The sequence below is a fragment of the Podarcis erhardii genome (assembly GCF_964252035.2).
Source record: "Podarcis erhardii genome assembly, chromosome: 6".
NCBI lineage: Eukaryota > Metazoa > Chordata > Lepidosauria > Squamata > Lacertidae > Podarcis > Podarcis erhardii.
Genome location: NC_138510.1, coordinates 44,382,311 through 44,670,668, shown reverse-complemented (window position 1 = coordinate 44,670,668; position 288,358 = coordinate 44,382,311). Strand labels below are relative to the sequence as shown.

The 288,358-nt window shown below is 44.0% G+C and overlaps 8 protein-coding genes and 1 long non-coding RNA gene across 11 annotated transcripts; 2 read left to right on the top strand and 7 right to left on the bottom strand.

Annotated features, from left to right (window-relative positions):
• The first annotated feature begins 172 nt into the window (after nt 1-172).
• On the top strand, nt 173-2,100 carry LOC309344123. The gene is made up of 2 exons (XR_014157630.1): nt 173-265; nt 1,708-2,100. It is a non-coding gene; the product is annotated as an uncharacterized lncRNA (long non-coding RNA).
• Nucleotides 2,101-55,144: 53,044 nt separating this feature from the next.
• TFEB (transcription factor EB) lies at nt 55,145-124,343 on the bottom strand. Of its 2 annotated transcripts, none has more exons than XM_081865401.1 (10): nt 124,050-124,343; nt 84,250-84,361; nt 68,211-68,456; nt 66,801-67,049; nt 66,185-66,265; nt 65,361-65,481; nt 65,094-65,150; nt 63,667-63,742; nt 63,132-63,279; nt 55,145-62,538 (listed from the first exon to the last, which is right to left on the bottom strand). In XM_081865401.1, the coding sequence occupies exons 3-10, from the start codon at nt 68,406-68,408 to the stop codon at nt 62,083-62,085; spliced, it is 1,386 nt and encodes a 461-aa protein (XP_081721527.1). In that variant the 5' UTR covers nt 68,409-68,456; nt 84,250-84,361; nt 124,050-124,343; the 3' UTR covers nt 55,145-62,082. The 2 variants fall into 2 exon arrangements, with proteins under 2 accessions (XP_081721527.1, XP_081721528.1); XM_081865402.1 differs by lacking the exon at nt 124,050-124,343 and adding an exon at nt 90,369-90,516.
• Nucleotides 124,344-130,135: 5,792 nt separating this feature from the next.
• Nucleotides 130,136-137,298, bottom strand: LOC309343665 (gastricsin-like). Its single transcript, XM_081865417.1, has 9 exons — nt 137,145-137,298; nt 136,522-136,672; nt 135,589-135,706; nt 134,884-135,002; nt 134,006-134,205; nt 132,695-132,817; nt 131,069-131,216; nt 130,743-130,841; nt 130,136-130,542 (listed from the first exon to the last, which is right to left on the bottom strand). Exons 1-9 carry the CDS (start codon nt 137,198-137,200, stop codon nt 130,390-130,392), a joined length of 1,167 nt encoding a protein of 388 aa, XP_081721543.1. The 5' UTR covers nt 137,201-137,298; the 3' UTR covers nt 130,136-130,389.
• A 13,244-nt stretch (nt 137,299-150,542) lies between these two features.
• On the bottom strand, nt 150,543-156,826 carry LOC309343667 (pepsin B-like). Its single transcript, XM_081865419.1, has 9 exons — nt 156,700-156,826; nt 156,228-156,381; nt 155,355-155,472; nt 154,046-154,164; nt 153,462-153,658; nt 152,887-153,009; nt 152,022-152,166; nt 151,712-151,810; nt 150,543-150,888 (listed from the first exon to the last, which is right to left on the bottom strand). The coding sequence occupies exons 1-9, from the start codon at nt 156,753-156,755 to the stop codon at nt 150,736-150,738; spliced, it is 1,164 nt and encodes a 387-aa protein (XP_081721545.1). The 5' UTR covers nt 156,756-156,826; the 3' UTR covers nt 150,543-150,735.
• Nucleotides 156,827-161,204: 4,378 nt separating this feature from the next.
• LOC309343666 (pepsin B-like) lies at nt 161,205-169,486 on the bottom strand. Its single transcript, XM_081865418.1, has 9 exons — nt 169,363-169,486; nt 168,598-168,751; nt 167,078-167,195; nt 166,644-166,762; nt 165,829-166,028; nt 164,904-165,026; nt 163,289-163,433; nt 162,662-162,760; nt 161,205-161,442 (listed from the first exon to the last, which is right to left on the bottom strand). Exons 1-9 carry the CDS (start codon nt 169,416-169,418, stop codon nt 161,290-161,292), a joined length of 1,167 nt encoding a protein of 388 aa, XP_081721544.1. The 5' UTR covers nt 169,419-169,486; the 3' UTR covers nt 161,205-161,289.
• A 5,379-nt stretch (nt 169,487-174,865) lies between these two features.
• LOC309343664 (gastricsin-like) lies at nt 174,866-184,673 on the bottom strand. The gene is made up of 9 exons (XM_081865416.1): nt 184,526-184,673; nt 181,908-182,058; nt 181,376-181,493; nt 180,706-180,824; nt 179,367-179,566; nt 177,802-177,921; nt 177,038-177,185; nt 176,251-176,349; nt 174,866-175,234 (listed from the first exon to the last, which is right to left on the bottom strand). Exons 1-9 carry the CDS (start codon nt 184,582-184,584, stop codon nt 175,079-175,081), a joined length of 1,170 nt encoding a protein of 389 aa, XP_081721542.1. The 5' UTR covers nt 184,585-184,673; the 3' UTR covers nt 174,866-175,078.
• Nucleotides 184,674-189,159: 4,486 nt separating this feature from the next.
• Nucleotides 189,160-212,510, bottom strand: FRS3 (fibroblast growth factor receptor substrate 3). Of its 2 annotated transcripts, XM_081865398.1 has the most exons (8): nt 212,170-212,510; nt 208,013-208,106; nt 205,071-205,207; nt 204,613-204,701; nt 203,258-203,444; nt 199,173-199,334; nt 198,015-198,172; nt 189,160-196,199 (listed from the first exon to the last, which is right to left on the bottom strand). In XM_081865398.1, the coding sequence occupies exons 4-8, from the start codon at nt 204,676-204,678 to the stop codon at nt 195,264-195,266; spliced, it is 1,509 nt and encodes a 502-aa protein (XP_081721524.1). In that variant the 5' UTR covers nt 204,679-204,701; nt 205,071-205,207; nt 208,013-208,106; nt 212,170-212,510; the 3' UTR covers nt 189,160-195,263. The 2 variants fall into 2 exon arrangements, with proteins under 2 accessions (XP_081721524.1, XP_081721525.1); XM_081865399.1 differs by lacking the exon at nt 208,013-208,106.
• An 8,101-nt stretch (nt 212,511-220,611) lies between these two features.
• PRICKLE4 (prickle planar cell polarity protein 4) lies at nt 220,612-251,998 on the top strand. The gene is made up of 8 exons (XM_081865395.1): nt 220,612-220,676; nt 241,231-241,399; nt 242,613-242,720; nt 244,041-244,178; nt 244,828-245,031; nt 247,099-247,285; nt 249,267-249,590; nt 250,671-251,998. The coding sequence occupies exons 1-8, from the start codon at nt 220,660-220,662 to the stop codon at nt 251,240-251,242; spliced, it is 1,719 nt and encodes a 572-aa protein (XP_081721521.1). The 5' UTR covers nt 220,612-220,659; the 3' UTR covers nt 251,243-251,998.
• Nucleotides 251,999-259,352: 7,354 nt separating this feature from the next.
• LOC309343657 (uncharacterized protein) lies at nt 259,353-276,822 on the bottom strand. Its single transcript, XM_081865403.1, has 12 exons — nt 276,773-276,822; nt 276,089-276,246; nt 274,175-274,227; nt 273,609-273,722; nt 272,540-272,665; nt 270,808-270,935; nt 267,586-267,730; nt 265,811-265,933; nt 265,247-265,345; nt 263,661-263,801; nt 261,437-261,535; nt 259,353-260,664 (listed from the first exon to the last, which is right to left on the bottom strand). Exons 3-12 carry the CDS (start codon nt 274,178-274,180, stop codon nt 260,275-260,277), a joined length of 1,371 nt encoding a protein of 456 aa, XP_081721529.1. The 5' UTR covers nt 274,181-274,227; nt 276,089-276,246; nt 276,773-276,822; the 3' UTR covers nt 259,353-260,274.
• Between the last annotated feature and the right edge of the window lie 11,536 nt (nt 276,823-288,358).

Sequence of the window (288,358 nt, the reverse complement as noted above, 5' to 3'; positions counted from 1 at the left end):
AGTTAAGAGCAGTACCTTTGGAGCTGAGCCATCTTTACCCAGGGAAGTATTTCATGGGTTTCTTTGGTTTCCCATTCCTCTTTACTCCTGAGCTCAAATAGAAGTAGTTTATAGTGAATTGCAAATTAGATTTTGGAACTTTTTTTTTTAACCAGGGGGACTCTCAATGTTGGAAACTTTGTGAATGACGCCCTGCCCTGTAAAGAACCGTGAAGTTGGGACTGAAAGCAGACAGGACTTGTTGAGAGAGGAAGGACACTGAGGAGTGAGTGTGTATTCAGCTGCTTCTGAGGTTTGGATGGGTTTTGTAATTAACTTGGGCTGTATCTTGCTTATTCAAGGCAGCTGGCCAAATCCTGCCTTTAATTGCATTATTGCAACCGCAGAGGCTCAAAAAATGGCTTGCATGGGTATAAGCAAGGGCGAGAGGTGGCTTGCTGTGTGGTATTTATGCCTACATAGGTATTTATACCTATAGCAGCCAGCTATTTTGTGAGGTTCTTTTAAATAATATTTTCATCCGACTTGAATGCCTGCTTTATTGACACCACAATAAACTGGTGAGCAAGTGTGCGGACCAGAAAGACACACCACTGCCCTCAGCTGGCGGGAATGAAAAGCCTGGCAGCGAAAGAAAGGTTAGCTCAGAAAAAGCCTGAGAAAGAAACTTCAGACACATTCAGTCCCGTCCCGTCCCCCCCCCCCCCCCCCGCTTTTACCACCAACTCTCTGGCAAAGCTTGAAAAAAATATCTTCTTTGAGGTCTCAGTTCACACACGTGTATATACAGCAATGATGCAGCATAAGAGCATCTCTGCTCCTCAGCACAGACCTAGGAGACTTAATTGAACTCAGACTGGAAGAGAAGGGAATGTTCAGTGTCTAGAGCAGCCCTCCCCAATCTGTTGCCTTCCAGGTGTTGCCATGCCTTCCTCCATTCCCCTCCTCTACCTCCTAAAGCTGATGTTACCAGGATGCACCTAGCAGTCATGCATTCATGTGAACATGCAGAGGCTTAAAATGGGTAAGGAGTAGGGGCATGCATGCAAGCAATAGCCCCAATATCCCAGCATTCACTGGCTTTGCTGCAAACCTTTCTGTGTTTACTGGGAATGTCTTAATTAAGGGGAATTCTAAGCACATTGGATGAACATGCTTAGAAGTTCCCCTCTGGTTAGGAGTTATGGTTTATGGGAAGCCTTCTAAGTATGATCATCTGAATACCAGAGCATTGGCTCTTGCTGTCCCTAGGATCAACGCCCCCTCATTATAACAGTGTTTTGTGTCTCTTCATCCTGCCCATGTACAAGGATCTCGGGGGCTGGCGATTTCAAGAGAACATGTTGTAGCAGGTTACTATATTTCAAACAGTGAAAATCCGGACAGAAAAGCTGTTGAGCTTCTTTGAGCAAAGTTGCCATGCTTTGAACTGCATTGGCAGACATACTCTAGAAAGGCTTACTGTTCCGAATGTTGCTTATTCTACGCTGCTTCTGACTGGTGCCAGCACATCTCACAAGCCTTGGACATAGATACTTGAAAACAAATTTCCACAAAACGACCTCAAATATGATCCATAAATTATTCTTAGTTGCAGCCTGGATCTCCAGGCCCTGGTGAAGCGTAGTCTCTGCCCCATCCTATACTTGGGCCCTGGAATCATTCGAGTTTATTATTTCAAGTTCGCTCTCTCTTATTTCTTTTTAGGTATTGGCAATAGCAGCACTGCTAGCGGTTTTGTACAGTAACTGAGTGTGATGCACCACAATTCTCCTAGCACAAGAGGTTAGCGTTTTGGATCCAGAAGCTGCAGATTTCAGCCTCACTAATTACCTCTTCAAAGTCCCACATGAACTCTGTGTTCTTTTAATGCCCTGAGTTCTTTCCTCCGCAAAACAAACAAACTACAGTTTCTGCTTTGAGGATGAATCTGGATTTCATTTACTAGCTTTTTGGATTCATGTGTATCATGGGACAGGTTCTTCTCTTAGGACTGAAAAATGTTCCTTTTGTCTTAACCCCCAGGGATAGATTTCCCAAGGCCAAGATGAGGCCTATTGTTGCTTGATAAAATCAAAAAGCTTCTTGAACTTCTTGTAACATATATTTGTTGTGAATTGATTCGTTGTGGTGCTTCCTGTTGCCAAAAAAAGACAGCACACTATTCTAATGGCCTTGTCGCTGTGGGGCAGAGGACTTCCATTTGTGGAGTGCCAGAGAACATAAGAGCCCTGAGGAATCAGGTCAATGGCCCATCTAGTCCAGCATCCTGTTCTCACAGTGGCCAACCAGATACCTGTGAGATGCCCAAAGGCAGAAACCTGAGTGTATCAGCCTTCTTCCCACCCCCTTGTGATTCCTGGCGACTGGTCTTGAGAGGCATACTATAATAATAATAATTTTATTATGTGTATGCTGGCCATCTGACTGGGTTGCCCCAGCCACTCTGGGCAGCTTCCAGCAAAATATAAAAACACAATAAAACACCAAACACTTCCCTACACAGGGCTGCCTTCAGATGTCTTCTAAAAGTCATATATTTGTTGAGCTGTTCGAAATCTGATAGGTGGTGTTGGCTCCAAACCCCTCTGCTCTTCCTTTCAAACCTTCCCTGTATTATATCCAGTTTTAGAGTGCATAAGCAAAAAAGGGGAAATTGCTGAATGTGAATATAACTGATTTAGCTTGATTAGTAGTGCTTTGGCTGCCTGTCTTCCTGAGACTGAAGGCTCAGGAGTGACTTTATACACTGCCCTCGAAGAAAACTCCATTGTTGGATAAGAGTCTCTATGGATGCTAGCACATTACAGTTAACAATGAAAGGAATCTTATATCCTGCCCACTACTGAAGGTGCCTCCCCTTTACTTTGTGGCCCACATAAGTGGGCCCTCTTACAGAAATCAGCCTAACTGCTGTGCTAATTCTACAGCTCAGTCTGACTGGGAATATTGTTCATAAATGGCTTCCAGATGCTATCAAATAATCAGCTCTCTCCTTCCGCCTGCATGCTATTCTTCCACACGCCATTTGGGTCAGCAACTCTCTCGGCTCCTCCTCAGCTGCAAGAATGCAGCCGTCCTTTCCAGCATTTAAAAGATGGCCTGTCTCACATCTGACTATTAATCCAATCATCCTCCATCCAGAGGGCAGACGACTGACCCTACCATTTAATACATGACCTTGAGTTGCCAATAATACCCTCTGCATGTACTCGCCAGAAAGGAATCGAACCACAAAGCTGGGAGAGTGAGCTTATCTTTGAGGGAAAGTAATAGGCAGAATTTGGGGTAGCCCTCCTCCATGGGGGAAAATGGACTCATCTGTTCTGAATTCCATATAATAATTTCCAGTTTATGGCAGCTGGGGATCTGGGGACAATCTCAGACAAGAAACGTTTTGCCGAGGCAAGAGAAAACAAATGTTCTTGAATTTGAGACCAATAATATTCAAAATGGGTGTGTGGCAAATATGCTTCTCCCCTCCAATGGCTTCTGTACACTCAACATACACACACCACACAACACTTCACTCTCTCCACATTCCTATACCAGTCAGCTACTCAATATTTCCAGGGACTATTATTTAACTATGATTTGGGCCTATCTCACAGCTGATGAATCCAGCTCTGGTCTGTCCCCGGCGTGTGGCTGAGTTGGTGTTCCATTTGCAGAACTGGAGAGCTACGCAAAGCTTACGCGATTCGGCAGCATTTCAGCTCCGAGTGTGAAAAGTCTACCTCTCCCCATAAGCAGCAGCAGCAGCAGCAGCAGCAGCAGCAGCAGCAGCAGCAGCAGCTTTCAAGCTTAACCTTAACCATTAAGTTATTTAAATAAAATAAAAAACCCAATAGCAACCATCTTAATACACTTTCTGGAAAATCTGGTTCTGTTTTACAGAAATGGTCACAAAATATTATTCACGGGCTTGGATTTAAAAGGCAGCAATGATAAGCAGCATCTCTCAGTGCTAGTAAAAAAAAAAAGCAGCCATTACAATTATCTGTGGTAAACGGTAGTGTGCAGACTGTTATGTTATGCAGAGTTTCGCTGAAGCGCTTTCCAATTCAGAAGCACAGAGACCTCTTTCCACCTTTTTGTTCTGAAAGATCAAGGACAATCAAAATACTGGGAAGGGTAGATTTTAAATTATTTTAAATTGATTGTTCTCAAAGATTCTTGAGTTTAGTGGCAGTGGTGATGTGGATTTTCTTTCAGAGCCCCTTTCACCAACCTTTTCCAATAGGGAACACAACTCCCAGCAGCACCTGCAACCATAACTGTGCTGTCTGGAGCTGACTGGAGTTATAGTGTAGTGCAAAACAGCTGGAAAGCATTCAGTTGATGAAGGCTGCCTTAAACCTATCACAGAACTACAGTTCCCAGGGTTCCCTGAGGCAAGGAATGCGACAATTAAATCAGTTGTCATTTAGTTTAAGCATGCAGGCTTCAAGTATGCCACTTAAGAGTGGGAGCTGGTACTGCTGTAGGCCCCTTGCCACTGCTTTAAAACCCACACAATCTTATAACCCTTGATGCTGTCAAAGGAAATTTCTTTTGCCTGCTGTGCTACTTCAGGAACGATGCGAAAAGAATAAAACGGAATACTGAATCCAAAACGAAAAGCTCATATTGTTAACTTTAATTGTATCATGTGGAAAAACAAAATCATGGATCTGATCACTCCAGGATTTGAGAACCTGAATTATGTCACATACTTCCAGCATTGCTCGCCACATAAGTTTGATCCAGAAAAAGGCAGAGTTCATCCACATTAAAATCAAGGGGACGGTAAGGCAAAGGGCTCCAATTCATCTGGCTTGGAAACTGCAGGTTATCTTTGTGTGTGAACACACTCTCTCTCACACACACTTGTATGAGGCATGTACAATAGAAACAAAAATTAGAAACAAGTTTCCCCGTGCAAAATCTCAGGCTCTAATGTTTCCATCAATTTATTTTTGCTGGCTTTTTAGTACATAGATGTTGCAGTCATATTAGCTCTGTTGATGTACCAGGAAACCAATGACCCACAGTGATTTCGCAGAGACTGAAGAGGGGAACAAGGAGGAGCAGTGGGAAACAAAACTGAGAAATCCTGTTCCCAGCAGTGATGTCCTATTATTCCGCTGAGCCAGTGCTAATGGGAGGTGGTGTGGGATAGGTGGCTGCTTCAATTGTCTCATCTGTGGGATGGGTTTTAGAGAGCTAAAGATGCTGGTTCTCACTTGGTTTGTGCCCATGAGCCATGCAAAATAGAGAGCAGGGTTCAGGTGGGAAGATGCTTCACCAAAACTCAATGAATTGTTAAGATCTTCTGCACTCACCTTTCTCAGCCGCTGTTTCAGAACATTTACTGCTTTGTGTGCCGCATTAAAGAGGCATCTGCTTCAGAAATCCCATCAGCCTATACTTGACTTTCAAGCAGCAGTTAATGACCAAACTTCAAGAAGAGAAGTAGCTGAAACTTTTCACAGGTTCCTAAACCAGGTCTACACTTTAAGTCACTCAGTGCTCAGAGCGAAAGGGAGCCCTCACACCTGAAGGTGCATATACTCACTGAATCAAAGCAAAACTGACCCTAAACTTCATTAAATGGCAAACTTGTCAAGCTGATAAGGCATGGGTTGTTTTCTTCTTCTGCATGGGTAGGCAAACTAAGGACCGGGGGCCAAATCCGGTCCAATCGCCTTCTAAATCTGGCCCGCAGGCAGTCTGGGAATCAGCGTGTTTTTACATTAGTAGAATGTGTTCTTTTATTTAAAATGCATCTCTGGGTTATTTGTGGGGCATAGGAATTGGTTCCCCCCCCCAAAAAAAATATAGTCTGGCCCCCTACAAGGTCTGAGGGATAGTGGACCAGCCCCCTGCCGAAAAAGTTTGCTGACCCCTATTCTACTCCAATAAGTCCAAATAGAATGCAATTCATCTAGTTCTTAATCTGAACAAAAGTATACTGGATTGAGCCTATGGAAAAAAATCCAGCCCAAATACTTAGGCTGGAATCAGAGTCTGACAGTTCATGTATTTAGGCCATGTGAACAGGCTGTGAGACCTGCAAGACCAGCTCCCTATCTTGCAGGCCTTTTTTCACCAGGAAAAAAACTGACTGACTCCAGCTACAAAAACTAGGACTGCTGAAGAGGCCAGAGACCATCTTGGCCATCGAGCCTGAACTTCCACAGTCTCTGCCCATTAAGAACCACCATTGGCAGGACTGGCAGCAACAGCAACAGATATCTTTAATGCTCATGACAATATTTTATTTTCTTGCTAACTATGCTGTTTTAAATGTGTATTTTATATTTGACTTCCTTTAGTAATGTTTCTTTTGAAACATTTAAAATAATGTTTATTGTTACCTTTGCTATGTTAAATGTGCATTCTGTAGTTAACCTCCTTTGTTTTATTTTGAAATCTTTAAGACACTATTTTAGTTTTGTATTAATGATTCTGCTTTGGATATATATTTTATATTTGACTTCTGTAACGTTTTCTTCTGAATTGTTTTATTTGATGTTTTAATGTAAGTTGTAAACTGCTTTGAGGTTTTTTTCTTAAAAATATAAAGCGGTATAGAAATGAAATGAATCATCATCATCATCATCATCATCATCCCTATGTATCTGGTGAGAACATGTGCTAAGCTTCCTGGCCTCATAATCACTAATTGCACACAAATTATTTCAGACGTCAGAGCCCATTTTTCGCATTACATTGTTCCTATAAGGAAGTGTCCCCTGCTCTGTAAATTACATGAATCCCCCAATATATTGATTACAGCACTTACAATGTATACAAAGCATACAATTGATGTATACTTTCGCCTAATATTTGCATTTGTTTGTTTGGTGAGCTACATCACAAAATTTGGAGAAGTGTGAATTAGGTAGGTTTTCATTAAAATGTGATCTGAGCTTAATTTCTCCTCCATCGCTATTGAGTAGGAGCCCTTTGCTGCCGATCTCCGTGGCTGCAGATTTCATGTGGGCTGGAGTCACAACTCTGCTATTTTATGTATTTTTTAACATTAAACTCTGAGATAATCTGTAGCAGTGCCTCAGACAAAGCTGTGTGATCTCAGATAAATCATTCTTGCTCCGAGACCTTAGGAACCAAAAGGTGTTTTCTTTTTTAAACAGCGAGATATTTTGCAGCTGAAGAAATAGAGAAATAAACCAATATGCCTTGATCTGACAATATTTGCACATTACTACTGAGCTGGACTGCTGCCAAATATCTCAAGCAGCCTGAACGGTTCAAAATAGTTTTGGATTTTAATTTGCAAATGTGAATCCCTTTCAAAAATAAATTGTTTTTTAAAAAATGTCATGAGGATGTTGACTTTATTCTTCAAAAATCTTCTTAATCATCGTTCACTTATTGCATATTTAAAATTTAAAATTAAACTGGCCCACCAATCCAATTCATTCTTGGGTGAATTAAATGGATCGTGATGACTGCTGTTGCTTTCTGTGGATCTGGCCTGCAAGCAGTGCACCACTCAGTGTCTCCTGTACTTGTCTGCTGCCTCCTCCTCCTCCACTGTTGCCCACCTCTTTCCAGTCTCCTTTTATTCCCCTGCTGAATCAGTTGGCTGCAGAGGAAGAGGAGGTGTTTGCGTTGGCAAGTGGCAGGTGACAGGGGTAGTGGCAGCTGACTAACACAGGAGGGGGTGGTGGGAATGGGAATTTTTAGTTTTGCCTCAAGTACCAAAACATCCTAGGACAGCCCCGCAGGGAGTCCAGCGATATCTACAGGAAATCAGGTTCCCCACTGCTGCTGATAACAGAAAAGAGAAAGCCTGGTCTGGCCCAGTATACACTGAGGTTCCAGTTAAGTTGTGGGTGAACATATCAGACGAAAAGCGATTCTTCAAACAGCTCTTGTTTATTCACAGGCCAGAACAGAACTGAACTGAAGGGTTCAGCCAGCCTGCTTATATAGAGCTCCAGTACAACGTAACTGTAACCATTTTCTGTAACTATCCAATCACTGAACGTCACTTTCAATCCCTTATTTGCATATGTGGACCTGAGTGAAAACTATCTACAGTATCCCCCTTGCTGGCCCAGGGTGAGAACTTCAGTATGTAACAGTTCCCATAGCTGAAGATGGATTGAAACAACTTGCATTTCCAATGGACTCCTATAACTCTCCCTCAGCTTTGTATCCTAGATATCCTTCTCTAATGGGTAAATAAACAGTGAGTCACTGAGGCTCACACAGCTCTGTGGCACAACGGGTCAGTGCATCTGGCTCTTAACCAGAAGGTGGGTGGTTCGAGCCCACGCAGGGACGGTTGTGGACAGGATTCCTGCATTGCAAGGGGCAGGACAAGACTGATCCTCAGGATCCCTATCCGGCTCTACAATTCTATGATTAATCTATGATATCTTAAGTATTTAATGCTTCAAAAGTATCTTCCGTAAAACAGTCCACCACAGAAATAATACGTCTAGTAGGCCAACAGAGGGGCTGGACTTCTCTGAAAATCTTTCTAGGCAAGCTACAATGGGAGCAACTGGGTGCTCAGCACTTTTTGAAATGTGTAACTTTGTAGTACTATCTAGGCGGGAACCAAGTCCTTGAAAACTGATCTTGAGTCCTTTTGAAACCCTATTCCAGCTTGCTCCGGGATGAGTCCAGGTCTCTGATTCATAAAGGAACCCAGAGGAGAGGTTTATATTCCTGAATAGAAGTAGAAGAAAGAGATTTGGGGGTGGGGGGTGGGGAGCCAGCGGTTAGAATTCTTCTTTTTGCCAGCATTGCTGAGTATAAAAGGAAAACCCTTGTCCTTTTGTCCCTACACTCGCCCTCTAAAGATGCACATGCAAAATCTAATTAAAATTTAGCAGAAGAGGAGGAAAAAAACCTGACATGGGTTTTTTAGTTAAAAAAAAAAAAGAGCAGTGAACGAGAGAGAGATCTTTAACAAAGGCCATAATATTAACGGGGCCGATTCGTCAGCCGCTACCTGATAATATAGAGTCGGGAAAGCTTTATTAACGTTGGAAGCCTGGGTTCTTTGTTAATTACGGGCTTTGCTAATGATTTGGAATATTGGCCAGTTCCGGGGGATGTTGATGAATAGAGACCTCGCTAAGATTTATTCCTAATTATCTCATTTGTCTCCCTCCATTACTTTTTATGGCTGAAATTTATGGAGCTATTACTGGGGACATCGTTGCAGCTCAGAGATGATTTGGGAGAAGAGAGATGTTTAATAATAATAACAATAATAATAATAATAATGCCAGATTAATAGGAAACCGATTATGCTACACTGGGCAAAAGGGTCTTCCATGCTCCCCCCCTCCACCCTGGCTCCCCTCCCCACCCCAAACTCATTGTCTCTTGGCTGGTGTGTAAGAAGTCATGTCCTTGCTGAGAAGGCAGAGGGGATGTTGAAAGAGCAGTCTGGAAATTCCTTCTGGCACTTGCTCAAGTCCCTTCCATGTCCCTTTGGCTCACTCATTCCAAAGAAGATAGAGGAAATCCATCATGTTTTTAATATTTTGCCTCCCACACCCCCACAGCTGCCTACCGCCTTTATTCCTTTCACACACACCCTCCGCCCCCAAACTCATCGTTAGGAGGCAGTCTGTTCTTCTGAGATTGTGTTGGTGGGTCAGATCAACACATTTATGAGGAGTGGAAATGTCAGATTTGGAGAAAAAGGTGGTGTTTGGAATAGAGGCATCCATTGCTCATTGACATCCCTGCAGAGATATACAAGAATGCAGGCACACATGTACACATGATAGAAATAAGTGAATGGTAGATAATAACAAAAAAAGCTTTTCCCCCCCTTGCAGTTAGCTCATGGTCTCGATCTACAGTATAAGGAAAATCACCTTATAAACACCAAGTGCATTCTGGAAAAGTGTAAAAAATAAATCCAGTACAGTGGTACCTTGGGTTACATACGCTTCAGGTTACAGGCTCCGCTAACCCAGAAATAGTACCTCGGGTTAAGAGCTTTGCTTCAGGATGAGAACAGAAATTGCGCGGTGGCAGCGGGAGGCCTCATTAGCTAAAGTGGTGCTTTAGGTTAAGAACAGTTTCAGGTTAAGAATGGACCTCCGGAACGAATTAAGTACTTAACCCAAGGTACCACTGTATGTGCTATGTGTATTAGCACATGGGGCTGCGTGCTGAATTATTTACAACACTAGAATTTAAATGGGACTGTCTTGCAAGGATGTCTTCCAGTGGGGAAAAACAGTCATGTGAATTCTACCCAGCATTAGAGTTCTGTCTGTTGACAGCAATTTGTAGTATTCATGCAGGCTGATGATGTGCACTTGTCACCTGGCCCTCAGCACACATTATAACAGTGAGATGCAAGTAGTCTGTAGATGGGAGATACCGTCTGACCACATCCACTTCAGTCTCTCTCAGGTTTGTCAAAATGGAATGTTGCTTCCCACATATTCACTGGCACCTCCTACAATGGGGTAAGGAGGGACGCGGGTGGCGCTGTGGGTAAAACCTCAGTGCCTAGGACTTGCCGATCGTATGGTCGGCAGTTCGAATCCCCGCGGCGGGGTGAGCTCCCATCTTTCGGTCCCAGCTCCTGCCCACCTAGCAGTTCGAAAGCACCCCTAAGTGCAAGTAGATAAATAGGTACCGCTTTATAGCGGGAAGGTAAACAGCGTTTCCGTGTGCTGCGCTGGTGCTGGCTTGCCATAGAAGCTTCGTCACGCTGGCCACGTGACCAGGAAGTGTCTCCAGACAGCGCTGGCCCCCGGCCACTTGAGTGAGATGGGCGCACAACCCTAGAGTCGGACACGACTGGCCCGTATGGGCAGGGGTACCTTTACCATGGGGTAGGGTGGGGGGATTCATGCTGTCCCATTGGGCTGATGAGAACATAAGTAGATCTAATGAAACTCAGCATGTTTGACAAAGCACTCGGGCTGTTGGTACAGTTTGTGCCTCACTGACATCCCAGCTCATAGTGCCAACATAGATGCATTTTCTTTGGGGAAACTCAATGGATTTTGTTGCAACAGCTGAGCAATTGCTTCACCATGTGCTGAGCTGATTTTCCATGTCAAAAATCTACACTGTAATATCTGGTGGAAACAAAAATACATCTATCAGTTCCTTTCCAGTGCTGGGCTTCTATTTCATTTTGAACAGACATTCAAGATCCCTTACAACTCTACAATTCCATGATTCTGTGTTTCAAAATCTTGTTTGTAGACAGTTTCAATGACCTTTAAGGTTTTAAGACCTTCATGTCTTGAGGCAAAGTAATGAAGTAATCCAAGGTTGTGATAAATTCAGATTTATGTCCATGACAAGAGAATGTCCTAATATATGTGAATCCAGATTCCTAGTCCAATAGGTGTATATGACTCAATGGAAAATCAGAAAAATATCACAGAATGGAGGGCGCTTCTAGATGTGGGTGACTTAGCAGCATCCAGACATTGTTGCTTGAGTTGGAAGTCGAATGGCAGACTTCTTACACTTCCAGACTTCTAACACTCTGTGAACAAGTATGTAATCCCTCTTTGCCCAGCCCCAAATGTTTTTCTCGGGGGCGTGTGTGTGTGGCGATTCTCACTGGGACCATTGTGTGGAGGGAAAGTGTTAAATATTCCTTCTACTCCACACTGCACTACCATTCATGATTCTCCCTCTTCATGGTAGAGAGATGTTGGGGGGGGAGAGAGGGGGGCAGGCAGGCAGGCAGGCAAATAGAGAGAAATGTATATGGAGGCAAAGCTATTTGGAAAGTGAAGAGTTAAAGCAATTTAGTTTATTCTTAGAGACTAGAGACTGACTAGAGACTGACTATTGAGAAGGAAATAGCTAAAGCAATATAGCAAATGACTTGAGTGAACTATACAGGCCAGAATGAGTCAGAATAGCAGTGGGACGGGCCATCCACACTTGAAGAAATGTAACTGTATTTAGAAAGTTGGATTTTTGAACTCTTGAAAAAATTGAAGCTGAATGGTTTATAGAAATTGAGTGAAGAAACATGGATGTTCCACAATAAATGATCAGTGTGGAAGCAGGCAGAAAGTAAAAAATTTACACTCTGAACTGGGTCATTTTTGTTAACTAATTGAAATTGCCACAAGTTTAGCAGGAGATGGTCACTTAAATCAGATATTGCACTCTATAGAAAACAAGCAGTTAGCCTACTTGGGCCTGCAAATACAGCTGCAATTCCTGGGTGTCATGAGAGTCAGTGGCGTAGCGTGGGTTGTCAGCACCCGGGGCAAGGCAAGTAATTTGCGCCCCTTAACCCGTGGATTTGCGCCCCCTAAGCCGTGGATTTGCGCCCCCTAACCCTACCCCTAACCCTAACCCCCAGATGTTGCGCCCGGTGCGGCCGCCCCCCCCCCTGCACCCCCACGCTACGCCACTGATGAGAGTCCACTTCCTTGTATCCATAATTTCCTCACTTGCTATGTGACTTTTAGCCCAAACATTTGGAAGCTAATCTGAGCTATAGAAATCAATGCCAACAGCTATGCAAGTCTCCACACCTTTCCTGGCATATAGATAAACTCTTAAGCTTTACCCTGCTCCAGGGAACTGTATGTTTTTCCTGCACATAAATATGTCCTGGCGCAGACAAAGCTTTTATTCATTGCACCTCATAAGGGAAATCTGTGAGGGCCCTAAAGGCTGCCACCACAAAGGTGCAGCTGCTGTCAGGATCGGGGAGCTGACAGTGCCATCTTCCCAGAGCAATGCAGCTGAAACAGACGCCTCCATGAGCTTGTGCTGCTTTTATTGAGGGAATAATTGAGCTGGCAGAAGGATACCCAGCTTTTGTATGGGACGTTATTCCTAAAAAGCAAATTCCTCCTTGTTGCTGCTATGTCTGGAGTATTAATCCAGCATTGGCAGCTTTGATACCACAACATCAGGGCTTAGGGAGCCACAATCCCTCATGGACAATCTTCCATGAGGCCACATGCCAGCAGTGAGAAGAGCCAGAGGTTAAAAGTGGGCAGAGCCACACAGGAGACCCTTATTTTCTACAATAGACTACATTGCAGCTAAAAAAACCCCCCAGATTTTTCTACACACACACACACACACACACACACACACACACACCCAGGCAAGCAAGAGCATCATCACCACAAAGACACAAGCCAACCAGGCAAATGTACATAAGGGGAGTGCAGAGCAGACCTGTGAGGTGCATACCCAGCCCATAGGCCTGGCCACCTGAGAAAGTCCAAAGACCGGGCTGGATGGAGAGGGCCTGAGGTTCCCCATCCCCTGCTCTGCATCATAGATGTCTACCAGCACAATGCAGGGATGAGGTGGGGAGCCTTGTTGAGAAGGCAAAAGACCAATCACTTTATTTTCCTAAGTTGTAATCATAGCAGGATCATCAATGCAGCGGTACCTTTTGTTAGAGCAGCTTTCAAGCGGCCTCTGCTGTATTCAGTTTCACCCTTAAGGGAAATTTCGTACACATATTAATATGGGGATATGGACACATCCTATCACATAATGGAGGGGGTTTTTTATTTAAAGAACAACTTTTGATACAGTTCCAGACCGCTTTGAGCACTGGCAGGGGATGAGAGCTGGAGTTAAGTTAGAGTGTGTTCCTTGTCCTGCCCACAGCAGTCAACCCAAAACATAACATGTATTATTACAGCAGTACCTGTGGGGACCAGTTTTCATTTTTCCAGTGCACAGTTGAAGTGATATGAAAATGCCCAACAACAATTTGACCAGCAACTACGAAAGCGCATGAACAATCAATTCCCCAGATATTGTTAAACAACGGTTCCCATCCTTACTGACATTGGCCTTGCTGGTTGAGGCTGGTGGAAGATGGAGTCCACCCTCATCTTGAAATCCCTCAGATTCCCTGCTCCATGACGAACACTAATGGGTCCAGTTTTATGAAAAGCTGCCTATGTTTGTTAGACTGGCCCTTTGTGGATCAACAGTACAGTAATGGAGTGCAAAATGTATTCAAGACACACTTTCGGTATCATCACAACTCAGGCTTCTACCACTAAAATCACCTCAAAGTAACAGGCCCATTCTCTCCTTCAGGCCAAACATCTCTGGGTAGACAAATGCTATTTATTTATTTTATTTATATTCCACTGCAGCCTCTGGGTAGCATTTTATTTCAATGACATCTGCATGAAAGGCAGATGAGACACCTTAAAAAGGACAAAAGGGAAAGGATGGTTTTTGAAAGATTCAGCTGAGGCCCTACGCAGGGAAGTCCTTCTAAGTCAGGCAGCTAACATGGGGGTTCCTCTCCCCAGTGCTTGCCATGGAAGGCGGGGGGATTGGGTTTTTGCTAATGAAACCTGCCTGGGGTAATTATTTTAATCTGGGTTATTGGGATGGAAAGCAGCTCTTTCTGTGTCTGCAAATTTATAATAACATTGGGGGGGGGGGACACCCTTCTCTCCATAAGAGCCTTGCTTCCTTTGATCCTTTGTGCAAGGCCTCTTATCGGCAGGCGAGTAGGTTTACATAGTGAAAGATAGAGGAATAATACTCAGCTGAGATAAGCTGCAGCCCCGTCTTGCCTTTGTGTAGCAAATTTGATAGCACTGGGAAAATGTTTACTGGGAGACTTTGGGAGGGAATTAGTCCCCAATGCAGCTGAGAAAAATAATTGACTTGAATTATAATTAGAGGGGCGTCGGGTGGGGTTTCTGCCACCGTCTGAACTGCTGCATGCTCATCTTGGTTACCCCTCTTCCTGTCCTCAACTGTGAGCTGCATTTGAAGTGAGGATTTTTAGGAGCAACCACTCTAATTTAAGAGTAATCACCTTCATTAGACTGGAAGTGCAGATGGTGGCTGCTGGTGGGATTTTTAAAAAAGAAACAACAGATAGGACAGCAGTCTTTAAGCATTACTTGGGTTCTTTGTGGCATTGTTTGAATGGCACTCTCTTTTAGTCTTGCAATTTAGGAAGGCTCTTCCAAGATGTGCTCAAATATATATATATATATGAAATACTTCATGGTTTTAAATGCATCTTTCTCTTTCTGGAAGAAAGTAGGCATCAACATTGGGGGATCTGGACAGTAGTAGCATTAGACTACGCAGTTGCTGTTGTGGTGTTAGAGACTTCAGATTCTGTAAATTCAGAATCTAGACCAGAATGGAAAAATCCAGGCAGCAATATTTTTATTGACTTTGGTTTATTTGTCAGACAAGCAAAGCAAAGTGGGTACATTCAGGAAAAATGAGAGAATGCCCACGAACACCAGGGGCAGACAACTTTTATACCTTTTGGCAAAAGCACAGTTCAGCCCTTGACCCACCCCTTACACATTCCTGCTCAACCAATTAAAGAATTGATGGTGGCCCTTCGGTTCCAGGCTGCGTTATCCACTAGGTGGCGCTGCAAGTTTAAAATCTATCTGACCTCTTTGCAATTCCTGGTAAAACCACATCGGCCATCCGTGTTCTCACCTTATTTTGTGGTGGGCTACATCTTTCCTGTTGTTCGCTCTATTCTCGGTCTGTTTACTGGAATTGGGTCAGCAGCTAGAGCAGGTGTGAAGTGCTCAGACCACATTTGCTGCATTTGCAAAGAATGCTTTTGCAAACAGAAGAGAGATAGCTTTTAGCCTTTTAGTTTGCTTTCTAAGATGGCTTTCAGCTTATAAAATGGCTCCAGCCTGGCTCTCCAAAGTGGACCCAGGTGGACCCCTGGTCCTCACTCCTTCATTCCCCCCTTTCCATCACGAAAATGCTGACCAATTCCGGTTCATCATTTTCGTTTTGATGGATCAATAGGTACCACATCATAGAGAGCCAGATGGGAAAAGTTGGCATGGGAGGCCAGGGGACTCTTTCCCGCTTTGGCCAATGCCAGCAAAAATACATGAACATCCAAAGAAAGAGGGCAGTACATACCACTCCTACCCACCAACCTCAATATTTCCATAGTTCCTTCCACCAATACTCGGGGTCATTCCTAATATTCTTTTACTGCTGAAGGGCCCACTGATATTCGTATTCTATAAACACTTGGGCCTCTGGGGTCATCTTCCACCTTATTTCGGAAGCTCCCACCACTTGGATCAACTTCCCAACCATTCCCGGTGGGTGGAGACCCCTGTGGTCTCCTGGGAGAGTACTATATCCAAAAGGGGCTTCTTCTTCCACGTAAATGATGTTGCACCCACAAGAATATATCCACCCCTGCAATGGCCTGACACACGGGGTGACTATATCAAGGGGTTCTGGTCCCAATACCAAAAGTCCTAGTGGTGCCTCTAAATTTGCTGGAGAGCAAGTTTCTACGCTGGGGACGCTGCCCTAGGGCACCCCTCCCATCCAATTCTTCTGGAACTAGGTGCCCTGTCTGTCTACTGGGTGGCAACTCTTATGCAGCCACAAGAATACCCTGCCACATTCAAGGGTATTAGGTGTGGAGTTACCAGGCCCAGTAGTTCAGGCAGTATTCTGGGATTTTGGGAGACTCGAGCCACCACAATAATCAGAGGTGGGACTGCAGAATTTACAGGCACCTGTTCAGCAATTTTAATGTGCACCTGATTCAGACACCCTCCCATGCAACACCTGGAGTAAGATTTTGGCCTGGTTTGTCAAATGGGGTTGATATATCGCTTTACCATGTAACCAGCGGGCTATTCTCCCACAACCACAAGAGCAGTCTAGAACTCGATAGATTTCGACCGATCCTGCAGCTCTCCGGAGGAGCCACATCCAAGTGCGCTGGGCAATGCAGTGAATAAAGAGCCACAGTGGGAGAGTGGGATGCTGTACTGCGGCCGCCCTATTGAACCCTCGTTCCCAAGAGCCAACGCGTATGCCGTCCCTTACCACCGGCAAGACGAACCAGTCATAGCAGAGGTCAGCAGGCCAATAGGGTTGGTATGGCTCGGTAGGGTCAGGGCAATAAGACATAGAGCAAATCAATACAGAAAATAAGAGAGAAAATATAAAGTCTTTGTGACTGTCCTTGTGATGAGTAGTCGCAGGATCTCGTTGCCCGTGGCTCAACGCATTCCCGGTAGCGTCAAACACAAGGTGATGATCAGCTTCAGAGGGTCAGCAGGATTTCAGACGCGTGTGATGTACCCAGGGGATCACCTCGGCTACTTTCACTGCAGTTGGGGATGAGGGGGTCGCCAGACGCTGTCACCCAGAGGAACTGGTGAACCGGCTCAGTGAGACTGCCGCGGGACTGCACGATGTACGCTCGAGGGAATACCTGGAAAGGAAGCAAACACACACACGACAAACAAAGGGATTGCACTTGTCCTTGGGTGATGTGATTTTTTCATCTGCCCCAAACTGGCGGGGATGTCTCGGACGAAAGGAGGTGGCCTGCCATACAAAAGCTCAAAGGGTGATCTCAGTCTCTTGGTTGGTGCACAGGACACAGTTTTGGGATATAGCAGCAGTTAGTTATGTGCTTTAGCAGCTGGGCTTCCCAAATGGGTGGATTCGTGGTAATTCTTCACAATCACGCTGGCCAGATGCTGGGGCACCAAAAACACGGCTGTCTGGTCCTTCCTGGAGCGTTGCTCCTTCTTGGCTGGCCCACTGCCGTTCATCAAGGGTGTAACGCGGTTCCACATCATCTGGAGTGAGTTCTGGGATTATTCTTTTGGCATAGCAGGCATTTCCTGGAAATCTGGGCTGCCAGTTGATAAAGGTTGGCTATATAGACATACTTCTCCAGCTGCTTGGTTGTGGCATCTGGCCTCATGTGGGTGGACTCATAGTATCTGGTTTGTTAGCAGTGCTTAAGATCCCTTCTGGGACCACTGCTCCAATAACTGAGGCTGGGGCTGGTTACCGGGCTGCTTCCTTGGCCACTCTGTCTGCCAATCGATTTCCCTTGGCCACTTCTCCTGGTCCAGTCTTGTGTCCATAATCTCAATGCAATCGTGTGTCTGCTCCTCACCTTCTCCTACCGGCAACAGGGTAGCTGGGTTGAGGGCGGTGGTGACCACTGGTGGAGGTTTCAGAGCTGCCTCACAAGCTGCATTATCTGCTTTCCGGTCGCCTCTAGTGACCATGTTCCGACCTTTGCCATGGCCTTTGCAGTGCATCACATCAATCTCTTTGGGGGCCCATACAGCTTCTAGTAACGTCTCAACTTCTGGACCGTATTTCAGAGCTTTCCCGGCTCTTTCCATAGGACGCCATGCGCATGCAGGGTTAAGAAGGCATATTTAGAATCAGTATAGATGTTAGCCTTGCATCCAGCTGCCAATTGCATGGCAATGCCTTTCGCTGTTGGACTTCACCTCAAAGGACAAATAACTCTTGGAGACTTTGGCCTCCTCAGAACTCTTGGAATCACTTTTGGGTGCTCTATTGTCTGAGGAACAGCTTGCCACTGCCTTTTCAGCCTTTCTCCAACACACAGTCCATCACACAGATGCATTGAACCGTAGAAACAACTTCCCAAAACAGCCTCAGCCCCCTCTGGGCTTGGTACTCTTTCTGGGCATCCTCTAGGTCCCTCTGGGCTTTCTGGGCGTCCCACAGTCCCTTTTGGGCTTCCAGGTCCCTCTGGTCTGGCTTCTACTGCGGCCTGACATGCCGTCTTCACTGCTTGCCACACAACCCAGGCCTGCTCAAGAGCATCAACCACGTCTGCTTCACAAGCCTCCACTGCGCCTGTAAACTTCTTAATGGGCTGGGCAAAGCCTGTTTCAGCCTGTGTACTTTCCCATAGCTGCTTTTCTGCCAGTCAGTAATACATGCATTTTAACCAGACTTCCCAATTGGCTCCATGCAGCCTTTTACAGGGGTAATTCTTATGGCCTTGCTGTTGCTGAGCAGGCATCTTCCTCCCCTTGGCTGCGGGTCTCTGAATGGCTACGGCGGACCCCTCGGATCCCTGTGCTGTGAGCCATTGCCGTGCCTAACACTGCTGCCTTTTCTTTCCTCCACTGCTTTTTCTCCCTCTTCTCAGTCTCTCCTCTTTGTTTAAACACCTTCTGGGTGATGGTCATGATCTGAGATCTGCACATGCCCTGGAACTCAGGCTGTTTTTGGATTTTGGTTCTAATGTCCTTTGCACATTGTCCTATGATAGGTACTTAGAGCATTGCGATTGTCCACATTATTTGGGTCCCACTGTGGGTTGGTTAAGGGATATCGTTGAGGCCACTCTGCCTCCTGAATCTGCTGTTCTTTTAGGTGTTCTAGAGCCTGTGTATTAATTCTCCTCCTTTCCTCTGAAGTAAAGAGAGTGTTCAGCAATTGCTGACAGTCTGTCCAGGTAGGCTCATGTGCTGCAAATATGGAGGACAGCAAGTCCACCATTGCCTGGGGCTTCTCAGCAAACGCAGGGGTGTGGGTCTGGTCTTCCAATTCATCAAATCAATGGTGGTGAAGGGGACATATTGAAGGGTGAATGTCCTAGGCTGCGGTGGCGGGGCAGGTGGGGCAAGGACATTTTGACCACCGTCTTGACCTGCCGGACGTGCAGGGGGTGGAGGTGGTGGATTGTCAAAAACAACGCGAAGGGGGGGCAGGACTGCTGTCCCTGCCTCTACACTGGACGTGGGCTGATTGGATCTGCACTGTTTTAGGTACTTTCCAAAGGCTTTTTCTCGACCCCTGTGATAAGCATCTGCAGCATCTCGATACATAGTGGTCGAACTTCTGTATTTGCTCATCTTTTTCCTCAATTCTGTAAGACTGGGGTATAATTCATCCAGGACCTGGTCACTGGGCTCTGCCTTGTGTACTTCTGGGCTGGCTGGCAGCCCCCCCCCTTCCTGCTTTGGCTCCTGGGGCCGCATATCGGGGCAGCGGTGGAGCTTTGAGGATATGGGGCTGTCCCTGTCCTCCCAAGGGGGCCACCACGGCACTTTTGCCTCGGATCCCTGGTAAATGGGCTTCTTGAGGCGTTTTCCTGCCTGTGCTCCTTTAATTTCATTGAGCAGTCTTATATTTCTTCAGCCAGGGGGGTGGGGGGGTTCTCTATTATCACGTAAACCTCTAGAACTTCATCCATGTTCACAAACTCATCCAAGTTAAATGGAGAAAGTTCTTCCTCTTTTTTTTTTATGCAGTTTTTTTTTTTTTTTTTAAACTTCTAGTAGCTCTGCCAGCAGACACCTGACCTTGGCTGCTCACACCCTGTGGTCAGCTTCAGGTGTCCGGCTTGCTTCTTCATCTGTTCCCTCATCCTTTTTCTGTGGCAACTAACTTGTCAACTGTGGTGGCCACAAAGATGCAGGTCTTCTCTTGAGGCTCCTCTGCCTAAGCCTCAAACCAGGGGTCTGTTACAGTGTTCTCTGAGACACACCTGAGCTCTGAGCCATCCAGCTGGTGCCTGATTAAGGGCACCAATTAAATTGTCCTCCCTGTCTCAACTGTAACTTCTATAGGTCTGAAACCATTTCGTATTTCCTAGCCATAGACCACCTCTCACTAGTCATCAGAGAAACTAGGGGCTGCTGGTAATTTCCCTGATGTGTTCCAAACTGCCGCTGGTCACAGAGGTACCCAGCTCTTCCCTAACTAAGTTCTGGGATTTAGGTTGACCTCCCTGGTCAAGCTGTAGTTACTATAGGGATCAAAACTATTGGAGGTCTGCAAGGCTCATGTGCTTCCCAGTTCAGTAATGGGCTTTGGAGAAACTAGGAGGCTTGCCTTACTACCAAAGCCACAGCTCAGCAGAGAATTCTCCAACTCTGCCTGGCTGAACTCTTGCCTTCATTGAGGTCCAGAGATCTGAAAGTTTTATATACACTCTAGTTCTGTATACTAACTTGGATAACCTAAGGGATCTCTGGAGCGATCCCCTCCATCGCTCCCAAATCTGAATCTGAGTCTGAAACTCTTCCCTAAGTAGATACTCAGCCTCAAAGAGATACTCCTTGTTGCCCTGTCCCAGCTAGAGCCTCTATGTTTCTTCCCAGTTCACACAGAGTGCGCAAGCGTTCTGGCATCATCACAACGCCATAGTCTCCGCTGAATCCTTTCTTGAAATTGTTCAGCATGCATTGCAGGGGAGTTACCGGACTTTTTTGAGCCACCCCCTCCCATATTTAATATGGTCCTTGTGCAGCGTCCCCAAACACCAAACACACACACATGCAGTTCCCAATTTTCCTTGCCCAGTCGAGCTCGCGCTGCTGGGAAACGAAGGACTTATTGGTTCTACCCCAGGGGAATACCCTGGGGTTGCACACACACATGCACCAAGTGCCTCTTTCACTGGACGCTGTACCACACACTAGCCTCCCGGTTCCCCCCCTTTTTCCTTTCTGCCTTCCTTATACCTTTAAATCCTTAAGCGTGGGTGGTTTTCAGGGGCCAACTCTACCCTTACTGCCACCAAACACGCTGGACAGGTGATCAGTCTGTCCCTTCTCCTTAGCCAAGGAGGTTTCCTATGTCCTCAGGGCCCTTTGCCCATGTACTCACCCCAGCCGGCTGGTCTCTGCCCTGTTCTCCCAACCTCGGTCCTTCAATCCGTTGTCTCCTCTCACAGGATCCAGCAGAAGGGTCAAATTGGCTTCGCCCTCCTCCGAAGAAAAACCTCGGTGGCGCCAGGAGTAAGCGGCCTATTGGCCCCTCCCCTGCGTCCTGCCTAGAAAAGGACAAGGGAGCTGCCTTCTGGTCTTTTTGAGGACTTAAGGTCCTTGATCCGAGTCACCTGTGGCACCAGAAATGTTAGAGACTTCAGATTCTGTAAATTCAGAATCTAGACCAGAATGGAAAAATCCAGGCAGCAATATTTTTATTGACTTTGGTTTATTTGTCAGACAAGCAAAGCAAAGTGGGTACATTCAGGAAAAATGAGAGAATGCCCACGAACACCAGGGGCAGACAACTTTTATACCTTTTGGCAAAAGCACAGTTCAGCCCTTGACCCACCCCTTACACATTCCTGCTCAACCAATTAAAGAATTGATGGTGGCCCTTCGGTTCCAGGCTGCGTTATCCACTAGGTGGCGCTGCAAGTTTAAAATCTATCTGACCTCTTTGCAATTCCTGGTAAAACCACATCGGCCATCCGTGTTCTCACCTTATTTTGTGGTGGGCTACATCTTTCCTGTTGTTCGCTCTATTCTCGGTCTGTTTACTGGAATTGGGTCAGCAGCTAGAGCAGGTGTGAAGTGCTCAGACCACATTTGCTGCATTTGCAAAGAATGCTTTTGCAAACAGAAGAGAGATAGCTTTTAGCCTTTTAGTTTGCTTTCTAAGATGGCTTTCAGCTTATAAAATGGCTCCAGCCTGGCTCTCCAAAGTGGACCCAGGTGGACCCCTGGTCCTCACTCCTTCAGTGGTAACTAGTAGAGTTGGTGGGGCCGCCAAGGGGTCACTGGAGACTGGACAGGTTTTTTCTGGTCCCGTCCCCCACTTCCTCTCTTCCAAAGGATCCTGGTTGAGCTCTGCTCCACCTTGCCCTGGTGACCAGCCTCCCAAAGGTGTGTTTCACAGCCTTTTCTCTGCACAGAAGCCAATGACCTGTGTGCAGGAAATATGGGAGTTTCAAGCCATATTAGAACCTTTGGATTTTAAGCTTCAGTCAATCCCACCTCTTCATTAAACAGTGAGGGCTATTATCCTTTTCTTAATGTGGGGATCAGTTTCTAGAGGATATATTAGAATCCATCCATGTTATGAAGTGGCTTCAAACATTGTTTTGTCTGCATCTTGTTGACTTCCTGTTTGCTCAGTTGAAGAACACTTGCTTGTGTTACTTTGCTGCTGTTGTAGTTAAAGGCAGAAACTGAAAACCTCAGCTTTAACAGCGTTATGTCGTTGGAAAGGAAGCAAAACACCTTTTGATGGTACACTGACTTCGGAGTGCCTTCTCCAAGTTCTCCTCAGAGTTCTACTCATTGAAGTTAATGGAGCCAATTTAGTAATGTCCATTAATTTCAGTGGGTCTGTGCTGAGTAGAACTAACATCAGTTTCTACATCAGTTTACAGTTATTATTTTAAAGTCCTCAAGAAAATACATAAGCATATTAATGTAAATTTCTCCTAACATATACTTTTTGTATATAATTTTGGCTACTATGCACACTTTTTGCAAAGGAATTTCCCCTATATATGCCTTTTTGCATGGTTTAAAAAAACTAATATATGCATTTTTATGCACACTTTAACCTGGCAACTGCATTTTCATATATATTATGTGTTTGGAGAACTGCTCTGCAAAATCTGGAGAAGTGCAAATTTTGAAGGATGGTCGTGTTTCAGTTTGCATATTGTTTCAGAAAGTTCAAATTAAATAGGTTTTGTCATAGTCTCATTGTAGAGTAACAACAGTGGAGTGGGAAGCCAGCCAACCAGAAGAGTCTCTGAGATGTACTTACCTGAAATCAGGTCAAGTCCTAGGGTCAGCCGAACAGCAATCCATGTGGTCAGATGGTCCAGGGGTCAGATAATCTGATGATCATGGGGTCAAGGGTCAAGACGAGCAGGAAACAGCAAGGTAGGGCCAGAAACTACAAGCATTGTTACCAGCATCTGACTGGTGCTAGAAGCTCTGCTTAAGGAGACTGAAGCCAGGTGGTTCTCATCAGGGCCTTCTCCTCTGAGTCCTTGAAGGCTGATCAGCTGCAGGTGGAGTCACTCTGCCTTCTCCCCCTTCAGGCTGCTCTTCAGCAGGTGAAGCTGACTCCTAGTCCAGGACAGGTTTGCCTTTAAACACAAACTGAATCAACTTTCTTCCCGTAAACACTCTTGGCTTACTATCTGTGTTTGGGAAACAAAACAACAGCCCTGTGTTTAGATGAAACAACAAGCCAGGATCTGTTTCTTTTCCTAAGCAACAAAAAACTGACAATACTGTTGATATCATTTGTTGCTAATGCCCATTTTTCTTTTCATATCTATACATTTTGGTATCATTCATCTGTGGTGTCACAGAGGAGCGCTGTGGGAACTTTTGAGCAGCATGTGCCAGCACGCTGCTTGTTCACATTAAACCATAGTTTGTTTTAAACTATGGTCTAATGTGATATGCAAACTGTGTCAGTGTTGTGAACGCAGCTCACCTTCTGTGTTCTTATAGAGGCTCCACAGCTAAAAGTCTGGGCATCTCCTTTTTCACTGCTCTGGAAGAGATGCCAGTGTACACCACCTGAAGGCCAATTCAACAAGCATGCCAGTCAGACAAGGAAAGATCTTTAAGCCTCAGTGGAAAAGTCCCACTATTTCCACCCCTGCCATGGCTTGTCAGCACAGATGGCAAAAGCTAAATGTTATGATAAGGTATTTCTCCCAAATTTCCCTCTTAATAGAATTACCAGCCTGTAATTACCCTACAAGCCTGAAAAACTGCCAGAATCCCAATTAGGAATCTGAGGATATAATTGGCCCCTAATTAGAAAGATTTGTCAAATGCGAATAATTTCCTTTGCTTCTTTATTCCTCCACCCTTCCTGTTGAAAACCTAGATATTTTCTCTCCCTCGCCCCACCATCCCCTCATTCCTCAGAAAGTGGGAGCCACTTTCCCCCTTTTGCACTCTTGTTCCAGAGCTGCATTATTTCGGATTCTTGTGAAAGTTGAACCATATGGCAGGTGTTAAGCTGCTTTTATATTTCCTGGGAAATGGTGCTTTAAAAGAGAGAGAGGGAGTCAGGCAGAAAGAAACTTTCAGTACCGGTGCCTTGGGGTTTTCATTTTGCAAAGGCGCAAGGACTGGTGCTGCAGGACCAGAAGCAGTGAGTGGAAATGAAAGCAACTTAATAAGAGACTATTGTAGCTGATTTTTCGGCTGCCGAAGGAGGAAGAGGGTGTTTCAAAGGCAATGTGAGTCTGAAGTAGATCAGAGAGAGATAGAAGTGAGGCACATAGTAGAACATGGGCATAGTTCCTTAGTGCTATCTACTACCAACACAGGAGTAAATCTAAGGCATAGGCACATCATGCACTTAAAACAGTGTTAGCAGAACAAAATGAACTTTAAATAAAGGTTGCTTCACACATCACAGGAGGCAAAAATGTATTCTTAAAAGGTTTTTTTTAATATAAAAAACCCCTCTTTGACCCATAGATTCCTGACACATCTCCCTCCCAGGTTACATCTTTCTTGTGTGCACTGTATGTACCCGCTAAAAATATTATATATGAAGCATCCCCAAAAGATGGTATTCTAAAGGCTTCGAAGTGTCCATTGTATAGAAATTACACAAAATAAAAGCAACCTGGTTGTAAAAGGGACATCAGTGGTCATCTTCTAGGCCAATCCCTACATTAATAATGATCTAACCTGGCATTTTTAAAGATACAGCCAGTGGCTCTTTAAAACTTCTGTTGATAGAGATAGCATAGCATTTCTTATTCTGCTGTTGTCCAACAGTTCTTATATCCTGGGAAAATTCATCCTAATATTTAGGCTAGGCACAGTCTAGCTAAAGTTAAGGATTTTACACATCATTGATTTCAACAGGAGAATTAAGCATATGTCTAAATCTCTCCTGTTAAGATCAATGGGCCTTAAAAGTGATTCTCAGTCTGGTTCATGCCCTCTGAATGTATCTTTCTGCGCCTTAGGCCGTATCCAGATGGCAGCTTCCTCCGTGATGCTGGTGGCAAACTAAAGTCAGGATGGTAAAAGAGGAAGCCACTCTCTTCTTTCCTGAGGAAAGGTAGCAGTGCAGGAATAAAGAGAAGAGGAACCTTCAAAAAGGTGCACTGAAAACCAGTTGGAATAGCCACTTGTAGATATCAAACAACAGAATCAAGATGAAGTGGGCCTTGCTATGCTGTTTGAGACATACCTTTTGAAGTGCCGGCGGCACCATTAGCCTTGCTGAGGCAGTTGCCTCAGGTGGCACTCTGGGGAGAGCTGTGAGGGATGATGGATTTTGCACATTTGTTGGTGGAGGCAAAAAAGCAACTCCAGAGCATAAGGTGTTTCCACTCCAGACCTCCCATTGCTGCCTGTCTCAGCATCAGCCCTGTTGTCCCTCGTGCCTTGCTGCTTTTTCAGCCGTGGATGCAGCACAGCAAGAACCTTGGTTTATTTACACAGATATACAACCTGAGGGCCTCACAACAGTAGCACCCCAAAAGGTGATAGCTCACTCCCTAGTAGCAGCATCCGCAGCCTCTCTTGCTCTAGGTGATGCATCCCTGCTTCAATGTTGCTCTCTCCTTCCTAATTACATCACTTCAACCCTCTTCTCTAAACTAAGCCCTTTTTATCTATAGAGTATAGCTGTCAACTGTCCCTTATTTGGTGGTAAAGTCCCTTATCCCAGCGCTGTGCCCCGCTGCTGTCCCTTATTGATGATGTCCCTTAAATTTCCCGGGTTTCAAAGGAAGCAGCTCCTCTCCCCCTCCCCTCCCCTGCCGGCCAGGGAGGCTCCAACTGTGTTGCTTAGCTGCGTTGCTCACCCAATAAGGAGTCTAAGAACGACTGGGGGGGGTGGAGCTTGCATGCCTTGTGCTGATAAAATTGGCCGCGTTGCCTGGGAACTCGCCTTTGCTCAGCGCTTCGCAGCGGAGAGGTGACGGTGTTTTTCCTTGCTGCAGCCCCTTTGCTGAGTTGCTGCACTGTGGGAACCACCGCTTGAGGCTTTGTTTGGGTGCTGGCTGGGGTTTCTGCCTTTGGCTGGGAGGGGCTCAGAAGTTGAACATAGCTGTGCTCTGAAAATCCCTTATTTTGGCTGCTGATCCCTTATTTTTGAGGCTGCTGATCCCTTATTTTTGAGGCTGCTGGTCCCTTATTTTCAAATCTGTAAGTTGACAGCTATGCTATAGAGGGGGGAGTGTGTTTGTGAAATCAGCATGTTTCACATGCAAACAAAAGTCCTCAAATGTGGAGAAATATATATATATTTTTAATATTTATTAGCAGTTTAAAGATTACAAAAGAGAAGAAAAAGAATTAAACAATACAATACAATACAATACAAAAACACCAAACCCTAAAACATTGAATCAACCAAACAAAACAAAAACAATTAAAAACACATCCATTGATTTCGATATCATAACTTTCGTTCACTTGTTTCAGCGACCTCCTCACACCTCCCTTTTTGTATTCCACTTCAATTAACTGTTTCAGCAATTCCTTTCCATCTTCCTCTATTTTCTGTCCTGTAATTTATCTTAACATATTCTAACCTTGTTTTTTCCCTTTAATACATTTACAATCTGTCTGTACCTAATTCCTTATAACATTTCTGCTAAAGCCATATAACTTCATTCCATCATTTTTCTAACATTCATTAATTTTACAATATTTCTGTAAATAATCTTTAAACTTTTTCCAATCTTCTTCCACCGACTCTTCTCCCTGGTCTCGGATTCTGCCAGTCATTTCCGCCAGTTCCCTATAGTCCATCAACTTCATCTGCCATTCTTCCAGGGTGGGTAAATCTTGTGTCTTCCAATACTTCGCGATGAGTATTCTTGCTGCTGTTGTTGCATACATAAAGAAAGTTCTGTCCTTCTTTGGCACCAATTGGCCGACCATGCCCAGGAGAAAGGCCTCTGGTTTCTTCAGAAAGGTATGTTTAAATACCTTTTTCATTTCATTATAAATCATCTCCCAGAATGTCTTAATCCTTGGGCATGTCCACCAAAGGTGAAAGAATGTACCTTCAGTCTCGTTACATTTCCAACATTTATTTTCGGGCAAATGGTAAATTTTTGCAAGCTTGACTGGTGTCATGTACCACCTATAAATCATTTTCATTAAATTCTCTCCTAGGGCATTACATGCCGTAAATTTCATACCTGTGGTCCATAACTGTTCCCAGTCAGCCATCATAATGTTATGTCCAACATCTTGTGCCCATTTAATCATAGCAGATTTCACCGTTTCATCCTGAGTGTTCCATTTCAACAGCAAGTTATACATTCTTGACAAATTCTTAATTTTGGGATCTAGCAATTCTGTTTCCAATTTTGATTTTTTCCACCTGGAAGCCAACTTTTTGGTCCAAATTATATGCCTCCATTATTTGGTAATAATGGAGCGAATCTCGCACTTTGTTTTTTAGTTTTTCAAAGCTCTGCAGTTTTACTCTGTGTCCATCTTGTTCCAAAATTTCCCAATATTTCGGCCATTTGGCCTCCATATTGAGTTTTTCTGTGCCTTCGCTTCCATTGGTGACAACCATCTTGGGGTTTTATTTTCTAACAAATCCTTATATCTTATCCAAACATTAAACAGTGCTTTTCTAACAATATGGTTTTTAAACGCTTTATATGCTTTTACGTTATCATACCACAAATATGCATGCCAACCAAAGACAGTTCTAAATCCAGCACATCAGTGTTTTCAAGAAGCAGCCATTCTTTCAGCCAGCAAAAAGCAGCTGATTCTGGCAGGGCAAATCCACCTCTTTCCAAATGTGGAGAAATATAGAATGGCCAAATTTATTGAACATACTGTGCTTCTTTTTGCCCTGCAAACATTTTAGAAAGAAATGCTGTGCTAGGCCTAGCAGCCTAATATTGCCACCTAACCCCCTGCTAATGTAGCATTTGAACAGGAAAAGTAGACTTGTTGGTATTTATTAAAACAAGGAGTTCCTATAGGAGGTAAGTAGCTTTTTTCTCTTCCCGCTTCCCACCATACTACAAGATGACAAACAATTTCAATTTTTTCAAAAGGATTATTGTGTCAGCTTCCTACACAACCTCTAAAAGGTACATAGCCACAATTTGTTCTAGTGCATCTGGTCACCATAGCTGATTTGGGTTGCCATGGAAGGGATTAAAGATTTAACAAGTGAAAACTTTTTGACCCTGTTCCCCTCAATCTTCAAATAAATAAATAAATCACAGTGCATAAGAGGCTGAGTAGCATTAAACATCAAACACACATATCTACCCCCTACAATGAGTAATATAAGGTATGGAGACTATTTTTATTCATTAAATTTATTAACTGCCACATACTGATTATCTACAAGTGATTTACAATACCAAAAAAACCCACACTCTCCAGATGTAAAATTCAACAATTTTAAAAACGCAACAGAACATTTGATTCTGGTGACTCTATGGAGGCAAGCAGATAATCTTCTCGCCAGATCAGAGATTTTAGCAAAATGAAAAATCTGGCATATGTGAGGTTTGAACTGCTGAGATCTGGAACAGTGATACAAAAAAAAGGGAATGTTGGGTTGAGAAAGGCCTCAATACATGGGGTACTATCAGGACTGAGTGCAAAACCGGCACAGGAGTGGTTAATTGGCTCGCTCTCCAGATGGTAGACTTATGTTCTGTTTCTGAATAATAACCCTTCAATCATTCAGGAGCAGCTGGCAAGTGTCACTAGTGGTTGGAGCACCTTTCCCTGGAAGAGCTCCAGCTCCGTACAAGTGGGGCACCTTCTGAGCCCATCCTCCCAACTCCCATCTTTCAGCGCAACAGCAGCGGAGCTGGTACAGCAAAGGCAGAGACCAGAGCAGCAGCTCCTTTCTCTGTAGAGGGATTTACCAGTCCTATTGTTCCTCAAGCCTCTCTTATACAAGAGGCTCTTTAGTTAAAAAAGACAACAGGGGGAGTGGGAAGGGGGGAGGCCTGGTTTTCCTAATTAACAATTAGTGCAGAGTGTGCTGCTAATTATGTGGTTCCATGTAATTAAGAAGCTAATTAGTGCAGTGTCAATTAAGATTTAATTAGTACCCTTGTCAAAAATACTTGAAAGAGCAGTTTATATGCAAGTACTTCAATATTTCAATGGCCGTGATCTCTCCGACGCAGGGAAGCAATCTGCTTGCCAACCTCCGATTTGAGTGTGTGAACAGCCCTCCAGAGTTTATTGATATTGTCCTCTAAAACACTGCGGCTTGTATCTCTGTAATAGACACTTTTATTGATTTCCGTGGGAAGCTGCCTCTCTCTGATGTGCCCAATCTCCTCGGCACAGATCCATTGGCATCTGTGTTTTCCCATGACAGATGGAATTAGTAGAAAGAGGGTTTCATTTTGTAATTGTCCGGATAAGGATCTCGGCTCGCAGAACCTGGAGGTGGGGAGACAGGGGTTGCCCAAATTTTGCCCCTCAGAGAGGTTTGACTGGCAAAATGCCAAGGCAACTGCAGCGGCGTGCGCCACTGACATAAAAAGAGCTTGCGGCTGCCCAGGGATGTCACTGAGTAGTTAAAGGGAGACCTTGGTCTAGTTCAGCACCCCCTAACCTGCTGCTGTTTTGGACTACAACTCCCATCAGCCCCAGCACAGCCTTCCTGGTTTGTCTTTCCTGTGTCTTTAATGGAATGAGGTATTGAAATTCCTGGGATCTGGGCAGGTGAGCATTTTGTTTGGTTATTAGAAGCGGGAAGAATATGATCCATGTGATGTGGCACTAAGAGTCAATTTTTTAGCAGGGAAATGTGGTTATTCAAGTCTGCCTCCATGCATTTTGGATTTCAAAAGGAAACAGTTTTCTTGGGCGGTACAAGTGATAATAGGGGAAGATGTATGAATAATTGACTTAGCTCTTCCTTTGCCTCATGAGAAAAGTTGCTGGAAGAACAACCAAGAGAAAACTGCCTTTTAAATGTGATGTGCTGCTGTTGGTGTCAACCAGGGTTGCATGACTGTGACAGCTCCCCATTTTGGGGGGAGCCTAGCGAAAGGAGAGGCACGGGAGTGCACCTCTCCCAGTGTCAAATTATTAACATACACAGTGGGAAGATGATCAGTTTGTAAAAATCTGCACCAGAAATCTTGGGAGAATCTGATAAACACTAGACATATTAGACAAGAAATGAACTTGCATCTCCTGCCACAAATATGGCAGCATCCTTTATCTGAAATCATATGCTACATTCACAACATTATAATGTTGAATCTTATGGGTCTCCGGTCAGCCATTCCAGAAGGGAAGCCCACACCCCACCAGTTTATATATTAAATATAACTGTAAAGAGGAATGGAAATGCCACCTTTTAACACCTGTCAGTATCATCCCTTTGATGTTCCTTTCTGACTTAAGCTGGATAATATGAAAAATTCTGCCTTCTTTATGCATTGTGAGTTGCTAAATGGGTCATCAGTGTGTGGTGTGTTCCTTTTCCTCTTAGCTCAACCAACGTAAGTGTCCTCTCTTTGATCTTTGACCTGGCATAGGGCAGCTTCTTATGCTCCTATATTTTTATTGGGTTCCTTGACAGCAGTAACAAATGATGGCAGCATTTTCAAATTTCCAGGTAATCTTGTAAGTCTCTTTGGGTCACTTTTGTGAGGAAAGTGACTAATAAATCAGCAGCAGCATCTTGCTATAAAGTGGCCAAATCCCAGACTCAGGAGTGGTTTGTGTGCTTTTAAAGTATCTTCATATGCAATCACACTGAACTTCGCTTGTTGTTGCTCTCCACCAAGAGGTCTCTTCTAAGACCCAGATACTGTATGTAACCTGTAACTTTTGGGTATCATCATAACAAAGTCAGGGAAACCTACTGTTGATGCAAACAACAGCCTATATAGACCTCTATATTGTTTTTGTAAATGCTTTATTACTTATAATAATGTTCCTGACTTGGTTTGAATCTTAATACAAGCCCACCATTCTGCTAAGCTACTAAATGACTTGCTCTCATTCTTACAGAGGAGCTCTGAGGCTCCTCAAAAGCTTAGTTGGGGGTTCCTCAATGATAAATTAGTGGAAAAGGCAGCTTGCCAATTCATGACTCGTCTTCCTCTATAGTCTTCAGGTGTAGAGGATTGCTGTGTATGGTAGAGCACACACTCAGGCCTGACAGGTTTGACCAGTACCCATTATGAACTAAGGTCATACCTGATGCTGTTTCCCAGAATACTTTGCACCTTGTAGGAGTTCTGTGGCAGGCTGCAAGGATTTGTCAGCTGGTGTCTAGTCTAGTCTGCAGATGAAATGTAGCAAGTCAGTCAGCAGTAGCTGGAGTTCACTTTGTGTGTGATAATAGTGGTTGGATTGTACGACCTCCCTGCAGACAAATGAGAATGAATGTTCCGTAAATGGCTGGTGTCCTCTTAAATTCACTGCATACTTTTTGCAAACTGATCAGGCTAAATGCTCAATAAACAGGTCGTCTGGAAGTCACTTGTTATCAGAAGCATGAAACCAGGTAGGGAAATCATCTCCCTCTGTCATGTGACTGCTTTGGCTTGCTAAATTGAATTGTAGTAGCAGAAGACATCTCTCCCAAAGGGTTGTGAGAGGTTAGGCAGACCCATCTGCAATCATAAGGTGGAGGAAACTGTTCTGCACTTGTTTTGTGAAATATGGAAGGGATATAAGTTGTTTTCACAAGTGACCATTATACCTGCTAGTCAAGAATGTGTTTCTTGTGAAAGTTCTTAATGGCAGCATAGAAAGTAGAAATGGGTCTTTTGAAAACTGTATGTGCATTTTAGTCAATGTAACTGTACCATTTGATTTAGAAAAACAGAAAATGCAAACGCTGATTAAAGCATCGTTTGGAAAAATGGATAATGGCTACAGTACATCTGTTGGGGTCAACCAGAAAAGCAGGTCACAGCATTGCAGCCAGGATGGAAGGGAAGCTCTGCTATCACAACTGGGGGGTTGTGTGAGGGGGTAGGGGGTATGGAAGGAGAAAGGAAGGCAGAAAGCAGAAACTTCAAACTTTCAGCCTTTGTTCCAATAAATTCCTATTCTCCTAGCCTTTCTATGGACTTGGTGTCCTTTCAGTTCAACTGATCTGTGGCTTCTGGTCTTTGTCCTGATGTGACTGACCATTCTTCAGGAGGTGTAGAGTGAGAAGAGGGCACCAGCGCATCCATAAGGAGTCCCACCTTCTCAGGAGACAAAACCAGAAGAGAAACCAAGAGAGATATCCAAGGCTGATTCTTCGAATGGGCCAAGTTCAGAAAACCTGCTTATTGGAGAGGGGTAGGAAGAAGCAAAGGCTGGCCCTAGAGATGCAGAGAGTAGTACAAGGAATCTGTTTCCCCTCTTTCCCCCTCCTCCCGTGTATATGACTGAGCCGCCTGTTCTCCCACAACGGCTGCCAAAATACAGCGAGACAGGGTATAATTACAGACACTTACTGTGGCCATTACACCACCGGCGCGGGCTGCGCAAAGTGACACACGACCCGTCAACTCCTTATTCACGCCATTAAGGAGACTCATTAGCATCTTCACTCAGAAGCAAAATTACCCTCACTGCTCATTTCAAGATGTCATAAATTTTAATTTAGGACCCAAAGATAGCACAATGGGAGCGAACAGGCTCTCTCTGGCACAGCCGCACAGGCAGGGAGGGAGGAGGGAGGCCAGGGGTGGGTGAGGAAGAAAGAGCTTGCCTGAGGAAAGATGGTGGGCTTTGTTTTTTAAGAGGAGGGAATGAAGAACATGGAGATGAGGAGACCCAAATGGAGGTATGCTAAACCCAAGAGAGAGAGAGACAGATAGGGAGAACACCATTGTTGTGTGGAGGAGGCAGCCTGCGGTGTGAGGCTTTATGGGTGAGGCTTGAGTGATCAAGATTGTCCATAAGTGTCAGAAGATTGACACACATGCCAGATCCAAAGGGATCTGAGACTGCGGTCAAATGATCTCTGCCTGTTTTTTCATCTCATGAGCCACATTTTGCCCAACAGAGCTGCTAATTCCCCTCTCCTCATCTGAAATTATGTGGGCTTCATTATTTTCAGTGTGAAATACTTTACTATGAGAAAAACATCTATTTCATCCATTATTTTTAAAAGGGTAATATTATGGAAATGAAAAAGTTGTTTCATTATCACTTATCCCTTCCTCCCTCCCCCTCCTGTTTTTAAGAAATGGGCATACAAATGTTGATCTACATTTTGGTAGGCAACAATAATTATATTTCCTGATCATTTGCTCCATCATGATTCCTGTTCACTGTCTAGTGCTGTCAAGCACTGGTATCAAATATGCTTTGGTTCCACTTATCTGGGTGAACATGGAGGCAACCAGATCAGCTCCTCCCTGTGTTGTTCTTATTTCAAAGGACAAGGTTAAGTAGCATAGCATCAGTGGGCAATGCAGTCAGTGTTCCCTAGAGAATAAAGGAATCTGAACTGCACCCAAGGAAACTCTTGAGAATCAGGAACCCTACAGGAATGAACATAGTGTGCATTACCATTGGGAAGAGCTCGTCCACACTTCTGCCTGCTCTGCACCTAGAAAGCACAGGTCTGAGCAGTTTTCTGCTTTCTAGGCATGGGTCCAACCCATTTTGCCTTTGTCCCACCACTTTCCCCCAGAAAACCACTCTTTAGTGCTAAATCAGAGTAAACATCAATTGGGTCAAGCACTAAAGATTGGGTTTCCCTAGGGGAAAGCAACGGAGCAAACAGAAGTGTGGATAAGCCTGAAGACCCAAACTGAGAGGACTTATCAGGCTACTGATATGCTTAGAGGCCATGGGCCAAATCATTGAAAAACTTTGTGTGCTTGTAGAACACACAGCTCAGAGTCTCTGCTGAATGTAGCAACTTGAGTCCAATTCAAGATCATTCAAATTAGCTCTCTTGTAATACCTTTTAACCTTCTAAGTATACTCATTGGATAGTTAAAGTCTGGGCATTTTTTCAGCTGGAACTCGCCAGAACTCAATGCCATTATATAAGAGAACAAGGGAGGCATTATTGGTGAGTTCCAGCACTTCCTTTTCTAGTACTGGTTAAAATGCAGTCGAAGTGTAGGATTTTGGTACTCTTTTGGTGCATGCTTAAGGTGCATCTACTTTAATATGGAAGTACAGAATCAGGGGGAATTGGTGTACTTGCCATACACATCATAACAACATGGCATAACAACACAGACCCCTCTCCTACATTTCTCAGGCCCTTGGAGCCAAGAGTGCAAATGTTCAGAAGCAGATTTCTACATCATTGCTTTGCTTATACGCCATGATTCACCTTAGACCACAACATGCAGTTTCTGCTCTTACTAGGAGATTTCTAGAATTTGATTCCACATGTTAAGGCTGCAATGCTATGCCCACTTAACCTATTGAACTCAATGGGACTTATTTCTGAGAAGACATGTCTAGAACTTCAAGGTAATTCTGAAGCTCACTCTCCATCTCATGAAAGATGCAAAAATTAGGGTGTAAGAGAAGTGCTTTCATATGTATCCATTATTATTATTATTATTATTATTATTATTATTATTATTAAAAGCAAGTGTAGCAGGAAAGAAATCCAGAGGCAGGCAGGCAGGCAGGCAGGGGAATAAATGTAGGGGAGAGGCCTAGGGAGAGTACAAAATGAAAGTGAGGGTAGGCTTGTATTAATAAAGGTAAAGGGACCCCTGACCATTAGGTCCAGTCATGGCCGACTCTGGGGTTGCAGCGCTTATCTCGCTTTATTGGCCGAGGGAGCTGGCATACAGCTTCCGGGTCATGCGGCCAGCATGACTAAGCCGCTTCTGGCGAACCAGAGCAGCGCACGAAACACCGTTTACCTTCCCACCGGAGCGGTACCTATTTATCTACTTGTACTTTGAGGTTCTTTCAAACTGCTAGGTTGGCAGGAGCAGGGACCGAGCAACAGGAGCTCACCCCATTACGGGGATTCGAACCGCCAACCTTCTGATCGGCAAGTCCTAGGCTCTGTGGTTTGTGAATGGTGACCATGACTGCAGGTAGCTAACTTCCCACCCACACAAATCAAGCATTCCTCTTTGTATGGTGATACTACAAGATAACTAATCATATGTTCTTCATTGAAGGGTGCGAAATAGGCCGTCAGCCTTGCAGACTTCTCGGAGACCCACCATATTGTGTAACCGGAAGAAAGCCACTGTCTGACAGGTGGTCTCCTAGCAAGGCAATTGATTAAATCTCAGAACCCCCCTCTGTTTATATGCATATTTGAATATTCATGAGGAAAAAGACACACCTCCACTTCACCCCCACAGACAGACAGTTTCAGGACAGAATGCAATTACAGGCTCTTAAACTTTACCAGTTTCTAAGGATCCATGATTAATGAGTTCAAATGTCCACATCTTTAAAAAAAGAGAGAGAGAAAGAGAGAGAGGTGGTGGAAGAGGAAGCTTTAAGGGGGGAAAAGCAACTCCAATTACAGTAGCTGAGGGAATCCAGCATGCTCCTCTGCTTATAAGTATATATATCCAGAAAGGTTATGTTAATTTTTAATGTACGAGGCTATAATTAATTTCAGTGGCTGGGTGGATTAGCCGAGAGTGTAAATTTCAGGCTTGGCTTGGGCAGCAGATAAACTAATGCCAGGGAACACCATGGAGCGAGGCACTTGGGTCTTAAGCATTTTGCTAGGCTCGTGGGGATGCTTGGAGCTGTTGCATGTGAGAGATAATAAAATAATAAAAAACGCTGGACACTTTATCTGCAGATCTTATATCCCTCCGTAAAAGTGCCCCTTCTCTCTTTTTTCAGAAGAGGATTTTGAGGTATATAAGCATGCTCATACCTCAAGGTTCTCCCATCAGACCCAATTTCAGAACTCATTCCTATTCTTGAAACATGGTCAGAGAAAAGGCCAGTACTGAACAGTGACTGGCATTCAGAAAACTTGAAAAGGTGTTTCATAAGAAAGACGCGCACCAGTCCCTTCACATTATAGGTGGGCAAAACAAATCTCAGACAATCAGCCGTAGAAGTAGAGAAACCCAGCTTGTCAGCCTCACTGGCCCTGTTCCTTTCTTTCCAGCCAAAGTGAGCATGATGAGATAAGGGGGCAGCGATAGCTGGCTCTGCCACAGAACTGCTGTGCAACATTGACCATAGCAGTTCTCAATACACTTATTCCCTGCAGAGGTCCAAGGGCTGCGTCATAATAATTAGGCCTAATGCTTCAATGGCCTATCAGTAAACCAAACTACGACTGGACAGCCCTCAAACAGAGGACAGGGCTGTCCTCTGTAAGGGAAGGCACATGATCACCTTATTCATCAGATCCTACTTACACAGCCATTAGGTATTTTGTGGATAAGGAGGAAATGTTGGAGAAGCCTACATATGGTGCCCCTCAGACTACAGCAGGGATGCGAAACCAGGGGCTCTACAGATGTTGATGGACAACAGCTCCCATTTGCTTCAGCCAGCATGGCCAAGGATGATAGGAGTCATAGTCCATTAACATCTGGAGGATGACAAATTCTTTAACCCTGGCATAAATAATTTTCCTGAATAAAACAATGGATATATGCTTACAGACAACTAGGAGAGGTTTTCTTCCAGGACCACTAGGAGAGACTCCCCCCCCCCAGGTGAATCAGAATGCGAAGCAGTAATGAACAGCCATCAACTTGCACACGGCTTTCAGGAAAGATTGAGATGCTCCAGAAAATGAGACTTCATTAAAAGATGTGTCCTAAAAGCTAGATTCCAGTCATCTTGCTTACTTATTTACCTATAGAGCAATCCAGGCCTTGCTTGTTCCAGGCTGGAGGAGATTGGATTGGGCGGAGCTGTCCCTTGACTTGGCCCTGCCAATGTCTGTTGGCCTTGTGCCACCTGTGGAGTGATGTGTGTCACTCTACTGGTGCAGAGTTCCCTCTTTTGACTGCCAACCCTGTGTGAACTCTAAGAGCATTCCAGCCAGAGTTAATGGTCCAGGGTCCACTGGCTGCATTCTACTGAAGCAATAAGGTTAAAGATGATCTCAATGGGAACTTTCTAATGTGCACAGCAGCTCGCTGGCAGAGATTAATATCGTTATTAATCAGTATTATTATCCCATTCTTCTATTAAAATACCCAGAGTAGTGTACAAATTATCATGAATCCATATAATATACTGTAATAAGTAAAAATGCAAATACAACGGACAGTTTCTAAAGCTAGTAGTAACAAGATACACCCAAGGTTTGGAACAAAGCAAGAGTAAAATGTGCTATATATTAAAACTAGCAGCAGCAAAACTAAATGTTGCACATTCAAAGCCCATTGAAATAAAAACATAATCCCTTTCTCATGACTTTCAGATTAGGAGGCTGATGTGCTGCCTGCTGCATCAATGAAGCTCCTGTGTGTTCAATTTCTGGCAAGAGAAATCGCTAGAGAACAGGGACAGAAAACCTCAACGAGCAAGATGCACAGGTGGATAGTAGGACTGCAGGTTGTACAGCTCTGCCAGACATGCTTACTCAGAAGTAAGCCTTACTGAGTTCAGTTGGATGTATTCCTTAGGAAACTGGCTTAGGATGGCAGCCTTAACTGACTCAATTGCTGGATTTGTCAGCTGAAGCTGTGCAGCCTGGTCTTATGCCTTTTCAGCGGAGTTTACTCCTCAGTATATGTGTTTAGGATTGCAGCCATACATAGCCAAGTGGTTAATGAGCAAAACTCATTAATCTGCAGGGCTAAGAATTAAGTACACACTTATTTATTTTTAAGCCTATTTTAGTTTCTTTAATAAATGAAGATGAAAGCATGAAAAATACAGTTAACATCTAATGTGTGGCAGCTTTTCTATTAAATAATGGATTATCTCATACTTCCTTCAGGATCTCAAAAAAGGTCTATACTCTTTATTGAACTGTTGACAAAATGCACATTTATTGAAATGCAAGCAAGCAATTAGTCAATTAAAAGGGAGATAATTAATCAGCTAAAACGTTTTAAGAGCTCCACTGTTCAACAAGGCTCATGGGTAACAGGAAGTCAATATAGATATTTTCCTTTACCTTGTGCTTTTGTCTGCAACATATATATGTATGCATATATATATATATATATGCATACACGTCCTCCACATTCCGCTTTTGACCCCCATCCTAAAGGAATAATGGCCTCTGCTTTCTATGGGCTTTGGTGCAAGCATGATGAAAATGCCTAGCCAAAGAGCAGAAAGAAACTGGCCCAGGAAGGCAGGGAGCACGTGGCCTTGAAATACAGTAAGTTTTTAAAGGAAAGAAAAGGCTCCATTATTCTTGCATTAAAGTGTCTCTCTCCCCCCTTTTCTCCCTCACTCTGTCAGTCTCTCGCTCACTTGCTGACTCCCCCAGCCTCTCCGAAGACAGATCGCTCCCTTAATCACTCTGGAAAAGAACCCCAAGCCGATATAATATTATAATTAATTAATTCACTAAAAAGGTATTAAATTTCTTTTCCCCCCTGTGGATATTATCTGAATTCATTGACCTTTAGAAAAATCACCCTCTAATTGTAACCAGGTTCAAGTGCATTTCCAGCCTGTCCCTTTTACATTAATAATATCTTCCAGGACTCCGCTATGCTACTTAAATATTGTATAAATTTCAGTGCCCCCTTAAAAAGGAGAAAGAGAGAGAGACTTGAAATGAAAACTGTGAGAAATCTGAAATGGCTTATGAATGGGGGGTGGGGAAGAGACCTGGTGGATTCCAGTACAAACTGAGGTGATCTATATAATGAGAGAGTGGAATGAACCCCAAAATGCAGAACCACTGTTCTTCCATACTGTTGTCTAATGTGAATAGTAAGCTCCCAGTATACCTCCATTAATTATCTATTGTCCTCATGATGTTCCCCTCCAAATCACTGCCTTCCCACACTTCCCCCTCACTCAGGTCGGATTTTCTCATACCATCTCCTTTCGGAGTATCCCTGGTATGAAAAAATCCAAATTGAGGAAGGGCAGAGTGTGGGAAGGAGTGATTTGAAGGAGAATGTCATGTGGACAATGCAGAATTAACGAAGGTACAGGAAGTTTACTATCCACATTGAACAACAGTAAGGAAGAGCCCTTAGATTCCTGGTGCCTATTCCTGGGAAGTTTGGTTTAGTTTTCCAAGAACCTGATGGAAAGATGGCTGAAGAGATGAAACATATCTTGCGACTTCATGACTGCTGGATGCCATCTATGGCCAAACTATAGGAAGGCATAAAAACGCTGGACATGACAATGGAATCCCTGTGGCTCTCGTCATCCCAGCACTAGAAAAGCCAGTAGATTATCTCTAGAAATCTAGTGCTGCTGGCATAAGAGTAGATCCTGACAATTGTATTGATCTAGCATAATGCAAAGCAGCTCATTCTGAGTTGGAGAACTGGGCTGGTCCAGCATTTAGGAAACTATCATCTGACCTCACAAATGCACATTTAAGTGCCTGTGGAATACAAGCCAAGACATTTGGAATATCACCAACTTACAACCTTAGAGTTCTCATCAGTGCTAATGTTGAAACAGGCAGGAAGCAACTCCTGGAATATATAGGGAAGTAGGGTCATATATTACTGAAACTGTGGCAATAATACTGGTTGCCAGGTAGTTTCAGGACCCAGTCCAAAGAGCTGCTTTTGACTTTTAAAAACCTTTGTGGCTTGGGAACTTGATATAGCAAACAGTCTCTCTTCATAAGAATCCCATCCTAGTATATTCATCAAAATTTCTTACCCAAGTTGTAGGGAGGAGCAGGATCTTTTCAGTAGTAGCCCCAAGACGATGGAATGAGACAATGAACTGACTCAGGAGGGAGAGTAAAGTCTATCCACTTGGGCAGACTTTGGGAATAAAAATGCTGTAACAGGGCGGTAATATCTGTGGGGATGTAATATGCTGTTTTATTGTAATGTAGCATTTTAAAATAGTTTCAGTGCTTGGTTTTATGATCATAGTGCTTGCTTTACTTATTTTAATGAGGCTAGAGACACCATGAACAGATGGAGAGGCAGGATAAAACATTTAAGTGAATAATCAACTCAATTTGGGTGGTCTCTAGTGGTTTTGCGTATATTTGAAAAAGCCTGCAAACACCCTGTTCCGCCAACCACCCACCCACCCTGTCCCACCCCTTTTTGTGACTTTTTGTGATGTTTTGGGGTCACTTCTGGGTTCAGTGCAATGCATGCATGCGCTGTCGCACACATACATTACACCGAAACCAGAAGCTGTCGCACACCTATTGAACGTGTGTAAACAGGGGATTGCCTTTAAATATATAATAATGATAATTCCAGTGCTCACAGAGGGCATTGCATGGCCCTTGGGATTATAAATCTACTTTCTTTCATTTGAGGAACCCCAAGCATTAAAATGAAAAAACATGACTCCACTGCAACCTGCCAGGAAAGAGTGTACATAGTGGCCTACACCCTCATGACTCACACAACTGCTCTGGTGTGTGGTGGACCTTTTTAGTTTCTGAGAATGGGAGTCAGATAAGCAGATATTATCCTGAGGAATAATAGGTGCCACCACATTTTTATATATGTAGGCAGGGATTCCTGACTATTACAAACGGGCAAAGAACTGATAAGCATGGCCACCAAGTGATTGAGAACTGGCAGGCAATGTTCATATGAAGCTACTTTTGAGCTGACCATCTCTACTCTTATTGACAGCACATCTCCAGACTGCTCCCTTGTTTGTTTTTAAGCAGAGATTATGGGGGGTTGGGACCTTCCGCATGCAAAGCTCATATGCGACATACTCCGTGGTTGAGCTGTGGTCCTCTCCTCTAAGTCTGTAATGACTTAAATGCAAAACAAGAAATTACTTTAAAGGCAATAGTTATTTAGGGGTGGGAAGAAGGGACATAAATTCAGGCATTCGAGAGAACAAAAAGAAATTGAAAATAGTATTATATTTTCACCAATTCAACTCAGGATGTTTAAAAAAAAGTGGCAGGCAAATTGCTTGAGAATTACTAGAGTCTATTTTACCTGAACTAGTGCTGCCAAAAGGAAATATCTGCCTCTGTCTTGAGACTTCTCATCCAGCCACCCTAATTTCTGGCCAAAGAAATCAAGATACACTATAGACAACTATCCTACTGGTAGAAAGAAAATCTTTTTATAGCGAAAAGGCTTCCACTTTCCTTAGGTTTAGAGGATAAACGAGCACACAGTCCATGTTATTTAATGCCAGTTGAAGTTCTCCCCCCTTCCCCTTTTTACATTTAAAAGTTACCTTTTCAGAACAAGTTGCCGAACATGGCATACAGGATAAAAACGAAAATATCAGTGAAAGCGCTGAAACATCAAGGAGGTGGTCTGCTCTTCTTTTAATCCCACACAGCCCACAGCCATGTTGACACAACTGTCCTCTTCTTTCAGAGAAAGACCATAGCTTAGCATGTTCAGCATGCAAACATTCCCAGGTTCAATTCCCCAGAATCTTTGTATGGGGCTGGCAATGTCCTGTGTCTGAAATCCTGGATGGCCACTGTTTGTTGTTGTAGACCAGGGTTACCCAGACTTGGGTCTCCAGCTGCTTTTGGGACTACAACGTCCATCATTAGCTAGCAGGACCAACAGTCAGGGATGATGGGAATTGTAGTCCAAAAACAACTGGAGAATCTACTTTGGGGGATCCTGTCTGTAGACAATACTGAGCTAAATGGACCAATGGTCCGACTTAGAATAATGCAGTTTGTTATATATTCCAGGTTGTTACTGTGAAATGCTGGGTATAGATTACTTTAAACACGAATTCCATGTCCAGGCCAGGATTTTGTACCTACTGTTTAGGAAGCTTTGTGAGGAGGAACTAAATGAGAGATTGAGATGACCCTTTCATCACCAATACAATGCAATTCAGCTGGGGTGAGTGGCCACACACTGTGGATTAGCCATTGACAAAGGGGTGAAGGATATATACTGGGAACACTGTCTCACTAATTCAAATAAAGTTTTAGGCTGCAATCCAGCCCATAGCAAGAAGCAAGGAGCAGTGTAGCCACCACTGCCTTCACAGCCATGCTGCAGATGCCAACCAAGACAGAAAGTGGCGACTGGTAAAAAATGCAGCTACACTTTGACAGATCCTTGGATTGGGCCTGCAGGGTTGGCTCAGGATCCAGATCTGTCCCCTCCCCCTTTATGATGGCTATTGCCAATAGTGATACATACTACCAGTGGCCACTTGTTGCTGGCCATGCGTTGTGCAGGTACATCAAGGCTCTCCTCAGTCTTAGAGCACCCCCAGTGGTGGAGGCCAACAGAGCTAAGGAGGGTACCCTGGTTCATCCAAACCCCCTTCAACATGGCAGACTGGGGGACTGGATTGCTCTGCCAAGTGTATGTTGGCACTGTGGATAGCAGTCATGTTGTCTTTGTGCTTCTGTAGTGACATGCATCCCAAACCAGCATTATATTGCAGCATTTCCCCAGCATGGCATCCCTTCTCCTTGGATTCTGAGATCTGAGCCAGCCAAGTCCTTCCCCAACCACACAATAGAGATGTCTGATGAGTCACAACTTTTGATGTCTCCTGTTCTGATGCTCTTTAATGACTTGTGGCATTGGTCTCTGCTTGGAATCTCTCTCTTTCCATATAACCCCCAGCTGCAATTAAACTGTCTGAAAGGACCCCATCAGCAAATGCCTTTAAAAGCCAGTGATGGAAAATCAGCATGCCAAATGCACACTTGGCCTTGCTCCCCGAAAGCCAAAGGTTTGTCACCTGAGAGAATCCAGCCCTTTTCCTCTTTGGACACAGCTCTGGTTTGGAGAGACATCAGATATTTCTGGGTTCTTCACATTTCTCTCTCTTTTATTACTCAATGAGATTTACATGAAAATACTTTTTTTTTTCCTGTCTTAAAAGCTGATCTGGCCTTTCTGAATATCCTCACCTCAAGCTGCAGTCTCCATTGTGTGATCTCAGCTGTTTCCACAACAGTTTTGCAGATGAAACTAACAGAGAATTAGGCATTTCAGGTAGGGCAGGAGGAGGTGGAATAAATAGCACAAGGACTTTTCCTTACCCAGAAAGAAAAGGAACAACCTAGTAATCTGGAAAAGCACTTTTCACAAGATGCTTGAGCATTTTATAGAGCTGAATCATAGGGAGCAGAACAGGGAATGGGGGGGCACACCTGTCCTTTTTGCTCTGCCATCGGCCCCTCTCCCACTTCCATGCCAAAGGCACTGACAGAATCTGAAAAACTAGAGGGGAAACAGAGAACAAACCCACACCCCAGCAACCCTCCACCCACAATCCATTCTTCAACTGCACCATGACATGAAAGAAGAAACTCTCCACCAATTATTATGAAGCACAAGAAGAATGCTTTAAAATAAGATGAAATCCCCCTCCCCCAATCCTTTCACCCTTTCCAGCACCTCCCCATCCCACTCATTTACAAGCCTTCTTTCTCACTTTTGAGTAAATGAGGATTGGCTTCAAATCCAAAACTTTAGAATTAACACATAACTTTTATTTAGCCACATTTGCTCACCAAACTGCAAGATCAATGTTGCGCTGGAAACTTTTTTGAAATATTCCTCATGCAATTTATCTATCTATCCACTGAAGCAGAAGCCTTTTCTAGCCTTCTTTGCAGGAACCTTGTGCAACAGTTGCTGTTGCAGTGGGAAATAAAAGGGCTTCATCTAACCTACTCTCTTAGAGGCATAAGTATCTAGAACACTCCTGCTGGCATTACCTTCCTTGAGTAAAACAGGGTTCTTTATCCTACCACACAATTACTGGACATATGTGCTTTTCATCAGCATCCCCCAATTCTCTTTCCCTCAAAACAGCTTGTATCAGGGATGATCCGATGCATTGTACTATGTGAAGTGGGGGTGGGGCATGCCAAAGGCCCACACTAACTTGGAACCCTGATCCATTTAATCCCAGTACAGTGGTACCTCGGGTTACAAACTTAATTCATTCTGCAGGTACATTCTTAACCTGAAACCATTCTTAAACTGATGTACCACTTTAGCTAATGGGGCCTCCCGTTGCCACCACGCTGCCAGCCCACAATTTCTGTTCTCATCCTGGGGCAAAGTTCTTAACCTGAGGCACTACTTCCGGGTTGGCAGAGTCTGTAACCCAAAGTGTTTGTAACCTGAGGTACCACTGTACTATATTGTATATTCTGGCCAGTACTGTATATTTTTCTATAATAGTGCAAGCCAGTTCTTCAACTATCCTTTCCCCATTAGATGAACCATGGACTGAGCTTAGAACACAGGGGCTGGGAAACAAACAACAACAACAACAACCCAAAACAATATGAATCATCTTGTAGCACTATAGCATTAAAGTATTCCTAAAAGAAAAGCAGGTAAGGTGGAAAACTCCACAACAGTTGCATCAATCAGCTCTTTGGAACTGAAGCTGCTTTCTTTTACCTCCAGGGTCAAAACCCACCCAGAAATTCTCCTGTGGAAGCATTCATTCCAGAGGTGTGGGTTTCCAGTAGCCTATGACCCACATCACTAAATAAGTGAAGGCAAAATTCCCAATTGTTTCGTTCTGACCAGCTTTTGAAAATTATTAGCCGTTCACATTTTGCAATTGAAATTCATATAATTAGGAGTTTCGTGTTCAGATTGTCACTAATGCAAATCCACTAAATCTGTCAGATACAAATGTCTCAACAACCATTCAGTTCAGCTCTAATAGCAGTGGCATAGTTAAAAATCAATCAAGGCACTATGAGTCCTCAGTGAATTATTTCCAGTAACTATCTGGCTCTCTCTTGTGGTCATGTATGTTCCATACAAGCTTTCTCCTTAACACCTGCCTTCCTTGCAAGATGCAAGGAGGAGGATTATTCTCCCAAGAAGAAACAGTCTCGACATCTGTCCCTAGTTTCCGTATCCTGTTGGAAGCGGCTTCAGCCAAAAAGGAGCAATCCTGTTTGGGACTGTGATGGCAGAGAGGCAACTGGAATTGTTTTCTGTGTTCGCTTATGAGAATAACCATTTCTTCCCTACTTGCAATTTCTGTGGGAAACAATCAGAGCTAATGTGTCACTCCATCCTCAACAAACTTTGCCTGAGCCAAGCTGATCAGATTTTTTATCTTGTTATACTTTGGAACTTACATCACAGGGGTTCTACAAATGTAAACAGGTAAATGTGCCATAAGGACCAAACTGCACATCAAATACAAATATGTATAAGAATAGTCCAACAGGGGTTTTTTTTTTTTTAAATCAAAAAAGACATGTTAGGAGGATGTGTTTGAAGGTGGGGAAGGAGCAAGAGGAAAGGAAGCAGTTCATTACCTGCTGCTTCCTGTTCCATATACCCCACATTCGCTCACCCCCTCCATGGCATTTCAGATGTTTTTGTGTGTTTTTTTCTTTTTTTCTTTTTTTGATTGAGCTGATATTGCTGTATTGGTATGCATGTGAGCAACTGAGGACAATTTTCTCATTCAGAAGTAGCATACAAAGTCAATACCAATCGAACCTAATTCTAATTTGGAACACCATAAGGAGAAAAGTTGCTGGATGGGGGAACTGGAGTTGAGAAATGATTGGAGAAAAGAGAGCTAAATGCCCTCCTGGCAGCCACCCACATTCATCTATTCTTAACTGTCCCCTTCCAAGGCAGCATTTCTGCCATTTTAGAAGGGCCTTTGGGCTACTCTTATACATGGTTGCATGCAGTTAAGTTGGCACTTCTGCTTCTTTTAAGTGATGGAATACATATCAAGCAAAACAAAGGTGTTGGTTCTATGAAAGAGGACATGGAACAGGTATAGACACCAGAACAGGTAAGGGTACCAAAGCATGGAATCTGTCAAAGCAAGGATCCTCCCCCAAAACCTACATTTTGAAGCCACAGGTATATTAACAAATGAACTTTCAGTCTATTTTACAAGAAGACATTCAGCATTATAAAGATTTGGCTTTGTCCATCTACAGACTTAGATACCAGATAGTGTGTAAAATGGGAGATTTGGAGCAAGGTATGGATAGAGGAACTTAACATTGCTTGTGATTGTATATCTAATTCACTAAACTATTAAAATCCATCTGTGTAGACTTGAGAGCACAAGCATACATTATGGTTAGCAGGTGGTATTTGACATCTTGTGAGTTCACCTTTTCTTAAGGCAAGGCTCAGATAAGTGCTGAGAAGAGTGAGAACAGAAGGACATTTATTCCCATCCATAGTGGATGCCATAAACTGAAGAAGTACTGGAGATCTATTTTGGCAAACAGCAGGTCCCCAAAGCTTCTTCCTGAATCATTTTGATGATTCCTGTGTCTTAAGATGCTCCGGAGAGGATATCACCTACTTATAGTTGGCAGTTATCTATGTGAGTAATGGTTCATTTAACTACTGCACCTCAAGTTCCAAAGACCAGCTAAAATATAGGACCGGATCTTTACAGAAAGACAAATTGACAAAATAGGAAATAGGACCTTAAGACTTAGAAAAGCCCATCAAGAATAGTGGCAAAGGCTGTTGTTTCAAGAGGAAAGGGGGGGGGGAAACACATACAGTATGTTGGAGAGAGAGGTTTGGGAGAGAGATTCCTACTCTCCAGTTAAGCACAATGGCAATCATTCCAAGCACATTAAACTTAGTTAGATTTTACATCTGCCCTCAACCACCTTTAAACAAATGTTTCCACAAAAAATACTTAGGCTAGAATAAATCACAGACACTTAGCTTTGCAAATATGTGAATACTTTACTCATAGAGTTTCTAGAAGTTACAGCAAACAAATCTCCATCCACTGGCAGTGAAGTGAAGATGAAAACAGGTTCCAAACAACTTAAAAGGGATTGTGTAATCTTTGGATTAGCAAAGATGCAGACTTAAAAATCTCCTTTTAGAAAGATTCAATTCACTTGCAGGGAGCCATGGCTTCATGGCTTCTTACTTGTTCAAGGAAGCACAAAGCAAAAGTAAAAGAGAATGAGAATGAGGAAACAAAATGCTATAGGGAGCCTGCTAAGTTCCACCTGCACTGCCAACCTGAGCTAAGGTTAACCCTTTTATGCACATCAGTAACTGTGTATCACAACACAGTGAACCCACTAAGCCTGCATATTACTATGCTACAGAAACACAGCTTTGCATATGTAATATCCCATGGCACAGGGGAACTTCATGGAAGCCTATATAGAAAAAGATGCTTTTGCTTCATGAGTGTAGCACAGTGTATGCACAGTCATCTATTGCTTGCTCCATTTTGCTGCTTTGATGGGTCGTTGGATTGGGTCCAGTCATTCTGGTACAGTGTAGGGTAACATGTGCAGCAGTAGATTTGGTACATGTGCAGCATTTGGTACATGTGCAGCAGTAGATTTTTGCACTCTAGTTAGAGGAGGAAGCACAAGCTGGAACACTGCAATCATCACCTGTTAGTCTGGGCTATGCACCATTCCTATCGCTGTACTGGGAACCATATGGCTGGAACCACCAACTTTGATAGCATTGGTCATCTTTTGAAGGGAATCATATTGGCAGTAGCACAGTTGATATCACTGGCCACCTGATCAGTAGGTACACTCAAGGAGATACAAAGCAGTGCATGGGCACTTCAAAGCTATGTACACATATCTCAGAGCCATCTCAGAGAAACTATTAGCAATAACAAATTATTTCATTATCTGTGTTATTTAACAGGGGAAAACATTATTGTTAATAAATAGCTCAGACACCACACACACAACAACATTTAATTGAATAATCAATCAATCAATGGAACTACTGAGATAGTTAATAGGTTACAAATATTCAATAGATTGAAAAATAGTTAATAAATGGTTAAAATGAACTGAGTTCCAGTTATAAAGGTCCACTGGAATAAGTTTAACATGATGGCTAGAATCCGTACCCCTTTGCATGTAGGAATTTCAGGGAAGGCAGAGAAATGTGTCTGTCTAGCATTCATGCTTCAGAAACTAAACTAAAACAGAAACTAAAAACACAACTATCCTTCAAATATCCCCACTTGTCTTAATTTTGTGGTTGTTTTTCAACCCCCAAAATGTATACAGAAATGTGTATTAGGGGAAGGTTTACACAAAAACACTTCCAGCAAGTGAAAATAATGTACAAAAATGCAGTCTTAATGTAAAGTGCTTGCAAAAATGTGTATTATCAAGCTAAATTGCTGACATAAATGTATCGATCTTTCTGTATAGTGTACTGTCAACAATTATATATGGCAACATATCAGCTGTTGCATATCAAATACTGAAATCAAGTAAGATTGTTGGCAGAAATAGATATACTGTAAAATAGTAATTAAATATTTCAAAAATATTTGAGGACAGAGAATAAACTGGGAGACTGCCTCTACATTCTCATTTGCAAAGGAGATTCTGAGATTTTTTATTTTTTAAAGGAATCACAGTTTTAGCTCTAACACAAAACCATCTTCAACGAAGGATGTGTTGTGGCTTTAAACAAAATAACCAATTCTTCTCAGTATGTGAGTTTTCACAAAACCTAAAAAAACACCCATATATGGTTCAAAGGCATGAACAAGTCTTTTCACAAAGCAACAGTGTAAAGAGGAGGAAACTCGTGGAAGGAAATCTATGTCGCATCCAAGCTAAATTCTTTTTAAAATGGGGAAACAACCTTATTTTCAGTTTGGCCAGTACCTAGCGTAACATGGCAGAGAGTTTCAGAACATTCTATAAAAAGTAAGTAATAATGATCTAAATGTTAACTTCACTGTTCTCTCTCTGGGGGATAAGGACACTGTGTTGGGGATCTTAATGTGCCGTATACGTGTGACAGACTCTGCAGGGAAGTTATTAAGAATCTCAACCCCAAGCAACCCCTTTTTGGCTTTTTATATCCCACTTAGGGCCTTGACACAAATTTCCTCCCTTCGGGTGGCTTGTATTCTGTAATCAACAGCCCTTTCGAAGCCCTGCCTTTTGTGGCAGCTGTTTAACGGAAGGAAACCCCTTTCGTTCTCTCTTTCTCCCTTCTGATCGCAAAGGGAAGCCTGTGCTGTTAGATTGGTCTTTTGCATTTCTGAGTTGGTTCTATTAATTGGAAGGAGGGTTAAGAATTTGCAAGGTCGTTTCAATCTACATCTGACCTTCAGAGTAATCCTCTATACCAACACCAGAGCATGTCATTAAAATGAGGCCCTCTACCATCTCCCAGCATTCTTTTATTCTCTCCTTGTGCACATTAATTGCTCATAAGTTGATTTGATCTCCCTATTCTGCAAGAAGTAAATTGGCCTCTTATTTCACCATTTTCATCCTGTTTTCTTAATTAGGCCCTTAAAAATCTCTAGGGCCTCAGCCAGGCCGCAGGCCTCATCCTGGGAATAAATTTTGATCTCCGCCTGATAAAGAGTGAGCAAACCCTGAGATTGAACAATGTCATTCTTCCCCTCCTCCCCTCCTTGCTATTCTCCTGACATGAAAAGGCTATCAGTTTTTCCTCTGTGTTAATATAGGAAATAATTCACACTTCAGGCGTTGTTCTCTATTTAGTGTTCACACTCCCCAGATAAATCAGGATGAGGGGTTTTTTTTTTCCTTAAGTGTCTGAACTCTCTCTTTTCACTCTCCTTTTCTTTTTAATAAAGTTTCCAAGATTAGTCTTGGTAATTTTTTACCCACATCCTGATGAGTCTATTTTAGGGGCTTTGTTGCAGCTGAACAATCTGAGATGTAGCTGCATCTTTTCATAGGAAACTGACACAGTTCCCTGGACATGGTTTGCCTCAGCACATGTGTGAAAGGGGCATTTCTAGAAATGAATGCCATCACTTTAAACTTTAGAAGTGTGCCGAGTATGGAGGAGCATGCCGATCAGCACACTGCTGGCATTACAATAGTGTTTAAACAACCCAAACCACCTTTTGAATAAAACAAAAATGCACACGGAAATAAAGAAGTTTTAATACGTTCCACAAATCCCAGCAGATCTTCAGTGTGTTGCCATGAAACCAGAAAGATGGGAAATGTTCTTCCATTTCTGATATTTAACCTGGTCCTCACTAATTTAGTATAGCGCATATATGAAGTTTGTCAGGGAATCCTTTGCAGAGCAGAGAATCTAACTCAGCAGTTTCCAAATTCCATGGGAGGCCAACTAGCCAATAACAGAACAGAATTCCAGGGACAGTCCTGGAATTACAAAAGCTATCCTGGCTTCTGATTTGAGCCAAGAATGTCCCTATTTCCCCTGCCAGTGCCTCTGCTGCTCAGCTTAGGCAGGAGCAGCCAGTGCTTGTTCTGAATGACGACACAGTGGCGGCTGTGAAGGAGCATCCTGTTGCCTCTCCACAGCCACTCCTGCTTTACTCAAACTTTACTCAAACTTTTGCCAAGGTTTAAAACGGCCACCTTTCCCCTTCCAGTGCCTTTCTCGTTTCACTATCCTGAAATTTCTCCCTCTTTATTTATCTCATGTAAAAGAGATAAAGAATGAGGAGCTCTCAAATATCGCATAGCACCTTCACACAATTCCCAGAGTGGCTTAACAACCAAGGCCTCTTCTCAGGGAATGCTGGGAACTGTAAGCTCTGTACTGGGAATAGATGTTTCCTAACAACTCTCGGCAACCATAACAAACCACAGTTCCCAGGATACTTTGTCAGAAACCATGGATGTTTGAAGTGGTCCGATACTACTTTAAATGTATAGTGCAGATGGGGGCCCAAAGCAATGACTTAAGTACCGTACTTTAGTTTTAAACTTCCCATGTCCTCAGTTCACCGTTCCCATTTGTGCCCTTCCAACATGATGCTATGAATCAGAGGACTTGTGAGTGAGCCTAGGTAGCCTGTAACCATGACGACACCTTTTCAGCTGCAGACCTCTGATTAGCTGCCTGGCTCAGTAATTAAACCCTCAGGGAAGGTGGTAGGTACATTTCTGACACAAACAATTCAGATAGGAAACTACCCGAGGAGCCATGCATGTGTCGCATACCCTTCAGAGTGTGTGGGTCTTTGCTGAGGAGAGGGATGAAGAGAAGGAGAAGATCATTTTGGTTCAACAGTATGATGGCTGTACTTTTATAGAAAAAATAGCTGCTGGTACTCACCATGAAGTTGTTAAGAGTAAGTTCTGTTGTTTTTAACAACAACAGAAAAGAGGTGCAGGTACTGTGTACCCCCTGGAAGAAGAAGAAAAGCACTGGCTGTGCTCTTACACCCATTGGAATAACAGCCGTTCTTTAAAGGTATTAAAATAAACAGTTGAGCCCACTTTTTACATAATTTTGCAGCATAACGGGCCTCCAGTTGTTGCTAGACTCCATCCCAGCATGGGAAGTTGTTGTGGGGGACAATGCTCCATTGCAACCTCTCCACATTGCTTCTACCGCAGACTACCCTCCACTGCAACTTCACCCCACCATTCCACACACACACACACACACACACACACACACACACACACATTGCAAACCTACACAAAGAGGCAGGAAGATTTCTCTAGCAATACAGTAAGGAATGAACCTTCATATGGCAATAAAGGGCAATGTGGGATGTCTGCTGTTCTCATCCTCCACAAATTGAGACTGAAAGGGTAAGTGTAACCATATGGAGGGTCCGCTGTAAGCAAGCATTTGTGACATTGCACAACATCACTATTACTCACAGGTCACAACTGTTGCAATGAACTTTAGTGTCAAAATCAAGACTCTTGCTGTCATATTCCAGAAGTAAAGGGACAGCCAATGCACATAGCATCCACTAGGTGGCTCCCTCTGCAAACACCGAAATCCTGGTAAAAGTCCGCTTCAAAATTTAAAATACATGCATATTTACATACAACATTTTTTTTTTAATTATTCCAGCTTTCCACCTCAGATGTGGGGCAGGTAAAGCTGTGGCTGCAAAGGAGCAATCAGAAGCCTTAAAGTGCACTCACACTTGTTCCTTGGCAAGTGGGGGCTTAAATTTGGCACCTTTTAATTCTGGTGCCAATCGCAAGACTTGTGTGGATTGGTTAGGAAAACAGGCAATAGTGGTTAAAACTTCTAAAGTAGCTGCTGCCAAGACCCCACCCTGCACAGCCAAATCAATTACAAAGAGGATAATGAAGGAGTCTTTAGCCAGATCAGTCCTGCACTGAGAAGGGTCCTCAGTCAACTCTTTACTCAACAGCCACTTGAGCTGCCATCTCTGAGGCACGTGGAGTGATGTGATTAGCTTATGTTCTGACAAGACTGGCGATGAGACAATCATATTAAGGGCAGTAGTAGCAAATGTCATGTGAGCAGAAGGCAGCTTATGAGGGGCCTCAGAAGAACTGCAGTGGAAGAGTCTGATGTTAAATCGACGTGTCTTTGGGACCTCATATGTTAAACTCAAGCTGGAAACACTACACTGCTCCATTTACTGAACGTGTGACCATTTACTGAACCTGTGCCAGGTTTGCACTTAGGGGGTGGGAGACTAATCATAAATTGCGCTTGTGAGTTTGCATCAACAGTTTGGCTGAGGACTTTATTAAAGCAAGGTTTTCCTGCCCTCCTATCTGAAGGGACCCCACCCCACTCCCTGCATTGCTGTGTTCGCTCCCTGCATATCAGCATGGAGGACCCCTACTTTACTAATAGGGGGAGTTACAGAGATATTCATTCCGTCGCAGCAGAAATCTGTTTGATTTAAATGGCTTTCTATCCTCTTATACTAAAGGGAATACCCAGAGATGCCATTTAGAGAGTGGAAGGCTTCTCTTGCACTTCAAGCTAAGTGAGATTATTCCCCAGGGGAGCTATAGCTCTGATCATTAGAAGAGGGCAATTAATGCTCTTAAAACACACTTGGGTTGTTTGTTTACTTGCAATTTAATTGTCGGTATATCCTTAAGTGCACACTGAATGTTTCATCTCTCTCTCACTCACGCTGAAACCTTCTACCCCCCCCCCCGAAAACCTGGTGAAAATGATGCCCTCTAGAATATCCATCACCTAAAACACATAGGAAATATAGTTGGCCAACTGCAATATTATGAGCTGGTGAGCTGGAAGGATGTACTAGGTTAGGGGAATGGTAACAAAAAAGAGACCTTCTGGTAAGTGAATGAGAAACGTCAACATTTATGTATTGTGGGCTTTGGTGGGAGCGGCACCTCAAACTCTACCCCCTCCATGCCCCACAGATGCAGGAGAAAATCATGTATTGATCTCCAGTGCCCAGTATTGCTGTTTCCTTATGTCACAGGGAAAGATAGAAAGTATATAGATTTCTTCTGTACCTCAATGATCAAGGTTTTTCAAGTGTTACTAGTTCCATAACCACTGAATGAACTGCCATTTCAACCACATTAAACAGGTGGCTCCAGTCTTTCATTCCACTGTTTGGGGATGTGGGTTGGGCTTCCCATTAGCCCCAGCAGAGCATGGCCAATGGCAATGGGTGATCAGAGTTGTTGTTCAGCAACGTCTGGAGGGCCAAAGGATCCCTGCACCTGCACTTTATCATCACTGATGACAAGTGAATCCACTACTACTTCTGCAGGTCCCATCAGGTATGGTGTAATGGAAGCAGCCAATTGGGCCTTAGGATAGCCTGGATAAGTAGCTACCCATGCAGAGATATGGAGAAAAGCCACAAGGTCACCGGCAGGAGCAAGCAGAATAATTTCATAGCAGAGGTCCGAGATGAGATTCAGACTGGGACTCCCTGATCATAGCTCAGTCTCTTCACTATACTAGTTTTATGTTACCCTCCCTGTCTCCCTTTAGACAGTAAAGCTGCAGATAGCATGATTTTATTAAAGTCCAGAACATTTAGGTGCCTTACATCACAATCTTACATCAAATTTAAGTGCCTTACATCACAATCTTTAGAAATGAAAGTCAGGAAGCCAACTGGTACTGCCAGATCTCAAACAGCAAGGTATTAACAAATATTGTCTGTTTCTTCCCCATTCTGACCCTTAAAACTACACATATTTAATGGGATTTGGGATCAAATATTCAAATTGAATGGGGGGTGGGAAGCAATAGGAAATGTAGCACATAACCAGTTGGACTAACTGTACACAAAACAAATTTATGTCCCTCTTTCCACACTGCTTGCTATTCATGGGCATGCATAACTTGTCAGTTTCACATGCCATAAAGAAAGTATGACAAAGTTATGTTCATTTGTGCATGAAAGGTAAGCCAGAGATCTGTGCCAGACAGGAGTTTTAAAGCTCTGGGACAGCCATGCCAACAGCACCACCTTGTGCTCTTAATCCTCAAGCACAATTTGTTTAAAGAGCATAAATCCATGTAAGTTTCCAGATTTGCAAGGGAAATGGTTTACCTGTAGCATCAAAGATAGCATCACCTTGCAAATTGCTGTACAGTATATTGGAATTTTGTCCCACTCCTCCCTGAAAAGGCTTGAAGTTTTCCTCTCTGAAAGCTACATCTGGTGAAGTGGATGGAAAGTAGATCCCCGCATCTCCAGTTTTTGTAATTAGTTTGTCCTTCCTGTTGTTTCTTCTGCGCTATTTTGAAGACAGTCTTTCTCAAAAGGCTTCACCCTCCCTAAACTACTGTACATTGAATGTGCCACTTCTATAATCACTGTAGCGTGGCTGTTCTTTTGAAATGCTTTAGTGTGCTCCCTTGTATCCCAAAAGAATCAGATGTCTCAATCGATTGTAAATAAATAAATTTTAATGATTTTTTTCCTCTGTTCCAGTCCATTATTTTATACATTTATTTATAAAACAGTAGTAACATTTCAGAATCAGAGCGTGGTGCATTTTTCTTTTTCTTTGTTTTATTAAAAACAACATTCTTTTAAAAATTTGTGACTAATTCTCAGAAAAGGCTAGCTCCTCACTTCTCACACTGGAAGAGATTTTGGTAAAGTACCTTTTATCTGTTCCAGTGGGGAGCCATATATAATATATACTCCATAGTTTATAATTAATCCTTGCTGTGTATACAATATACACAACTTCACCATATAAGTCAACAAAACATGCTGTGCTATGGCATATACTAGCATGTAGAAACAAAGGTAAAGAGAACATATAAAAATCTTTGCCCCCAAAGTTTAAAGAAATGTGACCACTGATTTCAAGTACCCAGCATGAGACATCTCAATAGTCTAATATTTGAAAGAAAGGAACTTATGAGTACAACACTTTCTGAAATTTAGGTCGCTTTCAGTTGCTTGAGACTGATCTTATTTGCAAGCTGAGGCATCAAAAAAACTGCTAGATTTCTTTTTTTTGGGGGGGGGGGGAGAAAACATCCTGGCTTTTATCTTCAAATTCACATGTTTCTCAAAGCCTACTGGATCATGTTGAGTTGAAGATTACAAACAGATCAGACATTAAAGCTACAATCCTGTGCACACATACCTAGGAGCAATCCTCAGTGAGCGCAGTGGGATTTATCAATAAACAGGCATAGTGTTGCACTGTTAGATTGTGCAAGCCTATGCATACTTACTTGGAAGTATGTCCCATTGGACTCAAGGGGACTTACATCTGAGTAAACAGGCTCAGGATTGTGCTGTTAGACTGGGGTTGTTGTTTTTTTAAAGCTCTAGTTTTGCAGATAACATGATTTTTCTGTCCCAGATAAGGAAGAAATACAAATATGCCATAGTTTAAAATCCTGAGAAGAAAAGAGGCTGAAAACCACAGGCTTTTTGAACAATTATTACATTCACATCCTATACCTATATCTTGTAAATCAAGCACACTGCATAATGCATGTAATAACCGCATTCTGTCTCTGCAGAAGCACTTCATGAACGTGAGAGTTCTAACATGTAATATAATGAATTGAGAAAGAACCTTCCAATAAGTCATTTTCTCTATTCCTCCCCCACTCAGTCTTTTCCAGGTATCTGCGCTATAACTGCTGCAGATCCTTCCAATATAGTCTTTGTACAAACGGAGGCTTTTTCTTAATACATATTATTACATGCTTAATACATTTACAATTGATTGTAAAGCACCAACCCAACCTTATGCTCTCCTTTTGCCCCCAAACAGGGTTTCTAATATCACCTGCATTTTCAAAATTCCCCCTCAAACTCACAACATGCACTGAACGCTTGCATTCAAGTTGCCATACATTTTACTGCCGATAACACAGCTTGCACACCCATTGGCCTTTGGCAGGAGTTCACAATACTTTCTAGTCCAACAGTGTACAAACTGTGTCTCAAAGGGCCTACTTCTAATGCCCGCTATCCTTCCACAGACACTTGAAATAAACCAATAGTTATGGAACTACTGTACATATGTTAGCAAAGAACAACGGAAAGGGGGGTGGGGTGGTTCATGAAAGTCTAGGTCAGTCTTCCCTAACCTGGTGTTTTGGACTACAACTCACAGTAGCCCCAACTAGTAAAGCCATACTGGCTGGCTGGCTGGCTGGCTGGCTGGCAATTGGGATCCAAAACATCTGGAGAGCACCAGGTTAATGAAGGCTGCCCTAGGTTGTCATCCAGACCATCCTTGGTTCTACCAAATTCCTCTTTAGGAAATCTGCCGAATATATATTTTATGATAAAAATATTCCAACTTTGCAAAATGCACTATGGTGCAAAATCAAGTCCGATTGGTTTTGGTCTCACATGGCTGCATGTCTAGGTATGTTCTTCTGGATGACTAAATCAGTACTTGCTACGTTAATTACCAAAGCAGCACAAGCCCTAGTCCAGCACCACTAGGCACTATAATCCATATCCTCCTTTATGGGCAAAGCAGGAGCAGTTGCCTTACTGTGGGGAATGATGTTTTTAAAAAAATAGTGTGTGGGGGGGGGGGAATGTGCTTGTTCCACTGCTAGACCTTTGAAGAAAAATACACTTAAATGGAGGAAAATAAAATAGCATTGCATTTGTAGGAAGAAGAAAGAATTTTGTTGGTTGCAATTATGTCACAAGCATCTTCCAAGATGTGTACCATGATACTAGTGTAACCTTGTTCCATTACAGCAAAGGCTGTGGTTGCTGTGGGCAGAGGAAAGTGCATCTCCTCTATCAGTGGTTGCCAATTGGTGGTCCACGGACCCCAGGGAGTCCACATAACCCATGCAGGGGTCTGTAGCACCATCCACATAACAAAAACTACCACAGAGATATTAAAAATTTCAAAGTAGGGATCCATAGTATTTGGGTAATTGGGAACCACTGTCCTACATGATCTGTTGATGAAAATCTGCTCAGTTCTGATTCGCTGTTTTCTTGCACAGATGTTCACATAGCCTTAAATCTTCTGTTCTTCTGACTGAGAAGCAACAGAAGTGAATTGGAAAACAATCAGATCAGTTTTAAATGGGTTACTGTGGCACAAAACTGCGACACTGCATGCGTTTGCAGAAGGTGCTTTGTCACAAAAGGATTGCAATGTTTTCAGAATACAGATACCTCAGTGATACAAAATGCTCATTGCTGTGGCACTGAAAACACTAAAACAAGCCCTGGGTGAACTTGGAGCTGAGTTGTCTAAGTGGTTTTACCAAATTCCTCATTTTTGAAATATTCCAATCTGCTGGAGGCAGAGCCACATACTCCCCACCTGAATTTTGCTGCAGATAAAATTCAGCAGGTAGCTTGGAGAAAGAAGTACCACCTTCCCTCAGCAGCGCATCTGCTGATTATGTGACTGCTGCATGGAATTTGCTTGCAAGCATGTCACATGCTTCTACTGGATAAGTGATGACTGACTAGTGATTTACTCTCCCTCCAGGCAGACACCAATTTGTGAACTTTTGGGTTGTTTATTATTTTCACTCTTTGAAGGCTGTACAGTCCCTTGCTGTACAGCTTCACCAATTGAGTAGTCATCTAGCCAATTTTTTTTAAAAAAGTAGCAAATCCCAGAAAGGCTACACACCATTATTTTGTTTAGCTGAGTTTTTTAAAAAATAATCTTTGGATGTTGTGTCCTTTCCCTCTCCTACATATGTCTACCTCCCTCATTTCTAGAGTGCACAGATGGAACATTGTAAGAAGGTGAGTGGGGAGGACTTGCAAGAGCATCATAAATAGCTAAATATACAGCTAGAACTTTGTTTGACCGATTGTGCAGAAAAACCCTACAAAACTACAGAAGCACTGGAGACTGAAGGCACTGCTTTGTCTGAAAGGAATATGCTGGTGGCTCTTTGGCAGATGGCTCATGGTTATGGAATTGAAATCTCTACCAAAAAAAAAAAAAAATGTTTCAGAGAAAAAGGAAGCTGTTACCTGAAATGCTAAAGTTAGTTCCCTTTCGTTCTGGTTTTTCCTCAGTTGTTTAATAGAGGAAGTTGACATATAACCCGGTCAGATACTTGGGTCCATCTAGCTCAAGTCTTGTCTGCTCTGACTAGCAGGAGGCTCTTCAAGTTCTCAAGCTGAGGTTTCTTGCATCACCTCCTACTTGACCCTTTTGGGATCTTTTGCATGCAGAGCACGAGCTCTTCCACTGAACCATGGGCTCTCCAAATATGTCAATAAGCATTCTGAGAAGAAGTCAGAGCTTCCTTTCTCCATAGATCCAAAATGAGAAGCAGATTCTAGATACTGTTAAGGCATGCACACTGCAAGTCCAAAAAGACTAGAGAAGACTTAAGAAGCTAAATGTAATAATCCGAACAGTATCACTTGACACATGCCCAGGCTCACAAACACAACATGTCCCTGTCCCCATGTGACTAGATGTTTCCACTTGCTTCTCCAAAATATCTCTATCACACACAGAGCAACTTAACCAAGGAACTGAGATTCAGTTGGAGCCAAAGTCTCCTAACTTCACAGGCTTGGTGACACTAGAGGCTCATCCATGCCCTGCCACTTTCCCCCAGGGAAAACCCATGGTTTAGCACAGAATCAGAACAAACAGCAACCAGGTCTTCCACAGATTGGTATTTGTTCCAATTTAGTGTTAAAGAGCGGGTTTTCCAATGGAAAGGGATGAAGGCAAAAGTGCTCAGACCCATGCTTACAAGCCCTGTGGCAGCAATCTACCCTAAGGCCACTGAACATTGATCAATCTGTGATTATTTACATTCAAGCACAACCAAGCATATTGCTCTTGCCAAAAACATCAGGCCAAGTCTCTCTGCAATGTACACGTGAAGCAGCTCGCAGTGCAATAGAGGATTTTCATCTGATGCAACATACAAGGTGCCAAGCAGTCAGAAAGGAGGTCCTTGCTTCTTTTGAACTTCCTGAGTTACCGGTGGGGCTGAAGAAATGTAGAGCAGACAATTCAGCCACAGCTACCAGGGGCTGGTCAAGGACAGATAATGTCAGGCACTAATGGGCTGGACCTGCAAAGCACCACAATTCCTAAGTGACTGGAAGGATTATTGAGCCCTGACCAAAATGCCCTGAGACATTGAAGCACTGATGGTAGGCATAAAATCTAGTTACTCTGAGACCTGCCCAAGACTGCCTGGAAGAGTGAGGTGCAGAGAACTTAGGCTGCAAAAAGAAAAAGCTGGTGATCTTATCAGTTCTAGGAGATAGCAGTTGCCAAAACACTCAAATAAAGCTGTGAAGTAAACCAAGGCACACACCTTGGTTTACTTCTCATTCATACATTGTTTGACAATGGGGGGGGGGAGAAAATTCCTTGCTGCAATGTCTCCATCTTAATTTGAATTGTATAAGAGGGTGTCCAGGATAGGAAATGCAAGGTCAGGAGAGTTGTGTATGCTTGTGGTGTTCCCCACCACGGATATAAGTCCATGTGCAAACTACCAACTTGTGTTAACCACTTAACAGTAGCAGGCCACAAATAATAGCAGCTTTTCATGGCATTTTGATTTGCAGTTGTTTCTGGAAATAAGCGCACCAAACATTTGCACATGTAGTGGGAGAGTGATACATACATTCCAAAATAAAGAGGCATAAGTGAATGTATGTATGTATTGTTATTATTATGATTAATTTGATTTCTTACTCGCCCTTTGCCATAAGGTCCCAGGGCAGGTTACAGCAATTTAAAAATACAATATTAAAATCAGTTTAAAACAAATGTGCTCAGAACCACACTAGAGTTTGTACTAGCTTAGCTGAAGAAGCTTAATCAAACTGGTGCAAAGGAAGATTCTTTGAGCTCCTTTCAGGGACAAGGAGGGCTTAGGGACACAGGATGGAATTTGTAAGGTTTTTAAAAAATGTATTCATTGGTAGCCAAGTTACTGATGTATGGCATCCAGCATGAAGGGGCCACAGATTGAGCTGCTGCCAGCTAGACTGATGGGCTGTGGCCTCAGTCCTCAACTACCATACACATGGGTGGTGGTGGGAAAGCAAGCATGCAGCTGGAGATACTTTGCAAGATTTTTTTTGCTACAGCTAGCAGTGGTTTTAAATGGAAAGACAGCTTACCCATTTTGCTAGGTGAATGATGGTAATAGTTTGAAATATATCAAGGTGCACACATGCACCCCAGGATGACAGTCAAAAAGATTAAAATGGAGGATGGACACAAGCCAAAATTAGCCATCAACAGGCCGAGCTTTGGACAACTCAGACTAAAGGTCTAATCGAAATCTAATGGAGTGTGCATTTTGAAAGCCGTCAAAAAGTTAATTAAGGCTGCCTTTATCCCACTTGGGCTTCTGACCCAAGTGGGATAAAGCTCTGCAAGAGCAATCACATTATCCTTCCATCTCTCCAAAGAATTGATACAAAATCACCACCCATCGCACCACACTGCTAAGTGGTAGCACCACACTATCTTGCAGGGTCTACTGGATATCCCTGCCCTGTACAGTGGTACCTCTGGTTATGAACAGAATCCGTTCCGGAGGTTTGTTCGCAACCAGAAACCGTTCTCAACCTCAGGCGCGCTTTTGCTAATGGCGCCCCTGGCACGCGATTTCCACTCGCATCCTGGGGCAAAGTTTGCAACCAGGAGCGGCTAATTCCGGGTTAGCGGAACTCGTAACCCGGAGCGTGCGCAACCAGAGGTACCACTGTATAAGGAAAGGAGCCCCAATATGGGAGTCAGCATGACAACAGGAGTTTTATTTATTTAGCAAACTTATATCCCACCTTTAAGAACAGTTTCTCATAAGGCGGTGCTTAAAAAGGAACAGGGGGCACAGTGAGGCTTAAGGGATGTGCTAGTCCCTCAAGAAGAAAAAGAGATTAGCACCAAGCCTTGGTTAAAGCTGCTTCTCAAACAGGACAAGCTGCCACCCAGCCGTCAACACTAAAATCACATTGTTGCATAAATGCTCAAACTGGATCTGCAGGACACGTAGTATTAAAGGCACAGGGCCCTGAGATACACCTGCAGGGATCTGAAAGGCCATAAAGGGGCCATAAGAAAACCATGATCATCCCGTGGTCACGGCAGAGGAGGCAAGGCTGCTTGGGGGTGGGGGGGTGTTTGGCAAATCAAGGCAAAGAGAAACTTAGGGGTAACATTCCAAGAGCTGGGGTGAGCTTTGTGCGGAGCATTTCCTACCCCACGCGCACACACAAACACAATCTCCTATTTCAGGAGCATCTCTGTTCAGTCTCATATGCCCTTTGAGTAAGCCTGCAGGGATAAGGCAGAGGGACGAATCTTCAGAAAACAAACAATATTTTGACTCCAAGTCTTTTCTGCCTTAGAAGCTTCTCATCACAGCATATCTGTGTCCTCCATGCTGAAGCTGCTTCTGCGACTGCTAGCCTTTGAAGCCTCCGGGGACACGGCAGAGAACAAGGGGTCAGATGCCATGGGCAGCATGGTATCCTCCATCAGCATCAAGTCCAGCTCCTTCTTGGACAGGGAAGGGAAGGAGACATTTTGGCTGGGGTCCAGAGGGTCGTGGAAGCCTCTCGAGTTGTCGTCAAAGCTCAGGCCGTGAGTGAAGTCCAGCTGGTGGTAAGGGGACTGAGGAGGAGCAAAGTGAGGCTGGTGCTGCTGAGCCTCCTGCTCAGGGTGGAGTGGCGGCTGCGGTGGCGGTTGGATCTCTGTTGTGTCCTCTTCTCCAGGGGTTTCTTGCTTCACAACTTGCTGAGCAAGTTCAGCCATGTTCAAGCCAGAAGGTGAAGCAGTTGGAAGGCCATGGACTCGGGCCTGCATCTCCAGCTCCTTTAGGACAAGGCACACAAACATGACAACAGTCCAACAGGTGAGCAATCAACATGATCTCCACCCACCCACCCAAAGTTCCAATAGGCATTACTAATGGCAGTAATGCTTTCATGAGGGTGAAGGCCACAGTAAGAATCAGCTTTGAAGCCAAGGTTGAGAACCTCTCTCATCTATTCCCTGAGCACAAGATTATGGTCAAAACAAAATAAAAAAAATTTTCTTTCCAGTAGCACCTTAAAGACCAACTGAGTTAGTTCTAGGTATGAGCTTTCGTGTGCATGCACACTTCTTCAGATACACTGTGTATCTGAAGAAGTGTGCATGCACACGAAAGCTCATACCTAGAACTAACTCAGTTGGTCTTTAAGGTGCTACTGGAAAGAAAAAATTTTTTATTTTGTTTTGACCATGGCAGACCAACACGGCTACCTATCTGTCACAAGATTATGAGACAGGGCTACCAACTGGAACGGGGGTAGGGATGAGGAAAGTGATGGTTGAAGGAATGAATGAGTAAAATGAAGGCAGTTGCTATATGCACATAAGAGATTTAGGAGGTGCGAGCACAAGACAAAAAGATGGGGACTCACCTGTATGCGGAGCCAGAGCTGCTTGTTTGCCATTTCCAGGTGCCGAGAATGATTCTCAAGATCTCGTGACCTTTGCAAGTCTTTCTGCATCCTCCTGATGTAATCAACAGAGGCTTTCAGGATTGTCCCTTTGTTCCAGCGCACATCCCTGGAAGAAGACATAGGAGCAGAATGTTAAGAGAATAAAAGCATGACTTCCAGATTCAGGAAAGTTCTGGAGGCAATTATGCTCAGAGCATAATTAGTGTTGAAACACAAATGAAGGGAGGAAAGCTCAAACATTTGTGCCATTATACTAAGTTTTATCTGCCTCTAACAAATCTTTTCTTTAAGGCTTAAAGAAGTTTGGAATTTTAGCTGAGACAAAAGGTGTGTTGTGAATATTTGGGGGGGCAGAAGTGAAAGTAGTGTTTTCAATGAATATGGAAAAATGATTTCCCAGAAGGTTTTATTCCCGTTGCCTGTTTCAGAGCATGAGGTCCTTCGTGGCTCTTCAGGAGGCATTAGGATAATTGAACATTTGAGCACAACTTACAGGTCTCCAGCTTTGGGGATCAGCATTCCTAGTTCCTTAATGCGATCATTGATGTTGAACCTTCGTCTTCTTTCAACTAAGAGAACAACAAAAATAGTGGAGAAATGGAACATTTATTAAAGTATACAATAAAAAATGAACACAAAGGTGCCAGAATAAAGGAATAAATATAATCTGATGAAAGAAATTATGAAACAATTGAGAACTGTATCTAATGTTGCCATTCCACTCACTCAAGGGAGTTCCACTTATGCAACAGAACTTCCCCTCCTCTCTCTTGTAGCACCCCCCACACCCTCAGAATCTTTTTAACAGGTTTGGGGGACCCTCTGGAGTAGTTTTGGGAGGTATGTGGGGGAGAGGAGAAGGAAATCTCATTGTGCAAGTGTAACACTGCCTGTGCAGCCTTGGATACAATCCTAAAGCTGCATGTATTTGCATCCAAAAACACACACACAGTGACTGTGTGCATACATATTTGCAAGTATATGCAGTGTGCATAACAAAAAAAAAGCAGTTTTGGTGTAGCAGAAAGAAGGTCACAATTAGAGACAGAGTTAGCCAATAGGATAGAAATAACTTGCAGTTCAGAATGCCTTTTTCTGGCTGGCTGTTTTAGCTAATGGATCCTCTGTCTGTTTGGAGTTAATATGCTAATTGCTTTCATTTATACGCTGCTTGCATATTTTTAAATAAACCAATACAAATATTATACTACATATGACCAAAAATTTCTCCTCCAAAAACATCCAGGTAACACCGTGACTAAAATGGTCATTTCCCAGATTGGCATCATGGCTTTCTTTCTTTATCCCAAGAGCAGCAGCACCGAACTGATTGTCTTCCATTCTTATAGCTTATTATATTAAAACAGGTGTCTGCTTTTGAAATGAAATGTAAGAAGAAACACAAAGTTGCAGTTGCTGATTTCTTCCAGACCAAGGCAGCATAATTACATGAATCCATGCTTTAGCAGTGTTGGAAATAGCTGCCCACCTCAAAACCCCATGCCTTCTATGAACCACTCAGGTGATAAAAAGGCTTGCTGGATATATGAGCACCCTTTTGTTCCAAGTTGAATGGCTGACGGTAGAAGACTAAAACACAAAAAGTCCACATGAAGACAGACCCAGCTCTGTGCATATGCAACAGGTACAGAGTGTTCCTAACACCTCCACATTCTGGAGTCCTTCTCTGCACCAAGACAGTCAGATACTTGCATTAACAAAGGAGTGAAATTTTAAGACTCCTGCAAGACAGTATTTCTTCTGAAAGAAGCCAGTACACACTGGGTTGCCACACTGCCCATGAAAGAAAGAGATTTCTCATAACTTCTCTAGAAGGAATAAGGAGGAACAGAGCAGGGATCACTGAAGACATTTTGGGAAGACGTTCAGGCCACATGGTTTTAACCAAGCACCACTCACTCAGATTGTGATTGTCCTTCTTCTGGCGTTCCTTCGCCAATGCACGGTTCTCTGCATCTAGAGACAAAAGACCAAGCTGTCAAGCAAAGCAGTGGGTCAAGAGAAACAAGAGTGCTGTTGCACATGTGCATGTGCATATATGCTCACGTGCGCATATGAAAACAGACCTCCCAGTGGCCTACAACCTGAGTCAAAGCTGGGGCTGGATACGGCCCCAACACATCAACTCAGGCATGGATCCAAGGATCATAAGCCCTGCCAAATTACCCGTGAGCTCTCTCTTCTGCGTCAGATCGGCCGGGCAGGAGCTGCTGGTCATGCCCACCACAGAGGGTGTCATCTGAAGATCGCTGCTATACACATTCATGTGGCTGCTGGACAATGGCAGCTGGAAAACAAAGGAAAGGAACAAAGCACTTTAAAAAAATGGGATTCCAGCCAGATGCAAAGTACCATAGTAAAATCACAGTACTGTAGAGTTGGAAATAACCACAAGGGTCATCTAGTCCAACCCCCTGCAGTGCAGGAATCATTTGCCCAATGTGGGGCTCAAACCCATGACCTTGAGATCAAGAGTTTCATGCTCTACTGACTGAGCTCCTGGTTACAAAGTGGGGGGTGCCCTCCATATGTTGTTGGACCACAGCTATCATCACCATCCATGACCGCTTTGGCATTTCTTGAAATATAAAGTGGTATACAGGTTAAATAAATAAATTGGCCAGGCTGGCTGGAACCTGGGAGTCCAACAACTTCTAGACGGCATCATTCTGGCACCTTCTGATTTACAGACAGACAGCTTCATCCCAGTGATGTGAATACAAGAAAACTGTATTGACTTCCAGGGTTTAAAAAACATTTGAGGCTCCACAGCCGCTAATGTTGTAGCAGGGTATGTTGCTGTCCAAACTATCATCCCAATAGGCCCACAGCATGGACACAGTGCAGCTTATTCCCCCCCCCCCCCGCCATTAGGATAGTTTTCATAGTTTGACCACCATTCATCCAGGAGATGATGATCTTGTAGCTTCCCTTTCTCCACCATTCCCTCCCTTTCTGACAACAACAAGCAAAAAACCAGAGTTACTCACAGTATTTGGCATATGAATTTCTGGATTAATGCACCCCACAGTAGTTGTCAGCTGCATTATGTCTTCAATGACATCATCTATCTGGAAGGAAAAGTAGCCTTTGAGGTATAAGAACCATTTCCTCTATCCTGTCAATACCGACTTTTTCACTAAAAATCCATGTACACTTTTTCACTAAAAATCCATATACAGAAACATGAGAAACACAACTGCAGATTTAAGTGAGTCTTATAAAGGTTTGCTTCTTTCATGTGTTCCTACAGCACCTCCTACCAAAAAAGAATGGAGATGAAAGTTCCCCCACAGTCAACATATTCCTTTATTACAGTTCCTACAGTGATACAAAAACCTGACTTCCGTTTTGTCCCTTTTCTAAAACTTGAAGCTGCAAAACTAGGAGAATCATGCGGTGCAACTATATAGTGGAGCCTTCTCAATTCAGTTTGCAGAAAGGGGAGGTGGTTGCAGGCTTGAATACTCCCCCACAACAAATGCTCCTACTTCCCATAATACTTCCTACTGTACAGTCCCAGGAAAAGTACAACTGGGTTCAGAATTATCTCCCAACCCTCCCAAAAGATCCGCCGTTCCCCAGGAATAGAAGCCACTCACTCACCTCCCTTTCTGGGTTGGAGCCAATGTTGAGCATTGCCATTGGACTGTTGGGGGTACTGTTTCCGGCAGAGGAGGACATGACATGGCTTGGCCTCACGCCAGGCGAGACAGAAGGAGGAGGCTTAGGAGACGGAGCGCTGAGCAGTGGAGCAAACTTGTTCCCATAGGTTTCAGACAGGAATTCTTGGACCTTCTTGTCTCGTGACCGTTGCAGGTGGTATGTGGTAGGGTTCTCCAGGAAGGACTGAACCTGAAAGCATCCAGGAAAAAGGAGAGCAAAGATGTAGAAGCAGAAGGCTGTCATATAAAAAGTAGCAGGAGATTTCAACTGAGCAGCTCTTCAGGAACAAATATGCTTTATTTTCTTATATAGTATTGACTCCACACAACTATGGCTTGCCTGAACCCCTCCGCCCTCATTTTGAATCGTAACCATACTCAAAACTGTGTGTAATTGCAATTGTTCACATTTTCCTCTACCTCTGTCTATCCTTTTTTGAACCCCTCACAATCTCTCTCTCTTTTTTAACCACACTGAACAATTTGGCATCGTCAGCAAACTTTACCTCACTGCTGAGCCCTAACTCTCTAGATCATCAGTGAACAAGTTCAACAGCACAGGGCCCAAAATACTGATTCTTTGGGACTCACTTTCTACAACTCTCCGTTGGGAGATGTATTTCCACAGGCTGTGGCTCAACCAGGAGAAGCTCATCCTAAGATTTAAGCAGACAGGCTGGTCTGCATAGATTCAGGTCTTCTTGAATTGTTCAGGGCTTTATACATAACAACAGAATCTTAAAACTGGCCCAGTAGCAAATGGGCAGCCAGTGTTGATCTTTCAGCAGAGATTTTGCAGCACTGCAATAGGCTGCTCCCATTAGCAACCTAACAACCGCATTTTGTACAAGCTGCCCAACACAGAGCACACTACAATAGCCCAGTTACCTGCACGTGGATCACTATGGCCGAGCTATCCCTGTCCATTACTTGTTGATTTGCAAACACAAGACATCCATCTATGCAATTTCCATAGCATAAATAGTGCCTCCATTTGGCTTCCCCGCTAGGCATTGTGTAATATACTCAGAGTCGCAAAGTGATTTCATGCTCTTTATTCAGCTCATAGTGGTGAGGAGGAATGAATGAATGTCCCCTCAAAGTATCTGCTTTATATACATTATTCACACAATGGGCTGCACATGATTGGCTAATTCCGGAATTCTACTGTAAGCCAATCAGGTTGTGGATTCACTTCTATCTGGAGCATGATTGGGTGGTTTCTGCCAACCAATCATACTGCTGCATTCTGAATCCTATTGTTCTAGGACCAATCAGACTGCTGCAGTTTGGATCCTATTCAACTCAGTACATAACACATTGCCAAGACTTTTATTTACTCGAGCTGTACCTTTAAGACTTCTCCCGGCACAGACGGTGGTGACTGGAAATGAACTGGTGTGTTGATGGCAGGGGTTGGAGCCATTGGCATCTGCTGCTGTTGCTGCATGTAATGCATCATTGCCTGCTGCTGCATGCGCTCCCGCTGCTCCTCTTGCTGGACTTGCTCTCGCATGAGCTGCATCCGCAAGCCAATTCGCGACGCCATGGCGGGTATTTTGGATCTATCAGCGTTTCCCACGGGACACTTAAAAACCTGAGAAGGAAAGTGGAAGGATTTAGGCACAAGCATTCAGCATCAAAAGAAGGCTATAAAATGTGGCCTTTGCCCTTATAGAAGAAATATGGCTATGGACGAAATATGCATCTGAATTTTACCAAGACTGAAAGTTGCTTAGCATAAGTGATTCTAATAGGTACAGCAGCAGCAAAACTCTTGGCTTGACTGCGTTAATGGACTTGAGCTTAGTGTGGACACTCTATGACCCCACGGTTGCTTTATGTATCTTTTCTAACATCTTTTATAATTTTTGTGAAGCCGACCAGAACAAAATATGTAATTCTTTTTTCACTGAACCTCCCCAAATATCAAGTATAATGGCAATTAAAAGCTAGGCAAGATAAGTGTTGCATGAGCTGAACTGCTATGTCAATTTAGAGTTTTTTGCAGGAGCTCAGATCATTCCAAGATGTTTTTCTAGATCCTAGTTGCACATGAACTACAATCAGGAACTACAAAACGAGAGCAGAACAATAACATATTTTAAGTATAACAACATGAAGCACATTACTGTTTGTTTTGGGGTTTTTTTTGTTTTGCTTTTTACATGCACATTTGAATGAATGCTTGTATTCTAATTTTATGGATTTTAGATGTTAGTGGGGGGGGGGAATACATTCATAGACGCTTGGTCTAATTTCACAAGGGTAGGAAAGCTCATATGAACAGAAAAACACATTTAGGCCCTATATCAGACATAATTGCAAGCAGTGACTATACAGTGGTACCTCAGGTTACATACGCTTCAGGTTACAGACTCCGCTAACCCAGAAATAGTACCTCGGGTTAAGAACTTTGCTTCAGGATGAGAAGAGAAATCGGCATGGCGGCAGCAGGAGGCCCCATTAGCTAAAGTGGTGCTTCAGGTTAAGAACAGTTTCAGGTTAAGAACGGACCTCCAGAACGAATTAAGTACTTAAGCCAAGGTACCACTGTAATGTGTTTGTTCCATTAGATGAAGTGAACTTGCGAAGAGGAGCAGGTGGTCATGTTTCTTTGGCTGTACTGGTCTCTCTCCTCCCCTCAGTTTATATGATTCTTGGTGGGGCCCCCCCTCCAAAAAACCCCCCAAATATTTCTTATTTTCACAATAGTTCCTTTTGTTACAGTTGCATTTTTATGGATCTTCTCAGTAGGCACCCACTGCATGTCTACTCAGGAGGCTTATCTACACTTCCACTTGTCCTAACCCCTTCCTCCTGGGGAAATCCACTCTTTACTGCTGAATCAGAGCAAGCTGTGGGGCAAACAGAAAACTGCTTGGACCTGTGCTTTCCAGGCATGGGACAAGCAAAGTGTGTCGAGCCCAGAGTTAAGTCCAGCTGATTTCAATGGGACCTTCACCTAGCAAAAAGAATACAGGTTTGCAGTGCCGATTCAATAACAGCCACACAATTGCTCTTTCAAGATGTGTGTTAACAACCTAAACAAGAAATCACAGGAGGCCAACGCTGGGAACAAACCAGTGCTTTTCAAAGACTGGACTTGGTTCTTTGATGGCAAGTTAAATGGTTTACTTTAACTTCAACAACTTTTCTTCTTCTTCTTCTTAAATTTATATAGCCATCTATCAATAAATAGCTTACAAGCAAAACAATGCTAAAAACGAAACACCATATCATAATTAAAATCAACAAGAAAAACAGCAGCTTCCCCACCAAAAAACTTTCATTAAAGCAGAGACAACATAACATAGCCGTCATTTAAAATGTCTGAATGAGCTATAGCTATCGTTCATGAATTCTTGCTCTCCTTTCAAAAAACACAACCACAAAAACTGCTAACAAAATGGTGTTCCCAGTGTTGGCCTCCTCATTCACTCACTTAAAAAATAATAAGTTTAACATCAAAGTGAGTTAATGATCCCCTTTCCTTCTACATTAATCTTTGCCCTGTAATGACCCGGAAAATGGAAACCCACTGCCCTCATTCAGATTTCTTATCATCTCCGGTCAGGTGACAAGAAGTGTATATTAAACTTTGCTGAATGAAGGCAGAGGTGGTTCCCCGAGTCCCTGGACTCCAAACATGAGAGACAGATGGAATTCAAGAGAGATAAGGGCCTTGTTTGCTCTGGCATGAGGATGAAATATGGTTCAGAGTATCACTACTTAGAGCAGTGTTTCCCAACCTTGTGCCTCCAGCTGTTTTTGAACTACAACTCCCATCATCCCTGACTAGCAAGACCAGTGGCAAGGGATGATGGGAATTGTAGTCCAAAAACAGCTGGAGGCACAAGGTTGGGAAACACTGACTTAGAGAACTGCAGTCCTGCCACTTCTTCCCATGCTAGGGATAATAGCCCAGCCTATGCCAGGATCATGAAAAGATGCTCAGGCTGCAAATAAAACACCATAGATAAAACTGTACTGATTAGATGCAACCAATTTGCTGGAATATTTTGCTAGAGAAGTAAGGGATTAAGCACATTTTGATCAGCTAATAAGAATAATAATACAAGCAATTAGGAGAGGGCAAACACTTGTTTGCTACTACCCAGAAGGCAGGACTAGATCTAAGAGGCTTAAGTTTATTGAGGATAGAGTTCAATTGAGCAGCAAGGGAATTTCAACAATGTAACCAATTACCTAGAGGGGTGGTGGCCTCTCTGTTGTCCACTGCCCCCCACCTGCCAAAAATTTCATCAATCTCCCATCCAGCAAACTTGTCTCATATTCCAGTGGTCTCCAATATAGGTAGTAATTTTGACTGTCAAACCAGGACCATTTCAGGGGCAAATCAATTCTATCAAACAAAGCCCAGTGCGATGAAGTCCATAGTACAGGTAGGAAGCAGAGACGGGGAATCCGTGGCTTGGCCAAGGTCCACAGCAAATTGATGACTGGGGCGACATTTGAATATCATTCTTAAATTGTGGCATCTAGAATTGGACACTATATTCCAGGTGTGGTCTGACCAATGCTACACTGGAAAAAAAATGTATCTTTGAGATTATTTCCTGGAATAAGCAGCTGGTTTATCAGGCATGCAGGGCGCTTTTGATGGGTAAAAAATAGCAACCATATGTAAGCTCTTATAGCGAATATGCTTTCAGAGCAATTTTGCATGGCCTCCTCAGCACTTCAGAGGAAGAATCCAGCTGCTTTTTCAGATTCCTAAATATGTAAGCAGGAGTTTACACCCTGCTGGTTAAGCTTTTGTCCTCAAAGTGCCTCAGCTCTTTTACTAGCTGCCTTCTTCAGTCAGGGAGTGTGAAGAGCTTACAGGCCCTATCTGGGCATAGATAAAGTGATCATATTCCTTCTTGCTGTCATAACACAGGCAGTACATAACAACTGGCACACGATGGTTAGCTTATTCATAGACTACAGGCACTCTGGCTCAGAAATCAGCTTAACCTCAAACAAACTGAAACAAGAACATTCCTTACACCGTAGGAATATATGTTCCAACTTGTGTGATAAGTCTCCCAAATTCGTACTTGGGAAACTCTCCCAGGATCCTCCTTATGACCTCTCTAGCTTTTTCATTCTCTTCAGTATAGCACCCAGTATCTCTCAAAATACAGTGGATGCTTGGGTTGCGAACATGATCAGTGTGGAATGCACATTTGCAACCCGCGTCTGCGCACGCACGGGTTGTGATTCTGCACATGCTGAAACCCGGAAGTAACCTGTTCCAGTACTTCTGGGTTTCGGCAGTCCGCAACCCAAAAAAACGCAACCTGAAGCAGCTGTAACCCGAGGTATGACTGTAATTGGGACAGACAAATGAGCCAAACACCATCTGAAAGAGAACATCTCAACACATCTCAGCCTTAAAATTAATACAGAATGCACTGATTCACTTAGGTTGAACCTATCCTATGTTCTAGGCTTGGGGAAGGTAACAGCCATTTGCGTGTGTAAGATCTCAAGGTAAATATGCTTTCATCTTCAGCTTCAAGTCAATGCACAATGCATACGATTTTCTATGGTGCCACTTTTGTGCATAAAACATGTAGATGACACATTATGCACATTCTGGTGCATAACCCCTGATCCCTCCTACCCCTGCTTAACCACCAAGGCCATTGGGAGAGTCACTGTTTGTGGTCCTCCATGGCTTGGGCTCATATCTACAAGCAGCTGTGTTCAGTATTGTGGGCACAATGTTGTGCAAATCCTTTCCAGTTGAAGTATGAGAGGCACTTACTGAAGACTTAAAATAAAATTTTAAAACCCTGCAAACTTTTTAATCGAATCCTGACATTACTGCATGGGTGGACTAGATTATCCTTGGGGTCCCTTCCAACTCTTTCATTTACAGGTTTAACTCATTATTAATCCTATTGTATGAGGTCTCCTGTACACTGCATAGAGACAGCTATGATGAAGCAGTATACAATTGCTAAAATGAATTGCTTTCAATAAATTAATAAACGCAAAACAAAGTGCTGTTTCTCCTTAGTACTCCATCAGCGAATTCTAAGCACACAAGACCTGCGGTCAGAGAAATGCAACCCCGTTCCACACTCCCTGTCAGAGTTATGTGAGGTTGGTGTGTTGTGATAGGATGCTGAGATTATGGTATAGATTGCTGTACTTCATGCGCTCTCCTGGTGAAGTGGCCTGAGAGATTATTGCTACAGGGGGAGGTGCCAGGTACTGGCAGGTCTTCAAGGAGTGTGTGGCAAGGGCAGGGCAGTGATGATACAGGCAAAGGGGGCAGTGATTTATGGGGTTCTGTGCCACCCATGAGGCAGCAGCCAGGGCTGGAGGAAGGGAGAGAGTTTTAGTAGCTGGAGATGGGGGGGAGGGGCAGGAAGTGTCAGAAGAAGAGGAAGAGACTGATCTTGAGAGAGGTGGGCTGGTAGAATCCCCTCTATCCCCTTCATCACTGTCTCTAAGGTCCAGGAGAAAACCCGCTTTCTAACACTCAAGGCCTACCCAGAAAATAAAAGATAAGCATGCTTCTTGCTTCAAAATAATTGCTTTCATCCATATGCAAATCAACCAAAAGTCATATGACTGGTTGACTAAGATTTCTTCAAGCAGGTGACACGGGGCATTCTTTTGTTTTGAATATGATGCATCAGAACCGGCACTATGTTATAAGTGAAATTCCCTTATGTGTAGGAAGTGAATGAAGAATGAATTCCTGTTCTCAGTTGCTATTGCCTATAGTCATTTTAAGTGCTCGTATAAAAAGTAAATATTCCTTTTATTAAATCACTACCCATTGAATTGGGAGAAGCTTTTTAAATGCATCAAAAGATTATTAAAACTGATAAGTTTAATGGTTCATTAAATGTTAGAGCCCTAAGTGTTTCTTTCAGTTTTGAAATTCTTAACAATGTACAGCCTTCTAATTTGTTATTTGTTTTTTTATATGTGTGTTTTAAGGAGTGTATTTTTATTTGTTTCAAGAAGTTCTAACCTGCTTTTCTTTATAGAGCACTTTCAAAGCAACTTGCAAAAAAGGACATGTGTGCATCACATTGTACGTGCACTGCATGCAGTGCTCTATTGCAGGTGCATCAATACAGCTCTATTGATGCTTCAGTAGTGCATTAGTGGTGGATTTATTCTGCTTTAGAACCTTCTGCAAAGATTCCTCCATGCCACCACATTATTGCTATCTGGATGGGCTGTAGCACAATGAAAGTGGGACAAGAAAGGCCCAGAACACGTGTGGCATAAAAACCTACGGGATGTCAGCAGAAACCTATGGGATATGAAGAATCTGGTCCTCTGCCGTCCCTTTCTCCTTGTCCCCCTCCTCCTTATGCCTACTCTTTCAATAAAGAGTACTGAAAGCGGGATCACGTGTGAAGGCTCCAGTAGCATCATGACCACAAATCATCATGTGTGCAATAAGAAGGACTGATAAGTGAATTCCATTCAGCTTTGATGGACATATTAACATTTAGTTTGCCAATTAACCTAAAATTGCATACTTTGTGATCTCCATTTAGGACATTCCTGCTTTTCTGACTTGTTTGTAAGAGAGAGATGCGGGGGGAGAGGCAGGCTTACCTGGTAATGGCAGCGGGAACGATAATTTGAGCACTGCTGGGCAGCTTAGTCTACCCACCATTTTGATTTCTCACAGCATCCTGGAGAAATGCCTAGCCTAGCACTGCTCAGAGTACCAGGTGTTGTTTTTTTTTACTCTGGTGTTAAACAGGTGTCAGCAACCTTTTTCAGCCGTGGGCCAGTCCACCGTCCCTCAGACCATGTGGTGGGCCGGACTATATTTTGAAGGAAAAAAATGAACGAATTCCTATGCCCCACAAATAACCCAGAGATGCATTTTAAATAGAAGCACACATTCTACTCATGTAAAAACATGCTGATTCCCAGACTGTCTGCAGGCCGGGTTGAGAAGGCGATTGGGATGCATCTGGCCCCCAGGCCTTAGGTTGCCTACCTCTGTGTTAAAGAGTGGCCCACACCAAGTGTCAGTGGGTTCTGCTGGAGTACTGGGCCCCTAGCAGTTGCCCAAAGGTGTTGTAGGACACAGCTTGAAAGGCTTCCAGAATTTGAACCCATTCTTTACTCTGATGTAGCTATACTGTGCATTCCAAACAAAACGACGACTGCATGGAGAAAGGGTTACAAAATAGTAGACAGACATAGTTACAAACCTCTATATGCAACTATGGCATGTGCTAGTAATATACCACTATGCAGATCCAATTCTTAAATCTGCCCTCAATAATTGACCAGCAAACACCTCAATGACATGGAGTATGAATCAATCTGTTGCCTAGGTAAACTTTTCCCTTTACCCAGGATGCTTACCATGTCAGACCACTGGTCTATCTACATCAATACATCAATATAGTCTACACTAACTACATTGCAGCTGTCCGGGTTTTTAAGTGTTTACCAGCCCTACGACAAGGATTGAACTTGGAATCTCTGCAAATAATATCTACATTACGGATTACTACAGCCCTTCCTCCCCACAACCACACATCCAGCTGGGCTTGAGTGCAGATGGAAGGAAGCTTCAACTGTGTCCATCACTGTTTGCTTAGGGCAGTGGTGGCCATACTTGGCCCTCCAGCTGTTTTGGGACTACTATACCCATCATCCCTGGCCACTGGTCCTGTTAACTAGTTGTAGTCCAAAAACAGCTGGAAGGCCAAGTTTGGCCACCACCACCACTGGCTTAGGGAAATACCTTAATTTGCTTTATTTTTGAGGTAGCACATAAGGTTTCACGTACTACAGCTCAATTCATTAGGTACAAGAAGTATTATTCTCACCTGGGGGATTATATATCTGGGGTGAGGAGGAGAAATGCATGCGCACACAAAGTTTAGAGGGGAAAGTAAATGCAAACAGAGCAGCCAAAAGGCCACGGAATGCAGAGATACAGTCTGAGATTTCTATGCAAAACAACAGTGTATACAAGATAAGGACAGGATATCTTGTGTACATTTCAGTTTTGCATGGAGATGACAGAGACTGTACATCTCAGTCTTTTGACCTTGACCTCTCTCTCAGTCTGTGTGTGTGTGTGTGTGTGTGCGCGCGTGCGCGCGCGTGCCAACTCAGTATAACACTTCATGTACTGGATGATAAAGTGGACTCTAGCTGGCCCATGGAAGTTTATGGCACAATCTTTCAAGCCACCACAAGCCCTTTTGTGCATACGACTTGTATGTTTATTCTTCTGGAATTAAATTATTGTTATATTCTCATGCACCACCTGAAAGCATATCAGAAATTACACACAGTCATGGGCCATGTAATAACCAGGTACTGTACAAGTAGAAAGGCAAGTCCCATGAGCATTGCCTCCCTCAAATCCCTAAATCCAGAGATCAGCTGAAGCCCTGTTACCTTCTCCAAATTTGGATGAATTAGCAATTTTGAATATCTTCTTGGCTTCCTCAACCTTTCACTGGTTCTCAGCAATTTCTCTGCTTCCACTACTATGGGTCTCTTCCCCACTCTTTTTATCATAAAAGAAGACTCACCAAGGTCACAAAGCAGAGAATTCTATGCAGGTTTTCCCCGAAGGAAATTCCAGCACTCATCACCTCAGAATGAGAACTTCATCTAGAGCAACAGGGCAAGGCGAGCCTAAGCCCTGCATAAAAGACAGGGAGAATTGGAAACCAATAGAGTTTTAAAATAGCCCTGCTGGCTCTGCTTGGCTTCACCCTATGTAACGTTCATCAGCTTCTGCTTTCACTCTGACTCATTCACAGGATGGGCGGGGAAAGAGAACAGGACGTCTGAAGGAAGGAGAATGTAAACCAGCAGTGGAGCCACATGGAACACTAACAGAAACATCTTATGCATGTCTGCTTGGAAGAAAGTCTCGCTCACACTTCAGTGCTAGTAGGCATGTTTAGACTTTGAGCCTAAGGCTGCAGTCTTATGCTCTTAATGAATTGAGGAGGGATTACTTTCTGTACTGCACAAGCATTGGGGGTCGCAGTGCACAACAGTTCACTAACAGGGTTAGCCTCTAGCCGAAGGGACATTTTGTAATGTATTCCACTTATAGAAGCAGGGCACAGGATTCTCAGAAATACCACTGGAGGAAATGTGCAGTCAGAATTATCCTACCCTTGAATTTAGACGGGCACAGAAGGGCAATCTTTCATTTAAGAAATTAAATAATAAAATGATTTTCCCCCTCCGCTGCCTTTAGATCATTGGGGGGTGGGGGGCAATTTCATACCATCAAAGCAAATTTACACAGTCCACCTAGAGTTACCTGTAGATCATACAGAAACTTAGAGGGAAGGACAATTACAGTGGTACCTCCAGTTACAAACTTAATTTGTTCCGGAGGTCCGTTCTTAAGCCGAAACAGTTCTTAACATGAGGCGCGCTTTCGCTAATGGTGCCTCCTGCTGCTGCTGCGCCGCCAATGCATGACTTCCACTCGCATCCCGGGGCAAAGTTCGCAACCAGGAGCATCTACTTCCAGGATAGTGGAGCTCGATACCAGAAGCATTCATAAGGAGGATGGTACGTAACACGAGATTCCACTGTATTGTCAAAGCGTTACTTCAATAATTGTATGTATTTCTGAAATATTTCTCCAATGAAAATAGGGACATCCTACCATACCCTCCAACATTTCTCCATTGAAAGTAGGGACATCCTAAGCAAAACCAGGACATTCCAGGATCAAATCAGAAACCAGGACGGCTTCTCTAAATCAGGGATGTCCCTGGAAAATAGGGAAATTGGAGGGTCTGCAGTGGGTTTTCCCGGAGAAAACAATGGAACAAAAGAAAAACCTATCAGACCCATGCCTGAAAACCAAGAGACAAACAGAAGTGAGGATGAGCCCTCAGAGTTTGCTCTCCAAACCACATCTGGGCCTTGTGATTACTCACACAATTTACCAGGCCACAACAGCGTGCCATGAAAGAGCCTAAAGTGTGCCTTGAAAAATTAAGCTGCACAAGAAGAAAGGAATGGGTTAAAGTGACACCTGAACATACACCCACACACAAGGGAAGAAGGAGTGGGCATTCACTAACAGAATGACAAACCTTCACATCCTGATGTGAATCACCACAGAAACAGCTAGTGAAATGCCAGAGTACCAAGTCATAAGCACAAGGCCAGGTTAAAGCATGGGCTATGTGGCCTGTGGCTGTGCGCCCGCAGTCTCGGGGGACCCACTAGCAATCTAGACCAACTTCCAAAATGTCGTGTCCATGGCTGTTCTTACAGCATAGTATTTGTTTCTGCTGTACAGTGGTACCTCAGGTTAAGAACTTAATTCGTTCTGGAGGCCCGTTCTTAACCTGAAACTGTTCTTAACCTGAGACACCACTTTAGCTAATGGGGCCTCCCGCTGCCGCCGCGCGATTTCTGTTCTCATCCTGAAGCAAAGTTCTTAACCTGAGGTACTATTTCTGGGGTTAGTGGAGTCTGTAACCTGAAGCGTCTGTAAGGTACCACTGTACCTTAATACATGCTCTCCTTTCTCATCACTGAGTGTCCAAATGCACAAAACGTTTGAGAGAGAGAGAAAATGTCAGCACACTGAGTAGCTGAGTAGCATTCAGGACTCTTAAATAAATTACTTTATATTTGGTTTATAAAATACTTTGGGTTACGCGCGCACACACATGTAGGCCTCCCCTATGCAGATGTCCCAAGTTCAATGTATGGACACCTGAGGGACCAGGTAAATTGTGTGACAATGGGTGGGGCCAGCAGTGTGACTCCATAGCCTCATGTACTATCCTGAGGAGACCCCTCCATGCAATAAACAGGTGAAGGGGGATTAAGAGTCATTTGCTTAAAGTGCAGAATATGATGATCCACTAATACTTGTAGTATTTCCCCACATTTGTGTATAACATAATTTGCTTTACTGGGCATATGTGCAGATATCATGTGTTTTTGAGTTCAGAATAGGCCCAGCTTTCATGTTACCGTAATCCATGGTAAGCAATAAACCATGGCTTACTGTGAACAAGCAGCATGTTAGTGCATAGTGCTCAATTGCTCCTGCTTTGAATGACCCTGCCTGGGCCTGGAACTAGAAGAAACAAACCATGAGGTTTGGGCTTATTGTTACTTGCATGTGAACCAATGCTAGTGATTTGTTTGTTCCAAGCAAAATACGAGCAGTAAGGCAACAGCAAACCTTAGCTTCTCACTCATGGTTTGTTGGGGAAGCAGCAAACCACAAGCACTGATTTGCGTGTAATGCCAAGCTTCATAGTTTGTTTCTTCCAGCTCCAGGAACAGTGGAGCAAAGTGGGAGTGATTGGGCAGCATGCACTAGTAAGTACTGCAGCTCATCATGGTAAGATACAAACCATGGTTTCCTCTAGAATGAAAACTAAGCCAAATGCTAAATGTATTTTTTCGCTCTATAAGACGCACTTTTTCCCTCCTTAAAAGTAAGGGGAAATGTGTGTGCATCTTATGAAGTGAATGCAGGCTGCGCAGCTATCGCTGAAGCCAGAACAGCAAGAGGGAGAGCTGCGCAGCAATCCCTCTTGCTGTTCTGGCTTCAGGGATAGCCGTGCAAAGGCTCTTCCACAACATTTGATTTAGAATTTTTTTTTCTTGTTTTCCTCCTCTAAAAACTAATTGCATGTTATGGTTGGGTGAGTCTTACAGAGCGAAAAATACGGTAACTAGTGTGTTGTTGAAATTGATCTTGTACTACTACTTACATCTCAGGAAGTGGAGCAGACTGACGATGCAAGTTCAAAACAAATAAATACTGTTTTTAGATTATCATTGATTTAAATTGCTTTTTGAATGTTTTAAATAGCAGTTTTGATTGCTAATTTTATCCGTGTATTCTTTTGTAAACTACTTTGTAGTTTGTTTGTTTGTTACAAATAAGTGGTACATAAATTTTATGAAATGAAATCAAAGGTTTGCATTCAAAAGAGGATGTGAAGTTTGCAAACTCCAATATTCTTCAGTAGACTCTAGCTTTTTCAGTTGGTGAGAGCCTCTTTAGTATCATGCAGAATTCAGTGCCTCAGCGCAATGCCTTGGAAAGTTTCAAAACAATTAGAAATGCCTGATGGGATGCCAGTCAACTATCCTGTTTAACATACCATTATTCATGAGCACGCAAAAATCAATACGACACCACAGAAGGTACTTTGATGAAGCAGCATAATAATCGCTCACTGGCTTCCTTAGAATACTTATACAGGCATAACAGAAGTATGTGACTTAACTAACTGTGACATTTAATTGACTATTTATTTAGTGATTTGCATTCGAATATGAAGCTTTAAGCAATTACGACATTTTACTAGCAGCTGCTCCCTCTTTTCCCCCCTCATATATATCAAAAAACTAAACTGCTGGTAGTGGACTTGCCAGGATATTAAAAGGGTTTTACAGCCTATATTCCCACGCTTTCCCTGCTGGTTGCTTTTGTGACTTTTAAATTCTGCTGGGGGGATCTCTCTTGCTGGAGAGTGTGTTTAGCCCTGAACTTTGGATCTAGGGATCCAGCCAATTATTTTGTTAATTTTGTTTATTTTTGCTAATTTCCTCCCACAAGTGATCTACAGTTGTACCTTGGAAGTCAAACAGAATCCATTCCGAAAGTCTGTTCGACTTCCAAAACATTCGGAAACCAAAGTGCGGCTTCTGATTGGTTGCAGGAAGCACTAATCTCCGCCTCAATTTCTGTGCCAATATCTGGCCACTGGCATCATATAGGGAGGCAGTAAGGATGTACTGTCCTGGGTCCTGTGCAAGTCTGGGAAATACTGTACACATCATCTGAATGGCCTGAACTTCCCCACTGATAGCCACTTCAAAGTCCAATTCCATCAACAACAACAGAATTGGCATTGACTGGGATAACCACACTAATCATGGGTAAAGCTCTACTCATTTCCTAGATCTAACTAAGTTTGTGAATAGGTTGCCTGAATCTCATTGCAATCTGTGTTGGGGTCACAGAGGACAAGACAACAGAATCTAATACACCTGTCCTTGCCCATTCAGTCTCAGACCCTCTTGTGCTGAGCAGAAAACGACAGAAGGAGGCTTTTACCCACACTGAACACACTAGAAGCCACTGCAGAATCAGGAGTCCTGGCAGAAGCCACCTTCAGACCTTCCTTTGCTCAACACAAGAAGGTCTGGAATACAGAAAGCAGTGCTGAGGTAGATGAGGACGTTTGGCATGCACAGCCCTGTGTCCCCAACAGAGGTGGATATTTCCTGTTCAGACATAACACCTGAGCAGTGGTGCACAAAACATTCAGCTTGTGGCAAATGAAACAGAGCAGCCAAGTAGATATCAGTAAATGTGAAGATACCCAACCAATAGCTGGGCTGGGAACCAAAGGTGAATTTGCCCCAGGGACTTCAAGGTGAGAGAAACATGCCTTGCTTGTTCTGAACCCTTTGGCTCCAAACTGCCTCATGTGATCCACATGCCTCACCGAATATTTACCATATTTAAAATACCAGTAGCAAAGGGGACAAAATGATTGCTGTCTGTTTTACTATAGGCACAAGCCACCTCACAAAAGGATGCTAACAATTTGCCAAAGGCAACATCAGAAAGGCATAGAGAATACCATGGATGGTGGAGGAGGAACCTTCCTTCTTCCAGAGCTGCTGCTCTTTTTGTATGCTTTTCAGGTGCCTGATGCTACCCCACTAAGATAGCATTGCACTGTAATGGGCTCAATTAAGGAACTTAATGATTCAGGCTCCAGTCCTTTTCAGCAAAAACTACCGAGAAGGAAGAAAAAGAGGAGGAGGTATGATATACTTGGGATGCTGTCCTTGGAGTCTGACTCAGATGTTTGAAATTCAAATGTTGAATGGAGGCCCAAATACTTTTCTGGGTGAAAATCCTCCTATCTATAAAGTGGTCAGTATGCAACCATGCAGTAGGTGCAGAATTCTACCCTCTCCCACTTTCTCATATTTCTTACTGAGCAGGAAGGAAACTTCTACTCACAATCACGGCTAGCAATTACCCACTCCCTACATGTCCACTGTTATAAGTTACTGCTTGACAAATGGTCACCAAATATTCACCCAGTATGTCTTGACTTCATAACCCCTTTCTTGCCATTCCGTAATACAGGCTAATATCTCCTCCCCCCCACACACACACACCTCCCATCCCAAATAGAAAAGTATGGCTTATTGAATGATGATCACAGAAAGACTTGTGGCAAAAGCAGAGGCTAAAGCACAGCTGCCCCAAATGCCAACCCACTACCCAAATCACTCTCTCATCTTTCCTTCCTTTCTGAGAACCTCATGCCCCAGAGCTATAGAAACTTTTGCAAACTCTTCTTGCTGTGGCTTAGACAGCACACCTGCTTTGGAGGAAACTGAGGCTGGGCCTCAACCCTCCTCCTAGCAAGACAGGCTGTGATTACAATCAGGGCTTTATGACACCATGACCTCCAATGTTTGCCAGGCAAAAACTGGGTACACTTTATTTTACGCTGGCTAAAAAAGTGGCTCATTAAAAAAAAAATCTATCTACACCAGAACCCTCTTCTGTTGTAATTAAAGTCTTTAAAAGTAATAATAATAAAAGCTTAGTTTTTATTTGTCCCCCATGCTGCCCAATCAAGTCAGAAAAGAAGATAGCAGGAAGTTGGTACCATTGGCACTCCTTGAGGACGGCACAGAATACAAAACACAGATCTGCCCTTGATGAGTTGCTGAGCATCCTAGCCTTAGTAACTGGAGCTTCTGGCTAACAAAGAACTAGTGTGTGCCACACTGAGCTGCATACAAAAGGCAGCTTTGCAGAACTAGGCAAGGGTTAAGGCCAGGAATTTTGACAGCAGGGAAACCATTGCCCCATCTCAGCTTTTAGCCAGTGTCAGCTATGCCAGAATGGAGATAAGCCAATTTGCATTGCCTTGGCCACTCGGACTAGTGTTGCAGTACAAGCCTCTGGTTTATTAGGCTTGTTTCCTACCAAATGGCAAACTAGTCAAGAGTTACAATCCAGGCTCTCTTCTTTCCTAAATGCTGAGGATTTGGATCAGTTACATCAAATGCAGGAAAACTGTAGCACAACCCACAAACATTTCCATTCTCGTTTTGAGCACCTGTTACCAGCCTTCAGACATTCATTTTCCACACACATCCTTCCACAGGAATCATTCCGAAAGTATTTCTGTGGAGGCAGACAGTATACGAAAACCAGCCCTAAAGTTATGGACACCTGATACTTTGCTTTTGATCCTCCATAGGCCGGAGAGATGATACTAAAAAGGGACCCGCTCACCCTGCTTTGTGTTTTCTGAAGGAACTATACCTCTGGCTGCCTAGTCTGGTTTTTTGAGGAGCTTTTGATTGCAAACACTTCTAGTGCTAGTGAATTGGCCTTTATGTAGTGCCAAGTGGCTACTATGCAAATCCTGCCAGTTTCAGCTCTACGATGTAAAAAGTTTCATCTGCCAACTTTCTCTCCTTTACACAAGAGAGCCAGTGTAGTGTAGTACTATCAAATCCCGACTCCACCCATGAGGCTCACTAGGTGACCTTTGGCCAGTCACTGGCTCTGAGTCTGACCTACCTCACAGGGTTGTTGTGTAGATAAAATAGGCAGGAACCATGTGTGCTGTTTTGAGATGCCTGGGGGAAAGGTGAGGTGGGAAACCCAGCCAGATGGGCGGGGTATGAGTAAAATAAAGTAAAGTAAAATAAAATAAAATAAAATAATGTTGTTTATTATTTATTGTGTTTATGTGCTTAGGTAAATGGCGTTTCCGTGCGCTGCTCTGGTTTGCCAGAAGCGACTTAGTCATGCTGGCCACATGACCCAGAAGCTGTACGCTGGCTCCCTTGGCCAGTAAAGTGAGATGAGCAACCCCCGTGTCGGTCACAACTGGACCTAATGGTCAGGGGTCCCTTTACCTTTACCTTCTTCTTAAAGTAGCCCAGGACAGTACACAATGTATTGAAAATATTACAACAATAAGAAAACATATAAAAAGATTAAAAACAGAAACAATACAAACACAGCAGCACAAACCTAGCACTGCTATATTGGAATTATTGAATTTATAGGCTTTGGACAAAATACGATGCCGCAGTTAATCAAAAACAGAAGCAAACCCTTCTCAACACCTCATGGCTGTGTCGATGGAAGAGAGGGGAGCACATGAGCCTGGGGAGATGCTGGTTTCATTTTAAGCACACTAAACCATGACCTATCATGACATCTGAATATAAACAGCATTGGTCTAAAAAAAAAAAAGGCTTTCGATAAAAGGATGTTCTTGTCCCTTGCCTCAAAGAACCTGGAAGACAAAATGCACTCATTGGGAATGCCACAAAATATAAAGCTGGTTGTTACTCACCCAACTGTTAGATGGACCCACAACAGGGCCTCTTCCAATGGCCTCAAGGATTGGGAAGGCACATATGGGATGGGAGGAAGCGTTTGTTCAGATGTCCCTTTGGTATGACTTTCTAGAATTCAAAAAATGGAGAAAAGCATGGGAAAAACCAAGATCAGTAACTGGCAGGAAATTGTACCATGTCTTCTTCTTTTTTAAAAAAAAGCATCTATCCCAGTCATGAAAGCCTAGGTAATGTAGAAGAGAAGCTATAGCATTGCAAATTCATCCCAGCACATTCATTCCTAATTCCACCTATTATCCAAACCATTGTAATTTTTCAGGATTCATATCACTGGTCTTAGATACAAGGTTTTAAAAAGTCAAGATCAATTGTTATAATATAATGCCAGGCAAAAAGCTGCTGGTCCCCATATGGCACTTAGCTTTGCAACCATCACTGAGAATGAATTTGTTGGATAGGTAGTAAACACATGCATGGTACACTAGAGGAGATTTTGTGGTTAGGGGAAATCCAGGAAGAGCAAGCCATGTATTAAGAACCCACAAATGCCACCATAACAGTCTGCAATTCAAGAAGTCATGAGTTTGTGACACCTGACTTGAAAGTTCACTTCCCACACCATCACCAGAGGGACTGGCTTCAGATGGCCAAATAAGGGAGCTGGCCTTTGATAAAACTGTCAAAAACATAGGAATTTGAGGTACATCAAGTCAGACCATTGGGTCCATCTGGCTCAGATCTGTCCATGCTAACTGGCAGCAAATCTCCAGGGTTCTAGGAAGGAGTCTTTCCCAGCCCTAGCTAGAGACACCAGGGACATTCTGAACGTAAAGAAAATGCTCTGCCCCTGACCTATTGCCCCTTCCCCTATCAGCTGTTTACCCATCTGCAGTTTCTCCTGTCTCTAAATTTCAGATGAGGGCATTTTAAAGCTGAACAAAAAGCTGCAATCATAGCCCAAGGAGAAACAGGATTGTTTCACAGTGCCACCCACAAGGAGGCTGAAACACCCAAACAGTTTTGCACACTGAAGAGTCCTTCACAGCTGTTCAAAGAGGGCACAAAGCGCAGGCGGGTGAACATCACTATAGGTGTAAGCAGAGAATTCATGCTGGGCAGCATGTTGCACCAGAGCAGATGATACTTCCAGTTGCAAAGTGAGGAAGATTCAACCTGGCAGTCCAGGCAGTGCCTTAGATATGAGGAGTTGTTTTCCTTCGCAGTTCATAAATCTAGCAGCAGACTGTATCTCCCATTACTTTAGCTCAGTTGTTCGCTCAAGTTAACTGTTGTGCTTGCTCAGGGGAGTTAATGATTAATGCAGTCAAGAGCCATCCCTCCTCAATATTTAGTAAAAAGAAAAGGGGGGGTCCTTTAGTCATTTATACAGGATAACAAGTACAGTACACATGTTCCTTTTTCCTATAGAGCATAGACTCCTAATTCCATCAGTTACTCCTATTTTGAACCTTTGGTGGGGGTGGGGGAAGTGGTGTCTGATGGCTGCAAAAAATATATTTACCAAGAGGGATAAAAACAAACTTCCAAGAGGCCAGCTACTATATATAGCACAGGCAAAACATCCAGGGGTAGGTTGGGTTACAGATCCCTCACCCTACTCAAGAAGGTGGTGTTGCCAGTCTCCTAAAATCATTCTTCCTTGGGAGGTGATAGGAGACGGATTCTATTTCTAGTTATTGGCTTGCCAGAATATATATATATATATATATATATATATATATATATATATATATATATATAAACACAACATAACATCTACCTAAAATAAGGATTTGTACTTTAACTCTTCAAGAGACCTCAAAGAAATCCCCTCACCTCACATTATATACATTATGCCTATAAACACGCACAGAGAGACATCTTCAGGCCCAGCACTTTTTTTGTTATGACACAGGGCACCATAATATCTCGGATTATACTGCCCATGACACCCATTTTATGCTGCTGCCTGCAACACTTTTACCAAAATGTGAATGTCAGCACCTCCTCATGTTTTTTAAAAAACAAAAACCCACCACTGCTCAGGATTAGTGTGCAGACACTGTGGGGGCCCTGCAAGGCGGAGAAGTTCTCTGTGCATATTATAGCCCTAACCCTGCAGAACGTAGACCCCGCAGAATGACCTTCACTGCTCACAAAACTCTACAAGCCATGGCCCTGAGCACGTGCAGGCCTGCACTTCCCACCAGCTGCTGGGGGGGGGTTAGTAGTATGGGGCAACAGGCAACGTTAATTTAAGATTGTCAATCTCTTCCGCAACCGCAAGGTCCTATCAGCTGAGCCAAGTAACGGGGAATGCAGCTGTGCATTCTGCCCTACCTTCAAGCTGGCAACACTGCTTGGCTCAAAGTCGGGATTTAGCTCAGTGCTCAGCCAAGCTCCAAGTCAATCTGCAGAAGACAAACCTGCCTAGGATGCCATTAGGGGGCTGCCACAGTGTCCCAAACAAGTGCTGTCCATATAAGCTGCACTCCCCACTGGGACCAATGGATGCTCCCTGGTCACCATTGACCCATGACAGTGCCTTCCCAGTGGCAGTTCCCCCATTACTTGAATGCCCTCCCTGGTGAGGTACACCTGTCTTCCCCATTAACAATATCCAGGAGGAATTGAAAAACGTCATTCACCCAGGCATATGATGGCTGAAAAATACTTTTACAGAAAACGATGAAATTAAATGTGGTGGTGTGTGTATGTTTTTAATTTCCTGTTAAATGCTCTTAATTGCTTTCCATTTTTTAAATAGGTCTTTGTTTCTAACTGTATCACTTTACTACTGTGTTTGCTGCCCTGGGTTCCTTTGGGAAGAAGGACCTCTTTCTGCCCTTACATTTCTAGGGAAAATAAATTGTCATCCACAGAGCTTCCAGACAGGGACGGGTCAATTCCCAGGAAGGAAGGAGCATTACTAGCCTTATTAATCCAGTTAAGTGTTTCACAATGGCAAAATGAGGGCTTGTGGGTTTTTTCAGCAGTGCAATAGGCATTTTGATTTTTTAAAAAATGATAAAGTAATTTAAGGCCTTGAGCAAGAGTGATAAAAGAAGTCTAGTGCAAAACTTCTGTATTAACTTAAAACAACTCCATGATGTACATGCTGTGATTTCTGTCCTGGGATACACTCAGCATAAATGTGTGGATATCTGTGTGGATATCTTGAGAGAATGGGGTGCTCTCATTGGTCAGAAAGAGCCAAGAGCCACCCCCTCAAAACTGAGGTGCTATTGTTCCCTCCCACCACCACCATGGGATCCATACTCATCTTCCAGACCACTGGGAAGCTGACCATCCCAAGCACCTGCTCCCAGGTAGACTGCTTTGGTTTTCACCCTGTTGGAGGTCTAGGATCAAAGTTGGTCAAGGTCAGGAATTTGCTATATTGGGGGGGAGGGGCAGCAGATTGCAAGGAATTGGCTGGGGATTGCAAGGAGCACTGACTGGTCTGGGATCCCCAAGTCTAACAGTTAATTGGTCACCCCAGTTTCCCCCTTTTCTGAGGCTGTAAGTGACCTATAAAAAGAGGGTGGTGGCAAGAACTACCAGATAGGAAAGCAGTGCTGTGGGGCCAGGAAAGGGACAAGAGAGACTCTCTTGAGCATCCCAGCTTTTCTGTACCCATCTCCTCCAAAGTCTGCTGCAATAAATGGAAATAGGTTCCTTTCCTTTGGTCTTTTGGGCCACTAGAAACAAAAATGGGCAAGCTGTGCCCAGGTGAGGAGCCACTGGAAGTAGAGGTATGACAATAAGAGGCCACGCACTGAAATACAACAACATGCATGACAGACCACACACACACACAATGTGGCTACAGATGCATAATAGGTTTTGTTTTTTTACTTGTCAGATTTTAGGTGGTATGGGAAAATACAGATTAAATGTAAAAAATAAAAATAAAAAAGGGAGTGAATTCTGAGGAGGACATTGTGTGGAAAAACTGCAACTTGTGGCCGTGAGCAGCATTAACTCAGCAATGAACTCCTGTCTGGAAGAACCCGTGGGTCAATAAGAAAGTCAAACTTTTGCGCCTCCACCCAAGCCCAAAAACAAAAGAAACTCTGCAGAGCAATTGCTTCATCTCAGAGCCATGTCCCTGCTCCCTCCAGTTCCTGTGCTTAACATTTGACAGTGATGTTTTATGAATGGAAAAATCAATTTCACCGTCGAGTCCATTTCAAAAAGAAAAAGAAAAAAATTGCCAGCGCAAATGTCCCAGGAGGGACCCAGTAATTATTGAATGCTCCAGGAGAAAGGAGGTAGAGGGGAAAGTTTCACCTTTGCCCTTTGTTTTGTGAAACATCTTCAACACATACACAAGTCTTCAGAAAAGGAAATAGAGGACAAAGAAGTATAAACAACGGAGTGTAGCTCCCCCCGCAGCCCTCTCAACAAGTCTTTCTTCTTGGGTTTTCTTTTCTAAGTGCCACTAAGAAGCAAGTGGAGAGCACTGCATCCTGGAGGGCAGCGTTCCCAAACTTTGGCCAAGACCAACACACAGAGAGAGAGGCTAGCTGTGGTACTTTCAAAGGCAGCCTGCACAAGCCCCACCAGTCCTGCTGCACGGACTCAATTTAAAAGTGTAAATACTCCAGCTTTCCAAAGCAAGAAGGATGCCCAGGCAGAGGCTTGTGTGAAAAAATACTAGGCATGCCAGCTAGGTTCATGAGTGCCTTTGGCAAAAGGATGGTCTTTTTTTCCTCTCAGGGCTTCCTCTGAGGGTGGCTTGGGATGCAGAAGTATATATTACTGCGAAAGTTTGCACTTTCTTGCAATAATGGCTTCCAGGCAACGAGGTATATGCACTCAGTTGTAGGATTACTTGTGCAGTACAAAAGTTTATATTTTACGTATAAAGAGGCAGGTGTTGTTATTTTTTTTTAAAAAAAAATGGAACAGTTCTCTTTTCTTTTACATGTGAAACTGTGGGCAGTCAAATGTTCAACTGTGACCTTGACTAAACTCAGTTGGGCTGCCAAACAACACCCTATTACTTGATATGCTTTATGGGTTACAGTTAAGAGTGAGGGAAACTCTGATACAGCTGGGAGAACTGTGAGGCAAGGTCTTTTGACCAATCCCTCTCACTTTTATAACACCAGCCATTAACATCTGTTTAATAGTTTACGCTCAGCAGGTTCTTAGTCATTCTGAGGCATGTAGCTGGCAAACAGGAGTAAGTAGAGAGGATATTTTAGCAGTGGATTTTTAATATTTTTTGTTTTTATGACACAGTAAAAATAAACCCTGAAGCTTTGTCACAGTGCACGGCATAAAGTTTAAGTGACAACAATACTGCTTGATGAATGGTTATTCCATTCTCTAGCCGCAGTACTTCAGGGTAAAATGGAGCTATAAACACCATGGGAAACACAGCTAGCATATAAGCCAAGTCTGTGCCTCTCACATCTGGCCTGGCCAGGATACAGTTCAATGGCTTTCCCAACTGTTGACTATCACAATCCAAGGCTCTTCTTACAGTTGCAAGTTTGAAGTACTCTTTTTCTTATTTGCACAAACACTCATGGGCATTTGAATTCAGCACTGGGCCGTTCATGTGTAGAAGCTCATTGGACAACTCTAATGTGGCATAGTTTGTGGAAACAAAGAGCTTGCTTTGATCAGTTTGAAGAGCCAAACAAAACTACTCAAGCTTGCAATTTGAATTTAATAATTTATTGAATTAAAATTAACACTCAAAATTTGAAATATAGCTTAGGTGAGGCATGCCTATCGTACTTGCAAGCATGCCTGAAGTGCAGCAATCAGTGCACTTGATTGACTTGTTTTCTCACATCAACTGTGGCTGGATCTCAACTCTCATATTCTACTGTTCTCCTGAGTACATCGGGCTAAACTAATTTAGGGCATTTTTTATTGGCACACATTTTCAACTTTCAAAAACAAGAGATTTAGCATCTTCCACACAGTCCAGAAAACAGTACACGCACTCCCATCTCTCCTGCAAAGAAGAAGAGAACTTCATGGGAGCTCCTTGAGAGCCATCACACAACAAACTCATGCACCATCAAGCTTCCAAGCTGATCTCTAATTCCAAATGCAGATGCACAGCACATTTGTGAATCCCAAAAGTTTTTACCTTAGTGATCAGTGCGCCAGGAAGAAGAGAGAAAGGAGGAGAGAATTTCACAGTTCCCAAAGAAAGAAGGTGACCGGCCGCATCGCCTCGTAACCAAACAAGCTCTTTCTCTCCAGTTCTCACAGAGCACCCGGCATTTCCTCATTTTTCAGGGTCTCGCTTTTAATTTAGTGCTCAGCAGCCGTGGGGAGAGGAAGTTGCAAAACTGCAAGGCTGCTTAGCTCATTCTTTTAAATGTGACCAAGACATCACTGGTGGGGCTAAACACCACGAGTTGGGAGCTGCCAGTGCCAGCAAGTCTACGCTGCGCCTCCCACAGAGTCTCAACTCGGGGCACTCAATGAAAAGAGCCACATTTTCTCCTTCCCATACTTGTGCCTACAACTTCAGCTGGGTTTGACATGCCTCCAGGAATAAGTAGAAGAACTTAAAAACTTTGCCATCACTCCCAAATGCTGCCAGTGCAGAGATGTGTGGGTGATGCTCCAGCAAACAGGAGGAGGAGGAGGAGGAGGAGCAGGGAGAGGTTTTCCTGTTCCACTTCAATCACTCAAAGCATCTGGGGCAGCGGAAACTAATTGCCTGGTTTCTTTGCCCCAGATCTGAGGCCCCTCCCATACCTTCAAACCTTGCACTGATTTGTCCAGGTGTTAATATCATTATTTGTGAAAATAATGTCATTGTTATAGAGGCATGACCACCTCTTCCATAATGGATATCATGATGGCAGGCCTGCCACCTTATTTACTTAAGGTGGGAAATAAAACAAAAGATTTTAAATTCAGGTAGGTAGAAGTGTGAAGAAGTGTGCATGCGCATAAAAGCTTATACCCAGAACAAAGTAGTTTCTAAGTCTCTTAGTCTCTAAGGTGCTACTGGACAATTTTTTATTTGTTTATTTATTTCAAAAGATTTTAAGTCATTATCTTTGTGTGAATGACACAGATCATAAGCAAGACATCCCCAATGGAGAAACAACCATTGTAATTCCACAACAAATCCAATCATCTCCCTCACTTTCCCTTCCTACTTGCAAAGCTGTGAACAGCCACATGCAGAAGAAAATGTGGTAATATGCAAAATGCAGAGAGAGCAACAGTATTTTTTTAAAATTGACCAATATTTAGTATTATGGCAGAGAAACTGGAGGATACCACACACACACACACACACACACACACACACACAGAGAGAGAGAGAGAGAGAGAGAGAGAGTGTGTTTGCAAAGCTTGCTTTATTTACTTTTCCCTGGGGGAAATAATTTACCTTGGCTATTATTGCATAAAAAGGTAAAATACCCCTGACAGTTAAGTCCAGTCGCAAATGACTCTGGGGTTGTGGCACTCATCTCGCTCATCTCACTTTACTGGTTCAGCTTCCGGGTCATGTGGCCAGCATGACTAAGCCGCTTCTGGCGAACCAGAGTAGCACACGGAAACCCCATTTACCTTACCTACCTATTTATCTACTTGCACTTGATGAGCTTTCGAACTGCTAGGTTGGCAGGAGCAGGGACCAAACAACAGGAGCTCACCCCATCACAGGGATTCGAACCACAGACCTTCTGATCGGCAAGCCCTAGGCTCTGTGGTTTAACCCACAGCACCACCCGCTAACAAGTTAAATTATTGCAAAGTTCTCCAACATCCCTAGTCAAGTCACACTCTTTATGCCCAGGCCTTTTGCTGAGTGGATGTCTTCCTTCCTCCTGCATTTCTGTACATTGCTGTTTTGTGCTGCTGCTTCCTTATTCTGATATCAGTTGTTTTTTGTGTGGTTTCATTTTATTATTTTACACAGTATTTCTTTTAATTGTGGCATTTTTTGTAACCCGCCCTGGGTCCATTTGGTGAAGGGACAGCTGTTAGTACAAAAAATAAACCAGCTGTGACTGAGAAACAGTCAGGATACATATGGAAATAACATTTTAAATCCACCACTACACATACAACTTTCCATTTTAGGATGTAAGCTGAGATTCTCATAGTTCAGTCAAAATTTCCCCTCACAACACCCCCCCAGAGATGGTAGATCCAAAGGTTTGAGCCAGGTATGCAGCTACACTCAAACTAACCCCCTCTTACACAAGAAACTCCAACTTTTCTGTGTTAACAATTACAGCACTAGATTCCCAGAGTTCCTAATGAGTCTGCATATAGCAAAGGCACAGCCATCTATGAACACATCCCTTGGAATGGAAATAGAACTTGGATTTTTAAAAAAAGAACCTCTGGTCTTTGGTACCTGCCAAGTTCATTTGTACAAATGAGGGCTACTTCATTTTCCACTGTTATATATTGTTATAAAAGCCCAGTGCCCCTCCCTCCCTCTGCTAAGCAGCGGCAGGAGTGCATGGGGCCACAGCCACACACACAGGATCTATGTCCCTTTGGAGAATGGAAGACATAGCGGAGACTGTCAAGCTTTAAAAAATATGGGCTTATTCACATAATTACACCTTCAGTCTGCATGGAGGGGGTCCAGATCTTACAGCATGGCCCAAAGCACTGCAGGCAGTCCTTCTCCCCCCCCCCTTTCTTCTTCCCAGAAGCCCCTTGCCCTCCCCCAAAGCAGTTACCCTGGCAACCTTCCAAATCTCCAGTCTCTAGTCACACCTGGGGCTAGAAGTGCCATTGTCTTGTTCAGGACTCGCAATGGCTCTCTTAAAGGCCCTGGTTTGGCTACCCAGGAATTCATTTGCATCTTACATTCTCCCTTCATATCACAAATAACCCCAAATCCTAGCATTTATTAATTTTAGTATTTAGGGGGATTCCCCCCACAAGTTCTATAACAATATTTTACTGCTAGTTGGGCTCCTAATAGTTTTGAGGCAAATATTGCCCCAGACACTCACATTTGCAAAATCACCACTATCTGCTACAGTGCTCATAAACATACTGACTCACTTATACCCAGAAGTCTCACATTCGGGCATGGTGTGGGAGGGAGGCGACATTCTGGGGAGGCAAGAGACAGGGGGCTCCTGGCACTAACAGCTTATAAGTGCCAGGAGCCTTCATGCTCACAACCAGAAATTCTACGAAGCCCTGCTGCAAGAAGATAAGGCTCTTGTGTGAGAAGGCTTGCCCAGCTGGCTTCCAATGCCAGGGAGAAGCTCAGCACACTCCCTCTCTTGTAAGCTATGAGCCACATCTTCCTCTTTGTGTTTGGGATTCAGAGAGAACCCCCCAAGGCAGGCCTCCCACTGTGACATGTTCCTAGGGCCAGCTGAGGAGCCTATCTTTAGCTCCTCACTTATCAGAGGCTTTAAATAACCATGAAAAACATAGAAGGCTTCAGTTACTAAACACAGAACACAGTTCTATGCAAGGAGGCTTCCCTGAAACCACTGAATTTGAACAGACTGGAGTAGGCCACAGCTCCCATTGGTTTTTACCAGTGCCAGACAGACTATAGGTATCTTGCACAGCCAATTATGTACCTGCTTATTTTAAAGAAAGGGTTTTTTATGTTGAAAGCGCAAGAGATACTGGCTATGAATCTACCAAGCCACACCTATACAGTGAGCCGTGGCTTTGCATATAATCTGCTCAATCAAGTTCTGCAAGATCCTCCAGGATCTGCCAGCCTGTGGTCAGGTGCTGGCATTTCTTCAACCTGCTTTGACCCTAATGCATCCAAGAAGTGAGAAGTCCTCAGGCTAATACTGTACTAACTCTAATGAAAGGCCAGGCAAGCACTCTCTTTCCATTCTCAAGTATGGCTATGACCAAAAGGCCTGGGACACCCAATTTTTGCATGGTGGTCCCTAAGGAAACAAACACAAAACAATACCCCCCCAAGCCCTTGCTGAAAGGCAAAGCACCAAGTGGATTGCTAGTGACACTCAGGCTTTTCCCAGCCCTTGACAGGACTTGCTGAAAACTTCATCACAAGAAAGGAATCCCTCCATTTAGGATTTAGTCACAGCAGGCTGGTGCGCTCCTACGTGCTTAGCCAGACTAAATAGGCAGGGCAAGGAAAGAGGTGGGGACCAGCTCTGAGCAGCCTATTCCCTCCGTTCCAATCTATGGCTGTGACAGGTGCACACTTATGCAAAGAGCTATATTAGGTAAGGACTCTATGAGGCCAGGAAAGCTCTTGCAGAGAACATCGGGAAGAAAAACTGCAAATTGTACAGCACAAGTGTGAGACGTTGTACGCCCACAAACTCGTTACCAAGGAGCTGTCAAAAGTAAGGTCACCATGAAACCCCATTAATTTCATTTTTAAAATTGCTCTGTCAGGGCACACAAACACCCCACGAACAAATGGTACTTACCACAACACTATGCTACCTGACATGGTAAATGTCAACTCTCACCAAGCAGGATCACTTTCATAAGAAATATTATTTATTTACTTATTACAGTATTTCTTACCTGCCCACCATTCACCATTAAGTCCCAGGGCAAGTTGCATATAGAATGGTGGATATATATATGGCTTTGTTCATCTAAAAATATATCCGTGTGTGAGCGCAATGTCTTTTGCTTGGATGGTGGGACTTGTCCCCGCTCTCCTCACCCCTGCACACTCCACACCACCCCCAAATCCAGGGGGGGCGGGACTCCAGAACAGATTTAGGGTGCACAGAGGGGGAGAAGAGGGAAAGTCACATTGCACAGCAGAAGTCACCCACTCCACTGACAGTCCATTATCACCTCAAAAAAATAATGTGCTCTGTGAAAGATGCTCCTGGGGAAAAAGCAGGTCTCAGTTAAGTTATCTATGGAAGAAATACTCCCAAGTCTGCCTATGGAGTGTCCAACTATAGAATGCCCTCCCTTCAGAGACACAGCTTGTGCCGACTCTTTTGTGTTTCCATTGACTGCTAAAGACCTGCTTGGTTGTGTGTAGCTTTTCAGTGCTTGTTTTCATTTGTTGCTGTACTGGCTTGTTTCTTTTTCCATATTTATATTGTTTTATCTGCCCTTGTTTCATGATTTCATATTGTGGCTTTAACTGGACCTAGAAGCACCCCACACTATGCAACCTCAACTGGAACAGGTTACACATCTAATTCCTGAGCACAATAATCACCTACCTAAAGGACCTCAATCAGGATTCAGCCTCAGCTGTTTGGCCCTCATCCATCCCACCATTGCATCCAGAACCTGCACAGCTCGCTCAGCTTGGATAACATGGATCAATGGCTCTAAATCCCCTGATCACTATGTGCAAGTGTGTACACACATACTTTTTAGTATATAAAAAGGAACTTGTGAATCAACCCTTGCAAATGGAAAAGATGCAGGAACTGTCCTTGCTGGAGCCACAATCCTCACCCTACACATCTCCATGTTCCATGTAACATGCAAGCACTAAAGCTATAATCCTAAAACACGTTTACTAGGGATCAGTTACAGATAGGTAGCCGTGTTGGTCTGCCATAGTCAAAACAAAACAAATTCCTTCCAGTAGCACCTTAAAGACCAACTAAGTCAGTTCTTGGTCTAACATTGTGTGTGCCATAAAATGCCAACAGTGTCCTTCAGCTCTCTATATTGGACAAACAGGCCAGACCTTACGCCAAAGAATAAACGGACATAAATCAGACATCAGGAATCACAAGACAGAGAAACCAGTAGGAGAACATTTCAATCTCCCAGGACATTCTATACAAGATCTCAAAGTAGCTGTTTTACTACAAAGGAATTTCAGAAATAGACTGGAAAGAGAAGCTGCTGAATTACAACTTATCACCAAACTCAAAACCATGGAAAAACCTGGTCTGAACAAAGACCTTGGATTCTTATCTCATTATACATGACAAAGCCATTTTTCACCTTTTCACCCCTTGCTTTTTCCTGTAAGACCTATTGCAGTCGTTAAGAGTCGTCAACAGGCTCATCACAGCTATCTGCCAATCACCCATTCCCACCACCCTTCTGAGTAATACCCCTCCCCACCTTCTCACTATATAGAAGGGTCTGGAAACTTCTGTTTCAGTGTATCTGAAGAAGTGTGCATGCACACGAAAGCTCATACCAAGAACTGACTTAGTTGGTCTTTAAGGTGCTACTGGAAGGAATTTGTTTTGTTTACTAGGGAGTAAGACCCATTGGAAAAGTCTTATTCTTGAGTAAGCATGTGTAAGTGTATGCTGGAAAATGGCCTGTGGTAGTCCTGCGCAAACAAAAAGGGGATAATTAGGGGAAATTCACACTCCAAGGGGTGGTTGTGGTGAAATGCTTTATTGTCTTCGCACTACTTTACCACTTCAGGCAGCAGGTGGGCGGGTGGAGAGGGAACTGCATGCCTGAATACTCCTCCCACGTTAAAAATACCCTGCCTGTGAAAAGCTAGCACATCAGGAAGGAGACTAGTCTATTCTAGGCTACGGCCCTTCCCCAATGCGCTAGCATCTCCTAAGCAGAAAGTTCATTACCTAGGGCTGATGAGTATTCGGCTGTGACCTGACATTCACCAGCCTTCAGAACAGTGGTGGTGCTAGGGGGGCAAACCTAGGATTGAGACAACCTAGGACAGGGCAAAGGGCATCCATGGGGGTGGGGGCCTTTGCCCCACATTACATTTCTAAAATAGAAATAATGGAACATACACTTTAATTATCCCATCTTAAACATAATTCTATGGAGCAAGTCCTATATACAGTGGTACCTTGGTTAAGTACTTCATTCGTTCTGGAAGTCCATTCTTAACCTGAAACTGTTCTTAACCTGAAGCACCACTTTAGCTAATGGGGCCTCCTGCTGCTGCCATGCTGCCAGAGCACAATTTCTGTTCTCATCCTGAAGCAAAGTTCTTAACCCGAGGTAATATTTCTAGGTTAGCGGAGTCTGTAACCTGAGCATCTGTAACCCGAGGTACCACTGTATTGTGTGACAAAGTTAACTTTCAAGTATGCATGCTTAAGACTTCAGCCTTATTTTAATTTCTAAATGTATGGCTCTGCTAAAATTTCCTATAGGGGTCCAGATATGCAGGGCTACTTGTCAGCAAGGGCACTGCCCCCTCCCCCCAGCACCACTTATCAGGTCTAGAGTTTGGTACCACTGGGTACCTGTCGAAGCCCACACCTGAACAAGGAACCTGTTGCCACCCACCGTCCTTCTTGTTGTTGCCTGTTCAATTTCCCCCTCTAAGTGAACAATCAGTGTCAGCAGCAAGGAGTAGGAGAAACATCCCCTGCTTGCTTAACCCCCTCCCTCTGGGTGGCTGGACAGTGTATGGATAGTGTAATGGTGTAGTTCTGTCACCAGGTGGCACTGGACTTAGTTGTATCCGGGTTTAGTTAGGCCCTTTCTTTTTCTTTTTTAAACTTTTATTTTGCTTTAAACAGGTACATATAAATATAGACAACCAAAATTACAAAGGAAAATTCCTTGATAGTAATGGGGGGGGGGACTTAAAAAACTACAAAAAATATTGAAGTACATGACACAGAACATAAGCAACTATAGGAAAGAAAAAAGAAAAGAAAAAAGAAAAATAGGGGGGGGGGAGAAAAAGGAAGATGAGCCAAAGCAGGAAAGCTCATCTATTGTACACTTCCGTCAAGCTCACAACAGATCATTATTCTTATCAATTATCTCTATCTGCATTCCAAAGGAATCCCTCATCTTGGTATCAGGGAACATTTCTCTATACTGTATCATTCTAAACATAGCCAGATCTTTCTTGCTGAGCCCTTGTCCCCTAAATACCGCATTTTTCACCCTATAGGACGCACTTTTCCCCCTTCAAAAATGAAGGGGAAATGTGTGTGCGTCCTATGGGGCGAATACAGGCTTTCGCTGAAGCCCTGCACAACCCTCGGGAGCCCGGCGCGAAGCCGTGCCGGGCTCCCGAGGGTTGCGCAGAGCTGGCTGCACTCCTGGGTGGCACGCAGCTCTGCGCAACCTTTGGGAGCCCGGCACGGCTTCGCGCTGGGCTCCAGAGGGTTGCGCAGAGCTGCCTGCACTCCAAAGCCTGGGCTCCCTAGGCTTGCGGATAGCAGGCTGTTCTGGGGCCTGGGGTTGGGGGTCGGGGGAAGCTCTGGCTTCCCCCACGCCAGCCCCATGCCTGGGGGGGAAATAATTTTTTTTCTTTATTTCCCCCCCCCCCAAAAGAAACTAGGTGCGTCCTATGGGGTGGTGCATCCCATGGGGCGAAAAATACGGTAATTATTTAAACATTCCCATTCTTCTTTCACCAATTTTTTTAGGTTTATCTCTTATTGCATCTGTCAGCTTTGCGAGCTCCAAGTACTCGCACAATTTGACTACCCATTCCTCTTTAGTGGGTGTATTTTTATCTTTCTAGTATTTTGCCACTATAACCCTTGCTGCTGACGTTGCATACATAAATAGCCTAGTTTTGGTTTTGGGAATATTATCCGAAACCATTCCCAGTAAAAATTCTTCCGGTTTCTTGCTAAATGTAGTTTTTATCAATCTCTTTATCTCTTCATAAATCATGTTCCAAAATCTTTGTATCTCTAGACAGGACCACCACATATGATAGTATGTTCCTATCTGTTCCTTACATCACCAGCACTTATTATTATTTGATTGATTTATTTTTTAGATTTATTTTTACAGGGGTCAGGTACCACCTATAGTACATTTTCATAAGATTTTCCCTTATAAGGAAACAAGCCGCGAATTTTATATTTTTTGTCCATAATTCATTCCAAATATTGTGTTTGATTGTATGTCCCAGGTCCCTCTCCCATTTTACTATAATTTCTTTTATATCTTCCTTCTTTCTTTGCCAATTCAAAAGTAGTTTGTACATTTTAGAAAGTGTCTTTTGATTATTATATAAAATATCCTTCTCCAGATAGGATATTTTTTTGTCAAATCCTTTGGTTCTTTTGTCCTTTTCAAGGACGGCTTTTAATTGATAATACTCCAGCCAGGTTATTCCCTTCTGTTTCAATTCGCTTAGGTTCTTTATTTTCGGATCACTGCTTGTTTTAGTTAGGCCCTTTCTGTTGCTCTTCTGCCTTGGAGCCGAAAGAGAGACAGTTAAATTATTGTCTCAGTTCCTGGCTGGGGTGTCTTCTTAAGCTTTCATTGATATGGTGTCAGAAGTCAACTTTTAAACTCACAAACTTCTAACAACACAAAGAAAATGGCACAGTTCCCTGAACCAGTGTGAACTTCAGCTTAATAATCCTGAAGGGAAGGAAAGATCTGCTTGCTTTCACCTAAACACAAAGGGCCATATGGAGGAAGTTAAAGCTTACATTAATGCTTTGCACACTTTTCTTCACTTCAGAGGCTTCTTCAAATGAAGCTGCTCATGGAAATCCAGAACATCAAAAAGTCTTAAATTAAATCAGATCAGGATGGCCTAAGCATCTCAGCAATGCTTCTAAGTCGACTAGGAAGTACTTTGCTGCCTGTGCACAACTGAGTGAATTGGAAGGCCTCATAACAAAACAGAACTGTAACACTGAACCGCAATCTAGGAGGAAATAAATCTTCTTTATCACCGGGGAAATCAATATCTAACCAAATGCGACATGCAAATCAAGCACACAGTATTGTGGCTGGTATTGGAAATGATAGAAAAAACAAAACCTTATCCTGTTAGTACTCCAGAAGAAATAAATCAAAACAATGGGAGGAACTTTTATCACACCCTTATCCGAAAGGCCTTGGAAAGCTAGCAGTCAACCTGTGTGAACGGGAAGGTTGACACTACAGTGGTACCTCGGGCTAAGTATTTAATTCGTTCCAGAGGTCCGTTCTTAACCTGAAACTGTTCTGAACCTGAAGCACCACTTTAGCTAATGGGGCCTCCTGCTACCACCGGAGCACAATTTCTGTTCTCATCCTGAAGCAAAGTTCTTAACCCGAGGTACTATTTCTGGGTTAGCAGAGTCTGTAACCTGAAGCGTATGTAACCTGAAGCGTATGTAACCTGAGGTACCACTGTATTTGGTTGTTGTAGACTACTATTCAAGGTGCATTGAGGTACGCTCTTTGCCTTGCAGTAACTGCCACAGCATTAGTGCACAACGGAAGAAAGACTTTTGTTCATTTTGGCATTCCAGATGAACTTGCATTTGAAACTCCAGTTTGTAGTAACAGAATTCCAGTCATTCCGGACGCCTTACAGCTTTTGCAGCATTGCCACTAGCCATCACTATCCTCAAGGAAACAGTGAGCAGAGACATGTGCAGTACAGATGGCAAAGAAAATCTTGAGACAGAATGACCTACATGTTGCTCTTTTAAGCTGCAGGTCAACACCACCACCAACAGCTTCTGGATGTAGCCCAGCAGAGCTGCTAATAGGAAAGCAGGACACTCATTCGAACCCTAGATAAGAATCTTATTCCCAAGTGACCTGACCTGGAAAAAGTTGCTTCTTCATATTACAAAGCTATGAGAGGTTATGAGCCTTTATATAACCAGAGCAACTCATTATGAGAGCTACTTCATTTGGAGCCTGGAGAGAAAGTTTATATACAAACTGATGAAGAAGAGACCAGCTCCTATACAAGGGAGGTGGGATGAAACACCCAAATTATATTTTCCTGAGACTGAGCATGAATTACTTAATGGAAACAAACACCTTCTTCCTAAACTCTGAGAAGTACAGTCACCAAATGTAGGGGTAGTCTGTCCCATTTCGCCACCTGAGGTGAAATGGGAAGTTGATGGACCCCAGCCAAAGGTGACACCCCCCCCCCCCGCTGAAGCCTCACTTCCTGGGTTCATGCAGCAGTGGCTTCCAGCAAGATGTTGCCAGAACTCAAGAGAAGAAACTGCTGCCACTGCCATTGCTACACGACCCCAGCAGCTGCTTCAGACTTCCTCCTGTGTGGGCAAGTGCTGACCAAATGCCACAAGCAGCACCTCAAAACCCAAGTTCACCTCCTGAGATTCTCCATCAACCACCTTGTACAACAGATAGCAATATTGTGTCTTGGATCATCACTCGCTCTACTTGTGTCATTCAGAATGCTTCTCAAGATTTAGAAATGAGCGGCTGAATATTTCAACTAACCGAAGTTTCACCTGTGGCTTTTTAATTGGTTTCTTTAAACAAAAATCAGCATTGTTACATAGTTATATCACTAGGTAGCACTGAACTTAGTTGCATCTGGACAAAGTCAGGACTTTTGGGTGGTTGTTTTTCCCCCTGTTTTGCATCATTTAAGAGAGAGAATAAAGTTCTTGTCTAGCTTTCTTGTGGAGCGTCCTCCCAGCTTTCCATGACGAGCTGATTGGACTCAAAGGAAGACAGCATGCAGACAGATAGTAGCAACAGCACTGAGGAAGGTAAGTTCACTGAAAGCATCTTGCCGAAAACGAGGAGCCAATACTACTTTAGGTCTGACTAATGTAGTTTAAAATACAAAACAAAAACCACCTTTATGCAACTTCAGAAACTCTTCTCCACATTTACTTGTCTGCTGAGGATAAGGGAGAGTGTTAAATTCATGTAAGACACTGGCTAGGCCTGTTGAGTCTCATAGTTGTATCACATGAACTGTGATCTGTGTAAAAGTGTGCCCTAGACCACACTCAGTGTTCTCTTGTGACTACACATTGCACAAGAAGATTGGCAGCAACAGGCAAACTGTCTATCACGGACATTTGTCTGATGCTGCTGATCTTCTCATTGAAGTTTCCTCCCAGTGCTACAGGGTCAGGTAGCTCCTAATTTTTAAACATTTGTGAGCACAACAGCAAGCTGTGAAGTTCTGCCCTTTCTGTTTTGACCAAGCTAATGGAGAGAAGACAGAGGCGACATCGAGGCCCTTAGTCTCTGTGACAAGGACACACAGGCTCAAAAAGGAGAAGCGGCCCATTAATAGGCACTGCAGCAGCTCCACAGCCTCTGCAGATTGGAGAAGCGTTGCAAATAAGGGCAGGAGTTTGAATGGTAAGGCCAATGAGCAACTGAATCACCAGGACTGTTTTAGCTGCGGCATTTCAGCAACGTAGGCTGCTGTGTTGTTAACAAGCAGTTGGGTCAGAGGCCAAATGTTTTCCTTTCCATGCTTGAAATACCATAGTCAGAAGCAGCTCAGATATTCAGTACAGTGAAAACATTACCGCTCTGGGTGGGCGGCAGATCCTGAAAGATAAAGCCCCCAAAATGAAGTAGGAAGACCTATATGAGCAGCAGACCTCATTTTCCACCGTTGCATCTCCTAATACTATGAAGTCAATAAAATCCCTGGCTACCTGAGACACAGACTCCTTCACCCCTTCCACACACAAACCTGTGATGTTTCAGGAGAATAAATGGTAAAAAAAAAAAATACACCAAGTACATTGAGCATGGCTTTTGTCTAGAAAACTGCTGTGCAGGTACCATCTAAGCCAGGGGGTTTCAGTTCTTTATGGAATCCGTTCCACATCGCCTTGTGCACTGAAGAACCTTGGCACATTATAGAGAATTTTAGTGCCTATTTTTGGCTTAGGATTGCCGACAGACAGGATTGCCTACCTGGTCCAGCTGAGCCACTTGCCAGATTTGTGTGCAAAAAAAGTCAGCCCTGTTTCCACTTAGAAGTCATGCTAAAAACTAATGCACATTAACATCTGTTCCACTGTCCCCAATTTGCCCAGAGCATCCAAGATTGCCCAAGTCCTGTAACATATTAATCACTCACTGTCCCCTCCCCCGAAAGCCCAAATTTTTGATCATGCTTTAAAGCCAACAACAACTATATGAATGCACTGCCAAGCCAAAATCTAAGTAAACAAACTATTTCTCCTCTGCCCTCCTGCTGCAATAAAATCCCTGTGACAGAAGGATGCACACGTGAAGGGATGCATCACTTATAACCCAAGAAGGGGGAGTTGCTCAGTGCTGCCACCAGCCAGGGAGAATTGGAGCAGTCATCTGAGAGCAAGTGGTTTTCATTTTATTTTTTGCTGCAAGCAGATGAGCATGGCTCAGCTAAACATCTTTCCCTGTTTTTCCTGCAGCCATGCAGGAAGAGACTGTTGACTGCCGGAAAACAAAAGCCAAGAAACGCAGACTGAGGCTGAAAGCCCCTGAATGGAGGTAACACAGCATGAGTGAGTGACAAGGAAGAGGTGGATTTGGGGAATCATAAGCGGTTTGGTTGCACTGGGTGCAGAGCCTTGAGGGCACTGCGGGAAAAGCCACAACAATGATGTAGAATGGAAGGCGAGAGGTGAGAGTTTGAGACCCCAAGGTTCACCACTGGACAAGGTTGCTGCTTCTAGTTCCGTTTGGTATAGGATGCCCATAGGCAGCCTCCAAGTAATTATTTCAGTCAGCACAAGGATTTCTGCTTGTATGGTAGAATTCCCCACTCCACCCACCTGCCCCACTAAATTTGGGGTTATTCCCAACCCTCCAGAGCAGATTTAGGGATGACAGAGAGTAAAAAGAGGGTAAAAAGAAGTTCCATTGCACATGCAGAAATCCTTATGCTGATGGAACAAGTTAGTTGGATATGTCCTGCTTTACAGAGGCAAAAAGCTGTCCAAGCCTAGTTTCAAGATAAAGAACCATGAGAAGAAAGTTCAGGGGCCATCAACAGTTAGTACCTGGACAGAAGACTGAGCAGGCACACTATGATGAGATTCACAGTATTTCTATTTAAATTATACCAATTATTTCTAAATTTGCATCTATTCGTCTAAAATTAGCATATGTAAATTCTGTGCAAATCTATGTCCTCTTGAGACAAAGCAAACTCAGTAAATTCTATCCTGTATCTGTATCCCATTCCCTTAGATTGGGAGATGCCGGCTACTGGAATACAAGGATGTGGTTGGCTGCTTGCCTTCTGCATTAGCAGTTTCATCTGAAATTGCCATTCCTTGCTCACTCACTGTTTATAAGCAACAACAAAAACACAAACTGTATAATTATCGAGCAGTGGGATTCCATTGTTTTCTGTAGTATTGTTGTACTGTCCCCCTGGTGATTTCCCCCCTATTATTCACAACACAATTGTAGTGCAAGACTTTTCAGTATGAGCAGGCAAAACACTATACAGGGCTTTCAGGGTTATTGTGCCTTTAAGTAGTAGCTTCCTCTTTGCAGCTTCTGACTCTTTCATGGCTTCCTGTTCATCATGGCAGCATGTACAGATCCAGTTGTATGCCTCCATGACAGAAGGCTCTTTGACCCAGCAGAGACTTCTGTTGCCTGAAGCTAGGTTGGGGAGATGTTTATAAATTCTCCTGTAGTGTCTCATACCACCTTCCACACTGTTTCTAGGTGTCCCCTCCACAGATAGTCTGGAGCAGATGGCAGCAAGGGCATCAGTGAAAAATTACCTCACACACGCCTTTCTGCTGACAGAAGCTTCTCCTGGATTAAAGAGTCTTTTGTCAATGACAGAAATAATCGGGACAACTCAATTTTTTAAAGAAATCACTGTCTGAGCAAAGTCAAACATCAGTTTTTTCAAACTACCATGCAAATGCCGTTGGAAGGCCTAACATCCCTTTGGTTTACACTATAAACAGTTGAAAATACTGCTAGAACTATCAAACATCTAGGGTACTGTGGCATACCAGCACAAACTCTAATTCAGGTGGTTCTGATTCAAACAACAGCCATGGCAGGTGGGCAACGCACAACAGAATGGCACTTTGGAAATTGTTAACCATCTTTCTAGAGATAGGAGCAAATGAATTTAATTATCCTATTTGTACAAATTAACACGCCCTATAGAACTTTGGGTGCAGAAGTATCTATGTTAACAGCCGCCTCAGCAAATTGTTCAACAGCATCCTCAGCAAATGCTTATCTGGTACCGAACAAAGCACACAATCGTGAAAACTGTATTACGAAGTTCCTCTCTGGCAGAGAGATGGGCATGGGTGGCAAAAAGCCTCCCATTCACACCATTGCAGCCAGATAAATAAACTGAAGATGTGAAATGAGCTCTAGGCACAGTTATTTATCTTCATTTATCTGCTGAAGCAACTTGCAGGCCACAAAAGCTTATGTCATCACAAATTTGTTGTCTTTAAGGAGCTGCAATACTCTCCTTTTTTCTTTACTTGGAAGTTCCATTGAATCGCACAAGATGGACACATACTCCAAGCCCTGCCTCCTATAACAGTGCCACAATGCCCTTTCTGTCTTTGTGGTACACCAAGAACTAAAGACTTTCTATATGTAGATCATAGAATCATAGAATTGGAAGAGACCACAAGGGCCATCGAGTCCAACCCCCTGCCAAGCAGGAAACACCATCAGAGCACTCCTGACATATGGTTGTCAAGCCTCTGCTTAAAGACCTCCAAAGAAGGAGACTCCACCACACTCCTTGGCAGCAAATTCCACTGTCAAACAGCTCTTACTGTCAGGAAGTTCTTCCTAATGTTTAGGTGGAATCTTCTTTCTTGTAGTTTGGATCCATTGCTCCGTGTTCGCTTCTCTGGAGCAGCAGAAAACAACCTTTCTCCCTCCTCCCTCCTCCTTTTATATATTGGAACATGGCTATCATATCACCCCTTAACCTCCTCTTCTCCAGGCTAAACATGCCCAGCTCCCTTAGCCGTTCCTCATAAGGCATCGTTTCCAGGCCTTTGACCATTTTGGTTGCCCTCCTCTGGACACATACTGTCAGATGCAGTAGGCCAAAAAAAAAACACCCAAGCCAGTCTCAGTTTGGTTTCTGGTTTTAACAGCAACCACCCATGTGGCTGCTAGCTACACCATAGTGTTCGCACCAGCAGCATGTGCCATTTAACATATGCTAGTTTGCCAGTACACGTATTGTACCAATACATTTTGGGCTTCCAAAATATTTTTGCAGATGTCAGGATCCATTCTGCTTTCATGATTGCTAATCACAGGACAGCTTATGGTGTATGGCAGTTCTAATTGCCTAGTTGCTAATTGCTATGCCTGATCATAGCCTCCATTTAGGTGGTTATTCAGCCTTAGCATGCTCTCCCCTCTGGTCCAGATTCTCAAGTCGCTGCTGGATTTTTGTCTTGCAGCTAGGGATGGTAGAAGCCATCATTTTCAAATTCTCTGATTTTCTCATTTTTCTTAACTTTGGCTCTCCACATTTCCAGGTCAGTTTCCAACTATTATTTTTTAAAGTCTTCAAAAGATGCACCAGAATTTTAGTGTAGAAAATTTCCCCTAATATACACCTTTTTGCAAAGAATTTTTTCCTAATATAACATATTTTTGCATGTTATTTTCACTAACGTGTGCATTTTAAGCACACGTAACCCTTGTGTATGCTTTTTGATATATGTATATATTTGATATAGGTTATTGTGACTTTAATATTGGATCAGATTGTTAAGATTAATGTTTCATGTTTTATTATGTTTTTGTGTTGGAAGCTGCCCAGAGTGGCTGGGACAACCCAGCTAGATTCGCGAGGTATAAATAAAAGAAAATGTTGTTGTTGTTGTTGCTCCTGTTGTTGTTATACATTATTTGACTGGGGAACAGAATTTCCAAATTCAGAGAAGTGCAAATTTTGCAGGAGCGTTGTGTTTCAATTCATATATTGTTTTGGAAAACTCAACTTAGATAGATTTGCCTTTAAATGTGAACTGAATCAAATTTCTCTACTTGCAACTACAGACCACCAAGTTTCCAAGAAATTAGAACACTGGGCCTTTCCCTGAGCCCAGATATCAAAACCCAATCAGCTTTTGGAAGGAAGAGCGGGGATAAACTCAGGGCAGAAAGTTAAATGATCAACCAGGCTTCAAAGTAGCTCATTATCAGGCACTGGTGAAGGTTGAAGCATGTAGTGGAGTGGGGAACTTGTTGATTTTATCCCATCCCCAATCTTGGCTTCCTTGACCTTGATGGCACTGGAAAAAACAGATACTGTTGGAGTGTTAATGCTGTGTGAGGCCCTCCATCTTATGCTCAGGTTGCATATATGTGTAAATAAAACCGTATATCATAGAGACATCACTGTCTCCACTGACCTTCATTCCAAGGAAACAGAATCTGGGTAAATGTGTGGAACCCCTGGATATTCTCACCACTCTGAAATTGGGTTGGCATGTAACAATATTTTTCACTGTGGGAGGCAAAAGAAATTTTCCTTTCTTCCCACTACTGAATTCTCATCCCTGCTATCCTAAAATTAATCATCAGAATTATATCACCACTGAAATTGACAAGACGACAGTAAAAATAAGGATACAAAGGCAATTCAAAGTCAGAAAGACTGGAGGAACTGGATTTAGCACTTCTCCATTTTCCTTTTGCACTATCTTGGGACTGCTTCAAATGCAATCAATCCCTTCAAAGAGAGCATTTCTGTAAAAGCTGAAGGATTTTATATAATTTGAAGGAAAACCAGAGTTTCAGATATATTGAGTTTCAGTATTTATCGGAATGATAAAGGGCAAGACTTGATCAATCTATATGTATCATTAGAGATATATGATACATACAGTAGCTGATTGCCTGGATATGAAGAAAATAAATTATATTGAAAGAAGGGAAATGAGGTAGGGAGGGACAAATGATGATATATTCATATATAAAATATTTTCAATAGTATTTTAAATTTCACATTTATTCTTTATCATCTATATGATATTTTGTATACAAGTACATAGTATCTGTAATATTCTATATTAATAAAAACAGTTCTGTAAAAGGAAACAATATGCACAAGTCACACTTGTGCATTTTGTTGCATGTACAGTACACACACTAGGGTGCTGCAACAGAAAATAGCTTCTTCACACATGTGCCTGCACATCTGATATGATAGAGTGAATGCTATTTTGTACAAAGAACATAAGGAGCCATGATCCCAACTGGACATGAAATTTAAGACTAAGGACCGCAAACTTCAAGTTCATCTCAAGCCAGAAAGACAAACAAAAGAAATCAGCTTCTGAAATAATCTAGGTTAACCAATATACAGTGGTACCTCAGGTTAAGTACTTAATTCGTTCCGGAGGTCTGTACTTAACCTGAAACTGTTCTTAACCTGAAGCACCGCCGGAGCTCGATTTCTGTTCTCATTCTGAAGCAAAGTTCTTAACCTGAAGCACTATTTCTGGGTTAGCGGAGTCTGTAACCTGAAGCGTATGTAACCTGAGGTACCACTGTATTAAATTGGGCTAATACAATGGCAAAATGAAAGTGCAGCTTAACCTTCATTAGCAGACAAAAAACTGATGTATGCAACCTCTTCAAAACACATCCATGGTGGCTTCCGGAGCAAAACTGTGATGGTTAGCTATATGAACACTGTGTGTGTGTGTGTGTGTGTGTGTGTGTGTGTGTGTGTGTACACCTCACTTAGGTAAAACCAGTCCTCCTGAAATTATAGCCTGCCTCTTTGCTTTCCCTTGGTTATTTAGAAAGCAAACCACAGTCTTAGGCAGCAGAATATTTATAAATGCGCAGTTCCCAGCTGGGAGGGCTACCAACATGTAATTATATAATGGCTGTATTACCCTCTCTTGTGTACAGGGGCTGCAGCTGTCCTTCATTCCCAATAATAAACAAGTGAAAGGGACAGACTGTGACTTCTTGAAAGACCTCAACTGTTGCTCTAATCCAGGGGTCAGCAAACTTTTTCAGCAGGGGCCGGTCCACTGTCCCTCAGACCTTGTGGGGGGCTGGACTAGATTTTTTTTGGGGGGGGATGAACAAATTCCTATACCCCACAAATGACCCAGAGATGCATTTTAAATAAAAGGACACATTCTACTCATGTAAAAACACGCTGATTCCCAGACCATCCGTGGGCCGGATTGAGAAGGCAATTGGGCCGGATCCGGCCCCTTGTTTGCCTACCAATGCTCTAATCAAACTCACCTTACCCCTGACGCCTTCTTCTCACGGCTATACATTTACAAATGTCAGTTAGGCACGGGTTGCCGAAAAACAAGGTAGCAAGAACTCTGTAGAATGTTTTGGTACCGTTAGCTCTTCTGGGACAACCTTTTACATTTTAGGAATACCTCACCATCATGCCGGACAGCATCCAAAGTTCCCCCACCATCGCCTCCTTCTCAGATTTCATTTCAGATATATTTACACCCAAATTCTTGTTAGGGAACAGGGACAGGAAGTGGGTCAAACATTGCGATAGGGGCTTGTTCATCTTGCCAAATCGATTCAGGTCAATAACCCCATTACTTCACATAGCAGTTTGGGTGAAAGACACAGGGAGCTTCCAGACAGGATGTTTGTTGATCATTCAGATGGATATGTTTGCACAAAACTCTCACAGAGGTTATATGACACCACCTGCTAATTGAGCATTTGCCCCAACATGTTTGCATGAAGGTTGCATGACATCACCTGCTATTATGATTAGTATTATTAGCAGTGTTTTCTTTAAAAAAAAATGTTTAGGGGTACTCTCATTATCCTACTCATATTGAAATACTGCCCCTCAATGAGGTCAAACTTAAGATTCACAAAATGTTTAGGGGTATGCGTACCCCTGCGTACCCCCAGAAAAAAGCACTGATTATTAGTAGTATTAGCATTAATTACACACCCTTCACCCTCAGGGCAGGTTACAACATTAAAACACCATGTTAAAAATAGTTTCAAACAACTTACGATCGCAAAAATAAGGTTGTTCCTAAAAATATACAGATCGTGTGAAAATCCAGGATAAAGAGGTATGTCTTTAGCATTCACCAGGCGTACTTCTATGGGCAGGGAGTCCCACAACTTAGGGGCTGCCACAGCAAATGCCCTGTTCTGGGCAACAACCTCTAAAGACAGAAGAATAACTAGGAGGGCCCCCTTTGCCATGCCTAGCACCCAAGGAGGTCTGTAGCGAAGGAAGAAGCCTTTCAGGTATTGGGTACTTCATAAGTCATTTAAGGCTTAACTTTGCCCTGATGCCCTCTTCTTGTGGCTAGTAGTTACCCAGCACTTTCCAGTGCAATTTTCCATCACTTTTCCTATTGGACTTTCTGCAGTTAAAAAAAAAGAATTGGGATACTGTAATTGCACTAGAAAGTGTGGAATAGTTTTGTGCAAACAAGTATCCTTTCTGTAACACTAGCCCTGGAGCTAGCTGGGCACAATTTGTGTCCATTATGGTGGCAGACCTGACCTCAGTTGTATCTTTTTAGCAGGGCCAAACAACATTTTACTAGGGTAGTTTCATTTATGCTGCAACCCACAAAAATCTTCAGGCATTAAGAATCAAGCTGTCTGCTTTCGTTCCTGCATTTTCCTAAATAATACCCATACAGAAAGAGAAAGACCCACAAAAAGAAAGGGGAATCTCTTTCTTGTGATGTATGAGCTCAGTGCCACAAAAAAGGTGTTTGTACCAAGTTCAGGACGGGCAGAAGTACTCTTTGACAAAAATGGGAAGGCTACCTTGTGGAATTCCCTGCCACAACATGTGGCAATGCCTTTGTAAGCTAGAGCCCTTTTAAAAATGGTTATCAAAATGAGTTTTTGCCTAAAGGCATCAGGTTGGAACTCAGAACAGAAAGCAGGACAAGAGGGAACTGGGTCTGATCCCACAAGGCAATTTTAAATGTGGACTCGTGTTAAACACTGTCAGCTCATGAACAGAAAAACCAGGGCCTGCCAGACGTCCTGTAATCAGCTTCAAAAAAAGAAGTAGGAAAGCTCTATTTTAAGCATTGGAAATTCATAGCAGTAACAACAAAAAACACCTCAGAAAGAAGCTGTCCCAAAGGGAGCTCATACTACCCCCAAACAACACTTGACTTCTTCCTTCATGTACAAAAAAATCATTAGATTTTTTTTCGTAACCCCACTGTTCATAGGAGACAGTATTTAAACAGCCATTCTTATTTGCATTGGAAAACTAGCATCAGCTATGGGGAACAACAGGGATGGGCTTCCTTTCAGCACCCACAATGCCAAAAAAACAGTTTCACCCATCCTGTGTCATATGGCTTCCTGAAGCAAACATTTAAACCACTAAGGTTTTTGTCATGGGAGGAAAGCCTAACGCTGGCGAGATTTGTGTTGATTTAGGAAGCTGGACAATTTTCTCACCCAATAAAATGAACTTGATCACTAAATCTATTTCCCCCCAATGGCCCGGCTGTGCTAGTCCCAGAAAATTAAACAAACCACAGTAGATTGAGAGTGACCTTTGACTGCATGCTTATCACGCTTTTGCTGATAAGAGTAACAAGCTTTTGATCATCACAAAACCCACCTTTAGGCAGGAAGACTATGGATGTGCCTTGAAGACCCTTCTGTGGACCTCAAGCGTCTAAATCTCACTACTATTCGCTGGTACAGTACAACTCCGAGTCTAGATTTAGTTACAGAAGGGGTAAAGAACCACAGGTCCAGAGGGGCAAATGCAGCCCTACGTGCCTCTGTTGGCCCTTGAGACTCTGTCCTGGCCACAGTGGCGTAGCGTGGGTTGTCAGCACCCGGGGCAAGGCAAGTAATTTGCGCCCCCTAACCCTGGATTTGCGCCCCCTAACCCTATCCCTAACCCCCAGATGTTGCGCCTGGTGCGGCCGCCCCCCCCCTGCACCCCCCACGCTACGCCACTGCCTGGCCACACCTCTTACTGGGCCCCTCCTCTACACCCTTGTGTGATTTTACCTGGCTGGAATGTGTCCTTGAACTGTGATAAATCATCTTGCTTATCTGAATGGAAAGTTTTGAGGATGGAGAGGAGGGTCTGCATGGAATCTCTCACTTTTGTGTGATTGAAATGTAACCTACTGTACGAAGGTAAGATTCATATCCCCCTTCTCACTTTTGCTTCTGACTCTGCCCACCACTGGAATGCAGCCCCCATAAAATTGCCCATGAGAAATGTGGCCCTTAGCCTTTAAAAATGTCCCCAGTCCTGAGTTACAGCACCTCCTTGCCCTTGGACCCTAAAAGCATCCATTGAGGCCACCAGGGCCACCCGGTGGCACAAACCCATGACTGGGCCTTTTCAGTGGTGGCTCCCCAGTTACGGAATACCCTCCCTAGTGAGGTGTGCCTGTCTCCATCATTATTAACGTTCAGGAGGAATTTGATTTGAAAATATTCCTGTTTACCGAGGCATCTGGTGACGGAAGACTACTGCCCCTTGCAACCCCAATTATCATTGGATGACTAACATTTTAACTCAAAAGTATTTTGATCTGCAATGTGTACTTAAACAGTTTCTCGTTGCACAATTGTTAAAATGTGCATTTTCCCCATGCATTGCTTTTAGACTATTTTAGAAGTTTTAAATTGTAATTATTTTTAGAATGCTTTGACTGTTTTATAATGTTCTGCTTCGTTTTTGTTTTTAAATTGTGTATCTGTTTGCTGCCCCAGTCTCCTTAGGTGGCATGGAGGGGTATAAATTCAACAAATTAATTATAATGATTAAGGTTTTGATGAATGCATGATGCACACAACTGTATTCTTATTTCTACCCTAGGCCGTACGGTTTCTGCATCAATAAATTAGCTTGTTGTCACAAAAATAATAAAAAATTATTAGAAAGAGTTTCTTGGGGGTGGCATTTATATCCTAATATTAGCAATGGCAATTAGCTAGTTGAGATCCCCTGCATTCTGCAGAATAGTTGAGGAAATGCACACAAAATAATGATTCTGCAATTCTAACTACCATGCAATTGCAACTTAATGTTGAGTCTCAATTTTATTTTTAAAATAAGGAAATAACACTAGTTTTATTCACAGTTCTTTTAAAAACAACAGCCTTTTCCTTTTTGAGCTATTTGCAACCGTTCAAATATGGAAGTTCTACTCTTGTGAAATTCTACTCTTTGTAAACCAGAACCACTCCCATGGTCTTTCTACTGCAGGAGATAATAGAAGAATGAATTTTAAAGCAGCGTTCAATGAAAACCTTTCAAACGTTTTGGATTTCTATGACCCACTCCTGTGAAAATTGGGCCAGTGACCTCAAATTCCACAAGGAATGAGGGAATGGGCTTGCCTCAGTACTCTGCAGGTTATGTTTCTGGTTTCTGTCTCTGGTAGGGCTTAGCCTCATAGCAAAGAGGTACAGTTAAAACACCATTCAGTGCCAAGGGGAATATAGATGGTGTGATTAATAGAGATGGATGAATATGTCAGTTTCAGATGTCTCACTTATCCAACGCTAAATTCAGTTCAGCACATTTCCACATCAGTTTGCAACGAAAATAATAATAAAATGTTCTCTTGAAAATTCATCAGCATTTTAGTTCAGATTTGTCTCAATATATGTATTTTTGCAAGCAATTCCCTCTATTATTTTTTGTATGTTTTGTATGTTTTGATTATTCGCTCTGAGAATTGCACCGCAAAATTTCAAAAATTGCAGATTTCGAAGTATAGATGCATTTTAGTCCAAATATAGTTTCAGGGAGCGATAGGTAGTTCACATTAAAAAGTGAAGTGAACTGAGTTTCTCCCTCATCCCTAGTGGTTAATTCTATATATTCCATCTTCAAAACTATTTCTCTTTCTAAAAGTTCTCAGGGAAGTTCCTGGTTCAGAGGTCAAAAGAGTGAAGCACCCAGAGTAGTCAAGAAGAGCTAGGAATGTCCTAGCAGTCAATATTATTCACTTCCCTTAAGTTGTGGAATCTTTTGATCAAGAACACTCAGTTCTTTGAAGTAACATATTAATGACCTGTGCATTGTTCCCCAATTAAGAACAGAAGTCACTATGTCCTAGCAAGGAGGGTGTTTTGGTGCTATTACATACAGGGCCAGATTTAGGTTTGATGAGGCCCTAAGCTACTGAAGGTAATAGGACCCTTTATACGTCCAGCTGTCCTTTGACAACAACAAATTGTCACTGTTTTTTTGTATTGAATATATGCTATATGGTAATTTATGGACCTAATAGGTCCATACACAACACAAAACACTGTTGCTGTATGTAGGTGTTATTTTATTTGGTTTTTATCTTATATTTTGGAAATATACATCCAGGTTTTTTTCCCTTTAAATTTTTTTGGGGCCCCCAAGAGGCCCTAAGCTATAGCTTGTTTAGCTTATACGTAAATCTGGCACTGATTACATACATTACACACAAGGGTGCAGTGGGCAATTGTTCTGTGACCCCACAAAGCTGTACCCCCAACATATAGATTCAGCCATTTTATCCAAAATTCATTGTGATCCCTTCTGAGTTATTCAGTGGAACATAGCCAACAGATGGACACCATGGAGCAAAGTGTGAAGAGATCCGGCTTTTCAATAAAAATAATTTTTTTAAAGCTCAGGATTGTGAGAAAGCCCTATCAAAAACTCTACACTGATTGCCTGGAAGCCTATTCTGTCAGGGAGGCTGGTGAGCAGCAGAATGGACGGTACACCAGCAGCAGTCACAATCTACCTCTCGGGCTGGATATTAGATTCAGGCCCTCAGAGAACGGAGAGGTCCCTGGCAATGGAATCTTTACAGACCACAGAAAGCCCTCCCCAACCCTCCAGCCTATGCTGATACTCCATCAAGCACACAGGTGAGCACAACGGTTTAAGTCTACCCCAACCAGCACACCCACCCCGGTCTCAGTAACACATTCCAGGTTGGCTCCTCTCATTCCTTATCAAGTTGTGGGTAAGCACAATCTTATTACAAACCAACCTGATCTTAAGTAACAACACGACAAATGGAGGTCTAGAAAAAAGTGATGACCTCCAAACATCTATAGCCTCTTCTTCCTCACATACATTTATTCTATTGCTGTTCTATGTGCTTAAACACGCTATGTATAGTCCCAAGACTCTGCAATGGACACTGCTGTTCTGTAAACATCAATATCTTCCATGAGTGCAACAGAACTTCCTATTCTGTCCACTCCAGTTCCACCCCCGCCCGCCCCCCCAAAAAAACACTGTCAAAATCATTGTAGGAGGAGAGGAAACGGAAGTCCTGTTGCACAAGTACAACTCTGCTCACACCATGTTGGATGCAACCCTGTGTTTTGCCCTGGATTTCATGTCTCCTTTCTGTGGCCTTGATTACATAGCAGCAAAACTAATTTTGCAGTCAAATATACACAATAAGGGAATACAGCCTATTCTCAGGAGTGCACCTCTGATAATAAATGTTTTCAAACACCTCTTTATCACATTCACACTTGGGGGGAAATTCTGTATGCCTAAAATATAAAGTGCACACCTTTAGAAGAAAACAAAGGGAAAGGGGGCGGGGACCCTAGTATACTGTACGTGATCATGAAACCTCTATGAATGGAACAAACTAATACACTTAGCCATGGATCTGTTGCATTCTTTTCCACGTTGCTGTGCAAATTTTATATTAATTGGATGGAAGTATTTCCGCAGAAGGCATATAAGCCTATATGGAGCATGACCTTTCATTATGCATGCCGGTTGCCATAGTACAATTCTGGGGTCCTTTGCTCAGATACAGAGCCCACAAGCGTCCTCTTTTCATGCATCCAACTCAAAGAACTGAAGGGAAAACAGATGCACCAAAAGGGGAAATCCCTTGTATGCCAGGTCAGCAGGTAACAAGAGTCGGGAATAAATTGCCCACCCTTTTGAGTCTACTTTGATGTCACGTCCATGATTCTCTGGTGTCTTGTTTACAGAATGGTCTCTTGGAAAAGTAGGTATTTCAGCATTAAGTATGGGGGGGAAAGAGGCCCAGGAAAGCTACAACATATGAGGGTACCTGAGTAAACCTGATTCTGAACAGCTGACAAAGGTGAAATGAAACAAGATCACAGAACTGGACACAGCTTTAAAGGCTTTCAAAACATTGGGTTAAGGTGCACTACACAGTATGCTAAAACACAGATAAAATATTTTCCATCATTGTTTTATTGATAATCATTGTGTACATTGCATAGAGATTTTTCTGCTTAAGCAGTCTATCATTTTTCCTAGATAAATTACTGGAAGCTAAGAAGGGTCTAACAGAAAGAACACAAAAAAATTATTAGGAGTAATGCTAACTGTTGTCCAAATGATGAAAGCAGACAAATGGCATCCTCTGACAACTCCAACAGAAAATGGTTTAATAAAATTTGGTCTTTTGCCACAATGATAAAAATTGACGGAAATGGTCTAGTCAAGGGAAGTTAGACAAAGAAATTAACGCTTTGAGACTCTATTGTCTTCTACATACGTGAAACATCAGCTAGAATTATTTAAAGCCTTTTCACTGCAGTTATACTCAACCACTTATAGAAATTGTAAACAATTTTTAATATAAATCCTTAGAAATTAGTATATTTCCTATTTCTTATTACATTTAAAGTGTATTTTAGAAAATAATATGGTAATAAAAGACACAAGCATGTGATCTCCCCAGAGCATGTGGCATGGCTCACTTGCTAGCTACCTGAGTTTTGCCACTGCTTTCCTTGAATTCTAGTGGCACCACAGGCATGTGGATTGATATAATGTGGATAACATGAGTCAATGTCTTGCAACAGCCAAGGATTAGCTGAGTGGCTAGGGCAACTCCATGGACAGTTTTCCTCTTTAAAGAATCAAGCTGCCTGCTTAAACACTCTCCATCCCTTCCCCCCTTCCAAGTTGTACTATTAATTAATATTATTATTATTACTACTATTAGTAATAATTATTACTTATTATTAATTATTACTATTAGTAATAATAGCAGTAATTACCAGGGCAGCAGTTCTACAGCAGTTCAGCTTCTCCTGCTGGATTTCCTCACCCTACCCTTAAAACCCTGTAGTGCTGTCTCATTGTGAATCCTGCAGCTTTTGCTGCTGTAAAGTTCCCCACAAATTTCCCAGCGCAAAACAAAGTACATTTGGAACTTGTATATAAGCGGCCATCATAACCAAATATATGACTCATCCTCAGAAAAGCACCACTCAACCACTTCTGTTGCACTTTCTGTGTTTGGGATTCTTACAAAACCAGAAAAACCCATTGCTGGCCTCGTGCAATGCCAGTATGCGAGGCCAAGAAAATAGTGGGGTGTAGCAAGCCGCAAGGCATCACACTGGTGCACACACAGGAAGCTTGTGTTTTCATCCAAGGTCTGTCACTGAGCTGCGGCAGACCTTCAGGCAATCCCCTTAATTTCCTTTATTCTAATTTTAGTTCAAATATTTTGGTGATGTTCCAATATAAAAAAACAGCTAATATTGCACTTACTGAAAACAACTCCCGCCAAATGATGTATTCTTTTCCCCCAGTGTTCATCAAATAAGCCTGAATTTTAATAACTTATCTATGGAAAGGATCAGTTTAAATCAAGGGCTTATCTATCATTTAACTGACATGCCAGGTACTTCCCTTGGTGTTATACTGTCAGTATTCTGTTCTTACAGAATGGAATGGGTAGCCTTCCCTGTTCCTCAGCATCTGCTACCTGAGACAGTGCCTCACTTTGCTTAATGGTAGGGCTAGCGCAGGTCTCTGCTATTTGAGAAAAGAATGGTATTTCCCAAGTCACAGTAGATTGTGGCTTCGAATGCTGAGTATCTCAGAAAGATAATCACATTCTTGAGGAGAAGACATCAAAATATTGTGCAACAGCCATGCTTTTGTGGCTCACGAAACTCATTGCCTGGCAGGCACTAAACTGTAGAAGAGGGCACAACTTGAACTTCACAATCTTACAGTAATAATAATATATAAAAAAAATAAAAAATTGTCCAGTAGCACCTAGAGACCAACTAAGTTTGTTCTTGGTATAAGCTTCCGTGTGCATGCACACTTCTTCCATCATTTCCCCTTCAGCTGTCCCTTCAAATTACACTATTAGAATGATATACATAAACACACATTTTCAACCCTCTGCTATTTTTCAGGCAGACTTTTATTTTATTTTATTTTCTATCTGAAATATTTATCCAGTTAAATATTTGTTCAGTTTTGCTTTTTCAAGCCAATCATGTGTGTATTGGGGGGAGGGGTGTTGGGAGAGTCGCTTTGACTGTCACAAAAGCTAACCAATCAGAATTCACCCAACCAACTTCTACTGGAAGTAAGAAGCACCTGCTGCTCCCCAGAATGAACCTTTTAGCAAGGTTGTATATTTGATTGAAAAGAGATGAATGTGAATCATGTTGAATGCATCTGTATGTACCCTTTTTACACATGAGAGGGGTCAATCGGTTTTCAGTCTCACTCCTGCTATTTATGTTAGCAGCTTACCCTTACTCATATGGAGGAGAATCTGGGGACAATTTATTTCTAATGTGAATTAGTCTTTCAGGCAATGAAGGTCACACATTACAAAACTAATTGAAGCGTGAGCCATATTAAGCCTTGTGTGTCAAAACTGAATCCTGATTGTGTGAGCAAGCTCTTCGGTAGATTATCTGAGGTAAAGACTGGTGTATCAGATAGCGATTAACAAAGATCACTACAATAATCACACATGGCATTGATAACACGTTTCCTGTGGAACCTCAGCCATCATGTTCATGAACAATTAAATGTCTCTAAGGGAAAGCCTGTCCTGTGACAAATTCTTGAGTTTCTGGTGCCTCTGCTGCAGCTCCTTGCAGCGAGGCTTAGCATGACTTACTCCAAAATGCCATGTTCATGTCTAAGTCAGCAGTTCATAGGCTTCTTGCCAAAAACATACTCTATACAGCGGTAGCTGCTAAGCAACTCTGGAAAACTCAGCTAATGCCATTAAAGCAATGAACAAAAGGTGGGGAAGGCTGCACCAAAGCCCACACAGAATTAGTGATGTAAATTCCATGCAAACCATGCAACTGAAGGAGATCTTCATGCCACACTGCTCATATACTTGCGAAGGATTCCATGTTGGAATCACTGCAACAGTGTTTGCTGCAACCTTAGCACTGCTCCAGCCAGTGGATGAAAACAGTTTTGCGTCTCTCAGTTGTGTGTCACACATTAAAGGCAATTAAGTTAGGCTTTTTTGGCAAAATTGTAAAAAGAAATTGACATTTTTGAGCTATTTTTAAGGGAAAACAACACTGGGTTGCCATGCGTCCAGATTTTCCAGGATATTTTTTTTTTTTGTCAATTTCCTCCTGGACACTGCTTATGACTGCAGTATTCCAGGTTTGTCCAGGAAATTCTGGACGTACGGCAGCCGTACATAACAGCATTCCCAGGGCCTTTCTAGATTATTAGTGTGTGTGCACAACTGTCATTCATTTGCTGTCTCTACCTAGACTTCTTCTGTCAAGGTGAAATACATAATATATCCCAGAATTCCAAAGCACTTTATAAGCCAGGCCACAACCATACCAGGCCAGATGTCTGAAGAGACTTGCTGGTTATTCTAAACCTTAACAACTACCCCTCATTTCAGAAGTGAGCCCTAAACTGCATAGGATCCTGCAGTCCTGAAATTTTAATAAAGGATGGCCACAACCAGAGAACAGCAGCAGTAATTACTATGACAGAAGATAGACTTCCTGCAATATGGTTCTTCCCTAGTTAAAAAAAAATACAATGGTAAGAAAAACCTCTCTCTGTGTGTGTGTGTGTGTGTGTGTGTGTGTGTGTGTTTTTAACCAAGCTCTTTTTGTCCCTTGCATAAATCTTAGGTAAGGAAGGGAAAACCAAGTCCAAATTTCAAGCACGTCACCATGTGCAATGCTGCTATAGAATGAAAACAAAGGCACATGGAAGGGGGAAAAAGAAACTAGATTCACACCCTCCTGCAGCTTCCTGCTGATAAGAAGAATCCCTGGACTTTAGCCACCCAATGTCACTTGGAAAGCATCACTAATACATACTATGGAAATTATATCTATGTGCTTACAAGGAATGAATATCATATTCTCTTTAGTACCTCTTAAATAAGTTACCGTATTTTTCGCCCTATAGGACGCACCTAGTTTTTTGGGGGGGAATAAAGGGGGGAAAATTATTTTCCCCCCCCCAGCCGCGGATATCTGCCCGAAGCGCGGGGCGCACTGCTTCAGGGTGCCCCACGCTCCGTGCAGCAGGCTGCTATCCGCAGCCTAGGGAGCCCTGCGGGAACTCCCACAGGGCTCCCTAGGCTGCGGATGTCTGCCCGAAGCACGGGGCGCTCTGCTTCAGCGCTCCCCGCGCCCCGGGCAAGCAGGTTGCGGATGTCTGCCCGAAGCGGGGGGTGCTCTGCTTCAGCACGCCCCATGCTCCGGGCAAGCAGGCTGCTATCCGCAGGGATAGCAGCTCCCGCCAGGCTCCCCAGGCTTGCTGATAGCTTCCTGAAGCGTGGAGAGTGAGAGGGGTCGGTGCGCACATACTTTTTGTTATTAGCACTGTAGCAGAACAGTGCAGAGGATACGGATACAGAGAAGAATAGAGGAGTGGGCACCATAAACTTTTCCCTGTAGTTTACATGAACCTGGACATCTGCTGAAAACTTTAGTTTCTCTCTTGAGAGAAATTGCCTTGCATAGCGATTACTTCTGGGGTTGAAAATATACTACTAGGCTTCCTGTGCACTTGAGCTGAAAAGCAACTGCAAGTTTTTATGTTATGGTATCAAATCAGGCTCTGCCAACTACGTATCACTGAATGACTCAACATTTACAGTCACCGCTCCTTTTCCCTTGTAGTAGTTTGGAATTTCTCCTTTGATACTGGCAGGGAATAAATGGTTGCCTCAGTCACGTGTTTTCTGACTAATTAATCACCTAGTGCACATGGTGTGCTTTTCCTAGCTCCTGCCGACAAGAACGAGTGGTGCACCAACTCAGTAAGATACACGGGCACAGTTGTTTGGAGAGCTTATTATGGGTTCAGGATCTAGCTATCTTTAAAGTGGCACTGGCAGTCTGAGACAAGGTCTCCTTTACCCGTAGTCACACATGTCACTAAATGGATCTTTGAGCCTCTCTCACCTGATTTTGTGTGCATGTGAGAATGCTGTTCATGCCAGAATTTTAAAGAAGTGGAAGAGAGGCACTTTTAAATGGCATAGACAGGCTTTTTTTTTTCTTATTATGTTTTTATTGTAATTTTACTGGTGTTAGCCACCCTGAGCCCGGCTCTGGCCAGGGAGGGCGGGGTATAAATAATTTTATTATTATTATTATTATTATTTATTATTATTATTACTACTACTACCAATGTAGGTTTTCTGTTCTCACTAAAGATGCCAAAAATTCAAAAAGCATGTCTGAAAGTGCACTGAGAGACTGTTCATAACAGCAGCATTTCATCACTATCTGCCTCAAGCCTTTATGCAAGGAATGTGACATTTTGGGGGCAATCTCAGCCTGTGGCTTTTTCTGGCCATTTTGGTAGGACAGTTGGGTCATCTTTTATTTTGAAATCAAATGCAGTTTCTCCTACTGTTGTAGCAAGATGATAGCAAAAACCTTTCCTCTTCTAGCCAACGCTTAAAAAGATAAAGGTGCCCCATTAAGAGTTGCCAAATCCAGGCCCTGTCTATAAAAGACCCCAGGTATGAACATTCAGTCACCTAAAATCCCCCATCTCACTTTTAAGATGAGGCAGAGGCCGCAGAGCCTTCCATTTACTTAGAATCCACAGTCTGGACTAGTTTTTAACTCAAGAGACAAAACTCAGCTTGAGTTTACATCCAAGGAATAATAGCTCTGAAGGACGCTCTCATTATTTGCCAGATCTGCTTGTCTGATACGGAGTCACCTGTATATCTAGCATCTGTAAACAGAAAGAAAATCAAGGGGCCCGAGAAAAAGCAGGCAAAGACCTGTCAACGCAGCCCCACTCAAACCCCCATGCTGGAGATGGAGGGCAGCCATGCATGAAGTCAAACAAATATGATAGAGGAAATTAACAGCACAGAGGGGGAGGGAATATCCACACATTGGCCATCTGTTCAGTTTTCTACCACGTGCGTTAAGGAAAAAAAGTCACCAGGTCTCAGAGCAGTTGCCCTCAAAGTGTTCAGAAAGTCACTACAAAACTATTCAGGAAAAGAAGCAGTTTTCAGAATTCTGAAGTTTTCATGACACAAAGAAATGTGCCGAGAGTACCATATCCCATTCTATATAATACCTATATACTAAACACACACTTTTGCTGGTCATCAGATTTGTTGTAGTTTAGACGGCTGAACTAAATTTTGAACTAAGCATTATTTCCACTTTTTAAACTGGGCCTTCTCCACTGCCAGCGAAGAGCAGCCCTATGACTATAAATTAAGCAGGTGAAGCCTATCCTGAGCATAGAAGCCAACTCCTAGGTGCCTAGGTCCTTTCAGCCCCCCTAAAATATTTGAGGGGGCTGGACCCCCCAAAGTTGATGGGCATTGCCATTCAAGTGGCGGCAGTGGTGTAGCGTGGGGGGTGCAGGGGGGCCGGCCGCACCGGGCGCAACATCTGGGGGTTAGGGTTAGGGGGCGCAAATCCACGGGTTAGGGGGCACAAATTACTTGCCTTGCCCCGGGTGCTGACAACCCACGCTACGCCACTGAGTGGTGGGTGTGAACCGAGTCTTGTGATCAGTTATGTGGGGCTTACATGTCCCTCCTTCCAATATTTTATTCAATTTGGCATCCCAGCTCCTGAGATTTTATTTCTCTGGGTTGGGCCACAGCTGGAAGCACTGGAGCAGAGGCAGTAAAGGAAAGTTGGCAACCCTACTCCGGAGGAAGCCACAGGCCTTGATGTTCTCTTGCCTCGGACCAAGGCCTGCAGGGTGAGACACGTGAAGGCACCTCTTCCCAACACGGAAACAGCCTGGCTACAAAACAGCGCCGCGGGCGGGCTGGGTGGCTGCTCGCAGGACGCGCCCGGTATCCCTTTGCGCCACCGTCTCCTGACAGCGCACGTGGGAGCTTCCCGGGACATGGGAATTAACAACAATGAGCGCTCATTAAACTAATGAGAAGCCTTGCAGCGCTTGTCATCGGGAACTTCCGTCTCGCGCCAAGAACGAGGCAAGCCCGGCTCTCGGAGATCGCGCCCAGGCCGAGCGCGCCGACGGAGCGCAGCAAGCAGCGCAGCCCGACTCCGCCCCCGCGCCGGACTTTGCAAACTCCGCCGCTGCCCCGCTCGGAGCAGCCGGCACTTTCCCGGCTCAGCAGTTGCGTAAGAGGCCCCCACGGCTCCCCTCGAAGCTGCTGGCGGCGCTGCGGAGAAGGCAGAGAGAGGAGGGCAGAAGCGAGCAGCCCTTCGCCAACCCCTCTCCGCCTTGGAGCGGGTGGAGTTGAGCGGCTCTCCTCCCTCCCCCCCCCCATTGTTTTGCTGCTTGACTTCTCCGGTTCCGCCATCGGCTCTCCCCTCCCCCGCGCTCCTCCCCCCCCCACACACACATTGACAGTTCCCGGCAATGGGTCATCGGCGTCGTCCCCCCTCCCGTCGGGGTGGCGAGCGTCGACTCAGGACCCAAGCACACTGTGATGGCTCCAAAGCCGGCTTGATCTCTCTTGCAAAGGAGTAGGTGGGAAGAAGAGAGACGGCGGAGAGAGCTGCTTGCCCTCCGCGGTCCACCCGCACCTGCCTACCCTTCTCAGCGACCCAAGTTACGCATACAAACTTCTGGATCCCACGACGCGTCTCTCCCCCCCCCCTCCCCCGCACTTTCCTTCCGGCTAAACGCATACTCGCGACACCTTCTCCCTCTTCCACCTGCTCCGCTTTAGGGCGACCTCGCGCGCCCCGTCGGTGAAACGGAGCGCTGGGTCCTTTAGGATTATCCCGCCTCGCTCCCACCAAACCACCTCCGCCGGGGGATTTCTATTTATTTTTTATTTTATTCCCCCACCCCCCAACGCGCACACAGCGGGTGTTGCAGCTGCCGCCACCTCGACGGGCAGTTCACACGCCCGCCCGCCTGCCCGCCCCAGACGGCGCCTCTGGAGATTGTAGCTTTTTTGCCTGGAAGTGGCACGCGCGTCCCGAGTCTGCCCGCTCTCGGCGTACTTACCCTCCCGTGAAGGTCAGAGTCGGCTGCGCAGCCACTGGAAGGGAGGGGGAGAAAAACACGCCACTTCCCCAGCCACTTGGCCAACTCGGCTCAACTTGGGTGCCCTCTGCTTGTCCCGCCGCTCTCCTCTGGCTTTTCTCTTGGCACCAGGTAGTTCCAGCTGTTGCAATCCTCTCCTGTGCGCTGCCAGGGGTGCTTTCACCTCCTCCCCCCCCCAGGACCCCTTACGGACAGCTCTCCCTCCCCCTCATTTACTGTCACCTTCTCGCTCTTCAACTTCCTAGATGTACCCAAGAGAGGGCAGCACTCAACCATGGCTGGCCACGCCCCCTTTTGCGTAGCCTGCCGGGAAATGTAGTACTCGAGAGGTCCTCTCCCAAGCGGAATCGCGCTCGTTCTCAAAACAATTCCTGGGAGCGCCCACGCAGGGTCGGCGGTAGGCAGGCGGCCGCGGTTTTGCGTGTTCTTTACGCGTTCGTTTTCTCTCAATTATCCACCCTGTCGTGAATGAGATGCTGTTAAATGAATGTTACACGACTTGAAAACGGCAGCTTAAGAAACACTGTAACTGAAATGAGATAACTTTATAAAAACTAATGCTTTAAAAGATAAGATGTTGCCACTCCCAAGCAATTTGGAGATGATTGTCAACACAAAAGCTCCCCAAAGCACAGACTACTCTGCTGATCAGAACAGATGCTCCCTAATTTTAAATATGAGATCTGATTGAAGAGAGAAAGGACAAGGTGCCCTAGAGTTTTTATTTACTTGCTTATTTATTGCATTTATATCCCACACCTTTCTCTTAGGAGCGCAATGTGGCATACATGGTCCTCATTTGAAACACACAACAACCCTATGAGGTAGGTTACACTGAGATTCAGTGAGTTTCATGGCTGAGTGAGGATTTGAACCCTGGTTTTCCAGGTCCTAGTCCAACACTCTACACCAATAGGGTAGTGGAAAACTTTCCTTTCTCCAAGAAATATCTGCTTATAACCTTGAGGCTGAAATACATGAGTTCAGAATGAGTTGATATAAATTGCGCAGGAAAAGGTGAGAATGCAAACTGTTCATATAATATATATTTATAATATTTTCTCTCGAGAAGTTTTTTCAAGAGTTGGGAAGAGATCAAATGTGCCAATCCTATGAGCATTTACAAGTACACTCTATCTAAAATCATGGCCACAGAATGGCAATTGTTTAGATCAAGGGGGGGGGCTTGATGTGGTTACAGGCCAGATCCTTAACTTTTTTATAGCCCCCAATTTGACAACTGGGCATAGCTACTCACCTGTCATCAGCTGGCCAGCTGGGCCTCACAGCACAGCACAGGTCTCTTGGCATGGCATTTGTAGCACTAGAGGAGGTACTGGGAGCAACTAAGAGGGGCAGATTGTTGTGATTTTGCCTTGTTCGTGGGAACCAAAAAAAGACAGGAAGATAATTTCCTTAAGACGAGTATCATGAATGAGTAACCACAGCATCAACATTCCAAAATTGTTACTGAGCCGTTGATTATAAGTGGTGCTTCTAATTACAATGATGCACAGTGAATGACAATGTATAACCATTAGGACTGAATTATATAATCTTTCAGTTACAGCAATCTATTTAAAGCATTTTAACTGCTTTAAAAGTGCTATGTATTAATTGGATGGCAAGTTATTTTAAAACTAGATAGATAGATCTAGTTTTAAAACACACACACACACACACACACACACACACACACACTCACACTGTAGGTTAAAGACACCATAGAAGATGCATTCTGTCTTCTCCATCACACTATATGGAGCATATATTCACATCATCTAAAAACAAGGGAAGTATTCCCCCCTGGAAACACACACCTTCAGAACTACCGTTTTTATTTATATGTGCGATTTAGTCAACTCAAATTCATTCACAGATTGATTTAGCCCTCATAACAATGGTAGACAGCTATATACAGTGGCACCTTGGGTTACATACGCTTCAGGTTACATACACTTCAGGTTACAGACTCCACTAACCCAGAAATAATACCTCGGGTTAAGATCTTTGCTTCAGGATGAGAACAGAAATTGCGCGGCAGCAGCGGGAGGCCCCATTAGCTAAAGTGGTCTTCAGGTTAAGAACAGTTTCAGGTTAAGAACGGATCTCCGGAACAAATTAAGTACGTAACCAGAGGTACCACTGTATAGTCCAGCCACAACACCTCAGCAAAAAGACAGAATTATCATTGTGTCCCTATAAGCAAGGATCTCAGATCAGCTAGCAATTCAATGCTAGCTATTAGGTGGATGTATGAAAGCATATCTCATCCCTGTGGTAAATTCCTGTGTTATGGAGCATATCCTCTCCTCTCTAACAGCCCATTTCAACAAATTCTCCTATCATGAGTTACATATGTGTTGCAATAAAGTTGTGGACACCATTCACATGTATGGATGAAGGAAAGGACTAATGAACAGGAGTGGCAACCTCTATAGGCCTGTGATAAACGTCAAAAGCATCAAAGGTACATGAATGCCTACCCGTGCCAGTAACTGAGACACCTGGAGAAGCTTTGAAACCCTAAAGTGTGACTCAGTGTTGTTTAAATCCATGGCTCACCTCTCAAATGAGGGATGGAGACATTCCAGAGATTTGTGGGAGACCTCACAGTTAAATTGCCAACCAGCTAATAGTAGGAAATAATAATACACCAAAAGTTGGAAGAAAAGAGGTGGTGTGTGCCTAATGTGGAATCAGTTGCTTAAATAATAGCAGTTGTTGTTATCTGTGCTTAATCTGAATCAGGGTTCAATCCTGGAGCCTATTTTGACCTCCAGGATTCAATGGATATGATGCAAGAAGAAGGTGGTCTGGCTCTCAAAATGTGAATGATGCCCTCCCGCTCACCACCTAGTAGTAACACAGTAACACTAGTCAGTTGCTTCTCTCTTCCCCATAATAACATAAGAAGTGTGCTATTTACTGAGCTGAATCCTAGAACAATAGGATCCAGAATGCAGCAGTCTGATTGGTCCGCAAGAGCCACCCAATCCAGCTCCAGGTGGAAGTGAATCAGCGACCTGATTGGCCTGCAGTGTGATGGCCTGGGACTCGGGCTCGGACTCCGAACCAGAGGAGACTCAGTCTGCACAGGTTCCCCTGCAACAAACACCAGCTGGGCCAAGTCAGGGGCCTGAGCCTGCCCTGGCTCCAGATGCAGGGATTACCTCATTGCCTTCAGCTGGGCCATCACTTACAGCTGCTCCACTCCTGGTCGAGCTGCAAAGACTCAGGTCTGAGAGATGGAGAGACCTGAGTACTCGCAGGAGGAGTGCTCGCCTTCCAGTGAAACAGGGAGGTGAGTCGCTGGGGGATCAGGACCGGCCGCTACCCTGACAAAGCTAAAAGGCTGTCAGACCCCACCCCAGGTTACGGGAGCAACATTGCTGTATGTTAGATCCTTCCTGAGATCCTGTACCTGTCCTTGCCTGGTTTCCTGCCTTGTGTTCTACCTTGGGCCTGTCGGACTGACTCCCAGAGGAACCTTCAGATTCTGGACTGGTCCTGGACCGTATTTCACGGGTTACCCCCGGGCTCAGCACATGCAGGAGCAGCCAATCTGGCTTCTGGAGGAAGTGAATCCGCAACCTGATTGGCCTACAGGAGCAGCCCGGAATTAGCCAGTCACGCGGGGCCCATTGTGTAAATAATGTATATATAGCTAGACATTTTGGGGAAAGATTCATTCATTGCTACTACGAGCTGATTAAAGAGCATGAAATTCACACTCGACTCCAAGTATATTTCAAAGTGTCTGCTGGATCAGGTCAATGGTCCATTAAGTCTAGCATCCTGTTCTCACAGTAGCCTATCCACACACCACCACCACTGAGACAACTATCGCAAGAACCTAAATTAGCTGGTTTTGTGGGATACATTTTTTAAAATGAATGTGTATCAGGTTAGCCTATGGTTCCCAAAGAATCAGGTAGGAAATATTAACAACTGGTTGTTGCAGTATCTACTACACCATATTCAAGATATATGCCAAAAAAGAGATGTGAGATGTAAGAGCTTATTGACGCTTAACATTCGGCCCTGCGCTTTCTAGACACAGGTCCACACTTTAAAGTTCAGTGGCTATTTTTTGCCCTGCAGCATTGCCCACAAAAACCCGCTCTTTAAAGCTACAGCATTTGGGGCTTTTTAGGTTAGGGAAAAGGCATGCAAGATGTGACATGATAAAAGTTTATAAAATTGTGTGTGGTATGAAGAAAGTGGTTAGAGAAAAGTTTAGCTCACTCTCTTGTAACACCAGAACTCAGGGACATAAAATGAAGCTGAATGTTGGAAGATTCAGGACAGAGAGAATAAAATACTTCTTCATGCAGTGTATCGTTAAACTGTGGAACACCCTCCCACATGAGGCAGTGATGACCACCAACATGGATGGCTTTAAAAGAGGATTAGACAAATTCATGGAGGATGGGACTAACAATGACTACTAGGCAGGATGGCTCTGCTTTGCTTCTGAATATCCCTGAAAGGGAGAATCGTGTCATGCTCAGGTCCTGTTTGCCACTTCCCATGGGTATCTGGTTGGGCACTGTGAGAACAATACACTGGCTTATATGAGCCACTGCCCTTATGTTCTGGTCAACTAGATCAAGGCCCACTAGGTGGCAATATTGCAGTGCACCATCACGTATCTTTCTGTATGGGCTGAGTTGCTTCAAGTTGCCAATCCAATCAAACAAGGGGGATCTGCTAAGCTAAATACCTTTCTGCACACATATTACTTGTTAGAGACTGAGAACACAAGCAATGGGTTGCTGTTCATTACTTTTTAAAGGGTGCAAATTCAGACGTGCATATGAATGGGCATCCCCATCTAATGTAGGAATGGGGAAGTGTGTGCATTGAAAGCAATGTGCTGCAGGGTATTGATTCTCACATGTGTATTTACACCTACAGTTCCCAATCCAGCAATTGCTGTGTGTGTTGAACTTTTTATCTGAAGAGGGGAAACTGAAATTCTTTACCTACTTGGGAAGGAGTCCTGTGGATGGAACTTATTTCAGAGTAAAACATGGGAAGAATCAGGCTATAATCATAAGCTTAGTAGGAAATAATCACCATTGGGCTCATTAGGAAATATGTGTAGGTAGCATAATTACTACTTAGAAAAACCAGTTATTAAAACATGGCCAGCGCTGGGAGGAAATAGATATTGCTTGAAGCAGGGAACTCACATGTGAGCTATCTGTTAAATAGCTTACAATGATTCATGTTGCTGAAACATAGGGTTCAGCAATGCTGCTCTGGTGGGAAAATGCCCTAGGTAGTAATATCATTGTGAATTGATAAATTGTAATGTCTCACTAGCATGGTGGCATTACACCTGAGCCTGTTTATTTATGAGGCAGTGCCAGGGGGCTTTGTCAATGGGTCCCTGGCCTTCTGCCACTTCCCCTCCCACTCTTGGTTAGAAAACTGCATTATGTTCTCTTGCTTCAGAAACACATGTGAACTGCACAGAAGTAAGGCAGGGTAGAGTGTACAGGGATTGCACACTACTTCAAATCCCCAGAGAGGTTTTGTGCATGAATAAGGAACAGCTTGGCTCAGGGAAAGGAGTCAATATAGCAGGTCAGGTGTGTTTGTGTGTGTGTACGTTCATGCTTGGGTCCTGTGTATGGGTAATCTGAATGCATACTGGTCGGTAAGAATCTCCTGCTGTGTACCTGACTTCTTTTTGGGAAACACTGTGGTCTTGTCTCTCGAGAGCATCTATTTACCTATGGAGGTGGTGTGGGTGGATGGCTCTGTCTTTGGTGGGGTGGACTGGATGGCCTTGAGCAATCCCCTGTGTCATTTATCTGTGGATCCAAGAACAATGCTGCCATAACAAGAGCAACATTTGGCATTGCTCCTTTCCAAAACATTAACAGTGAGCTGAGGCTGCCAGCGTCATTTAAAGGAGCTACCGTTATTTAGCCTAAGCTTTATTCCAGGTATACAGATTCCAGCTAAGAGCACTCTTCTTTAGTGTCCTCTGTAAATAGCAGAACAGTAGCTGAGCAGACTTGAGCACAAATATCTCAGGTTTGACCATTTATTATCCAATCTGCCACAAACATCATTATAACAGCAGCCAGTGATTCAAGAAAGAAAAAAACCCAGGGCCCCAGAGTGCAGATAGTTCAAGGAGAATGGTCCAAGACAAGCTTAAAGGGAAAGAAAGAAATTGTAACGGAGATAAGGGCAAGCATTTAAACTACCCCTTTTATCTCAGTAAGAATCTTAAAAGAAAGGCATTGTAATAGATACAACTCAGGTGTAATAGCAAAGAAGCTTAGGCAGCAGCTGCAAAGCCAATCCTGTTGTTGCCCATGTCATAGACGGAATAGTACTTCCTGAGGAAGACATCTCCCAGGATCCAGAGAGGCTGTCCGTTTTGGGAAGGCAGATAGGTGGGCTCAATCCCAACTGTGCAGTAGCCATTGTTCTGTAAAGCAATAAATAGAAAGGGGAAAGTGAGTAGGATCCATAAAGATGCTAGCCCAGTTATTATAAAGACAGATGGCACTCAAGAGAAAGCCCTATCTTTCTTCTCCTGTCCCGAACCTTAAGTTCTAATTCTTTCTATTGGTTCTTATGCTAAAAGAAAACAAATGAGTTAATGATGTCCAGATCTCTAAAACTTACATTGAGGATGTAGGCACTGGGGGGCAGAGGGAAGGAAACCCCATTGATGTTGAAGGAGATGGTGGGCAAATTCTGAACATTGCTGCAAGCAACCGCATACTGTGAAGGAAGAATGCAATGACTGGTTAATCTCCTATAGGAGGACAGCTAGGACTGCATGGAACTGAGATGTAGTCATTCCGTAGGCATCAATTACTTCTATAATGGCAGGATTCTTGGTGACTTTGAGGCCATCCACACAAACTGCGCATATGCCAGCTATATCCCACATCACCCTGCATCCTGTGTTACCCTTCCAGCTCTTCAAAATATGTAATTTCACCTACCTCTCCGTACTGATTTTGCTGAGCACCCACAGCCTGCGCAAAACTCGCTATGTACTGCTGAGGAACGGTGAGGAGGGATGTCCCAGTGTCCACAATAGCTTGGCAACCTTGGCTGCACCATCCAGTAGCTCTTCCCCCAATAGAAAACCTAAGAACAGGGAACACATTGAAAATCCCACCATACCTCTCATGTGCAGTCTTGCCTATATCCTCTGCAAAAAAATGTATGAAGTCCTTGCTGGCCACTAAATTTCTTTAAAAAGATTTATTACTGTGAAGCTCATGCCTCCCTTTCACTGCCTTCTGTTCTGATGTGGGAGGACCAGGAGGTGCCATGTGCTTCTCTATGCACCAAAAAGAGTGCATTGATTCCTTGCTGATACTGATACAAACCTCATGCTGACTCTTAACAAGCCAGTCTTACCTGCAGTCTTCCTAGTTTGTCATTTGTGTATCATAGCTTTCCTATAGATTAGTACTCAGTCAATGCATAACTATACCATAACATGGTGTGGATTTTCCTGAAATCTAATATGATGGAAGTTGCATAACAATGTTTTACTAGGGGCTGTACCCCTGCTCACTTCACTGACCAACCTCACCTACATTCACCCAGCCTCCACCAACCACCCTTGCCAAAGCCATCCACTGCTTCCCTTTCTACTTCATGGTGCCAACCAGCCACCTTTTCCCTTCCTGTGCTGCTCATTCTGCCACTCTTCATGAGGATCAGCCATGGCAGCAGCAGATTCCAAGGTCAACCACGAAGCAGGATGGTGGGCAGTAACAGTGCCAGCTGGTCTAGGGATCTGGATGCTGGCGGGCAGAGGAGCCGGAGCAGCTGAGGGGCTGCCCTGGCCTGTTTGGGCTGTCACTCCGTGGCTTGCTTGGGCTGCCCATCCACTGCTTCTCATGATTCTGCAGTTCACAGCACCACCTGCAGCTGAGGGAATTGCAGTGTGATGATAACACTTAGGTTTTTATAATATGGTAAGATATTTTAAATCTTTGCGAGCTGCCCTCTTGATATAGAAGGGGAGGGTATAAGTTATAAATATAAATTCCCACCCAGTGCTATATGCAGTTCACCTCCTTGGCACTATTAATCCTCCAATCAACATCTCCATGAGATAAAGAAACCATGGAGCATGGGCTTAGGCTCAGTTCCTAGCCTAATAAGCTTGTGGCATGCAAAACATCTAGGCTTACAGTCCAATTTTACATATTCAAGAAATAATCTTCCCTAGGGACATCAGTGTACTTTAGATTGTAGCTATGTGTAGCCAGTTCATGCAGAACCCAGAGTGAAAATGCTGAATACACAGATGACATAATAATACATAGCTGTAGACTCATGAGCAAAGCCACATCTGACTTCAATTTTAATCCACTGCAGTCTGAATATTATTGAACATAAAGTGACAGTGCAATCATTTACTTTGGTGAAATCACTATGATGCTTTGAGAAACAATGTATAAGTTTCAGTTTATATCTGCATTCCTTCTAGAAGAGTCTGGCTCAAATCCAAGAAGGTGTCGCCATGAGTTCAAAAGCACAGCACTATACAGATATTTATGGGAATTCTCCAATGCTCTTGAATTATTTTTTTCACAATTTCAACTCACTCTTGAATTCCAATCTGCCAATAAAGTTCTTGGGTGACTGGAGCCCAATAGATCTCTCCGGAGTACAGTCGAGTGTCTACACCTCCGAAGACAACCTCACCGCCATACTGAGAGCTTGGTTGGCTACAAACAAAAAGAAAGGATTAGGCATTCATAATTTGTTCTGGAATGTTTAAAGCAAAGAACATTCTGTGAAGGTGGCCCTCATTTGGGTTGTATAAATGCAAAATTCCCTTCAAGGAAAATTAAGGATCTGAGATAAATACGCAGAGAGAGTACAGTACTGTACATATGAATTTCTTGTGCATTGTTGGGGTTTTTTAATGGCTGACTGTATACAACATTTCATGCAAAATTATATCCCAAAATATGTATATGTGTGAGAGTCAAGTCCATGCAATATGTTGTTTCTGCACTATAATTTTATAAGTATTAATATATATGCATTTTTCTACAGTCATGTACATTGTTGTATGTATGGTTTTTTTTTTTTTTTTGCTGGTTACTTTAGGAAACCTGGAGTGAATATAATCTATGCATAATATTAACATGTACCACCCGGGACGTGGGTGGCGCTGTGGGTAAAACTTGCCCAAAAGACTTGCCTAGGACTTGCCGATTGCATGGTCAGCGTTTTGAATCCCCGCGGCGGGGTGAGCTCCTGTCTTTTGGTCCCAGCTCCTGCCCACCTAGCAGTTCAAAAGCACCCTTAAGTGCAAGTAGATAAATAGGTACCGCTTTATAGCGGGAAGGTAAACGGCATTTCTGTGTGCTGCGCTGGTGCTGGCTTGCCAGAGCAGCTTCGTCACGCTGGCCACGTGACCTGGAAGTGTCTCCGGACAGCGCTGGCCCCTGGCCTCTTAAGTGAGATGGGCGCACAACCCTAGAGTCGGACACAACTGGCCCGTATGGGCAGGGGTACCTTTACCTTTTTAGGAAACCCGGAGTGAATATCATCTATGCATAATATTAACATGTATAGTAACACATACAATAATGTCTATAAACATGCATATAACATTTGAGAAGTGTTTGTATTTATAGCAGAAGCACACAGGGAAATAACTTACTTCTCATCAAAATCATGGAGTGAGAAGGAAATTAGAAAAATTATGTGTGGAGAAGCTTAATACTGAGATTTTCAGAAAATTCCATCCCTTCATGACTAACTGAAATCTCATCTAGTTCTGTGGCAGTAAAGCATGATTAGTTTATTCTAAATCCAACCCATTTATATTTATGCTGTGATGGATGAAAAGCAAAGGAGTGTGGGACATTAAAGCTAAAGGGAAAATGGCTTCTCTTTCTTACGAGCTCAGATAGAAGCTGAAGATTGGCTGTGAAAGCAAGTTTTGCTGCAACATCCCCTCTAAGGCCGTTGTAGCACCCCCAACTGCAAGAGAAGGATAAGCCATGCCCAGGATGCCATCAAACTGGGCATAAACGAAGTTGGAGCCAGGTTCATTTTCACTCAGGCCGAATTCTTGCTTAGTGACAACAATGTTCTGGAGCTAAAGGAGACAAAGTGAAAGTGTCACCATAAAATTCATAGATAGGATAGGAATGAAAAGAATTATAAATTGTCAAAAGAGGGCATCCACCATCTTAGTGGCCTGCTTTTGAGCTTCTAGAACAGAGGTAGCCAACATGGTCCCTTCAGATATTGTTGGACCACAATTCCCATCATCCCTGAATCATCCCTTAGCTTATGATTGTCAGGAGTACGTGCAGGAGCCAGGCCCTGTGACCAGTAGGGCTTCACAGGACTGGGGCCTTCCTCAGTTTGTTCTGGAGAGGCAAGGCACGGCCACACAGGTGAGACCGCTTGGTAACTCGCTGTACCTGGTGGCAAGAGCCGGGAAGGGATATAAGGTCAGCATTTCCCTTTGGCTCTTTGCCACAGCAACACATTTCCTGCCTTGCTGCGTTTGGCTTCTTGCTTCCTGATCCTTGAACCCTTGACTTTGTGACTCCTTGCTCCACAACCCTCAGACCCTTGACTTTATGATTCCTTGCTTCCTGACCCTCAGACCCTGGCTTCTGGACTCTCGTTCCTGCTCCCACCCCGCCATCTTGCCCCTGGTCCCGACGTCCTCAGCAGGACTTCAATCACCTGTAATCCAGACCGTGACAATGATGGCAGCATTAGACTAGTTCACCCTCCCCCCAAAAGACCAAGTGACACTTACTCTCATGGTGTCAAAGCCAAAAAATCCATCAAGGTTACCGCTACCATACTGCAGGGAGAAGGTCTGTCCATTGGTGGAGTAGGTGGAGGACTGGCTGGGATTGAATCTTGAATGACCAGCTGTGGGGAGAAATATAATAAAAGGCTGAAAGCTTCCATAGGATATACCCTAAACGTTGCACAACATCAGCAGAAGTAGTAGTACAGTTAGAAAAGCCTTTGCTTGGCATCATGGATGACAGAAATTCAGTTTCTTGGCAGTGAGGCTCTGTTGAAGCTCTGTCTGTACTCCATCACACCACAGCTGGCTTAGCTGTAGCTATGAATAAAGCTGGACGCGGGTGGCACTGTGGTCTAAACCACAGAGCCTAGGGCTTGCCGATCAGAAGGTCGTGGTTGTTCGGTCCTTGCTCCTGCCAACCTAGCGGTTCAAAAGCACATCAAAGTGCAAGTAGATAAATAGGTACCACTCTGGTGGGAAGGTAAACGGTGTTTCTGTGCACTGCTCTGGTTTGCCAGAAGCAGCTTAGTCATGATGGCCACATGACCCGGAAGCTGTCTGTGGACAAACGCCAGCTCCTCGGCCTATAGAGCGAGATAAGCACCCTAGAGATATCCGCAGCTGGACCTAATGGTCAGGGGTACCTTTACCTTTACCTTTTATGAATAAAGCTAGCTTTTGAATAGTTGGGGGTTCGTGACTTACTGCACGCCTGGCTGTTGCAGTAGACAGAAGGCACCCACAAGTTTGAAGAGCCAGTGTCAAACAGCACCAGGAAATTCTGAGGTGGTGTTCCAATGCTGATTTCTCCATAGTAAGAAGCCTGGGGAGAAAATATATCACAATGTGAATTCCATAAGAATTCTAGCATGAACTTAAGTCTGTGATTTGCATGGAATGAGTGATTCTGTGAATTTTAAAAGCTCCCAACCTGACCAATTTCCCAAGACTTGGGATTTCTCAAAAGACACACACACATTCATATTTACATATTAGGATGTTTGAAGGGGGTTTGAATCCCTCAGACAGGATTGAGTCAAGAAGGACACTGCTCATAGCCTACTACATGCAGGGTGAATGGAGTCTCAGATAGCTTCACCACCACCTCAGCCATTTCCCCCTTCTCTAAAGGAATGAGCTTTTGACCATGGATGGAAGAAGATAATCAGCAACGGCAGCAACCAGTGGTTTCTCCATCATGCAGTGGGGATTCTTCCCAGCAGAAATTGTGCAAATAGCATCTTTTCTATGCTTAGGTAGTTCTCCGGCCTTATATCATTGTGGAATCTTATGCTGCTGGGTCTCCACAGGGCCCACTGTCAACTCTTCTCCTTCTGCCTTCTTCCCCTGGTCCAAAGGTGAGTTACACACACTGAGGTAGGGGGAGGCAATGGTGCAGATTTCAAGTGCTTATACCGTAAGTCTTTTGTGAGCAGTCAGGCCCAGCACTCACAAAAAGGCTTGAACTGTTATGAGGGTTGAGCCTAGAAATACTCATGCATCCTTAAACAGAATGCTACATTCCATGTGGTTTCTCAGCCTAATAGCATTCTGCTGTAGTGATGAAAAATATAGGCTTGTTAAAGAGAACATCAAAGATACAAAGACAAGTTAACTCAGAAAGGATGGGAGACTCACATCCATGTACGCCATTGGTTCATAAGCAACATTGTACTCATTGAAGATGTACTTTTTGGCCGGGTCAAGTTTGTGGTTCTTCAGGTAATCTTCCAGCACACCCTTCTCCTTCATCACCTCTCGGATAGACTTGCCCTTCTTCAGAAGGACACTGTATGGAATTAAAAAGCAGAGCATAAATATATAATTAATAGAGTGAGACTTGCCATTCAATGACCCCACACAACTTGGATGACAAAGAACCATCACTATATTTGTTCCTGTTGCTGCAGTGAGACTGCCCCTTGCCCACTTGTTGTTTTTCTACGGCAATTGATGGTAGGATGCACATTCAACAAACTGAAGAAATTAGGTTTACTGAATATGTGAGTATTATTGCATGAAACACCCTTTATACATAGTTCCTCCTTACCATGTGGAGAAAAATATTCTCACATCTTCACTCATCCCTGTACTCTCATCTAATTCTCTGTGCTATATAATTTTACCTTACTCCTGACTTATACCATGAAAGTTCAAAAATTCTAATACGACCTGATTAGCAAGTGAACAATTTTTGCATCTTATTGGTCTCTATGCTGTTCTGTTTCATATATAGTATTAAACTGAGTAAGAACACTCACTTGACTAGTCCATCTGACAGCTGGAAGCAAGCCAGAACCAGGAGCACCCACTTCATGATGCTTGATTTCTCCCACGACAACACCTGGTGAGCTTAGTAGACCTCAGAAGAAAGTGGTCTGAAGTCTCACTTTTCAGCCCTTGCTTTTATACCACAGATGCCCCCCCCCCAAAAAAAACCAAAAAAATGTAAACACCTTATTGGCTTGCATTGCCATTCCTTGTAGCCTACTACCCAACCACTATCAACACAATCAGGTATGCTAAGATTTTTTTTTTATCCTTCCATTGACTTTCCATTAAAAGTAATAATTGTGTATCTAAAGCAATTAAGATTAGATAAGAAACAATACATGTGCTGATACAGCAAGGGAAAATTGGGGTTATCAAGAATGAGAAAGGAACAATCACTGTTCTTCACCCCATTTCACTTCATCTCAATCCCATTGTTTCTTCTAAAAATCAAGGGATTCAGTGTTTGTGCATGTGGGGGTATATATGTATACTTGCATATACCGATAATAGATTAGATGATAGATATAGATAGATAGATAGATAGATAGATAGATAGATAGATAGATGATAGATAGATGATAGATAGATAGATAGATAGATAGATAGATAGATAGATAGATAGATGATAGATAGATGATAGACAGATAGACAGACAGACAGATCCACTGCAATATTTAACAGTTCACCAAATGGGTTATGTCTGCCACAGATTTTTCATGATATTCCTGTTTCCTAGTAACAATTAAAATAATAAACATTTGAATGATTAATCAATGTAGGGATTTATCCAGCCTGACTTTTGAGATCAAGGATTCTAGAAAATATATATATTCAAGATTCAGTTCCTCTTCTGGACTGGTAACCGGTTAAAGGCCAGGAAATGTTGCATTCAAATAAATACCGTGAACCATCTCCACAAATGAAGGAAGTAAGAAGTAGGGTCCACCAAAGACTTACATTGAGGCTGATACTATTTAATGTCTTCATAAATGATCTAGAGTCAAGGGTGAATTGTGGAGTAGCCAAGCTTGTGGATAAACCCAAGTATTCAGAATGCTGACATTCTAAGCAAATTATGGGGAGCTTCAGAAGGATATACTAAAAATGACTCAATGCACAACAAATGAGATTCAGTGTAAAGTGGGACAACTGGTCTATGTGGAAAAAATTACAGCATTATATAGATAGATAGTGTCACAGCCACCCAGGTGGGTCCCAGCTCACGAGAGACCCTACTCCGTTATAGTTTACTTACAGGAAAAGTTTATTGAAGATAATTGCTTCTTTCACAGTTCAGCATTGTGGCTGTACGTCTGTCACGTTAGACCGCCGAAGTCCCCCTCTGACTCCTCCCCTCCTCCACACCAACTTAATAGCCTGGCTCTAGACCACCTCTTCCTCTCCTTTCTTTTCCGCAGGGTCTTTCTGCCCCCCTGGGTTCTCTCTTTCCGGGATTCGCCTGAGGCTGAATCCTCTGCCGCCTCCTGCCCCCTCCTTCTGGCTTTGGGGCCGGGCTCCTCCTCTGAGCTTTCCCCACTTCCGCGCGCCTCTATGTTTGAACTTGGCGCGCGTACGTTGCTTTTGACCTTTCCTTCGTCCTCTATACTGCCCCCCTGTTCCACTCTCTACCCTTTCCGGCTGAACACCTTGCTCCAACCCCCTCTCTCTGTTTTCTCCTGTTCCTCCTCCCTCCGAGAGGCTGACAACTCCACCCCCTTTACTCCGTTCCGGCTGAGACCCCTCTGACAGCGTCTGTGCTTCACTGGGCTTTCTCCCCTCCTTTCCTGACTTTTCACAGCTTCTCTCTTCTCCTGCTTTTCGCCTGATCATGCTAGCTCCCTTTTGGGAATCCTCTGACTCACTGCTTAGGCTCATAGATTCCCTTCGAATTCCGTCATCTTCTTCCTCGTCTCTCTCTCCCTCCTCCCACTCGCTTTCCGTCTCCTCTGCCATCTCCTCACTTCTCCCAGAAACCCTGACATCCATCCCCCCCTCGAAGCCCCCCCTTCCCCCCTCCCGGTCGCTGGGTGCAGGTTGAGGGAAATGTGGTTCTTCCTGGGTCGGTTCAGGATACCGGGTGTCCACGTCAATCTTCTCCTCTGGCAGCTCCGTATACGTGTGTTCGAACTCGGGTTCCCCCCCTGAAGGCATCACAGTCTCTTCCTCCCTCACTGCTTCTCCTGGCGCTGCCTGCCAAGGACCTATCATCCACCTCTGACTCCATACCTCCCTCGGCTGATCCACCCACCAATAAGGGTTTGTCTCTCCCCCCCCCAGGCGGGGATCCCTGGTCGGGCTTGTTTTGGGCGTAGAGCCCTCGGGCGAGGAGAAACCCCCGAACGTGCTGCCCGACAAGGTGGGCGTGAAAAGCCAATCATCAAAATACTCCTCGGGCATGGGTTTGTGCGGAAAAATTGCATGAAACTCCTCCTTCAACAGGGGTTCGTCCAAAGCGTAACCCGGCACCCAGCTATTTGCAGAGACTGGAGTGCCTTCCCTGGCGAGAAAATATTCAACTCCCTCCTCCCCCCATCGTGAATCCAGTATCTCTGTGACCTCATTAAGAGGTTCTGGTCTTGGCGACTCCCCTCCCTCAGGCGCCCTTCTACGTGGCTCTGGAGGTGCTCCTGACTCTTGAAACCTGTGTGGGGCTTTGTAGGGAGTGAGCACCGACCTATGAAAGACCGGGTGCACCCTGGAGCCCTCCGGAAGGGCTAGGCGAAAAGCCACCGGATTGATCTTAGCCTCAACTTGATATGGTCCTAGCTGCCTGTGTTCTAACTTCTTTTTGGCCAACGACCTGGCCGGCATCGCGTGGGCTGCTAACCATACCCAGTCCCCAACCTGAATGTCTTCCCCCGCCCTTCTGTGTTTATCGGCTTGCACCTTATACGCCTGCTTTGCCAGCTCCAAATGTCTCCGCAGCTCCTCGTGCACCTCTTGCAACTCTGCTGCAAACTGGTCGGCATTTTGAGGTCCCCCCCCTTCAGGTGCTGTAAAGCTCGGGAAGGTTCTGGGATGACGTCCATAGTTCGCGAAGAAAGGCGTCACCCCGGTGGATGCGTGCTTCGTGTTGTTGTAGGCGAACTCAGCCATCGGCAGGTAGTCCACCCACGCCGCGGGTCGCTGGTTGGCGTAACACCGTAGGTACTGCTGCATGATCGCGTTGACCCTCTCCGCTTGACCGTTGGTCTGTGGATGCCTCGCCGACGTCAGGTTGATCTTGACGTGCAAGATGCCCAGAAGCTTCCGCCAGAAAGTGGAAACAAATTGGCGCCCCCTGTCGGACAAGACGGACTGCGGTAGTCCATGCACTCTGAAGACGTGATCGATGAAGAGCTTTGCGGTCTGTTCTGCCGTCGCCACCTTGGCACAAGGAATGAAGTGCGCCATCTTGGTGAACAAGTCCACAACCACTAACACCGCCGTCTTACCTCTGGAGCTGGGCAGGTCTGTAACAAAGTCCAACGCTACCCTCTCCCACGGTTGCTGCGGTGTCTCCAGCGGTTCTAACAATCCCGCCTGCTTCTGATGCACTGGTTTGGACCTCTGGCAGATATCGCACCTGGCTACGTAGTCCGCCACCTCTCCTCTCATCTGGGGCCACCAAAAGTCCCTTGCCACCAACTCCATCGTCTTCTCTTTGCCGAAATGGCCCGCACTCGGGGCATCGTGCAATTGTTGCAAAACCGTGGCGCGAAGCTCGTCGGTGGGCACGTAAAGGGCGCCCTTGCGAGTCAAAAGTCCATCCTGCAACTGAAACTCATTGTTGTCAGGCGACCCTCTGCGGAGCTCCTCCATCTTGGATTGCGCAAACTGATCCTCTTGCAGCGCGCGTCGCACCGCGTCCAGGTCGACTGCGATGGTAGCGCACGTCCACGCCTGCGGTGCGAAAATGTACTTTGCTGCGATTGGAGCTACTTCCTCCAGGTATTGAGGCTTTCGGGACAGCGCGTCTGCTATAACATTGGAGTCTCCAGGGATGTATTCTATTTTGAAATCGAAATCCGCAAAGAATTCCGCCCAGCGCATGTGTCGTTGGGTTTGCAATTTAGCCGTCCGCCAATACTCCAAGTTCTTGTGATCCGTGCGGACCTGCACCGTGTGCTTGGCTCCTATCAAGAAGTGTCGCCACGCTTTGAAAGCTGCATGAATGGCCAACAACTCCCTGTCCCATATGGTGTAGTTGCGCTCCGTCTTGCTGAGCTTCCGGGAGTAGAATGCACCCGGTCTCCAGTTGCCTTGCGAATCCTCTTGCAAGAGGACGGCCCCAACTGCTCTGTCTGATGCATCTGTCTCTACCCGCATGGGCCTGCCAGGATTCACGTGCAGCAGCTGCTCCTCGGAGGCGAAAAGGCTTTTAAGCTTCCGAAAGGATCGCTCTGCTTGTTCGGTCCAGACGAACTTCTTCTTCTTGGAACTGAGGGTGTCAGTGATTGCCGCCGTCGCGTTTGCAAAACCTTTAATAAACTTGCGATAAAAATTGGCAAAGCCGATGAACCTCTGGACCTCCTTCCGATTTCGAGGGCTCTTCCAGTCCAACAGCGCTTGGACTTTAGTCTTGTCCATGGCCAGTCCCTCGTCGGACAGCTTGTAGCCAAGGAAATCTACCTCTCTCACATCAAACTGGCACTTCTCCAACTTGGCGTACAGCCTGTGTTCCTTCAGCCTCTGCAGAACTTCCTTCACGTCCTTATCGTGATCCTCTGGCGATTCCGAGAAAATCAGGATATCGTCGAGAAAACAGACACACTTCTTGTAGAGGAGACCTGCCAGGACGTGATGCATGAATGCTTGGAAAACATGGCTGCCATTTTGTAGACCGAAGGGCATAACTCTGTATTCGTACGTGCCCAAAGGAGTGAACATGGCCGTCTTCCACTCGTCGCCCTTCCTGATGCGGATGAGGTTGTAAGCTCCACGTAAATCCAGCTTGGTAAAAATCTTCCCCCTCCTGACTGTAGCCAAAAGGTCGTCAATTTTGGGCATGGGGAAGGCCTTGGGCTTAGTTAGTCTGTTTATGAACCGGTAGTCCACAATGAGCCTCTTCTGGGGCGTGTCTTTCTTTTTCACAAAGAAAACAGGACTGCCTCCCGCTGCTTTAGATTCCTGGATGAATCCGCGCTTGAGGTTGTGTTCTATGAACTCCCGAAGCTCTTGCAGCTCGTCTTCCGACATGGAGTACAGCTTGGCAGTTGGCAACTGCGCGCCTGGCACTAAGTCAATCGCGCAGTCGTAAGGTCTGTGAGGCGGCAATTTGTCAGCTTCCTTTTCGCAGAAAACCTCCAAGAACTCCGCGTACTTGTGAGGAACCGCTTGCACCATACTCAGATGCAGCTGCTGTTCGGCTTCTCCTCCTTGATCGGTTTGGATGCAATTCTGGGCGCAATACGATGAACAAAAGGTGATCTGCCTCTGGTACCAAGCAACCGCGGGACTGTGCCTGTCCAGCCAACTCATGCCCAACACGATGGGCGTGTCCGATAAGTGGGTGACATTGAAACTAATAAGCTCTCGATGGTCTCCAATTTGCATCATCATGGGAGGGGTTTGCTGCACCACTTGCCCCCCCAGCAACTTCCTGCCGTCTACCGTGACCACGTTCAGAGGCGTCGTTGCAGGCAGGAGCACTGCAAGGATGCTGGGGACTTCTCTACAGATCCGCCTGGCTGAGCCCCAGTAGCTCTGCTTCCAGCCAGGCACTGCAGTTTCCCTGAAGCTGCTCCTCTGATTGCACCTCTGCTGTCACAGTTGCTAGTGCTGCAGTGTGCTTCTGGAGCCTCTGGGGGCACTCTTTCGCCATATGGTGTGCACTGTCGCAGATGTAACACTTCCTGGTCCCTCTAGGAGGCTTCGCTTTGGCTGCAGCAGGGATGGGGCTCTGGGATGGCTTTTGAGCCCTAGCACCACCAATCTCCATTGGCTCTTCGCCTTCCTTCCCCATTGGTGAGGGGTGCGCACGGCTGAAATCCCTGTGCACAAAAGGGAGAGCTTTTGCTTGCGCGCGCGCTTGGGGCCCCCCCTCCTCGTGCCACGGACGTCCCTCATGTCGAATTCCTATAGCCAAAGCCCGTTGCACCACGTCTTCCAGGGTCTGGGGTCTGTCCCCCCTTGCGATCTCATCCTTGACGGAGGGGCTCAATCCCTCCCAAAAAAGATCCCTGACCGGTAGACTGTCCTTCGGCCAATCTAAGGCGGTGAGCAATGCAAAAAATTTAGAATGATATTGGCGTACAGTGGCTCTCCCCTGCCTCAGCCCGTGCATCTGCCGGCGCGCAATGTCCTTATCCACAGAGGATTGAAAACAAGCATCCATTGCCTTGATAAACGCATCTGCATTGCGACGGGCTGGTCCATCTTCGCGCCACAGATTGCGTAGCCAAGCCCTGGCCTCCCCATGCAGGTGCGAAACAATAAATCCCACTCTCTCCTCCTCATCTCTAAAATCATGACGGAGTAAATGCAGTGCATACACGACATCTGCCCTGAAGTTGGGATAGTCTTGCAAGTTGCCATTAAAATGCGAAACTAGGGCACCCCCCCTCCTTCCAAGCGCAATGCCCTCCGCTCTGGAGCCCGGGGTCCCCGCCTTGTCCGCATTTTCCCACCTTGCTTGCAAATCCTGGCACGCTTTCTCCAAGTCAGCATTCTTCTTCTGCGAAGCAATGACTGCCGTTGTGAGAGTGGTAATCTGATCCCGGAGTGCAGCCAGCTGTTCCTCAGCACTCATGGCTGCCCCGTTTGTGAGCTTCGCAAAAAAAAAATTTTTGCTTTCAGAGGGAGGGGGACTTTCTGTCACAGCCACCCAGGTGGGTCCCAGCTCACGAGAGACCCTACCCCGTTATAGTTTACTTACAGGAAAAGTTTATTGAAGATAATTGCTTCTTTCACAGTTCAGCATTGTGGCTGTACGTCTGTCACGTTAGACCGCCGAAGTCCCCCTCTGACTCCTCCCCTCCTCCACACCAACTTAATAGCCTGGCTCTAGACCACCTCTTCCTCTCCTTTCTTTTCCGCAGGGTCTTTCTGCCCCCCTGGGTTCTCTCTTTCCGGGATTCGCCTGAGGCTGAATCCTCTGCCGCCTCCTGCCCCCTCCTTCTGGCTTTGGGGCCGGGCTCCTCCTCTGAGCTTTCCCCACTTCCGCGCGCCTCTATGTTTGAACTTGGCGCGCGTACGTTGCTTTTGACCTTTCCTTCGTCCTCTATACTGCCCCCTGTTCCACTCTCTACCCTTTCCGGCTGAACACCTTGCTCCAACCCCCTCTCTCTGTTTTCTCCTGTTCCTCCTCCCTCCGAGAGGCTGACAACTCCACCCCCTTTACTCCGTTCCGGCTGAGACCCCTCTGACAGCGTCTGTGCTTCACTGGGCTTTCTCCCCTCCTTTCCTGACTTTTCACAGCTTCTCTCTTCTCCTGCTTTTCGCCTGATCATGCTAGCTCCCTTTTGGGAATCCTCTGACTCACTGCTTAGGCTCATAGATTCCCTTCGAATTCCGTCATCTTCTTCCTCGTCTCTCTCTCCCTCCTCCCACTCGCTTTCCGTCTCCTCTGCCATCTCCTCACTTCTCCCAGAAACCCTGACAGATAGATAGATAGATAGATAGATAGATAGATGAGCAAGAGGGGACATGATAGAGGTATATAAGATTTTGTGTGGTGTGGGGGAAGTAGACAGAGTGATGTTTGTTTCTTCCATTTTCCTAATACTAGAACCCTAGGCCCCCCAATGAAGCGCAATGTTGGAAGATTCAGGACGAACCAAAGAAAGTACTTCACAAAGTGCTCCCATAAGAATTAGTGATGGACACCAACCAGGATGGCTTTAAAAGAGAATTAGGCAAATTCATAAAAGATAAGGCTATCAAATGACTGTGCTCTATCTTTAATGTCAGAGGCGTTGTAATAATAATAAATAATAATAATAAACCTTTATTGTCACTACACCATCTGTGAGCAGTGAAATTAAATGAGCCCCCCGACATACACTCAGTTATGCTTCTGTCTATCAGTTGCTGGCCATTGCAGGTAGGGACAGCCCTGTTGCACACAGGCCCTGCTTACAGGCTGCTCACTGGCATCTGGTTGGCTGCTGTGAAAACAGGATGCTGTACTAGATGGGCCTTTGGTCTGACCCAGCATGGCTATTTCCATGTTCTTTTAATTCTGTTGACCTTTCTTCCCACTGATGGAACCATACAGTGCAGGAATCACTGCTAAAGACCTTCATGGACATTAGATTAACAGGCACCATTTATACCACTCTATCGTATCAGCATGGAAAACTATCCTTATCAATCCCAAAGCCAGCACAGGGTAAAGTGACATAAAATTTGTCCATCAGAGTGAGCAATGAAAGCTATCGGTCATCAGCTGAATAAACAGCTGAAAGGGCTCGTTGTGGTTTTTCGAAGAAGTAAAGCGGACTCTTAAGGGCAAATGAAGAGACAAACCCTCCAATTCAGTGGAGTTTTTAGCAAGTAGTCAGTCCAAAGCATTGAGACTACACGTCTTTTGACACAGGAATGAGGCAATGTTTCACTTGTGTATTTTCTGTTCAGTTTCCTTCAAGGTCATCCACTGGCTCCACAGTTGGGGAGGGAGTGAAAAAAACAAAGATACTGAATGGGTATTCAGTATGCTTGTTTATTTCACTCCCTCCCCAACTGTGGAGCCAGTGGACTGGGCTAGTTTTAAATGTGGGAAGCCAAGGTTCGAACCCTTGTGTATAATGGCAATCACTTTGTGCTTTGGACAAGTCACCCATGCAGTTAATATTAATTTGCCTCAATTTCCCAGACTTCTGCATCTTAGTATCTTAGTCCATGTCCTCCAATGATAAACATGTGCCACTTGTTCTAGGCATCTCCTCCAGGAAAGCCCATTTTTTAGCCATATAGCTGTACTTAATTGATAAACACATTTAAAAAGAAAGAGAGAAAGCATCATTTGTTGTTGTTTAGTTGTTTAGTCGTGTCTGACTCTTCGTGACACCCTGGACCAGAGCACGCCAGGCACTCCTGTCTTCCACTGCCTCCCGCAGTTTGGTCAAACTCATGCTGGTAGCTTCGAGAACACTGTCCAACCATCTCGTCCTCTGTCGTCCCCTTCTCCTTGTGCCCTCCATCTTTCCCAACATCAGGGTCTTTTCCAGGGAGTCTTCTCTTCTCATGAGGTGGCCAAAGTATTGGAGCCTCAGCTTCAGGATCTGTCCTTCCAGTGAGCACTCAGGGCTGATTTCCTTCAGAATGGAGAGGTTTGATCTTCTTGCGTCCATGGGATTCTCAAGAGTCTCCTCCAGCATGTAAAGGATCATTTACATTTACACAAAGTGATCTGTGCAGGAAAGGCCCATTCTGTTTCGCCACTGGAGGTGGAACAGAAATTGTTTCCACCTCACCACTTCTACCGCTGCTGCACCTTGGCTCTCAACAAACTTGGCAGGAGCTGGAGCGCTTCTCCAAGCATTCCCAGTCAGCTTCTCCCTTGCGGGCAGGGAGGACAAACGGCAATGCCACACACCAAAATGCTTCCCTCTTGACAATGGCAGAAGTGTTGGGTGGGCAAAGTGCCACCTCTTGCACTCCCATCACCTGAGGTGGGCACTTCATCCCACCTCATGGATGTGCCAGCTCTGCTGTATCATCTTCAATCTCCTTCTGCAATTCCTTTTCATATAATTTTTTCCCATTTGTTTATAGAAGTTGTTTACGAGATCATTCCTCTGTAGACTGAGTTCACCACATTCATATCAACGTACTGGCCTAGTAACTTGTTACCTTTGTAAGTCCTTTTTCTGCACAAGACTTTGAATTGCAAGTATAACAATCAAGTTAATGGAATTTCTGTTGAAGATTGTTGTAGCCTTTCTGCTTTATGCTGATGTTTGTTATTTGAATGTTCAGAAAACCAGGGAATAAAAATATTTGTTGGTTCTTCTGTATTTTTTTTAAAGACTGTCATAATCTGTGCAAACATAGCAAATTAGGATAATGGTTTAGGTCTATAAAGTTTTTTAAATCCTCCTTAGCCTAGGATGAAGATTGGTTGAAAAAAAATATTCTGATGAATATCTGAATGCAATAAGAAACAATTTAGCAGTGATGTCCCTGAAGAAAGATGCATACATCATGTCTCCCATAGCTTACTGGCTGTAACCAGGTTTTTATTAAGAATCACTCTTCTACTTTGCTTTGTAGATCCTGCAGTAGCTTCCAGAGAATAAGAAATGGCCACATGTTGCTCAGCTTGACATCAAAAAAGCCCTTCCCCATTTTACCATTTGTGCCAATTGTAAAGCAATATAATAGTAGAAGAGATTTGGCACTGCTGCTCCCCCACTTTTTGGTTTTCCTTATAATGTTTGAATTTCTTAAATAGTGCCTTTCCCCATGCCAGATAAAGCCTAAAAAATAATTCTGCCATATTCTCAATTGTTCTTCCATGATGTAAGCTTGGAGTGTTTGAAACAAACACAGAAAATGTGGTGTGGTGTATCATTTGGGCTGGGTGCTCTACCTCTCCTTCAAATCTGAACCAGTGAAGGCAGTGAATGTCCTTTGTGAGTATCTGGAGGTGGTTGGAGGATGGATGGCGGCTAACAGATTGTGGTTGAATCCTGACAAGACAGAAGTACTCTTTTGGGGGGACAGGGGGCGAGCAGGTGTGGGGGACTCCCTGGTCCTGAATGTGGTAACCAGATGTGCAGCCTGGGAGTCATTTTGGACTCACAGCTGGGCAGCTGTCTACCAGCTCCATCTGGTATGCAGGTTGAGACCCTACCTGCCCGCAGACTGTCTCACCAGAGTAGTGCAGGCTCTGGTTATCTCCCACTTGGACTGCTATGTAGGGCTACCTTTGAAGGTGACTAATCCAGAATGCGGCAGCTAGACTGGTGACTGGGAGTGGCCGCCAAGACCACATGACAGTCTAGGGTTACCACATGTCCGGATTTTTCCGGACATATTCAAGAATGTTGCAAAGATGGTTTGATACAACTGTGAAAACTGAATAGAAATATTTAATCCTAAGTATTTCAGTGAGGAGGTGACCCATTTAAAGGGAAATAATTTCTGCAGGTATTCCACATTTTTGAAAATTTAATTAGACAAAATGACAATGTGGAAGGAATCACCATTGGACAAGAGCTGAGCAAGATAGGATTAATTGCCGATGACCTCCTATTTGTGGCAGATCCACCTCTTTTAATACCATGATGCTGCAGGAGTTTGAACCCTCTGGTTTGGCTGCAGGATTTAAAATAAACTTTGCCAGACCAAACTATATTTAAAGGCTTCACAGAAAACTGCAGACTTATAATTCCTCATCACATTAATTGGATCTAGTACCTCTGAGCTGGTAATTTCCTTTTCAATGAATTGTGCATGTTCCCCCATTAAGACCTCGCATATATATACATACAAGTTCACAAGTGCACATACTTTATCAGGTGCTGGGTTTTCCGAGGTCTATAACTCCAAATATAAACTGGCAGTCACAGGCATCCCAGTTTCTGTCATATATGTGTTTCCTGTATTCTCATGTTCCGATACCAGTTTTCTGAGCAAATTTGCTGGCCAAGAGCTTACTTGCCTTCCACCCACCTAGTTTAGTTTCAAAAGCCTTGTTCTTTACCTTGTTTGTCTTAAAGGGCTCTAACTTACTCCATTCTCTCAATTTCTTGAAAACCTTTTTGCTACTGTGAGCCTTATGACTGAGCTCTTGTGTATTAATTGATTGCAATAATTTATTTATTCCCCTGTTTTTTCTGATGCTTGGCATATGATAGCTGTACATATACTCCTCAGTACTAAAGCATATACAGTGGTACCTCAGGTTAAGTACTTAATTCGTTCCGGAGGTCCGTTCTTAACCTGAAACTGTTCTTAACCCGAAGCACCACTTTAGCTAATGGGGCCTCCTGCTGTCGCTGCACTGCCGGAGCCCGATTTCTGTTCTTATCCTGAAGCAATGTTCTTTTTTTTTCCTGCATAATTTTTATTGTTTTTTAAATACAAAGTTCTTAACCTGAAGCACTATTTCTGGGTTAGCGGAGTGTGTAACCTGAAGTGTATGTAACCCGAGGTACCACTGTACAGCTTCAGGCGTTATCACCATCACCATGCTTGCATATTTCCACACCCACACATGAGCTGAGTAGTGCTTTCAAGTATTAGCTGATTACTTCCAATGCTCAGCATTGGAACTTGTGCAACTGGAAGCACAGATAGCAGTGGTTTAGTATATGCATGCCCTCTCAACTACTTCTACACAAAAGGGGACTGGATGGTAGCTGGGAGGTAAGTAGAACCCAAGAAAGCCTCATGACAATCCATTGGGAGAAGTATCAGTGCATCAAAAATATCCTAACAAAAACACACCATGGACTTAGGTCTCGGAGTATGTCATCTTTATTAATGATTCTTTTCTGCATTGTGTCAGAAAATAATAGCCTAATATGAAATAGAATTTCCTTAACAGGTTTCTTCTTTTTTAATAGGCAGACAAATACATGTCTTCTTGGGTCAGACCAAAGGTACGTCTAGTATAGCATACTATCATCTGTAACGGGGCCATGAGTGGGGGCATGATGAAGATATTCATCTCCTGTTTGTCCCCCAAATCTGGCAATCAGTGAAATAATGTTTCTGAAAAGAGAAGCTCCATTTAAGCTATCATTGCTAATAACCATTGGCAGATTATCCTTTATTAATATGTCTGTTCCTCTTTAAAATCCATCTAGGGCTAACGGCTATCAACACTTTTGTGATACTGAATTCCAAAAGTCAGTTGCACATTGTGTGCAGAAGTGCTTCTGTTTGGCTGTCCTCAACTTACTGCCAATCAATTTCATTGAATTATATCAATTTCTGGTATTTTGAGATAATAATTAGTAACTCTCTTGACACTGCTCATTATATCATGCCTTCTTTTAGGCTTTTATTTTTCTAGGCTAAATTTATTAGATGATTACCATTATTGACACTGGCAGTCCTAAAAAGATGAAACATCATGACTGCCAAAGTAATGAAATTTTGGACTATCAATGTGTTTATGTAGATTTATGACACATGTTGTACTTGTTTTTTATGTTTCTCTTGGTAACCTGCAAAATTTTAAAGCTGATATTTTATTACTGAAGTTGGTTTTACACCTTGGGAGAAATTGATCCCATCCAGTTTTCCAAAACTGGAATCAATGCCATAGAGGGTACAAATTTGAGTTCCTCAAATTTCATTATAGACTCTTAGTTCATGATTCAGAACTCATGATTTTAAGACCTGAGGAGTCACTGAAGAGACAAGACATAGAAAAAAGGAACAACCTAGATTGTTTCCTAAAATGAACCTCAGATACCCACACATACAGTATTGAAACAGACAGCTAGAAATTTGGCATATTGGCATTTATTTTTCCATAGCAATGGATCTCAAGAGAACTGATAGTATAAAAGCAGTAGCAGATGAATTGTGTAAAGGTAAGAATACTGCAATTTCCTTTACAAACAATGTAGAATGATTCTGTTGAATTCCCAAAGAGTAGCACTATTGATCCAGAAAAGAATTGGGCTTTTTTTTCTTTATCTAGGCTGAAGGTGCAAAGCCCACCCTGTTGTTGGCCATATCAAAGACAGAATAATACTCCTTAAGGAAGACATCACCCAAGATCCACAGTGGTTCCCCAGTTGGAGAAGGCAAGTACGTAGCCTCAATCTCAATTGTACAATATCCATTATTCTGTGGAACAAAAGAAAACAAGTTAACCCTGTGCTGGGGAAATAAATAAGACAGCATTTCAAGGAAGTCTGGAATAAGGACTTGTTCGCAAAGACACGCTAGAGATCCACATTTTATATGCTCCAGTATGTCTCTGACCATCTACATGTCCAGATTCAGGGCTGGCCACAATGCAGACAGGGCCAATAGTGAGGCCAACCCAGTGAGCATCATCTCCACTCTGGGAAAAGTGACAAAATGGAGGGATTCTTTTTCACTATTTTATAGGTGCTAGTACTACTCATACTCTTGCTTTTGGCAATTACAGTCCGAGCAAACATCTCTTTAGGAACAATCTGCAACTATAAATCTAGAAAAGAATTCTAACATCAATGATAGATCCATGTCAGGTCCATTATCTCAAAAAATAAAATTAAAATGACCCCACAAAAAGGGTTAGGAGAAAAAAATATAAGGCACCATTACAACAGTTTTCCTGAGTAAATAAAATGCCACCCCTTAGTATAAAAAACCAGACTCGTAATCTGTTTTTAAAACAGAAATCAGGTAATTATAAGGTTTAATGACAGAATACGATAATGATGGAATAATAATAATAATAATAATTTTATTATTTATAATTGCCTCTTTCAGCAGGTCTGGGAAGGCTCCCTCACAGAGGGAAGCATTCACCACCCCACAGAGCCCATCGCCCAGCCCTTCCCAGCTTGCTTTAATAAGCCAGGGTGGGCAAGGATCAAGGAGACAGGTATTATAAACATAGCATGGTTCAAAATGCATACTGTTCTGGGGAATTATGTTTAGCAATATGGTATATACGTACATTGGTGACATAGGCAGATGGAGGCAGTGGAAACTGGGATCCGTTGATGATAAAGGTGATGGTGGGCATGTTCTGGACATAGTTGCAGTTCACCACAAACTGAAAATGAACAAATAAAGAGGGAAGGTTAACTATTTGAGTAGGCTAGGTTGGTTGAGTCACGTCCCCTGTAGAAAACAGGCTAAAACAAGCAAAATGTTTTCCTTTCTTTTTGGTGCATATAGCAAAGTTATATGAGCACATTGTGTTTCCTGCAAGCAGCTCACTGTCTCCTGAGGTGTGTCTTTCTGAAATTACCTCATCTACTCACCTCACCATTGTATTCTTGACCACCTACAGCTTGCAAGAAATTCCCCATGTACTGTTGAGGGACAGCAAGTAGAAATGTTCCAGTGTCCACGATTGCCTGGCAGCCTTGGCTGCACCAGCCAGTAGCCTGGCTGCCAATAGCAAACCTGCAGAGGAAAGAAATGATATTAAGGCCCCAAATGGGTTCTCAGAGACTCACCTCTGTAGCTAAGCATTGTACATTGAGACAAAACACGCCACCTCCTTCCACATATATTATACAGAAAATTCACTGGTTGAGATTCAGTTCTCCCCACCTACACTTCCTCCCGTTCACAGAGTTTCCCCATAGGATTCATCTTGTCATATATTAATTGGAGTAGATTATGCACTGATCCATCCAATCCATTTTCATGCTAAGATATTAACCCTATTGCTTCTCTTGAGGCTGGCACAAAAAGAGTGATCTTTGGCTACAACAGAGTTGTTAATGGCCTTTCTGGATTTTACATGCATTCAAGTATGTGCACGCAATAAAGATGCAGACATTATATGTCTTCCTCAAAACAACATTTTAGTTCCAGAAAATCTATATTTTCTCAGTAGTCATACTGCAAAATATTGTTACTTGTTTGGATTTTTATTTTTAAGTAAATGCTATACCCAGCTGGAATATCCATTGATGCAATCGTTTCATTCCAATCCCAAGCCTACAAGACACATATTCTAAAGCAGTAAGCAGGAGGAATAAAAGTACCCCACTCTGCAGAAAGGCGGCCGCTCCATAGAGCAGGCAAAGCCTTTTTTGTCATCTGGAAAAGGAACATGTTTAAAGCAGGAAAGCACAGCTAGGTATAGATAAAATGGAAATTATGTGTGCCACTTACTCCTGAATACCAATCTGCCAGTAATATTCACGGGTGACAGGCGTCCAGGTAATTTGTCCAGAGTACAACCGATTGTCTACACCTCCCAAAACCATTTCCCCTCCATACTGAGCAGTTGGTTGGCTGAGAAAACAAAAATGGTTTAAAACAGACAAGGATTAGTTCTAACTACCTATAAATTTGAAGGTGCTCTATAAGTCCACAGGTAAATAAGCCTAGAGAAGATTAGAGAAAGCATAAATGGAGAGTAATAAACAGTTGGCAGGTCAAAGGGAGAAAGAACAAATCGGGCACAGATTGCCCCACATTAAGGATCAGAATCTTACTCCACTGGTGAAAATCCATCCTTTCATCACTCCAGTGATGGTAATAAAAGGGAAGGTTGATTAAGAAGGGTCACACAGTTAACAGAAAGCTTAATTTGCATCAATTGCTCGTACACTCATTCTCAACTGTCTTTTGTTACTGTAAGGATGGAACCATTTAGGAGTACTTTATTTATCCTAGATTGCCAGTAATTTCTCAGTGTGGTCTTTCACATGCCCCTGACAAAAATATCAGGTTTTGGATCTTACCGGGAGAAATAGAAGCTGAAGATGGGTTCAGAAAGCTGCCCTTGTCTTAGCATCTGCTGCATAATGGTGGGACCTGCTACAGCTAAGCCGGGATAACCCATGCCTAAAATCCCATCAAAACTGGCATAGTAGAAAGGACTGGAAGGCTCATTTTGACTCAAGCCAAACTCCTGGTTTTGAACGACAATATTCTGGACCTGGGGAGAAGGAATCAATGGGGTTCACTTGCAACGTAAATCGTGGTAACTGACAGGCAATACTCATCAGTTTAGGAATAATGCTACACAGAGAGACAATGAGACCCAGTGGAGTGGATTCTTCAGAATGTGGTCTGGTGTCAATCTCAGCAAAACTGGATCTCAGTGAGTACCACCAGTCACTGCTGTGGCTTAGGAACTTAGTTTTTTGCACTTATTAAATTCAGATTTCAATGCTGAGTTCAGAACAGGATGCTTTCTTAAACTGCAAAGGATTCCTGGCATTGTTAACTGGATTCCCAGAATTATTAGCTTTACCTTAGTTTGAATATTCCCAGAATGTGGCACACTTAAGGATGAGTGACTCACAGTGCAAAGTTCACTTACCTGCACTGTATCATAGCCTAGCATGACAGTTAAGCTACCACTCCCATAGGATAGGGTATAGGTCTGTCCATTGTTGGAGTAAGTGGAAGATGCACTGGGGTTGAACCTATGGTGGTTCCCTAGAATAAAAAAGAAACACAGAGTACAAATCTATCTCTATGAGGCAGTGAAAGCTGCCCATTAGCATGCAGTGTTCATTCTCCTCAAGATTCAGTTTACAACAGGTCTGACTTTGCTACAGACCCAGCCTGCCACCTACGAACTCTTATATGCACACATAGTGAAGAGGCTAAAAAGGAGGCAACAGGAAAGGGGCACTTCTCACAAAAATATACAAGCATTGTGACTGCATTTACCTCAGAAGGTCCCCATTGTTGGTCAAAAGAAGGGCCTGCACCATTTTAACATGGTTTGAGGACAGCTTCATAATGTATCTTCATCGTAAGAACATTTGTACATAAAAATGTATGATATGAGTGAAAATAATATACTAAAATGCATTATATAAGAACATAAGAAGAGCCGCTGGATCATGGTAATGGCCCATCTAAGTCAGAATTCTGTTGTCATGATGATCAATCAGATGCCTATTGGAAGCCAGTAAGCAGGATGTGAGTGCAAACAGTTTTCTCTTCTCACCTGTGATTCCCAGCAGCCACTATTCTGAGTCATGCTGACTCTGACAGAGAAGGTAGAAAATAACTGTTGTGGCTAGTATACATTAGGGGAAATTGCTTGCAGAAAATGTGTATATTAGACAAAATGGCATACAAAAATGTGTATATTGGGAGAAATGTGCACTAAAATATATGTGCATTTCTGTGAGGACTTTTTAAAAGAAGATTTGCAAACCAATGCAGTAATATGACAAACTGAACATAAGACTGGAAAAAATGAAAAGCTGAGACTGACAGATTTGTCCATCTTGATTAATGCAATATGCTATTGCTTTCATAAGATCTGCTTGCATTGACTATTCCTCCTGCACTTCTTAGCTGAGTAGCACCATAGTATCTGGCCATCACAACACCATTTGCTGTTTCTAACCCATACCGTGCACACACAATGCTCTAGTATTATATCTCATGATATGTTGAGAAAAAATAAAGAATTTGTACTCAGAGAAAGACGGGTTTGTGCCCAGAATCAGGGGAGGGAGGAGAATCTTAGGGTTGTCAGTCAATATATTATTATGATATTCCAAGTTTGAAAGCTGCAAATAAGGTTTGCAGTAAGATTATTTCTAAACAAAATGAAGTGCTTTCTTGAAGACAAACAGCCACTTTCAGCAACTGTGTAGAGTACTCACCACAGGCTGCAGTATTACAATACACAGAAGGTACCCAGAGATTGGAAGAACCTGTGTCCATGAGAACCAGGAAGTTCTGGGGTGGAGTTCCAATACTGATCTCTCCAAAGTAGAAAGACTGCCAAGGGAGAAAACTTGAGTAAGTAAAGACATTTCACCACACCTTTTAATGCTTTTATCATTTCAACGCCTTGCTAGTACTTTGCTACCAATGATCTCATAGGGGTTATTTAGATCATGAAGACTTCAGTTTAGCAATGCATCCCACAAAGAAGGTAAACTACACTACTCTCCAGGAGCATACGGCAAAGAAAACAGGAGGGTTATGCAAGATGCTAGAATCATAATCCCTAATCCTCTTCTCTAACTACCAACATCCAGACAAGAGTTATATGCATCTTTGCTTGCCATGTTCATCCCAACAAAGGCAGTTGCATTTCCGTGTTTTGTATCTTCAGTAGAGGAAAGTGCTGTAGTGAAAACATCCACCTTCAAGTCCTTTCGGGATCAGTTACCCAGGCTTATAATCTTTAGTGTGTCTCATGGAATGCTCAGCAGACAAGTCAGCAAGCAAAGAAGATACCATGAAGCCATAACCCCCAAAATTAAAAGTAGAAGCTGAAATCATTTACAGTGTGTTTTGTTAATGCACACTGGACAAACATCTGTGTCTTGCTGTCATAAAACAGAGAACCCCAATTCACACATCTGAGCACATACGGTTGAGTGTTCAGTTCATTCTTCTTGTAGGGGAAATGGGTTGTTTGATGGCATTATCAACTGCTGAGCTCAATGTGCAAGTTCATGTATTTTCTCTACCACTCTGAGAGGGAGGAGGGGAAAGGTACAGATTCATATTGATGTGATACTCACATTCAAGTTGTTGGTTATTGGTTCGTAAGCAATGTTGTATTCATTCCAGTGGTATTTCAATGCAGGATCAGCATGGTGTTTCTTCAGAAATTCTTCCAGCACTCCTTTCTCCTTCATGTTCTCCCGAATGGATTTCCCTTTCTTCAGAATGACTCTGCATAAGACGCAAAGATCTCAAGAGACCAGAAGCAACATGGGTGGCCTTTCTGTCCTTCTGCTGTGCACTCTTTCTTCATCTGCTTTCCTATATTTTGTTATTGGGAGCTACTAATAGCCCATTGTGCTACTTTATTATTCATCTATTCGTTCAATAAAAGCAAGGGAGTGTGTGAAAGAGAAACTGTCAAAGCCTGAGAAGCGAAGATTTAATTTTGCTATGGAACATTATAAGAACATTGGCTGAATATGTATGACTTGATTTAATTTCCAGTCATATATTCAGCTCATGTGTTGCTATTGTTGAGACACTCACCTCTCCAGGCCCTCTGACAGGTGGAGAAAAGCCAATACCAGGATCAGCCACTTCATGGTGCTCACTGTCTTGACCAAAGCAATCTTCTAGAGAATCCACAAATCCTTTCCACAATTACAGCTGCTTTGTCCCTACTTTTATACTCAGAGCAACTGTCCTCTACTGGCTTATCTGTTTACTCTAGATTTCCAATATCATTATGTACACTCAATATCTACACTTTCTGTTTTCTTATGAATGATAGGGAATCAAATTCTTTTGTTTAAAAGGTTTTAAAAAGCAATTTGTGCTTTTGATTGTAAAAAGATTTAGTTATAAGAACTGGATCTGGAGCAAAGCTGTGCTATTGGGACAAATAAAAAAAATGGTGATAAGATATCTACAAGATATCTAAAGAAATATAATCAGTTTCCTTGAAAAGTTGGTCATATTCTTTTCAGAAATTATAAAGGCCAAGTTAATAATCACAGTTATTCTGACAAGTGCTTACATAATGCTGGATAGGCTCAATATTGATTTAATTGATGCCAACCAATATCAAGAGTAACTCTAGGTTTCTCTTCACTAAGGTATTGGCCCATGCTCGACCATATAAAGTTATACTACCAGTACTATCAATGAGGTTTTTGAATCAAAACTCTGATCACATAGTATTTAGCTCCCACCAGCTAGAAGTTGCATGCATATCATTTTTTTGTAAAGTTTTATTATTATTTCATTTTATAATGCATATAAAATGGAGGTCACAATTACAACATGATTTCCTCCATTATAGCTCTTATTCCAGGGTGAGTGGTACCAAGTGTCCAGTGTAAGATTTTGGACTGTTTCCCACTGAGTTGCAATTACAGTTTGTGCTGCTAAGTTCATACAGTATGTAAGATCCATTCTTTTGACAATATATGTACATTGGTATCGTCACAAATATTGCTGCACATTTTGTCAAATGATCATAATGATCTTGCTTCATCCCATGTGCAGTTCGGTGTATAATGTATGTACGGTAGCTTTCCTTTTCTTTTTTTAAAGGATATGCTTGGCAGGAGTCACACAAAACTGATCAGGAGGACTTTAAACTGAATCCTGTACAGCAGAGCAATTAAATGCTAGAAAATGGTATAAAATCATGTACAGGTAACAGGAGTGTGAGTTAAGCCAGAGTGGGTAACCACTAATACATAAGGGGGGGACAGTAAGGGAGTGTTTGGGGAGTGTAATCCATGGTTTTTGATGGCTCTGTACCAGGACTGGGGAGCATATTCCCCCTCAGCAGGCAAGATCTGTTTCTGCCTTACCCCTTGTATGTCATATTTTGCAGGTGGGTGGCATCACTCATCTGTTGTCACAAGGATTTCAGGTAATGAACCTCTTTGAAGACGTGTTCACAACGCACCTTCAGAGAGATTTGCTCCAGGATCAAGAAGGTGTTTGTCCTCAAACGTCTTTTAAGACAAGATTTGCACTGAAACCATTTTAGCAGCAGTTGCAATGCAAGCCCCTTCATGAGATATTTAAGGCACAATTGCAATCCACTCAATGGTGAGCAAGGAAACTGGAGACCGCTAAATAAACTAGGGTGGCTGCATGGGGAGCTTTCTGGCGAACACATTTAAAAGAGACATGAATGGGAATTGGAAGGATCTAAGGATCTGTCCTGCCTTCTTCTGGCTTAACGTTCTAGAGGAGGCCAGGTCGATAGGACTAAGGGCACATCTCAAAGAGCAGGGTCCTGGCAAGGCAGGTCTGGTAGTCCAGTCAATTATGGTAGGCACTGCCAGATCCCAATCAGGGTAGCAGGAGGCAAGGCAGGATCAAAAGGCAGCTTGTCAGCACCCTGGAGAGCTCACAACAATCTTGCTTGCTTGGACTCACTCAGGAAGAGCTGTCTTTAAAGGACCATTGCCCTGATCTGTAATCACTGACTCCTACAGCATGGCTGTGCAGTGGTATGAATTGGACAGGTGTTCCCCAGGCTGGAGGACTCTGTTGAAGCCCCATCATCTGGCCTGAGTGGTCTGTAAGAAAGAGGTGATGGTGCTCCAGGTGATACTGCCACTCTCTCTAAGTCTGCCTCTCTGCTGAATGTGACAGCCAAAGAGCATGATAGAGTTTTAGGAGATCACAAGCTAAATATGAGCCAGCAATACAAAGCAGCAGCTAAAAAGTCAAATGTTGTTAGTCTAGGCTAAACCATCTAAAATGCAACCTAGAATTACATTTGCCTTTTTAGCTGCCACATCACACTGCTGACTGAAACATGTCCATAGGAGCAAAACAAAAATGGTTAGGGTCCTGGAAATCTTGTCCTGTGATGAAAGGTTGATGGAATTGGTATGTTTAACCCTAAAAAGAGATGATTAAGAGGTATTGTGGAAGCATCTTCAAATACTTTCTGTGTTCTTCCATAGACGATGGAGCAAATACATTTTGCTCCAGATTCTATCCTTGGTAGCAACAGAAAGCACATGTAGGCCACCATTTTGCCATCTATCAGGTGCCCCTGATTAGCTCATAACTAGGGTACAATGAAGAGAACCATCTATTGTTTGCCCAAGTATCTGGTATTATGTCTCATAACCATTTTAGCTATTGATGGACTATCTATAATTGGTTCAGTCATTCTAATTATATTTTTATTGTTAACATTTTTCACGTATACATGTACATACACATATACATATGTACACACAGACAAAAGAAAGACACAAGGTGATGGATTTCAGTCAACGGAGCTTGTGAACATAATCACATGACAAAATCTTTCAGTTCTGGACTTCAGTGAAACTTCCAGATGGACAGCAGAACTGACCACAGAAAGCATTTCTGTTGTTATTGACAGCTTTCCTTGGATGGAAATCTTGGATAGAAAAATGTTTCAGTTTGTACTCTTCACAGGACATCTTTTCACTGATGCACAATAATACAAGTGTTTTGAAGAGTGGAAGGAATCAGGACTGGCCCTACCAATAAGCAGAATGAAGCAGTTGCCCCAGGCAGTTAATTATGGGGTGCCATGAAAGGGCTGCAAGTGATTAGTTATTTAATTTATTATTGCTGCATTTTTCCTCCCAAGAAGGAAGAAAGGTGCTTGTGGGGTTTTCTGCCTCAAGTACCGAAATTACTTGACCAGCTTTGGGGACAAGTCTGCACCTTAAGTCAGAGGGCATAATTTCCTGCTTCAGCTCAGGCAGCAAAATGCCTTGGACCAGCCCTGGACAGAATATGGTATGCACAGACTTAGAACATTTAGCCACATCTCTTGCGGTTCAACTGAAGGAAATAGCATGGGGAAATCAGGCAAATGTCTTATATCATTCAGAGAATGGAATGTCTGGAAAGAGGAAACACTGAAGATAATTTCATGGAAGGTGAGGAAACATTTGATCTAAATCGTTTATGGGTGGTATTCATCATCTTTAAAATGTCACCCACATATATAAACTAACTTTATTGGAGACATATTCAGTGTTCTGGGTCAGATTATCATATGTCGTGAAACTGATAATTGAGATTGACTAATCATTTTTAAAGCCATCTGAGGGCCAAGCTAAATGTTGATCCCATCATTTGTCCTTAAGCCTAGTATTTTTCTTTCACAAATAGCTGACAATTCAGATCAGAGGCTTTTTTCTCTTCCCACTAATCTGGATTCCACTCCCTCTGAAGTTTTGAGTTTGCAGCTTGAGAGTGCTCCTGGACTTGCCACTGTCAGTAGAGGCATCGGTAGTGGCAGTTCTCTGCAGTGCATTCTGTCATTTCGGTCTTGAACACCAGCTGCAGCCCACTCTGGAGATACATGACCTGGCCTTGGTCACCATATGTTAGTTCAGGTTGGGTTACTACTATGCCATTTACATGGGGCTGCTTCTGGAGACGGTTCGGAAATTTCAGCTGGTAAAAAAACCTCTCGGCCTCCAGCATGCTAGCAGGAGCCCGAAGGTGTGAATATGTGACATTGATTATGTGCCAATTGCACTGGCTGCCAGTATGTTTCTTGGCCCAATTCAAAGTGCCTAAATAATTTTGAGTCTGGTTAGTTATGTCCCAACCCATAATCTAAGATCTGCTGTTTGTGTGCTTGCCTGTGAAAACCAGATAGGTTGATGAGCACACAAGACAGGGCCTTTGGGGTGGAATAGTGGAACTCTCTTGCAGTTAACATTCCAGCTTGGCCCCTTCGTTCTGACATTCAATCAAGTATTTAAAATGTATCTTTTTGCTTAAGATTGCTTAGGTGATCTAATTCAGTTTCTCACAAGCACTCAGTGCTTGCAATAGCAAGGAAAGTGCACAGGAGGGTCATCCCCATTCAAATCTGGCTCCTTCCAGCCTGCCAGAGGGCTACTACTGTATGCTTCTTCCAGGGCAGAGTGCAGTTGTGTTGGGGAGGAGGAGGCTACAATCTGGCAAATTGGAGCTTATCTCCCCATTTCAATGGCTCCCAAGAGAACTGATGACATACAAACCGGGACAGGCAGCCTACAGAAAATCCAGAAACTGCAATGTTCCTTCAAACATAATTTAATATGCTTCTTTTGAGTCCAAGAGAACAGTAGCAGTAGGCTAAAGAGGGAATGGCCTTTGTGCTGCCTAAGCCGATGGTGCAAAGCCCACCCTGTTATTAGCCATGTCAAAGACGGAATAATATTCCTTAAGGAAGACATCACCGAGGATCCATAGGGGCTGCCCATTTGAGGAAGCCAAGTATGTGGTCTCAATTCCAGCTATGCAGTATCCATTGCTCTGTGAAATAAAAGAAAATGTGTTATAAGTTCCATCTCTGCTGGAAGAAAATGTGATAAAGCCTTTGAAAAAGGTGTACGAAATCATGTCCAGATTAGATTGCAAGTTAGAAATGTGGCTGCTCATCCACTTGCTATAACTATATAGCTGTGAATATACTTCCTAGAGATTGTTTGCAAGTGCATAGCTGATATGGTAGCTATGAGAGTTAGATCCATAATACACGTGCTCTAATTCTGAGTCTCTGACCACCCACATGTGCAAGCTTAGAACTGACTGTAATACACACATGACCAATAGGGATGCCAAAGCAGCAAGCACCATCCGTACTCTGGCAGAAGTGACAAAATTAAAGCATTCCCCACCACTCATTTGTAGGTACTACAAGTCTTGCTTCTAGAGATAAAATCCAGAGCAGACTAGTCTATGAAAAGATCTTTGCATTTACAAATGTCGGGAAACAAATAAGATGGCAAAGAGAGACCCATGCAAGGTCCCCAAAATAAGGATCAGAAAAAATGATGTGAAATGCCACCAATGCTATCTTTTCATAAAGCAAAGGCTGTGTTATCAAGAGCATTGGTACAATATCTAGATACTCTCTAATGCTTAAGTGCCTTAGTGTAAAATACCGTATTTTTCGCTCTATAGGACGCACTTTTTCCCCTCCAAAAATGAAGGGGAAATGTGTGTGCGTCCTATGGGGCAAATGCAGGCTCCTTGGCTTCAGCGATAGCAACACGAGGCCTCTGAAGTGTAGAGGGAGAGCTCCCCCAGCGCTCCAGAGGCTTCGTGTTGCTTTCACTGAAGCCACCTAATGCCCCCAGAGTGCAGGGAACTCCCACTGCGCTCCAGGGGCTTCAGGCAGCTATCTGCAAGCTTTCGGAGCGCGGCAGGAGTTCCTGCTGCGCTCCGAAGGCTTGCAGACAGCCATCTGAAGCCTGGAGAGCGAGAGGGATCGGTGCACACCGATCACTCTTGCTCTCCAGGCTTTGCTTCGCTGGAGAGGCGCTGTGCAGTTTTCCCTCTCTGCGTAGTGCCCCTTCAGTGAAGCAGGAGGAGAAATGGAAGGGGCTCCGTTTCTCCTACCGCTTCACTGAAGGGGCGCTGCTCAGAGAGGGGGAGATTCCCCCCCCCCCGTTCTCCCCCTCCTATGGTCCGGTGCGTCCTATAGAGCGAAAAATACGGTATGTGCCATTAAGCAATGTTGTACACTTACTTCAGAGATATAGGCAGAGGGAGGCAGTGGGAACTGGACTCCGTTAATGACAAAGGTGATGGTGGGCATGTTCTGGACATTGTTGCAGTTCACCACATACTGTGAAAGAAGACAAACAGAAGGTTTACTCAGTGAGCACACCAGGCCATAGATTGGTCAGACTCAATCCGCACTAGAAAATAGACTGACAGACGACATAAACTTGATTTATTCCAGTCACATACAGAGAACAGACACCTTTTAGAGTCCCCTTGTTTTTAAGCCTTTTTTGAAAAAAATTATCTGAACTTGACTATTTTTATGTAAGCTGCCGTGAGGGTTTTGGGGTTTTTGTTTTAAGCAAGAACAGTATGGCAACAAATTCTATCATAAATAAAATACAAATGGAAATACCAAATACATAATAAACAAGCAACATCAGAATTATCCTGCTGGATCAGGCTGAGACCTGTCTTCTAATCCAGCATTCTCTTTACCATAGCAGTGAGGACAATGTCTCTGTGTTCATCTAGGAGCACACATCTCTTGTACTTAAGCTGGCTGTAGCATCCTAGGTGCAAGATTTCAGGTGGAGCCTGTTCCCCTGTGACGAAGAGTGAGCTGCAGGAATTTTCCTGCTCCACCTACCTCTCCATTGTATTGTTCAGCTCCTATAGCCTGCAGGAATGTCCCAATGTACTGCTGAGGGATAGTTAGTTGGCAAGTGCCAGTGTCTACAATTCCTTGGCAGCCTTCACTGCACCAGCCGGTAGCCTCATCACCGATGGCAAACCTATAGAGATAAAAGCAAAAAATGTTGCAAGGACAACGTTAGCAACAAAGAACAAAGCAGGCAATAGGAGAAACACAAAGACCTTCTCATATTTAAGATGGAGGAGTCTTCATCTATAGCTACAAAGGGTTGCGGCCAATGCTAGTCCTACTCAGAGCAGACCCATTGAAAATAGCATGACCAATGTAGGTCCATTAATTTAAATGGATTTTCTCTGAGTAGAGTTTAGTTGGATACAACCCAAAGACAGCTATCATGGCCATGGAAACACATACAGTACATAGCCACATAAACTATAACCCAAAGAGGTTTACTTACTTCAGATCAATCTTTCCTGGAAAGTAAAATGCAGTTTTCAACGCCATGCTGTTTCCCACTTTCAAATGTGAAAACCAAATCTGAGACATGCCAAAATTTGGGAATCTACTATGCTTTGAGTAAAAGAAGAAGCTTCTGTTGGAAAAACTTGTAATATGGGGGGTGCAGACAAAATGGTAATACCCAGGGATTTGCCACACACGTCCTGTTAAAAAGGTGATGGGAAAGACCTCTGAGATGCTGGAGAGCTGCTACTAATCCATGCAGAACAGCCTTTGCCAACCTGGTGCTCTTCAGATGTATTGGGCTATGAGTCTTATTTGCCCCAGCCACTGTGGCTGATGGAAGTTGTAGACCAAAAGCGTCTGGAGAGCATCAGGCTGGCAAAGGCAGATTTAGGCAACGCTAGACAAAATGGACCAAAGAAGCTGCCTTAGTGTAAAGCAGCATCATAGGCTTGCCAACCTAAGTTGCTGGAATCCTGTATTTTTGCAGCGTTCAAGGTGCTGGGAAGAGCATGGTTTGTTTCCTTTTATTAGCTGGTCCATCCATTATGACTGAAAGTGCTGCACAAAATATTGTGGTGCGAATCTCACTATTCCCTGGTGACAAGTGATGAGTGACTCATCTCATTTTCCCATGCTGCCTTCATTTGGCAGTCTTTTAGAAACAGAGAGCTTCTCAAGCACACCTGTCAGCAGCTTTCAGGCAGCATTTGTTTGCTAAAAAAACAAGCTACTACACTTCAGCAAGGATATCCTCATGCTTGCAGCAATGAACACTGTTTTGTTATCTATTGCTCCTTCTTAGAATTATTTTCTTTGTTTTGCATAACTATCCCATTGAAATTAATAGAACTTTAAAGTGCCTAACTTTGAATGGATCGCTATCCTCCTGGTTTTTGAAGGTTCATTTCCAGTGCTGGAGCACTCAAACACACCCACCTCTTGACGTACTAGCATGCAGACACACACACACACACATTTTAAAGTAGCAAACAAGAATAAGACTATTCCCCTCTGTAGAAATGCTGCACATTCAAAGAGGCTGGAGACCTTTTGTTATCCTCTGGATAGAGACATGGCAATGGGAAATCAAAGCAAAAAACCATGATTAGCTATAGATGAAATGAGAATTATGAATATCACTTACTCCTCAATACCAATCTGCCAGTAAAGCTCACGAGTGACGGGTGCCCAGGCAATTTCTCCTGAGTATAGTTGAGTGTCAACACCTCCTAAGATCAACTCACCTCCATACTGAACAGTTGGTTGGCTGTTGAGTGGGGAAATGGACAAAACCAGTCAAGGCTAGCTTTATGAATGTCTTCAAGGTCTATATTTGCATACATAAAAGCAGGGAACATGGGAACAAACAATTGGGTACACACTACTTCAGTTTGACAAATCCTGAATGACCACAGGGTTCCTCTCACCCCTCCCAAGATCAGATTCTCTCTTGATTGATAAGCATACATTCAAAGGAGGGAGAAAACCCATCCTTTCACCACTCCATTTTCTAAGCCAAAAGGATGGCTAATGTGTGTTAGGGCAAATAGGGGACTTGATAGTCATTTGGGGATCGTATGCATAAACTCTTACTGTAGGCAGAAAGGCTACATCTTATTGGTAGAGCATCTGTCTTTCTAGGGGTCTTTGAGGAAGGATCTGCTAATGGCGAAGGGCCATAACTCACTACCAGAGCATCTGCTTTGTGGACAGAAGGTCACAAGTTCAATAGCCAGCATCTTCAGGTAGGGCTGTGAAAGACTCCCCATCTGAAATCCCGGCTAGCTACCATCAGGTGGAGTAAAGGCCAGACTCTTATACTGTACTAAGACAGCTTCCTATGTTCCTATGTGAAGAAATTAAACCTTAGCATGTGTTGCAACCCTCCCCAAATGAAATTTTTTTAAATGGCTGGGATATCCATCTCAACTCTGAATGATATTCATGGTTTTAAGGAGCAGTAAGAATACTACTGTACAGGGAGTTGTAATTTAGTTATTCCAGATTAACATCTATGAGCTCGATCTTCTGAATGCCTCCTGACAAACTTACAGATTTTTGTATCTCACCGTGAGAAATAGAAGCTGAAGATGGGTTCAGAGAGCTGCCCCTGCCTCATCATTGACTGCATGGCTGTGTATGACCCCCCTACAGCTAAGGCAGGATAAGCCATGCCCAAAATCCCATCAAAATTGGCATAGTAGAAGGGAGTGGCAGGTTCATTCTCACTCAGGCCAAACTCCTGGTTTTGAATGACAATATTCTGGACCTGTGAGGAACAGAAGGAAAAATGGGTTTCATCCGCAATCGGAGGCATAGCAATGATTTTGAGCTTGAATAAATCAAATTATCAATAGTAAGAATAGGTAACACATGCCATTTTTAGGAATAATGCAAAACAAAGAGGCAATGAGACTGTGAGCTAAACAAACATAATTTGCAATGCCTCACTGGGAAAGCTTATGAAGTTCTCCTTACACTAGACCTGGTTAATTTGTAAAGGAGTGAATAAAAAGGGTGGGATCATAAAATGACCTTTTGAGTTTTCTGCCTCAGATGTTAAAACAGCTTCGGCAGTCATCAGGTTCAAACTACTTGTCCACCACAGCAAAGTACCCATTATGTAGAAAGTGGTGTGCAAAACAACCAAGCAAACCCTCATTTCTGCCTATTGCAGTAGTGGCACACAGCCAGCAATATCTGGGCCACAAGCTTTCATCTTAAGCTTTGCTTGGTCCCCTTCTTTCTTAGCTTGTGAAGTAAATTCTGGTTGCAATGCTGGGTTCCGAACAGACTGCTTTTTCTTTGATTGACCAATGTTTGATGATTCCTAGAATGCCACAAAGTTTAAGGTGGGTGAATGTGTGATGCAATGGTCACTTACCTGCACAGTATCATAGCCTAGCATGACGGTCAAGTCACCACTCCCATAGTAGAGAGTATAGGTCTGTCCATTGTTGTAGTATGTAGAAGATGCACTGGGGTTAAATCTATTGTGGTTTTCTAGAGTAAAGCAAAAGAAAACCAAAAGCATAATATCATGAACACTTCCTAACTGAGTCATGTTCTTTAATACATTGGCACATTCTATTGTTATTTTATGTCAGAATGTCAGTGCTGAGAGTTATAAAGATTTTGAACTAAAGGAGGGAAAAGAAGGATCAGCCATCTCTAAAATATCACTATAATATACAGTTTTCCCATTCCCGTTAAAAATACTACAAGAGATAAGTTTGGCTTTTTAAAAAAGAAAACAAGCCAAATTGGCTAATAAGTTCATAGAAACAAATTTCTCTGCAGCTGGATGTTAGTACTCACCACAGGCTGCTGTACTACAGTACACAGATGGTACCCAGAGATTGGAGGAGCCAGTATCCATCACAACAAGGAAGTCCTGTGGTGGAGTCCCAATGCTGATCTGTCCAAAGTAGAAGGACTGTCCAAGGAGAAAATTTTGGTAAGAAGAAAGATTTTGTCACATTTTTAAATACTGAGCTTCAACATTTCCCCTTCATTTCTACTATTGTTCCCACACAGAAATGGCAGCTCAGGTCATTTTCAAAATGCATCCTAGCCCACAATGGGAGGTGGGCAATAGTACTGTCCGAGATCATACAGTGTGTTGGTGGCAAGCTGAGTGCAAGAACACAAAATCAAAATGTCATCATTTAATCATCTTCTGTAATTACAAGGCCCATTGCTGGTTAGACTTCACACCTATTGGCACACCCCATTGCATCTTGAGACAGACAGATGCCAACCACCACAACATTGTCAGATTCAAGTAAGGGATACACACACCCAGCCATTGCTGCTTTCACCCCAGTAATTCCCCCTTAGTGTATCTTGTAGACAGTAGAGGCTGGTGAAACCTAGACCTGGTGGGGTGCCTTGGAGCTTTTAGTTCTATGCTTGCTCACTGCATAGGGCTGATTTTGGAACCGCACCTAAGTTAAATCTCATCAGTGGTGTATGCAAGCTTAGATTTTTGTTCAGTGGCTCTCTCTCAAGCTTGTAAAATAGTAAAAAGGAAAACCACCAGCTACCGAATGGTTGTCATAGAAAGATAAGCACTCTGCAGCTTGCTTTCCTGTTCAGTTGTTAAGAAGAAGAAGAGTTTGGATTTGATATCCCGCTTTATCACTACCCTAAGGAGTCTCAAAGCGGCTAACAATCTCTTTTCCCTTCCTCCCCCACAACAAACACACTGTGAGGTGAGTGAGGCTGAGAGACTTCAGAGAAGTGTGACTAGCCCAAGGTCACCCAGCAGCTGCATGTGGAGGAGCAGGGAATCGAACTCAGTTCACCAGATTACGAGTCCACTGCTCTGAACCACTACACCACACTGGTGGTTTTAAGGAAAGAGATTGATGCAACTTATTCTCAGGTAAGTGGACAGAGGGTTTCAGGCAGCATACTTCATTCACCATAATAAAAATAAAGCAATTGTCCCAATGTCATACAGTAAGCTTCATGACTGAGTGGGGATTTGAACCCTGGTCTCCCGAGTCCTAGTCGAACTCTCTAACCATTACACTACCCTAGCAAGTGACATGATTAGAATTACGCTTTTGTTGTATACTCCGTTACCTCTAACCCTCCAGCTAGGTGACAAAGTGGGCAAGCTCACTTATTCCATCATTCCAAAAGTGGAGAAGCACTTTCACTATTCAACCCCAAATTCATCATGGACAGAGACAGTGGTGTGAAAATGGTCTTGACAGGAGCAATTATGCTACTATTATGAGGCCATATAACCTTTGACAGACTGAAAAGTGAAAGGGCAAGATGGGCAGAAGAAGAGAGAAAGATGCATATTTTATTATTTTAATACTCGCATTCAAGTAGTTGGTTATTGGTTCGTAAGCAATGTTGTATTCATTCAAGTGGTATTTTGCTGCAGGATCAACGTAATTTTTCTTCAGAAATTCCTCCAGCACTCCTTTCTCCTTCATGTTCTCCCGAATGGATTTCCCTTTCTTCAGAATGACTCTGCAGAGGACACAAAGATCTCAGGAAGCCAAAAGCAACAGTGCTGGTCCTTCTGTACCTCTCCTATTCCCTCTTTCTTCATCAGCTTCCTCCTCTATTTTGGTACTGGGAACTGCTAACAGTCCATTGTGCTACTTTATTGTTTATTTTATTCATCATATTAAATTTTATTAAATAAATAAAAGCAAGGGAGTGCACAAGGCAGAAAGAATAAGTCTTGAAGCCCGAAAAACTAGGGTTTAACTTTTCTATGGAAAGATAAGAACATGGGTAGTCATTGGCTGAAAATGTGTGATCTGTTTTAGCTTCCAGTAATATTTCCATGTAGATCATTACTACAGGGCTCATCCAGACTGCCTTTTGTGTCACAGGTCTGGGATTTAAAGCTCTGTCTCCAAGCTTTTGGGTCCCTGCACTTTCCCTGGGAAAACCCAAGTTTTGCAGCTGAATTGGAGCAAATGGCAATTGGGTCTCTATGTATATCCATTTGCTTCAATTCAATGATAAAATATAAGGAAAGCACAGGGACAAAAAGCTGCTCAGGCCTGGAGCTTTAAAGTGCATACCTGTGCAACAGAAAGTCTGAATGAGACCCTAATTGAGACACTCACCTCTCCAGCCCCTCCGACAGGTGGAGACAGACCAGTACCAGGATCAGCCACTTCATGATGTTTTGTGTCTTGGCCAGTGTGATATTCTAGAGAATCTAGAAATCCCTTCCGCAGTAACAGCTGTTGTGTCCCTACTTTTATACCCAGGGCTACTCTCCTCTGCTGGCTTATCTGTTTACTCTTGATGTCCTCCAGTACCATGCATTCCCAATATCTACACTTTCCATTGCTTACGAGTGATAGAAAGTCCTTTGTTAGAGTGGTTTTAAATGCAGCTTGTGCCCTTCATTTTTTGTAAAAAAAAAATTGAGTGATTATCTACAAACTTTCGCTAATACGGAAAACAAATCTGTGATAAGATATTAATAAGCCAAATTCCTTATAATCTGTTCCTACCCTTTTCAGAAACAATAAAGGACAATTTGATAATCACAGCTGCTGTGATGGGTATTTAAGTGTGGCTAGATACAGTATGTTTCATTTTGAGCCATGCCCTTGGGAAGCTGTGCTTGCTAACATTATATTTAATGTCATGTTTGGATCTAAGCTGTGATCAGTTCACATTTAATATCTAGGTTTTTCAGTTGATTAGTATGACAAAGATAATACTGTAATTGTCAACAGCTCGAGTTCCCTAATAGAACTTAATGAGGTTTTGAAATAGCTGTTTTCTGTTGCATGAACACATTTTCACACCTTGCGTATTTATGTGGTTCAATTCAGGCATTTTTAAATTGTTCTATGGAAGATCTGTGCCTGCCAGGCCCACCCTCTCCACCACAATGAGTGGGAAGGTCTGAAGGGGGATTGTCAGCACATTCAGGGAATTCAGGGAACTCTTCACCCACAGATAAAATTTAAGAATAGCTTGAATAGTATGAGAAACTATTCCAGATTAGCGTCAATTACAGATGACCTGCTTATTGAGCATTCATGCTAATTTGTTTGCAAAAGTGGGCAATGTTGGCTGTTTATTGAACACACTTTCTGATTTGGGGGGGGGGTGGCTATGGGACAGTGTGCCAAGCTATCCATATCCCACACTTTCCACTTCAGTTTCCCATCACTTTCTTAACTCCAAAAGATTCAACTTTTGGGGGAAGCAGGTAAGAATAGATGGGCCCATCAAAATCTGGTCCATCCGAGTTTCTTAGGGGGTGGGGCTAATTCTATCTCATTCCATTTCCAGGTGGATTTTAAATGGAAAATCCTTACAAATCCATGTGGAAACACTCTTTCTAAAACAACAACAACAACTTATGAAGTTCTCTGGGGGTTGCACACTGCCTTGATTCAGCTATTTATTTGTTTTATTTTTAAAAATATATATTATAAACTTTTAAAAATAGGGCATCTGGCCACCCACAGCATAGAACAGCTAATACAGGGAAGCTCCTTGATGCCTCATGTTTTGAATGCATCTGCAGCTTGTCCTTCAGACAGCAACAGGTCATTATGGCAGCTCCCATTTAAAGAAGCTAGGCAGTAGGCACTACACACCTGAAGCCCCATGTCATCATCTCCACCAGTTAAAACATTTTCCTAAGGGTAATTTCATATGGGAAAGGCAGGAAGTAAACTCTACTTCCGCATCATTTTCAATCAGCCAATAGAAGACACCCAAGACCACCTAGTTCATGATATTCTGTAGGAGATACCCTCCAATTGTTCTGACCATAGAGTATAGACTGGTTCATATGGGTTTCACTGGCTGCACACACACACACACACACACACACATACAACACATACACACCATGCAAACCACACACACTTTTCCCCTGAGCCCAATATCCAGTGTACTAAGTACAAAAATGCTTGCATTCATGCTACTAGGATTTATGGGATTGAGGGCACATCCCTGCATGCAGTGTCATTTTGTAAGAAAGATCCAAACCATTGGAGGTTTTTAAGCAGAGGTTGAATGGCCACCTGTCATTGGTGCTTTAGCTGAGATTCCTGCCTTGCAGGGGGTTGGACTAGATGACTAGAGTTGGGGCTCCTTCCAACTCTACAATTCTATGATTCTATTAGGATGGGAGAGAGGTTCCATTCAGTTTGTGAATCTTTAGCTTGTGAATTTAACTTTTCTGCACTCCTGGTGGCAATGTGATATCGTGCACACCTTGGGGTATTGGAGTCTTTGCAGAAATAGAATTAATATACAATTAATGTACAGTGCCCCCTTTGCTAGCATTGTTAGGGACAATAAATTATTCTAACCAACAACTCTGTGTTGTGAAGAGCTGTTGATCTCTTTGGAGACTGGCAGGTGCTGGCACTCAGATGATGGACTTATCCTTTACTCTTGATATACCTGAGATGGACACTTGTCCTAGTGGGAAAACTGACCTGTCAAATATGTGCTGCTTTATGCCTTTATCCTTTTATGCAGGTTGGCAACTATTTATTTCATATATGCACAGAGAAGAATGTAGGAGACAACTACCTCATACACATGGAAGACTATGGAGGGACCTATTGGAGTAAGAGCTTTGAAACCTGGTTTGGTTTGCACTTTTGGTGTTATTTTGGCTGCTTTGTTGTCTTCAACTCTGAGACTGCTGTCAGGGCAAAGTTAAGGAGTTCAGAAATTTCGCCTTGAGTTCTTTGGGAACTCTTGAGTGGATACCATCCAGTCTTGGCAGTTATTAATTTATCTATTAGGCCTAGGATTTCATCTGTTGTCACCACTATTTACCTCAGTTCCTCCCTTCCTAAGTTCAGGCATAGCTATCTGCCCTACATCTTCCCTGTGGAGACACATGCAGATAATTCATTTGGCCTTTCTGCAGTGTCATTTTCCTCCTTTAGCACACTTTTGTTTCCCTTCTCATCCAAAGGTCTGACATTTCCTTAATTGTATTTCTTTCTTTTTTAAAATAATATTTATTAAGAGTTTAAAGATTACAAAAAGAAAGAAAAAGAATTAAACAAATCAATATAATACAATACAAAAACAAAAACACTACATAAAACATTGAATTAACAAAACAAAACAAGAGCAATTAAAAACACTTCCAATATTTTCAATCTTAGCTTTCATTCACTTGTTTCATTGACTTCCTCACGCCTCCCTTTTTGTATTCCACTTCAGTTAACTGTTTCAGCAATTCCTTTCCATCTTCCTCTGTTTTCTGTCCTATAATTAATCTTAACATATTCTAACCTTGTTTTTTCCCTTTAATACATTAACAATCTATCTGTACCTAGTTCCTTATAACATTTCTGCCAAAGCCATATAACTTCATTCCACCATTTTTCTAAAGCTCATTAATTTTGCAATATTTCTGTAAATAATCTTTAATTTTTTCCCAATCTTCTTCCACCGACTCTTCTCCCTGGTCTCGGATTCTGCCAGTCATTTCCGCCATCCTTAATTGTATTTCTTGTTCCTAACGTGTTTAAAGAATGCTTGTTGATGGTCTTTATGTTTTTAGCAATGTGCTCCTCTCTTTTTTCCCATCTCTTATAGGCTTCCTATTTCTTTTGCCAAGGTTTGTCTTCCATTTTGTTCCCCTTACAAGACTATCATTTTTCTCAAGAAGCCTTTCTGTCTCTAACAGCTTCATTGACTCTGTCCATTAACCATGTTGGTATCCTCTTGGCCCTGGTGGTACTTTCCCAAATCTGCATAAGCTTTCTAGCTGAGCTTCTGTTACTGTGATTTTGAACCCAGAAGCATTCCAGAAAGGATGTAGGAATAGCTAGGAAGTATTGGAAATGGGGCTGAGAGAGGCAGAAAGACTTAGAGGACCCCTATAAATGTGATGTGAAGCAGGATCTGTTGGAGTGTTACTGCTGTAAACTTTCCCTATTAGGCTCAGCCAGTACTTAGGTGAAAATCTTATATCATAGAAATCTCTGAAATCTCCAATGACTTTTATTTCAAGGAAACCAAATCCAAGGTTGGCATCCCTGACATGTTTCGCTGCTCAGAGATTGGGTCATCAGCAAAACAGTATAATATGGAGAACCATACATTTGCCAGAAGAGCTCATTAACTCTCCCTGTGATGCATACCCACCAACATTTCTTTGATGAAAGCAGGTACGTCCTATTCTATAATAATAATAATAATTTTATTATTTATACCTCACCCATCTGACTGGGTTGCCCCAGCCACTCTAGACAGCTTCCAACATATATAAAAAACATAACAAAACAATAAACATTAAAAAGCTTCCCTCTACAGGGCTGTCTTGAAATGTCTTCTAAAGGATGTATAGTTACTTATCTCCTTGGCTTGGGGGGGTCACAGAACTCCATACCTCCCCCCCAACATTTATCCGATGAAAATAGGGATATCCTGCCATACCCTCCGATATTTCTCCCATGAAAATAGGGACGTCCTAAGGAAAAGCAGGACATTCCAAGTTCAAATTAGAAACTGGGACGGCTTCTGTAAATCCGGGACTGTCCCTGGAAAATAGGAGCACTTGGAGGGTTTGTGTGATGTGCTTCTGCTTAGCTCAGGAGGTTACCTGCAGGTTACAGATCTGCTCATTGGGGGGGGGGGAATCATACATGGGTAAGTTTTTATTCCCACCAACTTTAAAGGAAGTATCTGAAGTTCCATTCTGACTTTAACAATGGACTTTTCAAAAGTGCTCCTCAGTTTGTTGTTACACTACCAGTTTTGCTGGTCTCTGTGTCCTGGAAGACCCTAGTGGAGGGATAATTCTGGGGTAGTGTGATGGTGAAATTATTTATTTATTTCATAAAATTTGATTTAAACCCCCTCCCCCCCAAAAAAAACACCAACCTCTCAAAGCAGTTTACATATGCAAATATAAAGGATTTTTGGTAACCCTCCTCAGGGTCTAGGGGAATGCAAAATTCTGCAGCTTTAGGGAAAACATTGAGATGTCACATTTTTCCCCATCATGCTTCGTCAGCAGTTTCAGAAACCCACTCTCAGGGGAGGACTTTGGTAATCATTTGTAATATGGTGCCCTGTGTGAGGCAATAATTTGGGGGCCCCCAAACAGACCTTCTCAATTTTGGATCTTCATTTTGCACCCCCTCGGCTTAGCACCCTATGTGGGGGGACTTTCCACACTGCCCTAAATCTGACGCTGCCACTCTCCAGCAACACAGAACAGGGCTTTCAGTGTGGCTGCCCCTGTTCTCTGGAACAACATTCCCACTGAGAAATGATAGGTACCTACTAGCTATACTTTCCAGAAATAATTAAAGACATTTTTGCTTTTCCAGACTTTTCCAGATGGATGAAAAGGTTTCTGCCTTTGGTGTTCATTTTGTATTATGTTTAATACAGTACAATTTTTAAAACCTATTTTCAACTGTTTTACTCCTTTTAAAAGTATCTTACTTATGTTTATGATGTGTCTGTGAATATCTCTCTCTCTCTCTCTCTCTCTCTCTCTCTCTCTCTCACACACACACACACACACTCAAATATTTAATAATAATAATAACATTTCCCCCCAAGCAAGTCAGGCAAGAACTCATACAACTCAAATTGTTATTTGTATGATTAGATTATATTTTTATTTGCTTGCAATTACTTTGGAGAGAAGCCCAACAGTCATGTTGCGGATTTTCACAGCAGAGTTTCAAATTTTTGCAGAGGAAAACACCTCCAAGTCCTTAGAAAGGAAGGCTGGTGGATTACAGCATGTATCAGAAGGAATAAGCAGGTGGAATGAAGCAGGACAAGGCCTGGAGCAGCACAAAAGACTTCTGGGAGTGTTTATGCTACTGGCGCAAATCCAACCTGGTTGTTGCCCAGATCGTACACAGAATAGTAGGACCTAAGGAAGACATCACCAAGGATCCACAGAGGCTGTCCATTCTGGGATGGCAGGTAAGTGGGCATGATGCCAATGCTGCAATAGCCGCTGTTGTTCTGTGAAAGAAAAATCACAGTTAAATCTATTTGGCTTAGGAGTTGTCATCAACTTCATGGCATAAATAAGAAACTGCAGAGTAATGAGAGAACACTACATTTCAGCACACAAACTTTGCACCTCAATGTTGAATTTCAAGATTTTTGCCATTTTCTTGGACAATGTTTGGCTTTTATTAAAAAGGTATCTGTAAGACTGGAGATATACTTCAGAGGTCCAGATTATGGGAAGCCCAGAACAAATTAATGATTACCGTAATAATTTGGATTGTAATTTGGTTGTTTTTTATTTTAGTTTATTGTTTTTAATTGGATTATAATCGGATTGTGATTATGATTTGATGGATATGTTAATTAGCTGTTTTTATTGGAAAATTAATAAAAAATATTTTTTTTAAAAAAAAAGGTATCTGTAAGAGTGCAAACTTGCATTAGCAGCTGTGTAAAGTACTGTTGCACACTGACCCTACACAGAGGTGTAAGAGCACTGCTCTGCAGTCAGAAGGGTACAAACAGCATCCCAGTAATTAATGGTCCAGGTACGTTCTCCATCACTAGGGTACAAGCACTTTACACCTGCATCCTACTACATTGGCATAGACACTAACTACGTTTCCTAGTGGTTATTTTTAAAGACTGCTTTACATCACATATTCCCCTAGGTGGATGAAAAACCACATAGGCAGTTTAGCCAGAAGCTAGTCCTTGGATGAGACAACCAGCCCTGAGTCCTGAAACACCCACCAGCAAAGAGATAAAACCTTTTCCAGTGCCTGGTGCCATCAATCAGTATTAACTGATGTCTTTAATTATGTTTCCATTAATGCTTTTCGTTGATTTTATTCTTACATGTTGTATACTACCTTGATATTTGTTTGTGAAGGTGTGGATTAGGACTATTAAATAAATAAACAAATAACACATTTTTTGTGAAGGTGTGGCTTATTAAATAAGCAAACAAACAAATAACTAACTAACTAACTAACGGGGAATAGCTTTTCAGTGGTTTCACATACCTGAAGGACGTAGGCTGAGGGACTCAGAGGGAAACTGCTTCCACCGATGACAAAAGTAATGGTGGGCATGCTCTGGATGTTGCTGCAGCTGACCACATACTGTGGGAGAAGAAGTATGGTAAGAGCTATGCAGCAACATATTTCAATCACTATTCAAACATTACCACCTCTGACTAAAAAAATGAGGATCCTTAGGCGCCCTTTCCCTGGTGGTTAAAACTGAAATGCAGGTCTTCAATGGTTTCTTCAAAGTCAAGGCAGGAGTTTGTGGCAGGAAGATGATGGAGGAGTTCTCTGACAGCTGGTAACACTCCCCACTCATGGGCGGAGGAAGTGGGGTGTGGTGGGTGCAGGTTGCCTCGGGTGTCACCACTGAGGGAGGTGACAAAATGCCGGGCAGCACTCACTGTGGGGCACCTGTAGCGCACCCGAGCCATGCTTGGGCATACTCAGGCTCTGCGCTGCCCAAACAGTCCACCCAGGGCAGCTGAGTAGGAGGAGGCAGGCAGACTCCAGAAGCCCTGTGGTGCTCCCTGCCCCTATGGGCAGCTCACTTCGCCCTCGCCCTGAGTGGCTTTCTCTGACGCTGTCCCCACTCCCAGCCCACCAGCCAAATAAGAGAAATATATTTCCCTGAGTCTACACTCCTTGCATGATCCTTTGAACTGTAACCACTGTGTGGGGTCAAACAAGAACATGCTAAGTTTCATGGGTGCTGATACTGAGCTCTTCAGATTACTGGTGCTAAGTGGTCGTGCTCCCAATCCACAGCTGCGTCCCCCCCTACCTCGCCATTGCTGTCCTGCTCGGCTCCAATGTATTGCATCAGCTCTCCAAAGACCTGCTGGGGAGCAGTGAGGAGGGACGTTCCAGTATCCACAATCGCCTGGCATCCCTGGCTGCACCAGTTGCTGATCTGGTTGCCAATATAGAAGCTAGAGGGGAAGAGTTAAAAAAGTTGTCAGCAGTTATATTCCTATTAAGGTGATGCATCGAGGAGCCGCAAGACCATAGGATGTCATGCTTCCTTGCTTGCTTTTGATGTTTTCATGGCATCATCAAAGCTGCCATGGTTCTGAGCTTTTCATAATAACCAAAAGCAGGATTGCAGTCTTAGGTTTTTGTAATTGGGTTATAATAATCACAGCTCTTCTTTTCGCGTCCTGGAAGATGCAGAGAGCCAGAGCCAGAAATAAATGGAATAAGATATGCTTGCAGATTTTGAACTCTAATTTTCAGCATAAGCAAAGGATATTTGTATTTTAGTGTTCTGTTGGAAGCCGCCCAGAGTGGCTGGGGAAATCCAGCCAGATGGGCGGGGTATAAATAAATTATTATTATTATTATTATTATTATTATTATTATTGCTCTTTGGGTCATGTTTCATGGTATGCAAAATAAGATGGGGGGAAATTACTCAGCTGGTCCAAGGGAAATAGATTTAAAGAGCCCAAAAACTCAAATCAAAGGACTGTTGAGGTTTTCAACCACAAGCCTCCACTGAAGCCTGATCAGGCTCCCAGTAGACATTATCTATGAGAATAGTCTCACCTTTCAATTGCAATTTGCCAGTAAGCTTCTTGGGTGACTGGAGTCCAGACAATCTGACCAGAGTAGAGGCTGGAATCAACTCCTCCCAAAGCAAGTTCACCACCCTGGTTGCCCTCTTGCCTAGAAGGACAAATGCACAAGAAGGTAAAACACTTCATTATTTACATACATTCACTGAAAAAGACAGAAAGCTTGATCTGGAATAAGCCATAATTAAGAGTAGACCTGTCGCCATTTATGGGACAAGACTAAAGTGGGTCTACTCTAAGTACAGTTAAAGCTGCAATCATAACCCCACTTATAAGGGAGTAAACCACACAGAATTAAATAGGACTTATGAATCGCATGGCCAGGACTGCACTGTAAGCCTGGATCCAACCTAAAATGGAAGTTGTTTTACACAGAGCAGCAAACAACTCCTTTGTTTTATGTTTAAGTTACTGTGAACTGAATGCTATTATAGATATGTGGCTTTATAACCTTGCAGCCAAGGTCCATCATCAGAGGCAATGGCATATATTGGTGAGAATGTTGGACCTTGGGCTAGTAATTCTCCCTCAAGCTAGTTGCTCAGCCCTAGCATTTGTACAAAATAGCAAAGGACTATTTTGTATTTGACATGCCTGTTGTAAATTGTTATTTATTTTTATTTATACTCTACCTTTTTCTCCAAGGAGCTCAAAGTGGCATTTATGGTTCTCCCCTTCATCATTTAACTCCCACAAGAACCCCACAAAGTAGGTCAGGCTGAGAGGCAGTGACTGGCCCAAGGTGATCTAGTAAGTGTTATGGCTGAGTGGGGATTTGAACCCTGGTTTCCCAGGTACAAATCTGACACTCAAGCCACTACACCATACTAGTTCTCAGTAAACTGTCTGTTGAATCTGAAAGCTGTAGTTAAAGAGAACCAACCATGGCCACTGAGGGGAGATTGTCATTGGATAGTGTTGAACAGGAATGAATGAACTTATGATAGAAGTGAGTCAATAATACCCCATGAGTTTCTCTTCCTTTGTCTAGTTTGCCCATCACTGATGGGGGAAGGTACACTTCAAGGTTAAAGCAATGGCAACAAAACAGGAGAGTAGCTTCTGGTTTATATTGACTTTTCCTGAAAGATAAGGATGTCTGAGGAATTTGCATTGTGAATTCCAATATGACCTGACATGATCTGCCCTTCCCAGACTGGCCTGTGGATCAGAATGAAGATATCCTTCAGATTTCACCTTTCTCTGAAGTTTGCAAATAAATGTTTTTGACACAAAAAAGCAAATCAGAATGCTTTTTAAAGTGCACATTGTAAAAAACAAATGTGCATATTTTGTGAGAAAATATATGCAGAAAAGCATATTGGGAAAATATATTCAAAAATTAGTATTTAAATATGAATCTTCATGCAGATTTTTAAAATTTGTCCTTATGAATGAACAAAGTGGGAAAGTGATATGGACTGGAAAAAGACCAAGCCATCCTTCCCTACTGAAAGGTGCCCTGAGAAACTTAGAAGAGGGATAGAGGATGGAGGCAAGGCAAATGCAAAAGAAAAGAATTTTTTGCATCCATACCCGCTCAGGTAGAAGCCGAACACAGGAGCATCAAGAAGGTTCTGCTGGAGCATCCCCTGCATGACTGTGGTGGCACCACCAGAAGAAATGGCAGGGTAAGCCAAGCCCAGGATGCCGTCAAACTGGGCATAGACGAAGTTTGTGCCAGGCTCAGTCTCGCTCAGGCCAAATTCCTGGTTGGTGATGGAAATGCCTTGGATCTAGAAGGGAATTGTAGGAAAGAGTCATCATCACAACAAAGCAGAAAAAGCACATTACAAATGGGAGAAAAAGAAACCTGCCAGAAAAGCACAGCATCAGATAGCCCAATATGCAATGGGGATATTACAGGACAATTCACTAACCACTTTTTATCCAGAGAAACAAATGATCTAAATGGACTTGGGTCACTCAAAATATCTGGGAAAATGAAACCTCATTATCAAGATGAGGAGATGGTTGAACTTTCAAGTGTTCCTCTCTTGATTTTCTGTTCATTGGGACTTCATAACAATACCTAGAAATGCAGTTAGCTCTCTTCTTTTACCACCTTCAAATATATAGTAGACTAATCTAATAAATCCCTTGAGTTAATGAGTATTATGCATGGAGTATAATAGCAGTCACTGCGCTAGTGCAATGTCATTACCAGCTGCCTTGTTCCAAAGTAGAAATATCAGTTCTCATACCAGTGTGACAGATAAAGTGGCACCACTGTAAAGTGGACAAGTGCCATCAAGAAATATAGCAGAATGGCATCACACAAAGCTGTTGTGTGCCATGCAACTGGGGGGAAAGGGGACATGGTGAGGACAAGTGACAACAGGTTTGAGAATGACTGCTCTCTGGTCACTGTGACTATGCACAAATCCTCTTGCCTGGTGCATAGTAGCAACTTCATAATAGTATTGAAATGGCAGCACATATTCTTGAACTGGCTTGCCTTGCATAGGTCAGATGTCACAGTGGATGGGCTTTCTTGACACTCTTTCATTAAGTTCACAGATTGCTATTGAAGAACCCATTGTTGAGGTTGGCTGTAATAGATTTCCAAGTATGTTTGTACAAGAGAGTTTCTCCCCACCCTCCACTGCATCTGCAGCTTTGGCTGTGCTCAAGGTCACTATACTTTGTTACCTGTGTGATCGAAGTGCATTGCATTAGGAATGTTAGAATGGATTCCTTCCTGTCTACTGAATCTATCTGCTTCTGCTGCAAGAAGCAGTTTTTAATATACTGTTGAGAGCTACCCAGAGTGGCTGGGGCAACACAGTCAGATGGGTGGCATACAGTTGTTGTTGTTGTTGTTGTTGTTGTTGTTGTTACAATTGAAACCAATTTAGGGTGCACTACTGCTTACCGTTACGGTATCATAGCCAAAGAGCCCAGTGAGGCTCCCAGTTCCATACTGCAAAGAGAAGGTCTGGTCGTTGGTGGAATAAGTAGAAGACTGGCTGGGGTTGAACAATGGGTGGTTTGCTAGTGGTAGAAATTGAAGAAAAACAGACTTGTTTCACTTTTAGGATCACAACAAAACCAGGTTTTAATACCATATGTATCACTCTCTCTTCTCATCCACCACTGAACCTGAATCCGCAGCTGTGAGAGAGAAAAGTTCCAGCACCAAAATATAAACCCAAAAATAATTCTTCACCTTTGTTTTGCTTAGAGCAGTGGTGGCCAACTTTGGCCCTCCAGCTGTTTTGGGACTACAATTCCCATCATCCCTGACCACTGGTCCTGTTAGCTAGGGATTATGGGAGTTGTAGTCACTGGCTGAGGAAGAGGAGTGGGGGGGAGTGCACCGCCCCTGGCAGCGCGATCCCGGTGGGGTGCCATCGCGGGTGCCCCCCCCCGCGCTGGGTGCCACACCCCTGCAGGCGGTGTGCCACGCCTCCAGGACACACGCCAGCCCCGCCCCCACCTGCTCTCCGCCCCCCAGTGCCAGAGCATGAAGCTCCGCCACAGGTTGTAGTCCCCAAATGGCTGGAGGGCCATATTTGGCCACCACTGGTTTAGAGGATACTCACTGCAGGCCTGACTCTGGCAGTAGACTGATGGCACCCAGAGGTTGGATGACCCAGTGTCAAAGAGAACCAAGAAGTTCTGGGGTGGAGTTCCAATGCTGATCTCTCCATAATAGGACATCTAGAGAAAAGAGTACATTGCCATCAACAATAGCTTCCCCCCATTGATATCTGCATAAATTCCCAGCACATTCAATAGAACATTGTGCACAACCGCCCCAAATGGAAGCAAAAACTACCCATTACTGTAACTACCCCAAAACATTCCTCTTATATGTTTTTCTTCTTTTGATTTTTTATACTCTCCCATATATTTTAATTTAGAGTGATGCACAAAGAGAACCACAATTCCATTCTCAAAACTTAAAATTCCCATAATTTTTAATAGTCACATATTAGGACTCAAACACTGATATTCAGCTAAATCTGGACTTCTTATTCCATCCAGCACATGTTGAAATCCTAGCCTTTACTCTTTCCTAGTTTTGCTCTTTCTATGATTTTGGTAGCTTCTCTTAGCCAACCGTATACTCACGTCCATGTAGTTAGCAAGGGGTTCGTAACCACTGGCATAGTTGTTGAAGTACTTGCTGGCAGGGTCATAATGATTGTCCTTCAGGAACTTTTCAAGGACACCCTTCTCCTTCATCACCTCCCGCATGGACTTGAACTTTTTCAGGGGAACTCTGTATGGGATGAAGAGTTAGACGCAGAGTCAAAAAGACAGCTGTAAACTCTTTGCATATTAAGTATGCTCAATGGAATATCTTCAGACCATTGATGGAATTCTCTGGTCTGAACCATATAATACCTAAGGCTAATATAATACACTAACTTCCATCTAATTCCATCAGGGTTCAAGCTAACCTGCCACCATCCTAACCTTAAAAGGCCACATTAACTCATGCACTGTGTTGTTAACAAGGAATGGAAAGCCAAGAGGGACACTTGTACAGGTTCTTCCACTGGACTTCTCTTCTGTGATATTGCACATTTCTCCTTCCCTCCCTGCCCAAAAGTGCTCTGTCTATCTTTCATCTTACTTGTTATTTAACCAATACCTACAGCTGCTGATTCAATAAAAAGGTATTAGCTAAACTATTTTGGATCCCGTCTTTGCCCTTCTCAGTGATTCTCTTGCCTTCCTGAGCTTTGACTGTTTAGGTAATGATATCTAATGCAGGGATGGCAAAACGTTTTGGGCTCAAAGGCCACATTCATCCTTAGCCATCGTTCTAGGACTGCGTGCCAGCGATGGGTGCTGCCAAAAGTAGGTGTGCCCATCTCACAGTCTCACATACATACACACAGAGGCACACAGCTCCCTCTTCAGCTGAGCAGCTGAGCAGTGTGTGTGTGTGTGTGTGTGTGCGTGTGTGTGTGTGTGTGTGTGTGTGTGTGTGTTATTGCCCACTAGCTGTTCATCAGTTAATGTTACACCTGACAATCAAGGAAGGATCAATTAACATGCCAATTAAGGCTCTAGTTGGCTCACCCCAATACCTACGGTATATACTGTACTTAAATAATTAAAAAACATTTCTCCTACCACTACCAGAATTAGAGTGATCTTGCGGGACCAAATAATTGCTTGTGGAGACACATACATCAGGCCTTCCTAGCTCTAAGGAAAATAAGTTTTTTACCCATATACTGTACATACTATGAGTAGTAAGATTCCATGGCTATTAACTAGCATCACTGAGATTGGAATCTCCATATTCACAATTTCCAGAGAGGTACCGTAGTTGTGTTAGCTTCTTGCAGCAAAAACAATGAAAAGTGTTTAAGATCCCACAAAACTCTTCTGTTGTTTTTCAGTGTTTACAGCATAACTCTGATTTGCTGAGGAGGACAGAAAAATGATGGCTGTCACCATCACGCCTCCCATGAGCTTACCAAGGACATCTGCCTGGCTACTTTTGAGAAAAAATGCTGAGCTAAATGAATAATTTGTCTCATACATTAAAGCAATTGATGTAGGGAGTGAACTGAATAGAGACTGAAAAAGGCCTGCATAGGAAACATACATTCATCATACATGCAATTCTTTTTTCCCCTTTTTTAATTTAATTTTTATTGCAAAGTAAATACTGTCATTTTAATCATTGATATTTTGCCCCATAATGACAGCTTCAATTTACTCCAATTTTCTAAATTTCCTTTAATTTCCTTCCATTTTTTGCATCATAAATGCAGTTCTAATAATGCAGTGAAATACAAATGAATGAAAGAAAGAACATTAACAGTATAATCCTTCCTGTGCACATCTGAGAAGTTCGGCCCTCTGAGTTCAGCAGCATTTACAGTACTTTCAGGTAAGTGTGTACAGGAGTATTTTTTTTTAAATGTACATTTTGTTCTCACAGAAGTTATTGGGAAATGCTATGCATCTTTGCAGGAAATGTCATGTCAATTTGATTCCAATGTCTTGAAAATTTCAAAACAAAAAGGGTTCCAGTTTAAAAAAAAACTGGGTCTCAGTTGCTTACTGAGAATCTCTGCCTTTGGATAGAATATTGTGGTTTTAAAGGCTTTTATAAAAATAAAGTTTCAGTGATAAAATGCTCTGTGTTGCACTTTACAGCTATATTTCTCACTTAACAATTTGATAAAAGAGCATCGGTGCTATTATCTAAATCAAGAATAGCCAACATTGTGCTTTCCATATTTTGTTGGACTACAAGTCCCATCATCTACAACCATTGGTCATGCTGGCTAGGACTGATGGGAGTTGAAGTCCAACAACATCTGGAGGGCACCCATTATCTAAATTTTATGAGCTAACTGTCACAATCATTACTATACTCAGAACGACTGAATTCAGTACATAGTTCTGTAGACACAGGCTTGCTACTGAAATCCAGTAGAAAACAATGGATCTCAGGCTAGTCATTATAACTAACTTGGTCCATAGGTTTTTAAAGATCCTAGGCAGCAGTCCTAGGCATGTTTATCTGGGATTAAGCCTCGCCCTGAATGCTTATTGCTTACTCCCAGATAGGAGTAAGTAATGAACAGCACATTATTACTTTACAGGCACATCGTGCTAAACATTCATACTTCATTGCTGCTCTTTTTTTCCGGCTACCAAGCACAACTGAAGCCAAGAATCACCCGAGAGGCTGCACCATGCCATTGTTCCATACTCACTTGACAACAGCACCCTCACAGAGGTGAAGGCACACCAGGGCAAGGATCAGCCACTTCATGATGCCTTCTTTCTTCTGAGCAGTTTCTAAAGTGTGTTCTTTCACTGCTGCACCTTGGTCTTAAGACACTGGGTAAGTGTTGGCACAGCAGGGTCCCTTCTTATATACCCTGAACAGTGCTGCTTTCACCGCCAGCATGCAGCCAAGTCACATATCTGAATCTTAACAATGGGTCAAACAATTTTTCAAAGGCATTGCAGAACTTTTATCTCAATCGCTATTATTTAATCGGAAAAGCAAATGATGTTTTGTGCTAAGCTCATATTTTGGAAGTAGAGGTTGACATTGGTTCTTATCATCATATATTCAGTTCTCTTTCAAACACACACACAAGGTCCTTGCAAACTACATCTCCAGCAAGCACTTGATTTATCTTTTACTTGTATATGATATGATAGTTATAGTGTGTGTTTTCATAAGGGGGTGTTAGTATGCAGGGGGTGTTAACATGCAAAACTTTGATTAGAATGGAAAAATACGAAGCCCTAAACAGTCATGTGATCTTCACTGTTTCCATCCAAGGTATTATCAGAAGCATTCCAGCATCACTAGAACCATACCATACCAATCAAGATTGAAAGTCAAATTATTTGACATGAACAGAAAAGGCCCAAAAGGATCCAGTCATATAGAATGAGCAGAACAGCTCAGAATAGAACAGGGGTGCCCAAACTTTTTTCAAAGAGGGCCAGATGTGATGAAGTGAACATGCATGAGGGCCGACCGAAGTTGTTGACCTTGCTGAGCTTTTTTTATAATTTTACCCCAAAGTTGTTGAGCCTGGGATAGAAAATTGCGTTGTGATATATATACATCCTTCTTCTGTTCCATGCCTGCTCACTCTGCTCTTCAAGCTATGTAAGCTCCCAATCTTGTGGATTTTTCCATCATGAGGTACATAGTCATTGTTCCCCGTTAGGTGATAGGGGAACTGCCACTATGTATTGTGCTCTGGATTAGGGACGTGGGTGGCGTTGTGGGTTAAACCACAGAGCCTAGGGCTTGCTGATCAGAAGGTCAACAGTTCGAATATCCGGACTGGGTGAGCTCCGATTGCTTGGTCCCTGCTCCTGCTCACCTAGCAGTTCGAAAGCACAAAGTGCAAGTAGATAAATAGGTACCGCTCTGGCGGGAAGGTAAACGGCACTTCTATGTGCTGCTCTGGTTCGCCAGAAGTGGCTTGTCATGCTGGCCACATGACCCGGAAGCTGTATGCCGGCTCCCTTGGCCAATAAAGCGAGATGAGCGCCGCAACCCCAGAGTCATCTGCGACTGGACCTAATGGTCAGGGGTCCCTTTACCTTTACCTTTACTGAGCTCTGGTGGCACGGAAAGGGTCTTACGTAGAACAGGGAGAAAGATCAGTCCACTTACCGTATTGATCAGGAGATGCCAACCTTTGGGGGCCCATGGACACGTGTGCAAACTGGAGAAACTGTTTTGGGCACCACACGCGCACACAGTCAAGCACATATCACAACCTTCTGCCTATGGCAGAACACTTCTAAAAAGCCTAATTTCAGCAGGGAGAGGGGACACAGCAGGCATGAAGGAAGGCCTCTGTGCAGAGCCGGCCCACCCATAAGGCAAGGTAAAGTGTGTGCTTCAGGTAGCAGGATCCCCTGGGGCAGTAGATCTGTCCTCCAAGGAATGCATAGCCCACTGCTGCAGTGGTGGCAGCAGTTGCGCTATGCTCCTTAGAGGCTGAATCTACCATCTCCTCAGCAGCCTTCTTCGTCATGCCACCTCTGCAGCAGCCTCTTGTCAAATAGTAGTTGCTGATGATCTCCCCTGCTTGTTCCCGATATAGATCTTTATTGTGCTCTTATTCCTGATCTTTTCTCACCCCTTGTTCCCTAGACAGCCCCCCCCCCCATTTTGTGGTTTGCTTCAGGTGCCAAAATGTGCAGCCAATGGTGGGATGTTGGGTGGAGACCCCTGATACAGACTAATGGCTATGTTAATATGTAGCCTCAAGAGCAGGGGTAGGCAACCTAAAGCCTGTGGACCAGATCCGGCCTAATCGCCTTCTAAATCCAGCCCGCAGACGGTCCGGGAATCAGCTTGTTTTTACATGAGTAGAATGTGTCCTTTTATTTAAAATGCATCTCTGGGTTATTTGTGGGGTATAGGAATTCGTTCATATATTTTTTTCAAAATATAGTCCGGCCCACCACATGGTCTGAGGGACGATGGACCAGCCCAAGGCTGAAAAAGGTTGCTGACCCCTGCTCAAGAGGATGGATGGAGGAAGTGCTGTGGCTCTGCAGAGACATACCAGATCAAATGTTACATGAACATTTCTTCCTGAAGCAACAATAGTTTGCTGCAACAAAACATCGAGTTTCATGACTTTTATTGAAGATGCATTTTTTAAAATATGGAAATGCTTTTGTTCTCCTTTATTGTGTGTGTTTATTCACTTTTAAATAGATTGTACAGTCAGGTTTGTGGGTTTTTCCAGAGCGCTCCTTAGGAGGTAGCTTCGACCAACTTGGCTGAACTGAAGTACAGTAAGCCCCAAACTTACATGAATTTAACTTGTGCACATTCAGTGTTATGTGTGTGGCAAAAAAAAAAAAAAAAAAAATTAAAAAATACTAAGGGGGTGGAAAAGAGGTGAGGTTCCAGGAAAAATGGCTTTGGCAAATGCATATCAGGTGTGATAAGGCTCACCTTAAGTGAATGGCTGCTTATCATTGCCCTCTTTATAATTAAATCTGCAGAGGGCACTAAATTTTCCATGTGGTGCGGATCCTGCCAGATCCTGGTTGAGGTGAATGGTACCAGGTGAGCAATTGTTGCTGCTTATCTGGTAACCAGCAAGGCTGCTTCTGGCTGTCCTTACTCAGGCGAAATAGGATTTGCTTTCCACCTTGGATAAGATTGTGATGGGAACAGGGCTCTTTTAATAGGCATTAGAATGATAAAATGAAGTGGCTCCTAACTGCAGTTTGTAATGTACAGGAGCTCTCTAGAAAAGGCATTTTAAAATGTGTGTGCACACTGTATGTAGTCTGATCTGATTCCATTTGCAAGATTTCCAGTACAACAGTAGGAAAGTTGACCACCCTGCATTGAACAGCATACCACCCTTTTCTACTAAAATAAGCAGAAATGCAGCTGCATGTAGCATCCAGCCAATCAATCCCACCCAACCTCCTACATAGGTATCCTAACTTTCATCTTTAGACACATCCTGAGATGGAGCAATTCATAATGATCTGACTCTACACAACGGCATTTCTTCCTGAGGCTGAGGAACATTGTGTTTGTGTTCAGGTGTTTGTGTTCAGGTTAAGTCTTCGTCATTCTGTGACATCCTATGGTTGTTCTAGACTCAACCAGCCAAGAATTTAATCTACATTGCAGTTACTGTAGGCCATGTGAGTGAGTTTCATGGCTGAGCAGAGAGATTTGAATCAGGGTTCCACATGTCCAAACCAAATATTTTAAATCATTCCAGCTTGTACTGAATTGGGCTCATTTGGGAGGAAGGGCAGGAATAAATTTAATAAACAACAAAATTGTTTTGGTTGGATTAAGTCATGTAGGACCATCTCCATATCCCCCCACCCCCATTTTCCAGATAATGCAGTGGGAGAGAATGCATTGTAGAGATCCAGGATAATTCTTAAAGCCAATGACTGAAACTTCACGTGGAGGATGTGGTTTTCCATAGCTCAGAAAAAGTGGAAAATTCAAATCAGGGTGCAGATTGCTTTAGGCTCTTAGAAACTGGTACATTTGTCAGTGAACCTCAACACTTGCAAGTAATTTGGGGACTTTATTGATGATGCCATGAGCCATGCTGATCCAAACATAGTGCAATTCAAGAATGAGACTCTGAATTTGAGAGTGCACCTATTTTCACCCTGATTTTCTTACTGGATGCCAAATTCGGTACCACTTCTGGCATGCTGTCTCTACCTTGGTGTTTAAGGACCAATTCCTTGATTGCCTGCCTGTGACTCAGATTGAAACCCTCCATCCTTTAAGCATAGCTAAGTACATACAGTACACCCAAAGGCACACCCTGAATTCTGACACACAGTATATAGTGCTGCTGTTCGCAGTTGCTGTTTTCTCGAATGCACAGTGGATTTCTGCAGTTGCATCACGGTGAAAAACCATCTGCAGCTTGAGTGAGCCACTATTTTTCCGAATAGGGCCAAGCTCTACACAAGAACAGGTTTAACATGAATGTCAATTATAAGATAAAAAAATTAAAAAAATCCTTCCAGTATCACCTTAGAGACCAACTAAGTTAGTTATTGGTATGCGCTTTCGTGTGCATGCACGAAAGACTTAGTTAGTCTCTAAGGTGCTACTGGAAGGAATTTTTAAATTTTTTATTTTGTTTCGACTACGGCAGACCAACATGGCTACCTACCTGTAACTAGAACTATAAGTTCTGAGAGTTTTCACGTGATATCATACCCAGAGTAAGGAAGGAGATTATGTAGAAGTTCTGTGGAAAGTCGGGGATTGCAGGTAAAGAAGGGAGATTTTGTCACAGCCAAAATAATCTTGACTCATGATTTGTTCACAAATCAAAACAAGCCACGCCTTCCAAAAGATAGTAATCAGATTTCATTTATTTTGGATACATTCGTAGTGCACATTAAAATAAGACACGAGCGCTCCTCAATCACATGGCACTGCTAATGCTATTTGCTTTGAAGGATACGATCGGATGAGATACAAAGAGAGAATGAACGGAGGATACACAGCAGGAACCAGTGAAGAAAGAAACCACAGAGCAGCTTTTGTGGCCAGAGCAGCTGGGCATCCCCAAGTGCCTTTGCTTTCCTGCCACATCAGATAGTCAGCAAAGACATCAGTACTAGTTAACTATGAAGAAAACTGCACAGGGTAAAAGCTTGAGATCTGCCTAGCTAAAGCTGGGCTTTTCAAAATGAATCACTTGCAGAGGAAAGGGTATCCCCTTTACGTAACCAGATTCCTCCCCAATCTATCCCCTCACTCATCCTAGGCACTGGCTTGCATATGCCAATCTGGTAACTTCCTTAGCTAATGGTTTAGATTCTTTCTCCTAAAGTAGCTGTAGGAATTTAGCATATTTTCACAGAAGTTCAGAGGTTAAAGTTCCTGAGAGGACATCGTGACAAGGTGGCCACAATCCCTAGGAAACAGAACACGTGTGCCTTTACTGCCTGCACATCAGCAAAAATACTAGCAGAGGCAGGTTGTCTTGCCACTAGAATGAGAGAAAATGGCACCTTGTGTCATTGGCACACCTGTTAAAAAGACAGTGCCAATCTGCTTTTATGCAATCCAGCAATGAAAGAAAGGGTCAATGTTATGTACTGAGTTGAACGACTCCAAGTATATTTCAGTCAACAAGCCACACGAAAATATAAGCAAAATAGTTGGGGGAAATGTTAAGAAAAGTTATAAACGCAAATAAAGAATAGTCACCCTTTCTTCCACAAGGGACAAGATGACTCCCCAAGCAAGAGTACAGATACACTCATTTTGGAGCAATGACAAGTATATTGGGAATTAAGAGGTATGTGGACAGCCCTTTCACACTGGCTGCAAAACTAAAGTCACAACCAACCAGAGATTCCATTTGACATACAAACTAACTTCAGTCATAACGATTCTTGCTTGGCACTTATGTCACTCAAACCCTTTGTAAACACCAGTTAATCTTCATAATACCTCTATGAAGTGAGTAGGTACCACCATTACTCAGCTTCACAACTTGTAGTTCCTGCTCCTGCCTCATGAGAAATGATGTGGACATTGTAATGGTAAACAAACATACCCACTAAGGCTCCTCTTTTAGATGCTGATTTTTACTACCCAAGGGATTTGGGGATAAACATATTAAGATGTTCCAGAAGCTTAAAGGCTAAGAAAAGTTTTAAAAACAGCAAGCTGGGAGATCCCCTTAGGATACAGATTATTGTTTCCCTACTATGAGACAAAGTTGATGCAGACTATACAGACTAACATGGGGATTAGATCACAGAAGTCATAAAACCATAGGTAGTCTAAGGTTGCCATTTTACTTTCCCTCCCCACTCATCCCACCCGACACAGGGAGACTCAGTGCATTTACCAGTTGTGTGGGAGGCAATAAATCATGACAGCTTTCTACATTGGCCATGCAAAGAAAAGCTATACTATGGGAGGGAGATTGCCTAACACACTGTTGCTAAAAGCATGGGGTTTCTGCAGGGTGAGGGGAACGTGGCGATCCAAGTTAGGCCAGAACAGGACATTGCCTTGGTAGCTGACCAAAGCATTGTGTTGAACTTAATTGTCTTTCTCATAGCACCAGATAGAGCTTTAAAAGCAGGTAGCTATCCACTTGGGATGCTGAGCACCTTATATCGAGAGATGGGGCAGCACAGCAGCTGGTTTACAAAAGAAAAAAAGGCCTTTTTCTTCCATTTGCTTTATTAATTAAGGCTAGCATGGCACATGTAACAAATGAGAGAAAATAAGCTCCACTTGCACCCTTAAGCCACATTTTGTCAATGGTTGTTTAAAAGCAAGGCAAGTATGTGCAAATCAAAAGGTCAAATACAACCCACTGCATGAAAACCAACACAAAATGATTAGGAAACAAAGAAAATATTTTCTTGTCATAAGCTGGACTTGATGAGGCCTACTACTAGAACCAAATGTATCTGGTTTCATGCTGTGGAAGTTGATCAAGGGCTGAACTGAAGCACCTTCATTTTCCTTATTTATATTAAATAGATTATCCATGAGTTTTCATTAAAAGCTCCGGGCTTATGAGGAAGAGTAGAAAGGTCCCACATGTGGCTGGGAAAATTACAATTATTTAAGATCCATTTTTATAATATCAATATTTATAAGATCAATTTTAGACTCTCTTTAGAATTATCATCCTTCCCCCACCCCAGCCTCTTTTTTCGTGATGGAGGAAAGTCTGTCCCAAATAGGTCTGCAGCAGGCAGCTACACCAGATGTGTAGCTTTCTCCATCACTCATCTCTATAATGGGGGAAGCTGCACCTGTTGAATTTGTGCCCATCATGGACCTATTAATGAGCTTTTGTCAAGGGAGAAAGTGGCACCCCAGCACTTCTGGTCAAAAAGATTGGAAGAGCACCACGTTCCATTGGGTCAGTGTGGCTGTGCAAAGAGTGCTTGTAGATCTACTAAAAAATTAACAGGCAGACTACGGGAAGAGTTGATGACAAAGGGACATACACTTCCAAAAGACAACACTAGGTGGCAGCCCTCTGCTTGTTTCACTGCAACTGATTCAGTCTGTGTCTCCATAGGGCAGATCAATGCTAAAAGTTACACCTTCTTTAATGATGCTGGAGGTAATCAGATTCCCCTACAACTTTATTTTAAAAACAAAAAAACCTGGTACAAAATAAGGTAAGAAGAAAGACTATTGAAAGGGCATGCAGAGCATGTACCTAGTCTTTCCCCAACAACAATACTTACAGATCTCACTTTGGTTGCTTGTTCACTTTCTCATACTATATTCAATAGTGAAACGGTACAAAATGAGGTGAGAAGAAAGGCTACTGATGGCCCTTTGCCTGAAAAACAAACTTTGCACTGAAATGTTTTTAGGAAAAAAAGAAAACTTATTTGCAACTATTCTTCATGCTGTTTTACTCTTGTCACCAAAAAGAAATCTCAGTTCAGGCTCTAAAATTTAGCACATCCATCTCTACGTTCCATTGATATCTTTAAGATAAATCCAAACACCTTCTTGACTAGACTGTCCACCTTAACTGTGGGATCCCTTTCCCCCTAGACCTGTGGCTCTTAAACTGTGGTCCACGAGACCGCAATGGATGCAACAAGGGGGGAATCCTGAAGATTTGACATCGCCACTGTGGTCACCTGCCCTGCTGAAGCCATGTGGAGCAGCCGCCCCATGCAAGCCTTCCAAGGTGACCTCTCACGTGGCAGCTGCGATATTACAATCAGTCTCAAATCCCAGTACAGTGACTGACAAACATCTTCACTGGCTGTATTCACACAGAAGTGGGAAAGACAAGATGTTCAAAGGGGAGTGAGGAGGGGAACAATAGCTTGTAAGGAGCAAGAGGGTCCCTACGCGGGAGCAGCTTAAGACACAGCAAGGTCGCTTTCCCCCGCTGCATTTCAAGTTGCCTTTACACTTCCTGTACACACGAGAGCAGCAGCAGGAGTGCCATCACCCAATGCGTGGTGCTTGATTTGTTTTTCCTCATGCCTGCAACCTCTCTGGACTCCTATTCCAGGAAGCAGTCATCTGCGCACGTGCTGTCTTCTGTGCATGTGCAATGGCTGTCTGAACTGTGCACATCTCAGCTTAAACCAAATTGGATGGAAGCTGGTTTGAGGAGAAACACATCAAGCAGAGGCATTTCTGGGGGAAACACAGGATGCATGTGCAATGTGGCTAACTGAGCCTCATGGATGGAGTGCACTGGAGCCAGAGGAAACAGGAGTGTGTGCCCAGGCCTTAGTTTATAAGCTTTTCACACAGCCTCCCACATGGAAGCTGTAGGATATAAGAGCATGGGAAACAGCTGTATACCATCAGACCATCGGTCTATCTGGCTCGGACTTGCCAGTATCGGCTCTCAAAATCTTTCTCAACCTGACCTGAAGATGCCACAGACTGATGCTTTGCAAGGCATGAGCTCTACCACTGAGCTAAGGGCCCTTCCCCTGAATTATGAAAATGTGGTGACTGACAAAAAAGAAACAACTCAGAATAGTGGTCTGCAATACAGTAGTTAAGAAAAAGTAACCATGAAGCAGCTCCCAGAAGCTCTAAAATACCTTCTTGTTTGGCTTACTGAACTTTCCCAGTGGTTTCAGACATACTGAGCTTTTCCAATGGCTTCTGGGCCACAAAGTCCATAAAGCTGAACAGCTTCTCAGGACTGTAAGGCGCTGCAGTTATCTACGGAAAAGCCACCTCTGGGGGAAGAACTGCAGCAGCAAAAAGAAATGGCCACATTCACATTCCCTACTGTAGGGTTATTTTTAGTCTAAACCAACCCTGGCAGTCACAGTGAAACAAAGCCGTGCTTGTCCATAAAGTTATGCAAAAAGCTCTATTTCGACGCCGATTATACACAAAAGGTGGGCTGGGATCCACCAAAGTATTCATAGAAGCAGTGTGAGGGGGTCAGTAAGGCTGCTGAAATTGAGAGATGGGCACAATCAGGTGAGGTGGAGAGAGAGAAGTTCCAAAGGACACCAACAAAAGAGTGAGCTGCACCTAAATCCACATCCCTCCCTAGCACTACTGTAAGAAGGTTGGCTTCTTGGGAAGTTTCTGCTGAGCTACTAGCAAGGCAGTGTTGAAAAGTTTGTTAGGGGCTTTGCTAGGTAGAGGTAAAGGGACCCCTGACCATTAGGTCCAGTCGTATCCGACTGTGGGGTTGCGGTGCTCATCTCGCTTTACTGGCCGAGGGAGCCAGCGTACAGCTTCCGGGTCATGTGGCCAGCATGACTAAGCCGCTTCTGGCGAACCAGAACAGCACACGGAAATGCCATTTACCTTCCTGCAGGAGCGGTACCTATTTATCTACTTGCACTTTGACGTGCTTTCGAACTGCTAGGTTGGCAGGAGCTGGAACCAAACAACGGGAGCTCACCCCGTCGTGGGGATTCGAACTGCCAACCTTCAGATCGGCAAGTCCTAGGCTCTGTAATTTAACCCACAGCGCCACCCGCGTCCCAGGGACTTTGTTAGGGGTTGGCAATTTACAGTCCCACGGTTCTTTTTTGCTGCAACGGTGGAGAGATGTGTATTACACCCAATAAGAAGAAAGGAACTTGAGCTACAAGATCAGATTTGTCGGCATGTGGAGCCAACTTTGTAAGTACGTGGTGCTAGGACCATCCTTGCGTTCATTTCCAAACTTCTGCAAAGGAGCCGTGCTAGGCCGCTAAACTAAATCCCTTCCTGCCTTACTGCCACTATCAGGCCTTCAATTGGCACGGGGGGGGGTGCGATCCCCCTCACACGACCTCCCCCATCCCCACTGTCACAAAAGAGGAATGAACTACAAAGTCATTATACTCTATATTTACTTGGCACTTCAACTCTTGACATACATAAATAAATAAAATAAATAAATAAATAAATAAAGGGAGACCCCACCTCCCCGAAAAATAAATAAATGAATAAATAAAATTAACATGGATTTAAAAAATAAATATATTTCTGCATTCCTTCAAAAATAAAAAGGTATAAACTTTCTAGCCCTCATGCCCTACCTGTTCTATTTCTGGAGGTGTTCCTTCCTCCACAAATATTCCTTTGCTTTACATAAAAAACCCACATTCTGTCAGCAGGATCCTCAAGAGGATCTGATGAAAACGGGAAGGCTTTCCAAACATGATTCCTATATAAAGGGGCAGGGGAGGGGAGAACAAGTAGCACTGAACACTAATGCTCCCCCCTCCCTGCTATCAAACAAGTCAAGTTTTCAAACACTTGGCAAGACTTCAAGAACTACACGGCAGGAGAAATGGAGGGGGGCTGGGAAGAGGCACAAATAGGCTACATTTCTCAAGTTAGCTTGATGGAGCCGTCCCAGTGAGTCACACTGGGAAACAGGAGGAGCAACGGGAAGATGGCAATGATGCTATGATTAGTTGAAGAGCCGGTGTGAAGCCACAATGCGGTGCTCAGGTCGGCCGTTCCTCCTAGAGAGGCAGGTCAGTGCTGTTATGCCGCGTTTTCCTGGAAGTCCCGTCGTCCCGAGGCAGTGCCCTCTGCAGGCTGGACATGGCTGCTGTCTTTTTGAGGTCAATGACCGCATAGGAATCCGTCCTGCGGGCTGGGTGGGCGGCAGAACGTGAGGCACAGGGGACCGGTGTGCTCCGGCACCCTTTGTGGGGGTCGTCCTCCAGTTCCACCTGGATGTAGTTGAGCTGCCTCGGCTGCTCTGAGCAGGGCCGGCGGAAGTCAAAATTGAAGACGTTGGGCGTGCAGCTGCGGCGCCGCTGCAAGCAGCCCCCCCTGCGCAAGCCCCCCTGCAGCACAGCGCTTTCCGAGTTCATGTAGTTTTGCAAAGGGTCGTCTTCCTCGAGTTCCGGGTAACCGTTAGGGGAAGGCGTCATTGCATCGCCAGAGTCCTCCTCCTGGTCCTGCCTTAGCGGCTGGCACTCCCACACGGGCGGCAGCGAAGGCAGGTTCTCGTAGTGCAGCAGGGTGGCCCGGCGGTGAGAGCAGCCGGGGGGGTTCAGATCCTCACGGGCAATTTTCAAACGCCTGGTGCCCCGGCGAAGCAAGACACCTCGGGACGGCAGGAGGCCGTTGATGTTCTCGTACACGTACTTGGGGGTGAGGCATTCGTCTTTGCACTCGTTGTTGTTGTTGTTGGGGGTGCACATATGCCCTGCGCACTCCCAGTGGGGCCGGCAGAAGCCATCGCATTTCATCATGTGCCTGTACCCAGGGGCAGGACCCAACATGAACTTCACCTCCCCTGGCTGTAAGTAAACCTGGGGGTTCCGGTCCTCTAGCGAGCAGCTATGGCTGGGATGGGAAATAGGAGGGTGGACTTCAGGCAAGGAGTGCATGCAGTGGCGGCCCCTCATCTCCTCCTCACCGCTGGTTGTGTTCACATAGGTGTGGGACTGCAAGGAAAGAAGATGGATGAGCAGGTGGCAAAGAGGAGAACAACAACTGCCAGCAAACCTATACATACACCAGGAGGTGTTGACATGGCTGGAGGAGAGTCTGCTTTCAGAAGAGGAGGGACTTGCAGTAACGGGTCTGAGAGGCAAAGTAAACATAAAGCAGAGATGGGGAACCTGTAGCCTCTAGATCAGCAGTTCTCAACCTGTGGGCCCCCAGATGTTCTTGGACTACAACTCCCATCATCCCTGAGCTCTGGCCTTGCTAGCTAGGGGTGATGGGAGTTGTAGTTCAACAACATCTGGGGACCCACAGGTTGAGAAAGGCTGCTCTAGATGATGTTGGCTCCAGCTCCCATCAGGCCCAGCCCGCCGGATCAATAGGGGCAGTTGTAGTCCAACCACATCTGCAGGGCCACAGGTTCCCTATCTCTGCCATTAGGTGGCATGAGACCTCCCTGAAGCAACTTACCACGTAATAAGCTTAAAATGACTACCTTCAAAAGTGAAGGTAAACTTGATAATAAAGTTGCAATCCTAAATACACTTATTAGGGAATTAGCCCTATTAAACATGGCAAGACTTACTTCTGAGTAAATATGCATAGGATCGTACTTGTTTAAACCTAAATGACTACAAAGGTTTAGATTTAGTTCCCACAAAGCAGAAAGGCTTGTTCATTTTTGTTTTCATCACACAGCTCAACTACCGTATTTTTCACCCTATAGGATGCACTTTTTCCCCTCCAAAAATGAAGGGAAAATGTGTGTGCGTCCTATGGGGCTTTCGCTGAAGCCTGGAGAGCGAGAGGGGTTGGTGCACACCGACCCCTCTCACTCTCCAGGCTTCAGGAAGCTGTCCACAAGCCTTGGGAGCCCGCGGGAGTTCCCACTGGGCTCCCACGGCTTGCGGAGAGCTGCCTCTATCCCGAAGCCTGGGCGCGCTGAGCAGTCGTGCCCTGGGCTTCGGTAGCTCTGCGCAAGCCGTGGGAGGGCTCCCACGGCTTGCAGAGAGCAGCCTGTTCTGGGGGCTGGGGTCGGGGGAAGCTTGGGCTTCCCCCGCCCCAGCCCTGCGCCTGGGGGGGTAATAATTTTTTTTCTTTATTTCCCCCCCAAAAAAACTAGGTGCGCCCTATGGGCCGAAAAATACGGTAATCAAAATTCTCATTATTATTTTTTAAATCCTTGATTTAACTTCCGTTTTTCTCTGTTTTTTCCTTCACCATGCACTGTTCATTGTGAACACAGAATTAAAAGTATCTGTATTTACAAATGAATCCAGGTAGGACTCATGCATCTTATCATGAAATAGTCAGGCAGGGAGGCAGAAACAGTACAGCTGGTTACAGTATAAAGATAAATCACTCTGGTTAAAAGGAACCAAAGTTTGATGCCTGTGATACAAGTACAGTGTCTCCTTTTGCAACCTTCTATATCTTCATAACAGCCATGTGATATAGGTAAGGCTGAGAATAGATGACTGGCTCAAGGCAGGAAGTAAGCAAGAACAATGATGTGTTTAGTGCACTTAAAATGTGAGACTGCACATGTTCAGAGTATTTTCTTTTTGTTTATCAAGCTTGGCAAAAAAAAAATGGTTGGGTTTTGCTGAGAGCTGAGAAACTTCACAAGTATTTTTTTAGTCTGCGAAAGCTTTTGCCATAATAAATGCATTAGTCTTTAAAATACCACATGACTTATTTTGAGCTACCTTATTCCTTGCATTCCTTTTGCGGGGGCAGGTGGGCCCTATTTTCGGAATTGCACCAGGGGCTCCAACCACCTTAATTTGGCCTTGACCATAAGGAGAACTTACTTGCTCATCAGGGACAATGAGGGCATGTGTGGAGTCCTCGCCAACTGAGGAATGCCTTAGGCTGCTCATGGAGGCATGTCTGGCGGCAGGGCAAGATGGGGCCTCCACAGGGAAGCTGTGGAATCCGTTGGGAAACCCTGGAACTGTATATCCGAGAGCTGGAGAAAGATGAGATCAGCCTTAGAGCATGAGCGCATCTAGCAGAGCCTCCAAACTAGCCTTAGATAATATCCTGTACACATTTGCAAAATAAAAACAAGCAAAAGGCTAGCAGACGTAGATCGATCAGTGATGGTCTCCACTGTAAGGATATTGCTTGTAAACCAAACCATATGGCTACCTGTGGCAAAACGTAGAGATGTAGAAATTCCTAAGCCAAATCCAAACACAGAACAAAACTTTATTTCTCAACCCAAAACAGACATCAAGAATCTAAAGATTCCAGGCAAGCTTTCTACAGTAGCTTGGACGGATTCTGATGGAAATTACAGTGAAGTTCAAAACACGACCTGACAACCGCTGTTTTAAACAGTTGCCTTGGAAACAAGGGAGCACAAAACTTAAGTCTTTACAGTAAGCATACCACACGGGACGTATGGGCCCAAGTGCTAGGGCTACACTGGAGAAGTAGACTGCAGAAACAGCTTGCCTGGTAGGGCAGAGTCGCGAAGCTAGCTTCCTGGCAGGTGTGTTGTTGCTGCTGACCAAGAGGGAAAGGGGGAGGGGGAAGCATGTTGGCATCGTGCAGGCAAAATAAAGAGAGCATTGGATTGGCTCCCCTGGTGCACCTGCACCATGGCATACTCCTCACTGCCTCACCTTCCCAGTATATGGTAGCTAGCATTGCAGCAATGCCCACCAGAAGACAAGGTTCTGGTATACTGGCCTTCCGGTCAGCTATAAGCTCTTTACAGTGGAAGGGCTGAATTCCAAGCAAACACTGATTCTGCCAAATTCCCTGGGGATTGTACAAAAGGCAGGGACACTCTTGGGCCTTTCACAAGCCCTACTGGAAGGCTTGAAAAAGCCAGTTTGGCCTCATACAAATATTCCACCTCCCTGCTCACTGGAACAAACTGTGGTTGATGCCATAAGGCTAGTACACAACTCTACACCCCCACTCCCCTCTCTGTCTGACAAATTGAGAGATGACCTTACTATTGGGTGTCTGGGGTGTCCGGGGCAGTTCCAGTTCAGCAGCATGACTGTTCCTTGTGATGACAACAGGCTCTTCCACCACATTGATGCTGTTACACTGCATCAGTTCCTGCAGCAAGTTGAAAATCTCCTCTGCTCTTGAGCACTTGAATGCAAAAATTCCTAGGCAAATATCAAGAGTGTTGGAGAAAAGAGGAAGATTTGTTTTAATGCCATGCAGTCTGGGTCTCCACACGGAAGCTACTTACATAATGCAATGAAATTTACTGCAACGTATGCCAGTGCTAAGAGTTAGGCAGGGTTGGTGGGGGGGGGGGAACTGATTTAATAGGAATGAATAAAAGAATTGTATGAACCAAATGGATAAAGTCATCTGGATTAAACTGCAAATCAAAATCGAAACACCTGAGATTGAAAAGGCATCTTGTCTTAGAAGAGCCATTAGGGCATGCCATAGCATGGCTATTAAGTAAATATATTTACTTACTTAAATATATAACCCTATCCTTGGGCCTGAAGTTAGGCCCCTTAGATATCTTACAGCATAAAAAAGCAATATAAAGGAGGAGGAGGAAGAGGAGGAGAAGAGGAGGAGGAGGAGGAGGAGTTTGGATTTGATATCCCGCTTTATCACTACCCTAAGGAGTCTCAAAGCGGCTAACAATCTCCTTTCCCTTCCTCCCCCACAACAAACACTTTGTGAGGAGAGTGAGGCTGAGAGACTTCAGAGAAGTGTGACTGGCCCGAGGTCACCCAGCAGCTGTATGTGGAGGAGCGGAGACGCGAACCTGGTTCACCAGATTACGAGTCTACTGCTCTTAACCACTACACCATGCAGGCAGAAGGTAGATCAGGATGTACTGGTAGATTTTGGGGTGATCTAGAGTAGATCAAAAGAGGTTTCTGATTCCCAACCTAAATTAGACAGCTGAAATGAAGAAAGAGAACCAGGGTTTGATTTTATGTTAAAAGGTGCTCAGTTTAGTTCTGGTGTGAAAGCAGATCCTTATGCTCAGAATGTGATCAGAGGCATGTTGTTCTAATAATGTGTCTTTTGCTACCGGCTCTAGAAGGGAGATCTTTTGGTTTTAGAAAAAAGCAGAGTAGGTCTGACAAATTTGACATCAGCACACCCCTGATATAATGTACTTGTAAATCAATTAAAACCTTATTTATGAATATATTTATATGTTGTCATCGCATAAATAATATAAAAGTTGTTTAGAATAGTGTCTCTATATAATAAAAACACATAAAAATTAAAATCAAAGACCATTGACTAATCCAAGAAAAGGAAACTAGCAACATTAAAATTAACCAAAGTCCTTTAAAAATAGTTATAATTCCACTGTGCACTTGCCTAAAGAGTAAATTCAAGGAGGCCAGGTAGGTAGTAGTGGACAGCACAGTGGAGCTGCATCATCTACCTTACCTCCTCCCAGCCAAATTGCTGCTGCATATTGGGAGTGAAAGAAGGCGGCGCAAGGTGGCAATGAGGTTGGAGTGGTGCAAACAAGTCAGCAGGAGCACTGGGTTTGCACCACACCCACCTTGCAGCCACTTTGCCCCTCCCCATTTTCATCCCAGCAGCGACTCAGCTGGAGGAAGGTTGGGTAAATGGCGTGGCCCCTCTGTGTTGTCCATTACTGCAGACCAATGTCCTTGAGGAGAGAGTTCCAGAGGCATTGAAAAGTCCTGCTCCTTGTCACCAGCCTGATGTTTGCATGCTGAGGCCACCAGAGCACAGCCTTCTGAAAATTTGCAAGCACACTATTTGCAAGAGGAAGAAAGAACACTTCATATGAGAGACAAGGCTGGTTTTTGTCGTTGAAGCTCCTTGAATGTTGTACATTTTTCTCTGCAGGCAGCTATTTACAGCTACAGAGACAGACAGAAAAAGGTGGGGAGGGGAAGTTATGGTCTGACCAGCTTGTTACACTATTCTGACAGTGAAGAATACATTAAACCTGTTTAAACACATTCCTCTGCCACAGAAAGCGAGAATTCTCTTTGCGATCAGAGCACAATACAGAACTGTTGGCATAAATGAGGCATTTTATTATAATGTTAGGGTGGTGGATGTCTTCCAAAAAAGTTTCGATGAAAAATTGAAATATATTTTTTCTCAACAATTCCATCCCTTCTCTTATCCACTCATCCTGCCCCTTTCTATATGCCAGTTAAAAAGAGGGAGACAAAAGGTGAGGAAGAGAGAACGAGTAAGGAAGTAGCAAAATAAGGCTTGTGCTGGGCACGGAAAGCCTGTAATAGCAGAGGTAAAGCATGAACAGCAAAACATGCCATTTTCCATTCATTTTCCAGCTCAGTTTTGGAGTTATATCCTTTCCACCAGATCATTCTCATTGACTTCTTATTGACCAGCATGAACTGAAATGGGTTCACAAATGGGAGGGACCCCCATTTTTATGGTATAACAAACTGCCAACACCTCCCCTTCCCCCATAAATATTTCTATCAATTGTCTGACTATACTGAGTTAACCAATCGGACATCGGCACGCACAAACACGCACAAAAAAACCATAGCAACCAGGACAAGAGCATGGCAACAACAGCTGCTATTCTGAAGGAAAATGTTCTCGGTTTTCGAAAAAACAAAACCCAAATAACTCCTACTCTGTTTCTGCTTTATTGTTCCCAGCATAAAGGCAAGGATCATTCAAAGAAAAGAAGAATTTATTGTTGTTGTTTTTGTTGTTTAAAAAAAAAACTTGAAGGGGAATAAAGAAAAGAAGGGAAATGCAAATGAGTCCAAAAGCACTCACTTGTGTAGAGAAGTCCAAGGAAACAGCAGGGCCTACAGCCTGTGAATATGAAACCTGGCTTTCTAACTACAGCACTTTGAGCATTTTTTGTGATTTATCATTATGTATTGGGTAATGCAGACACAAATTGCTGGCACAAACAGAAGTTGGCACCTGAACAAACCATGGTTTGAAAGCTGGGAGAAAGCCAGAGTAACCACAGCACGATCCACCCCAGTCCACCATCATCCCTGCCCTTCCCCCACATAGCCCATAGTACCATATTGCACAGGGCCGTCTTTACCCAGGGGTGCAGGGCACCCCGGTGTCAAATTCCGGGGGGCACCAGATGGCTGGCAGGTGCGTAGCTTCCCTCCCAAGCCTCTGTAGGAAACACTCTCCTCCCACAGCGGCATGGGAGAGGGTTGCGCGCCTGCCAACCAGATGGCTGGCAGTGCGCAGCCCTCTCCCCGCACTATCCGTGTATAGGACAACCTCATCTAATACACGGGAAAATACTTTGGTAATTTGGGGACACTGGACGGATCTTTGCCCCCGGCACCACATATGCTAAAGACAGCCCTGATATTGCATGTGCATTAATACAAATCGCAAATACATGTTTCCTTAGTTAAAACAGAGGTTCAAACCATGGTTTCAATAGCACTTGTCAATCATGGCTACTCAGGGGAACTTGGTTTGGATTGGTCATGTATCTAAAGCATATCTTAAGAGACCCTTGCATGTGGTTCTCAAGGAATATCAAGGGATATTGCAGCAGGGGTTATGTACTCCGCTAGTGACCATTTTCCCTTCTCATTTCTTTTACTACAAAAATATTGGCTGGGTGCCTATGGAGACTAGAGATGGATCTTTGATATGACCCAGCAGGGCAGAATTGATCTTCTTATGAAATGGTGTCAGCTTTCAATTATATTAAAACTTAACTGACTGTCTCACTATTATCCATTTAATAGTAAATTTAAAATTTAAAAATATCCAATTATCAGACGTATTTTAAAAGTGGTATAACTGCTATCAGAATGCCAGTAACTGAATGATCTGAGCGACCTCACAGTTTAGCAAAGCACAGATCCCAAAGTCCCGAGTCTCACTGCATCACAAATGATCATAATAAACATTTAATCGAAGGTGGAACTGAAAATTAGTCCTGTATATTACAGGAGGAGAGAATGGTTTCTGCACAAGGATCAGATTTACAGCATGCCACGAGGAGAGAAATTCGCTGTTATCCCAACTGCCTAGCCTTCTGTAGCAAGAACATTTTGAAGCCACTGTCCCTGCTGAGAAATGCACATACCCTGTCCAGTCAGGCAGCGGCGCCCACTCTCAAAGGAGAAGAGGTTGGAGTCATAGCCATAGCGTCGCAAGCAGAGGTATGGCCACCGAACAGCATCACGTTTGTGTGTGTGCAAAACAAGCTCCCTCTGTGTCAACTCCATAATCCCCGAGCCCAGCTCGTTGCCCTCATCGTCAACATTTGTCACCTGCAGAAACACCAAAACTTGTTGTCAGGAGCTCCAGGCATTATGCCAAATAGCACCTTAGTGGGCAGAACAAATACCATATAAAACAATATTCAAATGGGTTGTGTCTGCATAGCAAAACACAGTCCCAACAATATCTCCTTGATACAATTACTTTAGCTCTTGTAGAATGGTGAAATTATTTTGGGATGACTTTGCTGTCAGGGAAATATATCAGTCAGTCCAATGTACCTGGAGGCTGCTAGCCCAGTCCACAACAAGATTTTAGGCACAAGAGTTGTCATTCTATACCCCAAGAGAGTCCTGCCTCTATTAATGGCTATACTTGTACTCAAGCTATATCCCTATTACAAGCTAACCCAAGACTTACTACCCAACACTGGCCTAATAACTAAAACTACTGAGTGGAATGAGCCATTAAAGTGACTGATCTCATAAGTAATTTCAAGAGCCAGAGTGAGGTTCAACTAAAATGTCACAAAACAGCAAGCAAGCTTTCAGATTCTTCATAACTCTTCATCAGGCTAGATATTAAGCCAAATGTGTGTTGGGGTGTAGTTTTCTTACGGACCAAGATAGCTTTCCTTGCTTTTAGGACTTGCTGGTCAGAAGGTCGGCGGTTCAAATCCCTGCGATGGGGTGAGCTCCCGTTTCTCGGTCCCTGCTCCTGCCAACCTAGCAGTTCGAAAGCACGTCAAAGTGCAAGTAGATAAATAGGTACCACTCCAGCAGGAAGGTAAATGGTGTTTCCATGCACTGCTCTGGTTCACCAGAAGCGGCTTAGTCATGCTGGCCACATGACCCAGAAGCTGTACGCCAGCTCCCTCGGCCAATAAAGCGAGATGAGCACCGCAACCCCATAGTCGGTCACGACTGGACCTAATGGTCAGGGGTCCCTTTACCTTTTACCTTAAGAGGCAACTTAACTGGGAAGCTGAACGGCATGACCTCTTCACTACTACCAAATAAAACACACAGAGAACAGGAACCTTTCCAAACTCAAGGGGTAGCAATGCAAAACCACAGGAGGATTTCAATTGTCTCCTCTGTAGAAATGGCTTCTCTTAACTACTTTAATACCTTGACGGCATGAAGTTTTGTGTGCCTTAACTAACTTTGAATAATTCTAGTGGTAGAACACTTTGAATAGGATGAATAAGCATGTTACCTTAAACTTGGTGGGGTGGTGATCTGGAACACTGTCTCTGCATGGGCAACTACAGCAACTCCCCATGATGTCAGCACACTGGGCAAATCCTAGAATGTAAGGAGAAAAAGATTTCCAGCCCTCCAAACACAGCTTGAAGAAAAGCAAAACACAAGCCATCTCCCCTCTGCCAAACCTTGGAAACATTTCAGAATTAATGTCACTCCATGTGAGCAGCATCACGGAGCGGCTGCAAGGGAATTTGTGTTTTATTTTCAAATTGAGGAATGTTCGTATTCCATCCACGCTACGGAAAGACCAAAACAATGGCACAACCATTTGGGGACAATTTAATTGCTTTCTATATTTGGAATTACTCCATCAGGATAGTACTGTCAAACCTTAGGGTAGGATTTCAGAGATGAAACATAAATGAGGAAATAAAGCTCTGGAATCTTAATGCCTTGCTTAATCCTTACCCAGCCATGGCCATTAGTAGCATTTAAGGGGAGGGGAGGAATTCCCACTTTCCCCCCACGGTCCTCTACTGGGTGTCATGGTAACCAGGATGTCAAGACGTTGCCTACAGCTTCAGAGGAACTGTGCCATCCTTCACCTGATACAGAGAAGGGAATCAAGAGAAACAGAAAGAATATTTAAAAGAATGCAGCATTCAGAATTTGCATTATTTGTTATCACAATTTTTTAAGGGTTGCCTATTATTTACTGTAAAGTAAAATTGTATCAGTAAGGTTTGCCATCACTTTTTAAAGTTCATTAGAATACGATGGATAGCAATTCACCCTAAAATGAAAGCTTGGATTGGCAACAGTATCACTTTCACCTTTACTATGTCCTAGCCTTAATTCAGTTTCTCACTATGAACCTTTGCATAAAAGCAAGAAAAGAAATTGCCTTTGGAAAATGACCTGGGAATCCAGAGTGGAAATGATGTTGTGCTCCATTTTTTTCTATCAGGCAGGGTTTGTTCATACGTTCAGATGCCATTTAAGAGCAGACACCTTGTTCTCTGTACAAGTGCATTCGAGGCATCACTTTGGCTTCTAATAGTTACAGACAAAGCAATTCAATGAGGACAGGTGGGGGAGAGTCTGTGTAGAGTTTTACTGGTCTCACACCAGTCAGGGTAGAAGCTGGGTAGTGGGGGAGAGGCTGGTCGGAGGAGAGAGAAATATATATGCCAATGCCAGGGCTGGCATTCTTCCCCACCTCTGCATCCTCAGGAGTACCAGAAGGGTTTTGGATCCATCAGCTTCCTTTGATCCCCCCCCCAAAAGAAAAAACCATTCATGCCTTCTCCACTGTCAGTAGAAGGCAATGGCAGTGGTCCTTTTTGTGAAGGCTAGAAGGGAACTTCCAAGGGCAGACCTCTCTCTGGCCACAGATAGGACTATCCACAAAAACCTACGGCTCTTGGGGTGCCCTTCCAGTGACTAAACCTTTGTGCCCTAAGGATTGTCTATTTTAGTTTTAACTGTCTGGGTTATGACTGGGGGTTTGGGGTAAAAGCTAATGGTATTTCTCACATGCATTTTTATTTGGATAGCATTCTCAACATAGTTGAGTACAACGATTTACAGCATAATGTCGTTGTTTCAGAACAGCTCGGGTTTTTTGCAATTAGTATTTCTCTTCCTCTTCTGACAAATCAGTGTTTTGAATAAAACTACGGTACTATTGGACCATATCTGACTGATTAAAGGAGATCTAACTTTAATCTAGAGACTATAAGTAATATAAAATACATTTTTCTTGTATCCATTTGGACACGGATATTTGATAAAAGTGAAATTTTCAATTGCTACTTTAAAATGCAGTCAACCCTGAAAACATGATTGCCTCATATTTAGGCAATTTAGAATGTAATCCTATACTCACTGACATGGGAGTAAGCCCCACTGAACTCAATGGGACTTCTGAGTAGACAATTCTGTGCTATATCAATTCTGTGCTAATAGATCTTAAGTTGTGGAATCCTTCATTTACATGCGTCAGACAGCCAAGCTGCAGCTGAACACCTTCCACAGAGGTTGGCCCACACCCATATATCAAGTAGTTATTGCAGAAGTAATCCCTGTGACAGGGTGAGCTCCCGTTGCTCTGTCGCAGCTCCTGCCAACCTAGCAGTTTGAAAGCATATCAAAGTGCAAGTAGATAAATAGGTACCACTCCGGCTGAAAGGTAAACGGCGTTTCCGTGCGTTGCTCTGGTTCGCCAGAAGCGGCTTAGTCATGCTGGCCACATGACCCAGAAGCTGTACGCCAGCTCCCTTGGCCAGTAAAGCCAGATGAGCGCCGCAACCCCAGAGTCGTCCACAACTGGACCTAATGGTCAGGGGTCCCTTTACCTTTTACCTTAAGAGGCAAGTTAACTGGGAAGCTGAACGGCATGACCTCTTCACTACTACCAAATAAAACGCACAGAGAACAGGAACCTTTCCAAACTAAAGGGGTAGCTTAACCTTTTTAATCCTTATAGGCAATAGCCTTTACTCAGATAGGTTAACACAACCCAGATCATTTGTGTATCGTTCATTTAAAAAGTGGGGTATACACACATAATTTTGGCCCAGTATTTGTATAAAATAAGTTAGTAGATGGTCTAAAGCTCAGATAGTACATGCTTTTGAATGACCTTCGCACAAAGCAGTGGTTTTTCAAACATGTTTTGGGGGACAACGGAGGTTCCTAAGAAGTGTATCAGGAGTTCTTGCAATGAAAAAGACCAGTAGTGACAGAAAAACTTCCTTCCCATTACTACTAATTTCCCCTTGTAATGTGCTGCCCCAGGAAAATGCTGGGTGTCTTTAAGGGCACATGCACAGTTCATGGGGCAACCTTGAGGTCTAATCTTCTTCTTCAGTGTCCCTTATGAACTGAGTTTGTCCCTCTCGCAAAGCTTCCCAAAATCCTGTGCAGGTGTTCCTTGACAGAGAAGGTGATGTGGGAAGCATTTCAACCAAGCAGAAAGTTTGAAAGCCATAAGCCTCAAACTACGCCAATTAGAACTGAGAAGTAAGAAATACACACAGACTAGTGTGGAATATGGTGGGTAATTTTTAATAAATGAGCAATGGGATTGCAGCAAGGCAAATTAGTAAAAGTGAGAAAATGAAGACACGCCAACTTAGTCATTCAAGAAATTACAACACACCTGAGGTCTAAAGAGGATCGTAAGATGATTTTTATCAACCAGAGTTTTAGAATTTCCTAATGCTCTGGATTCCAGAAATTCGTTGAGTGATTTGCTCCACTTCCTGGCCGTGACTGAAAACTCCTCCTGCTCTCAGTAAAATGATTAATTAAAAAAAAATAAGATGGAAAGCAAACTAAAAAGCCTCTAGTGTCTTGGTTTATCATCAGGAATTGTGCCTGCCTTTCTCCATCCTCTGGAAGCTCACCTGTCTTCCATGTTTTTGTTGGCTGTTTTTCCTGCTGCCTCCAGCTTGGCTGTAAATTATATTTCCTTTGCACAGGCATGAAGTGCCAAACATTCTGTAACCAATTAATATACAACAAACATCACTACTGTATCTTACAGAGAAGTTCTTCAGGTTATACCCTGAACATGACTCAGAATATTTTCACAGCGGCATCATGTACAAAGCGCACCAGTCTCAACCTAGCATGTAAGGAGGAAAAGTAGGGTTGTGACATGCTAATGAATTTCAAGTGAAACATTATCAAGTCTTTTGAAAAAAATTAGCCGATTCATCGCTAAAAACATCAAGGGATGTGGCGTCACAACTGAAAGCTGATGAAAGGTATCAAAATGTTACTTTTTATTTAAACCTCTAAGTTGCTTCCACACAAAATATTTACAGGTGATTGCTACTTTAAAATTGTTCTGCTGGCAGCCATTTCCCACAGGATCAGCACAGGAAAGAGTTACCATTGCATCATAACAGCTCAACCTATGCAACAGGAAGTGCCTTCATAATGATACACTTCCCTTTTCTCTGTCATCATGCTAATTAATATATGGTAACTTGCCTCAGACATAAAGCCTGCTGTAAAATTATCTTAACACAACAACATACAAAGCATATCAAGTAGGTTTTAAGTGAAAATTTAAATGAAATTTAAAGTATAACAGGCTTTCACAATGTGTGTGTGTGTGTGTGTGTGTGTGTGTGTGTGTGTGTGTACAGCCAGGATCAAAATGAAAAGCAGGTCTTAACCTAAAGAACATTAATGATCTACCAGTATAAAAAGTAAATCAAGTTTCTAATATAGAGCAGCATACCTGAAGGCAAACAATAGAACAGGAAACAAAACAGACAGCGATCCGCACTAAGCACTCAGGTGTGTAAATGCTGGGCAATCTATTTACAGTGGAACCTCGGTTTTTGAACGTAATCCATTCCAGAAGACCGTTCGACTTCCGAAATGTTCGAAAACCGAGGAATAAAGAGCTGTCGACAAAGTGAATGGGGGGAAAAATGAGAAACATGCCTCAGAAGCAGTTCAACTTCTGAGGCGTGCTTGAAAACGGAAGCATTCACTTCTGGGTTTTTGGCGTTCAACTTCCAAAGCGTTCAGCAGCCAAGATGTTCAAAAACCGAGGTTCCACTGTATTTCAAAGTTCCCAATTTATATTTAGGATGAGAGGGGACCTGGTAACAACACAAGCAGGTCTCATCAGTCAAAGTAGTAGTATATTCAAACATAAATTTGTATTACGGAACTTGTATGCATCAGTTATGTGTCTAGCACCCAACAAAGTTCCTTGCTCATTTTAAGACAGTTAAAAGCTGTCTTCAAACACTTCAGTCTTGTAGATAATTAACATTTGTTTCCTGCAAACAATTTCCTTATTTCCTTCCCAGTATTAACCATGGTTCCATGCTACAATGCACTAACAAAAACCAAGTTTCCTTAGCCATGGTTTGCAAGATGGGAGGAGCCACCCCACTCTCAAAATGCTCCCCAGGAACTACTAGGGGGGAAACACTTCCCATCCCCCCAGTGGGAGAAGAATTTCTTTTTTGACAAATCTGTCCTGAATATATGAGTCCTTTTCAGAAAACAAATGATGTAAAATACATCTTAAAGTCAGTTGATCTATGGTAGTGAAATTAAGTGTTTTATTTGCTACCTATTTCAATTTCATGTTCCTGAATACATTTTTCAATATTCACCTTTCCTACCCTGCGACAACTGCTCCCTCTATCAACTGAAGATCCCAGCAGCCTATACACAAACAAACACTGATGTCAAGACATCACATTTGCTTTTGACACCTGAATAGCTAACTGAACCACCTTTTCTTGTTTCACTGGTTGTATTTGCAAAAAGTGAAAGTAGATAGAGTTCACTAGCACTGAACTAATGATAATTTCAAATAATTATATGGCTCTCAAGCAGACCACAAGCGAAGGATATACTCAGTGTTCTTCCATATTCTCTGGGTTTGTAAGATTACAGAATTGGTTATCTAACATCTAAATACAGGTATCTAAAGGGCTGTCACATGGAATATGAAGCAAGCTTGTTTTCTCCTGTTCTGGAGGGTAGGACCCAAACCAATGATTCAAGTTACAAAAAAGGAGATTCTGACTAAACATCAGGAAGAACTTTCTGGTGGTAAGAGCTGTTCGACAGTGGAATGGAGTCCCTCGGAAGGTGGTGGACTCTCCTTCTTTGGACATTTTTAAAAGGTTGGATGGTCATCTGTTGCAGATGCTTTAGTTGAGATTTCTGCATTGCAGGAGGTTGGACAAGATAACCCTCAGGGTCCCTCCCAACATTACAATTTGATGATTTAACGGTTAGCTACTGCAAAAATTGGAGTTGAGAATCACAGCAGTGGCTTTGTGTAAAACCCCCATGGCTCCAAGGAAAATTTGGAAACTATGTTGGTTGTATCTACACTAAGGGCAGCTTTACATGTACAGTTTCAATTTGCAGATGTTATAAATCAGAACTGCATTCCCATTAAAGCCATGGCTGAAAGATACACAACTCTATTTTTTAAAACCACCTCACAGAGAACTCCAGTTGGTTCCAAGTCAATGGTTTTCAGCAATGTACAAGTGGCTTATTTTTTATACCGTTCAAATCTAGTTTTGCCCATTAAAATAATAATATGTGAAGTTTCTGCTTATCAGAGTAACAGAGTTTCTGGGCCCTGGACAACTCTCTGGATACTTTACCTGCACCCCAATTCTACTGCCGCCCAGTCTTGGTTCCCCTCCCTTCCTGCTTTATGCCACCAAAACCCTTGACAAAAAATAGAAATCATTTGAAAGGCTGACCCCTGAAATCTGACTAATTTGCATAAATTATTCTGAGCCTAGGATATGACTGTCAGCTATATTTATTGCTTTTAGCCAATGGCCTTTGCACTACTTAGCATCTGTAATGCACTCATCACAGTTATCAAGGCAAGTTTCCCAAAAGTGCCGATATATTTAGATTTATAGATATAAATGGAAAATGGTACCACTTGTATCATTCCAATCCAAAACATGTCTGAAACTGCAATCCGATATAAACCTACCTAGGAGTAAGTCCCATTGAATTCACTAAGAGTATGTAGCTATGCATAGGATTGCATGGTGAGCCATACCTTGCTTGGAAACCCTTTTATTCTTTTCTGCTTCTTCAGAGCTCCTGAACCATCACAGGTTAGCTTCCCTTCCCACTATACATGGAGCAGCTGTATGCAAACTTTGTGATGTCTTAAAAGGACTTGCTTCCTGATAAACATTGAAAAATTAGCATGCTTAACTAGTTCCAAATCCTAGAGAGCAACTGCCAGTCAACAAAAGCACTGCTAACCCAAGGATCTGGCTCAGCATCCAATGTCGGTCCTGACATCCAACCATAAAGCATTTGTGAAAAAGGCAGCAATATACAAGAGATGAGTGAAAAGAAATATAAAAAGCCAAAGCAAGACAAGGCGATTGACAAGGAAGAAAGATGCAGAACATCCTAAGTGCCACCCTTCTGCTGGGCAGGGCTGGGAAAATGTACTCCTGCTATGCAAAAAAAAAAGGGGCTCCAGCAACTGCCTTCAGTGTTTAGTCCGGGAAAGCAGGAAAAACCCTCCAGACGCGTTCACACAACCAGGGACGCAGGGTGAGAGCAGCGTCACAGAGAGTTACAGGGTAGCACACCAACTACAGTGATTCATCACTTGCATGCGAGGGAACGAGGTGTTTGCTGTTTGCTTGACTGTTATTTGCTTGGCAATAATAGTGCAATGGCTGAGAGGTGAAGAGCAACCATGAAAAAAGATGCAACGCCTGGGAGATAGATGGTGAAGGGAGGAGGGAGATGACTGGGGGGAGGCGACCCCTGAGAGGCTGCACGAGGAAAACAGGCGTGCGAGGTGCCCATGTATGGGGGGGAGGGGGCCATGACTTGAAAAGGAGGGTAATCATAGTAATGGATAATGGGAATGAATACTGGGCTGTGGAGGAGATATGGCAGGTGCTGCGGGGAGGCTTGCTGTCCTGGGGAGGGGAGGGGGTGACCCGGGACCTGGGCGAGAGCCTGGCCTAGGGATACCGCGCAGGCTGGCCGGGGGCAGAAAGGGGAGATTATTCCGTACCTGCGGCGTTGTCCAGGCGCGGAGGGAGCCGGCAGCAGCGGGGGCAGCAGAGTGGCCGCCGCCGCCGCCGCCGCCCCTTCTCCCCAAGTCCAGCTCCGGCCGGGGACGCTGGGAGCAGCGAGCGGACGGACGCAGCCTAGAGCGTCACTCGCCGGCAGGAGGACCCGGGCCCAAGGCAAGCCGGGCAGGCGAGGGAAAGCGCCCACCAGCGTAGACTTTGTAAAAGGGGGGAAAAAGTAGAGTGATGATTTCATGGTCTAATGACGGGACTTCCTGGATGCTTTTGACGCCATTTCCCTCCCTTTCTCCCCCCCCCCCTCCTGCGGGGCAAAGCGACAGCTGCTATTAAGAAAGCAAAGAGGGGGGAGGCGGGGGGGAGGTGGATCCGCCTGTGACCCCCCCCCCCTCCAAAAAAGGTTTCTGAACTCAGGTCTTGTTTCGTGTGAAATTTATGTGATCTTTGTTAAAGCAATGCGTTTTTAAGCATTAAAAATGGTCAACCCAAATGCAATATATACGAGCTCCGTTAGCTGCAGATTTAGGGAACAGTGGCTGAGAACTAAAGACTAGCGACAACCCTGCCGGGTAGCCCACTGCTGGAATTGTAAACTGGAGGCGCAGCTGAAGGTGAACGGGGATTGTCAACAAAAGCTGCAATGTCGCCCAACGTCCAACCCTACGATTCTCCATATTCTGTGTTATGGTTCCCACATGGAAAGGAGGCGGAGGAGGAGCAATCTTTGCCCAGGGTCGTTGTGTGCTTGGAAACATCTAGCCCACCTTGGCTGCTCGGTCCGTAGTCCTGACAGGGGCTGGGAAGCTGATCTCGGCCACAGTGCCAGGGAGGAGCGGGGCGGATTAACTCTTTCCCGATCGGCCCGTTTTGGGGACTCTAGCAGTTGCTTTCCTGCCGGCGAAAAGCCCTTCTCATCCTCCTCCTCCTCCTCCGCGGGTGACAAAGCATCCGAGGAGGCTCATCTCAGAAATGGCCTCCACTCTGCTCTACTCAGTTGGTAGAGCAAGAGACACTTAATCTTAAGGTCGTAGGTTCGAGACCCAAGTTGAGCAAAAGGCTCCTGCGCTGCAGTGGGTTGGGCTGGATGACCCTCGGAACCCCTTTCCAATTGTATGAGTCTCCGATTCCCTGAAGCAGCGGCAGCGCGGCGTGGCTGGAGGTGCAGACCTCCTAATGTGGACGGACTCCGACTCCCATCGTGCCTGACCACCGGCCGCGTTGGCTGGGGCCGGCGGGAGCAGGAGTACCGGGATCCCCACGGTTGTCAAGCAAGCAGCGCTTCAAAACGCGGCGACGGGACTTTTGTGTCGCTGCCTCCGCCGCCCCTACGACGTAGCACCTGGGGTTGCAATTCAGCCCCCAAACCGGCGCTTGGCTGCTGGAAATTTAATGCTCTCGCAGCTCTGCTCGCCCGGCGCAAAATGAAAGTTCCAAGTCAAACCGGAAGCCGGTTAGTGTTCGGGATCCCGAGGGTTCTCTCAATGGCCGCCAGGGGGAGCTGCGCGCGCATGGCTCGGATCGCAGGGTTTAGGGTTGTCGATAGCGGACGCAAACCGAAGCGGTCAAGAATAGCCATCCTCTCCTGAACGTGGCTTTGCTGCTAGAGCACTGAGCTAGAACCTGGGGAGCGTGCGGGGAAAACCAGGGTTCACAGCCCCACTCAGCCATGAAACCCACTGGGCCAGTTACTGGGTTGTTGTGAGGATAAAAATGAAGAAAAAGTAGCGTATAAATGTAATACGGTAATAGCAATAATATTACATGCGCAGGGCTTCATTTAAGCCAGGGCTCAGTTGTGGAACCTGCCTCTAAATGACAGAAGTTGGCAATGATATTATGTCTGGCTGTGTGGATATAATAATAAAACTGCCTTTGAACATGTGGAGAGCAGTTTCTAGGCAGGCAGGATGGGTTGATTCCAAAATACTTCCTGCTCCTCCAGGTTTTCAGCTACCATATATTACGATTTTCTATACTATACTTGCGTAATTTATTCCTTGGTTCCACAACGATGGTCTTTGCCACTCCTTTACTCTCCCAAACTAGTTTTTCTGGAGTTTTCCCTGCTGTCTTCTCACTACTGCAGAAGGTGTGACACAAGGGTTCTAAATTAGGGCTTGGGAATGAGGCCATTGCATGCATACTACTGTGCTGGGAGCCTTCAGCTGTAAGCATCCCATTCACAGGAGCAAACTGCTTTCCGATGTGTGTTGAGTGGCTCTGTGCATCATTATTTGTTTAGTTAATAGATTATTATTTTTTTATCCTAGCCTTCCTCTTAGCGTAGCCTAAGGGCAGCAAACAATGAAACCAATTCAAACATTTCAACACAATCAAATATACTCACTGCTAAATAATTTCAAGGCTGGCAGGGAGGTTTTCTTACAACCATTAAATGCCTGCATGAATATTAATATATACTCAAATAATGAAGGGGACAGAGGGCATTCCATAAGTGAGGGGCTGCTACTGAGAAGATTCTGTTGGGCAGTACTAAGTGGCAGCAGCACCTTTCTTTATGTTTTAAGAATAAGATATTAATGACTTTTTGAAATGAGGATAAACAAAATAGGATTATGAAACGAGAAAATATGTGAGCAGTTTACGGCTCGCAACTTAGTTTTCATACTCATTTTTCTGCAAACAAAATACTTGGTTTGCAAGCAAGATTGTAACAAGCACCTCTGGGGGGAAAACAAACAGCTGAACAGCAAGGTGCTAAAACAGGGGTAGGCAACCTAAGGCAAATCGCCTTCTCAATCCGGCCCACAGACGGTCTGGGAATCAGCGTGTTTTTACGTGAGTAGAATGTGTCATTTTATTTAAAATGCATCTCTGGGTTATTTGTGGGGCATAGAAATCCGTTCATTTTTTAAATTTTTTAAAAAATATAGTCTGGCCCCCCACAAGGTCTGAGGGACAGTGGACTGGCCCCCTGCTGAAAAAGTTTGCTGACCCCTGCTATAGAAGATGACACGCCTCAGTGATATTTTCTACTCATTGGTATACAGTGGTACAGTACTTCAGTTTTCAAACGTCTCCATTGACGAACATTTCGGTTTTCGAACGCCATAAACACAGAAGTAAATGGTTTTTGAACATGGCTCGGAAGTCGAACATGCCACGCTGCTTCCATATTGAGTTTTCTGTATTCGGTTTTCGAACGTTTCAGAACTCAAACGGTCTTCCAGAACGGATTATGTTCGAAAACCGAGATACCACTGTAGTTTAGCAGGGGGTGATAGGAGGGAGATATGAATCTACTACTGGTATGTCTGGCTGGAGCAGCTGATATGGAAGGGTGGTGAAGCCAAGCCACTCCCTTGACAGGGATGTTGCTGCTGCTTGTCTGAATGGGACATGGTGGTAGTAAGGTCGGGACTGCACAGGCACAAAAGCAACAGTGGTGGATTGGCTCAGCTGGTGTGCCTTGGTAGCTCTGACCTCGCTGCTGCCCTACCTGCCCCATCCAGGTAAGCACCACTGACACTGCTACTGGTTGGATGGCTCCTGTGCACCAGGCCTCCACACCAGCTGCTACTGATCTCTGTGGAATTTGAAGTAAATTGACAAGGATGTCTGACTCACAAGAGTTTGACAATGTCAGCAACAAAATGACCCCACAACACACACACAGTATTATGCTGCTTAAATGAAGAAACTGGGATGAGTAGGTAACCAGGAATGGATTTTTGTGTTGAAGGACGGAAAGTGTGTTCAGTTCTAGCGCTCAGAAGAAAATTAATGGGCTCAAGATTCCTTGTACACCTCTTGTACTTTGTTCCAATTGATGGATCTCGGGATTCTAGTAAAAAAAAACAAAGAAGATCCCTCTGCCCTGAAGTCCGCCCACCCCTGAGACAGGCAATGTTGTGAGGAAACCTTGGAAACACCCTCTGGGTAAAAGACCTTCCTTCTATCCCCACCCAAAGGTTGTGAACAATAGCTTACATTTAGACCTTTTGCGTGTGAAGACAAGAAAAGACATTTGGAGGCACAGCTAGGGTGCACACCACAACCCTCTGCGCCCAGCTCATGCCACAACAGTTGTCAAACAACTTGCATGCATTCTTCCAACACAGATGGAACACCACAAAAAAACCCACAACATGGATAATTCTCTTTCTATTCTTTCTTGCCAACTGCTACATGGGGCCTTCACTCAAAACAATTTGTGCTGGCAAAATATTTAGTTTTCCCTCCAAAAAAAAAAAATCCCCATGGCATGGAATGCTGTTTTTTAAAAAAGGTGTGCCCCTGTTTTTCCTGCTCCATATGTCTGTTTATAACTGTCAAGTACATCCACTGATGCATGCCAGAAAGGACTAGTAGTGCCTCAGTAGCGTTAATTAACATTATAAAATAGTAATGTACAATATGTTACACCCACGTACCACAGTAAGTGCCTAGACAGATTACACAGAATAATGTCTGTTTAGATCACAGTTCCACAGAGACGCCCTCCAATACTTTACATGCACCAGGTTTTGAAGATCAGTGAAGTCGTCTTTTCTTTTCTTTTTTAACTTTTATGAGTCAGACTTTGCAATAGCTCAAGAATTACATTTTCCTCTGAAGTGAAAGTGTTGGGGCATTTTTAGCCCTAACCCACTACAGAAGATATGCTCATTATGCTGTGTCCTTAAATATAAGTTTGGAACAAAGTTCTTAAGACAAAATACTATAGGCAAAGAAAAACAGAGGCTAGCAGGAACTATCTGTAGAATTAGGTCAGGCATCATGAAAGAAAAGACACTCAATGGTTCCAAGACAAATCTGGATAAACTTATGACATATATCATCTATTGTACGGGGTCTTACTTTTGTCTCACAGTCATGTTTTCCCCAACTCTTAGTTATTGGGGGGGGGGGAGGGACATCCTTCCTGGAAAGCATCAGGGATTGCCAGAGCTCCTGATAAAATGCTGAGTGTTGACTGGCTTCTACCCCAATGAAAAAATAATGTTGGAGAGACCCCTCTACCCTCAGGTTTAAGCAGATCAAAATACATGGAGGAATTCTCACTCAGATCAAAGGGGGTAGTAATCCTCTCTTTGACCAGCAATCAATAGTCCAACTGCTAGAAACATGCAGAGCTCTGCATTGTGCACAAAAACTAACTTTGGGGTAGCGTACCTTGTTCATTCTTGCTCTTTGCTTACAGCGCACTGTGGTCTGGATTATGTGGGTTAATTTAGCTCTTAGGAAGCTTAAGCAGTAGCCTTCCCAGACAGACATCCTCCTCTCATTTTGAAGCATCTGGGCTTAGAAAGCCTCTCCACCTGTCAGGGCTGAGCCATAGGGAGTGGTAGGAGATGAGCCAGAAATCGGGAGCCATGGGTTGCACCAGGGAATCAGAGGTGAGGAGCAAAGCCAGTATTCAGAACCATAGGGCAAGCCAGGAGCATGAAGCACGCAACAAGCCAGGACCGGAGGACAATCTCTCGTTACATCCACACCACATGTGTAAAAAGCACACAGCTCCCCCCCCCCCGAATCCTGGGAGCTGTAGTTTGTGAAGGGTGCTGGAAATTCTGGTGGAAGCATTATAGTTCCCAGGATTCTTTGGGGGAAGTCATGTTCTTTAAATGTCTGGTATGGAGGTGACCAAAGGATCCAGGAACATACTAAAGCTTGGGAATACTGTTGTCCAGCCCATCTGACTGAGCTAGGAAGCTCTCCTTATACCTCTTCCCATTTGGGAGGATCCAGTGGTAAACTGGGTGCATGAAGTCAGTCCAAGGCCTGCATAGACAGATGGTGCAACCTGAAGTTCAGGTGCACTGAGTTCCAGCAGCTCCTCACACAACCTACCATGTTGTCCCACCAAGGTGGGCCATCTTCCCCAGGAAGAGCAGCTCTTTGAGCTCATCCACTTCCCAATGCTTGCCAGATGTGGTGCAGGTCACATTAGGTGAACAACAGAGAGCCTTGTGGCACTTGAAAGAGAAGCAAATTTCATTAGCCATAAGCTTTTTGTGGACTAGTTGCAAGGAAGATTTGTTTTTGCTGCAAAAGACTGCTAACCCTCATTCTTAGGTGTAGACCTCATTGAATTCAATGGGACTGTGCATATGCATAGGATTGCACTGTTGAATGCTTACTCTCAGCTTTGTCTCTCTTACACAATGCCATTTTACTTATTGAACAAAGAAATGCTGGAGGGAAATACTAATCATACCAAGAATACACAAAGGGGAAAGAGGCCCACCAGGGTAATGGAACAAAGTCCAGAAGAGAGGGCAACTGATAATGAGGCTGAGTTTCCAACCTCAGTGAACTCAAATAGCAGATTACTCCTTAGCTAGCAAGGGCTTCGTGGGAACTGTATCTTTATAATGCCTGCCTCAACATTCTTGAGAAAATATGCAGGACTTTTGGATTCCATAGAGCCCCTGTACATGTTCCTTTAATTACTAGCAAACAGGGGACAGATGATATATTGCAGAATGAAAAAGGGATGCCACCAGGATTACTTGGGCACACCATATTGTATATGGGTGACCCCTCCTGCAACAATCTATGGGCAAGAACTGCTGCTTATGTATACAATATATATTTACTTAGTGTGGCCTATCACACAGGACTATTATTATTTATGTGATTTCTTACATGCCCTTCTAACATTACAGTTATAGGAATAAATGAATCATGAATCCTCAAATTATAGCCACACTGCATCTACCACAGCCATAGAGACGGGGCCTTCCCATTGGTGGCTTCTATCCCATGGAACTCCCTTCCAAGAGATACACAGCTGACTACAATACTTCCAAGTTCTAGATCCGTGGTTCCTACACTGAATTTTTTTATTGATAAGAAATACGTTGGAAAGCGCAACTAGGATCGTCCTCAGTATCACTTGATGCTCTTGCTCTCATTTTGAAAAGATATCTATCCATATTCTGTAAATAAAAACAGTATCTTGATACTCTATTATAGTACACTGAAATATTTAAATGTTCCTTTGATTGCCCTTGAACCTTCCTGCCACACTTGCCACCCTCTCCTGGCACACCCTTTGAGAGCCACTGTTCTGGATAAATGTTTTTTAAAAAAACAAAGCCAAGACCTCTGCTTCCCCTGGCTTTTAACTGAAGTCTTTATTATTGTACATGCTTCTGCAAGAAGCGTTTGCCGGGTGTCAGTTTCTGCTACTTGGGACTTCAGGGCTTGCTTAAACCCGCTGCTTTGTTGCAATCCGAACGGCGTCTTGTAGCTTTCATGTTTATTTATCTCTTGGTGGGGCTGTCTTTTCGCTGTCAAGCGGAAGCCATCTCGAGAAGGCGTTCAAGCCTCGAAAGGCGACTGGGGGAAGGAAGCAGCTAACATAAATAAAAGCAAAGGAAAACTAGAGGGAGAGGGAGGAGAGGGAGGGACAGGCGCTCTGCCTTCTGCTCGGCTTTCTCTGCCATTGGCTCCCTCCGCCGGTTGAGGCTGCACAGAAAGCTCTGTAATTAGGACACAGAAGAGGAGCCCGTCTCCTGGGCGAGGAAAAGACGCAGCAGCGAAGGAAAAGGAGCGGGAGGGGAGGCGAGTCCGGACCCCCCTCGTTTCCCTGGTTTCGTTTCTCTCCCCGGCATTCAAAGTTCCCACCGCTGAGGGCTGAGCCGGGAAGCCTCCTGTTGCCAAGGCAGGTGGAGCGCGCGGGGAAAGAGCTCCTCGCCGCCTCCGCCCCAGAAAAAAAAGCAGCGTCGAGGGCGCGACTGGCTCCTGCCGCTGCGTCCGCCTCTTGCGTTCCCTCGGGAAGGAGCCGAGCCCGGGGGAGGGGGAGTCCAGGGCGGCAGCAGCAGCAGGTAATGAAGGGGGCCGGGGCGTCTTTCCGCTGAGGAGGCGGGCGGTTTTCTGGGGGGCCACTCTCGGCGCCCCCCCCCCCGGGAAGCTTGGAGAGTGTGGGGAGGGGGAAGCAGCGGGCTGGGCTGCTGGTTTCCTGGTAGAGGAAAGGGACGGGAGACGCCGCCTGCGACCTGAAAGCTTGTTGGTCTTCCTTAGCTGGAGGAGCACCTGCTCTGCTGGCAGAAGGGGCCTGGGGGTTGGTTGGCTCAATCCCCGGCGTCACCAGGTAAGCCTGGGGAAGACACCCCCCCCCCCCGTTGATATCCTGGAAAACAGCTGCCGGTCAGTGTAGGCAGTACTGAGCTAGAGGGAGCCGTGGTTTGAGGCTGGGCATGAAGTGGTTCAGTCCTGTGCAGGTTTACCAAAGTGCTGTAACAAGGAGGTAATAAGGCTCTGTTAAAGCCAGGGCAATTGTTGGACAGACTCTGGATTGCACCACCAGCATCCTGGAGGTCTTGTGTCTGGAGAGAGAGAGAGAGAGAGAGAGAGAGAAACAGATAGTCTGGGATAAGGGATAATCCTTTTAATATAAGGGACATCTGCTGATGTTTATTTTTCCCAGATTGTTGTTGCAGCTTCAAACTATTTACAGTAAAGCTGCAACCCTTACATGGGAGTAAGAGCTCCCTTGGAGCTCAATGGAACTTCGACCCTGGTAAGTAAGAATAACGTTTCGATCCTAATTGGTCACAAATATCACATTTCGTTTACTTGGGATTATAGGTTGCATCTTTAGTCCTCTTCTAAATCTTTCGTTGCAAGTGAGTGTGTACCTGTGTACAGGTGGCCCGTAAAAATGTTTCCTGCCTTGATAGTTACTGAAAACAGAACCAGATGATGATAATTTGGATGAGAAAGAAATATTTCTTCGTTATCCCTCACCTGTGGACAGAAATAACAGTACATGCAAAATCTTTCCCCTCTTTGTGGCTCCATAGGGTACAAGTTACATTATTAACATGTGGCTGCACCCATGTCTGTTTCATTGCATATACAGGAACATGTTGCCAGCTGGAACCTCCTCTAGCATGCGCATGGAGCAAAACTTGTGTATGCATAAGATCAGTAGAAGACAAGTTAGTTAGTGTGACAGCAGCACACAGTCTGAAAGGTATGACCCAGGGTGCATTGCAGCAAAGTCAAAGATGCTGGGCTACTTTTTTAAAAAATAGATTGCATATTGTCTGGTTGGTAACTTCAGAATATTGCAGCCTTGGAACACACATAAGGTACATGTGAGTTTCAATACAGAGGATATACCCATGTAGGATTTGTGCATTTGTGAAATATGCCCCTTTCAAAAGGTGAGCCTGTAGCCTTTTATTCCTAAAGCAGCCTTTGCCAACCTTGTGCCCTCCAGGTGTCTTGGACTACAACTCTCATCAGTCCTAGGCTGGGGATGATGGGAGTTGCAGTCCAAAATATATAGAGGGCACTAGATTGGCAAAGGTTGACCTAGAAACTACTTTCTTTCTGTTACAGAGTTTAAAATGAAATCTGGAAAAGATAATGAATAGATTGACAGGTGTATGTAAATGTTAGGTAGTTGTTTTGAGTATTTGGTCTGCTGAGATTTGTGACTACAGTGCTGAATCTAATTGTATTCAGGTGCATTGTGATCTGTCCTGGGCAATCTACATTATTGACAGGTGCATCTGCCGGTGCAGCACTGATAGAGGACCTGAAATAATGTCGAGATTGGTGTGTCCGCCAGGTTTTTCTGTATTGCTCCAAAAAGAAGTCTGATAATTTGAGAAGTACGGTTAATACTTCCTTTAAGGAAACAGGAGCTGTCAGGGCTTTAGTTTAAACTTGCCTGAACTTTGAAAACCTGGAAATCTTTCCCTTCAATTCAGATAAGAGAAGCAAGGCTGGCTCTGCTTACTCCGACTTCCCTTTTAACTGCATTCTGCACATGCTCAGGGGGTGTTCTCAGATTCATCACATATTCCCAGAATGGGCCCTGTCAATGAAACAAGTTTAGAGTCTAAACTAGGGTGGGGAACATCAGACCTGGGGGTGAAATGTGCCCCCCAAACCTCTCTCTCTGGCCCTTGGGACTCTGCATGCCACACACCCTCCCTAAACTCCCCCAGCCCTTGCTGGCTCTGCTTTGCATCATCCTTAAACATTTTTGTCTGGCAGGACTATGTTCTTGGAAGTATGATCATGCTGCTTGCTTGCTTGCTTGCTTGCCTGGATGAAGAGCAGAAAGGATTGTATAAAGATTTAATTTGCATTCATTGCTCTGCCATCTTTTGCTTCTGGCACCCCCTACTACCAGCACCACTCACTACTGGCTTGTGACTCTTTTGCTGGAAAAGATTCTCCACTTCTGATGTAAACCCTGCTGGTCACCTTCTCCGGTTAAGCCTGGGCATAATGCGTCCCACTGCTTTGGATCTACTAATGTATACATTACCTATGTCAGTTATATTTTAGGGAGATTTCTGTTGGAGAGTGGACTAACATCAGGCTCCTCAGTTAATTCTGTAACGTCGAGGTCAATCCCTTCCCCACAGCCAGATAGTTCCTAACTGAGATTTGTGCTATTATTTGCAGGGGGAGCAGCCAATAATCAAATTTTCCCAAAATTAAAAAGTCAGTGCCCAGGCTAAAATTTGACAACCCTAATTCAGAACTATTGAGGCTTTCCCCCCCTGTAGGATGCTGGTGGAAAAGGGAAGCCCACAATTCAAAGCACACTTAATTCCATGTTGGTCACGAGTAACTAAGTGAGACTTATTTCTGAGTAAACCTGTTTAGAATCAGTCTGCATTAAGCCTTTTAAATGCTAGAGGCAATCTTTAGGCTGCAGATAGGATGTGTGCATGGAGTTTAAGTGTTCTTCAAAGCTCCCTGCAAATTCATCTTCCAAAGGAAAAAGCTCCCGTCTAACCCTCTGCCTGATGTGCTTATTTTCTTCATGCGAGGAGGTTACATGGGAAAGCATTCAAAAATACAATCCCTTACATGTAGCCATCAGCAGTACATCTCTAAGAGGATACTGTACTACTATATGATATAGATCAGCCACTAATAGTGCAGTCCTAATCATTCCATGACTGCAAGTATTTATGTGTGTGCAACAGCACTTCCCTCTCTCCTTCTGCCATGAGTACCCCATGCCTTCCCCAAATCTGCTCTGGGGTGTTAAGGAAATCTCAAGAACAGATTAGGGTGTTAGGCAGAGTAAAAGGAGTGGGTTTCATTGTTGAAGCAGAAATCATTTTGTTTATGGAGTGAATCGGGTAGCACCACTTTAGATACAATCCCATGCCTACTCAGAAACAAGTCCTATTCTGAGTAGACATGGTAATTGTTTCTTCAGACATTGCAATCAACAGTAGCAGGTGTATGATTGTTCACTGTACGTAATTCACAAATTCAAGATTCAGAGGTTGTTATCACAAGGTAGTTATCCTGAATACTATTTTCCAGCCACACAAGCAAATAATTCCAGACTATTCTAGCCATACCCCTTTGCTGTCCACTGAGTATTCTAAATATCAGTGGTTAAGTTTGGGGCACCCAAAGAGAGAATCCCACCTTATTTTTTTAGTGAAAAATACAACATGAAAAAGAAGTGAGTCCAAAGTTTTTTGTATTGTTGGGAGTGGTCGCTCTTTGTCATAATGTTTCATCTGATTTATTGTAGTAGTTGTAATAATAATAATAATAATAATAATAATAATAATAATAATAATTTTATTATTATTTATACCCCACCCATCTGGCTGGGTTTCCCCAGCCACTTTGGGCAGCTCACTGCATATATGAGAACATACTAAAACATCAAACATTAAAAACTTCCTGATACAGGGCTGCCTTGAGATGTCTTCTAAGAGTCAGATACTTGTTTATTTCCTTGACACCTGAAGTGAGAGTGTTCCAGAGAGGGCACCACTACTGAGAAGGTCCTCTGCCTGGTTCCCTGTAACCTTGCTTCTTGCAGTGAGGGAACTGCCAGAAGGCCCTCAGCACTGGAGCTCAGTTCCCAGGCTGAACAATGGGGGTAGAGAAGAGATGCTCATTCAGGAATACTGGGCCAATGCCATTTAAGGCATTAAAGGTCAGCACCGAAACTTTGAATTGTGCTTGGAAATGCACTGGGAGCCAATGAAGATCCTTTAGGATCAGTGTTACATGATCCTGTCGGCCACTCCCAGTCACCAGTCTAGCTGCTGCATTCTGGATTAGTTGTTGTTTCCGGGTCACCTTCAAAGGTAGCCCCATGTAGATCACATTGCAGATCCAAACAGGTGAGATCACATTGCAGATCCAAACAGGTGAGACCGTCTGCAGGGAGGTAAGGTCTCAGCCGGAGTACCAGGTGTAGCTGGCAGACAGCTGCCCTGGACACAGAACTGATCTGTGCCTCTATGTATAGCTGTGAATCCAAAATGACTCCCAGACTGCACACCTGGTCCTTCGGGGGCACAGTTACCCCATTCAGGACCAGGGAGTCCTCCACACCTGCCTGCCCTGGCCCTCAAATGCAGTACTTTCAGAATTCAACCTCAATCTGTTAGCCGCCATCCATCCTCCAACTGCCACCAGACACTCACACAGGACCTTCACTGGTTCAGATTTGAAGGAGAGGTAGAGCTGGGTATCATCTGCATAGTGGTGAACGCCCAGCCCAACCCCCCTGATTCTCTCTCCCAGCAGCTTCATATAGATGTTAAAAGCATTGGGGGAAGGACGGAGCACTGAGGCACCCCACAAGTGAGAGCCCAGGGGTCTGAACACTCATACCCCAATACCAATTTCTGGACACGGCCCAGGAGGAAGGAGCGGTGCCCCCAGCTCCCAACTCCTCTAGATGATCCAGAAGGATCAATGGTGTCAAAAACCGTTGAGAGATCCAGCAGGACCAGGAAACAGCTTCCACCTCAGTCCCTGGCCCGCCTGAGATCATCGACCAGCTGAACCAAGACAGTTTTAGTCCCATGATGAGACCTGAATCCCGATTGGAAGGGATTCAAGCAGTCCACATCCTCCAGGCATGCCTGGGGTTGTTCAGTGACCACCCGCTCAATCATCTTGCCCAAGAATGGAAGATTTGAGACTGGGTGATGGTTAGCCATATTGGCCAGGTCCAAAGATGTTTTTTAAGAAGTGGTTTAATAACCGCTTCTTTAAGCAGGTCTGGGAAGACACCATCACAGAGGGAGGCATTCACCACCCTGTGGAGCTCATCGCCCAGCCCTTCCTTTTTATGAGCCAAGATGGGCAAAGATCAAGGAGACAGGTGGTCGGTTTCACTTGTCCAAGAAGCCTGTCCACATCCTTGGAGGTAACAGATTGGAATTGATCCCACACAACTTGACCAGACAGGACTCTAGCACTCTCCTGCCCTGGCCCCACTACCACGGTGAAATCTACGGTACCGCTTTCCAAATCTGAACAACTTTATCTGTAAAACACTTTGCAAAATCATTGCAGGAGACCTTGGGGTCCTCACTAGACCCCAGTGGTGAAGTTGGTTCCAGTAGATTGCGGACCACCTGAAAGAGTCTCCTGCTGCTGTCTTCTGCAGATGCAATAGAGGTGGCAAAGGAGGTCTTCTTCGCTGTCGCTATCGTCACTTGGTAGGCTTGACGTTGAGCTCTAACCTGTGTTTGGTCTGATTCAGGATGAGTTTTCCTTCACCAGCGCTTTAGCCATCTCAGCAATTGTTTCCTCTCCCTCAGCTCTGGGGAAAGCCACGGGGCGTCCAGGCTCTATGTAATCAGAGAAGATGCTTTGGAGCCAGACAGTTGATAGCCCTGGTTAACTCTGCATTCCAGCAGGCCACCATGGAATCAGCTGAAAGGCCATCAACATGCAATAAACATCCCTTACCACTCTTTGGAAACCATTTGGATCCATTAAGTGGCGGGGGTGGACCATCCAAATCAGTCCCACCTCCCTGCAGAGGGTAAGGGTCACAGAGAAGTCCAGTTGCATCAGGAAGTGATCCGACAATGGCACTTCTTTTGTTTCACTTTTACTTAGTGTAAGATCACCCATGTCCATAGAGGTGAACGCCAGGTGTAAGGCATGTCCATGGCTATGAGTTGGGCCACACTTATTCAGCGACAGCCCCATGGAGGCCATGCTTTCCATGAAGTCCTGAGTGGCCCCTTGTAAGGCCGTGTTGGTATGGATGTTAAAATTCCCTAGGACAACCAAACTAGATGTCTCTAAGCAGGCTTTATAGTGTTGCCCCAGCAGCTGGACCATGCCCAGCTGGGGCAGCAACTGTTCCCACTTTGCTTGCCTGCCTAGGGACCTGGTCTCTGCAGTCCTCTCTGCAGTCCTCTTCACTTCTGTAGCAGCAGCAGCAGTCCTCCAAGTGAGGGAGACAGCAGTCTCCCCAACAGCTGCCGCCGCCACAACAACAACATGAGTCTCTGGGTGGGGAAGATGGCAGTCCCCCCCAACAGCCGCCGCAGCAGTTATCCCTGGATAACTGGTTGTATAGATAAGAAAGTGCTTTTGAGGTTATTACTGTTCTTGTGTTGCAACTTTAAGGTCTCATGGTAATTTTGAATATCATGTTGTTTTCCCCCTTATGCTGTTTCTTACCCACAGTTTCCTTATTATGCTATCCAATCACAGAGGTGTGTTAGGGTTTGTCTACCCTGCAGCCTCAGCCTCTTCCTGCTAGGTGTGGTGTCAGTTGTGGTTCATCATGAAAAGATTTGCAGCCGTTCCCCAGTTGGCATTCGCTCTGCTTCCCCATCTCAGCTACAATTCTCTTCTTTATTTTTTTATTGCAGAACATTATTGTTTCTGATTTATACAAATCTGTTCTATTTGCTTTGGGGAAAATTTGTTCCTCTTTGAAGAGATACAGTTTGGCATGAGATAAGACCACGCTGATACCACACCCAGGCTGATTACAGCTGTAAACTGAAAACATTGTTTTCAGGATGATGTTTCGGCCGTGGGGGGTGCTGCATGCCACATTGCAGCTCCGAAAGTCAAATGCAGGTCAGGATGGAAATTAACCTTTCCTTTCCACACAGTGGGGGCCAGAAGCACAGCCTTCGATTCATAGCACTAGGTGGGAGTCATGGGAAAACACAGCAGATTGTGAGCATGAGCACAATTTCCTCTGGTGATGCATTCTGGATGTTTGTGCTGTTAGGGATAGTAGATATGAAATAACACCTGCTGTGTGTTTTGTACAGGGATACTTCTCACAGTTTCTACTCTTCTTTCCCATCCCTCCTTCCTTCTGATTCAGTGAATCCAGGACTACCCCAGGTACCAAGGATTCATGTGATGACAATTGTCATTTTTTGCTGCATATGCTGCATATGCTGCTTGTCAAGAGAAGACCAATCACATTGTGGTCTGGGAGGCAGGTATACCTGTGTATTCTAGTAGGCAGGAATAGTATGATGTACATCAGAGGTTTATTTAGAGTTAGGCTTTATTATTGGAGGCTACAAAACAGTAAAGTAGAACATTCTTGCCATCAGCGCTAGCATGTGAGGGGGCAGTTTAATTAAATTGTATACAGTTGTACCTTGGATCCCGAATGCCTTGCAAGTTGAACGTTTTGGCTCCTGAATGTCACAAACCCGGAAGTGAGTGTTCCAGTTTGCAAACGTTCTTTGGAACCTAAACATCTGACGGGGCTTCCACGGCTTCTGATTGGTTACAAGAACTTGGTTTCCGAACGTTTTGAAAGTCAAACAGACTTCCAGAATGGATTCCGTTCAACTTCTGAGTTATCACTGGTGATGGGAGTGGAAGTAATTTGGAAGTGGAGTAGGTGGACATGGTGAAGGAAGACATGAATAATTGTATTAATCGGATAAAATTGGTGTTGTTATAATGAGGCTGCTATTGGAATGATATTGGAAAATCAATAAAAAAAATATTTTTAAGAACATTATCGCCATTTTGCATGGATAATCTACAGAATGGATTTTCATGTTATACTTCTATAATAACGGCAATGCAGGTGTGGTGGGTTATTTTCCTCACCATTGTTGAAACTTCCCTTGCCTGGCCCAGGGCTGCACTAGAGGGGAATATCATTGCAGAAGATCTTTTAGATAGATCACTTGAAGAACAGAGGGTGCAGTTTTCCTTCCCATTGCAGAAATGAGCCAGGCAGAAAAGGTTTAAACCCCTCCTCTCAACCTGGTGCTGCGGTGTTATTCACACTGTTGTTTTGGTTTGGAGTGCCTTTGGGACTGGTCCTGGCCTATGAGTTAAGAGGTTCACCACTCATGAAGTCGTAAAAAGAGCTTGCTGGGTGAGGCCAATGGACCATCCAGCCCAGCAATTCTCTTCTCACAGTGGCCAACCTGATGTCTATGGGAAGCCCACAAGTGTGACACGAGTGGAAGAGCACTCTTCCCTCCTGTGGTTTCTAACACCTGGCACTCGCAGTCAGAAGGATACTGCCTTCAACAGTGAAGATAGCCATTGTGTTGGTAGCCCTTGAAAGCCTTTACCTCTTTCAAAGCTGTCCCAAGTTGGTGGTCATCGTTGCCTCCTGTGGGAGTGAAGAAGTACATTCTTTTCTGACCTGAATCGTCCAATGTTCAGTTTCATTGGATGTCCACGAGTTCCAGTGTTAGGAGAGGAGAAGAAAAAAAATTCTCTGTCCACTTTCTCTGTGCTGTGCCTAATGTTCTACACTTGTTTCATATCACCTCATACTGGCCTTAACTAAAAATCTCCATATGGTGGGCAACCTTTCCTGATAAGAGTTTCTCCATCTCCTTGATCAGTTTGGTTGCTATTTTCTGAACCTTTCCAACTCTATAAAGATGCTTTCTGGGTGAGGTAACCAGAAATGTATACAGTATTTCAAATGCAGTCGCACCATAGATGTGTGTAATAGCTTTTTAAGACAGTGGTTTACAACCAGTGTGCTGTGGCACTTTGGGGTGTCTTGAATGGTGGCCAAGATTGTTCTTAATTGTGTCTTGTGTCTTGGAGCAGCACTGCCTCTGCTTGCTGCTCCAATCCTGTTATTCTAGTGTTTGCCTACACGTTTCTAATCAGACTTATTTTTACTAAGTTCATTGTCTTCAGCATTGTTTCCTCTGAGCATAGGCTGTCCTGGAAAATCCTATACATGGATATTAAATTTGGTGATGGGGGTGGAAGTAATTTGGAAGTGGAGTAGGAGGACATGGTGAAAGAAGACATGTGCTAATTACTTCCATAAAGTAACAATTTCTCTTTATACTGTTCATATGGTTTGTTTGGTTTTTTTTAATGTACTTTTGGTGGTGGTGGCTGCTTTGGGTTTTCATTTTGAAAGGAAGATGAGATGTAAAGTGGGAAAAGGAGTAAGTTTAGTAAAGGAAGCCATTCCCTTTGAGCTGGTAGGCAGGATGGAATTTAGTAATTACCAGGAGTGATTACAAAGAATTGTCAACAGCCAACAGCCGGTCTGATTGATTAGTCACATAAAACCATTGAGTTAGAAGCACATGAAAGGATTAATTCTCACAGAAGGATAGTTGCCAGATTAAGCCAGATGGTAACACAGTTTTGTTTATTTTTTCAGCTTCATGTTGTGGGTTCACAACATTTTTGATGAGTTACACTTTCTCCCCAGCCACCCCTGAATTAAAATTGAAGGCACATTTCACCCTTACATTGCAGAAGATTTATTTTAGATTATACAGGCAACAACCATTCTGTGCAGGAGTTCCTGTACCCTGTGTGCATCGGCATAGCTTGTATAAGTGCCCTCCCCATCCCATTTTGCCCCCGTTCTTCCTTCCTTCGGGTCCAACCCATGTGTCTGCAATTACGCGTCAGTTGGATGCATCTAAAATGGTTGTGCCTGTATAAGAATAAAGGTTATCCACCCTCAGCATTGTTTCTGTATGAGTTCCTGTTGTAGGCATTACTTTTGACTCGAAGAACAATGATATAGGGCCATCTTCTCTGAGGCTGGATTAATCTGCTATGTGCCTGCATCATGTGTGATTGAATGAGCTGGTACACCTGATGGTAGAGTCATGGCTGAATCACCATGCCCCAGCACAAGCTGCTTGGAAAAAGACCAGGCCCCAGCAATAAACAATACAGACAGGAAACTGATAACCTCTTGGGTGGGTACTTGGGTCTCTCGAGACCCCTTGTTTTGACTGATTTATTTCTCACAGCATCTCGTTCTCTCATCACCATAGCACACAGTTTTCAGAATGCCTGTTTTTAACGAGTGCTACTAAAGCTTTATTGGGACTCAGGTGGCACTGTGGGTTAAACCACAGAGCCTAGGACTTGCCGATCAGAAGGTCAGCGATTCGAATCCCCGTGATGGGGTGAGCTCCTGTTCCTTGGTCCCTGCTCCTGCCAACCTAGCAGTTCGAAAGCACATCAAAGTGCAAGTAGATAAATAGGTACTGCTCTGGCGGGAAGGTAAATGGCGTTTCCGTGCGCTGCTCTGGTTTGCCGGAAGCGGCTTAGTCATGCTGGCCACATTACCCGGAAGCTGTATGCCGGCTCCCTCAGCCAATAAAGTGAGATGAGCAACCCCAGTGTCGGTCACGACTGGACCTAATGGTCAGGGGTCCCTTTTCCTTTACCTTACTAAAGCTTTCTAGTTTATGGTGTTGCTGGAGACCCCAGCCATAAGCAAAGCAGGTAGTGCAGATGTCATTACCACTTCTGACCAGGTGGAAGATGGGAAAGCTTGGGTTTTTCCATTGCTCAGTAAACCTACTTTGTCATGAGAGAATGGATGGGATGTGCTTAAAACAGGTGTAATAATTCATCATATATGTGACCCGCTGAATCCCAGTCCAGTGCTGGCTGAGCTCCAGTCCAGTAAAGCATCCTTTGTTAAGTATCCTGTCATGGGGTGTTACAATAGGGATGGTCCTCCCAGCTAGGAATTATCCACTAATGGTGTTCTAGGACTATTAGAGATTCATTATTTCCCCTTCCAGCTATTCAAATAACATAAACTATAGTGGGGGAAAGCATAAGCTGTTTAAAATTGTTCTTTTAATTTGTATTTTTGCCTTTGGACCCATGGTGGTATTTATAGGTAAGGACCCAGGGTAGCAAGGCTGGTCTTGCCCGTATGTTATGATTACAATGTGCAAGCTGTTTCAAGTGTGGATCCCCCTTGCTCACGACATGGACTCTCTTCACACAATGGCAGTGATCCACCTGGCAACCTGTTGTACGCATTACAGATGCTGCGTAAAAAAAGCTGCCAACTGAAAGCTGTCTCAAGTGACTGTCATGTGACAATTGTACTAAGTCAACAGTTGCCTTCATGTTTTATGGGTGGTCAAGGTGTATGGAGCTTTTAGTTTTGATCCAAGACCCCATCCTGCAGAAATCTACTTCCAGAGAGAATGGGTGTTATGTGCTGTAGTGTCCTGAATTCATAACTGAAAAAGCTTTGAAGCAAAACAGATGTAGGGAGATAAGTGAGGTTTTTATTCTATTCAAATCTCTCAACAATTTGCTGAGCAAGATTGCATCTCTTGAATGCCTGTTGAATATGCATTTTGTGGTGCAAGGTTCTTCTCACCTGCATGATTACACCACCTTCTTTGCATGATAATGCCCTCCTGGTGAAATCAAGCCGGGCTTCGTTTTTACATGTTAAAATGTACTGGACTTGGAAAGAGATGTGATATACAGCTAGACAAACCTTAACATGGTTGTTTCTTGGAATCCAGAGAAAGAGCAGTCTCCCATGCCTTTTATTCCTTAGCTAGCACTTTAAAGATTAACAACTTTATTATGACGTAATTTGTGTTTTTTTCATCAGATGAATGAAGTGTAATCCTAAATTAGCAAGTGGAGGGGGGATGTAGAAGAGTGAGATCAGAGGGAAATTAAACACAAAAAGAACAAACATAGAAATTACCTGAAAGCAAAATTCTTAGGGTCATCAGTCAACAAAGCACTATTGGTGATGCTGGCATTGGTAAACTAGTTAACAAAAACAGCGTGGTGATAAACCCACAGTCTTGATTATAGCCACAGCTGATAGAATTTAATTGTCTGATAAAATGTATTTCAGTGGTTTCCTGCTGAAGTTTCCATTCCCTTCTGTTATGTACTGAGTTGAATAGGATCCAAACTGCAGCAGTCTGATTGGTCCTAGAACAATAGGCTCCAAAAGGCAGCAGTCTGATTGGTCCTAGAACAATAGGATTCAGAATGCAGCAGTCTGATTGGTCCTAGAACAATGCAGCAGTATGATTGGTTAGCAGGAACCACCCAATCATGCTCCAGATAGAAGTGAATCCACAACCTGATTGGCCTACAGTAGAATCCTGGAATTAGCCAATCATGTGCAGCCCATTGTGTAAATAATGTATATAAAGCAGATACTTTGAGGGGACATTCATTCATTCCTCCTCACCACTATGAGCTGAATAAAGAGCATGAAATCACTTTGCGACTCTGAGTATATTTCACTGGCGACGAAGGTGGGATCCCGCTGAGCTGACTGCCACACACAGCACCGCAGCACCGCCACCTGCCGCACCGCTGCCTCGCACCGTGTATCCAGGCTTCAGCTCCGGGACACAAGGAACTCAGAATGGCAACTGACAGCAGCTTCTCGCCATTCAACCCAGCATCTGGAGACTGGGAAGCGTACGCCTCCCGTTTCACCTTCCTCCTAGAAGCCAAAGGGGTCACCGATGAAGAAGACGCCAAGAAGAGGGCAATATTCTTCAGCGTCTGCGGAGAGGAGACATTTGAAATCGCCCGGGCTCTCCTTGCGCCTGAAGACGTCGCTACTGTTCCATACAAAACAATAATGGAACAGCTGAAGGGGCACTTTTCGCCACAGCCCTCAGTGGTGGCTCGTCGAAATGCCTTCTACGCAAAGCGGCAAGCCCCTGGGGAAACCATAACTGGGTTTGTGACCTCTCTCCGCCAAGCTGCCCGGTTCTGCAACTTCTCAGAGCTGGAGAACATGCTTCGTGACCGCCTCGTCGGTGGCCTGAAGGATGAGAAGCTGCAACGACGCCTCTACGCTAAGAAGAACCTAACGTTCCAGGTCGCTCTGGAGGAGGCCCTGGCAACGGAAGCTGCTGAGAGGTCGACGCAAGAGGCACGGCTGAGCCAGCCGTCCCAACCGAGGGTCCACCACGAAGACCTCACCAACGACTCGGGATCCGACAGGGAGGAGGTGCACCGAGTACAGCAGCGCACTCAAGCAGCCCACATACCACAGCTGCCTCGACGAGAAGGAGGGAACTGCGCAAGCTGTGGAGAAAGTCACGAGAGGAGGACCTGCCGTTTCCGCAACGCAGAGTGCAGGCAGTGCAGAAAATTGGGACACATCGCCCGGGTGTGTCGGGCTCGGCCCACCCGAAGCCAGGCATCAGATGACCAATCCAAGAGCCCCAGGTCCCGGGGCCCAACGCACCAAGGCAACTCGACGGAGCTCACAGACTTCCAGGTATACCAGTTGCCCCACCCCAACGTAGAGAAAATTTATGTAGAGGTACAGATAGAGGGGGCCCCATGCCGCATGGAGCTTGACACGGGTTCAACTCTATCCATAATCTCGGCAAGGACCTTAAGGAAACTGTGTCCTACTGGGGGTCCCAAACTCAGGCCGGCCCCATTCACCCTCCGGGACTTCCAGAAACGTAAGGTCCCCACAATGGGGGTGGGGACCTTCAGGGTGCAATACCGAGGGCGGACGCGGCAACTGGACTTGCTTGTGGTCAAGGGCCCCTACATTAGCTTACTGGGGTTGGCATGGTTTGGACCACTGGGACTAGCCATCACCGGGGTGAACCACATGAGCTTACAAGTGGACGTGGACGCCATATGCAAGGAGTTTCCGGGGGTTTTCGATGGGAAATTGGGACAGTATACGGGCCCCCCCATTGCTCTACAGCTTGACCCCGCAGTACGACCAGTCAGGCTCAAGGCCCGCCGGGTCCCATTCGCCCTGAAACCCCGTATAGACGAGGAATTGGACCGACTCGTGGAGCAAGGAGTGCTGGAGCCGGTGCCTAATGCCCCCTGGGAAACCCCAATCGTCACACCCGTCAAGCCTAATGGTTCGGTCCGCATCTGCGCAGACTACAAATGTACCATAAACAAGGCCCTCATGGCCCATGCATACCCAGTGCCAGTGGTCAGCCATGTCCTTGCCACCCTGGCTGGGTCGAAAATTTTTGGCAAGCTGGACTTGGCCCAAGCATATCAACAGCTGCCAGTAGATGAGGCCACAGCAGAGGCACAGACGATTGTGACGCACAGAGGAGCGTTCAGGGTAAAGCGGCTGCAATTCGGGGTCAGCGTGGCACCAGGCATATTCCAGAATCTAATGGACTCTCTCCTTAAAGGGATTCCTGGTGTCACCCCCTTCTTTGATGATGTGTTGATTGCCGGGCCCACACCAGAGGAGTTTGAGGACCGCCTCCGCACTGTTCTGCACCGTTTCCAGATGGCGGGTCTCAAGGTGAAGCGGGAAAAATGTCTACTAGGAGTGCCTCAAGTGGACTTTCTGGGATTTATGGTGGATGCAGAAGGGGTTCACCCGACTGGGGACAAGGTACGGGCCATTTGTGATGCCCCGGCGCCCAAGAACAAGACTGAACTTCAGGCCTTCTTGGGATTATTGAACTTTTACCATTCCTTCCTTCCCCACAAGGCGGCGGTAGCGGAGCCCCTACACAGACTCCTGGACAAGCGGGCCCCTTGGGTGTGGGGCCAGCGCCAGGAGGCCGCATTCCAGGCAGTCAAGGACTTGCTTGTCTCAAACTCGGTCTTGGCACACTTCGACGAGAGGCTGCCGGTGGTGCTAGCATGCGACGCCTCGCCCTATGGCATCGGCGCTGTCCTGGGACACCAACTCCCGGATGGAAGAGAGGTACCGGTAGCATACTTTTCCCAGACACTCAACGAAACCGAGCGGAACTACTCGCAAATCGACAAGGAGGGTCTGGCAATCGTGAAGGGAGTAAAAAAATTCCATGATTTCTTGTACGGGCGGCCCTTCACCGTGGTGACTGACCACAAGCCGTTGCTTGGCTTGTTTGCCCCCGAAAAGCAGACCCCCCAAGTGCTGTCTCCTCGCGTCCTCAGGTGGTCAATTTTCCTTGCCAGCTACCAGTATGCACTGATTCACCGCCCTGGAAAGGCGATGGGCCATGCAGACGCCCTCAGCAGGCTACCACTACCGGAAACAGGCCCCGACCCAGCACCTGCACAAGAGGTTATGAGCCTGGAGCTGCTTCCTGACCGCCCCATTCAGGCACAAGAAGTTGCACACCATTCCAAGAAAGATAGGGTCATCTCCCGGGTCCTGGACTGGGTGTGGAGGGGATGGCCCAGCCGCAGCCCCGGGCCAGAATTCGCCGGCTACACAACCCGCAAACATGAACTGTCAGCCCACAAGGGGTGCCTGTTATGGGGAAGCAGGGTCGTTGTTCCCCAGCCCCTCCGCAAAAGGGTCCTCACAGCCCTACACGAGACACACCCAGGGGTAGTAAGAATGAAGGCCCTTGCCAGGAGTTATGTGTGGTGGCCGGGGATCGACGGAGAGATAGAGGCCTGGGTCAAACACTGCCAGGCCTGCCAGGAATCCCGCCCAGATCCCCCAAGGGCCCCAGTCCAGTCCTGGGAGTCCGCCCGAGCACCATGGTCACGCCTGCATGTGGACTTCGCTGGCCCCTTTCAGGGGAAAACATTCTTCATAGTGGTGGACTCCTACACCAAATGGCTGGAAGTCGCACTGGTACCGTCCACTTCTACGTCCGCAGCCATCCGGGTACTACGCAGGCTGTTTGCAACCCACGGGCTCCCTGACACTCTCGTCTCAGACAACGGGACTGCATTTACATCAGGAGAATTTCAAACCTTCACAGTGCAGAACGCCATCCGCCACATCCGTTCGGCGCCATTCCACCCTGCCACCAATGGCCAAGCAGAACGCATGGTGCGGACCACCAAGGACACCCTTCGCCGCATGACGCAAGGGGATTGGGAGTACCGCCTTGCCACATTCCTTCTAGCACAGCACAGCACCCCCAGCTCAACGACTGGCCGGAGCCCCGCTGAACTACTAATGGGTCGGCGCCTTGCAATCAGATTGGACCGCCTTCACCCCGATAGAGCTCAGGATGAGGTAGTGGTGGGGGAAGGCAGGAACCCCCGGACCTTCGAGGCCCAGGACCCAGTGTACGCAAAGAATTTTGGGGCAGGCCCTGCATGGGTACCTGCCACAGTCACCAGGGTCACGGGCCCCGTGTCGTACGAGGTGCTAACAGATGGGGGGCAATGCTGGCGCCGCCACTGCGACCAGATACGGCGACGATTCCCGGGAGAAAACCAGGAGGAGGAGGACAGGTCAGAGGAGTCCCAAGGGAACAGTGGGGCAGTGAGGCCCATAGAGCAGCAGGGGCAAGCAGGAGAGGCAGAATCAGTAAATACAGAGAGGACCCGCGAGGCCGAAAGGACACCGGAACCAGAACCACGACTGAGCGAGCCGGTTGCGCCAGACCAAACAGCCCCATCCTTGGAACACGAGCCAGAACCTGAACCCCGGACCAGGGAACACCCCAGGCCGCAACGCACACGTAGGCCACCGGCGTACCTTGAGGACTATGAATGCGACCTTCCGGGCAGGACTGGAACTTAGAGGGGAGGGGTGTTATGTACTGAGTTGAATAGGATCCAAACTGCAGCAGTCTGATTGGTCCTAGAACAATAGGCTCCAAAAGGCAGCAGTCTGATTGGTCCTAGAACAATAGGATTCAGAATGCAGCAGTCTGATTGGTCCTAGAACAATGCAGCAGTATGATTGGTTAGCAGGAACCACCCAATCATGCTCCAGATAGAAGTGAATCCACAACCTGATTGGCCTACAGTAGAATCCTGGAATTAGCCAATCATGTGCAGCCCATTGTGTAAATAATGTATTATAAAGCAGATACTTTGAGGGGACATTCATTCATTCCTCCTCACCACTATGAGCTGAATATAGAGCATGAAATCACTTTGCGACTCTGAGTATATTTCACCTTCAAAGTTCCTTTATTCAATATGGCCATCTTAGAAAGTGCCCTGGTGGGATTATATTTTAGGCTTTTGCTTCATGCAGTCTGGTGGAGCAGACTGTGGTTCACAAACAAATCTACTGTAATAGATATGTTGGTCTTTATGGTGCCACAAGACTGCTGTTTTTTCTACAACAGACTTTGGCTATGAAAATGTCATACATCTAAAACATATTCCCCGTCCCCAAGAATCCTGGGAACTGTAGCTTAAGGTGCTGCAGTTGTAGCTCTGGTGGGGCAAACAGTTCCAGGATTGTTTAGGGGATGTGTGTATACGCAGCCTAACATGACTACCCTTCTGGAAACTTCTAAGTTATCTGTGCTCCTACTGGATTCTGGGAAGTAAGGTGATGGGAACCAGCAGAATCTGAACTTTTTGTTTCCCCTCCTGTTTGCTAGCTAATTTGCTGAGTTAATTATTGACCCAAGTGCACAGCAGCATAACCCGAGCTCTCTGCACTAATTACATTGGAAGAGGCAGCTCTGAGCCAACGACAGGCATGTGTGGCTAGACCCAAGAAAATTAACAGCCTGCTTATTAGGCCAAGGGATTTCAGTTTGAGGCTGAAGCTGAAAGTTTGCTGCTTGGCTCTTCCATTCTCTAAGCTGCAGTTTGCTCCTTCAGGTGCCTAGTTGCCCAGTGTGCTTCTGTGAATAGTGTTGAAAAAGGCAAGAGTAATGGTATAACTAACAGGACTGTAAAGGTGAATTTGTGCAAAGTTGTTTTCAGTCTTATGTAAGCTAACAAAAGAGGTCAGGGAATATTTTTTATTAAAGTACAAAGCACTTGGGTGGGTGGTTAAACTATAAAATAGACTTTCTAGAACCCCTTTGTGTGTGGCTCAGTGAAATGTCCTAAGTTTAAACAACCTTCTGCATGAAACAAGCCCTCCAGAAGTTTTTGCCTACAGTTTCCATCCTTCTTGACCATTGGCCATGCTGGCTGGGGCTGATGAGAATTGGGAGTCCAACATTCATCTGGAGGGCCGCAGGCTATGGAAGGCTGTCTTTATATCAGACAGAACTCCTGTGTGTCTGTCTTTCTGACTGAACAAGGAATTTTGTGCTAGTTAGACAGAAGGAGCTTTCACATCCCTGCATGCTGAAACAGTATCCTTGTTGTTGTATATATGATCTTGTCACCTCCTTCCACTCTTTTCCTAAAAGCATAGCTGCTGATCATTCATCATGACTCTGTTGCATCTAACTAACCCTTCCCCAGCCCCCATCCAGAATCATCTCTTTTCTCTCTCTCCTTCATTTGGAGCTGGGACAGGAAATCTAGCTGGAGAGTGTTAGACTCTGGGAAGACATCCAAGCAATCACAGCAGTTGAACTAAGCCATCAAACTGCAATCTCTCTTTCGTTTTGGAAACAGATACACGGGAGGAAGGAAATGAGCAAGTTCTGGAAAAGAGAACTGGGAGATGAGTCCACTTCTTTCCATGGTGTAACCATTAACCAGGAAAGCTAGTGTAAGCCCCCAGTGCCCCAAGCTTCAGGGAATGATTAACACTGCAGGTTTGTAAGGGTGTGGAGGGGGAAAATATCCCCCCCCCCACCGCCGCCACAGAGGGGAAGAATAGATTACAGCTCATCCTAATGCCCGAAGTCAAAGTGTGCCTGTCTCCCGAAAATGAATTTATGGGCAGCAGCAACATACTTGGCTTGCAATTATGGCAGCACTAGAGAAAATACAGCAGAGTTCGCTCTGACTCACACAACCTTTTTGAGAAGATTCTATGGCAGCCTCATCTGAATTAGCACAGTCACAGTGTTGATAGGTTTGCTACACACCCAGATGCCAGCATACATATCAGCAACTGTATAACATTTTGCACACAATGGTAATGGATTATGCTGGTGATCTGGGCATGTGCCAAGCATATGAAGGCAACCAGTCACAACACGAACATTAAAAGTGTGTTGATTGAAATTTCTATCCCGCCTCTCAAATCCCTGAGGAGGCTTAAAGACCAAATAAAAATAATTGCAGCAAATTGGCGGTATTGAAACCCTAAAGTAGCAAAATTAAAACCGCAGCTAGATTTCCAAAGGTTTGCCTAAAATGGCAGGCTTTGCAAAGCATTAGGCCTAGTTAACAAAAGCAACAAATGTTCCTGGACTTTACCATTTCAGACTGCAGGCAGGGAATGCCAGAGAGACAAATTCCAGCTTAGCCTTCTCTCACATCCCAACCCCCAAAACAGAAAAGCATTCAACCATCCAATTTCCCTTCCACAATCTGAAGTGCTACTGGTCTGCTGTAGTTTTGCACTTCATTGGTTGCTTGTGTAAACTATTTGGCTTTAGATCAAGGGGGTAGGGGAGAGGTTTTAACACTTATCATAAAGAAAAGTTATCAAGGTTTGAGCCAAACTTTCAGCAGTTTTTAACACCCTTTTTTCTTTTTAAATAATTCTTTTTTTAAAAAAAATCTTGGATTACAAAAGTACATACAGCATCTCTGTTTTCCACTTCTGAGGGTCCTTTTTCAGAAAAGCAGAACCCTTATATTTTGATGTAACAGTGCCATCTAGAGTGTCTGGGGTTTCAAACTAAGGTAGCAGATGGAAAAAATAACAGGGGTTTCTGCACCTTGTAACAGCTGGGGGAAACTGACAAGCCACCTCTGCTGGAATTCTGTCTTCTACACAACTGTTAAAGTTCACCTGGTAACCCTCTTTTAGAACCCCTGCAAGGAATTCCTAAATGGACCAATATCATGGATTTTATTTCCAATACAGTACATCTTTCAAGGGACGCGAGTGGCGCTGTGGGTAAAACCTCAGCACCTAGGACTTGCCGATTGCATGGTCGGCGGTTCGAATCCCTGCGGAGGGTGCGCTCCCGTCGTTCGGTCCCAGCGCCTGCCAACCTAGCAGTTCGAAACCACCTCCGGGTGCAAGTAGATAAATAGGGACCGCTTACCAGCGGGAAGGTAAACGGCGTTCCGTGTGCTGCACTGGCTCGCCAGATGCAGCTTGTCATGCTGGCCACGTGACCCGGAAGTGTCTGCGGACCGCGCTGGCTCCCGGCCTATAGAGTGAGATGAGCGCACAACCCTAGAGTCTGGCAAGACTGGCCCGTACGGGCAGGGGTACCTTTACCTTTACATCTTTCTAGTGAAATGCTTTTCATACAACATCTCAGCTGGTCTACACTGGCTAGTTGTTCTGTAATGGAAGTTCAGAGCTATTAAGAAAATGGAATCCGCATCTTTCTGATTGGCTACTTATACCAATGACATCAGAGACAGAGAGCTTCTTTCTCTATTGGCTCACACCAGTGGTTGCTTGTGAGGAAGGGAGGCATAGGCAGTTGGGTCTTTGCTGGTGGCCACCACTACTCCAGAGTCCGTCCGTCCCCCTCCCCATGTCACAGCCACCTCATCCTGCTCCATCGCCATCTCAACAAATGTAACAGAACTACTGCAAGAAATATGCTACTGCCTCTGCCCAGTCCTGTCACAATTCACTGCTGGCTCATACCACATTCTTTCTAAGGAAATAGGGCTCAACTTCCTATAAATGTGTGAAGTATTTTCTTAGCTGCCTTTTCTCCTTGGAGCTACCCAAAGACCAAAGATGCTCTGTAGGGACTTGCACTCTTTCTCTGAACACGTTTTCTGCATCTTTTTTTAGCATTCATCTCAGGGTCTCAACACTACTCAAGTAGATAAAACCCAAGACACTGCTTAAGGTGGTAAAATGCAGCTCGGTCATATTGGTCTTTTTATTTTGAAAATCTGTGTGTGACTTCTTGCCTTCATTTTCCCCCAGTTAGCATTCTTACAGCACACATGACCAAGTCCAACAGGTGATACAAAAATGACAACAGCACCTGAACTCTAACCCCTTACTAGTTATGGAAGCAAATCTCCAAAATTTTGTGCAGCACTTGGGAGGATCCTGGTTCCAGGAGCCCATGCAGCAGAGTGTTCTTCTGGATATAGCAATATTTTGGCTGTGCTCTTATTTTTGTACTGCATTAACTCCCTGCCTCTTACTGTACACCAAATGATCCTGCTATAGTTTTAATGCTCCTAAAGTTCTCAGTGATGCTTCCCATTGAACAGATGGATGACCGAGATGATCACAGTTATTGGTGACTTTGCTATGTGCATTTGGGGAGTCTATCCAAGAGGGGCCCAGTCACTTCACACAGGCACTTCTTTTCCAGCGCTTCCGTTCTGCTGATGTCTCAACCAAGCCCTACTTGGTCCCAGAGAGAGAAGGCTCCATGCGGTGGAACACTGGCATACCTACTACCTGCTTCATCTTCAGACAGTGATTCTGGCTGCGCCCTGGAAGATTACTCGGGGCCTGTCACGGAAATTCCCCCAGCAGAGGTAAGGCAGAACTTGATGATATATTTATGTGGAAGACTGTTCTAAATGTTGCAATAGTTTTTCCTGGAAATCTCATGGCAAGTTTGCCTTTTCTCCATTTTCATCACTTCTAATTGCTGACAATAGCAAGGCTGCTGTTGATTATTATTTTACTTCCCTCTGGGGTTAGAAACCAAAAGCACCCAGGGCAATTCCAGACAACTTTTTTTATTGAGCATTCATCTTGATTTGTTTGCAGGTAGATTAGACCAGGGGTCAGCAACACTTTTCAGCCATGGGCCAGTCCACCGTCCCTCAGACCATGTGGTGGGCCGGACTATATTTTGAAGGGGGGGAAATGAATGAATTCCTATGCCCCACAAATAACCCAGAGATGCATTTTAAATAAAAGGACACATTCTACTCATGTAAAAACATGCTGATTCCGCGGGCTGGATTTAGAAGGTGATTGGGCCGGATCCGGCCCCCAGGCTTTAGGTTGCCTACCCCTGGATTAGACAATGTTGTCTATTTAATGAGTGAATTCCTTCTTATATGTCTGTGGGGAGGTTAGATGACATTGCGTCAAAACAAGTTGTTGTTCCACACTTTCCACTGCCTGTCCTCATCACCTTTCCTCATTCCCTTGTTACTAAAAGTCCATTCTTTTGGTTAGGTTGCACAAAACTCCCAATCAACTCTAATTGTGCAATCTGAATTTGATGGTATGTGATTCAGCTCCACTCCAAAGCAGCAACAGCTTGGAAGTACCCCCAGATCTGTTCCATCAGTGCTGTGGCGCACCCTACCTTTTCTGGGTTCTGATTCCATGGAAAGAAGAAGAGTTGTGGGTAGGGCACTCAAAAACAGCAGAGCAAATTTGGCTGTCTATTGCTGCTTGCCCAAGTACAAATGCAGCAGAGAAAGGTTAGCTTTTGAGAAACACAGCCTTTTGGGGGATAGGTTTCTATGCTGTAAATGCATGCTAATGCAGATGAATGCTAAGCCAGCTCTCCTCTCCTTATTCTGCCAGTTCCTTTTCATTAGTCCTTCAGCAGGAGACCCAGTTCCATTGGGCTTTACCCTTTCCCACAGAAAACATCTCAGATCTCCAGCCAACTCTGCCAGGGGGAGGGTTGTGAGGGAAGACAGCGGTGCAAGCAGGCATTGTTCCCTAAACTCATAGGGAAAACACAACTCCATCTCTGCTTCTCAGTCTTGTTTGCTTTTGCAGGTGTCACCAAACTTTGACTCTCACTCATCAGATGCAGTCCCTGTTGCCACCCAGAACCAGCTCCGCATCAAAACTCTCCTTCAGCAGCTGCCCCCGCAAGACTGCGATGTAAGATTCCCATTCTTACATTCTGTCTTCATTAGGCAATCTTGCCTTGGTTGGAAAAACTGATTAAAACTCTACTCTTTTCCAGACCACAAATAGTTGGGTACTCATTTTATGCACTAATAAATGTTAACACAGCCAGTGCCTCTAAAGTGGTTTGGGACAGATTTGTGCTCTTATTTATAGTCTTGGAAGCACACTGTAATTCTAATTAAAGTCTAACCACATAGCTTCATACTTATTCTATGGAAGTACTGCAAAAGAAGCCCCTTTATAAGTGAAGGTAAAAGTGTAACATTGGTTCAGTTCAAATCTTCTACCTTCATTTCCTTCCTCTAATGGAATAAGACAGGTAAAGGGTGCTACTGGGAAGGAAGAACAGGAAACGAAGATTGACTTATTTAGCCCTTGCTATTTGTTCCCAAAATTTAGCATTCAGAAATTTAGAGACTGTGTACTTGTTTCTGCACTTGCTGATCCCCTTGGGTAACATACATATTCCTATCACAAATTCTTTGTTGCCTCAAAAGTTTTGTAGCTCTAATGACATACTAGGACCAGTAAGCCAGAGTTTGCTATAAATACTGTACTAATGGAAGGCTTTATAAGACACACCAATTAGGAAGCTAGACAGAACAGCTACAGGAAAATCCTGACTCCACCTGTCAGAGTCTGCTGCCACCTAGTGACTGGACCATGCAGTGACAATGTCCACACAAATAAGTTCTCCTTGCACTGTTTGAAAGACTGGCTCAATTAAACCCAATAGTGCAATGCCTTTGTTCTTTTAAAATCTTAGTGTAAAGATGTATGTGATGGACAAAAACATTCCAAGGCACTAAGGAAAGTCAGTTAGCCTGCAGTCATATTCAACATACTTGTTAGAAGTCAGTCCCATTGAGCACAGTGGGGCTTGCTGAATAGACATGTGCAGCATTGCGTGTGTTAAGAGTTGGGTGACAGTTGTCTACGGTATCAGGATTTACTATTAGAAATAAAGTAGAATTTATTTTGTTATGTACTGAAGTTCTCACCCTGGGCCAGCAGGGGGGATAGTTACAGAGAATGGTTACTGTTGCGTTCTAGTGGAGCTCTATCTAAGCAGGCTGGCTGAACCCTTCAGTTCAGTTCTGTTCTGGCCTGTGAATAAACAAGAGCTGTTTGAAGAATCGCTGTGTCGTCTGATATGTTCACCGACAGCTTAACATATTTGATGTCCAGTTCTTCTGAAATCAATTGTGGATTGTTTGATAGCAGCTGTCGGCCTGGAGAAAATCTGAATGCTCTTTTGGGTCTTGACACAATCTTGTGCTTTTATTTAAGGCAAGATATTGCCCATCCATTGGTGAGGAGGAAAGGGAGCGGCTACGGATATTTGCTTCACAGCGACGGCAGGAATCCCTGGGACAGGGAGTCACATGCCTGGTGCCCCCCACAACTCACGGGTGCTTTTGTAAAAAGGTGAGCCATCCTTTCTTTAAAACTGGACACTAGTGTTCTCATGGCTGAGATGCCTAAGTCTAAGATCTGGGTTTGCTTTCCCCTGACTAAGCATAAGAACTAGAGAAGATTGACGCTACACACGTTTTCTATGGATTGCCATTTGCTCCAGTTGAGCTGGGTGGGTTTTAGTAGGGAAAGGTCCAAAGCTGTAAGCTGCCCAGAAATGCTGTATACCACCCAGAGTGGCTGAGGAAACCCAACCAGATGAGTGGGGTATAAATAATAAAATTATTATTATTAATTATTATTATTATTATGCAAAGGAGGGCTCTTGGATGCAGAGCTTTAAAGTGCGGACTGTGCCAAGAAAGGTAACTGTGGATAAGCCTTTTATTATGTATTAATTTTCACTGATGTCAGGAACCTTGGAAGCCTGTTGTGAGGCAGAAAGACACAATATTTAATGAAATCCTTTTTCACAAAAAAAATTGTTGAAACAAAAAAGTTGATTTCCCTCTTCCCCCCCCCCCAAAAAAGGCTAATAAGAGGGTATCACATGTCCATGAAGATCACAACGTGGGTTGTGGGTAGCCAGCAATATTGTATTGCAGGAAGAGCAGATAAAGATGCACCATAGATAAAAAGGTCCTTTCTGCTTGATTTACAGTGTGGTAAGAGGTTGATCAGAGGTGGAAAAGGTGTTTATGCACCTAAGCTGGGAGACCAGAGCTACTGGCATCCTGCCTGTTTTGTCTGTCACACCTGCCACCAGCCCCTAGTAGATCTCATCTACTTCCAGCGAGATGGGAAGATCTATTGTGGCCGGCACCACGCAGAATTCTTCCGCCCACGCTGTGCTTCATGTGATCAAGTAGGTATACGCATATAAAAACACTTGGGGTCTTGTGTCAATTCCTAATCTCCGCTTGAAGCTATTGATCTTAATCTACCACCTTCAATCTGGTTAGGACTTGCAATGAAAGATTGAAAACTTCATAGGGATTGCAAGATTTATTTCTAGAGATCAGCAGTTACCTTATTTATAATCTCCACCTATCCACAATGAGGTGGTTATTTGCCGTCTCCAAAAGACCAAACTTTTCTCTCTGTAGTAAGGTAAAGGACCCCTGGACAGTTAAGTCCAGTCAAGGGTGACTATGGGGTTGTGGCGCTCATCTCACTTCAGGCCGAGGGAGCTGGCGCTTGTCCAGACAGTTTTCCGGGTCATGTGGCCAGCATGGTTAAACTGTTTCTGGCACAACGGGACATCGTGACAAGTGCCAGAGCACAGAAACACCATTTAGCTTCCCGCCACAGCGGTACCTATTTATCTACTTGCACTGGTGTGCTTTCAAACTGCTGGGTTGGCAGAAGCTGGGACAGAGCAATGGCATCTTGCCCCGCCGTGCAGATTCAAACTGCCAACCTTCTGATCAGCAAGCCCAAGAGGCTCAGTGGTTTAGGCCACAGCGCCACCTGCATCCCTTTTACCTTTCTCTGTAGTGAGAAGTATCAATTAAAATGATGTTATATTGTAAGCAGGGAGATGAGGTTTGTAGTTATACAGGGGAATGAAGTTTCATCCACCTTGTGTGTTCTTTGACTATCCCATGAAGGCATCCAGATACCGTGGAGGAGCCCTCCCAAATTTAATCTGAAAAGTGCTACAGTAGTATCTTACAGCAGGCCCACTGGTTCACTGTGGTATGACCTGCTAAAGGCACAAAACTTATTTCCATGCTAAGTAAATATAGGCATATCTTGGAGATATTTTGGGTTCAGTTCCTGACCCCCATAATAAAGGAAATAGAGTAATAAAGCGAGACACACTATTTTTGGGGTGTTTCCCGGTGCATATAAAAGTTATATTTACACTATACTGCACTCTATTAAGCCTGCCCCCCCCCAGATGCAGATGTAGGAGGGGGGAAACCCAGCTCCAGCCCTAGCCAACTCCATTGCTGTAGAGGTGCGGGGCTTCCTTCGGCAGGAAGTGGCCAGGCTGCCTGCAGCTGCACCTGCATCTTTGTAAGAAGCAATATCTGCAAAGTGCAACAAAGTGAAGTGCAACAAAACTAGGTCTGTGTGTATATACTAGGCTTGAGGCTAGTGCTATGCATTCTGCATTTCCACATAAAAAATAATACCCAAGTTTGAAAATCTGTTCTGTTTTTATGAGAGTTGGTGTTTAAATTTCTGTATTTGCGAAGATAAGTTAGAAATTACGTAGGCTGGATTTGGTGAAACCTTCAAGCCTTAAATTCCTGTAGCCAGGAAATAATGTTACGGCACAGTTCCCATTAAGGGGAAAATCAAAATAAAACAATACGTGAATAAATATATGTTTCCACAATGTGTTCAGTTCAGAGAATTTTATTTTGGGACAGAGTAGGGACGCAGGTGGCGCTGTGGATTAAACCACAAAGCCTAGGACTTGCCGATCAGAAGGTCAGCGGTTCGAATCCCCACAACGGGGTGAGCTCCCATTGCTCGGTCTCTGCTCCTGCCAACCTAGCAGTTCGAAAGCACATCAAAGTGCAAGTAGGTAAATAGGTACCGCTCTGGCGGGAAGGTAAACGCCGTTTCCATGCGCTGCTCTGGTTCGCCAGAAGTGGCTGAGTCATGCTGGCCACATGACCCGGAAGCTGTACGCCAGCTCCCTTCGCCAATAAAGTGAGATGAGCACCGCAACCCGAGTCGGCCACGACTGGACCTAATGGTCAGAGGTCCCTTTACCTTTATCTTTACCTTTACGTACAGCCTTGCTTTTAGGTACAATAACTATGCTGCCAATTTTGCTGAATGTAGTAAAGCTTTGGTGCAGAAAGCTTTATTTTCTTGGTCTACAATGACAAAAGTACCTCAAAGAATTAGGAGCCAAAATGCACCCCTCAGCACACTGCATGCTTGATATCTGGCATTCTCTTTGCCTCTTTAGCTGATCTTCACCTCGGAGTGCATGGAGGCAGAAGGCATGCGCTGGCATGAAGAGCACTTTTGCTGCCTCGAGTGTGACTTGCCCCTGGGGGCACGGCGCTATGTCATGAAGGGTGGCCAGCCCTGCTGCTGTGCTTGCTTTGAGAGTCTGTACGCAGATGTCTGCCAAGCCTGTGGAGAGATCATTGGTAGGTGCTGAGCATTTCTGTGGTCTTGCATAGAATGCAGTAGTGTTTGGCTGCTCAGTGACAGATGGACCTTTTCTGTTGTAACTGCAGTCCTATACTGAGTGAACTCCAGTGAACTCGATAACCTGTTGCTCATGTAATACAAAGCTAAACCATGCCTTTGCATGAAGCTGCCAGCCAGGATATCACAGCTGCTTTGCTCTTCCTCTAGTACTGCTGCATACTGAGCCGTGGTTTGACTTCCATGCTTTTCACACGTCTCATGCCAGCCAAACCGCAAATCATAACAGACCTTGGTTATGGCTCATGGTTTGTCTGAAATGTAACAAACCATGAACCCGGGTTCAGATCCAAATAATGGATTGGCTCACAGCAGTAGGACTGGAGAAGGAGCAAAGTGGCTGTGATCTCCTCTCTAGTGGCCCAGAAGTCTGCACACTGACTAAGCTATGGCTTATGTTACTGTAGCATGCAAGATGAGCCGATGGATCTTCTGAGTAAGGTATTGCACTGCACTATTATTCTCCATGCATTTCACTAATCCCAAGCCTTCTAAAATATTATTTGCAGTAATTGGTTTAATCATTCATAGTATGGTTTTAGAAAGCTTTCCCCTTGGTATAAGCATTTAAAGCAATCGTATAATAATCAGACAGATTCTAAACCTTTCAGTTAATATTATTCACAAAACTGGTAAATGTAAAAGCCTTACAAAAATCCAGGCACACCCTCTTCAAACTAGAGGCAATCTGGTAAATGATGAAGAAACATCGGTCTAACTCTGTAGCACTATTGGCACTACAACTTAACTCTCTTTGTGATCAAGCAGATGGATGGTAAAAGTTTAGTTTGTATCATGCAGGGGCTCCTGGTGGAGAATGTGATAAACCATAGGCTGGCTGGGTGAAGTGGCCAAATTAATTTTCAGCCTGTATGATCTCATCATCATACTGTCTTAGCAGTATGAAAGCCAGTTTTCCTTTTACTTTCTCATTTGGGGTCTCAAATGTACCTGGACATATCTCCTATTTAACCGGGGAGGGGGGCACAAGGAGGCCACATCAGCAATAAATGCAAACGAAGTTCTGCATTGAAATTGCCTATAGTTAAACTAGTGTTGTCAGGGGTTCAGGAGCAGAGGCACAGGGGAGAGAGGAAGCGGAGAGCGAAGGGGAACAATCCGAGGGCAGCGTAGGAGAGTATGACAGTGGACCGAGAGATTCCATGAGCTTCTCCAGCGATTCGGAAGATTCCCAGAAGGGGGCACCGATGGCCAGGGCAAGGGGGGTCCCGGGAGGGACGCACCAGAGGGACGCACCAGAAGCAAGGGGCCAGCAGCGACTCCCAAAGCAGCAGCTGGAGATCGGGACCAGCTTCCCCACCAGAGCGTAGTGGGGGGGAAGAGTCACATGTGTCAGGGCCGGCTTCCCCTCCAGTGGGGAGAGAAGATGAGTCAGGGCTGACCACGCCCCTATCGCTGAGTGAGGGAACGGGGGGGGGGAGTCAGATCCAGCTAGCCCCCCCGAAGGGGGGAGCAGTGAGAGGAGCAGTGTAACGGTCAGGAGGAAGGTTGCTGGCTGGACGCGCGCGCCAAGTTCAAATGTACAGGCGCGCGGGACAGCAGGGAGCTCGGATTGGGAGCCAGGTCCTAAAGCACGCCGGAAGCAGGGGGAAGAATCCGGGGAATCAGCATCAGAAGAGTCCAGAAAGGGCAACACCCCAGCGGGCAGACGGACCCAGAGGAGAAAGGAGCAAAGGAAGAGGTGGAGCAAGGCTAGGGTCTTGAACTGGTGTCTGGGGGGAGGAGATTCAGATGGAGCTTCAGCGGTCTGGGGTTGAGACGTAGAGCTGCGCGCCGCGGCTTGGAAATCGAAACTGAACCTTAATAAAGACTTTTGTATATAACAAGAACTGGCGTTGGTCCTTTGTGAGCTGGGACCTTGGGCAGCTCTGACAAGTGTGCTTTGTTCTGCTCTTGCAGGTGTTGACAGTGAGCAAGCCACCCTCCAAGGTCAGCACTGGCACGCCAAATCCTGCTGCTTCTGCTGCAGCATTTGCAAAAAAGCACTGCAAGGCCAGCTGGTCACTACTCAAAATGGGCTTCTCTTCTGCTCTGAGGCCTGCAGCTTAGAGAAGGAGTTGGCCTTGTCTTCCACTGGCTCAGATTCCTCTGACTCCGCTTTCATCTCTGTTCCATCCCCTGACTCAACACCCATCTCTAGAATTAGATACAGCAGCCCAGGCTGTTCCTCTGCAGCTGCAAGAACCAACCCTAATGCCTGTGAGGAAACAGCAGATTCAGATGGTAAGATGTCTGTGGTGATCAGCCTTCAGCAGCAGGGATAATGATATAGGCACCTTTGAGCCAAACCAATAGAAGGCTCCCCAGTCCTACCTTATTCTACTCCTAATGTAGTGTTGATTCCAGATTTTTTTAAATAGTGGTGGGGGGAAAGGTCTCTTGAGTGACTTAGTTAGCTGCCCTTACTGAGCTTGCTGCCGTAACCACAGCACATTTGCTTGCCATGAGGCCCAATCCACACTGTTACACAGAAGGGGCAAGAGACGCTTGCTTGCTCCTCCCTTGTCAAGGCTCAAAAAGAGGCCACAGGGCTCAGCCCTGGCGAGGTTTGGGCTTCACTAGATGCCAGATTCTGATTCCAGATAGCATCTCTGCTTGATAATAGAAAAGGTTGATGTTTATGCTTCTTACATATCTGTCCTGATAAGATTATCTACAATGGAGAAGGGGAGCCTGTTGCTCTCTATAGTCCTCAGCAATATTGACACACACACCCTGCCAGCCCTCACACTAGCTTCCCAAAGCTGGGTAAGCAAGATGCTGGGCTTTGGGAAGGAGGCATGAGGGTTCTGACAGGGTCCTTGCATCCCTTTCCCAAAGCCCGGCACCTTGCTTAGCCAGCAGTTGTGTGTAAAAGTTTGGCCTTGCTCCCACTCCCCCTTTGGTGACAAAGCAGTGTGCAGCCTGCAGGTCCCATGTCAAAGTACTCTTGGTATATAAAGTTGGACTGCCCTTCTCTAGATGTTGCTGGACTGCACCTTCCTTCATCCCCAACTAGTTTGTCATGCTGGGTAAGACCAACAGCTGGAGGAGAAGCCACACAGCCTCCCCCGCCCTTGCCTTATAGACTTTATTCAGCAGTCAGACTTGGGAGTTTAGGGTCGTCATACAGGTGACTTCTGTCTTTTCAGACCCAAGGCCCACTATTAAAGCAAACCTGTATTTGGGGATCCATTTCTTAATACTTTACCATATATTTGCATGGCGATGCGGCTGCTCCTGTTGCAACCCACCTTGGATTAAGGCATGACCCACCAGTTGAAGACCTGTTCTCTAATATATGCTTGTTCTTCTTATTACCAGCAATGGAAACACTTCACACATCTGGGGATTCATCACTGTGTCCTGAGTTCAGGAGCCAAGAAGAAGCAAGCACTATTTTCCGAAAGAGAATAGCTTCCCAGCAGTTTGATAAAACGGAACTTCTGACTGATTCTCCTCAAGCAGAGCGGGGAACCTCTAGCCCCTCTAGGCTAGAGGTAGTTCACAGCACTGTCAGTTTAACGGAGAACCAACTGCTAGGGTCCACTTTCCCACTAACACCTCAGCAGCAAGTTGGAGACGATCCCTTTAGGGGCAGCGCTTCCGAAGCCCCACATGCATCAGTGTGGAACAGGGACTTCTCGCAAATGCCACCCGAGGACAGCACAGGCAAGCAGGAAGCTGTGGTGGAACAAGACGATGCTTGGTGCCCTACTTGCTCGTCCTCTTCAGATTCTGACTCTGAGCCAGATGGCTTCTTTTTCGGAAAGCCCATCCCAAAGCCTGGGGCCAGACGGATTGTTCTACCCGATATGGAGCAAGAGACACTTGGCAAAGGCATAGGGTGGGCAGCCAGAGCACGTTCGAGCAACAAACATTGCAGTATATGTTAGTTTGGGCTGGTGGGGAGGAGGGAGAAGAGAAAAGGAACGTAGTTCTTGGATACCCGAAAAGTGTTTGCGGGGGGGGGGGTGGAAATAGTGTCACAAGCAGACATCTTATGTAGCAATGCGGTTGATGGGTGTGCATGCTGAAAAGTGAAAAATCATCTCCCTACAAGTGCAAAGCTGAGGAAGAACTGTGAATAAGCAGACTTGAGTGAGAAGCAAGACTTTCACATATACAGAGGTTTGCATTGCCAATTTAGTTACATTGTGCATTTTCAGAAGCTTTAGAACTGGCATTTTCTTCCTCAAAGGCCTGCAGCTCCCCCTTCCCCTTTTTCCCTAGTTACACAGGGAAAGAACATGTAAAGATTAGTATAATTCAGCAGCACCTTGTGGGCAGGACACTCTCGGCTTCTAAACTCTCTACTACAGCATGAATACTTAAAGAAGCTCACTGGCCAGCACATGCTGTAGTGTAGAGCGTGTGAAACAAGCCTGTACCCCTTTGTTCACCACCTGCACACCTTTTGCACAAGTTCCAAGATCCTTCTGGCTCCCTACCAGCTCATCCTTCCAATTTCTGTGTTTTCAAAAGGTGCAGTGTAAAGAATAAATAGGTTAACCCTGCCTTAATCATTGAATGCTTGACTTGGCAACTGTAAGCAGGATGCTAAAAAAAAGTTATACAGTTCTATCTATAGTTGTCTGAACAGTGATAGTTCAGGGAAGCCACACTCAGCAAATAAAGGCAGCTCCAAGAGATGTGTTGTCTCCACCAGTCATTTTTATTTAAAAAGATGTTTTTAAGTTCTCGGGAAACAAATATAAAAAGCATTTCACAAGAGTTTTGTGGGTGGGGAGCTACTAAAGCTTCTGCACTGGCAGGAATCCTCCATTTTTCTCTCTGCCTATAATAGCAGGAGAGCCGTGGTTAGAGAGATCTAAAAAATGCAAAATTAGCCATCCTACTTGGAAATCTTGATGCAAGATTAAAAGGCAAACCTTTCCAATAGCTAACCCTAACAGGGTAGTATGCCGAAACCAGGTTACCACTCCCATTCAACTTACTCCTGCAATGAATTTCTGACACCTTCAGAAGTCCCTGGGGTGAGTCAACACTTCTCAAAACAATCTACTTCTGAAAAAATGTCCTTATGAGGTGGTGTTCTTTTTCTCCCATACCCTTAAGCATCTGCACAATACTTTCAAGCCTTACCCTTGCTGCTGCAGTCAAACCCTCGGAGTTTCTCATCTTCCACCAAGAGGAAGCTAACCTCGGTGCCTCAGCTACCAAATCATGCAGCTTCCCATCCCATTCACTCTGTTGTGCAACATGCCTTAAGACTAGTCAGATCATCCTATTAGATGGCATTGGCCAAGTCATAGCTGTCAATGAAGTCCTTCAGCATGCATTCATAGTAGTTCCCGATCCTTCTCAAGTTGGCCCGCAAGGCTGCTTCCATCGCCTCCTCCATGCATGGCTTTGTTTCCAACAGCATGGCAGTCACCACTGCAAAGTTGAGGAGGACTCGCTGATAGGCCTGCAGGAAAGGGCAAAGTGTCTGTCAGGCAAAAGCGCCAGCGATCTGAAGACTGCCACTCTACACAGTTCTACCTCACTTATCTACTGGGCTGGTCACATTCAGTCCAGAGTCCTAGCACACAAAAAACCCAGATTGTAAGAAAATAATATTTCTAAGGAATTATTTATTTAATGCTGTAGTGGGGAGATAGGCTGTAGCTCAGTGGTACAACATCTGCTTTGCCTGCAGAATATCCTGGGTTCAATCCCTAGCGTCTCCTGGTAGGGCTGGGAATGCCCTGCCTGAAACTCTGGAAAGCTGCTGACGGTGTAGATAACACTGAGATAAATGGGCTAATGATCTGACCAAGTATAAAGCAGCTTCCTATGGTGTTGCCCTGTGTATGAGGACCAAGACATGTGCTTGCAAAGTGTGTATTTGCTGCTTTGTTTAATTTTAAATGTCAGTCAAGACAATTTGAGATGTCGCAAAGCAGTATGTATACACTTCGCAAACTTGCCGTCAGAGGTGTGAACCTTTTTTGAGTCTTGGGACCATGTTTGTTTATAGGCGCCCCACTGGGATCCTCCAGCAAATATGGCTGGACGATAGGACTACTCCCCTAAAACAGCCTTTGTCAACCTGGTTCCCTCCAGATGTTTTGGACTACAACTCCTCTTAGTCTGCGACAGGCCCCTTTATGCTTGGCCTCGCACAAGCCTTTTGTGTCTGATACAGGAGCGAAAATAGCATGTGACCTTCACAATAATCGTGCTTCAGATCTCCCAGTTCATACTGACATGCCGAAGAGGCTCAGTTACCTGCTCTATCTCTTCCTTTCTTGCTAGTACAGCTGCAGAACGGTCCTCAGAAGTCCTTGAGGATGATGAAAAGCCATCTTTCTCTCCAGCACACAGGGAATGAGTGGGGTCTGCATCCTCACTGCAGGTTGCTGCCTGGATCTATAGAGATTTTCCCAATGGGATAAGGTGTTAACATGGCCTAAAACGAAACTAGGGGTGTGTCAAAGATAGTTTTTGCTCTTGCACAAGGAAGACAAGATCACTGGTTCACAACAGAATGAAATTAAGTATTTTTCTGGTGAGGCTGCTGACAATAGACCTAGAGTGAAACCCAGGTGTGGGGGGGGGGGCTGCTTTCAGGTGTCACAACTAAGATCTAGGTATCGCACAATGATGTTTCATTAAGCCAGATACTTCTATGTGGAAATGATTCCATTATCTTTTGCATCTTGGCCTTTACAGTGGGAGGGACAGGGACCTCAGGCCTGGGGGCTGAATGTAGTCCTCTAGGCCTGTCTATCTGGTGGTCAGAACCCTTTCCAGGCCACACTTCCTCACTGCTCTGCACCCCCATAGTTAAGGGAGGCCACTCCCCAGTTTGTCCCCAGGTAGGAATCAGTTTAAATAATAGACAAGGTGCAGGGTATCAAGCAAGGCACTCAATAGGTATCCGCTTTATTTATTGCTGCAGGACAGCAGCCCCAGAGCAAGTCTGAAGGGAACGTCACTGAGCAAAGGGTTTTTACAGCTTTTATACATTTCCATAACTGGCAAAATAAAGCAAGGCACATGCACACATCAGTTCTCTTTGTACTTGTTACATAACATTCCTCTCCTGATGTCTGGCCTTCAATTGTGTATGTGCCACAAAGTACTTGATTGCGTACAATACAAGCTAGCAACCTCTACTCAGTGACATTAAACAGAAAGTTAAAAATTAATCAAAAACTACACAGGAAACTTTCCAACATTCTTTCCACAAAACCAAGCGCTTTTGCCTGTGGAATGCGTCCTACTCCTTTTCGAACATGTCCTTGAGCTCTGATTACTCCCCTCTCGCTTGTCTGGATGGAGGATAGAGAGGGGCATTTGAGTGTGTATAGAAACTAAGAGGGGGGGAACACATTTGTTGCTCCACCCACTCTGGCCTCTGCTGCTTCAACCTTGGCTTGTGACTCTCCAAAGGTTATGCAGAAGGAATCACCAGGCCCCCAAGCTGAAAACTGTTCCCAGTCCCTGTTCTGCAGCAAATGACTTGTACAGCCAGCAGAATAAATGCATCAGTTACAAATACCAACATGTGGAAATCGGTGAAGAGAGGGCTAAGGGGAAAGACTCTTGCTTAGTCCAGGCCGAAGACCAGCCATTGCAAGATTGAATCCTCCTTCCTACCGGGTCAGGCAATTCTGTTTCCACCGGCTGTAACTTTTGTGCAGTCTCTGATGAGATTGGTGCACCACCAGCTTGGTCCCCTTTGGTTTTCTTCTTAGTCTGTAGAAACCGAAAAGAAAAGGACCTAATTGGAACTGCTCACTAACAAAGCAAGGCTTTGTTCATGCCAAAAATTAACACTGTTACCCAAGCAGGAAACTCTGTAGTGCATACTGGTTGCTACAACTGGATTCATTTGCCAACAGCCCAAGGAGGATGCAAAGGATTGCACCAACCTTGGCAGGATATCAAAAAACAAAACCTTTGCCATATACCCCACCTTGAATTCTTTGAGGAAAGGGTGTGACATAGACCTAGCTTTCCAGCAGAGCTGGTACCGATGAAAACAAAAGATGAGCAAATGGATGGAGGGCCAGAATGGCTGGGAGATCAGTTAAAATCTCCACTCACATAATTAAACTTACTAAGAGCAGCCACTCTCCAGCCTATGTGAAAGGGTTATTTCAAAGGTAATGGTATAATCCCCATCCATGTATGTCATCCTGAGCTCTGTAGAGGAAGGGTAGGTACTAATCTGAGCATCAGAGTGAAATAACTCCAAGACACCTAAGGACACCAATGCATTTGTTCTTACCGTTTACTCTGTGGACTAAAAATCCCACCGTGAACTCCCAAGGATGTTGACTATCCTGTCAACAGAGTATACCCACTAGTCTCATGACTAGTTTCCAAAACTGAGGGGTAGATCTCTTCATGCTGCTAAACCAGTTGGAGCATTCTGAAGTGCCTTATGTTAGAAAAGGTATGATCTAATGAACTGATACCGCTTGGAAAACTCCACTTATTAATAGGCAATCACTGCCACCTCAACTCGCCTGCATTTACATGGTACCACAAGGGTAAGAGGTATAAGGGAAGCACATTTGTTCAGCTAAAGAAAATGCTGGAAAGACACATGCCAAGGTATGATGATGATGATGATGACAACCACCACTACCACCACCTTCCACTAAGAAGACAGCTCTGTACTGGAGAACCTCTATTACTGAGAGTTCATGCTATCATTGGGACCATGCAGGTTTTATACTCATTTCACTGGCTTGACTTGGGTTATGTACACAAAAACCCTGCTGGATCAGGCAGAAAGCTCATCTAGTCCAGTATACCGTTTCCTGTGCTCGTCGACCAACTGCCTAAGGGAAGGCTAGAAGCAGGACACGAGATCACATACATCATCATATTAAGACACCCATACATTTCTTCAGCTACCTTGGTAGATTTTCTTGCTGTCTCTGAATTTGCTGTTGCCTTCTTCTTCTTTTCAGTTTTCCGAGAGGATGATATTTTTTTCTTTAACTTCTGTGAATTGGATTTCATTTTACAGGCCAGGAGGAAGAAATAAATAAATAAATAAAAGGGAGTCTGAAATAAGCCACCACCAGAGATTTGTTGGATAAATGCCCACCTTTGTAAAATTAGTGCACCATGTCAGACCAAAAGCAGTGTTTGCTTAGATAAGGAACAGGAAACCTGTGGCCTTCTATTTGTTGCTGAATGCCAACTCGCATCAGTCCTAGCCAGCATAGCCAATGGAGTGGAATGATGAGAACTGTAGTCTAACAAGATCTGCATGACCAAAGGTTCCCTATCCCAGACAGAGGTTATCTTGGCATTTAAGTGGAGGAATCATTATACAGTGGTACCTCGGTTTTCAAACGTAATCTGTTCTGGAAGACCGTTCGAATTCCGAAAGGTTCGAAAACTGAGGCACAAAAGGCGATCTGCCAATTCAATAGAGACAATTGTGGAAAACAACAAGATACATGCAGCAGAAGCCGTTCCAACTTCCAAGGTGCATTCGAAAACAGAAGCATTTACTTCTGGGTTTTTGGCGTTCGAAAACCGAAACGTTCGGCATCAGAGATGTCCGATAACCAAGGTACCACTGTAGTGGCACATGAACTGTACATGCTCAAGGGCTCATTTCGAGAGACAGGGAGAACAGGAATCTCATTTCAGCTCTCTTTCAAACTCCTCCACTGATATTGTCAGAGATCTATTCATAGCTTAATGAAGCATAACATGCTGCCTTGTGGAGAAGAAAAGGCTAAGGAGTAAACTCTACACAAATCCAGAGTGGAGTCCCTAAAATGGCTGGATGGTGCCTCCTACACTTCCTTCTGGCAACTCCTGCAGCCAAACTGGTGCCATATGTAGTGCTCTGCTTTCTTTTGGACCACATCAGCAAGGTCAAGGGGGTGGGGTGGGTGTCTTGTTGCCTGGGCAGCCCAGGATCTCCATACACATTGCCCAGGCTTGCATCCTAAAGAGGTCACTTTGGTGCTACTAACGCAGGAAAAACAACGTGAGAGGCAGCAGTTATGAGTTGCCAGTCTCTGCAGCCACTGCAGGTGCTGTGATTCTCCAATGGTTTGACCTCATCTCCAGAGGTGCACTCCATTGTCTTTTGAGACAGATGAATGCCAGCAATTATCAAGCATATGCCAACTTAAGCCAGTAAGATATAGGCATCTTCTCTTACCTCTCTGGGGCTCTCACGGTTGTAGGAATGTGGTGCTTCATACAATTCGCTTCTTGCTGCAAAACAGAGATGTTAGACAGCATTTTGATTTGTGGGTGGGGCTTCCTAACTCTGGGGATAAAAGAATGCTAATGGTGATTAAAGACCAAATTCTTTTTTTGGCTCTAGTGACCTAAGACGTGCAACTGGAAATGGACCCAAGTGCCAGATTATGTATAAAATGGACTTGTGAGCTTTACTGGTATTGCAGCATACAAATGTTGAAACTCTAAGATCAACAATAAAATGTGTAGGAATATTGAAAAGAGAGTTATATCCATGGAATAATTATATAGGAAGTGCATAAAATGGCAAGAGAATAAGGTTATATAGAGTTCTATTAACATTGCTTCAAAATATCCTCTGTTAAGCTGCTATATTCCTCCTATTATAGATTAAAATTAATTCAACAAGAAGTCTAAAAAGAACTAGGCTAAAGAATATTTAAAAATGTATTCATAGCTACCAAGCAAACATGGAGCTGATGGATAAAACTTAAGGGAAATCCTGCTGTAAACGTTGAATAATTTGAAAGAAATAGTTTATGAAAAAGATATAAATTGAAGATCGACAAAAAATATATATAATGCCAAATGGGGGAAATAAGAATTTACTCAGAAAAACAACAATTATAAAATGTAATATAAAAAGAACTGAACACTAAGAAAGCATGTTAATAGAAAAAAAGGAAATGAGGAAATGTATGTAATTATAACTGTGAAAACAACATGTGAAGACAATCTATGAAATACTCAGTTCAGGGAAAGAGCAAAAAACAAAGGGCCTCAAGAAAGAAAGAAACTCTTTCCCCTTCCTCACATATATCATTTTCTTCCCCTGTCAACACTGCAACTTTTTCGGTATCTCACCCATATGCACCCCAATTAAAGAACCACATTTGCACTTACGAACAGCCAAGCCAGGATACTTTGTAACATCAATCCCTCACTGCCAAAAGACAACCTTTTGCTTTGTTGTATCATCTTAATTGAGGAAACTGACAAGACCCAGACCATAAAGTTTACAGAGGCACCATTTGCTGGGAGGAGGATCTTATGTAGTTCCTTCCTTGGCACCAAAATCTCTCTGGCTCACATTCCAGTACCAGGAATGAGTGTCTCTGATCTTTAAGCTGAAAGAGAACTGTCGCTGCTTACGAACCAAGTTGTGTTTCAATCCCTTCAATCCCTTCTATCCTCCCTTTTTTTCAGTACACCGGGGTCCAAACTGATTCAGACAAAGTGATTGCACCAAACGCTTGGATAACAAAGCCCCTAAGTTATGTGACAGTCAGATAGACTTGATATGCTGGGAAACCTGCTCTTTCACACACTGACAGTTATCCGACAAGGGGCCTTTTACACATTCCTGAAGTCTCCGAGAGAATAACCAGTCATCTCTGCAACTGCATTTGAAATACTGCTTTCTTTCACTGTGATTCCTGTTTTCATGAAGACATGTCTTTTGCTACTGCTCTGCTGGGCAAATCAGGTGTTTTGTGGGCTAGAGCAGCAGCAAAAGGCGTGCATCTTTTGCTCCCGCTGTGTCTGGTAGAGCAGCAGACTGGAGCCGGGCAGGGGTGCAGATCCTAGGCGCACCCATAGCTCCTAGACATCTCCATACAGTCACAAAAGGTTGCTTGCCAGTGGCAAAATGCAACTGACACAATGGGAGCACATCAAACGTTGATCCAAAAGGCTACAGAGCTTGGAGAGGACCCTTTCATGCCAAGGAGACAATACTGTAAACACTAATATCTTTGTCCCTTCAGCTGGAACATGAAGATTCCCACTCTGAACTGCCCAATAAAAACAAACCTTCTGGGGAATAGCGATGACTTCTTTTCTGAACCAAGTAAGAGGGAGGGGAATCTCTCTCATATAAATTCTTTCGGTGTGGATTGTAGCAATATCCACAGTGACAGAAGCTGGAATGCTCTCTCCTGTGAAAAGAAGCACATGACTCACTTGAAAAGCTGCGCCTGCCTGCATTATGAACACCACATCAAGAGCCTGACTGTTGCTGCTTCCCTGCATCCCAAAACTCTGGGAACAGGCCAACTGGTAGGGTGGGTGGCTAAGACTAATTTGCACAAAACTACAGTCCCCATGATTCACCAAGGGAAGCCAGATAGCTAAGCCAGTTTCATTTCAGTTTGCAGTACAAATGTAGCCATTGAGTTCAGCCTGAAACCCATTCAATTCGGAATCCTTTCAATCTATCCTATTTTGCAACAGAACTACCCATTTCCCATGGCTCATTTCTTTCTATGCATAAGCACTACCAAGAAGGCTCCAAATTATCCTAGTTCTCTCAGACTCCTTTCTTCTCTATGCCTGGCATCAATATCATTTTATATGATTCAAAACTACCCAGTTTCTAAAACAGAAGCCCGCTACCCTGGTGTTCCCGCACTGAGTTCCAAGAACTGTAGTCTTCTTGCAGGGCCGGCTCATCCCATTTTGCTGCTTGAGGCAAAATGGGAAGTGCCACTCTGCTGAGCCCAGCCACCCTGCCGTCACTTGTGCTGTCTGCCCTGCTACCTCCACTGCTGGCAGAGAAGAAGCACTGTCACCAGCACTGATTTTGAGTGAGATTTCGCCTGAAATTGCATGAGATCTTGGCCAAAATCAGCACTGATGCTGCTGCCGCTGGCAGAGGGGTACCCACAAGCACTGATGTTTCTGCCGCCTGAGGTAGCAGCCTCATTCCACCTTACGGATGTGCTGGCCCTGCCCTCTAGCTTTGAGGGAATCTCAGGTTATGTTCTTGCCTGCAAGGGGACAAGTTGCTGCTTCCATGGGATCGTTCTCGTCTGTGAGGAGATCTTGAACGGCGAATATGCAGTTCCCTTGAGGCATGGCTTGCTCTAGAATGCTGTGAATCACTGCTGTGTTGGCCCTTTTGTGAATGAGGGGACCGGTCGCTGCTTCCATGGGATCGCTCTCGTCTGTGCGGGGATCTTGAACGCTGAATACGCAACTGTCTTGAGGTCCTATTTGCGCTAGAATGCCTCAAATCACTGCTGTGTTGGTTCTTTGGTGAACTAGAACAGTATTCCAGCCATCTTTCTGTATCACTTTTTTGATCACAGGAAATGAGGCTGTGAGGTGGGGACTGTGAGAGCACCTGGCAAAAGAGCAGGGTGATCAAATAAGGTACAAAAGCAATTTTGTTCATTTGACAATATTTATTTAATTGCCAAAAATCTCTAAGAAGTTTATATAAGTTAATATAAAACAAGTCTCCCCTCTTCCTAAATATCTTACTGCTTTCAGTGAGAACTCAGGAGAACCCAAATGCTAAGCAGACACAGCTTCCCTGATCTGGGCTAGGACTTTGGACTCATGGACTCACTGCTGCCTGGTGCTACAAGCTGTCTCCTTTTTCTCTATCCCTCTCTAGCTCTCTTCTGAGGACCCTTTCCTTGTCTCGGTTTTGAGTCTCCCATCTTTTCCTTGTAGAGCCCGATCATTAGTGCTCTTAGTTTGATTATCCCAGAATCCTTACAATGATTAAACCCACAGTCATGCATTTAGGATGCCCTGAAAGCCACGTTTTTATTTGTGACCAGAAGACTAGTGAGAGTGTCCCTCTTTTCCCATTTTCTTTTTAATACTCCCCTTCATGTCCTTTAGAGCAATAGGAGGGAACCTTGGGCTCTCCAGAGGTTGCTGGACTACAGTTCCCATCAGCCCCAGCCAGTGTGGCTAATGATAAAGGATGATGGGAGTTTTAGTCTAACAACTTCTGGAAAGCCAGAGGTTACATAGAGAGTTGCTTTTCTTGCTCCTCTCTTGCCAGCTATTTTCCTTCCACCCCTTGCCTGCCTTCTTGATTCTATTCTTTCTCCCCCTACACCCTCCTCCATAAAAACAATTTTCATCATTTTTCAACTTACCAAGTCACTGTCGTGTTCAGAGACTCTGTGACACTTTCCAGCTTCATTCACGTTGCAGGGTGGTGCCTGACGGTCTTCAGGTGCCCATACATTTTCAGCCTGGAAAGAAGCAGTTTCCCAGGAATAAGGGTAGGAAGATTAACGATGCCAGATTGGAGGACAAGGACAGCAATGAAATATAAGGATAAGCAATATTCTTCTAGGTAATAAAAGAACATCCCACTTGTAAGATCCTGCCCCTTATTGTTACCACCATTTCTACCCCACAGGAAGCAGTGTACTGCAACCAAACCAAGGAGCTTCTGAATTGTTGCCATGCTTGGGGAAGGCAGGGCCTAGTGAAAGAAGAGACATCTTCCTTATGCCCAGTGGGGGGTGGGGGTGGGAGGGAGAGAATAAAAACCACTACAGCTGAGAGAAGGGTCACGTGGAAATAGGAAGGAAATGACTCTGAAGGTTCTGAGATGGCAGCAGGCAGAAGAGGACAAGCTAAAAAATGAAAATATGAAAGGGGAACATTTTGTTCATTATGTTTGTTGCGATATTTTGTGCCCAGTAAAATGCATAGTGTGGAAGCAGCCCTTGTTAATTAAGCACTAGAAGCCAAATTAGAAGTTCCATTTGAGTTGCCCCTTTGGGATTTTCTATCCCACCTTGCAGAACTGGTTACAAATGGATTGGCTAGGGAAACCCAGCCAGATAGGCGGGGTATAAGTAATAAAATTATTTATTATTATTATTCAGAATTTACTAAGTAGCCCAGCTATGTTCTCAGGGATCAAAGACACAAAGAAGTTCCCACAGTCTTACCTTTTCTTTTTCTTTTCTGTAAATGATATTTATTAAATTTTCCATTTTAACAATCCAATCACACCACATTAAACATTCCAAATTATACAAATTATCCAATAATCAAACAATCCAAATGTTATACCAAATTATAAATTTTTGGGCGGACTTCCAATGCTCTGAGGTCGGGGGGGTTCTAATCATCTCATATTTCTATTGGTTATTTTGCAGATTAGTTGTGCTGCAGAAGGTATGACCCATTCAACAGGGTACTGAGAGAGTTACATGCTGCTCTTTATATATTATACCCAACTGACACTGCTTGATTACCACAACTTAACAGCACCTGCTATACTGCTTCACAGCTGTAAAACTAGGTCATGTTATTTGCTCTGGCCTTTAAAGTGATACACATCTTGTGAAACAATAATGAACCTTAATATTTAAAGAAACCATTCAACAATTTCTGCTGCTTTTTGTAGTCATTTCCAATAGTTCCCATAAGTCATTCTGATGTTAATCCTTCATTGTTTTCAACAGCCTCTGAGTTCATCCGGCAAGCGAGATAAATCAAAACAGTGTGTTTCTGTGTGGGTTCTTATGTCTTTCTGTCTTTCTTTCTTTCTTTCTTTCTTTCTTTCTTTCTTTCTTTCTTTCTTTTTCTTTCTTTGTGCTTCCAATCCAGCTATGGCATTCCACTTTCACTTTCTGATTTTTATAGTTGCCTGTGACATTCCAATATGAAGGAGATCTGACTTTCTGCCAGTTGTACCAGGCATATGTCAAAAGTTTCTCCACCTTTTCTCGTCCAAGCAATTAATGCCAACAGCCTTGATTTTTCACTTGCAAAGCCATTTCCACACAGTTAATAATTGCTAGAACCATATTACATCAGTAAATGCAATATTCTCCAGTCTTGCTTGCTTGCATAAATAATCCGGTAGTCAGTCCTTCCAGAGAAGATTTTGCCAGGTAACATAGCAAAACGAAGTATCGAAGTGAAACAAAGAATGCTCACCACCACCCCTTCCGTTCCGACACACCAGCTCCATGCAGATGATAATCCTTCTTCCACTTTAGCACCTCAGTGGCTGAATTAATTAGCAGAGTAATTTCTCCCCCCTCACTCAGAGCATGTCCATGACTTAAATCCGATTTTTCATCTTAAGAAATTGAAGTTTGTTGCTCACGGAGACGACTTTGGAGAGTTGCCAAGAAACGCACGGTGCTTTCCATCCAGCGGCCCCTGCTCCCTCATTCCTTCCGGATTTGGGGCCAGGTGTTGGGCAAATGAGGATGAGACTGCCACCCCTGACCCTGGGGTGGTTGGGAGGCTGATTACTCCAATCTCAGCCTCCAATTACCCGTGCGAACGGCTGCGATGGAATTCCAGCCTCCTCCATGACACCAAACCGGAAATCCCTCTCAGTCTTACCTTTTCATATTTTTTCTCTCTCACCAGCACAGGCACAACACGAACATCACTCAGGGTACTTGGGAGATTGGAGGAGCTAGTAGCTAGCACAGCAGAGGACTGATAGAGGTCTTCATCCTTAAGACTGCTGGTGATTTGGGTCTGCATCAGTTTCAAGTGAAAACAGGGTTAGAATAGTCTGAGATGAGTAAATGACTGGCTAGTGATACACAAATGAAGTTTTGTTTCCTCATTTCTAGGACATACCCTCTCCCATCTCTCTTGCCAATTCTTCCCACATTATCTCTATTACTTGTAACATAACAATCTGATGCAGACCATTTTTTAGGCTATAAATATTGAACTGGAAAATTAGCCAAAGCAGTGAGGTATGATGGAATTTCACCCCTCCTTGATTCTCACTCTGATTCCTATGTGACTTAAAATTAAAACAAGACAGTTTGGCTCTGTAGCAATATAACAGGAGTTGATAAACACTGGGGTGAGAAAAGGATTCGCCTGGTCAATATTTTACAACAGGTAATCCTCTCAGCTCAGCAAGTGGTTTTCCTCCTGCCAGATACAGGATTCTCCATCATGTAAATTAAAGTGGAACAATATGTGCTTCCCAGTAAGCCACAGATCAGTAGAAACTGGCCATAAGTTAACTTTAAGATGAAATTCTTAACTCTTTTAGAAGGTTGCAGAAGAACCCTCATTTACCCTCCTCCCTATTCCTCCTATCATACTTGATATTTTGAAAAAGGCTAACCAACTCTGACTTTAGAATCCTTACAAAAGCAGTTTACTTCCAGGGAAAGAAGGAGAGTGTAATTTAATACCAGTTCAATGTCTTCCTTTCCCTCTGAATGATAATCATTTGTGGTCTCAGGTAGGAATAGTATTTCTACAGCAGGAGGTGAGCCAACTGTCAGGAGTTTCATTCTCTCTCATGCTGCAGTGTGTGACTACTAGATCACATGCTCTGTGTGTTGACATTCTATTCTTTGGAAGCGTGCAAACAGAAGGAACTGTACGCCGCTTCCGTCTTCTTTGTTCTTTTGTTGTCCTCTCTCAGAGGAGAAGAGACATGCCATAATGGCTCTGTTCTTTATTTTGATCCTGTAAATAAATCACTAAACCCAGATGCCACATATCCTCAGTCTCAGCTTCTTCTAAGCTCTGCTGCTTGCTTGAACGTCTGGAGGAGTGAATGCTGTGCTATGTGTTTTGGACCAGTGCCGGAAGAAGGCCGTCTCCCACCCAGAAGCACCAACACCAACATGGCTGAAATGGTCTTTGGGTGACATGGCTTCCAGCTTCAGGAGAGAAATATTAAGGACTGTGGGTTTGCAGGGATAAGATCCTAATTGCAATCAATATGACCAAATATAATGCCTGAAAAGTTCCATTTGAGTTGCCTCTTTGGGATTTTCTACCATACCTTGCAGAACTGGATACAAATGGATTGGCTGGGAAAACCCAGCCAGATGAGCAAGGTATTATTATTATTATTATTATTATTATTATTATTATTCAGAGTATACTAAGTAGGCCCAGCCATGTTCTCAGGGATCAAAGACACAAAGAAGCTCCCGCAGTCTTACCTTTTCATATTTTTTCTCTCTCACCAGCACAGGCACAACATGAACATCACTCAGGGTACTTGGGAGGTCTTCATCCTTAAGACTGCTGGTGATTTGGTTCTGTATCAGTTTCAAGTGAAAACAGGGTTAGAATAGTCTGAGATGAGTAAATGACTGGCTAGTGAAACACAAATGAAATACTTGATCAGTATTGTTTCCTCATTTCTAGGACACACATTCCCCCATCCCTCTTTGCCAATTCCTCCCACATTATCTCAGTTACTTGTAACAGAACAAGCTGATGCAGAACATTTTAAGGCTATAAACAATTGGACTGGAAACTTGGCCAAAGCAGTGAGGCATGCTGGAATTTCACCCCTCCTTGATTCTCACTCTGAATCCTATGTGATTTAAAATTAAAACAAGACAGTTTGGCTCTGTAGCAATACAACAGAAGTTGATTTACCCTCCTCCCTATTCCTCCTACCGTACTTGATATTTTGAAAAAGGCTAACCAACTCTCACTTTAGAATCCTTACAAAAGCAGTTTACTTCCAGGGAAAAAAGGAGAGTGTAATTTAATACCAGTTCAATGTCTTCCTTTCCTTCTGAATGATTATCATTTGTGGTCTCAGAAAGGAATGGTATTTCTACAGCGGGAGGTGAGCCAACATGGCTGAAATCGTCTTTGGGTGGGATGGCTTCCAGCTTCAGGAGAGAAAGAAATATTAGGATGTTAGGAAAGAAACTGTGGGTTTGCAAGGATCAGATCCTAATTGCAATCAATATGACAAAATATAATGCCTGAGTGTTTCATGCAAGAGCAATTCAAGTACTTCATAAACATGCTTCCATTGCCACCAGCAGAAAACTGAACAAAAAGCATGAAAAGCAATTGTAGCCACTGCAGTGGCTTTGCAAAGTTCAAACATTCCTTTTGCCATTCCTCCCACAGCTTTAGCTCACAAAAGTCACTGCAAACTTAAACAAAACTCATGTCCCTTTTGTTTTAAAAACTGGATTCCCTCCCATTTGTTTTGCTATGTGATTTGAGTTTTAAAAAAATATTTTTTAAAAGATCTTACACCTGAGAGGTGGGAAAGTCCCACTACACAAGCAAAAGCCATTCCACTCATGCAATGAATTCATTGGATCCTACCCAAAGTGATTTTACTTGATGGCTTCAGTTAATGCAAACCCTAAATCACGTGACAAGATTAGATAGGCTTGTGGTCTGTTAACAGCCTGTGGATTATTATTTATTAAAGTTACCTGTCACTTTTTTAGCAAGGTAACTCAAAGCAACTTACAATCAATCACATACAGTGGTGCCTCGCAAGACGAAATTAATTCGTTCCACGAGTCTCTTCATCTTGCGGTTTATTCGTCTTGCGAAGCACGGCCATTAGCGGCTATTAGCGGCTTAGCAGCTTAGAAAAAGGGGGGAAGGGGAAAAACTCGCAAAAACTCACAAGACGTTTTCGTCTTGCGAAGCAAGCCCACAGGGAAATTCGTCTTGCGAAGCACCTCAAAAACGGAAAACTCTTTCGTCTAGCGAGTTTTTCGTCTTGCGAGGCATTCGTCTTGCGGGGCACCACTGTACACTAAAACTGGCATATAACAAAACAAAGAAAAATGTAAATGACAATCCTGTTTTAAAAGGCAGGGTGAAAATATCCTACTCACTTATGGAGCCCACAAATAATGTCAAACACTTGGTTTGCTGTTATGCAGAAATAAGAGCAAATCACAGTTAATACAAACTCCAGTTTGCTGATTACCTCCAACTCATTGTTTGAGATCATGGTTTGTCAGGACCAGAACAAACATTGTCTGTGGCAGGGTCAGAATTTAAAACAAACCATTTGTTTTCATGCTATTTCTGAACCCAGAATATTCTCCAAACCATTAGCAGAATTTGTGCATAACTTCCCAACAATTGTCATCTTATTCACAAGTTTGCCTCCACACTTTAAAGGGCTAGAAATATCCATTTTTAAAGCAACAACAACAAATTTCTCAAGATTTGAACAAGACCTTGTGGAGCACAAACAGCCTCATTGCTTATCCCTTTTTAGGACCACTCCAAAACATGACAAGGCTTACACATTTGCAGAGTCTTTTGTAAAATACCAGCTCCAAATAAACTAAGAACTTAGCGCCAAAGAATGTCCTAGGCAGATATTCACAGAACTTTCAGCAGAAGATGGGCAGCAGTTTTCTAGCAATCAACTCAATGGTGACAGCTAACTAATTGAGAATAAAGCCCTCATCTCCAAAACAATAGGCAGGATACCAATTTCATCCTAGCTTACTTCACCCAAATGGTTGACTTGCAAAGGGGGGGGAATGGTTCATACCAATACAGACAGTTCCTTTTTTGTAGTATGAATGCCTTCTGTGGTCACAAGTGGTGACTGGTCTTCTATAGATGCTTCAGCAGATGGAAAAGGTAAGGCCTGGCTGGGAGGTTGTTCAGCTGCCTGCCTATCTTTCAACTCCACCTGCAAAGTTGTATAGGGAAGGAGAAATTCTGTTGTTCCAGAGGGGAGTGGAACTCAGCCCAAGCTTCAGAGAGAAGACTTCAACAAGATAAGAGTATCCCTATATCCCAAGCAATCTTTACAATCTTAATACAGTGGTACCTCTGGATGCGAACGGGATCCGTTCCGGAGCCCCGTTCGCATCCTGAAGCGAACGCAACCCGCGTCTGCGCAGGTTGCGATTCGCCGCTTCTGCGTGTGACGTCATTTTGAGCGTCTGCACATGCACGAGCAGCGCAACCCGGAAGTAACGGGTCGTCACGGGGCGCAACCCGGAAATGCTCAACCCGAAGCTACCTCAACCCAAGGTATGACAATGGAAATGCCAAGCAGGAAGGGGGAAGAGTCCCCTCTTCTCTTTGAACCACAAGTAGATACACCCAAACAGTACCAAAGCCACAAAGAAAAAGAAGCAGGAAGATCGTAAGAATAGAAGAAATAAATAAAAAGGGCTTTCGATTTTCTGTCTGTCAGTTTATATATAAAAAGATTATTCAAAGTATTTACTCCAGGATGATATCCAACTGTTCCTCCTTCCGTTAGATGATAATTTCCCAACCTTCAGACCCAGACATCTCAAGTTCATTCATTTTCACACCCCAGCCTCCCTGCTCACTAAAAGGCACATCTCATATAATATGGCTGTAGAAATCACTACTAAGGGAATATACAACAGCAATACAGAATGAAAAAACAAAGCACTTATACCTCACCTTTCTCATCCTAGCTACCCATCTCCATTGCAAAGTAAATCTTGTATTCTGTTTGCAAATCTGGGCTGAAGATGCGACCTCTAAGAGAGTTTATTTGACGTAAGGGCATGGGAAGAGAAAGATGAAGCAGCAGTGGGCATGAAGAGAGGAAAGAAATCCTGTAGAGCATTCAGGAGAAGTAAAAACAAAAACAGGAGGAACCTCTAGAGAATACACTTGAGTACAGCACTGCAGCAAGGCTATAGGAGGGAAGAGTTTAATTGGTATGCCCATGGGCTTTAACACAACTGGAGATTATACACAAACATCTCATGAAGGAGAGTGTGGCAGGAGGAGTCCAAATTACCAGCAGTTCTTGTTTGACAATGGCAGCACCAGAAGACATAGTGGAGGAAAGTATAAAAGGCCGCAAAGGGGGTGGGGTGGGGACATACAGGGCCCCGGGTTGCCTCAGCCTCAGTTTCAATCTTTCCACTGGCTCCCCACAGTAGTGCTCCTGCCAGCACAAGTCTCTAACCAGGAGAGCTGGGCATAGGGAGGTCTCTGCCTAATCCAACACTACCCCAGTCTGGAGAAGGTGCATGTGCAAATAGCAAAAAATAAGCTTCCATGAAAATTCAGAGGATGACTCTGTGAGGCCTGTGAGGGTCTCAGAGTATGAATGGATATGAGTGAGTAAAGCCAGATGACATGTGACTCTGAAGATAAAGATAAAGAGATTGTTTGATTCTGAACATAGAAATAGATTCTGAAGAAGAAAAAGGGACTGTTGAACCAGCTAATGTAACATAATGAACAGGATGGGCAAGCAGGATGTACCAGACGTTTGGATGTGTCAGAGGGCATGCTGAGACAAGTCACTGTTCTCAAAGGACATGCTGAAACAAATACCTATTCATGAAGATAATAGGGGGAATCAGCATGACAGAAGCTATCACCTAGTCCAACCCCCTGCAATACAAGAAGGTGTAGTTGTCCCATACAGGGATTGAACCTGAAACTATATAAAGGCAGGAAAGTCCCCGGCACAAGGCGTTGCTATCCTGCTGCTGAGGTGGCCGCCCAAAGTCTTATAAAAGAAACGGATAAATTATTTTAGTGGGCCCACCCATCTGGTATGAATGAGAGGAGAGAATGAGTTCTTATTAGTTATTACCTGTTAATCAGTAAAATTATTTCTAGGAAGATTTGGGTCGTTTTGTTTTTCTTGAAAACGCTCTGATTTAAAAGAATCTCCTGTCACTAATTGTATGACAACTTCAACTTGGTAAGAATAAATAGCATTTGCATAGAGTTCTCTGTTACACATGTGTCTACAGTCAGCCAATCATATAGTTACATCAAGGCATCCTGTCGCAATCACAACCCACTGTGGCAAATCTTAACTAATTAACATTAACTAATTATTAAGTAGTTGTCTTCATTCATCAACCTTTGATTAAATATAGCCAGTCTCAATGGCTGATTCCATTGTTCCAAACTGACTTATGATTAAGTGACATTACTGATTCAGTGCGTGTTGCAATTCAAGTTTCTATAGTGATTATGAACACTCTACTACTGAAGATGGGTTAGCTACAACTCACATCCTTATGCTATGCTACAAAAATGGATTCAAATGACACAAGAAAATTTGAGCTTTCTCCTTCATGTGTACAGTGGTGCCCCGCAAGACGAACGCCTCGCAAGATGGAAAACCCGCTAGACGAAAGGGTTTTACCGTTTTGGAGGCGCTTCGCAAAACGAATTTCCCTATGGGGTTGCTTCGCACGACGAAAATGTCTTGCGAGTTCCCGCGTTTTTCCCCCCCGCTTTTTTCGCCCTTTTCCTAAGCCGCTAAGCCGCTTAACAGCTGATCCGCTGATAAGCCGCTTTCAGCTGATCGCTAGACCGCTAATAGCGCTAATCCGCTAAGCCGTCAATGGGCTTGCTTCGCAAGACGAAAAAACTGCTAGACGAAGAGAATCGCGGAACGGATTAATTTCGTCTTGCGAGGCACCACTGTATGTACAGAACCACACACAAAGAGAGAATGAAAAAGGTAGCTAACGGAACAATACCAGCTCCCTTTTCACACTTCCTGAGCAAGGGTTGGGCTCTCCAGTCTCAAGAGGTGCACATGGTTCAACTGAAGAGGAGGAACAAGTCCCAGCCCAGAGAAAAACAAGTCACAAATCCCCACTACTCACTCCTGCTCAGGACTACTCCAACACATGGGCACACTTGTACACTGGCAGGCTGCACAAGCAAAATACTAACGGCAGTGAAATTGAAGCCAAAGAATCCACACCCCTATGCAAATGAAAAAGAGAAGGTTTTTCATCCCACCACAGGTTCTTCCTTTACTGTGGCTGGAAGACCTTCTGCTGCTGTCTTGGATGGAGCATGCACAGGTGACAAAGGAGCAGTCTCGCTGGGAGGGTCTTCAGAGGTCTGACTGTCTTCCAACTTGACCTGCAGAGATTCGTTAAGAGGATGATGATCACAGAATTATAGAGTTGGAAGGGACCCCCAGGGTCATCGAGTCCCACCCCCTGCAATGCAGGAATGACGAGGATGATAAGGACTGCTTTGTCAGTGGAGAGTTGAACTTAACCTAACCAGTGTTGAGAGGCAATACTTGAACAAAAATGGCCTTGTATCCTAATAAAATATTACTGCTAAGGTGTGAGGTTTTTTTTTATTATTTAGAATACTTACATCCAGCTTTATACCTGATGTAAAGTTCTCCCAGTCACAACAGCTGATACCAATTTTAATGGGGTTTTATTGTGATAATATTTTTGAACTACTGTATTTTTCGTCCCATAGGACGCTCCGTCCCATAGGACGCACCTACTTTTTTGGGGGGGGGGGAATAAAGGAATTTTTTCCCCTTTATTTCCCCCCCCAAAACCAGGTCGGGGAACAGTGGGATGGCGGCGCTGCGCCTCCCCGCTGTCCCCCGAGCTTGTGGGGCTGGCCGATGTCTGTCCAGCGCGCAGGGCGCTCTGCTTCAGGGCGCCCCGCCCACCGTGCGGCAGGCTGTGGACACCTGCGCGAAGCACGGGGCGTCCTCCAAAGGGCGCCCCTTGCTCCGCGCTGCAGGCTGCCGCCCGCAAGCCTTGTGCGCCCGGGGCGAGTTCCCCCGGGCACGCAAGGCTTGTGGATAGCTACCTGGAGCCTGGAGAGCGAGAGGTGTCGGTGCGCACCGACGCCTCTCGCTCTCCAGGCTTCAGAGAAAGCCTGCATTCGCCCCATAGGATGCACACACATTTCCCCTTCATTTTTGGAGGGGAAAAAGTGCGTCCTATAGGGCGAAAAATACGGTAATCTTGGGAGCCTCAGGTTGCTACATTTTAGTCCAAGATACGTCCCTGGCCTTCCCTTATCTTGAGCTCAGGTTGGGCGTAACCAGCCTTACGGGGGAGACTGTGGGAACATCATTATGCAGGCTCAGCAACTCAGCAGACCGGACAGCTATGTACGTGATATGCTTGCTTCAGGGTTATGTTGCCCAGCTATCAATAGGTGAAAACATATAGGGGTGGGGGTAGGGAAGGAGGGCTACTTTCGTCCATTTAGAAGTTTCTGGAAGCAGTGGTCAGCAGTTGAGGTTATACTGAGATGAAACACTCACAAATGACTGACCAACAAATGCTGTCTGCAAACTGCTGCATCACGACTGCCGATAGACTGTGTCTGCCTACGTCGTTGCTAAAGAGGAAGGACTGAAACCTAAGTATGCCGTTACAGCTATTGCTATTATGATTGTAAATAGTGCTACCATGATGCATTTATGACCAGTCAAGCAATAAATCACTTCAGTAAGTTGTACAAGGCCTGTGAGTGTTTTTTCTCAAAGTGTAGCTTCAATTGCTGATCACTGCTTCCAGAAACACTGCTAAATGGACGAAAGCTTCTAACGAGGTGCCTACACACTAGTATTCTCATGCAGCAAAAGTGTGATGTACTGTGACCTTTAATAGAGACATGGAGGTCACTAGGGATGCCATCTTCCACCCATATCGCATATCCCAGCTACATCTGCTCTTAGTAATGTGTAGGGAGCTGTTTACCTCAGTTTCTTCTTTTTCCTTTGATGGCACTTCCTGTTTGCTCTGTGGGCATGTTGAGGAAACAGAGGGCAAATGAAAACTGAAATCCTTTGCAGACATGATGGTTTTGCTGGACTTCCGATCCACCTAAAGAAATGCCAAGCAGGAAGGGGGAAATGTGCAAATAGGAGACACTTATATTACTGCTGCCAGTGCTGTGTTTGCTTTAGGATCCAACACGGCTCTGGAAAGACTCACTGAAAACCTGTTTTCGATCCCAAGGAATCTTGGGAATTATAGAACTATGAGAAGGACTGCAAGGTTATTTCATTTTTAAAGGGTCTGCCACTGGAGAGCCACTGGCAATCAGAATAAGAAACAATGTTCAGACAGATCAGGGCCTGGAGAACTGGAGCCAGCTGGTGGGTCAGATGCTGTGTTTCCCCCACCCTCAGTGGGTCAATTTGAAAGGTGGGCAGGCTGGCTCATCCATCAATCGCCTGATAACACTACAACATCAAGTGATCCATTTTCCCTTTGTAGCACCTGGGGAGGTGGGGATTTTGGCCCAGTTAAGTGAGGATTGAAGTTACAAGCAATAAGCACTGACTTCAAGCAACACTTTCTGCTGGGGTCTGTTGTGCTAGAGAACCCCCACAGCAGAGGCAGGGAGGGGTGAAACAGAAAGACAGGAGGTAGATCTAGGTGGAATAATGGGAGGAAGGGAAGGAGGAAGAAAAGGAACTCCCACTGATTGTGGGGTGGGGGGATGATAGAGAAATGAGCTCCCAGAGTGCTGCAACACTACTTAGAAGTTTCCCTTCAATCAAGCAGTATGCAGATTTTGTTAAATAAGCCACATTTTGACAAACATCAGAACACATTTCCAGGATTTGTATCTATATTTCCATTCAGTTAATACATAAACCTTTATTCTCTCAGCAACCAGGTAAAGCCATGTTACTCTTCAAAATGTTACAAGTTCTTCCTGCTCTGAGAAACCACAGGAAAAAGGTCCCTTCACAGAGAACTCACCACCTTCCTCAATAACTACCTGTTGCAAGGTGGCCCAGACTTCTCCTACAATTACCTTGGATGTGTCAGTTTCTTTCCTCAAACTTGTTGAATTCTTCTGCCCTTGTTTAGACTCTGGTGTTGCTGATGGTCCTCCAGTTTTTTCAGAATTATTTCCCTTTTTATTTGGCTGTAGCACAGGAATAGAGAGATGAGACTAGTGCTGCGAACTCTAGCTTGTTTTGACAGAGCTTCAGCATCCCTACCAACAAAAATGTAGCAGGTGAAGCCTCCCCCCGCCCCTGCCTTTGGTGTTGTCATGAAGTGATGGGAAAAGCTTCTCTAGCTATTCCCCCTATGTTAGACAGCTGTTCAAGGCACAAGAGCCCTGTTGGAAAATAATGTTGACAAACCCTGAACAGTGGGATGTCAAAAAGAGGCAAAATGGCAAATTTTGCTTGTGTATCTCAGAGGCAGTCTGAATTAGTTAGCTACTTCTTCAACCATACAGACCAGCCACATAGTCTTGAGAAATCTTCTTCCCAAACTTTGCCCCACATCACACCATCCCTTGATCTCTGCCACACGTGTAAGAGACACCCTCCCCGTAGGAACTAGCCACAGCATAGGTTCATTGCTTACCATCATATTGATTAAGCACGAGGAACGGGATGAGTTTTTAGAACGACCTTTTCCTGCAGATAGAGAAACAAACTCAGCATGCAATGCCTCTGCCACAACCTGAGAGTTTGGATGTGTGGGACAACTTTGCTTTGTTAAGTCTTTCCAGGGCAGATGGATTAGTACTGGAGTTTCAGTTTCAGGTAAAGGTAAAGGTAAAGGGACCCCTGACCATTAGGTCCAGTTGTGACCAACTCTGGGGTTGCAGCACTCATCTCGCTTTACTGGCCAAGGGAGCCAGCGTACAGCTTCTGGATCATGTGGCCAGCATGACTAAGCCACTTCTGGCGAACCAGAGCAGCGCACGGAAACACCGTTTACCTTCCCGCTGGAGCGGTACCTATTTATCTACTTGAACTTGACGTGCTTTCGAACTGCTAGGTTCGACCTTCTGATCAGCAAGTCTTAGGCTCTGTGGTTTAACCCACAGTGCCACCCGCGTCCATGCTATTCCAAAGATCAGGTAAAAGAGAGGAGAGACTCTCTCAGTGGATAGAGCAAATGCTTTGCACTCACGAGGGTGCCACTTTCAAATCCTAGCACCTTCAGGTAGAGCTAGAAAAAGTTTCTGCTGGAAGCTTTGGAGAGCCATTGCCAGCTATAGTGTGACTAGGTAGAATGCAGTTTCCTACAACATATTCCTGAAAACTCCTGCTGTTATTTATTGTACAGTGGTATCATGGGTTACATACGCTTCAGGTTACAAACACTTCAGGTTACAGACTCTGCTAACCCAGAAATAGTACCTCGGGTTAAGAACTTTGCTTCAGGATGAAAACAGAAATCGTGCTGAAGCAGCACGGCAGCAGCAGGAGGCCCCATTAGCTAAAGTGGTGCTTCAGGTTAAGAACAGTTTCAGGCTAAGAACGGACCTCCGGAACGGATTAAGTACTTAACCCGAGGTATTTATCTACAGAGCAGGAAATCTATGACAAGCTTTTAATTTGAGCCAGTCTTCATTCGGGGCTCACCAACCTGAGCTTTACTCTACAATTCTAAGGACAGCTCCAGGCTTTCCAGGTTTATGTCCAAACATGATTTTTTGCCACACTGCTTTCCCCATGAAAACCTATGCTTTACCACTGAATTGAAGCAAATGGCAATTTACTCAATTCAGTGGTAAAGATCAGATTCTCCTGAGGAAAGTGTAAGGCAAGAGGGGGGAAAAGCCCTCAGACAAGGACTGGGAAACTGCAGACCTGTGCCTAGAAAGCACAGGGCAAAAGTCAAGTATGGACAAGCTCTAGATCTCCACTCTGGGATATTTGAAGCAATATTAACGAACACTACTTTTGAGTACATGCTAAATGCCCATGTCTTTTCTCTAAGCACAAAGCTGTCCCTGCCACACATCTGGAACAGGCACTCCTAGCAGAATTGAGCCCCAGAACCTCTCCTTTTTTATTTAGCTGCTTCGGGCTTCAACTGCAGATCCTAGATCTTGGAATCTCAATGAGCCAAACAGGTCAGCCTAGCTGGGCCATTCTCTCAACCAGGGAGGCTGGTTCTAGTGAAAAGCAAGCTTTTGATATTGGGAGAAGTGAACTAGTACAACTGAAACACAGAAATACAACCCCAAAGCAGATAACGTGGACATTTCACCACATTATTATTATTTTGTTCATGTTTGTACCACTTAATAAAAATCTAAAAAAAATTATTTTAAATTAAGTGGCACTCAGTAACATTTCCTAAAAGATAAAAAGATAAAAACAAAACTATCACAAATAAAACTGTACTCCTTCAACCACAAACATAGCATGGATGAGTGAGATTTTACGGGGGCACTGTCCACCACATAACTGTGAAATGGGTAGAGGATCAAATAAGGAGATGGTCCAATATTCAGTCCCACATATATATTTTCAGCCTTGCCTCTGTTTTTGGTTGTTGCTCCCAAATATTTAGCACTACTTTTAGCTCCTCTATGATGGCCTCGGCTGGAATGTGCCCCACTGAAATATCCTTGAGAGTGATTCCAACCACGGCCTCGGTAAGCAACGTTGTAGTTGTGAGGTTTGCCACGATGAACCCTGAAGAAACACAAACACAGTATTCTGCATAAGTTGCCTCTACTGCCATCAATCATGAGCTGTAAACCAGAGTTGGTCAAGTCACCTTAGTAGATTCAGCTCAGCATAGTCCAGGAATGGGGATCTGTAGCCACCCATATGTGGTTCAACTTCATTTCCCATCACTCCCAGACAGCATGACCAATGGATGTTTTGTAGTTTTTACTTGCTAGATGGACCAACAGCCTACTGAGCTTACTGTGCTGCTTTTTTAGAAATGTTAATTTTAACATCTTATTAATTTTTACGTTGCTTCATAACTTAATTTTAATTCATAAGCAACTGTGAAAATACATTTTGTTAAAAGTGTAGGACAAACATATTCATGTTCTTAGAAAGCTTAAAGTTTAGCATCTATTTATTAGTTTTTAATTTGTTTATTAACTTAATTTTGTCATTAATTTATATTATACTTTGAAAAAGTGGGGGCAAATATGTGTACATGAATATATAATATGAATAAAAATAAAATGCAGAAGTCACTTACCACGCAGGTGGTGTATATGGGCAATAGTAGTTGTCCTGTTGCCAATCCCAAGAGTTTTCATTTTGTGAATTCTGGGCAGGGGAAAACATTTCACTCTGTTACTAACCCACAACCAGACTAACTGATCAAAACAGGAAAAGGGAAAGAACAGTTTTGCAAATACAAGAACTGCAACTTACTAACAGTGGATAGCTCACCTCCAAATTTCAGGTACCAGAAGAAATGCAGCAACCCCAGTTTCCCTCCTTTGTAACTTTTATAACTTACTTGATAATTCTTGTTTAGATTATTAATTGATCAATGCTGCCAGCTCTGCTTCTTTCCTTCCTCCTTTGTCCCCATGCCATGTCAGATGTTATTCTGACCCATCTCTACCCAAAAGATATTGGAAGTTATAGTCCAGCACTGCCTGGAGGGCCACAGGCCCCCATTCCCCATCATAAAGAATGGTGTTCAAGGTAGAGTATTGTGAGTGCTGAATCCTAAGATTCTGCCAGCTGATGCTTACTGGAAGCATTGGAACAGGGAGTTAGAATATGCTGTACAGTCTAAACAATGGAATTTGCTTTAGAATCCATATTTTTCTTTAGATTTAAAACACAGACGGATTCAGCAAAAATTGATACTTTGGGTATACTGAACTCCACAACATCTTTATAGGAAGGCACTGTTAATTAAAACTTTAAAACTACAATTTGTATGGTATTATATACATTTATTGTGTTTCCAATTAATTTTATGAAACAACTCATTTTTAGAATTGGAAATTATTGAGCAAAAAACAATGGTAGAAAAGTTTTTGTTAAAGCTCTTTTTCTGCAGAAAATGATCAAGTTCCCTGCATGTTATCTTCATTCCCTAGGGACAAAAGCCATTCTAGATTGCTCCAGCTTTCAGTAATAGATATTCTGTTTCTTTTACAGCATGAATATATGCTAAAACTACTTGAGTCAACCAAAGATCAAGACAGTGTTAGGGAGGGTAAAGAAGACTTAACCAAAACAACAACAACATCAACTTACGGCTCCATAAAACCCAGGTCCATACTGTTGCCTACCCCAGAACATGGGGTAACCCCTCTCCATATTTCAAGCCCTGTGGAAGGAGGTAAAAAAAGACATTTCAGGATACTTTCAGCTTTTCAGCTACTACTGTGCAAATGAACCATGATGGGAAGTTTTGCTACACATGACTCTGGCTAAACCATTTTAAGCTGAGACATTCCTTCATCACCCTAGAATGTTCAGTTCACCACGAGTTCATTAGACATTGCATCCTGACCTGTTCTTAGTGCTTGGTTGACCACATCTACGGATGAATGCTGTATATTAATCACTAGTAATAGTTTAAGTCCTGTTATATCAATCACTAGTAATAGTTTAATAAGGAGGTTTTCACGCCTGTCTAATTCTGTGTTCCCTTTCCCAGCCTTTAATCTATTGATGATTAATGCCTATATGCAACCCTTGCATTGTATTTGTGTTAACCAATCAGCAACAAGCACATATGTGGCAATGCTGTAATATTCAATAAAAGAGACTCCCCAAGACATGCTCAAGAGATGCCTCCCATATGACACTTGTCATTCGTCTGTCGTTTATTTCAACCCAACAGAACCAGGCAATTCAGAGTACAGGCCAAGCCTCTTCCTTCCTCAGTTGAACAGCTGCCTGTCATCTTAGGTCACATTCAGCCAGTTGACCTAGGCTCTGCCCTAGGGAATCAGACTGAGATTAAAGCATCAATTCCAGGTTCTAGGGCAAAGCTGGGAAACATTTGGCCCTCTAGCTGTTGCTAAACTACAACTTCAATCAGTCCCAACATACACAGGTAATGACCAAAACTATGGGACTCGTAGTTCAACAACATCTGAAGGAGTAAAGCGTCCACACACACCTGACCTAGGGCATGCCCAGAAAGTGGAGGGAGTACAGTGGTACCTCGGGTTAAGTACAGTGATGCCTCACAAGATGAAAATAATCCGTTCCGCGAGTCTCTTCGTCTAGCGGTTTTTTCGTCTTGCGAAGCAACCCTATTAGCGGCTTAGCGGATTAGCGCTATTAGCGGCTATTAAAGGCTTAGCGGCTTAGCAGCTAAGAGGCTATTAGCGGCTTAGAAAAAGTGGGAGGAAAGAAAAAAAAATCGCAAGACTCGCAAGACGTTTTCGTCTTGCATTAGCCCATAGGGAAATTCGTCTTGCGAAGCGCATCGAAAAATGGAAAACCCTTTCGTCTAGCGGGTTTTTTGTCTTGCGAGGCATTCGTCTTGCGGGGCACCAATGTACTTAATTCGTTCTGGAGGTCCATTCTTAATCTGAAACTGTTCTTAACCTGAAGCACCACTTTAGCTAATGGGGCCTCCTGCTACCGCCGCGCTGCCAGAGCACAATTTCTGTTCTCATCCTGAAGCAAAGTTCTTAACCCAAGGTAATATTTCTGGGTTAGCAGAGTCTGTAACCTGAAGCGTATGTAACTTGAAGCATATGTAATCCAAGGTACCACTGTATCTGCTTTAAAACAGAAAGTTACAGTGGTACCTCAGGTTACAAACGCTTCGGGTTACAAACACTTTAGGTTACAAACTCTGCTAACCCGGAAGTAGTACCTCGGGTTGAGAACTTTGCCCCAGGATGAGAACAGAAATTGCGCGCCAGCAATGGGAGGCCCCATTAGCAAAACCGCATCTCAGATTAAAAACGGTTTCGGGTTAAGAACAGACCTCTGGAAAGAATTAAGTTCATAACCCAAGGTACCACTGTACTCTGCTTATGCACAAAGGTACTCAAGCGAAGATGAAAGAATTGTTTTTAAAACAAAGCATGGTATTTCTAGTTTATAACTGAACTCAAGAGTTGCCCATAGCTTCTCACTTTGTTGCTATATAGATCAGAAGTGGGCAGACTTTAGGTGTGAGAAAGGTTGCATCCACATCATACATTTAAAGCACTCTTATACAACATTAACATGGCTTCCTCCAAAGAATCCTGGGAACTGTAGTTTGCTGCCAGGCGAATTGTAGTTCTACTAGGAGTAAACAACAGTTGCCAGGATTCTTCGGGGGAAGCCATGATTCTGAAAGTGGTATAAACGTGCTTTAACTATATATGGTGGAAATCAGTCTTGTGCTATGATGAATGTTTGTTCCATCTGCATAGGCATTTCAGCTTGCGAAGTGATGATGCCCTCAACCCCCCTAAGCACACTGTTTTGGGGTTCTCCCAACTCTCCCATGTGGGTGGAAGGGGGGGATCTGCATTGTGCAAGCAGAAGTCATTGCACAAGACTTCCACTGAAAGGGCTCAGTAGCTGAATCCTGCCCATAGCAAAGCTACAAGATGCTATTTAGAGTAATCATGAAATGATAAATGGTGCCTGCAAAGTCCTTGCATGGTGCTCACCAAGATCCACACATATATATTTTTTTGCCATCACGAAAAGAGTTCAGCGGGTATCATTGTCAAACTTGATCTGTGGGTGCATGTGGAGCTAACAGTCTGCCACACTGGCTAAACCCAGTTCTTCTTCTCTGTCTTCTATCCATCATCCTACTGCCAAACTTTGTCATGCTGTCTGCTCTAGATCTGGAATGGTTTGAGCTACAAAATGATCCAAGGGTAGGAGCAACTCCTCTATGAGGAAAGATTTCAATATTTTCAGTTTATTAAAAATATGAATAGCGAGGACATGACAGAAGTTTATAGGATTTTGCATGGTGTGGAGAAAGTGGATAGAGAGGGGGTTTTTCTCCCTTACTCATTGTACTAGAATGCAGGGTCATCCAAACAAGCTGAATGTTGAAATATTTAGAACAGACAAAAGAAAGTACATCTTCACACTGCAGCCAACGTGCCTTTCTGTATTGTATGCTTCTCTCTGTATTTCTGTATTCTTGTTATTCTTTCCAGTTTACCAAAGCTGTACCATTATTTGCAAGTGAGGAGAGCATGTAGCACTTGTAGGGCCCCCTGTCCAGTTAACAGAGTTTAGGTATGCATACTAGTGTAAAGGAAAGGCTGGTACAGAGTCAATTACACTGACAAGAGCCAGCTGGAAGATCATAGAACTGTAGAGTTGGAAGCAGAGTGGATTTGATTTAAATCATGATTTAAGTCAGTAAAGGCTTGATTTAAATCACTTTTTTACAGAAAGGCTAATTCTTGCTGGTATAATCTTAATATTTACAATGAGTTGAAGGTTTCATTTTTGGAATAATAAATTTTCAGTGTCATTTTTACATTCATATCAAAAATTACTGGTTTGGTTATACTATTAGAAATACATAGACTGATAATTATGAAATTATTGTGAGGTTTAATAAGTTAACTGCTTATATCTGGACAACTTTTCTGCTGTACTTTACAAGAAGGAGAAAAATAATCATTTCCTTAATAATAATTCAAACAATTTATTTAACTAAAACAATAACATTATAGCATATGTATCCAAGTTTGTAAACCGATGTAGTTAAACAATTTAAAACAAAAACAAAAACTCAGATTTTGTTTAGCACACATGAAAAACAAATCCTTATTTCCTGATGAACAGCCTTTGGGCTATAATGTAACTTAATCAGAAAACTCTCTTTAGAAAGATATTTCCTCCAAAAGCATTTTATTTTTGAAAAATCTGATTTAAATATTAAAAATCTGATTTAAAAAAAAAAAATCATTGATTTTTATCCATCCGGGGCATCATATAGTCCAATCCCCGATTGAGGAAGAGACCTTGATAAGATACAGGGAGTTTTAGGTAGAAAACAACTCCAAATATGGGGTGTCTAACTTGAAGGCCAGGTAAAGAACCATGAGCTGTTCAGATGTTGCTGTAACCAATAATATTGCAGAGATGATACAGGCATGAGGGCTTCATGTATTTAGAATGCCATATAGATGCCTTGAATTCTTGTATTGCGGCCTCAGCTTTTGGAATTATCCACTGGGGCACCTTTCTTTCTTGCTGCAGTAAGTAATAAAGCTGCTCTTTCCACCACACCTTTTGTCTTGAACTGGGAAGACGGACGAGGCGTATTTTCAGACCTTCCTTTCAAAGGGTAACAACGCAGCACATAGTTAAATTATGGTATTTGCTTCTACATGAGGCCACCAACTTGGATGGTTTTAAAGATTAGACAAATTCATGGCGCATAAGGCTACCAACCACAATGGCTGCATACTATTTGGGTATCGGAGGCAGTAAGCAATCTGAACACCAGTTGCTGCAAATCACAGTGAATAAAGGTGAGATGGAGAACATAAGAAATGTATGGACAATCCTCTCTCCCCCCATTTTTTAAAATTTGAGTCCCCAAAAATACATGGAGGCATCTTATACACAGAAAAAGATGGTACTCTGGTTGGCCTGTTATTTTCACCCACCCATAGGGAACCCACTTAAGGACTCTATACGGGCTCCAGAATACCCCATAAGGGAAAGTGAGCAGTTTTTCTTATAACACCACATCCAAAATCAGAGGGCCTGAGGCATGGGCGTAGCCAAGGGGTGCAGCTGCGCCCCCTAAATCAAGTAAATAAATAAAAATACTTAAACTGACCAATTGCGACAAAGATTACTTGGTTCTGCCCACCCCCAAAATAACTCCTGGCTACGGCCCAAAACAGCTACAACTCCCTTGAAACCACAAAAGTTCAAATTCTGTAGCAGTATAACTTAAACGGTTAGCACTGAAGGAGAGGGGAACAATACCTCTGAAACGACTAGCCCTAGACTAAAAACTTGTGCAGCTACAAGGGCATAGCCCCAGGTCAAGTAAAACAATAGAAATACTTAACTGACCAATCACGTCGGTTCTGCCCCCCAACGAAAGTCCTGGCTGTGCCCATGTGCAGCTTACCTTACAAAATACGGTGATCGCAATATTTAGGAAACTAGTTTTGCCCTTCTGCGCGGGTAGTTTTTAAAAAGGGAAAGCCTTCTCCTTCCCAACAAGAAGGCCTCTTCCTTAAGGAAAGCATTTTCCTCAACGCAGCACAAACCCAACTGGTCGCTCTCCGCCCCGCCCTTCATACAATCGCTGTTTCAAAGAACAGGGATGCATTTCCATAGTATCAGCTTTTGTTTTAAGGGGGGGGGGGAATTACATTAATGAACTTCATTTCCCAGAGGTCTATCAGCAGCATATTACCAGCGGGATCCTGCAAAAGTCTTTACCTTTGAGCTCCAATCGCTGTTTCTCTGTTGCTGGAAGAAACGTGGTTGGGAGGAGAGCTGCGCGCTGCGCGTTCCGCACCAAATCAAACCTGGCTGAAGCCTTTCCGTGTTGCGAAAAGACGAGGGCAGCCCATTGAAAGAGAAAGCGAGGAGAAAACTTGCTCGATTTGTTGCTCACTTCTTCTCAGCGCCTCGGCTGCCGAAATGAGGAAGAGGCGCCCAAAGGCGCTCCAAGTCAACGCCGCTGCTTCTCCTGGCTGTGTACGATTGTCACCCGCAGGAACCTGGGCGCGGGCTCTGCTCTCCCCTGCAGGCAGATGGGAGAAGTGAGCCGGAGAAAGCGCGCGCGCTGAAACCGAAAGTCAGAGAAGGAGAAGGCCCGCTTTTGAGAATCCCCCTCAGCTGCGAAAGGCTGTCGGGAAAGCGATTACGTCTCCCTGGGGCTGCCAAACGGGCATAAAATCTATATGGGTGTGATTTCTTTAGAGATCGCTGCAGGCGTCTTCTGCCTGGAAGCGGAAAAAGAGAATTGCACGAGGCGATTGATAAGGCTTAGCTGGTCAAATAGCGCATTGCGCGGGTACTTTCTTCTCCATTCCATTAACTAGTTAAGGCTGTGTCGTTATCTCCGCATTTCAGCTACTTAGGGAGGAAGATGGAAGGCTGAGGGAGATGACGGCTTGCAGGCTGTTCGCCCAGTTCCCGCCCTGACGTGGGTTGTGAATCTAAACTTGCAACTGCACCGCTCCATTTCCTCGCCCAATGCCCGATTTAGGTATAAGCTAAACAAGCTATAGCTTAGGGCCCCATTCTGTTGGGACCCCCCCCAAAAAAAAAATAAAGAAAAAAACACCTGAATGTACATTTTCAAAATTTTAAGATAAAAAACAAAATAAAACCTACAGCTGGACATATAAAGGGCCCCATTACCTTCAGTAGCATAGGGCCTCATCAAACCTAAATCCAGCCCTGTCCTAGCCCGGGTTGGAGGGAACACTGAATAAGACGCAGTAAGAATCTTCTGCATACCACACATTCAAAGTACTTAGCCTGTTGTTGTTTTTAAATGAAGGCTAAGTGCGTTAAATTGCAGTGTAGTAATTCGTGCTTGAACTAGGACCTGAGAGACCATGGTTCCAATCTTAATTTCACATGTTGCCCTTGTGGGGTCAGAAATGGCGGTGACAAGACCTTGGGGTTGTGGTAGATGTCGAACCCATGTGTGGAGGCTGTGAAAAAGGCAAATTCCATGTTAGGGACTATTAGGAAAAGAACTGAAAAGAAAACTGCCAATGCAGTATTATAATGCCGTTAGTGCAAATCTATGGTGTCAGTGCAATTCTGGCCGCCTCAGCTCAAAAAGAATAGAGAAAAAAAGGTTCAGGAAAGGGGTGCAACCAAAATGATCAAGAGGGTGGAGCGTTTTCCAATGAAGAAAAGTTGCAGCGTTTGAGACTTTTCAGTACGGTGGTACCTCAGGTTAAGAACTTAATTTGTTCTGGAGGTCCGTTCTTAACCTGAAACCGTTCTTAAGCTGAGGTACCACTTTAGCTAATGGGGCTTCCCGCTGCCGCCACATGATTTCTGTTCTCATCCTGAAGCAAAGTTCTTAACCCGAGGTACTATTTCTGGGTTAGCGGCGTCTGTAACCTGAAGCATCTGTAACCGGAAGTGTCTGTAACCCTAGGTACCACTGTATATGGAAAAGGTGAGCGAGAATTAACGGGATAGAAGTGTATAAATTTATGCATGGCATGGAGAAAAACAGATAGAGAAATGCTCTCCATCTCAACACTAGGTCTCCTGGATATCCAGTGAAGCCGAATGTTGGAAGACTAAAAGAAAGCACTGCTTCAACCAGCACATAGTTAAGCTGTGGAAGCAATAATGGCCACTGACCTAGATGGCTTTAAAATAGGTTTATACAAATTCATGATGACTGTGCTCTGGTTCCAGTGTTTGGAGCAGCACTGCTTCTGAATGCCAGTTGCTGGAAACCGCAGAAGTGGAAAGTGCTCTTGTGCCCGTATCTTGCTTGTGAGTTTCCTGAAAGCATCTGGTCGGCAACTAGATAGACCCATTGGCCTGATCCAGCTGGCTCTTCTTAGTTTCTTATGTTCATAAATCACCACTAAGACTGGCGGGTGCTGGTTTCACTCAGTTGATAGAGCATGAGAATCTTAATCTCAAGGTTGTGGGTTCAGGCCCCACGGGCAAAAGATTCCTGCATTGCAGGAGGTTCGACTACATGACCCTGAAGTTCTATGAAGAGAAGAGCTAGTCCTCTGAGGCTGCAGTCCCATGCCCACTCACCTCAACAGGTCTTCCTTCTGAGTAGATGTGCATAGGATTGTGTTGTAAGTAGCTATATCTTGTAATATGAACATAGATGGCCTAAGTAAGTTGAGAGGTACCACTCATGAAAAGGACTGAACGTGCCCAGGTTTGGAGATCTTCAGGGGAGGCTTTTATTTCAGTCTCACTTTAGATCATAGAGTTTGAAGGGACCACAAGGGTCATCTGGTCCAACTTCCTGCAATGCAGGAATCTTTTTGCCCAGTGTGGGGCTTGAACCTGTGACTCTGAGATTCAGAGCCTCATGCAATCCTGCAGTTTGGAGAGGGGCTTTCCCATCTGCCTTCTCCCTGCTTTCTTAAAATGGCCCATCACCTTTCCTTTGTTCTCTTAATCTGTGTATGTATGTCTGTGATTGCCACATTGATGACCTGTGACAATAGTAACTAATCAATGCCACCTGTTTTACAGTCATACAGGAAATCAAGATCAATAATAGTGAAGTCCCAAGTAAGGTCACAGTGAAATCATATGGTCAAAATGCATATAATAGTGGTTATTTTATATATTTGCAGGTTTTTGTTAGAACTATATGTAATTAAGGGCCACTAGGTGGCATAGAAAGTCTGTGGTTGTTCCTTTCCTTGCAAATTATGTGTGATTATTTTTTCCTGTTACAGCCACCCAACAGGCATTCCTATTGCATGGGCAGGTAAGTCCAAATTGTCCATGGGCAGGTAAGTCCAAATTGTACAGGGCTTTCCACATTTGGACAATGGTTTCTCTGGCAGCCATCAACAGAAATTACAACAACTCCTTTGCTAAAACATCCTTGTTCGGCCTCTAAAGATTGGTAGCAGGAAAAGCTCAGCTGTAAAGTGGAGGTCCTGGTGATACTAATTCCTGGCTTACTTTTTACTAAAAGTTGCATATGCAGGGGCATTCCCATCAAAGATGGCGGTGTATGCCCTTAGCCTTACATCCTGTCCATATTCTGACCAAGGAAGTTAATGTGACCTAACTTTATCAATCAAATACTTTTAGTGAAGTTGCTTTGATGCTAGCTGATATGGACTTTATGGGCTTGCTGGACCAATGCCTATTCCAAGCAGCTTCTTCCATTTAAAATCCCAAGTTGTCTTACCACACTATCTTCAGACCCAAGAATGGACCAAGTTCCAGGAAGATCTTATACATGAAGAGACAATGCCTTTCCCTCACCCAACACGTACCAGGAATGGCGGACTATTAAAAATTTGTTGTTGTTGTTATGTATTGAAGTGCTCACCCTGGCCACCAGGGGTATTGTGTACTGTATATAGTTTTCACTCAGGTCCACGTCAGTTAATTTACGCGGGAAACCCTGGGGTGTGGTTGTTACAATGTTGACAGCCGGCCGCCTATAAAAGCAGGCCGGCTGAGGAGTTCAGTTCAGTTCAGTTCCAGCTTACTATAAAGAACCACTTAGAGAAATCTGTGTGTCGTCTGCTTTGTCAACCCACTACATCATCATCATCATCATCATCATTATTATTATTATTATTATTATTATTAGAGGAGTATTAATAATGAGTGGTAACTGAATAACAAGCAGGCATTCTAACCATATTAGAAAAACAAAACAATAACTGGTAATCAACAATCTGATTAGCTAACACTGTGGTCATTAAAGAAAATTAATACAGAGAGAATTGAGAACCTTTCTTCAGTTGGTTTTATTATTTATTGAATTTTAAACGTTTAATTTTTTGTTATGTGCCACCCTGAAAACTGTTTTAGTCTATAAATGTTGTAAGTAAATAATATAAAATAAATTGACATAGCTGGGAGTAGGGAGGGAAGCTTAACAAAAACCTAAGTGCTACAGTGATCTAGTATGTGTTTTCACTCTCCTTTGGGGGAAGGTCTTACAGGCCCTCTTGGGGACATCACCATGAACTCTGGGCAGAACCTTCTCCCAGGCCACTTCCATGGCTTTAGAATTGGAAGCTAGCCTTCCTCATAACGCTGTAATGCTTAGCCAAGATTTGTTTGTTAAAAGTATTTGTATCTGCCTTATCACCAAACACTCAAAGTAGTTGTCAGGGAACTGCCATCAGTGCCGGAGGGAGAGAGCAAAAGCCAGAGGGATTCCAGAGAGCGTCCAGGGATCGGGAGAAGCAGCCCATCTTCTGGGGAAGAGAATCAGCATAGCACCAGTGGAGAAGGGGGGCAGATGGGGGAAGCAGCGAGGCGGTCCCATGACTCCTTGCCTGGGACCAGCGGGGAGAGTAGGGGTCCTCCGTTGCCCACGCCCTCCTTGCGCAGAAGGCTTTCGCGCAGAGAGAGTAGGAGGAGACTAGGCGTCAAAGAGCTTCTTTGCTGGAAGAAGTTTAAGAAATGCCCACTGACGGATTCTGCCAGCGATTGAGTCAGCCACAGGTGAGTGGCTGTCCGGACAGAAAAGGTTCACTTTGGCAACCCAGCCAGGTGTTTGCACCCAGCCGGGGAGATAGGCACCGGCTTACGCACGAGCAACCCCTAGAACCATTACAGTAGTTTACAATAAAAAGCTAAAAAAGAAGAAGATGCAAAACAACACAAAATAGGATGTAAGAGCAGTAAATAAAGTACCACTAAAACAGCTAAAATCGAATTAAAAGAGCTTTCAGTCACTCTTACTGTTAAAAATCATACCCTCATAGAATTGTAGAGTTGGAAGAGACTTTGAAGACCACCTATGTCCTAATCCAACCCCCTACAATGCAGAATTTTTTTGCCACTAGACTAAAATCCACAACCCTGGGATTAAGGGTCTCAATCTTTATCAACTGAGCTATGTGCTGTCTGTTATAGGTGGATGTCATTGGAATTAACCTTATTTCATAAGGGCGGTTGCCACAAACATCTGGCAGGACTGAAGCTGTACTTGTAAACTTTTAGTTACAGATAGGTAGCCGTGTTGGTCTACCATGGTCAAAACAAAATAAAAAAATTCCTTCCAGTAGCACCTTAAAGACCAACTGAGTTAGTTCTAGGTATGAGCTTTCGTGTGCATGCACACTTCTTCAGACACTTCTTCAGTATCTGAAGAAGTGTGCATGCACACGAAAGCTCATACCTAGAACTAACTCAGTTGGTCTTT

What these genes read in the sequence shown, in the direction of transcription:
- TFEB (XM_081865401.1), bottom strand. Translation starts at nt 68,408, where the DNA reads ATGGCGTCGCGAATTGGCTTGCGGATGCAGCTCATGCGAGAGCAAGTC. An exon ending in AAATTCATATGCCAAATACT is followed by an intron (nt 65,482 to 66,184) that starts GTGAGTAACTCT and finishes TTTGTTTTCCAG; the next exon opens with CTGCCATTGTCCAGCAGCCA. An exon ending in ATCCCCAAAGCTGGAGACCT is followed by an intron (nt 63,280 to 63,666) that starts GTAAGTTGTGCT and finishes GTCTTCTTCCAG; the next exon opens with GGATGTGCGCTGGAACAAAG.
- LOC309343665 (XM_081865417.1), bottom strand. Translation starts at nt 137,200, where the DNA reads ATGAAGTGGGTGCTCCTGGTTCTGGCTTGCTTCCAGCTGTCAGATGGA. An exon ending in CTGTCAGATGGACTAGTCAA is followed by an intron (nt 136,673 to 137,144) that starts GTGAGTGTTCTT and finishes AATTCCATACAG; the next exon opens with TGTCCTTCTGAAGAAGGGCA. An exon ending in TGGCAGATTGGAATTCAAGA is followed by an intron (nt 131,217 to 132,694) that starts GTGAGTTGAAAT and finishes CCCTGTTCTTAG; the next exon opens with GTTTTCTATTGGGGGAAGAG.
- LOC309343667 (XM_081865419.1), bottom strand. Translation starts at nt 156,755, where the DNA reads ATGAAGTGGCTGATCCTGGTATTGGCTTTTCTCCACCTGTCAGAGGGC. An exon ending in TTGTAATACTGCAGCCTGTG is followed by an intron (nt 154,165 to 155,354) that starts GTGAGTACTCTA and finishes TTTTTATTCTAG; the next exon opens with GGAACCACCATAGGTTCAAC. An exon ending in TGGCAGATTGGTATTCAGGA is followed by an intron (nt 152,167 to 152,886) that starts GTAAGTGGCACA and finishes TTTCCTCTGCAG; the next exon opens with GTTTGCTATTGGCAGCCAGG.
- LOC309343666 (XM_081865418.1), bottom strand. Translation starts at nt 169,418, where the DNA reads ATGAAGTGGCTGATCCTGGTACTGGTCTGTCTCCACCTGTCGGAGGGG. An exon ending in CTGTCGGAGGGGCTGGAGAG is followed by an intron (nt 168,752 to 169,362) that starts GTGAGTGTCTCA and finishes TGTCCTCTGCAG; the next exon opens with AGTCATTCTGAAGAAAGGGA. An exon ending in CCTCTGCCTATATCTCTGAA is followed by an intron (nt 161,443 to 162,661) that starts GTAAGTGTACAA and finishes TTTATTTCACAG; the next exon opens with AGCAATGGATACTGCATAGC.
- LOC309343664 (XM_081865416.1), bottom strand. Translation starts at nt 184,584, where the DNA reads ATGAAGTGGCTGATCCTTGCCCTGGTGTGCCTTCACCTCTGTGAGGGT. An exon ending in CCCTTGCTAACTACATGGAC is followed by an intron (nt 181,494 to 181,907) that starts GTGAGTATACGG and finishes TCTTTTCTCTAG; the next exon opens with ATGTCCTATTATGGAGAGAT. An exon ending in CCTCAGCCTACGTCCTTCAG is followed by an intron (nt 175,235 to 176,250) that starts GTATGTGAAACC and finishes TTTCTTTCACAG; the next exon opens with AACAACAGCGGCTATTGCAG.
- FRS3 (XM_081865398.1), bottom strand. Translation starts at nt 204,678, where the DNA reads ATGGGGAGTTGCTGTAGTTGCCCATGCAGAGACAGTGTTCCAGATCAC. An exon ending in ACCACCCCACCAAGTTTAAG is followed by an intron (nt 203,445 to 204,612) that starts GTAACATGCTTA and finishes GTGTTTCTGCAG; the next exon opens with GTGACAAATGTTGACGATGA. An exon ending in GACACCCCAGACACCCAATA is followed by an intron (nt 198,173 to 199,172) that starts GTAAGGTCATCT and finishes ATCTTTCTCCAG; the next exon opens with CTCTCGGATATACAGTTCCA.
- PRICKLE4 (XM_081865395.1), top strand. An exon ending in ACGGGTGCTTTTGTAAAAAG is followed by an intron (nt 244,179 to 244,827) that starts GTGAGCCATCCT and finishes CTTGATTTACAG; the next exon opens with TGTGGTAAGAGGTTGATCAG. An exon ending in GCTGTGCTTCATGTGATCAA is followed by an intron (nt 245,032 to 247,098) that starts GTAGGTATACGC and finishes TTGCCTCTTTAG; the next exon opens with CTGATCTTCACCTCGGAGTG.
- LOC309343657 (XM_081865403.1), bottom strand. An exon ending in GAGAGAAAAAATATGAAAAG is followed by an intron (nt 263,802 to 265,246) that starts GTAAGACTGCGG and finishes AAACTGATGCAG; the next exon opens with ACCCAAATCACCAGCAGTCT. An exon ending in GAGAGAAAAAATATGAAAAG is followed by an intron (nt 261,536 to 263,660) that starts GTAAGACTGAGA and finishes GCTTCTTTCCAG; the next exon opens with GCTGAAAATGTATGGGCACC.